The 285,973-nt window shown below is 44.7% G+C and overlaps 2 protein-coding genes across 5 annotated transcripts; one reads left to right on the plus strand and one right to left on the minus strand.

Annotated features, from left to right (window-relative positions):
* Positions 1-66,650: 66,650 nt before the first annotated feature.
* Positions 66,651-151,922, plus strand: SLC25A26 (solute carrier family 25 member 26). 4 transcript variants are annotated; one of them, XM_015640983.2, is made up of 10 exons: positions 66,651-66,897; positions 70,643-70,799; positions 72,352-72,461; positions 85,694-85,798; positions 86,955-87,002; positions 124,214-124,258; positions 135,233-135,302; positions 143,291-143,355; positions 144,737-144,810; positions 149,352-151,922. In XM_015640983.2, exons 1-10 carry the CDS (start codon positions 66,865-66,867, stop codon positions 149,446-149,448), a joined length of 804 nt encoding a protein of 267 aa, XP_015496469.1. In that variant the 5' UTR covers positions 66,651-66,864; the 3' UTR covers positions 149,449-151,922. The 4 variants fall into 4 exon arrangements, with proteins under 4 accessions (XP_015496469.1, XP_015496470.1, XP_033373223.1 ...); XM_015640985.2 differs by lacking the exon at positions 66,651-66,897 and adding an exon at positions 71,360-71,462 and having other exon boundaries at positions 70,718-70,799; XM_015640984.2 differs by lacking the exon at positions 124,214-124,258.
* Positions 151,923-155,956: 4,034 nt separating this feature from the next.
* Positions 155,957-243,163, minus strand: LRIG1 (leucine rich repeats and immunoglobulin like domains 1). Its single transcript, XM_015640986.1, is given in 20 exon segments — positions 155,957-156,707; positions 156,947-157,255; positions 158,400-158,546; positions 159,123-159,245; positions 160,543-160,962; positions 161,902-162,183; positions 162,784-163,104; positions 165,020-165,183; positions 167,166-167,237; positions 168,424-168,495; positions 173,414-173,494; positions 177,113-177,256; positions 181,733-181,876; positions 182,687-182,830; positions 185,059-185,202; positions 186,163-186,300; positions 203,485-203,559; positions 208,139-208,210; positions 242,635-243,092; positions 243,095-243,163. Coding segments are annotated over 20 exon segments (3,612 nt in total). The 3' UTR covers positions 155,957-156,474.
* Between the last annotated feature and the right edge of the window lie 42,810 nt (positions 243,164-285,973).

The following is a 285,973-nucleotide window of genomic DNA, read 5'->3' on the forward strand; positions in this document are numbered from 1 at the left end:
GGTGAAGGCAGCATTTTCCTGCAGGGAGGCACTGAGGAATTCTCTGAACAGAGCAGAGCCAATGGTGCATCCCCCCTCACTCCATCCTGGCTCTTTCCTTTTTTTTTTTTTTTTTTTTAAACTGCACAAGCTGCAGATGAAAAAATATATAAATAGTAATTCTATATATAGTCCCGGGATAAAACTGCAGTTCATTTATGACAGCTGACAAATCTAAAATGGGCAATGTAAGTGCATTACAAAATGATTAAACCTTAACTTCTCTCGCCCCCAGCTACAGGGCTGCATTAACATTACATTACCCACTGAATAATGCAATCTGCTGCAGTTTTATGCCAACACAAAAATATAGCCAAAATAGCCCCTTTCCCTTCTATTTACAGCTTGTGTCTCAAAAGCCATCTTCCTTGTGGCTTCCGCTCACTCGTGCTTGCTCCTTGCTCAGAGTCAATAAAACAGGAATCCTACAGAGCTGAAGTTGGTTGGAAGAATTTTCTTGGGTTTAAGCCACGTAAATGGCATGTGCAATGGGCTTAGGTCTCTGCTTGCAGAATTACAGAAGTATCAGACTACATATCCCTGGGGCTGGGGCTGAAATCAATACTGGGTACTTGGGAGAGATGTAATGGATTCAATCTGACCAAAACTTTAATTACAATTTTCATTATGACACCGACTTTTCTGTCTCTGGATCTCGTTGAGCTTAGGCAGAATATGTCAGAGCATTGTGTAACAGGGTGTCAAATATTCCCATTATCTACCCCTCACCAGGGAAGCAGTTCCCTGCAGCAGGCCACAGGCAGAAGAGATGGAAATCAAATGTCCACCAACCCACCCACCCTCTCCGAGCTGCAGAGGTGACACAGCCACTCTGCCTTTGTGGTTTATCATCGTGCTGTGGTTTCAGGACTCATTGATAGCTGCTCATTCCTTGCTGATTCTCGTTGTGGCACGACATGAATGACAAGATGTGAAAGAAACATAATATGAGGAAGGAAAAAGGAGCCTGGCAGAGAAATTTACAGTTGTCAGTTTGTTTCTTCCCAGCATAAACAGTTTTCTCTGTCGGTGGGACAGCAGGCTGGGATTTAGGATGCAGGTTTTGAGAACCAAGGAAGTGGGAATGGTCCCTTTGGTCCTGCCTTTGCACATGTCAAAGGCTCTTTTGTCTCCCTCGAGGTCACATTCTGCTTTATGGTACTGACACTGCTTCGTACACCATGGTCCCCTCCAGCTCAAGAGAATAATTAAGGAGAGCCCCATTAAAATGCAATGATTTTCATCATTCCTTGCCCGGGACCCTTGGGATTTAGCCAGGAGTTGCCCAGGGCACGTGTTCCATCCAACTTCCCAGAGAAGGCACCTGAACAGTAACTCCAAGGGGAACCTCCCTAAAATAGCATGGGCTCAGATCCTAGAGCTAATACCTATTTTCCCAGAAAACTCAAAGCCATGACTGTAATGAAAGCCAGCTATCAGACTTTCATTTTAAGCAGCCTTAGTTCAGAAGGAAAAGAAACAGCGTCATCCCATTACACATGGAGTGTGTTTTCTCTGGGGAAAAAAAGAAATCACTCATCTTTCAAAAAGTACCATTCTGTCAATATTGCTCCTGCTCACAAAGAGGAGCTGTCAGACAATTCAAGCTAAAATTGGCATCATATTAAAACCTCAGTATCAGGACTTGAATGAAACCAAGCTGGAAGCGCTCACAGTATTACACTTTCACCCAAAGTTTCCCAGCTGCTGATTTGATCTGCAGGGCATCGATCCCTGCTCCCTCTGAAAGGCTTGATGGCTTTTTCCTCTGCAGCAGCATGCACAGAAATGAAGAGCAAATGAAGAGCAGGGAGGTTTCTGGGCTCCCAAAATCTCCCTCCCCAGGCAGTCACCCACAGTTGGTGCCTGCAGGGGAACTGGCACAGGTGGGACTCAGCATGTGCTGGGACTCAGCCCCTCTGCAAAGCATCTCTATCCATTAGCATCCCAGAGAGCAGGAACAGAGGTGTCTGAATTACCTAAATGAAGCAGCTGCTCTAGGAGAGAGGGAAAGGAATTTTCTTGTTTGGTATTATCTGACTTCATGGAGGAATTGAGGGATTTTTTTCTATATTCAGTCCTAATTATGAAGCTCCATTGAAAACTGCATATTTTTGCTGCCTTTATGGGGTGCTGCCAGCAGCAAACTACACTCAGGTATGTACCCCATATTCCTGCCAAACCAGTGTCTGCCCTTTCTCTCCTTCCTGTGATTATCTCCTTGCTGCCAGGGGTTTTCTCCCTTGTGCCAGGGGTTGGTGCCGTGGGAGCTGCACACACCATGCAGCCTTTGCCCATAGAGATGCTGGTGCCAAAGAAATTCTTCCTGTGGGATCAAACCGGGAGTGAAATGTAACCCACTCCTACTCCTGCCACATTCAGACTCCTCCAGGATGCTCCTCTTCCCTCTGCTGCCTCCAAGATCTCTCTGAGGATCACAGTTTTCCTTCCACTCCTGCTTCCTCCGTGGGTCCCTTCTTTTCCCCCATCCCACTGTGTTCCCTGGTGGGTGATGGTGCCCAGAGTGTGAAGCCACACAAATTGTACCATCACTATTATCATCCTGTGGCCCCCTCAGGAGCATGCATTTCATTCTCTGCTCTGTCTTGGACTGACAAAACTCAGCTGCTGCTTAGTGGCAGAGTTAATTAAACTCCTCTCCAATTCCCTCATTACCCACTATTTGAAATATACAATTTGTTTGCCAGCACCTTGGGGTGTTATTGCTATCATTTACACCAGTCACTGGTGTATAAAAGCAACTGTTTATTTATCAAATACAAGTAACAGCTTTTAGGATTAAAAAAGAAAATCCTGGGGTTTTCTCTAATCCTGGCCAGGCTGTGTGCTGAGGGGAAACCTTGCTTTGCATGGAGCATGGCTGGGTTGTGAGTGCTTTGTCTCATGTCAATGCTCTTCCTTTTCCATTTGTTCTGAGAGTTTGTTGTTGCTGCTCTTTCATACTTGCAAATGGAAGTGAAGTATTGCAGGCACTGGGAGAGCTTTTAAAGACCGAGGGAACAGGATTTTATAGCCCCATTCAAATAATTCTCCCATCAAAATCCTGTTTTCTGACTCAGAGATAGTCGGTGTTCAGTCCATTAGATGCAGGTGAATAAACCATGGAGTCAAGGACAGTTCTGTAACAGACTGTGTGTTGGAAAGGGGAGAAAGTTCCTCCCAGAGCTGTGCCAACACTGGTTATACCCAGAGCACCACGTTTAAGCACCCTGTGTTTCTGTACCAGCTGCAGTGCAAAGACACCCCACCAGGCTCCTTCTAAATGTGACTTTTAGAGGAAGAATCACAGTAAATCTATCAGACAAGAATAAGCAGTGATAGTTATGTCAGTTCTTTAATCCAGCTACTGTAATTGGCTCAAGAAAAACCTGCTTTAAATCCCACTGCCTTGCTGCAGGCAGCCAGCAGGATGCTCTGCTCGGGGGAGTGGGGCACAGCCAGACCAGGAGCTGCACACTGGTGTAGTGTTGGTACTAATGCAATTTAAAGTGGGTAAATATAAAAAAAGAGGTGCATGGATGGCCAAGAAAGAGTAAATCACCAGGAGGCAAAGCATGTTTAAAGAATAGGATTTGTAGACATCTCCTGTCTGAGGGATTACGTTTAAGTGTGTGAGAAGCCATCTAATAAAGCTCACAATTGCACAGAGCGCTTACTTCACCACCACAGGAAAGGAGCCTGGGAGAAATGAGTCAAGTCTAAATTTCTCTTTACCTTCCCTCAAAGAATAATATTTTTTAAAAAGCCAATTTTCTCAGTTATTCCCAATAACCTTGTGCTCTGTTCCTTTCTGTATCCTGTGACTGTATGAACGTGCACCCCAGGCCATCACAGATTCACCCTCCTGAGCCAGCTGTTGCTGTGATTATCCAGACCAGTTCTGCACCACTGAGCCTTGGCTCCTGTGGGGCTGCACCTCACAGGGGGGAAGCACCTGAGAGCATCTTCTGACTTGTGGAGGACCTTAGATATCTGAGCCAGCTCAGTAGCTTAGTGGAGTTGTACTAGTGTCTGGAAAATTAATATGCCAGCATGTGTGCCCAGCTAGGAGTCTCTTAATAGAGACTTCTTGCCTTCACCATGATAATGGTGTTAAGTATAATCTGACATACAGCTGCAGAAAAGGTCTCTGAGGAAGCCCAGATGCACAACTGCTGGGAAAAAAATAAACACCTACAATGTGGTACTGACTGCCTGGTGATTTTTATATCTGAGGGCAGTTGTGTATTTCATGCTTATTCTAAGGAATCACATCTCTCCTGAGCTTTCGTTCAGTGTAAGGAGCCTGCCCGCTGTCCTGCTGGCTTTTATTATATTTGTATTGACAAGAATAATGCTGCCTTGTGGGCAGCTTCACTGTGCTGAACTTTGAGAGGGGTTCTCTGAGGATAAGAATGGCTGGTAATAGATACAGGGCCCGCTCAAACCCAGACAGGCAGCGAGGCAGCGCTGCAGCGCTAATCAATTCTGGGGAAAGCTGAAATCCATCGATGTGAGCGCTGCCCAGACAGCCCAGTGTGGATTAAGGACTCGCTTCCCCATTCTCTCACACCGAGGGGGTTGGCAGTGTTTTGTAGCTCGCTGCCTTTGAACTTCAGTCTCACACAAATAACTACACGAGGGGTCTGGTGGCGAGGCATTCATCCTTGTATTGACTGTGGATTTTGGCTTTCAGGCAGCAGTCTGTTCTTTTCCCCTGCAAAGGCAGGCACGCAGCCTTGGTGTCTGAGGGGTGGGAGTGGAGAGGCAAAGAGGAAGAAGAAGTTGAAAAAGTAAGAGAGTTTGTGTTTAACAGCGATGGATGCTCCATGTGCCCTGAGCACACCGGTGCCAGCGGCCAGGGCAGCGCTGCCTCTTTATCTGCGGGGCTGTGCAGCTCAGCAAAATATATTACCTGTAATAATGTGTCTCATATATACAACTGCCTTTCTGGATGTGCTTTGAAATGTTTAATGATGTGTGGCTGAAATGGAATGATATCTTCCTAATGAAATGCAATGGAAGGAGAGCTCGCACACATTAAGACATCTTATCTGTGCTGGCAATTAATAACCTGGGAATTAAAACAAAGTATAAAACCTAAGAGTTTTAGCTAAAGCCATGGGATATTAGCAAATGGAACCCAGTCAGGTTTGCACAATGGTTTGCTGTAGTGAAATCCAGATGTCAGGGAACTCCACCTATCAGCTACTCATTTCTTTTAGGCTGTGGGCTTCTCAGTGATTTTATGTCTCTCAGCTGTCTTGAAGTTCATATATTCATATAATTATATTGCTATAGATTTTTCTCTCAAGTCTGTGGACATGTTTTAAATTAAAATAGTCAAGGCCTAACTGCTTGAGTTACCAAATGTTAGAGTGAAGTCTAGACTGGACACATCACAAACATTTATTCCAGGACCTCAGTGGTTCACCAACTTTGTGACTCAAATCTTCATGGAGCATCTAAATCAAGTTCATTAATTCTTACAATCACTTTTATGGCAAATTAATGAGTTAAACTCAATTCTTTTTCATAAAGAAATGCATTCCCTTAGGTGACAAGTCACAGAACACTGTACATTCTCTGAGGATTGTGAAAGTTGGGTTAAAAAGTCTAACCCTAATGCTTGGTAATGATAAATATTCTTTGAGCAAAAAAAATCACTTAAAAATCTGGATTGGATTGGATTGAATTGGATTGGATTATCCAAAATATTTGACATAAGGAATATTGAAATTCTGCTCTTTGATTTTGCAAGATTACTTTAGTGGATTCTCCTCATTGTAGAGAAAAATAAAACAGATGCCAAAAGTTATTTAATCTCACAGTCTCAATTTTAAACATAGAGATCTGCTGATAACCCTTGGCATGTTGCTCTTGCACAATTGCAATAAGTGAAAAGAAAGGCTTCAAGCTTGCAGCAAAGTTCCATTGCACTTCAATATAATGATAAATTGTTTTTCAGTAAGAAGTTCATAGAAGTTCACAGGCAGACTAGGCAGAAATATTATTTGCATTCTTCCATAAAGAACCTTAAGTTAGAATCATTAGCCACCTTATATGATTTAAGACACAAAGAAACCAATATATGATTAAAAGTAGATCACAGGGAAGTGACTGTAAAATTGAATTTTAAATGAATGATTTCAGAAGACTATCTTCATCTCACCATGCCTTGTGGTATGTATTTCACCCTCCCTAAAGATTTAATAAAAGCATTACTCTGTCAGCACTTGGTAAATATTAAAATAATAATACCTGCCATAATTACCTTCCAGACATTACTAACATGTTCCGATCTGCATAAAGCTTGACTCTCAAGTTACACCAAAACTTTAAAGAGGAGGAAAATGGTTTCCTGTTCCTACACCATTTACAGGAGGGTCCAGATTGGCAAAAAGGCTTTGTACCAAGCTGGGTCCTTGTCCTCATCCCAGGAGGCAGATCAAGACGTGAACCAAAGGGCTGGTGCACACTTGACTTCAGCTGGAGGAGACCCTGCCCCAGCCAGTACCAAGCATCTGCACCTACAGATCCAGGGGGGTTGTTTGTTTAGGGACAAAAATGCACATTATAATGTTTATTAAAACATATAAATATATTTATATAAATATAAATAAGACATATAATGTATACTAAAACATATAAAGTTTGTTTAGGGACAAAAATGCACTTTATAATTATAGTAAGAGAATGGCCCATAGTCTTAGCAGAGGGACCTGTGGAGAGACACTCCAGGCTGTTTCCTTGAGCTGGCTGCTGCTGGAGGGTGGTGCTGTGCTGGGAAGGAGAGGGTGAGCTCTTGGAGAGGGGATTTTGGGAGACACAAGCAGTGGGAAGTGGAAGGGTTAGTGGCACTGCTGTTTATCAGGGCCCGTCACCACAGGCACACAGAGCAGTGATTAATTGGCCAGCCAGGCTGGATCAGGCAGTTTCCTGATTTCACATTTGTGTCCTGTTATCGTGCAGAAGCTTTAGGAGACACAAACTGAAGGTGGGAGGAGAGCTGAAGATGCCCTTGGTGAACAGGAAAAGGTCTCAGTGCCGTGGCTGCTGCAGACTGAGGGGTCAGCAAGCCCCAGACATGCACACACTGCTGCACACACCTGGAAGGGTGGCACAGACCCATTGCCACTTCTCCTCTGACACAGCCCAAGCACTGGGGCACACTTTGGGAACAGCACCAGAAAGCTCAGCCACTTCTGCAGGAAGGTGTCAGTGGGCTAATGTTCTGTAATGCACAAGGGGCTGAGAAAAGTATTTCTTCTGATTCCCTTTTTAAGCTTCATATTATTTCCACACCATTGTCTCGGACATTTGCGATAGAAATTGAAGCACATTTAGATTTAGTGTTTTGGTCTGAAGCCAGAGGTAAGTGAAAATGGTTTCTTATGCTGCTCTGTTGCACTGCAGATCTGCAAATGGGGCTACCACATCCACTGAGGCCACATGAGCAAGGGAAGGCAAGCCAGGGGCTGAGTGGTGAGAGGCAGGAACTGGGCTGGAACACAAGTGCAAAACGACCCAGAGATAAGGCACCAAAAAGGCTTTTTGCCAGTGGGACCACATAAAACCTTAAGCACTGTCATCCCTTTTCATCCAGGAACCTTAACTGGAGACATGGCTCTGACCATGATGAGCTTGTGGGACTGTGGAGTCCCACATCAGACAGCTCTGTGCTCATGGATTTGCACCCTGGGGATGAGATGTAGAGAGGGGTCAGTGCAAGGGACTGTTTGAGCTGTCTCTCCTAGGAAGAATTACCTCTCTGGTGTCCCAGAGGACTGGAGGTGTTATTCCTCAGTGCCCTGCTCTTGCTTTTGTCTGGGACATGCACTTACACAGCCAAAGAAAGGAATTGTTCCCTCTGCCAACCTGTCTGAGCAATCTGCTCTTTAATTTTGATAACATTATCTTAAGTTCAGTACCTAATGCAGGATGATTTCATATTTTAAAATATTTTATAAAAAAGTGTATGTGCCCTTATGACAATAGTAATAAAACAATAGTTCTAGTGGGAAGAAGAGCCAACACATTTGCAATTCCCTTTCCCGTAATACGCAGTAATTCAGCAATCCTGTCATGAGATAAGAATTACTTTGACAAGAATTTTCTTTTAATAGCTCTGTCTGCAACAGAGTAAATTTCTTTCCTTGTCATTACAGCTTCTGGCCTGCAGTAAATGCCTGAAGACTGAGTAAAACTGTAAAGGCAGCAACCTGCCATCACCCACATAAACAATGCACACACCACTCTCCCTTCACAGGGTTTGAAAAGCATTTCACATCCTTGACTGTTTAAATAAAAGCATTAAGAGACTTGGAAGCATTAGGGCTCTCCAAGAATCCTTAATTAATTTTGCTGATTTATGCCTTACACTAAGCAAAGGAGCATGGGGCTGAAGCAAAGGGTACACACTGAGAGCAAAATCAAAACCATTTACTTGTAGGAGGCACATGGACAAAAAATAACATGTACAGTCAATAAAGCTAAGGAACTATGGCTGTTTGGCCTCAAGGGTTAGACTGGGAACCTGGTGGGATATCTGATGCCTTTCTTCATGTGAATTAATGCTAGAAAAGCAGCACAGACAGTTCCACTCAAAGCCAATCCTATGTCAATATCTGCAGGAACAAATCTCTGCTGATGGCAGGAACTGGCTGAAGCATCCACCAGGGTTCTAAGCAACAGGCAGTGATGTGAAATGTGGCTCCTGAACAAGATGTAGGATCTCAGTGGCTTTGTTTGACCTTGGAGCTTCTTCAGCTTGTTGGTGCTGTACCTGTCACAGCTAATGTAAACTTCCATTCTCCAAGTGCCTACAGCTCCTCAGCTCTTTTCAGTCCAAGACATTGCTTTGGGAATGTCTACCAAGCTGCTGGGTGGAAGTTTGACTCCACAGGTTTACTAAAATCCATGAGTTGTTTAGTCCTTATCTCACTCTGTGGCTCCATGTCCTTGCTGTGGCCACCCAGCCCTTCCTTCATGATTTTCTCATGGCATCCTTGGCACTGGGTATCCAACACCACACAGATCCCTGCTCCTTAACCCTCTCTCAGGAATGTAACTCACAGGCAAAATATGATAACAACTGTAAATCTCTAAAAGTCACTGGTTAATCAAAAGTGTCCAGAAGTGCTTTACCTCCATCAGGTATGATGAGTGAGGCACAGAATATATCCACAGCCAGCTTGGATTTTGTAGTCCTTGTTCTGAAAAGGCAACACTGCAGAATGGAGCAGAAAGCAAGAATTCCCTGTGATACCCCCAGGTCTGAGCAGCTCTGTGATCGTGCACAGGCCCTGGTGCACACCTGGGTATGGGCTGGTTAAAATGGCATTTTTCACCAGCAACTAATTGTGCTTAACGTTGAGCAGAAACAGCACAGCAGTCTCAGCAGATGTCTTATCCAATTGATTCTTAGCAAATTCTTCTCTTTTTTCTGCTCCTGAGTGAAAATTGGTTTCCTTGCAGCATCTAAATGTGATGGGTATTTTTAGATCTATAATTTTTCATATGGAGCTAATGAGGCTGCTTTTATTCTATCCAGTACAACACACGAATATGAACACCAAACTTTCCCAGACCCTGCTGGGATAGCAAGCAAGACCACAGGACTTCTTTCCTATGGAACTGCCTAATTTTAGATCAGTTCTTTTCGCTTACTACAAAGATTTACAGCTTTTACTTTGGCATTCAACAGACATGCACAATCCAGTTTTCAGCCCTGATCTCCAAATAAAGAAGATTAAAGCCTGAAAATGCTGCTCCTGTTTAAAGACAGAAGGAGAGCCATCCTCCTGCAGTAAATACTCTTGATCATTATCTTTGAAACATTGAGCAAAAAAATTACAACTTTATGTTCTAGCCAACAGAAAACAGAAAACATTTGTAACTGAAAAAATAATGCAACCAACATAGTTTTATCTAAGTCCTCCCAATTTCCTTAGTGCTTGTGATAAAAAGAAAAAAATTGAGAGCACATCAAATTCCCTGAAATTTAGGAGCCTGGGTTAGCTCCAGCTCTGCAGGACTTTGGTCTGCAGAAGGCAGTGGTGTAGCCAACCCTTTTTTAGGGCACTGGGTTTGGAACAAATGGAAACAATGGTTTCTTTACTCTAGGTGCTAAAGCAGAATATCATGTCTTGTGTTGTCTTATGAGGAAGAATAAAATGGGCATTTTTGAAATAAAGCTGATGTCCAAGCTGGCATAAACCAGTTCATTGTCCAGCCTTTAGAAGCAAAAATCCTTACATGAAACACAACACCTGCAATGTCCTAAGGTTGGCTGAGACCCAGGAAATGAAGGGAGCTCTCAAGGAAGGTTTTTTGGAGGGAGCATAATGCCTTTCCAGTGCCTAAGACTTCACTCTAGACCAATCCAAAACATGACTGCAACCACAGTGTGTCAAACTGAGGAGCTGCATCTCATCCAAAATGGGTACAAGCTCTGCAGCACCCCTGAACTGGCCCAAAGGTCTATATAAGGTGTCTCAGAGCTGGATGGGAGCCTAGGAACAACACCTGCAGGGAGAAATTGTCACCCTGGGCTCCTGCAGCTGCCTGGAATGCCCAGAGCTGGTCTGGTCTCCCCTGGGGAGCTGTGACCATCACCCCACACCTTTGCTGAGGCTGCTGGCAGCCCCTGTACCTCCTCACCTGTGCCAGAGCTCAGACTAAGGTGGAAGCAGGAGAGGTGCTGGGAGATGGTGACCTAAAACCAGTCTAACCACTCTGCTCTGAGAGCTGGGCTGAGAGCAGCTGGGTTAGACCAGGGAACTTGACCCGTCATGTCTTACATCGCAATCCAACATGGGATGAGAGAGCAGCCGCCTCTGCTGCCTCCTGACACATCCTAACCTCTGCAAAACATAACTCTTGATCACACAACTGCTGTGAAAAGCCAGCCTGGCAAACACAGAGCTGCTTGCACATGGCAAGGACATGCTAAGGGAGAGGGAAACCAGGAAATCCTGAAATTCAGAAGGAGGAGCCAAGCTCAGCTGTGCCCACCACGATGGCAGAAGGGCACATGCTGAGCTGCAAGGTGGCTGTACTTATGGTGCAAGTGGCCAGGGACATTTGTTTGGCTCCCCCATATCCCCAAAATTGTTCCATGCCCATTGGAAAATATTCCTTCTTTACAGCCAGAGCCAAGATATTCATTAACAAACAGAAGCAGCCCAAACATTGTACTGAATTTAATAGTCATAGAAGCCCCCAAACACTCCTGGGCATGTATTTCATTGATCCAATGATTATGGAATTAATTTACTAATGAGTCAATAAAATGAATCCACATGATATTTCCAAAACCAGAAGAATATCTTAATTTAAATTAGGCCCATTCATTTTCCTGAGGACCATGGGAGGGATATTTTTTAAGGACAGAACACCCACAACATCTGTTATCTCTAACTAGAACTTCAGTTACTCAGCAGTCCCACAAACCAGAACATATATTTTTCTGTCTTTAATTGCTGTTTAGTTTTCTACATTATTAATGATCAGTGTAAAGTGTCCAAATGTGCCTCCAAAAAAATACTGCCTTTAGCTGAAGGACTGAGAAGTTTGTGTTCATGCAGGCAATGATTTATACCAACCAAGCAATGTGTTAGATTAGCAACTTCAGTAGCACAGCATTCAATCTGCTTGATCAGAAATGTGTTTGTACCATTTAAGGGCTACCATTGATTATTATCTTAGCTGAAATGCACATTTTTATGGCCAAACTTGAGCTGACATCCTAGTCTCATAAAATTTCCTGACAATCGATAGCAATTAGCAGAACTTGCAGCTGTCACAATTGATGTAACACGACTGTCTCTTGGTCTGACTCTCTTGCATGTCCAAACACCTTTCTCTTTCTGTGCCTGGTGACAGAGTGTGACATGAGCTGTTCAGCTCTTCACCAAATGAGTGCCTCAGCCCTGGATTCACAAAGGGCTTGGGGGGCTCATTGTCCCCCCATTCTGAAGGGCAGTGCCATGGGGGATCTTTGCCAGCTCTGCGCCCCTGAGCTCCTCCTGCTCCCCTATGGCTTGTCCAAACTCCAGCCCCAGAACTATAGAACCATAGAAGAGCCTGGGGTGGAAGGCATCTTAAAAATCACTAAGTTTGAACCCCCCTGCCATGGGCAGAGACACCACTCAATAGTTCAGGTCGCTCAGGGCCTCATGCAATGTGACCTTGAGCAGTTCCAGGGGTGTGGAATTGTTCAGCCTCCAGAGGGGCTGCTGCACCTCTCCAGACTGGTGCGCAGTAAATCCGATCCTGAGGCATAATTCATGAATATAAGTGGGGCCATTACTTTTCAGACCCCAATTTCTTTTGAAAACCTTCATCCCAGTTTCAGGGCAATGCAGTGAACAACCCTAAGTGCACTAAACTAAAGATCCAACCTGTTTTCTGCTTTGCATCTTTCAAAGCAGGCAATAAGCACACGGCTTACTGGGATCAGTGGCCAAGAGCTGGAGGAGGACACGTGGGCAGGCACTGCACAGTCACTCAGCTCTTTGCTAAAGGGTTTCTCTTTCTCAAGGAGAACAGAGCCCCTGCAGAGGCAAGCTGCAAGCTCTCCCCTGGGCTCCAGAGGATATTTCATGTGATAGCTGAAGGATATCTAATAAAATGACTGAACTCTGAAACAATGCAAACAAACATCAGCTGCAAACTGATCCGAAACCCCTGCTCATTCTCTGATCTGTTACTGACACAAACCTTCTTCCTCAGGCAGGGCAGAAGAAATGGAGGTCGCTAATTTGCTCCTGACAGAAAGCAGAACCCAGCTTCTTAAAGATTATGGGAAAAAATAAATACAGCAAAATGTTTCCTAGATGAAAGATTTGGATTATTTTATGCTTGTTAATTGCTTATCATATCTAGCACACACTGTCATTTCCAGAGCAGTGCAGTCAGAGACATATAAAGGGGAGAAAACTTTGCTGTCTCATTTTGGCTTCAGCAGATCCCTGTTGCTTACCCAAAAGTTAGAATTCAGCCAGTAAATTACTACTTTTATTCCATTCATGTTCTCAGAACTTCCTTTATGAAGAGAAATACAAAATCATGTGCACTGGTACATCCATACACATGCACGTAGAAGAAACTAAGAGTTGTTATTCTGTTTTACATTATGCCCTGCTGTACAGCAGAAGTGGCTGATCCCACATTTTTTGGGGGTTTTTTTTTTGTCATTCACACTGTGCTACCACTGAGGTTTGTGGAAAGTTTCCTTGATACTGGTGGCATAGCAAACTACCCTGCTTCAGGATAGATAGAAAGAGCATTTATCTCCTTATGGAGCTGGAATAGGAACCAGTGCCCAAAGGTTACACATGAGGCAGGAAGGGAACTGTGTGAGCAGAGGAGATCTGCTAGTATCTCTCATCTGCATTTGAGAGCACACAGGTAATATCCCAGCTGGGGAAAAATGGAAAGATGGAATGTTTGAGCAGTGTCTGTGCTAGAAAGAGGCTTACAACTACTAGCAGACAGTGTTTTCTGGTGTTTGAAACATGTGGGAGTTAAGGGAGGCATAAGTCTGCATTAATTTATACATATATATATATATATATATTGCTTGCCTGGAAATGGGGGGAGGAGGGGGAGAGGAAAGACAGCATTAGGACAGGGCTTTATACATGAAATTGTTACTCAGCCCTTGGTCCCGAGGGAGAGAAGTGCCTTACTTGGCATGTAAAGGTAATGGAAACAAGGACTAAAGTCTCTCTAATGAGAAGAAAACACCACACAGCTTATTAATTTAGGCTTCTGGAAATTAGTTTGCTGAACTTAAGGGCTAAATACAGGTGTTAAGCCCAGCCATCCCCACTCTAAATTACATGCTCTCCCTTACATACATAATCACTGTCTATTCAGGCTTTTCTTCATTGCCTGCTATTATGGTATCTAGGCAATGATTCTCATGCTAGTAACTTGATACCTATTTTTACAGTCCTGCTAAAGTACTAACTAGTACTGCTGTAGTCTTCCCTGAAATCAATTCCTAATGTTACTGTAGGAACAAACATAAAACTTGATGTATTTTTCTCTGAAGGTTAATATCATATGTTTCTGATTGAACATGGAAAAAAATAATTTCCTCACAGGGTGGATTTTGTTATGTCTCTTCTACAGGCATGGAGGAGGGGAAAACCCTTAGAGGATGAGGATCAGGACCAAGACCCCATGTTACTATATAGAACAGGTAGGGGACTTGTTTCAGAAAGCTGCTCTTAAAACTGAGACAATTTGGTGTTTCTGTCCATATTCCTGGGGGCAGGTATCCACATTGCAGGTGACAGAGCTGGAGATGATGACAGGTACCAGATCACCCAGAGGGGCAGCCAATCCCAAAGTGTACAACTAAAGCTTTCCTTACTTTTAGGTTTTTTTTTTCCCCTTCTAGTTGGACAGAAGACAGATTTTTAGTCTGTAGGTAGGTAGATACATCCATCAGGAACACTCTTCCAGCTTTGCAACTGAAGTGCATCTGACTCTGCCCAACCTCACAGACATTTCACAGGGAAATGTGCTGTGCTCTGATACTGCTACATGAATCAGCCAGTGCTTCTTTTTGGTATGCTCTAAATTGCATGATCAAGCGTGGCTCTTAATAGCTAAGTGATGATTCATTTATGATGGCACCAGGACAATCCAAGGAAGTTTTTTCCTTTTATCCTCAATGTAATGGGCTCCATGCATTCCAGTTTCAGCCAGGTCTGAGCAAATTCAGTAATCAGACCAGTATTCAGCACTTTTTATGCGCAGATCTAAACCAAATTGCTACTAAAATTTTAACGAGACCAGCCTTTTGCATTAACTGTATAACAAGAAACACAAGGTTGCCTCAGGTTTGGGGTGTTTGCTCTACACTGGACGTAAAGGGCTTTAGTCCCAGGTTATGGAATACCACAGAATTCCATGTGCTTTAAGAGCTGCAGGAGGAGGTGGAGGGTCTCCAGTTGGGGCTGGAGACGAGCAAGCTGCAGTGCCCCTCTCGTCCCCAGCTGCTCCATTAAAACAAAACTCAGAGGCATTAAGTACATTCCCAATATTGCTTTTCTGTGTAAGCAAATGGAAGCAGGGAGAGAGGTTGTGTGATGGGGAGTGGGACACGAGATCATCTTTTAGCAAAGATGTTGTCTGTGATACAAAAAGAGGTAGGGAATGCTTGAGTTATACAAACATTCCTGAAATAGCAGGAAAACTTTAGCAGATGTTTCCTCCATCTAATTTTCCCCCTTTCTCCTCTTTCTGCGTGTGGCTTCGCAGATCTCTCTGCTTTCTAAAAACCCCTTTTGTATGAAGGGCCTGCATTAAAATGTCAGGCTTTATTTTTCCAAAAGACAACTGCCAGAAATGAAACCCTAAATGCTCATTTCAGAGCCAGGCAAGGATCTCTTGGGAACTGCTGGGAATCCCACCCCTATTTCTGATTAGGTTTTCATCAGCAGTATAGGAGCCAAATTCTCAGTTGCCTGAAGGCTTTCATCTCAATGAGAATCAGACTCAGAGGAGCTCTAAGGTATCAAATCATATTTACTGTCTCTGTTAGTTATTGGCAAGGCGTCTGGAAATACCTTGGGATTAGTGTTTTGATTAGAATATGATCATAACTTTATAAAACACAGATAAAAATGATCTCATTTTCTGAGCCAAGAACTCGACAGACTTGAGGAAGGAATCATTTTTAGCAACACTTTCTGCAAGGGGCTTTAGAAAGGATCAAAATCTACTGCTGAGCAGAGTGAGGGGATCCCTGACAATTTAGGATTGGAACAAGGACTTTTGTCAGCTAATTACTGAGCACCCTCTAATGCTCTTGGTCACAGCTGGAGCTGGCATAGAATCCACAGAATCTCCTGAGCTGGAAGGGACCCACAAGAATTGTGAAGTCAAGTTCTTGGCCCTGCACAGAGCAACCTCAAGAATCACACCATGTGCCTGTCCAGATGTTAGTAATGCAGATGGATGGTAGACAAATCTACACTTCTATGGTGAGCAGGACATCCTTTGTTCCTGTGGATCTTAGTGGCAGCAGTGGATCAGACTGGGTCTTAAAAATTCCACCCTGAAACCCCTCTTTCAGTGAGCAGACACAGTGAATGCAATATATATGTGCACAATATATGTGCACACACACACACATATATATATAATATATATATACACACACACATATATATTCAGCCATGTAATGGTGACTGGGGTAAGGGAATAAGCAATAAAAACCCACAAAATGAGGGGTATTTTAGGGTGGCAGGTTATGGCAGAAGAGCTGAAACACACATCTCTGGGTGCACCCTTGGCTCTCCCCTGTGCTTTCCCCCTTTACCTGCTGTACTCACAGCTCCTTGCAGCAAAAGCTGTCCCAGTTTCCTGCTATCACAGCAGAAAGGCTCCTTAACCTCAGCCTTTATGCAGAGCAGCACACAGAGAAAAGGCTAATCAATGACAGATGATGAGAACACCCTGCCTGGTTACCTGGCTACTTCCCACCCCTCACTCAGGGATACACCGACAGAAGGGACCCTTTTTTCGTGTGCCATCCTTGGACTCTGGGGGTGTTTCATTATCTGCTGGACTCGATGATCTGACAGGTCTTTTCTAACCGGAGTTGTTCCGTGATTTTGCTTTGGAGGAAGAAGCGGTGGGAAGCAGGGAAGGGTCTCCTGGCAGCCCAGGCAGTCTTTGCCCTCTGCTGGATAAAGCCAGACCTGCTGATTCCATCCTGATAACAGATATTTTTGCCAAGGGGAACATAGCATTTAGAAAACAGTTCAGCCCAATGAATATCCCAATGAATATTTTCAAACCTACCACCTTACTCTGTTGAGGCAGCAGCAAATTTGCTATCACGGTGTGAACAGGCTGGGAAGGAGTGCTGGAAGTTGAGGGAGTGGGAGACACAGACACTGCATTGCATAACACCTAAAAGTTAAAAAAAAATAATTAAAATTAAGAGTAAAGTGTCAAGGAAGAGAAAAAAGTGTCAGGCTATGTCTACTGTTCTTTATTGTGACTGTCCTTGTTTCTTTACAACTGAATATACTCACAATTTCAAGTCAGCCTATCAAGATGGCAAATCCAAAGTATATTTGAGTTATTGATTCAAAGAAAGCAGCTCTTACATCTTACTTTGAAGCCTATTTGCAGTAACAGGATGTGCCATCTGCTCCTTGCAATGGTACAGGCCAGAGATTTCAGTTCCAGAGACATATGGAAAATATGAAGGGTTTTATTCATTTTTGGATATGAAGCTTCAGAAGCAGAGGCCATCACCTTCAAAACCCCATGGGGGAAGAGGAGCTGGGAGCTCCTGTGTGACAGCCCTCACTGGCTGGGCCTGGCTGGAATCCTGCTGAGGATGGGCATGGGGGAGAGGGTGACAGGGCTGTCTGAAACCATGTGGTGACTTGGCAGTGGCAGGAGACCACAGACAAGGACAACAGCCATTCCAGGTCGTGCCAGTGTTTTGGGGAATCATTAGATGACCCAGTGCCCGAGACCAGCATTGGGAGTTTGAGAAGTTTTGGATGGGAAATAACGCCCAGAGGCAGAAGCATTCTCCTCCTTGAACACATTGCTCAAGCCTGCCATGTGCTTTTGGCTGGGTTTGCAGGGAGGGCTGGATCCCCTGGTTGTAGCAAACACCTCTGTGTCCATCCCTCACACGGGGTCAGACTGGCTGACAACCTTCTCTGCCATCACACCCCCAGAGGAAAGGGAAATGCACTGAATCACCAGCTGGCAGCTTGCAGCCCATCATAGGACCAGGTTCCTGCTTGAAATAACATCAGGGACTATTCACAATATAGCCATCAACAACTTCACCCCTTTCACCTACGGTTTAAAAGCCCTCCCTTAATTCTGGTTCCAATTCAACAAGTTCCTGAAGGGTAAACAAGGTCTGAGGAGGGTAAATGGTTTCTCAGAGGTCACCCATAGTGGCACTCACACAGTGACAAATGAAACAAAGTGGTTCAGACCACCCGTGTACCCCCACCAAAAGAAAACTGCGGGAATTTTGTTTTGTCATTCATCAGTTCAAAGAGATATAAACACAAACACATCCACAGTATCATCTCCTTTGACTGATTCCAGCCCAGTGCCATTTCAAATAGCTGCAGTGTGAAATCCAGTTATTTCATATTGGCTATGCTGCACTTGAAAGACAATAACATTAATTTTTATTGTAACAAACAGCCTTAATTAAACTTGCAGAATAAATACATAGTCATGCAGCCTTTATCCATATTGGAGCTTGGCATTAATCTTTATTATTGTTATTAAGTGTTAAGAGATGAGAATATTTTGATGAATAATAACAGTGCATTCCCAATCAATGCATATTTAAAATATATGTTTACAAAAGGCAGTGGCACAAAGATATGATTTGAGAGCTCTGAGGCTGTTATGGCCAGATAGATAAATGCCAGTAATTCATCCTGTGCTGTGGGGATTAGAGAATTCAGCAAGAATCCTTTTCACAGTTCTGTGGCAAGCAGGCAGCAGTGATGTGCCTGGTCCATATCCCAATCTCTGCTCCCATATTTCATCCTCAGAGACACGAGGTGAAGCTCAAAGATAAAGCAAGCCTGAAACTTTGCTGTCTGCTCTTGGGTACTCACAGCAATTGCTTCTCAGAAGTAAAACTGGAAATAAATTCTACATTCTTTTTCCTAGCTCTCAAAAGAGATGAAATCTTGGAGTGTTTCGGCTTTCTTTATTATTTCAGTAATTTATAATTGGAAAATTGGGAATTTATTTCCATTTAAGTTTGATTTACTGTTAGCAACCAGGCCTACACTGAAATCAAAGATCACAAAAATGGAAGTTCAGCCAGCCCGTGCTTGGGGTCTTGCTCAGGACTCAGAAGATTCTCCAGTTCACACATCTGGAGGCCTGAGGCACCATCACTGTCACCCAGCTCAGGCTCTGATGCACCAGCACCTCTGAAATGTACCCAGCACTTCACAGATTAAATCCAGGAATTTGTGATTGATGGAGCATACGTCCTAGACTACAATGAGCAGAGAATTTTCCACATCCCTTCATAAGCCGTCTCAGGCTTAATTAACTGTTAACTTACCACATCCATTGAAAAGGGTTTGAGTGATTGACTAAAAATCAGACTTATTTTAGGCCAAGCTTTGCTCTGTTGAACACCTTTGCTGTCCTTAAGGTCTGGTTTCAATCCCCAGCTCTGCCTCAGCCATCCTCTGTCACCTTGGGCAAACAACTCCCTCCCTTTCTTGCCATCTTCCCCAACAGCACATCCTTAGTCTGCCTTGTCTGGTTCCATCATATCTTTGTTCCAGATGAAGATTTTCCTGCAGATACATGGCACAAACATGCTAGCAATTTGCTATCAACCATGACTTCTAGTTGCTGTACAAATATTTAATGACAGTTTGAATGCTGGGCTTGATGCTGGAGTTAATCTCACCAACAGGCTGGATCAAATCCACCCAGCTGTGAAATAACTCAAGTTTGGTATGTTAGTTCAGAACTGTTTCCTCATCTTTTACAAATAGAAATAATATATCAATTACAATATGTTTGCATTTGAAATTATTCTCATTTCAGTTAATTAATTTACGAGCCAGGCCTCTGAGTACTATTGCACATCCTCTGAAGGGGCTGGGAGGTGGCTGTAAACTATTAGCTCTACAAAAATACTCTCTGGCACTTTCCCAGTGTGTAATGGTAAGAGCAGGAGTCAGATGGGCACTTCACACATGCACACCCAGCATGTCTAAACTCCCATGTTGCCCATCATTTACACCAGAAGTATACAACCATGGCATGGGAAAGTAAATAACTCCTCTGCAGCCTCCCAGTGCATTTTCTGTGCGTTCTTGCCTGCACCCAGGGTCTGACCAGGGCTTCACCTCACATTGAAGCTCCAGGTTCAGAGCACTGTGCCCTGTGGTGAGTGGTGGCAGGGACAGCAGGTGACCTGCAGACCTTCCCAAAGCAGACATCCTCACCCACTGCTCAGCTCCTCCTGTGTGTGCAGAGAACTTCCCTTAATTACACAGGGGTCACTCTGAGTTCAGTGCTTGTAGGACACAGCTGGAGACGAGGAGCAAGACCCCAGACCTGAGGCTCCAGGCTGCACAGATGTCCTCACTCAGCCCTCATGCACAACCAGGACTCACCGGCTGGTGAGAACATCTCCTTTTTTTCAGCTCTCCGCCCTTCCTGCTCAGCAGTGAACTGTCTCCACACATGGGGCTGTATTCAAGGTACAAATAGGGTGTTATCCTTTGCCTCTCCTCCTTCTATCACAGCCTATTTGGCTTTGCAGTGTTTTAACTCCAATACTCGTGCAGTTGAGTCAGGCTACGAGTGTGCTTGTGCACATCAACCCAAGAGAACCCCTCAGCTGCAGTGTTTTGGTAGCTGTACCATTGCCTGTCCCTTTGAGGAAGGATTAAATCCTCTCAAACAAGGGATAGTCTGAGCTGGCCAATGAGAGCCCTAAGAAAATGACTAAATGTACTCCTGATGCAGAATGTGTCTCTTGGTGAGAAGCTCCTCTGCCTGAGCACGGTGATTCACAGTGAAGGTAAAGTCATTGTGCATTTTGTCCTCCCTTGTACCAGTTAATACGAAGCAGTTACACTGATGAATCTCACCAAGAATCTCCTAGCTGTGATGTAAATCAGTGCAGCTCCACTGAAGTGATGGGACTCTCCATATTTATATCAGTTGTGGAGCTAGCCCTAATATATTTTCTAGAGAAATAGCAGGACTTCAGAAAAGGAAACATGTTCTAAATGACTGAACTAGAACAAAACCCCAAAATGTAGAGGATACAGAAAGCATGAACCAAAAAGACATCTCCCCTTATGGTTCTCATACCTTTTGACACTGTCAGCTCTTTTTCATTAATTTATAACAACAACACTCTACGCTCAGAGGAATTTTTCCACAGACATCACTGCAGTCAACTCAGCATGATCAAGTCTAAGCAGGAAATAACAAATGCAACTAAATCACACCTACAATTTTCTTATGGGATCTATGTATGTATTTTACCCACCACAGGCATCCTCCCTCAGAAATACACAGTTTACATGCCTTTGGTATTTTTCATGGTTCATTACTCAAGGTAATTTATTACAAGTTTATGCTGCTACAGTACATAATTTTGTAATTTTCTGCAATAAAACCATTGCACTGACTAGTCTTGGTTCTTTATTACACTTGAGGTCACTTGAAAGGGTAATTTCATCTACTGAACATTAAATCCTGCAATAATTCAATATTTTGAAGATATTTGAATGCAGCACTCTCCTCTTCTGCAAGAGCATGTGGCCAGGACTGAGGGTAACACAGAGCCATGGCCAGTATGGCTCAACTTTAGCTGGAATAAACTACTGTCAGGGTTTAAATAATAAACTGTTAATAAACTACTGCTGGTCACCTCTGAAATTCCTAATGCGATTGGAGCACCCTGGATATGGATATGATATGGATATGCTGGTATGATATGGATATGCTGAATGCCTTATTTTTTATTAATAAACATATGTGCACAAGGCCAGCACAGAGGACAGACTCATATTTTAGAAAGAACTTCAGGAAGGTTGGAGAAGCCTGTGGATGTGTCTCAACAGGGTTTGACCTAACCAGGCTCTTGAGCATCTTCTCCACCACTGCTTGTACAGCCAAAGAACTGGGACCCCTTGAGATCCTCTAAACTTGATGAATTTGCTGCTAAAGTGCTCAAGGAATTGTAGCTACACAGGAACTGGCTAAGTAATAACAACAGAATAGCTTTAATATTGCTCCATATCCTACAGCTTTACCTCAGACCCCCGAGGACTCCAGGGTTTGCCCACACCAGTGAAGAGCAATGCTTTGCATTCAGGGTGGTCGCTGTGGAGTAACAACTGCTCTGCTGAAAGAAGTCGTTCAGGGGATTAGCACACCAATATTTTTTCTCTGCAGAAGCCATAAGCAAGTCCTCCCATCCCTGCCAAGAGATCAGAGCCGTCAACGACATTTTTAAATCGTCTCACCATAAACTTTTAAAAACAGTGTTTAAATCATCTGCCTTGGGGGAACTTGAGGAAGAAGAGAATGGGGAAATAAAAAGGAATCAATAACCTCTGAGAGGCCTGAGCTGCAGACAAGTTAAGCAGGAAGAAGGGATGTCCTGAACAGCCCAGCACCAAGGGCAGTGATTCTGACTGCCAGAACTGCTGTTGAGCTTTTGTGCAGTACTGCCAGAGCTCAAATGGGGCTAGAAAGAAGGAGAAACTCTTATATCCCTCTAATTTACAGATCTTTTGCTTCATCAAGTCTCTCTGGGTAGGAAAACTTCAATTTTCCTCTCACTGCCTTAAAGAAATGCAGAAAAATCTGGCATTAACCCTGTTTAAAGTGAAATGAGTCTGGTTCAAATATCATAGCACATGCCTTCCTTACTGACAAGCCTTATTTTGTGGGTGACCTCAGTGGCAGCAGGATGTGGATCCTTTTTCATCAGAAGAGTAAGAGAGCTGTAGCTGTCCCACCTCTTACTCTTCTGGCTGGATAAAAATTCTTCTTTAGCAGGCATTGCAAGGGCAGGTCACCTTCACAGGACCTCCTAAAGGCTCTGGGGCTGTGCCAGGCCCGGGGTGGATGGTGCAGGAAGAGCCACGAGCTGGCACAGAGCTGGAAAGATGAGTAGGCTCCAGCAGAGATTCCCCATCCTTGACTGTGCACATCCTAAATGAGAGGCAGTGAGAGATTCCTGCCCACCTCCACCTGTTGGCATTCACCACTCTGTGATGAGGAGCCAGGCTCCCTTGTTTCAGAGTCCAGCCACATCCAGCTCAGGAAGGAAAATGGTGATGAGCAGAATGCTGGAAAACCTCCAGTGACTTGAAGGAAGATTCTGTAATGCACAGAAATGTGCTGATTGCAAGTGTTGATGCCTGGGACATGCTGAGGCTGGAAACTGTTCACATCCTCCTCCACTTTTTCTACCTCTAGCATTTTCCACTATGTGCATTTCTCCATCACTTCTTTCTCTACAATTAACACTTTTGTTTTCCTACTAACATTTGTACTTCACTGCTGCCCCTCTCCTGTCTTTCTTCAGCACAGAAGGAGAGGAGGGAGGATAGAGTTATTTGCAGGGAATATTTGATAGCTCACCTTTGCCATCTCACTCCCTGGCTACTTAACCATAGAGCTGTTCAGGAGGAGCAGGGGTAATTGCAGGAGTGCTTGACCAGCAAAGAGGTTGAAATAAACAAATTACTCAGATGCTCTGGAGAAACAGCGAGCATGACCTCTGCTCTTCAGTTGTACCAGCCCAGTGCTTTGCTATTTCATCCCTGCACCTGCCCTAGCTAAGCCTGAAGATGCTGAGAGTCCCTGCACAGGAGAACATAGATATAAGATTTCCTGGGGGATCTTCACTTCTCACCTTCCTCCTCACTTAATGGGGAAAAAGTAGCCTCGGATATGGACTTTTGATTTATGAAAGTAGGAACCCAAACACACTCTGCTTGTTTCAGCTGGGTTGTTAGTCATCAAACTAACCTGTGCTCAGTCTCCAGTGATTCCCAGCTTTTGCTGTTACAGCCTGAATTGCTGTTTCCCTCTGAATTTCAATCAGGAGTCATTACCGTGTGCTGCCCACATTCTGCTCAGGATAGATGCCTCTCATAAGGTACTGGAATTGCTCAATGCAGTGAACTTACTCTCTTTAAGAACCTGAATTACACTAAGTGCTTCACTTACCATCTGCTTTTTTGATTTGCTTACTCTTCTGCTCGTACTGTCTGCAAGAGCCATTTGTTTCCTTGCCTATAAATTCCTGGTCCAGAAGAAACTGCAGCATTGTCAGCAGAGTGCTGAAATATGGTTTGAGAATGGACCTACAAAAGAGGCTGGAAGCAAAACTTAGCACACAGTCAAACTATCTGTAATTGGATTTTGAGGCCAAACCATTATAATGAACAGAGTGAAGGGAATAAACAGGATCGTTTATTTTATACCATCATTAGCAAAACTCCTTGGATACATGTGATAATTGCTGGCAAAGAGTTACATACAGAAATTGTGCCTGAAAATGTTTAAACCCATTTCTTTATAACAGATCCACTACCAGCATACCAATGACATGACATAAAGTGTCTTCAGCTTGGAGAAACCCCATAAGGCTTTCAGCAGCATAACCTGCCAGCCTTTCCCTGCTCCGTGCTTGGGATGTGCCCGGATGGACTGAGTTAAGCAAGGAATACACATTCTCAGCAATCTGTCATGAATGTTTACAGAATAATCTCTAGAGGAGCCTGTAGGTCAGCCTGGGAATGAGAAGTGACAGAAGATCAAGATCTTCAGTCCTCACTCTGGTAACATGCTAATGGATCATAATGGGTGATTTTGTGTAAGCAAGGCACATGGGTACATCTCCATTAAGAACCTTTCTTATCAGCCTGTGTGTTTTAAAAAAGCAAAGTTTAGAAATTTGCTAGGGTTTACATCCATTAAAATAGAGAATGAATCTCCAGCTTGTTCCCCTGAGAATGTACCATCCTGGGGTTGATTTGAAGGCCACTGATAGGAAGAAATTTATTGACTTCAGAAATGTAGTCCAGTAGTTGAAGAGCCAAAATGCAAAAAGGCAGAGGCTTGGAGGGAAGGACACAGCCATACCCATGAGTATATAGAGATTTACCTTTGGAGGAAGGATCTGCAAATGACAAAGGTGTCTGTCTGCTGGCTGGTTTTGTGAGCTGGGTTTTTATATTAAGGCAGCTAGAAATAGGAAAATACACATACTTTTCACTGCCTTTACCTGTTTCTGGACTGGCCTGCCTATCTTTTGAAGAAAAAAAAAATCAAAACTTTGGCTCTGCAGCCTTTGCCAAAAGGTCCCTTCCTTTTTGTGTACCCCTGGTCCTCCTGCAGCGCAGGGAAATGGAGCGGCAAGGGGAAGATGGACATGACAGATGTCCAAACTTGAGCCAGTCATCTCAGTTTTTGCACAGAGTATCTGGGTTAGAGAGCACATTGCCCATTTGCAGATCTGGATGTCCAGCTCCTGAGGCAGTTTCCAGTGATCCAGAAAAGGAAATGTGTTAAGGACACTGGTGCATCTCCATCCCTCCAGGCAGGCGCGGTGGGAACGGTCCCCACCCAGCAGCATTTCAAATGCCACTGGGGCAGGACCAGGGCTGCTGGGGGTACAGACAGGGTGGGCAGTGGTGCAGGTTAAGGAGGGTGGGGAGTGCCCCTTCCTGGAGCTGCAGATGGCAATACAAGCCATAAACTACCATTATTTACAATTCAACAGATAGCAAGGGAGATGGCCAGATGAGCAAATCAAAAGAAAGTCTTCCTCAGTTTTCCTTGTGTTTTGTCATTGAATTCAGTGGACCTGGTCAAAGGAGGCAGCAAAGACCAGAAAGCAGGAGGGAAGCAAGATCAGTGGCCACTGTCCTCAGAGCTGGAGGTCTTTACATCTCCAGCTCTAAAGGTCCTGAAGAACATGTAGGCTGAATTTGGATCTGATGCTGCAGCTGATTTCTCAGCTATGCTTATTTCTAACATTGTATATTGCAATGGCATTACTCCTTGTTAAAAAGACTATTTTTCCCCTCCAAATATAGATTAATGATTATTTGATTATTAGACAGCAGCATTATTCCCTCATTACTGTTTATAAAGCAGCAGGAGAGAGACATGGATACTACAGTGTGGCTGACAGAATGGGTTCTAAAACCTTCAGAGGGAAGTGAATCTTTCTGTGTTTAGGGTATTAGAGTCCATACCTTAACTCTTCCTGGACCTCAGCAGGAAGATCTAAGATTTGGATCACATCTTTTGATATGAGCCTTAAAACTTAAAAAACTCCTTTTTGGAAGTTTACAGTCCCCTCATGTATTGGAATCAATATTTAATGCACTTAGAGGAATGACTGGGGAGAAGTGACCTGTGAGAGAAGACTAGGGTACCATCAGGAAGGTAAAGTGACAGGCTGGTAACAGCAGAATGACATTCTATAATTCAGAGACCCTTTGCTGCAGATTTCACAGGGAGAGGCAGTGCTGACAACAGCTGCTGTGTCCTGCTCTGCCTGAGCCCTATCACAGCCCCTACCAACAGCCAGTCCTGCTGAACATGCACCTGACCTTTGTGGAGGAGCCTGAAGGCAGAGGAATGTCACATCTGCTGAGGATGCTGTAATGTAGCTTTTGTCTCTTTATGCACATGCCTTCAGCACCCCAGGCTGGTGCAGCACCCCACTAGGGCTGCTGGCTGAAATGCTTCTGGTGCTGTGCTGCACTTTCAGGCTGGACTTTCCAGTCTAGTGATGCCCTGGAAGACAGGGAAGTGAGGAAACCCAGATAACCTTGCTAAAATCGGCAGAGAAATTCCCTGGTGGAATGAGGGAGGGAAGGACAGGATCTGAACTCATACGTTCTTCAAATGCTGCCATGAGGCATTTTACAGCCATGCTGGGTCCTCCACACCCATGGAGACACAGGTGTATCTGCTCAGATGTATTGCCCAGGATCTATTTTCAGAATATTTTCATATTTAGGCACAGCCTGGGCTGGTGGCCCACCGTGCTGGACATGGTACAAGAACCAGAGAGCCAAAACTTGAAGAGATAGGCCCAAATGGCAGAGCTACAGGTAACACAGCATGGAAGGATGGCTTGGATTTTACCTTCCAGCCAAATTTTGCTTCCTTTCCAGTCATTTCATTCTTTCATGCTGCTATCTTTGCTCATTGGAAAGGCACACCTTGTGCCATTTCCTCCCTTCCATTTTAGCACCAATACTGACAGTGGAACGAATTAATGGCACACTCCTTTCTAGTCTAGCAATCTTTGTCACAAAAGTGAGGGAAAGCATGCAGTGAAAATGAAGATCTATCAGCACTGCCATCTGACTGATGGCTCACTCTGAGATCTGATCTGAGAACAGAAGATTAAAAAAATATCTCTTTCTTATTTTAATACCAAGAACAGTACACAGAACCTGTATCCATCTTTTTGACAGAGGCTGTAATGAAAATGGCAGCATGCTGGAATGTCACAGCACCCCCATGATGGGCTGTAATTTCAGCCCCTTCCATGGGCACTGCAAGCAGTCAGCAGTCTGTCTGCAGGTATTTGGGTTAAAAATGCCTGTCACTCACTCTGTGTACTGCATCTTGCCATCACCTAGATGGTATTTCAAGCCCTTCACACCACACAAATTTTACCACACGTCCTCTTTTCTAACAGTTAATTGGGCAGAGGCACCAAGTGTAGAGTGGTTTTTTCCTCAGAGTCAGTAACCAGCCACAGTTGATGCATGATTTTTTTCTATGCAAGACCAGCTAAAAAAACAATGTATTGAAATTCATTGCACACATCTTTAGCTGTCACGCCACAGGCATGTTCTTCACTGACCTTTTCCTCTGTTCCAGTTTTTAGGATACCACAATCCTCCTTGAACTTTCACAGGAGCAAAAATAAGTGTTCTTGCTTTTTGTATCCCCTGGCAAATCTTACTATTTCTCTTTTTCAAGACAAAGGCACATTTGGATACTACAGAGTTCAGATACTGTTGTTCTAGGAACAACCTAGGAAAGGTTGGTTTATACTTTAGCTCTTCTGGTACAACTTTTTGTAGATTTTGAAGACATCACTTGTGCCCAAATCCATCCTGGGAGGAGGAAAAGCCTTCTGAAAGAAGAGCTGTGTGATTGATGCTATACAGGAACAAACAAGGCAGTGTGACTCTGAGGTGAAAGATAAAGTGTTCATCTGCACCCTTCCCTCCAGCAAACAACACTGCTCATCAGTGGGAGCCCTTCCCTTGCTGGATTTCAGGACAGTCCACTGGAGATGAGAACTTTTCCTTTCCACCACGATGTGGAGGTGAACCATATTCCCTTTCTTTCTGGGGAATATAAAGATTGCTTCTTGGACATGGGCCTTGGAAAGGAATTGGATAGAGGCAGCAGGAGCAGAGAAGATGAGTAATGCAGGGGATTGCTCTCCTGACTTCTGAATTCAACAATTTCAGCAAGAGACAAGGCAGGCCCTGGACATTGTCTCCTCCAGCTTTGGCAAAGGCAGTGTGACCCATCAAGAGTGTGTTGCTGATGGGCCATGACAGGTATGCAGGACACACTCTTTCCAGTAGGATGGGGCTTTTGGCAGCAATTCAGCTCCCTTTGTATTGGATCTGTCCTGTTCCAAAGCCCTGGGTTTACTAATCCTCACTTGTTTCCTCCTTTGAGCAATTTGCATAGTTATTAGGGCCAGCTCTCATTCTCTTCTCCAAAACATGAGGAGGACAGGGCTGAATGAGAGGGGAAATTTGATTGCTGAGTATTTTGTCTGCCTGTTACTATCGGTAGGGAGCAGCTACACAGCCTGGCAACAGCGTGCAGAGAGTCTGAAATGCTCTAAAATTAAAAAGGCCCAGATTCACACCTCCTGACTTCTCATTCTCACAGACCAAAAGGAAAAAAAGAAAGGGAAAAAGAGAGACAGAAAGGAAAAAGAAGATCATTTGTTTGCAGAATGTTTCTGTATGTGTGTATTTTGCAGAAGGTTAATTGGGAAGGGTGTTTCTATGCCAACAGGGGCTGAGAACAGACGGCTGAACCTGGAGAAGCATCCTCCCCCAAGGAAGTGTGTTGGGTGCATGGATTGTGTGGCCCAGGGGCTGCACATGGAGATATTTCTGGACCACAAGTCTCCCTTCCAATGAGGCTGCAGGAACTGACCTGTGCCCTGCCCTAACTCTGGCAGACCTTAATAGCTCTTTAGATCTTCAGATCTCTTTGGATCTTCCCCTCAGGCAGAAGTTTGCAGCACTGGGCCAAACTGGGCACCTGCAGAGGGAAAGGCAGGTCCTTCCCATTCTACACAGACCTGGTATCTCTTTGGGAAGAGTGAGCAGGATAAGAAGAACATGCCACAGATCAATTCAACAGCCAAGTCTGGAGCTGCTGGAATGGCTGCTCCCCCTCCCCAGCAAGGGGAAGCCACAGGGGGATGGTGGTGGCCATTCAGCCCTGTGGCTCTCCAGGACTGGTGTGATATTTGCCTTGCACAGAGGAACCCTGGTTTGGCTGCAGGGTTTGGAAGGAAATGCCAGCAAGATACCAAGTACTTGGCACTGTGAGGTGTTCAGATCATAGTTATCTGCTCCAACCCTCTCCCCTTAAATATATTTAAAGTCTGGCGATGAGCACAAACTGTGTTCTAAAGGGAAACGTTTTTAATAAGTGCACGTCAAACCTCCAGATAAAATAAAAAGAGAATACTATGAAAATTTGGCTTGAAACTACTCAAAGAAGGCAGATTATGTTGTGGTTCCTAATGACTCATTTTTCACACAAGAGCCATAATTTAAGATGGCTTTCAGGACTGTCTTGGGAGGAAGATCCTGCTCCACACACTTTCCCATTCTGAGACATTTGAAGTGCAGATGGGGAAGGAGGCGGCTTAGGCAGCCTCTGGATGAGAAGCTACAAATAGTCTCTAAATGGAAGTGTAAATCATTTATCCTGGGTTTCTGAGGTGAGTTACATAATCATAGTGGTAGACAGGTCTCCAGGACATTCAGATCGTTTTCTCCTGGCTGAGTTCAGCACCTTTACACAGAAATTCAGAGGGAAAAACAAAGTGTCCTACAAGACCAGCTGAGGTCTTGCAGCTGGACTGAAAACACCCTGTGGGTCAGTGACAGTTTTAGCCCTTGGTTAAAATAATTTCTGTCTTAGCTCGTGGCTGAAGTGATTGCATCAAATTTTACTTTCCCCAAGTTAATCTCAAAAGAACCAACGCCACTCCAAGAAGTTATTTCTTTAAATCAGCCTTGGAAATAATTACCAAGAGACAGCACAACTGCAAATCTGAACCCTGCTTAATGGCTGAGCCACTTTCCATGTGGGCCAAGGCAGCACTTTGCTGGCTGCCACTGTCAGTAATGAAAGCACTGAACAGCTCTGCTGCTCCCTTTGATGTGCAGCATCTGCTGAGGTACCTGCCTGCCTCAGGGTCAGTGCCCTTCACAGCTCTAATGCTTGCCAGAGGAGTTAGCCAGCATCCCTAGCATCCATCACAAAAATACCTTTCTAGTGAGTGTTGTGTGCCCCTGTATCTGTTCTTAATCAACACATAGGTCCTGTCTGCACTGGAAAGCTTTGCCAAGGTAACACTGAAATGATGGCTTAGTTTATTCAAAGAAATGACATAAGCTACAGCAAGAAATACACTGACTCTAGTTACAGTCACAAATTATCTCCTGCACTGAGTTATAGATAAAAGTCCCACCAGCACAGCAATGCTCCTTAGGGATACCATTTTTTCATGACATCAAGCCAGCACAAGTCATGTGAAGGCAGCTATGCCAGCATAAAACTCCTTTTGCCAGCAAAGAAGTGTTGGCCAAAAAATTTAAATTCAGAACTCTTTTTACTTTCCCAGGAGAAGTTTCTAGCACAGACTCAGCTGTAATTTGAGCACTGGGGACAGAGTAGTCTACTCCATTTGAAATCACTTCTCTCAGCAAGGTAAGCAAGGTATCTCCCAGAGCTTTTATTCTGTGCTAGGCTGCTATTTGCAGTGTCCTAACATCATGTAATTTCCTTCTTGGTTTATATAGCCAGAGCATCTCTGCATCAAAGAAAATGTTCCAAGCAAATAATTTAGGAGATGAGCCACTTCATTTGTGCATGAGGAGAAAACTTGCTGGAGAGCTGTGGTGCAGGAAATGGCATCATCCTCCCTGGGAACATTCCTCAGTGGATGCTGCTTGGTGCAGGTCCATCCACAGCACCCCATGCCCAAACTCAGCTGATTCTGCTACAGCAGAGAGGGATGAGAGACAAGCTCCTAACCATAACCTATCCATAACCTCAGCAAGTGCATTAGGAATTTCCAAAAAAATGCCTGAATTATGGGGTAACAGCACTCAATTCTACCAATTCTTCATAACTGCTTGATGTGTGCTTTGAGCTCTGCCAGGCAGCTCCTGCTCACCTCCATCAGATCTAGAGCAGCCAGCCAGAGAGGGAGGGAGGAGGCAGAGCTCATGTCCTGCTTGAAATTCCTCAGGAATTCATTTGGATGTGGTGTCTGTGCTTTTGGCCATGCTACCTGGATTGTAACGTTTGTGTTTCTGCTATTCTCTAGCACAGGGTTATAAAATTAGCATTTACTTTCAGATTTATAACCCAGTAAAGGTGAGTTACCTGTAATAAAAACAAGCTCATTTATGAGACCAGATTTCAGGCATGACTTGCAAGAGGGAAAACAACATCCTGTGTTTCACATCTCAGTGGGCAGACACAGAAGTCTTTTTCCTGCAGCTCTGCTTCTGCTCTCAGCCTTCCCTCATCTGTGGAATGTTTGGGGGTTATTTGTGAAGTCCTGTGGTGCTGCTCTGAGCTGCAGATGTGGCACCGACCCTCTGCAGCTATCCCAGGTCTCTGTGTCTATGCCCTGGGGGAATGGGAACAACTTCAAACCCTGCCTCAGCTTCCCATCCCACTCTGATAAACACCCTGGGCCAAGGTTCCTGCCTGAGGTGCCAAACAGAGGTCACAGAGGCTGGGCTGGGAGAAAAGCCCATATGCTCTGCACTGCTGTCAGTGCCTTTATGGCCCCCTAACACAGGCAGGCAGCACTCCTGGCACACTTGCTGTGGTGATTTGTGCCTGGGTCCATCCACACACAGCCAGGAATCCTTCTGCCACCCATCCCAAAGCAGGAGACTCTGGGATCAAGGGGGTGGGAGGCACCTAAGGGTGGTTTTGGACTGGCCAAGTTAGGGGAACACAGGGGACACCTCAGAGCATACACCTGGATAGATTTTAGCCTCTGACGCAAAGGGTTGTGAATTACAGGGCAGGAAAGCACAAGCAATCAAAGACTAAAAGCCACAATTTCTCTCTCTGTATTTACTATACCAATAAAATATCTTCATAGCAGCTGGCTGTAACGTAAATCTTCTTTAAGAACTAATGGCTGTGCATGGGACCATTATAAAACCAGCTCCATCATTAAGGCTGTTGCTTGGGACACTCTTTGTGGTGTTATTCTGCAGGGAGGGCTGCTCTGCAAGGCTGCATGGAGCTGCTCTGGGCTCCACTGCTCAGCAGCAAACTGCATGGATTCCAGCAGTAATGGATGGATTTCAGGGGGGATTTTCTCTCTCTAAATCAACAATTCACTAGGAAACAGCAAGGCAGGCACCTACCATGGCCTCTGGTCAGAAGCTGCTCGCTGGCCAGACAGCTGCTGGGCTGCCACTGAGTGCACCCCCATCACAGCCAGGAAAAGGTCAGGGCACACAGAGGGGTCTGAGCACTGCTCCAAGCTCAAAGCCCTTCCCATGATCCAGCACAGGACAGTGCAGTGCCCTGCTGGCATTTCTGTGCAGTGGTTGTGATGCTCCACTCCCCAGCAAACCCCACCTTGTGCAGCCTTTCCCTCTGGCAGTGAGCCTTGCATATATTTTCAGGGCCTTTTGAATGCAACACTTTCATGAATACATAAAAAAAAATAAATATAAAAATCAGCTTTCACCTGAAAAACATTTAATTAGTTGCAGAATCAGCTCCTTTTGAAGTAGTAATATAATCATTCTCCTCTCTCTTTGTTCCTGGAGCATCTGCCTTTAATCTAACATCTTGCAGGCTTTCCAAACAGTGCCTGGTCTGTGGTGCTGAGCTGCTGGGATGCTGCACTCACAGGATGCTCTGCCACACCAACAGAAACTATCCCTGTCCATCTCAACCCATTTTGGGGTTAGACTTGACTTCATGATGTTGTTTGTCTGGAATGCTGTGAAGGACACGGGGCAGGCTGAGGAGCATGGCAGAAGTGATCAGAGCAGAGAGACAGACAGTGATGCTGCCCTGCTTGATGGCCTCAATCCAGTTTTGCCTGAGTAGGAGGGTACTGGGAGGAACAAGGATGAAATCAAAGCACTCTGCAGGGATAAGAGCCTGGGGCATCACACTGATCAAACAGCAACTGCTTCTCTTTCTTCCAGCACAGCATCCATCCTCAGCTGTTCCTCTGTGCAGTTTTGGGATCAACCTTGTTGCACACTGGGAACATTGGCACAAGTCTCACCATAACCCCAGAGCAATGGGACCACTACAGCCTCTGCCCAGCAGCCTGGAAACCTTCACTTCCCTCATCTTCTAAATCTTCTGACCTCCTCTGGGTCAGGCTGGAGCAGCCACACCAGCTGTGCCTCCCTGCCTGGCCAGCAGCCACTTGTTCACTTGTGCCCAAGCCCAATGAAGCAGATAATTGCTGACCTCCTGCAGTGGTGGCTCCTGTTGGAGTGATCTGGGTCCCTCTGCTCAACCTGAGATCTACATCCTGAATCACCACCGAGGTCTCCTCACTGCTCCTCAGCTTGGCTGATGCTGTCCAGAGGGTCCAGCAGGGACTGGGGAGGGACAGACACTAACTAGTCCTCTTGATCTTGATTTCTGCCTTCACCAGCTGCAGGTGAGGCTCTCACATTAAGTTATGGATGCTGTGGAGGCTTTGCAGTACCACAGGCTCCACTAGCAGCAGTCTCTTATTTCTCAGGTGATGGAGCAGATGCTGAGCCCAGCACCCCAAGGCCAGCACCCCACGACTGCAGCCTCTTCCAGCAGCTGCAGCCAAACCCCATGAAATGGGCTGACTCTATCACAGATTCAGATTTATGCTTTGCAATGTGCTTTCAAGCAGAGAAGTTGGCACAAGGAGCGTGCTCTTGCAGGGTTCTGGCTGGCAGCTGCCTGGCAGCATTTAATCAGTTATGTTCATGAAATCTGACCCAACCTGCACCTGCTGACCTTGGCCCTAAGACTTGCAACAAGTCAAATGAGCTCAGGCTCACAGATCCATCACTATCTTTTTCTAAGAGCTGGTAATCCATCCCTCCACCCATTGCATTGTCATGATCTTCATGGAATCAGCTTACAAATTCCCACTTAGATGTATCAGATATTCACAGAGGAAATGTCCTGTGTAAAATAAAGAGATCATCCATGTATCAGACAAATGAAAGATACCTGCATCTTCCCACAAAAGATCTCCCCCTGGCCATGTATTTGGGTAATTACTGCAGAGTTTGTGTCTCCCTGCTCCCACATCTGAGCTGTTCATTATGAGCCAACAAGCCCTGGCTCCTTTCTCTGAAGTCTGAGGGACCTCACTCCTCCATGGCCAAACTGACTCAGTGATCACCTCAAAAGAAGAAACCACAATGATGAGCTCAACCCCAGTGAGAAGACACATTAAGAGCAACCATTTCTGTAAAAAGAAAAAAAAAATATTTTCTTCAGATTTGGCACAAAGGTGACAAGTAAAATACCCTGTAGGAGGAAAAGTAAAGAAAGCATTGCCTTTGGAGACTTTTAAAATGGGTGCCACCAAAAAGGTTTCATTGAATTTTAATTAGACAAGGATTTTGATGGGTTTATATTATTCTGTTATTGAGATATTTAGATAAATAAAATGAGCCAGCAAGGGGTGGGTGACACATAAAGGACAGTCATCAAAGGAAAGTTAATTTACTGATTACATAAAGATCAGCAGAGAGCACATGGCACAATCCAGGGCTCTGTGGGGTCACTTGGAGGAGGATGGTTTTCACACTGACCTAAGGGATTCTCCCTTCCTTTCCAAAGCTCATCAGACCTTCACAACAGAGCCCTACTTGGTGTATGCACAACAAAAGTGTGTCCTGGATCAATGTCCCACCTTGGCCATCAGGTGCTCAGGTTTGTGCATGATAGGACTGAGGTGGGTGGTAATTCCAGAGCACATTATATCCTGTTGGCTGTGCTGGAAGCATTAACTGCAGGGAGAGTGGATGTTGTAACTCTATTTTTACAGCCTACTGAAGTTTTCACCTTGATCATTAGAAACCACAGTGCACAACAGATGGCTGATTGACGCCATATAATTTGGCTTTATCACAGCCTTTCTCCTGACTTTTCTTTTTTGGGGGTCTGTGTGTGAATCTTTTAGCATTTCAAATATAAACTTCATTATAAATAATGTAGTAATTTTGTGACTGAAAAGCTACAACCATATCATCAGGAACTGACCTTGGAATTAAATGTTTTCCTCTGAAGTTCTGACTTGATAAAATGTTCCTGTATTTCCATGCTTGGTGAAACTCATCATGTGAGTAGGCAGCCGTGAGATTTTCTGGGTCTGCTTTCCAAGCTTGGCTAATCACACAATTTTAATAGCAATAAATCACTATTTCAACAAAGGGCTGTCTCTTCAGCAGAGACGTGCAACTTTTACTCACAAAGGTATGAATTTATCATGTTTATTAATAGACATGCTCCACTGCTTTGTCTTGCTTTGTGTACTGCAAGCCGTGACTCAGCCCTGTACCATGGGCATGCAAATATTATTAATAAAACCTTATTCTGCCACATTTAGACAGATTATGGACAAATGATAAGGAGGGATTTGCATATAAGCAGCCCCATCAGAAGTATATGAGAGAAGATCATATTTTCTGGTAAATTAGATATGCCATTTCCTCTGGGGGGGAAAAAATCCAAAATATAGGTGGTCTATCAGAAAGTGTGTTACAGCCTCAAATGTGGTAAATACTCTGCTGTGCTACTTCATCTTGTCCATAAGTGAGGCATGTCAAGATAGTTGCAGAGGAGGATTTGCAGAGCTGAGGGAGCTCTGCCTGTGCTGGGGACAGGGTGGGTCCCAGCTGGGCCAGCTGTCTGTCCCTGGCAGGAGCTGTGCTCCATCTCCTCCCAGCACATGCTGCAGAATGAAGAAAGCAGGGATGTGCTCACCAGCTTCCTGCTGCAAACACATGCAACTGCAGCTCTTACTTACAGGCAGCAGATTGGAACTCGTTGGAATTCCAGCTCATTGGAATTAAGCTACAATCATTCATGGGCATCCAACGACCTCTTAAGGTCTTTCTTGGGGTCCCAGTTCTGCTGCACAGGTGGCAGTGGGGATGATTCAGTGCACAGTGAAGTGTTTCACTCTGAGGCTTTCACCTGTGCTTTGTGGCACCAGGACATCCCTGATCAAGCCCCAGATCTCTCTGCCAGCCCTGGAACCCTGTGTGAAGACATCTGGCTCCACTGATATGCCACTGCTGCAAAAGGGAAACCAGCCAGAACTGCTGCTGGTTATCAGGGCCCTGAAAAATCTCCATATTGGGGTGCTCTCAGTACCACCTCTTATCATATCTGATAAGCACCAGCATAAGAAAACCTACAAAATACTAGTAAACAAGGCTTCCCAGGAGGGAGATAGACTCTCCTCCTTTTCCCTCCCACTCTCTCTCTCTCTGTGTGCAGGCAAATTTAGCAGTGAGCCAAGATTTACAGCTTTAATTATGAACTTTAGCCCAAGCAGTCATTCTGGAAATATCCTCACAGGGGAAATAGGGAATGGGACCTGGCGTGCGCAGCGAGGTGTACAGCTGTGCCTCTGCTTAATTGTACTGCTTCTGGTCCTTCACTAAAATGATTTCATGTGAAGGGATTTTATCTCCCCCCTGCTTACCGGTGGTGACAAGGAAAAGAAAATGGGGAAAAAAGGAGCCTCAATCTGTCTTTTACTGTATTATCTAATAAACCAGCAAAAATTAGCCTCAGCAGCAAAGATTAGCCTCTTTCAAGCTCACACACCTTAATTAAACATGCTGAGCTCTGGCTGGCAGCAAGCACAAGATGTTTTACACTGTTAAAAGCTGTTCATTTATTTTAATGTCCAGACATCCTATTTTTTTACACCCAAAGCCAATCAGGACTCCTAGAAAGAGCCTGACCAGGATGGTGAGCCACAGTGTAGAAACCTCCTTGCCTGTTTGAGAGAGAAGGTTGCAGGTAAGGAGGCAAGGGAGATTTCTGTAACGATGTCACTTGTGACCCACTTTGCTGAGAAGGACCACAGACCCTGCCACCATGACTGGGGCTCTTTGTGTTGAAATAGAATCTGGTTTGAGTACAGATCTCCAATAAACAGCCCAGATAATGGAGTTCAGTAATAATCTGGGTCTGACCTCATATTGAAAGTGTAGCTTTCAATCATGATGTGCTCCTGTGCTGCTGAGCCTATAACCCAGCCCTAATCAGGGCTGTACTGAGACTGTGGTTCTGCTGAAGAGCCAAAGCAGGAACCAAAGCCATGCAGAAGGTCTTAGTGTCTTTGCCTACGTGGTGTTTTCAGTGAAGTAAGCTTTCTGTGTGAGACTAGACACCTGTGAGGGTGGCAGGGCCCTGGCACAAGGTGCCCAGAGAAGCTGTAGGTGCCCCATCCTAGAAGTGTTCAAGGACAGGTTGGACAGGGCTCTGAGCAAGCTGGTCTAGTGGAAGGTGTTCCTGCATGGCAGAGGGGTTGGAATTAGGTGGTCTTTAACACCCACTGCAACCCAAATATTCTATGATTCCATCATTCCAAAAAAGGCTTTGTGGTATCAGGAGCTTTGTATGAACTTACACAAGCTAATGGCAAGAATCTGCAATTTCCTTTTGCAAAAGGTTCAAGGTATTTCGACAATGCCAAGTACAGGGGACAAGAAGCAGCTTAGAGGCACAAAATTCAGCAGCAGCATTCCACCTGTCTGAGCAGGGAGCATCAGGGGACAGCGTGCTGGCAGTCAGACCAGCAGGTGAAACAGCTGAACCTGACCCTGGGCTGGCCACCCTCACTGCAGAGCATGGTGGGTTTGAAAATTTAGAAATCTTGAAAGAGTTTTTCACAATATTATTCATTAGACAGAATGAATGGGTGCTTGCAGTTCCCTGGGGAGTGGAGATGGGCCAGCACCACCTCTGAACACATTCCCTGACCCCCATCCCCTCTGGGCACACCATGGTGGGGCTGATCCCTGGCACAGGCAGGGAGCAGCCTGATGGCTGCTAAAAGATGATGTTCTAAGAGGTTTCATTGTGTCACATCTGACCTTCCCAGCTTTCCTAGTAGATTGTTCTCGTCATCAAGGCCTAACATAATACATTACCTTGCTGGCATTTGCTGCTCAGCAGTAAGTACAAATTTTAGCTCCACAAACTTCATTTGGAGGTCCAGCACACTGATTTAGAAAGTAGCTTCAGAGGCTAAAAAGCTTAATTTTTTCTTCCTTCGAGAAGATTAAATTTTAAATCTCTTTGTAGGAAGACATTTTCAGCTGAACAGTCCTTTTAAACTACATTTCTTTCTTGATAAGAAAGAAATTGAAGTACATTAGAACATATTCAACCAAATCAGTATTCTTAAATATTGGTGTGCAGCACACAGAAAAAGTGCCTTTTTTCTTTGAGGTGCAAGAAAAGCCCTCCAAGCACTTCTGGAGACCTTACTCTGCACCTATTGTGTGTATCCCAAATGCCCTCTTCATTACTATTTGAAAGCTCCCACTTTTATGGTTTCATTTTCAATTCCATACCATTGCTAGCTCATAGCTGGTGTTTTTGGCCTGTCTTGCCAAAGTTCAGTAACCACCAAGAAAGGTAATTTTTTCAACTATATACCTTAGGTATTATATCACTTCCTGATGTCCCTTTTGATCACAGTTTAATTACACTGAAGATGGCTGTGAATAAGGTTCCTACTCTTGAACTCATTCTGTTTTCTGAAGGTCATGCAATCCTGTCCTTCTCTCATCCTCTTCTAAACTCTGTTAGAAATAAGGTCCTCCTTATGGTTTCATTCTGTGCTGGTTAAATTTTAGAAAAGAACCCATGAGCACCACTATCCCTGACCCTGATGGTGAATTATCTTCAGCCCAGTTTTGCAGCCATGGTCCTTAATCCACTGATCCTTGACCACATGCAAACAGAGATTGTATAGTTCCTCTAAAGGCTCTGAAAATATTAATGCTCACTTCCACTGCAGAGAAATATGCACCTATACTTTCATTCTCAGCCCCTCTTTCGAGACCTGCCTGAAACTGCATAAAATGCTGTACTTCCTTTACTAGAAAAAATATCTGGAAGAAATATTGCATCAGCTGGAGTTCACTAATGCACAGCCAAAAGCTGTCATTAAGTGATTGATCATGCATTAAGATAAAGTTATAAGCTTTAAAACAGATCTGGTAAAGGAAAATTTAACTTACTTTAAATTACCTATAGAAATAACTCATCTAAACACTGGCTTAATTCATTATGATCAGTGCCATTGTAATAAATATCAGATATATTCATAATTGCATGGCATTTATCTTCAATTAATGACCTGTAGGAAGGTTATTAAATAGGTTTCATCCTTTGGTTACTGTAAATGGGAGAATTCACTGAGCTGCTTTGCAATCTCACTCCTGTTCCTGAAGAACAGTTACTGCTGAGCCCTCCTGCAGCACAGCAGAGGTGTTGGCCAGCCAGTGGCTCTGTGAGTGTTAGGTTTGACATAAAGTCACTTAATCTGGTGCTCCTTACTGCTGTTGCTTGTACTGGCAGCAGCTGCACTGCCAAATCCTGGAAGGGAAAGGTGAACTTATCTCCCAGCCCTGCTTTGGGAATCATGGTCCAAGGAGGAGCTTGGCCAAATGCTGAGTGAAAGAGCTCAAATTCCATGGCTGTGTCTATTCCCTTAATTGTCAGTGTCCTTGGTTTCCCTAAGCCTCATCAAAGCAGTGGGTGGCCAAGCAGGCTGGAAGACCTTTTGTAGCTATTAATTCACCTCCACCTTGGTTCTCCTGGGATCTCAGTTCAAGGGTGGTGGTTCCTAGCATCTCTGGTCCCCTTAATCCAACTCTTCCTGCTCTAACCGCAGTTAATGCCTGCAGTGCAGAGAGAGCAGCTGCCTGTCCTGGCAATTAATGGCTTTTCCTTGGCTAGTGTTTTATCTATCAGTCTTTCCTCTCTGGACTAATTTTAGAAGCTGGATTCAGTGCCAGCTTCACAGATGATCTTTTCATTTTGTAAAGGTGTTTGGCTTTGTTCACTAATAACTTAATTAGAGGCACTCTCCAGATTCCCTCTCTGCTTACACAGCCCTCGCCCTTTCTCTTTTCCCTGTGTTCTTTCTCCGTCAGACCGGTACCTCAGAGCTCAGAGGACCTGGGGTGATGAAACGTGGGAACACTGATGAGGCTGTAGGAGGATCAAGGGCTGCAGCACCTGAGAAATGGTTTGTCAAAAGCTTCTTTCAATTGCAGCCACATTAAAATGTCCCCCCTTGATGAAAAATGGGGATGTTCATGAAGCTGGGAGCTTAAGGGATGAGAGGGGACAGACGTTTCATGGTCCACACAAAACTGGGAGGACTGGTGGTGTGCCAGATGGTTGTGCTGTCCTTCAGAGAGACCTTGGCAGGCTGGAGAAAAGGGCTAACAAATGCAAAGTCCTGTGCCTGGGGAGGAATAAGCCCTGAGCCAGGACAGGCTGGTGCTGCTGGGCAGGAAAGCAGCTCTACAGGGAAGATCCTGAACGTCCTGATGGAAACCAAGCTGTCCATGAGGCAGCAGTGGGACCAAAGGCAAAGAGGGCCACGGGTCTCCTGGACTGGCACCAGGTGAAAGGAGGTGCTCCTGCCTCCCAGCTCACACTGGTGAGACACATCTGGAAGGCTGGGTCCAGCACTGGGTTCCTCAGCACATGGACATGCTGGAGTGAGTCCTGGGAAGGGCCACTGAGACAATGAAGGGGCTGGAGCATCTCATGGATGGGGAGAGGCTGAGAGAGCTGGGACTGCTGAGCCTGGAGGAGGATTGGAATCCTGTCAGTGTAAGCAAATACCTGATGGAGGAAGTAAAAAAGACACAACCAGACTCTTCTCTGTGGTGTCCAGTGGAAGAACAATGAAATACACTGAAATACAGGAAATCCTGTAACATAACATAAACAAACAACTTTCTTACTGTGAGCAAGGCTGAACACTCAAATTGGTTGTGTAGGGAGGCTGTGGGTTCTCCTTCCTCACCGGTGTTCAAAGCCCAATGGGACACATTCCTGGGCAACTTGCTGTAGGTGACCCTGCTTTGAGCAGGGACCAGGCAATCTCCGGAACAGCCTCCAGCCCCAAGCACTTACTGATTCTGTGATTTTTCCTATCTCTCCTATCCTATCTCTAATGAAATTACTTTCATTACTTTCAGCAGGGTAAATTTTGTCTGCAAATGTTTCTGACATTTTCTAAATTTCTACCAGAAACTGGTGTTCACTCTTTCCTTTTGGGAGCAATAACCATCTGTCTCAACTCCCTGAATGAAAGCTTTTACCTCTTATCAGTAGGTATGGTGGGAAAGAAACAGCAAAGACTGAAAACAGCTTATTGTTTATTAATGTTTGACTGAGTTTATATCCTTTCTGAAAGTCTGCAGCCTTGTGTATGCTAACTATTCTCCTGGATATCCTTCCTATGGGTATAAATATCTCTTTTTTTTTAAACTCTTTAATAAATTCTTGGCCTCAGTCAGAATTCCTGGGGGCAAGAAATCCCTAAAAATGTGTTATATTAATACAAAATATATTACTTACAAAAAAAGTCTGAGTCCAGGTGTGATTGATTGTGCAAAGCCTTGCTTGGATTTTTCCAAAAATGTGACCTGAGGCCTAGGGCTGGAGGAGGATTGTGATTTGATGGTTACCTGACCCCTGGCAGAAGAGTGTGATCCAGCGAGACTGACAGCAGCAGCCTCTCGTTCCAGCGTTGCTGTTTTTCTGGTTTTATTTAAATTGGAAAGGGGAAAGGGCTTGGGAAGCTGCCAGTGTCAAAGATTTTGTCACTGACAAGGTAAAAATTGGCTTGAAAATATAGACAGCTCTACTCTCACAGCCACAGTGGCTTTAAAGCTGGAGCTAAACCTCTCCTCAGAGCAGGTACAGGGGGTGTGGATTGCATGGAGCCCTGGCCCTAGGAGGTGGGGAAGAGATTTGGTGTCTAAAACCAGGCCCAGCCCTGCTGCAGGAGGGAATGGCAAAGGGATTCACTGCCTTGCATTGTTTAATTGTCCTCAGCACTGCAATCTGCAGCACTTTGCTAAATTATGGCTAATGTTCAGCTTTATTTCTTTGTGAGAAACAGCAGCCAGTAACAAAGTGGAGCATTTAGTCAATGGTGATAAATAATTTCACCAGTGGGGGAAAAAAGAGTCATAGCTGGGCAATCAGGCTCTTCTTTTCTCTCAAATAACATCACCAACAAGAAAACAGGGGCTTTAAGAAGTCAATGTCCACCCAGGAGTTTATTGGTGCAACACAGCAGGTTTTTCTAGACTTGACTCTGCCATCTCATGCTTAAACCTCAAGCCTATTCTCTCTCAGGCATGCATTACAAAAGAGATTTTAGCTCTCTGCCCACATAACACTTTCTTCCCTCTTGCTTGAGCCTCCTGCTCTTGGCAAGAGCAGAGTCTCCTACAGAAACAGATGTTTCCCTCTTGCCTATCAAGGACACTCTGCTCTTGGGCTGAGGATTTCTGCTTGCTGGTACTTCCAAGTCTGGTGGGTAAGCCATGCTTCCCTCTGGAGCTCCCCCCTTTCCCCCAGGGAACCCCTGCACCCCCTGAGCAGCCCTGGGAGAAGAGACTCAAGTGAACAGAGGCTTCCCAGAGCTTTTGCTGTTTGTCTGCTCTCAAGTACAGCAGGGGTGTCCTGGGATGTGTTAATCCCCTGTATCAGGGACCGATTTGGCTCCCTGGAAATGCTTTGGCTGTTTGCACTGCCATTAGAATTTCCACAAACAAAGGGACCTGCTGGCACCCCCTGGAAGGGCCAAGGAAAGGGGATCAAGAAAACAATACATACAGACTGCAGAAACTCACTCATGGCCCCAGCAGCAGCTTTCTTTGTGACTGGGGACCCTCAAGGTCCAGCCTTTGTTCAGAAAACCTTAACTTTTATGTACAAATTAAATCAGGTGACTGAGATACCCCATAAGCTCTTGCTGGCTGTACAGCAGCAATGTTTAGGTTCTGTTAATAGACCAAATGTCTGGGGATGCTGCTGGCTCTGCCTGGATCCTGGGTGTTTACTCATTAGTTCTTTGTGTGCTCTTCCCTGCAAGGTACTGCTATCAGTGTTTGGAAAGAGGCTGCACACCAGTGACTGCACTCGGCCTCCTCTGTTCTGTGCCTCATTAGTTGTAGCTCTTGGCATGTTGATAAAATGTTATCTCCCAGATAAGCTGAACACACTGCGTGGTTGTCTTGACTTGTGCAGTAACACTTGGCCTCTTCCTCTGTGGGAAATAGTGGAGAGGGTACATGATTAAATTACCTCCTTGGGGGTATCGTCCCTGCTCCACCACCACAAGCACTGGTGTCTGAGAGGGGATTTGAGCACCTGTGAGGTGTCCAGGTGTCCCCTTCCCTTCTGGGGAGAAAATGTACAGTGTTCTGGGCTGGCAGCTGAGCAAGGGGCAGCAGCAACCCAGACAGCTGTGCTGGACTGGGAAAACAAACACCAGCTGGGAGGGTCATGCTGCAATGGGCACAAAACAAAGGACCCCTCTATACCTGGTATTCTTGTGACTTGGGGGAATTTAGTGCTCTTGGGGCCACCCAACCACTCTGCCTTTCTGCAATCCTTTGCCACTACATTTGGGCTTATTCAATATCCAAGGTCTGGGAGCACCTGGGGTTTTGATGCACATCATGAGGGAAGCTGAGGCTTACCAAGGTTTGAAACAATATTCTTGGTATATATGTGTGCCAGTAAAGCAGCACAAATCATTGCCTGTGAGGCCTCCATGTGCTTTCTCTGCTGTGCCTGCACTGGTTTCCCAGGGCAAACACAAAACATGTGGAACCTTTTCTGCAAGCCTCTCAGTAATGCATGGCTGTCAGCATTAATACAGCAGAAAGAACTGCACAGCCATCTGCAGCACTGACAGGAGCCAGGCTTGATCCATGAGAGCACTGCATGTTTTCAGCAAGGATCAGAAAACCAGCTTACCAAGGAGTAAAACAAAAGAGCTCAGCATTTAGTACCCTCATCTTTCCACTCCTTCCCAGGATATGTATCTGGACCCTGTAAGGTTCTAGTTTTTCTTTTATTCAGCTGTCTAGAGGATGAAATGTCTGAGATTCCCACTCAAGGAGATAAATGTGGCTAATTCACAGGTAGTGCCACTGCAAAGGGCCCAACCCACTCTCAGGCCTCTGAGCAATCCCTGTTTGGTGATCTCTGCAGATGGCTGAAGTGGCTCATCCCCTCCCTAGCAGAAGTGTTTTATGTTCTCCATAGGGGGAAAAAACAGAGAATAACTGCATAAATTACCACTGGAAGCAATCTCCTCCCTGACAGTCTTCCCTGTCTGCTCAGCTCCTAAAGGACTAGTATATACTGACTCTAATCAGGCTTGGCTGCTCGTGTTGGGAATTTCAACAAGAAGGAGAGGAGATACTCTGCCTTGCAACCAGAAGAAAGCTCCTGCAGCAGAGATTGCTCCCAGGAGCTTCTGGCCCTTTCCCTTCATTGATCAGAGGAAAAGGTCACTTCCAGGCACTACCCACTCACTTTGGCCTTTGCTTTCAGCAGCAGCAAGAGCCCAACTCCCACTGAGTGTCCAATTTATATTTTAACAAGGCAGATTTTCAGCTGGGAGGTGCCTGGTGCCTGGGTATTGTCCTGCTTCCCCCATTGCCCAGGCTGGGCTGAGCGTGACCATCTTCATGTAACATCAGCCAGTGTAACCACAGAGCTCCACTCTATTCTCAGTGCAGGGAAGGAGAATCATGAGAGTTCTCTTTACAGGTTTCCTGTCCTAATCCAGAGAGAAATCTCTCTCATTGTTCACCAAAGTTACTGAATTGCAGGGGTTTGTACTTTCCTTTAAAGAACTTGCAAGCCCTGCAGAGGCAGTGCCTGTGTTCTGTGTTTTAGCACCTGCAAAAACCACTCAGATCAGCAACTTGCCAGAGCCACAGAATACATAAACCTGGTATTTCTGCATCTGTTTAGTATGGGCTGTTAGTGGGAACCAGCTGAGTAGGTTCATGTCGCTTTTGCAGGAGAAAGCAAATGACACAAAATCCCTCTCCTTGTATTTTTAAAAGGAGGCCAAGAGCAGCCACTTCTCTCTGCCATAAAACATTCAACAGTGCCCAACTCATTACTTGGCACATTTTTTGTACAATTCTCTAGAAGCAATGAGTGCACCTGGGAAAAAATGCAGCCTACCAGTCATGAGCTGCTGGTTTGGATTGACCTGTCCCCTCCCACAGCTTCAGCTGCAGTGGGATTGAGCAGCCCCTTCAGTCTGGGTGGGAGTTAGAACTGCTTTCCTTGCTGGTACTTCCCATCCCTCCCACAAGCCTTGAAGATCTGGGAGCTGTCTGGGGAGATGGGATGAAGCAGAAAAGAAGAAAACACCAATATTGAGTTGTTAAATGTTGTCTGAACGGCTGGATCATGGCTCGAAAATGAAACGCCACTCGCAACCTCACTTGGAGTGAGAATATGATATTAAATTGTGAGAATACTGTATTAAATTGTCTCCTTTTTCTACTTGGGCACCACCTGCTGGCATGTAATTAAATTAGCATCATCAGCCAGATATTAAACTCTGCAGTCCCTGAGAGTATGCCAGGTTTTTTCCAGATTATTAAGCAAGCCAGAGAGGAGAATTTTTTAATCACCTTATGCACACCCTGTGCCAGCACTTAGTTACTGTAAATGTAACTCCTTGTTCATGCCTTCTTTTTTAGTTTATGGTGGAGAGTTCTTAAGGTGAATGTCTGTGTGCACTACTTGCTCTTGGCAAGTGGGAAAAGCCAGGGATGTGCATGGCACAGGCACAGTGCTCATCTCAGCTCTCAGTGCTTCTCATCCCACCTGCAGAATATCCCTGGACCTCCTAAACAGGACCAACATGGGATTGGAAGGACAATCATAGAATGGTTTGGGCTGGAAGGACCTTAAAGCCCATCCTGTCCCACCCCCTGCCATGGCAGGGACACCTTCCACCATCCCAGGCTGCTCCAAGCCCCATCCAACCTGGCCTTGGGCGCTTCCAGGGCTCCAGGGGCAGCCACAGCTTCTCTGGGCACCCTGTGCCAGGGCCTGACATTCCTGGGGACCAAGGCTGTGTAACTTGATATAACCCAAACATAACAACCTCAGTCATGGGACTGAGAAATGCCAGCACACCTTCCTCAGGCATCCCAGAGAGAGCCACAGCATGAGAACAGCCCAGGGAGCAGATCCCAGCAGGGGAGGTCTGCAAGAGAAATACCAGGAGAGAGTGATCATTCCTAGGAGCTGCAAATATGTTTCTGGGAGTTTTGACTTCATGTCTGACACAGATTCCTCTTTCCCTGCAATGTTTCATGCAGGAACAGGAATAATCCTCATGCTCAGCAGTGTAAGCCCATTCAAGCTAGCCTGGCAGCATGGAGCTTATCTGCAGTCTTTAGCAATGGTTTGCATCATCATTCCTCTGCCCTTGGCAAAACATTCCCTGCAGCTAGGGCTGGCTTTGCACAAGTACAAGTGGCTTCCTACCAGCTTCTTCCAGCTGCAAAATGGTGAGTGTGCAGGCAGGGCAAAGGAGAACAGAGTGAAGACAGGGACATATTCTCAACCTGGGGATCAGCAAGTCTTCCTCTTCAGGAAGTCATGCATGCCATCCCTTGAAAGAAGGAACAGACAAGTTTTCTGGCTGGTACTCTTCCCAGGAGTGCAAAAAAAGGGAAAGGACAGCCAACAGAGCCAACTTCTTTTCCCTGAGCACCCAAAGTCCTGTTGTGGTGGGGGAAGAGGTGACACGTAGTACCCAGTGATCATCCTAAGATGCTTCCTACTCAGCTTTTGGCTGAGAGCTTCACAGCTGGTTCCCAACATGCTGTTCTGTTTCTCCACACTGAGGGGAAAAAGGATAACCAGGACTTGGATCCGGAAGGCTGAGGGGAAATGAGAAGTGACATCCAAATTCCTCATTGCTTGCAAGATGTGTGTACACCACAGGAGGAAACAAGCCAAGAAGAAATCAAATTAAAAACTGTGCTTGTGAGAAATTATGCTGAGAGTGAAAGAGCTCCAAACTCTCATTTTTGCTCCAATCTGCTGTTGAGGGCTTGTGGTCTCACAGGACCCCTGGAGCTGGGGGAGAGCAGCGTGAGGTGGCTCTGCAAAGGGGTAGGGAAAGCCCTGTGAGACATATGGGAGCATTTATACATTATCTGCCTTTAGCTGGCTGCAGAAACTTGTGATTTTTATAAACAGTGGGGGCTTTGGGGGATGCAGCCTTGCTGCAGGGCAGACATTTGTCCATTTTCTTGGCTATGAGCTCAGGGAGACACAAACAGCCCACTGAAGCCAATATGTGTGTGAAGCTCCCCTGGACCTAAGGGACAGGTTCCCAATGGGATGAGGCAATCTCAAAACCTTATCCAGCTGTAAAATCCAGCTTGCCTGAGCAGCCAACTCCCATTTCCTCTGCATGGGGTACACATACAGAGCACAAAATAATGCCGAGAGAAGGGTGCATGGCCAAGCACAGCCCTGCTGTGTGCCAGCCCCATCTGGGAGACCCCTGGATGAAATGCATCCCTTACCCCCAGGAGAAGCCCCTGGGAGAACAAGAGTGGGTGGAAAAGCAGCTTTTGGGACCTGAGTTGCTAGTGTTGGATGTTCCTGGGGTAGCCATGGAGAGAAAGGCCATCCTGGACCTGACCTGAACTTTAACCCTGATACCCTGGCCAGCTCACTAAGGACACAGGGCTCTCAGCAGGGCTTACAGTGCTTTATTCATTAGCTCATTTACTCATTAACTCATTGATAAAGAGCTTGAACAAAAGCCCTGCTTTCAGATAGCATCATGGTGCCCATAAGCCTCTGCAGAGGAGAGGCCCATGGCAGACAAGTCTCCCAAGCAGAATTGTCACTTGGGGGCTGCCCAGGGATGTGACCTGCTCCCCAGGAAAAGCTCCTACCAGGGGCTGGGAGATGAATCTAGTGAGAAATGATGAGACAGGAGGGTAACAGGAGACAGCAGAGCTACTTGTGTTCCCCTCTGCTGAAATGTCTGTTGGCATAGGGATCATTACAGGGCCACAAATCTGGGTAAGGAAACATGCAGGTGAACATTCCCAGTTTAAAGATGGAAAAAGGAGGCATCTACCACCACTTTACAGCCCCTCTGTATTACCTCTTTCAGCAATATCTTTCTCAGGAGCCTTCTGAGAAGGCAGAGAACATGGTCCAAAGCCTTTAGATAAGACCCAGTTTTAAATGAATTTCTTTTAGTAAAGAATAAAATTCACTCAGAAGGTAACTTTGCAAAAAATTAGTATTTCCTGGAGAATTCGTTGTGAGAAATAGAAAGCTTAAGGCAATCAAAGTTTGCCTTTATGGAAAACTTAATGCTTCCCCCTTTACCAGGCAAGGGAGAAATCCAGACATTTAAAGCAACTTCTGAGAAGGACCCTGCAACATGCAGGACGTGTGGAGCTGCATGTGGGATCCACACAGGGAACAGAGGGATGACCTGAAGCTGATGACAGGATTTTCTGACAGTTGTGCATCTCTGCTTTTACTTGGCAGTCTGAAGAAATGCATATCTCCATGTCCTCCCTGCAGTAACAATAATCCTCCAGCTCTTAGAAAGACACAGCCCTCCTCCCAAAATGCTGCTGCTCCAGAAATTGTATTTAGGATGAAAACTGTACTCCCATCTGGAGGAACTTGGCCTTTGCCTGGTCACTGTTATTTCCTGTGATCTGAAGGAGATGGTTAAAGAAGTGCAGTACTGAGATGCTGTACTTGGTAGAGCTGCAATTTCTCTGCTTCATTTGCCCAAGGGGGAGTGATGCAGCTCCTGGTGGCACCTGGCAGCAGCCCTTGGAGGGGAACAAACCCTCTGCCACCTGCAAGCTTCCTTGCTTTGTCCATAATGACTGGCACAGGCAGGAGTTGGACATGCCTCCAAGGGCATTAGGGTTGTAGCAAGTTAGACAGCACACGAGAGAAAAAATAACCAGCCAACAGTGAAAAGGATTTTAAATATGGTTTGTGAGCAATAAGACTTTCCCATATAGGCTCAGTCTGAAAACTTCTCCTCATACGAATTTCAGTGATGGTTTTACCCTACTGAAAATACAGTCAGAGGCTCTCTTTTATATGTTTTTTAAAGTCTGTGCAATCAAAAACCTCCAGGAACTGTAGACATTGTCTAGAAACATCTGCTTCTCCTTTCCTGCTGTATTTTTCCTCAATGTGAAATGAAAGCAATCCAGCTCTTGCTATGGAGGGGAGGCAGGGCTGCCCTGTGCTGACAGCCAGGGTTATGGGCTGGGACTGGCTCCACTGGGAGGGCTTGGTGGCACCTGCACAAAGCAGCAGTGCTGGGATTCCCAAAGGCAGGCTCTGCTTCCCTGCTGCGATCTGGGAGATTTGGTCCAGCGTGCTCAGGCAGAGCAGCGTGGCTGCAGTTGCTTCTCCGGTCACTTGCTGTTCCCAGCCATGGAGCTCAGCTCCCCAGCCTCTCCTGAAGGTCTGGGTGGGGAATTCCTTCTGGATGGCTGATGCTGGAGGACACATTTGCCTGCTGCTTCCCAAAGCTCAGTCTCAGGGAGCTTTTTCTTTGGTTGAGCCCCATCTATGATGGAAAGGAGAGCTTGAAGGATAGCAATGTGCCCTTAGAGAGCCCAAGGGGCTGCCCACACCATCGCCCATGCCCCTAGCAAGGGAAGAACATGCTGGCTAGCCCACAGCCATCACATAGTTCACTTTGAGTTTACTGTTTCCAAGCAAGCTGGAGAGAACAGCTGTGGATTTGTCATTTAAGAGCATTTTAATGGGAGGAAGCTCATTTTTCAGTGCAAAAGCAGAAGCTCAAGGAAATATTACAAACTGTGAGCATTACTTTCTGCTTCCTTCACAGCAGGTCTGAGCCATCTCATCTGGTGCATTATGAAAAAATTATTTTAGATTTTCTAAAAAAGAAAACAACCCAACAACAAAACCACCAACCCAGGAATTATAGTGCAGCCACCTTGCTGCTACTCCCAGGAGGTAATTGCTTAATAGGAATATCTCACTGCATCAAAGAAAAATAGCATAACTAGGCCCTTTAGGTCTTCTCCCCAGCTGTTACCTACGAGTACCCACAGCTGCTGCCAGTAATTTCTAGCACCCTGGCTCCTTATATGCCACAGTACAAGAATATCATCACCATAAGCAGCCTCATTGTGTAAGAAAATAGTATATACTAATGTGAAGTTGATTCCACAGTGACAGCCAGAGTTGCACGTTCTGTGTTCCAGGAGAATCAGGGCTGATCCAACCTCAGTGGCAGCCAGGGCTGGGACCCAGCTGGAGGTGATGGGTTCCTTCTGTACAGGTAACTTTCTGTTGAAAACCCAGCAAGCACAGCCAGCAGGGATCAAACACACAAGAGGAGAGCTCAGGGTTCCTCAGGTCTTATTTTTTCACCTGAAATCCTGGGCTGAGCAGTAGGTGAAGTGGAAGGAATAAGCATCCAGACCAAAAGCATATCTTCAAGGGGAAGCACATTTAAGCAGAGGATAAATTGGAACATTTTATGTAATTCTGGAAAACCTGCCCAGAGGCAGTGCTTGGGCAGGCGAAGGGGGCTCTCACTGTGGCCCTGTGTTCCCACAATTGACCAGGGCAAAGTTGGTTTTTCACAGCATCAGTGAGCTTTCCTCAGCACCCCTACCTCTGAGCTGAGGGCTATTGGAAAAGGCAGAGACAGCCACAGTGTCACTCCTTTGCTTCCTCAGCCCTTTTGCCTTTCTGATGTCCAGCCCCAGCTTTCAGTGATTCTGATTTTTGCAATGGCATCCTAATTTCTTCTCTCCTCCAGCTCTTCTCAGGACTGCTTCAAATAGCTCTTAATCAGGTCTCTATCTGCTGCAGCTGCTGCCTGCAGACTCCCTGTGTCTCCAAGGGACTCACTCTCACCCTGCTGTGTCGGGCAGGGTGGGCACTAAAAGCAGAACAGAGCTCCTAGTCCATCCCCTGGTGAGCTCCTGGGCTCTGTGCTGAGCTTTTCCTCACACTGGAGGTGGGAGCTGGAGACTCCTTACCCTGGATGTCTGGTGACTGGGAGGCAGCGTTGATGTGCAACATCTGCAGTGTAAAAACTATTTGGGGAAATGAAATGGCAGAAGGTGGAAAGCTCAGTGTAAAATTCTGTGCTCAGCTTGAGGCTGAAAATCAGTGTGTTCTCTATTAACCCACCTGATTTCTTCCCTCCCAATTACCGTGACAGGTCCATCAAAGCAGTGCAGCTGAGCAGATTTCTGTGTGGAAATATGAGGAGTGAGGATTTGGCATTCAAATCGGGAACAGTTGATGCAGCAAGCAAGAAGTTCGGGAAAAAGAGACTTAGAAGTAAAACAGGAAGATTTTAGGATATTCAACCTCCTCAAGCCACATACACCCAGAAACACAAGGGAAATAATTTTTAACGTTAAAAACCTAGAATGATGTAAAGCAAACTGCAGTGCAGCGTGAGCTGCATCTAGTGGCCAAGGCGAGTAGTGCTTGGCTTTTTTTGGAAGAGCAGTCCAGCCTGGTAGGAAAAGTAACAGCCAGATCCAGGAGTGGAACTAATGCTTCTCTCCTTGCTGCTCACACTGGGACCCAACAGCAATCATCCTGCCTGAGGAAAAGCAGCAGCTCACGCTGAACTACATCTCAGGGTTTTAAACTACACCTGTTCTGGAGGTGCCATAGGTGCCTCATGAGCCAGGTTTGTGGCAGAGCCTGGAGGGATCCCTGTGGGATCAGCTGCAATGACACCAGGCTGCTGCTGCACCACTCCAAACAGGGCAGTGTGGGCAGGAGATTGGAGCAGAGAGGCAGGAAAGGCAGAGCAGGCAGTTTCACGTGTTAGTGAAGAGCTGCCAGCATAGGATAAACCAGTCCCTGCAGCTTCATATTCTGCTCAGGGCTGTGGAATCCCTGGCTGCATTATTAGGATCCTCTGCATTTCCCTCCTCTGGAATTTGACAGTATACTGATAACTCAATTTGAAAGCCAAGGTGTTTCTTTGGCACAGGATTTTAAATGGAAGGCAGAGTACATCAACCCATGGCACGATTCATTACCCTCAACTCAGAATGTATAACATGTCAGGGATAAAGCCATGAAGTTTTGATTTATACAGGCTAATCAAGCAGAAAGCTATTAACCGAGGGGCAATGGATTATTAAATAAAATGACAAGAGAAACACTGTCAAAACACCTAGTTCTGACTCTTGGAACATATTATTGCTCTTCTTATCTGTCCAAAGTCTTAGCTATGAAAGTTAAGGCAATCTCTCCAGCTCAGATACAATTTTAAACACATTGAAGACTGGATCCAGCATCTATTTAAGCATTTAGAGCATGGCAAGTAATTTGAAACTCTGAATAATATCGCTGAAGGGCTTTCTCAGAGTACTCAGTGAGTTCAAAGACCAAACCTGGCCACTACCTGCTGCAAAACTTTCAGTAAATTGCCCTTCACTGACAGCAGGGCCAGTTTTGGGGGGCACAGCCTGGAGGGATGTGACACATGACAGAGTGCAAGAACAATTTCTATGGTCTTAAATATAATACTCCTACCTGAGCAGGCTGAGAGATTGGTTAATGTCCTATAGCATTTCTCAAATAAGACAAATTTGACCATAAACCAGAAAACCTCCCACCATCCTGCTCTAGCTATTCAGCCTATTTTCTCATAGGGCCCTGCCCAGTTTTTCCTTCCCTTCCAGCTGGGTCAGACTGTTCTTCTAGCAACTCATTGCCTGGTAACCAGCTGACTTCAGGGATTCTTTCTTCTCTCCTATCCCCTCTGAAAAAGGAGAAAGACAAAACCCTTCCTCTGTAAAACTATCCCATGTGCCTTTTGAAGGGATTGTCACTCCCAGCCATGTTGGTGATTGACTGATTCCCAGGTGACAGGAATCTGCTGAGGAAGGGAGGGATCACTGACCCATCAAAGGCAAAGCTGAGCACTGTGACCTAAAGAAGGTTTACCAGGTTGGGCTACAGCAGGTTCTGCTCCAGACCAAAAGGTTTCTCAGTTGAGGAGTGCTGCTGTATGGTGCTCTTGAAGCACAGATGGACTGGAAAGAAATAGTTGAATTTCGCTTTAATTTTGCTCTCAAAGATCAAGTTCAGCAAAGCTCTGTTTCTTGCAGTGATAAGCCTTCAGGATGAAGGAGCTGGTACATTGATTTTTCTTCTTGCTTAGTAAGTTGATCTTAAGTCTTTCCTGAGTATTTTCCTTAGTTGATAGGGTTCTAATGTTCTAATCCACTGCTACCAACTAAGCCCAATATTAAAGTTCTGGCTTGTGTTTTATTGTTCATGTAAGACAACCTTGTTTCCGAATTCTCATGGATGTCCAAACACAAACACAAATACTGATCCTAGTGATTTTGGAGTTACCCTAAACATTGGCTATCTCAGACTTTCTGCAAGGTGTTCAAGACTCTGGAAAAACCTGTCTAGAACTTCTTCCTATGTCCAGGGAAACAGTTTCCCCTTAGAACAGAGAATCCATTCTTGCCCCCTTTGTTTCAAGAGGGGTTCTGCTGTCACAGGTGGATTAGTGCTCTATCTCTCCCCTTTGTATCAATTTTCTTCATCAATCAGCCTGAGATCTCTTGGTTATAAGCTCTGAAATAATCTCCTGGCATGCCTAACCTGAGTAGCTGTGTGGCTTCTGGGGATCTTGGGAACCACAAAAGCGGGGGGGAGTTTGTTTGTGTCTGTATAATTAATAAGGGCACTAAGAGGTGGCAGGAGAGGGAAAGAACATGATGAAGTCTACTGATATCACTCCCATTCTGATGGAAACAGTGTGTGAATGGTCACTCATCTTCTGCTTGGTGCATATCTGTGGCAAGGGAGAATGTTGGTGGCAAATATCTCAAATAAGGTTTTCTCTTAAATCAATAAAATGACTTTCCTTTGAAAAGGATTCCTTGGCTGCTACCACACAGTTCACATTGAGATAGAAAAGAGCCATCAGATTTAGATGTCAACAATGTCATTTTAATGTTAGAGGGAAGGACTTGGCTCCATGTCAGTCCTGATCACATTTCTGGCAGGACCAGAGCGAGATGGGCCATGGATTGTGTCCCTCTTTGCTGTGGAAAGTCTCTTCAGTGTTGGCTGATGGGAGAGTTTTGCTGCTCTCTGACACTGTGGTCTTGGGCTGGCAATTGGCAGGCTCAGCCTGTGGGGAGACACAGAGTTCTGCCCCATTTCCTGCCTAGCTGTCTGTCCTGCCTCCAGTGCAGGGGATTTCTGCTGGGAACAATCTCCATCCTGTCCCTGGCTGCAGAGGGCTCTGCAATCCAGCAACCTTTGCTCTTCCCCTACATCTCCATAGCAGGAACTGTTTACCTTTCATCCTGGAGTAACAAAGTTCACTTTGGCCCAAATAACTGAGCAGTTTTAATTTTCAAATGGCTTTATCAGAGAAGGATGATTAGAGGTGCTGGGGATTACAGCTGGGATGTCTGACCTGCAGGAGAGCTTTGGGATTTCTTCACAGTCCACTGGAGACCATATTTTAAGTGTGCTAAAAATGAAAGGCTAGTGTTCTAAAAAGGGTTCAAGAGCATTTATACCTTCAGCCTGAGGATGTCAAGACAACATTGTGAAATTGTGTCAATAATTTGAAGAAATAAGGTGCCATTATGGCTGCAATACCAAAAGCAATGTAATGGCTCTTCTTTGCAATCAGCAGGTTAAAGGCTTTCTCTGAACTGCAGTGTTTCAGTGGAAAATGTGTACAATGAGCCTGGCATGGTGCAGTCTGTCACAGCTCATTCAGTGTCTGCAATAAAGCAGAGCTGCCTCAGCAGTCCCCAATGCAGTATTTTTCTGGTTGAAAATACTGTTACAGCACATTGAAACTCTAAGTGGGGGAATGAGAGGATTGTAAAGCATATTTCAGCACAGGAGTTTTCATAGGTCAAAGGGGGAACTTCTTGAAATTGTTTTGGAAAGTGTAATAAAAGTCAAAAGCTGGAAAAGGCTTTTCTTTTAAAAAAAAAACATTCACGGTTTCGTGGCTTCCACTGTTTTCCAGTATCCCTGCAGCAACCTGGCCAGAACAGAGTCCTCTTCCCCTTCAGGCAGTTTTGTAGAGTTTGCAATTTGCTTGAGAGCACTCTGGACTCGCTTTTTTAGGGTGGGCACAGCAGGCAGAGACTGTAGCTTAATTAGGCTGATATTGCTGAAGCCACCTGCCCCTTGCTGAAGGAGACAGGGCAGACAACCAGTGGGGCTGGGGCTCCAAGGAAGCTTTTGATGTGGGAAACCTATTTTAGAGAAAAGATACCTCTTCTGGAATCCTGGAGAGGTTCTAAATATGCCCCATCAGGAAATGTGAAGTGTCCTCAAGTGCGGCTGGTCCAGCAGAGCTCTCATGAGCCTCTCCCAGGAGAACTAAAGATGCTCCTAAGGCAGTAAGAGATGCCCTGTGTGGCACTGGGGCTCCACACTTCATTCTGCTGAATAACCCAGATTGCTAAAAGGGCATTAATGTGGTTTTCAATTTTACTGGACCTTTGGGAGAAAAGTATGGAAACCAAACACATCACTTAGGCTTCTTGTGAGAGCTATTACTAAATCAGCTCACGTTATATTTTCCCCAGGATTGTGTGTCTAGTTGGCTTTTCTATTACAATTCAAGAGGAAAAGGAAGATGGCATTGTGTGGCCTTCAGTCTCTTTTCTATTTGTACACGTGTCTCGGGAGATGAATTATTTATGATAATGTAATTATAGAAGTGAACAAACAAGTGCATTGTGCGGTTTTCCCCCCAGAGAACCTGCAGTCTGTGACCGGGACACTAGATGGTAGTGTCAGCCCAGAAACATTCCAGTGATGTCTGACAATGCAGTGGCACTAAATCATGGTTGTTTCAGGGGCGTTTGCTCCTTGAAACACGAAGTTTAAGGTGAATAACGTTATTCAAACCCAAACTTCTTGCAATTAGGTTTGAAAGCTGTAAACCATTTCCAAGTGTTTTCCAGAAAAAGAAATCTTGAATCTGATAATTTCGCAGTTAACCATTACTGATCTACCTGAAAACCAGTGAAATCTCTATTTCTGGTGGTGTGAGCATGAATTCTGATCAAAAAAGAAACCCAGACCCTTGATATCTCAATCACTGACATCGATGATGTTAAGAAGATTTACAGCCATGTTCCTTCTTGCTTTGCTCAGTGATGTTTTAGTGTGAGATTAACAAAAACTGCATGTGAGATGTGGAAATCACCATTTTTAATTATTAGATATTGTAGATTGACTGAGAAATTAATCCAATTCTGGGAATAGAATGCAAGGATAAATCAGACATACGTTACTCCTAATGTGAACATTTCAGTTTCAACAAATAGCAAACCACTATTGATTTCTATACATAAACTATGAACAAAAAAGAATTACAAAACTTCTCAGCAGCCTGAAAAGTCAATATCAACCAAACTAGAATGGCATTTAGGAGAGGGATACTCTGCTGATGAAAATAAATAGAAATAAAATAGCTTCTCACTTGTAATTTTTATCTAATATCGTATCAAGTTTGTAATCCTTTGCAAGTGCCATCCAGTGCAGCACTGGTGATTGCAGAAATGTGCAGAATTAATAAAGAAGGTGCCTGGATGTGGAATAGCACCAGCCTTCCTGAAAGGTTTCAGTTTGATGGATGATATTCCACTGATGAAAGTATAAAATCTATTAATTCACAAAGTGAATCTTATTCTTGAGTTCCAGCAGAAGAAGCCCTTTCCTCGAGGCCCCAGTTTCATACCATGAATTTATCTTTATCCCAACATGCATCTTCAGCTGTGAAACTGTGTGGTTGTGTCACAGCACTTCTAACAGGAATGGCTGTGGAGCTGCAAACATGTGGATTAGAATAAAATCTCGTTTAATACTTTGCTTTAAACAACCTTTAAACACCTGAAGGAGAGGAAGGGAGTAGTGGGTGTGAATTGCCTGGCTACACATAAAAGGAACTCCAGCAGGAAGGGGACTATGGATAGGGATGACTGGCGTGCTGTGAAATAAATGGGCATGGCAAAAAGCCAAAATGTACAAATATTCCCCAGAAGATATGGGATTGTTTTTTCTGGAGATCCTTTCTGTTGTCCTGCTCCTCGAATGTTACTGTCCCAGCATATGACAAGAATTCATAATTTTTAAGGAAAGTGGAAGGAGAACGGGCTTCTCACTAACACAGGCCAATCATTATTTTGCATTGAACAATCTTTCCTGTTTTTTGGTTTCTCCCCTGGTTTAGAGCAGGGGATGGAAGGGGTGGATGGGAGAACCCATAGGGATGGACATTGGCAGAGCACACCATGTGTGATCCATCCATAAAAACACAACTTCCTGCTGCCATCCCAGTGCCACTGCATCCCTGTGGAGCAGGTGTTACATCTCTGAACGTACCTGCTCAACTCTTCTAATGATTTGGCTGGAACTGGCAGTTGTGAACCCTCTTCCCTTGGCAGGTCCTGTGTCTCTCTCAGGTTCAGAAGTGAGACCCAGCAGGATGTTCCTTGCCTTCTTGGAGAGCTCTTCAAAGTGCTGGACTCTCTTTTTTTCAAAGGAATTTTGAGCAATCTGTAGCTCCTTCAGTAACCTGTTCTACTGACCTGAGAAATTCCTACTAGGCAAGTGCCACTGTAATTTTTAGGCTCAAAAGCAGTTTGTTGTACTGGTTCTGCATGGATGTGGGCTCTTGCTAAGGATGGGAGGATGTTTCTTTCAGTCAGAGGAGGGTATTTCAAGTTCAACACAGACTCTGTCAGCCTGGAGCTCAAATTTTTATGTATTTGTGCCCAATTGTAAGCAAGAGCAGCTCTATCCCTTCCGTGAGAAATATTACTGTTTGACTGATATCAGAGTTTGAAGATAAATCAAATTGAGAAGCAGGTGCTGCATATGACCAGACAAACAAAAAGTTCAGGAAGACTTTCTGTATCTTCAGATCAAGATAAACTTAGATAAACTCTGGTTATTAAAAACACAAGCAACATTTATCTTCCTCTTTTGACTTGCAAATTAACCTAAACTCACATAACCAAATCTGATGGGAGTTTATTTTCAGCTGTAGATCTTCACCACAGATTTAAAAGACTAAACCCAGAATCATAATTGCATATTGTGGACTGCTTCTGCTGCAAAAGCTTCCAGAGCAAAAGCCTACTTTAGTGAAAGGGGCTCGTAAACTAAAAGAACAGTTAGAAATGCAGAATTGGATGTTGCTCATTCAAATGCAGTAAGGATTTTGATTTGGATCCTTTCTCCTTCCTTTTGAAATGCTATTTACCTACATCAGAGTTTAATAAGGTTAATGTGTTAGATGTTCCCCCAGTGTAAATTCTATCAGTGGGAAGAATACTGACTGAATAAAGTCCTCCAGCTCTATTCATTTGCTTTCAATGTGTCAAATTAATTTTGCCACATGGGTAATAAAAGCTGTGCTTCTGTGTATTTCTGTAAACATCATACTATTTGGAAAGTGTTTATGATTTCTTTCAACAATGAACTTAAACTGTGCACAGTCCAATGCTGGTGAGTAATTTCAGAAGTGACTGAGGCATGTAATTGAGTTTGTCAGTGTAATTGTATTTTGGAATAGATAGTGGTGTGGTTTTTTCAGTCGTTAGTGAGTCTCGTATTTAGTGTGCTGATTAATTCTATTAGAGGAGTTAATTAGACTGAGAAGGTGGGGGTGAGGATGGATACAAATCACTTTCAAGCACTGCATTTAACTCAGAGTTGATTATTCTGTGCACAGAGTGCCGCCTCTCCCTGTTTTGGACTCACGTGTGTGATTAGAGCTCATCAGTGCAGCCCCACGCCTGTGACAAGGACAGACAATGAGTATGGATACAGTTCTCTCTCCTTTCAAGTGTGAACTTCCAAATTAAGGCACTGCAGGATACAGGGATGACCAGGCTTAAAAATAATAAGTTCCTGTGCATACTCTGGAATAATAAAAATAATAATTACAGTATCTGTATTTCTGACACAGCCTCCCCATATTGTTTCCTGTAAAGAATAAAAGGCAATAAGGAATAAGCAGGCATCACTTAAAGGCACCCTCTGGCTTTGCAGAATTCAGAAGAGCTTGGTCTCCAGTCTTGACATGGGAGATTCAGAAAGGGGGAATGGAGAATTGAAACAGCCCCCTCCAAAGCCAAAATATGCAAAATAAATGTACACACAATAGATTTTTAAGCAGCAGTTGGTGTGTAATTTTTTAATTACCTGGAATATTTCCAATCAGACAAACACAAGTCAATGTCAGAAGAGCATTAAAACGGGCCTTGAGGCATCAACTGAGCTGCAAAAAAAATCAAGGTCCTTTAGAAGCTAAATGTACGTGTTGGAAGACAATGCAATTTTCTGGAAAACAGTCTCAGTCTGAATAGGCATGAAGGAATGATACTGTAAAACAAAGCACTGGTGAGGACCACACAAAATCCAACATTTGGCAGACTTGCAAGGAATTGTGATGCTGTGTCAGGGAACTGATCCCAGGCTGCCTGGTCAGGCCATTACAGTGCTGTCAGTAAAAACACCTCTTATCTCCCAACTCCTTCCATGCCGATAAAGCAGCTGTGCTCAGGGTATATTTTATTAAGATTCAGAGTGGTAACATCTGGCAAGTTCACATGTCGTGTGCTGCTCCTTGCCCATGTACAAAGAGCCCCCGTTCCCACGACTTTTTGTTTCCCTTAGATAATGGCTTTTCTGCAGCAGAACCCGGCCCATGGGTTATCGGCTGGGAACGGCACCGCGCCTCACAACGGCACCGCAGGAAGGGACCATCAGGAACTTTCAGCAATGGGAAACTTCACATCGGAAGCCAGCTCTGATAATCCTGCTGAGAGGAGAAGAACTGGCAAGTTTCTCTCTGCAAAACAGGAGGAAAAGGGAAAGGGCCCTGGAAAGTCATAGGAAGGTGAATAAAAACTTCTTGTCACCAGCCTCCTTCCGCTGGTCCTGGGAAGAACCCCTTGGCTGCCTCTCACCAAAGGGTTGTGCTCCACCATGGCAGAGAAAACAAGCAAAGAGGGTCAGGGTTCTCTCTTTGAGGGCTCAGCTTGCTGGTGACACGCTGAGTCTTCTGGAAACAGTCAGAGGAGCCAGTGTTTCAAAGCCACTCATCTATAGCCATAAAGCAGTTTAGTTTGGGTTTGATGGTGGTGTAGGGACAGCCTGACAGATGCAGCTGGGTGTGGATAAAGACACACTCCCTGATCTTCAGGAGCTGCTGTTTCACATCTCTCCAGGAGCTTTGATTTGGGTTTGACCTGCAGTTAACAGGAAATGGAAAAGGAAGACTGAAGTTAGACAAACTTCCTCCCCACTGTTGAGCTCCTCTTTAGGAGCAGTCATCTCCATCCAGCCCACTCCTGTCCCCAGCTCTTTAGAAGGGAATATGGAGCAGGATTTCATGAGGTCTTACAGGACACAGGCAGCAGTGACAGGAGTGATGGCAAAAAGGGATGTGCAGGAGTTCTGGGACAGTCAACATGTGCCCCAGTAGCTATGAGAGTCTGCACTCCCTCCAGCCCTCTGCTCCCTGTCCCTACCCTGCCACTCATGTCCTTTGGTTTCTTTGTCCTTCTCTGAATAGCCTAAGCAGATTGAGAAACTCTTTTCTTTGAATTAAATGATACTAAAAGTGAATTATATCAAGTCCAGAGTGCCAAACACACAGCTCATTTTTCTTAAAGCAAACTGTATTATTTCTACAGTTTATGTTAAAAGGAGAGCTGTAGCTTGCATGCCAAAGTTCAGCTGTTCAAATAAACCCCTTAGCTCCTTTCTTCATTGACATCTCCCAATAGGTGGATTGTTTAAGCCACGGTGGCTGTTCTATATGTCACTCCAAGCACTTTCCATCCACTCCCTGGGAGCTGGAGATTGGATTTAGCTGATAAAAACTCTGAGCTGAGAAAACAGCTGGCAATGAACTAATTTTTTAAAATACTGCTCCTGGTCTGTCCAGAAACAATTACAGTTTATTTCTCCCTGATGGAGCTGAGCAGTGGACGTGAGGGTCACCCTTGATTTGGAGCCTCTCCCAGGAGTCAGTCATCTCTGCAAAACACTGCTGGGCCACATCATTGGGATGTAGGACTCATCCAACCCCATGGAACAGGGAGGAGTCCAGTTCTCCAAACCAATGAGAATCAAGAAACTCTTTTCTACTTGAGTCTTTTCTTACAAAGGTCCATCAAAATAGCCCAAGGGGTCATGCTGAGCTTGTACCAGGATGGCCTTGATCTTGTGCTGGTCCATCCTGGTTGGAAGAGGAGGGAAAGTGGGTCTGGCACTAATGTTGCATCCACTCCTTCTCCTAGGAGTGACAACCCATGGCATGTTTCACTAACTCCAGCAACAGCCTTTGGAAGAGACCAGGTCTTTTAATGCTCTTTATTAAAAAGAAGAAGAACCAGAAAATCACTAAATCACCAGAATGACTGAAGCAAACCAGTGGCTGAAGAAACCGCGTTTCCTGGTTCCAGCCACTCTATGGGAATGTCAGGGATTGCTCCTCTGGGACAATTTGGAAATGCAGAATTATTTGGGCAGCTTAGGGCTATTCTGTTGTAAACTTTTTCTTTCCTGAGTCAACTAAGCCATTGCATTGGCCCACAAAATGAGTTGAGAACAGATGTGAGTAATTCCTGTGTCAGGGGGCTGGATTATAACCACAGCTACAGGCATAATTAAGATTTTCCTTCATTTCTCTTATGAGAGATGGAAATGGAAATATTAGATTAACTCAGCTGTGCTATAAGACTAACTGCAGAGAGTCTGAAAGATGTGTTCACGTGTAAAGGTCACTGCATTGCCACTGGATCGTTATTTTACTTACTTTACCCAGTAGTTAAAATGCATGTTTTCTGTCTTTCCCAGGCCTTTCATCTCCAATTGTCCAGGCAGCCAATAAAGCAGAATAAATGAGAAGCATTCAAAAGTTGTACAGTTTAAGGCTTTCTATCATTATGCAAAATCTATATCATCATTAATCAATTTTTTTCTTAATGAACTTGGGGACTCGTGTTTCTGCTACTAAGTACTCAAAGGAGTTATTAAATTTATGGCTGTCTGGTTCCCCCATCTGTTTCCATAAAAATTTACTGCAATTATTATTTCAGCAGAATTTCTAAACCCTGCCAGACTTAAGAACAGGGAATGCTACTGTAAACATGAGGGGAAGCCAATGGCATATGAGTGGCAAAAAAAATCACTTAAAATCCAGATTAAACTGGCCTTGCCCATAGTTTGCATGAGGGTTAAGGCAGGAAAAGGAAGACTGACAAAATTAGGAGAGCTGGAAAAATTCCTGCCCATCCAGGTCCAGCTGTCCACTGCTGGCGATGTATTAGGAAAATATTTAGTTCATTTTTGTTTTTCTGAAGCAGACAATTCCAGAAGCATGTGGGCAGAGGTTTGCAGCAAAGCTGCTGAGCACACAGAGGGGCCATGGGACACTGGGGTGGCTGCAAGTACCAGTCCTGGGAGGAATTACTGGGAACAGGACGGTGCTGCCTTGTGCCAGAGCCCTGGTGTCAAGGGGTTTCTTGGATTTGACTACACCAAAGCTGTGGCCAGGAGCATTGCTGCCCTATTCCTGGCAGAGATAAACTGCAGAATATAAACCTGTGCTTCTGCAAGAGTCTGGAAGGAGCCCTCACCTTAGAGTGTGCACACCAGGTGTTTGGGGAGGCTGGTGACAACTTCCTGGAGAAGGACCTTTCTGGTGCATGGAGCCACGCTGCTCTTCTGCACAGGAAGAACCCCATGAATTTCACATGTCTGTGGCTGTTTGCAATAAAATGGGACAAACAACATTTTTATGGTCAAAGGGTTGTGTTTTGTTCCTCAACTGCCACGATATGCTCCTGTGGTGCATCACAGCCTCTTGGGTGCTCCATGTGGTCATATCATTGAAGTTCCCCCTTCAGATGGCTTCCCTGGCCTCATTATGCACCTGCTTATTATCAAATTAGGGGGATCCCTGAGTCTTTATTTTCAGTGTATTTATGCCAGGATAAATTTTTGCAGCTGATAAATTCCCATCTGCTTTTATGAACAGGAGGATGGGCTTTTCCTTCTTAGGAAGGAAAAGTTGTTGGGTGCTACCCAAGCTAAAGCAAAAATGGTGATCCAAGAAGGATTGACTGACTGGAAGGGGCTGGCTCTAGTGTGCCTGAATTGCCCAGAAGGAAGATAATGAAGAGAATGAGGAGAGAAATTGCTTCAATAAATAAACTGGAATGTGTGTGAGACCAGTACCACTGGGGGCTGATATATGCCAAGAAGTCTGTTTTTAACATCTGTTCTTCAGCAGCCTTAATATGTTATGACCAGATCAATAAATCTTCTGCTGCTGGTGTCAGACATCCAACAGCAGCCAGAGAGTGGGGAGGAAATACACGCAAAGAATATAACATGCTTACATATTCACAGATCCACACATACAGGCATTTCTGTGCATGTGCATTGTTGTACTGGTGGAAGGATTAATGTGAAATCAATGCAAAATGGTGCTGAAGTAGCCCTGAGACAAAGAGGAGCCATGAGTTGCTGACACTCACTCCTTGCAACCTCTTTCTCTTCAGAGCATAACCTAGAAGGTTGCTGTGCTGCTGGCAGCTCATATCCCACTCAGTGATTCCAGAGATCAGTTTGTTCCTTATCCTACCACAATTAAAAGGCTTTTCATCTCTTGCCAAGCCTTTTATGTGCTGCAAAGGCTGAGGGAAGAAGGTGAGGTGGTGTAGGCATAATGGCCATTTTTAAAAAGCATTCTTACCAACCTGCAGCCATCGGCAAGGAAGGGCAGAGAAAGAAAAGCAGGGAACAGAAAAGAAGATTAAAGGAGGAGCTAAGCAAAAAAATTTTGGCCAGCAAGCTGCTGTGGTGCTGGCAGAGTCTACACTTGCAGCAGGATGAACACAAGTGTTTGTTCTCTCCTCTGCTTCAGGGTATTGCCCCTGCAGTGCCTGAGACAAGCCCCACGTGGCTACTCCTCAGCCTCCCCAGCTTGCCCTCCAGCCACAGCTGGACTTGGGCTTGGGAGAAGCTGAAAACAGGGCTGACCATGAACATCTGCTGTGCAGGTGCAGTCAGATGCTACCTGTGCAAAGTTCTGCTGGGCCCATCTTCTTCCCTCGCACTGGAGAGATGCTGGAGAGCACCCACAGCATTTTCTTGCAGGGAAGAAAGGATGTGAGAAACCAGATCTCTTTCTTCACTCAATTTACTTTCCAAGCCCGGGGGAGTCCGCTGAAGGACTTGGCACAAAGATTGATGTTTGGCCTATGGCATTAAGCAGAACTTGTTCATTTAAGACAGGACAGTGGCTTGGAAGAATAGAAGGTTGTGACCTCTCTGATGCAGCAGCAGTTCTCCTGACAGAAGGTGATAAATAAAAGAGTCAGTGCCACAGAGTGTATCTGAAAGCTTTGCACTGAGCAATGTGAAGAATGCCTGCCATGACCCCGAGAACCTTTACATCAAGAAACCTCCTGGGCACATGGGGGTAAAAAGGTCTTGTTTTAAGTGCTGCCATGGCTGGGTTCTGGGGGATAGCAGTGAGTCCAAAAGCCTGTTTCATTTACTGCAGATGTCTGATTTTTTCCCTCAATATGGCTCCAATGTGCTTAATTTAATGACAGACATGGACCTGGAAAGTGAGGAACTTTCAGCTTTTGAGTTTATTTAGCCACTAAACAGAAAACCATCTGGAAATGGTAGATTTCACATTCTTTTTATTTCTGTAAAAATAGCAGGGTTCTTTCAGAGAGCCAGGTGCTCTGACGGGTGTTACTGTAATAACTGCTCACAATCCAGTCATCCCTGTATTACAGCTGGAATATGTAACTGCGGCACCTACTTCTTCCAGGAACCAGGATCAAAGTTTTTGTAGAATCACAGAATGATTTGGGTTGGAAGAGACCATAAATATCTAGTTCTAACCCCCTTGCCACGGGAATTTTCAGGGATTAATTCCTAGGACAGAAAACCAGCCTGCCTTAGACTCAGGTGCTCAGACACCCATAGCAGGGACTGGTGAGGTAGTAATGCCAAAGGAGTCCACTTGTTTGATCATTCCTGATATGAAACAAACAAGTGTTTGCTTCATAATAAGCACAGTACAGCCCAAACTAAAGCAAAGTACTGATAACCCACCAGACTACCGTAAAAACTGTAAGCTGGAGACAAAAAACCAAGGAGCTGCCTTAAAAATCTAAGGAGGCTGAGAAATGCAACACACTTGGGTTCTTTCTATTTTTGCCTGCAGAGCTTTGAGCTTTTCACTCAAAATGAAAATGAAGACTAAATGAAATGAAAACTGCTCAGACATCACCTTTCTCTGGTGGCTGAGGCAGCTCAGGAAAAAAATCAGTGTTGTAGAAGAGCTGTAAAGAATTTTCTGGAATTGGCAATGGCACTTTGATGCCAGTCACGGTGCCTGCTGTGGGCAGAAGTTACAGCCCAGCTCTGCACAGTGCTTCCCACCTGCAAACACCCCAAGCAGTCTGATGGAGAGGATCTGAGCTGGATGTGAGGCACCAGCACATTCCCAGCAGCTACATCCAAAACTCATCCCAAGTGACACGCTTGCAGCCAAGGAAATCTTGGAATCGGAGCCTGCCTGAATTTTCTGGTTCTGCACACACTGCAGTGCTCGCCAACATTCACCCTTTCTTCCTCCTCTAGAATCACATTTCCAGTAATTCCAAGTGTGGTTTCCTGCTGGGTGAGGATTGTGTGAGGACTCTGTGCCAAAATCCTCTCTGCAACCTTTGGAACCACTGATTAATTGAATGCCCTTTGCAGAAAGGGGGAAAGCCAGCGGGACACAAATGCAAAACGTAAAAGCCTTTGGGATATCAGTGAAAAATGGCATTTTCCATTCCAGGAGAGGCAGCAGAGCTCTTGGGAAGAGGCAGGAGCGATGACCCTGGCCAGGAGGGTTTGTTACCTTTGCTGTGAACTGCTCTGGCTCAGGGGATCATTCCTGGCTGGAAGATCCCATGGATGCTGTGAGAACCACTTTTATTTGGAAAAGGAGATACTGTTTATTCTGCACAGGGTGCAAGGTGAAAGTTTCCACAAATCAAGCACACCCCAAGGGATAAAATGTTACATCTATTATATAGTAAAATTTACATGAATCCACCAACACGTATTCCCCACCTCTCTAATGCCTATTTATTTGGGTAATGTGATTTTATGCAACGCTGGAAACACAAAGTTTTATTGTAGAAATTATCTGACATCATCAGTGACGTTCAAAAAAGGTGAGAAAATTCATCCTGGACACAGAAAATTCAGCTTGAAGACATCAACATCAACTGAGGAAAACCCTCAATCTCAGGATTTCAGGACTCTTCCCTCAGGATGTTATTTTTTTCCAGGGCACATGGAAAAACTGCTTTCCAAACGGACCCCAGACACGTCTGGCGCACCCACCAGCACCTCAGGGGCGCCAGGAAGAGTCGGAAGCGGCAGTGTCAGTAGTACACAGTAAGCCGTTGTGCCGCTAAGCACAATTAACTAATTAACACTCGGCACTAATTGCCAGCGCTGCCCGCCGTGCGCAGGCGCCGGCCCGCGCGCAGGCGCACTGGGAGAGGCGCAGTCACGTGACCGCCGGACAGGGGCCGGCAAGATGGCTGCGCCCATACGTGCGCACGGGGAGCGCCTGGAGCGCCGCTAAGCCCGGCCCTACTGAGCCCGGTCCCGCCGAGCCCGGCCCTACTGAGCCCGGTCCCGCCGAGCCCGGCCCCGCCGAGCCCGGCCCTACTGAGCCCGGTCCCGCCGAGCCCGGCCCCGCCGAGCCCGGCCCCGGCCGCCAGCCCCGACCGCCCCCCCTTCATGGAGCCGCGGGAGTCCTGGGCGGCCTTGGCGGTGAGTGAGAGGGCCCAAAACACGTTGTGTTACCCCGTGTGTGCAAGAGCCCGGAACACAAGCAGAGTAGAATAGAAATATATTTACAGAATATAAATTTCTTAGGTAGATAGATAGATACACATTTTTATGTAATTTCTATATACACACACACACATGTATATATATACATATATATAATGCATAAAATACTGATATATTTGTATATTTTATTTATATAATTATTATATATATGGATATATAAATATATATAATAAATACTCTATATATTTGGTATTATATTTAATTATATATTATAAATTCTATAATAAATACAATAATCTTATGAATAATTATCAGTTTTATATTATACATAATGTATACTATGAATATACATTATATAGATTTTATTTGTATATTATAAATATATAATATTTATACATTATGTATTATTTGTATAAATTATATTATATATATTGGTTTGTATATAATTTATGTATTATATATTATATATATTTACATTATATCTATTAGTTTATAATTAGTAATATGTATATATTGTAGTTATTGATTGCTATGAAATTAATTTCGATATAATTCTTTGTACAGAAAGGGGCACTGAGTGGTAAATCCACAAAGCCAGCACTGCAACCACCAAAACTTCACTTCTTCTGCTCTTTACCAAGTAAAAGTATTAATGTTCATTGGCTGCAGGTTACATATGTCCTCTTATTAATTATTCTCTTCTATTGGTTAATGATTCTCTGGCTTCCCATGGTTATTAATCCACATGCTCAGTCTTTCCCTTCCTTTGGGTGGGTGGATTTCCTTCATTGGTGGCTGTGATGTGCCCTTTGCCAGAATTACCTGTTCCCAATTGGAGCTGGCTCAGCTCATTTGATGAGCTGTGTTTATTAGTTTCTCCCCTTTCTTTGGGGTTCTGCCAAATGTCCATGGCCTATAAATTCTACATCCTTTGTGATCGCTGTTAGTGGTACATCCTTCTTCCCAGCATTTGTTAACCTCCCTCTAGGTCTGACATTATTGAAACATGCAGCCCTAAACTTCAGTAATTTCACTGACAAGTGTTTTGGCTTTCTAACACATGGACATCACGTGGAGCCTGTTGGTTACTCTCTATTTCAACAATTAAATCTCCTTTCTTGTTGATTAGGCTTGAAAGTTACAGGCTCTAACATCAAAGAACATCCTGTCTGAGGAAACATTTTACATATTCCACATTTTGCAGATGGCCTGCCTGACCACTGGCAAGGTGATGAGCTGAGCTGAGGGGTGGCCACAGTTTGTGGCTTCAGCAGCCACTCCAGAACCACGGGGAGCCCCTGACCCTGTCTGTGAGGCATTTCCCACTTTAAAAGCTGTTTTTCCATGTGTGGTCTCAGCAAGGGGATGGAGCCCTAGACACCACAGCTAGGGGCTCCCTTGGAAACACCCACCCTGTTGGTTCTGTGTGGAAAATCAGGGATGTGGTACCTTGGCTGGTGTGGGGAAAGCTGCAGGAGAGGAGAGTGCCTGCCCCAAAAGCTCTGAGGCACACAGAGGTGAGCAGTGAGGTCATGGCTCAGTGTGTTAGAATTAGATCCTGGTTTTGCTTAATCATTGTGATGGAGTTTATAGTTTATATCCTGAGTTGGAAGGGACCCACAAGAATCATCCATTCCAGCTCCTGGCCCTGCCCAGGACAGCCCAACAGTCCCACCCTGTGCCTGAGTGGTGTCCAAGCTCTCCTGGAGCTCTGGCAGCCCTGGGGCTGTGCCCATTCCCTGGGGAGCCTGGGCAGTGCCCAGCACCCTCTGGGGGAAGAACCTTTCCCTGATCTCCAACCTAAAGCTCCCCTGGCACAGGTCTCAGCCATCCCTGGTCACGGAGAGCAGAGATTGGAGCTGTCTCTGCACTGCCCTTGTGAGGAAACTGCAGATCCCAGTGAGGTCTGATCCTCCCCCAGCTCCTGGTGAAGGTTCTTTTGATAACACTGCTGTTATTGACAGGTGGGAGAGAAGTTGTGTTCTAGGTGTTTTGTGAACCAAAAGTCATTTTTCTGCAGTTGTTGCAAACACACAGCTATTGTCGCCCACTGGCAGGTGCTCTGTTAGCTACCTCATGAATTTAAATGACATTTAAGATACAGAACTTTGAGAACTTAAAGAAGCAATTAGTAACTTTGATTCATGTTTTAACAGATGGCTAGATTAAATCTGATTAAATCTGATCAATGCTGTTTTGAGCAGATAAGGATTTTGATGAAAAAGAGTGAAGAAAAATCAATGCATTCAAAATAGCCAACTAGATTAAAAGAGTAATTAACTTATTGATTAAACCTTTAGTAGTAGATAGTGAACACCTCTCTGAATCTTCTGTTACCCTGAAAAAATTATTGGAGTAACACACATGTGATTTGTTTTCAAGCACAGTTAAAAATCTGTCCAGCTGTTTCTTGTGTGCTGATCTATATGAGGCAGCCTTCAAACTGTTTTCTGAATAGCACTGCATCTAAATAATGTCTCACAATGGATTAATGTTAACTCCTAATGTTGTTTTATTTTAAATCAGTTTTCCTGTTTATTTCAGCCTTCTCCTCATGTTTTTGCAAAATAATTATTTTCTACAATCAACCATGTCATGGGGTAATTAAAAAAAACCAGAAACCCCGTCATCTGAGTTGGCACATAGACCATGGAAGAAGATTGAGCCCTAGCTGAATCAACTTTTTAGACTTTTGTTTTATGAATTGTTTGGATGAAAACCTGCCCCTTTCCTTATGATTTTGAAAACACCTTTATTTAACATGATTTCCAGTGCCTTAATGGAGTCTACAGGAAAGGTGGAGAGAGCACATGGTGACAGGGCAAGGGAGAATGACTTCAAACTGACAGAGTAGGTTTAGATTAGATATTATAGAAATATTATTTACTGTGAGGGTGGTGAGGCCCTGACACAGGGTGCCCAGAGAAGCTGTGGCTGCCCCACCCCTGGAAGTGTCCAAGGCCAGGTTGGATGTGACTTGGAACAACCTGGGATAGTGGAAGGTGTCTCTGGCCATGGGGGCTGGAACTAGATCTTTAAGGTCCCTTCCAATCTAAACCTTTCAATGATTTGACCATTTTTTTTCTATAGGCTTTTATTGCAAAAGAACCACCAAAAACAAACCCAAACAAACAAACAGAAAACAAAACAAAACAAAAAACAAAAATGAAAACAAAAATACAAACAAACAAACAACAACTAAAGCCCAAAAACAACAACAACAAAAAAACCACCCAAAAACCCCCACAAACTGACTTTAGGCTTTGTTCCTCAAAGGCAATGAGGGAGAGTGAACACTTTAAATGGTTTGCTGGAAAAATGTGAATGTGCTTTCTAGAGATGCCTAAGAGGGGAAGAAGAATTGCTTCAGTCTTTCCTTGATTTTATCACAACTGCTGTAGGTGTTGGCCATTCTGTGTTGTCTCTTGATAAGTGACATTCACTGTCTGGCTTTTCTGTGGAATAAGGAAGTGTTGCATTGCACTATTTAAAACACCAGTGTGGTTTAAAGGTTGTGATATTTGTTACTTTTGTTGAAGCCTCCTTGTTAAAGCTGTGGAAGCTGTTGAGTTGTGTGTAAGACTGGCAGTTTATAAGCTGACCTCAGGAAGGATACAGTCTGCAGTGCTTTGGGTTACTTGTTCCTCAGTTCCTCACATAAGCACCACAGCCTCACCCCTGAGAATACTAATGGGCTTTTCTCCCTGGTTTTGTCTTGAAGGCTGGTGGAATTGCTGGTGTGTGTGTTGACTTGATCCTTTTCCCCCTGGATACTGTAAAAACGAGACTTCAGAGTCCTCAAGGATTTAGGAAAGCTGGTGGTTTTCGTGGCATCTATGCTGGTGTTCCTTCCACTGCAATAGGATCCTTTCCAAATGGTAAATTTTCTTGGATTATGCTTTGTTTTCTGTAAGTAGTAATTTATGTTACATAGGACATTTGTATCTGTGGCTTCCTCTCCTGTGGGTGCCTGGATTCTGTGAGTCCATGTCCAGCTGTGAAGAGCAGTTTCTAGAATTCCAGCATTGAGCAAACTTGAGCAAGACTGGCGTGAAGGCTGCTGCATGTTTGCTCTGAAAAGCAACCCCAATTCCTTGGAAGCAATCTTGGATATAAGCCTGTCTTTACTTACAGGACACACTAAAACATTTCTGGGTGCCAAGAAGGGCTTGAGTCTTGCTTGTCCTGGACGCTTTTGTCATGACCCACTCTTTCTTGGCATTGGAAATGAGTGGAATTTCAAAGTGCTTGCGCACTGCAGGTGTTTGAGTTAATTGCCCTGGGGATGCTCTGCCCATCTCCCTGAAACAATAACGCTTAAATTCTAAAAACACCAAGGATACTTTGAAACTAAGGCTTAAAAAAGTAGATACTTTTTGTCCCTGCAGAGAAAAGGCGTTTGAAATTCCTGATGCCTTTGCCCATTTTGTCTTTGTAGGGAGGGATGAAAAAACAGCAATCTGTGCTGTCGGATGTAAATGTTAGGAGAACTTTGCTGACAAATCCACTGACACCTTCAGATGTTTGATGTCCTTCATAAGGTGATATAAAAAAATTCAGTTCTTTATCTTGGCTGCTCTGTTATCTCCTTTTGAGGTGATAAGCATCTTTTGATTAGTAGAAGGCAATTCACACAGCCCTTCTTTACAATTAAAATCTGTTCCCCTGCAAGACATGACATTTTTTTCAGTATTTACATCTCCAAAATCTGCACTGTAGTTTTATCTTTCCAACATATGACTGAAAACTGAAATTATCTTTAGGAAAAGGAATAACCCTTAAGGTGTAAGTGCCTTTGTAGTTGACTGTTGCAGTGAATAAACACAGCTCATATTGCTGTGCTCAGTTTAGTTTTGTGCATTTCTTGTTAACTGCACAGAACTTTTACAAATCCTTCAGAAGCTTGGAAAAAATCTATGGAGCTAAATTCAAAATATTTAACTGATAATAACTAGGAAGAAGTTACTAATAAACTGCTGCTGAAACAGTTTTGCACATTGCAGGATAGCAGAATTGTATCAATTTATGCTTTTTGAGTTTGTTTTTCTTTTCAATTAATCAACTGATTTGTTTGTTTTTCCCTTCCTTCCCCCCTCAAAAAAAGAACCATCTGTTCAATTCAAACAGAAGACAGTCCCTCTACTCTATCTATGGATATGGAAGATATTGGTTTTTCAAAATGTGCTGGACATTCCTGGCTAATTAACACATCTTTCTGTAGCTCACTACTAAGTGTGGCCTGGAGTCCTGACACCTTGGATATTAATGGGAGGTTTGCCAGGGCTAGCCAGAAGTGTAAACTTCTGAAGGAATTATCTCACAGATTCTGTTGATGCTGTTGTACTGTTTTGGTGCAAAAATATCCTGGTTTTAAGTACAGCCCTGTGATGGAGGAAGAGTGCAATGATTGTGTGTATTCTTGAATTTCAGCTGCTGCTTTTTTTATCACCTATGAGAATGTGAAATCTGTGCTGCCTCATGGATCTTCATCATACTTGTCCCCTGCAACACACATGGTGGCTGCCTCCCTTGGGGAAGTGGTAAGAAGGAAGTTCATCTATTGTGTGTCCAGGGGAGGAGAGGAAACCATTCAGTTATGGAAACTCGGGTTTGGTGTCATATCTTGTGACAGTTCTTACAACAGGCTGGTTTCTCACTGTTGGCACAGTGCCCTGGGGCTGGGTGTTGAGCTCTAAACACCCCATCCTGTTCCTGCCAGCACTGGCTACCTCTGCTCTCCTGTTTTTGACACAGTGTGTCCTGGCACTGCACTGATAAGATGGGGTGCAGATTGTCTCTGCAGGTCTGAGGTAAGGAAATGGGCTGTATGGAAACAAACAGGCTTTTTCTGGCTCTTTTGCAACTTAAACTTAACTGATGGCATGGGACAAAAAAATCTGTTGTGTCTGTGGTTCCATATTCTGCTTTTATTAACTGACTTCTTTCTTTTCTTTCCCATGGGGGCTTAGCTTAGGTGTATGTTGTTCCCAAGCTACCAGGAGTGTGGAGATGCCATTTATTTCAGCTCAACACCAGGTACCTCACTCCTACAGCAGCACACTGGCTGCTTTCCCATGGGAAACAACTCAGCTCTCCCTGCTCTCTGTGGGATCAACTTTGACACCCAAACAATTTTTATTCTTCCATGGAAATGCTACAGATTAGATTGAGTGAGATTTAGCCAGAAAACTTAATTTAACCAAGTACATGAAGACAGATGAGTGCAGCACCTGTAAGCACTCTGGTAGGGGTAGATAGGAGGTGATAGATATAGGGCTGGGTGGGATTTGTTTGTGTTGTTGCCTCAGGTGGATTCTTTTTGAGCTTGGTTAGTGCCTGTGCTGTCAGATTTTAACTCCTAACTTAAGGCAATGCACAGAATTTATTTCCATGAAGATTCTCTAAAGGCTGTTAGAAATCAGTATGAGGTTATTTACCACCAATGCACAGCCCTAAAACTGCTTGTTTGCCTGATGTGTCATGGGACAACAGATCCAGGAGGTGTTCTGAGCTTCTCAAGTGCTATTGTAGAACCAAGCAAGATGACAGTGGGGCTCGTGAAGAGGTGCCAGTGCTTTGCAATAAGATCCACCAGAAGAAAAAGTTTCTTCTTCTGCAATAGATTATTTATGGTACACTCCCTGTGCCTGTGAGGATCCTGTGAGAAAATGACCAAGTAATTGAACCAGCAGTAGCCAAAGCCCAGCTGGCTGCAGATGACTCCTTTCAGAACCTGTTGCCGTTTGTTCCCTGGGCTGTTCTGTCACCTTTACAACCCAGGCACTTGCTGCTTTCGTGCTGGGGCTGGCAGAGATGGTGCAGCATAGTTAGAGGAGTTGCTCAGGGCTGTCTCACGTGCTTGGCTCTGCTGCTCTAAGGCCAGAGAAATGTATATGGTGGCCACTGAAATGGCAGTGGCGTTATGGTGTGGGAACTGTGATGTTGTAACAACCATTTTCCACCTCACTTTCCTGTTTTTGCTAGCTTTTCTTCTCCTCTTGGAGTGATGGGTGTGAGGAGAGAACAAAGCTCTAAAATAACTGAGATAGATATTTAGAGATTGCTATAACGAATCTGTAATAAAATAGCACAAAGCAAGACCTTCTCATCTATGTTTTATATAAAGTTTTAGTTGATCAATAGAAATATATAAACTAGTCCAAATTGCATCAGGGCAAAAGTTATAATTACAGTTTTATTGATCAATCATTAAGTTTTAATCAGGGCATAACCACTGGCACTATTATTTTGTCAGTAGTTTTTTTGATAATGTGTACTTCTGTTTTAGAATTTCTGATTTAAATTGCTTTTAAATGTAAGCATTAAAGCCAAAGACACTCATGTTAGGATTCTTAAGGCATATCTTTGCATTTCCACACTGTTTTTTGACAAAACAGAGAAATTAGGATTTAGAGCAAGAAAGTGTTGTTGGATTTTTAGGTTTGCTGTTCCTTCACTGGTATGAGTCAGATACCTTCTTGTGCATTAATAAAATGTATGTGCAAAACTTAAGACATGTGTTTGTGCTGACTAATCTGTGTTTTGAATGTGACCTGCTAAAAATAATAAAATATGTAAAGAGGAAGAGATACAAAGGTTGCTTCAAGATATGATAAAATATATGTGAGAAATCAGTCAAATGGGAACTTTTAGTTTTTATAACAGCCACTCTCCTGTATTGTTTACAGTCTGTGGAAATTCATGGGAGAAACAGTCCCCTGGAACTGGTTTGCTCCATTTTTTCCAGTTCCAGGCTGGGAGAGACAAAGCCAAGCAATAAAAAGACAGAGGTTATAGCAGCATTTTGGTTTTTTTGTTGTTTTTTTTTTCCCTTTTAGGCAGGAGGAACATAGAAAGCAAATCTCATCTCCCAGGCTGAGATAAAGAAAAGTACATACAAAATCTGACCCTGTTAAGCGTAATTATTTTTTCCTACAGCTGAATCTTGCTGTGTAGGGACTCTGAATATCCCACAATACATCAAAAACTGCTTACAAAGGCACATCCAAAACTCTAGAGGGCAGATACATGGTGTATCATCTCATCAAGGAAGGCAAAGGTTGAAAAATATGTAAGTTGCCAATGGGGGAAAAGCCCTTATTGTACCACTGGTGCAACCAAAATCTGGAGATAGAAAAAACACACTGCATCCAGGACTCTGGATTTTTTTGTCTTGACTCTGCTTTGCCCTGTATGTTTAGTCTGCCTGTATCTTTACAGTGAGCTGCCAAATGTGCTTGGAAAACATGATATCATCATAGGGAGTGGAAAGGAAAACCAGATGTTCTGAAATTTACTTTTAATATTCTAAGGTGGTATAAGTAACTCCAAGAAGGAGCAGCATTTTTAAGCTCCTAGTGCCCATTTTCAGTAGTAACCAGGTGTTCCTAGTCTTGCAGGCCCAGAGTTAACTACAGCTCCAGATTTATCTGTACAGATTTTTTTAATGTCAGCTTAATATGAGTGTTTGTATTAATTATGAAATACCTTGCTAAATACTGAGCCTCTCCCACCAAGCTCCTGCAAATGTGGTTTCATGGGACAGGTTTAAGATTGTCCCATTTGACCAATGAGGTTTCCCTCAGGAGTGCCCAAGTGGTTGGGTTCAGCACAGCTAATTTGGATTGAGCACAGGTAATTTTACATCCCACTGGCTTTTCCATGGAGGTGAGGATAAAGTTGTTTGGCTCACTTTCCAGAGAAGGGAGCTGACAACAGCCCTTTCCCATTTAATATTTAGATATTGTTATGGTTATGATCTGAGTTTTGCAACATATTAGTGAAAGCTTTGGGTTGTTGCCTGTAAATTGTTTCACACTTATCTTTCTGACCTTTTGTTCTTGATTGGCTCTTTTTGATGACATTGTCTTTCTTTTTTTCCCTACTTTGCAAGACAGCAATCCACCTTGACTTCCAGAGAGAAAGTGTAGGGGAGGACTGAGGACCAGCATGGGAGGGAGATCTGTTCTTTTGGCAGCTGATGGTAATGACCATGCTCTGGACCTTCACCAGCTGAAGTCATTGAGCTGCATTTGTCCTTGTGCAAGTATCTAGAGTGCTTTAGAAGTCTGGAGATCTGAAAAGTTCAAAAATTTGTCGCTTCATTGTGGAGAGGGGATCATGTGACTCCACAGGGCAAGGTGAGGACAGGTATTTCAAGGTGAAATTCCAAACTCACTTGGAATTCCAGTGCATTACCACTTGAGGTACTTCTGTGATAAGAGCAAAGTGTGTGGTTCATCTGTGATTAGCATCTGACCCTTCATATTAATAACTTCGGAATTTTTTTATCTCCTGTTGGGATGTGTCAAATACGAAAACTTAATGCAGGAATTATCTTTCTGGGGAGTTCATTTACCTTTCACTACTAGTATGAACTTGTTTCTTAGTAGAAGCAAGCTCAAATGCAAGCAAGTTTACAGTTTTACAAATCATGATTCTATAGAATGACATTTTAAGTGTGCTTTTATTTCAAATAAAAGAGGAAAGTGTATGTTTTATTTTATGCTTGGGGGGTTTCTGCATAAAAGGAGGCATTCTAGACCTGAGGGCCAACACTGTTGTCTGTTGCTGTCCACAAATCAGCCACTTCTTTCCTTTGCCCTGGCAGCATTGTTTGAAACAGTTAACTAGTTTCAGTTTAATAGAAGAGCAAGAATCTCCAAAAGTGTATTGGTGTGAATTCCATGAAAGTAACTGGCTAGGTCAGAGAAGAAAGTTGTTATTAATACCTGTTCTGAGGAAAAAGCAAAAGCATGAGTCAGACAAAGCCTCAGAGTAATGGAATGAAAGTCTCCAGCAGGATAATTGGCCAGGGCTTTGCAGCATGGTAAGCTCTAGAAAATCAGCTTGCAGGAGCCCAGTCTAACAGAGATGAGACAGCCACTCACATCAAACATGAAGTTAAGATTTTAGGTATTTCACCCTCTAAAACTTGCAGTGTTGGAAGATGTGACTTTTCAGCTCAACAGGAAAGTTGGACACTCTAGGGAGTGCTGATTTTAGTTCAGCAAAGAAGCAGTGAGGTACTTGTGTCTAGACTTGGGGCTAATGGCTTTGAATATTTTAGCTATCCTTTTTCTTAAAACTCAACTAATAAATGGATAAAACTGTTTGCATTTTGTGCTTTGCATTCTAGCTCCTCTGAACCAGTGTAGTATGTGCTGGCAGATCAGAGTATTCAAAGTAGGGTGCAAATGACAGCAAAGTGTGATGGGACCTTTTCCACAATGCTGAAACTTTTTTCTGTTTCCATTGATCAGTGCCATTGATCAGTGTCATTTTAGCTGTGATTGTGCCTTTTGTGCTTGCAAATCTGGCTGCACTCAGGCTTTGAGAAAGGGAGTACTCCAACCCTGGCAAGAGGAGCAGTGGTGGGGAGTGCAACAACGTAGGTGGTCTTTTGAATTAATCATAGTTTGAAATATTCATAAATTAATCTATGTGAAGTCAGGTCTGCAATACAGATGCTGTATGATTTTTGCCAAATCCTTATGCAGAAGCAGTGGTTAGGAGATGGTTGGGAAGGTGAGACTGCTGCCTTTGAGAGGTAGTGGAGAAAGAACAGAGAGCGGATGGAAATGGAGAGCAGCGGCTGGAAATTGGTTGTAAATAAAGATGAATGGGGGCATGAATCCACAAATTCATCATACAATTAGAGGCTGAAACAGCAAATTAAGAACTGTCAAATACCTAGCCAGCCACCCATGCTGATCTTCCCTTGCTAACTGCACGTAGTGCATCTTCTTCATCATCAGCTGCTCTCCCCAACACTGCTTTGTGTAACCTGCTCAGTTAAGGGCTTAGAGAACATGCTGCTTTGCAGTGAAGCTTGATGGTTGTCATGTCTTTTGATCACAGGGCTGACACTCAGTTAATTTAGAAGGATTTGTAGCTCAGAGTGTACAGAGGAAAGCAAATTTGGATTAAAAAGTTATAAGCAAGAAATAAATAATTTTAAAGTACTTCCTGATGGATTTGTGATTAACTGTACCAGTCAGCTTTGGAAATGTTTGAGACACTTTGGATTAAACTTACCTTAAACTAATGTTCTCTGCAGGATTTGTCAGGAATAACTATGAATAGCTCCATATGTGGACAAGCCCATAAAGGAAAGAGTAAGGGATCAATTAAAGGAAAATACTTAATAAAAATACAATGTAGTTGAAATTTCCATGTTCTGGGCCAATGTAACCCCAAGAGAGCGAGCAAATTGCAAAATACTAGTCCTCTTTCAACAGGAGACTTAATGTGTTTTCAGAAAATACTGCCTGTGCTCTCTTGCCTGGAATCTCATTACCATCTGTCCTCCTGTAACACAGCCTGACCCCACTTGGCTCCTTGGAAACAGTTTTATGCTGGATGGGATGCACCATGCTACTTTTGCTGAAAGAAGGGCTTGGCTGGTGGATTTAATGAGTTTCTTAAGCCTTTTAAAATAAGTTTAACAGACTTTCATGGTGAAAGTCTTGCTGGAATAGATTGGATCATGCAGATGATTCTGTACATTGAATTAAGGGTCTACTTTTCTTAGGCTTTAAGGATTTCTGTCTTTCAAAGTGGTAGTAATTTATGATTCAAGCATCAACCAGATTAAGGAAGATTTTTTCAAGTTACTCAGCTGCTTGATTTTGCTGCTTGAGTTTAAACCAACTGCTTGTGATTGTACTGAGGAACTTCAAAATCTCTGGGACACAGTTTGTGCTAGAGTACAAGAGGTGTGTAACATCAGGCTACTTTTGGTAAGTTTTAGGTCTAGTTTTAAAAATGAAACAAAACTCTACATTGCTTAAATGTTAAAAGACCAATTGATTTATGCAAAGCACACAAGCTTTCAAAACATCTGCAGGGAGAAATACTTCTGCAAAGAAGTGTTTAGTGACAGCCTTTTCCTCTTCACAAACTTTGCCTGTTCTCTGCCTGTTATCTGATGTAACTGGAGTCACAGTTTCTCCTTGCTGTGAACAGATCTTGGCACAAATTCCCACTGCTGGAGAACAGAAGTTTTCTGAGGTGTATCTGACAAGGAAAGGTAGACAGGGAACCCACAGCATGATTTTTTGGGAAGGTTTCTGGGCAATTGAAGAGCCATGTGTGGGGAAGGAAATCTGAGAGGGGCAGAAGCTCAGTAGCCCTGAGGGCTCCTGAAATGATGGATGAGAAACCAGCTGGGGTGAAAAGGCTCAGCCAAGATGGCCATTGTGAAGGAACAAGGGTGTGGTGGTACAGATGATGCTCTGAAGCAGGCAGGAGGGAGCTCTGGAAAGTAATAAAACAGAGCTGTCATGGATTTGAAAATGACAGCATGAAATAAATCTGCAAAACAGCTCTGCAGATTCCAGGTAAAGTCATCTAAGGTGGGAATGTGGAGGAAATTGAAAATGTTTGTGCAGAAACTCCAGATTTCCAAATGCTTGTGACATTCATCCCTGTGAATGGTCTCATCTCTGAAATAATGTGTTTTTAAGCTCTGGGAGGTGCTGAGATCTGAGGGGTCTTGCTGGGTGAGATTGTTCTTTGAAGAAATGTTTCCTACCAGCATACAGGGGGAACTGCAGTTAAATTAATGAAGGCCTTGTATCAATCAGAGGAAAAGATGGGACAAAGAGCTTGGCATTGTCTAAACTTTCCCATCCAGAGCCCATTAGTCAAAACTTGTTCTCTCCACGGGGTTTAAATTAGGAGTGGAGTCACCTGTTCTTGACCCCAGCAGCTTTACACAGGACTGAATTTCACTGTGCTGGAAGGGAGGGAAGATAAGATTTAGCACGTTCTGAGGCTTGTGCTGAAGGTGAACACTTTCCCTGGGCCTGGCATGTAAAGACAGTGGGCAGTACATACATGGAGCAGTTGCTGTCATCCCTGGAGACAATTCCCTTGTTAAAATTGGAGTTAACACTTCCATTCTGTATTCTCTGTGCCCTAGCAGGTACCACAGCCTGCTGACAAGCACATGTGGAAGGACCTGTTCACAACTGCATTTGTGACCCACAGTGAATTACTGACCTGAGGAACTTGTATTTTTGTTCTGTCTTGGGTAAAAGGGCAGTAATTATTTAGATGAAAGTTTATTGGTGTTTGAAATGTTTTGGGTCTGTGATTGCAGCAGTTCAGGTGCTCTGTCCAAGGAATATATGTAACCACATATATGATTATGAGGATATTTCATGTTCCTCTTCTTTTCTGCTCATTTTCCTGGTGCTGGGAAGGGTGAGGCAGTTCATCTTCCATCTGCAGCTCACGTCTCATGTTCCCTGCTAGCTGATATTTCCAACCCAAGAGCTGTGACCACAGTTAGAAGCAGTTATTTGGAGGATGAAATACTTTGCTAATCTCATAATATTGCATTCATTTTCCCCTTCTGTTGAAGAGGGGCATCCCAGGGAGATCTGAAGAACCAAGCGTAAATCTAGAGGGTTTGGAGAGGAATCGAAAATTGCAGTGCTGAATTCAAGTTTTGTTGAGAGCCTTTGACTTGAACCAAGGGGGAAATTTCTCCTTTATTCTCCAGATCCAAAGGAAATCAGTGCAATTTAAGATCTTTCAATTTTAAACTTGCCAATTATTTTAATAATTCAGTTATCTGAGAATGGGAAAAGGACATTTTTCACATTTCAGATTAAAAATAACAACTTGCTACGTAGAAGGGAACATTTGAATAGAAACGGAGACACTCAGATTATGACATATTAACCTATTTTGGGAAGCAGCATTTTTTTATAGTAAAAAGCCCCCAACCAAGCAGAAAATGAGCAACAAAGCAATCTTGAGCTCCAAGGTAGCTTTTGGCTGCAGCAGTATGGTCAGGGCTAATGCAGGCCACACTTAACCCCAAAACCCCCAATTTATTTGTGCTTCTTTTTGAACGGGGTTTAGAGTTGTTCTGTTTTTCTTGCTTATTTTACATTCTGTTGCAGCAGGCAATCCTTCTGACCTTCGAAAATGGGGTGAGAGATTAGGATTTTGTTAGCAGATTGACTGCAGCCTAAACATATGTCCTTTGATAAATCATAGCATCTTTGTTGTTGTCATTTTTGTGCAGCAGCTTTTCCTCCCTAATGGGTTAGTGATTATCTTGAACAGGTATTGTGAGGTTTAGCCCAAAGTCTCTGCTCTCTGGATACTAAGTTTTATAGTGTCATAAATTATATTCTTATTTAAGAATAAATTTATGCAAATGGCACTTAAGAGAAACTGTTCTCAGGCATGTTCTTTAGTTTTGTGTTAAATATTGAACTATATTTATATGGTGAACATCAATTAAAGCTTCCCAGCCTACTCAGACATGTAAAGTCCTTAAAACTAATTTCCTGCTTGAGAAACTGAAGTATTAGAATCCTTTAGAAAGAGCTCTAAAGGGTTCAAAGCTGCAACAAAAGAAAAGGTTTCTGGAGCTTACTCCATGTTTCTGTACTAAATTTTCTGTACTAAATTCTGTACTAAATTTTGCTTATCTATGCAAGCCAGAGATTTGCTCAGTCACTGGGTGCAAGCTCCTAAATCACCAGCCACTCACAAATTCCGTGTCAGTCCTTTGCCCTCAGACTACCCTTCTCCTACTGTGGAGCAGAATGGCTGGCTAATTAATAAGTGGAAAAACATTTGGTCTTGATGCTCACCTAAGCCCAGGTTAGTGCTGAGAATAGTTCAGCTCATTAGCCAGGAGCTCATCAGGTGCCAGAAATTGGGCTCTTACTTCAGGGAGCTGTCTTACAGCAGGGGGAATATCTGTCTCTTATTAAAGATAACAAGAGCTCAGCCCCTATGGCTGTGGGAGCTTTTAGGAGTGAGTCAGATCATCAGCTGTGCAGCCTGCTGCAGGAAGAGATAAATGCTTTCTCAAGCTGCTATCCTTACAAAGCTGAGTGTGTTGTAGCAGCTGTGTCCCTGGTTCTGAGGAAACCTGTGCACCAGCCCAGCTTAAATGCCCAGCCTAAGCCCTTAATTGCAATTATGACACCTGCTCTGTCCCCTTCCTAATGATCCTGGATACACCTCGTGTACAGTTCACAAGGTTAGTGGTCAACCTGTAGTGGAGGTGCCTAAAAACAAATGAATGTGTTATCTTTGATCCTCTACCAAACCCTACAAATCCAGCCAGGGAGAAAATGCTTTGCCTGGAGCACAAAGGATGGAAGGAAAAGGCTGCTAATCCAAATAAGATATGTTAATATTTGGATCATAATACAGCACTGAAGACCAGGATTTGTTGTGTTCTCTTCTAAAGATGTTGGCATTGCCTCTGTTTGCACTGAGTGTAAGCAGGACCATGTCCCCTTTGTCCTTTTTTATTATGTATCTTGTGTATATTATGTATAAAAAGAAGTGCTGGGTACCCCTGTGCTGAATTAGATGAATCTGCCTGATTCTGAACAGCTGCTCCAGCTTTAGGTGGGATTGGTCCCTATGCAGAAGTTACACTTTTAAGATCAGGTATTTCCAGTAAACTTAGGTGAGCCCATAGGAAAGGCTTTGGGCAGGTTCCTAGTGCTATTTACAGCAGATCTGATTTTCTGTTTGCTCCAGCCACATTTTTACTGAAAAAAAAATAGTTTAAATTGGTGCATATGTAAAATGTCATGGCACTTTTGAGATTTTGTTTGCACAGGTCATTCTTCACAACAGCCAGGACAGTCAGGTTCCGACATAAATCCGACCAGGAGATGGCAGCGTTGGTTCGTGCAAGGAGAACCCGAAAGTTAGAACGTCTTTCCCTCAACTGACAGAGGAAAGAAATTACCTTAACTTAATTAGAACATACACTGTCTTAGCAATACATAGATAAATGTTAATGAAATAGACCTGGTTTTAGCTTTTGTTCCTGACTGGCTTATGCAAGTCAGTAAATTAAAAATGCACATAGGTTTTTGTCTAGATATTGGAGTCACCCTTTGACCCAGTATGAGACAAGGATTTTGAAATTCAGTACCCTCTTGCTCAGAAGTGGTCATAGCATTAAAAAGCTGGAAAGGTAATAGGTGCTAATATTGTCATTTCTGCATACCTGCTCTGTAAACTATTAATAGTTGTAAAATTAGGTTTTCCTAAAGCTTAAATTTGAAAATTCTTGAGCCTTTTGTTTCCATATTAGTGTCTTCCTGCCCTTATGGTATGTAAACCTGACCACAGACATTGTGTTACCTGACCTGGTAAATAAGGAAGGAGCTCATAGGGCAGCACCTGAATTTTCCCAGGATCTTGACTCTGTCTTTTTGCTCCCATCAAAAGATGGGAATGGCCCGTGGCTCCAGAGCTTGCTTGGGAAAATGAGCGTGGCCCCTATCACCAGGGTGCTGTTGTCTGATGCTTAATGTCAGCTGAGGTGGCTGAGGGCTCACTGCTGGACCCTCTCCAGGGCTGGCTCTGCAGATGTTCAGCACAGAGCTAATTTGTCACCAGGTCACCCCCAAATCCAGTAGGATGCACTAGGAATGGCCCAAGCTTGGTGGGCTGTATTGTGCTCTTGTGTGTCAAGCAGCAGGCTACATCTGTGTGAAGAGATTAAAAAGCAATTTCTTCCTGGGACCTTGGTGATCAGGGAGCTGAATGGGCCCCCTGAGTGGGGCCACGTTGTTGTCTGTGTTCTGTGTCTGATACTCCCATGGGTGCAGGTGAACGTGGGCAGGTGCCGTGGGACAGCTGCACACCTGCAGCTTTCACCCTTCCTGTGCCATTTGCTTATAGCTTTCACCTCTGAAAATGGAAGTGAGGACTCTCTTGGTGCAGTGTTACCATACTGGTGCTGCTTGAACATTCTTGTCCCAGAAAGCAAAGCCTGGAGATGTGATTTGTGTTCTTTTACCTGGAAGGTGCTGCAGTGATTGGGATCAGAGTGTGATAGAGTTGAGATTTTTCTGCACCCTCCCATCCAGGCTATTACTTTTTTAATAAGATACATGTGAACTTAATCTTGCATACTTCCCTTTAGAGACCTGTTCTCCACATCAAAAGGCTGCTGGGGTTATTATTGATAGGAAGGTGTATGTGTAGGAACAAACAAGGTAACACGTTGTAAGTTCAGGTGCACAGTGAAAATGTCACCGTGCAGTCTGATGTTGGCAGCTGCAACTCGTGGCTTTTTGAATACCAGAAGTGCCCTATGGAGCCAATCTGACAGCACTGCCCGGGTGACATGAGCCTTTATTTCCTTTCAGAACAGCACAATGTAATCATTGTTTTTGTTCTTGTGCAGCCACAGACTCCCTTGTAAGCGCAAATTCAAATGGAAGAAACATCAAAGTTAATTTGAAATGAAATGCACCCCAAGTAGTCCGGGGAAATGGAGACATTACTTTGTAGCCACCCTTCTCCTGCCAAAACTGCAGCACCCCAGATGTCAGGAAGCCACGCTGTGCTCTTTGTCTGGTCTTGATTGACTGGATTGTTTTCATCTCAGCCTTTTTAAAGCTTTCCTCCTGCCTCCATATTTTTAAGGAATAAAAAGCTAATATAAGGACATGGAGTGTTATGAAGCATGAAGTTCTATAAATATTTATGCTGAACTATCAAAAAAACTTGACAGTTCTTATTTTCTTGACAGATTGGGGTCACTTGTTATTTTTGACCCTGAGAATTGAAGAGCACATGGAGTTAGATCTGTTTGTAATGACTTTTGGATGTTGTTGTCCAGTAAACTTGTAGGAATGTAACAGGATAACGGATTTTTTTTTCTTGGTGTCTTTGTGAAAATGAAACTTAAACCTTGTACTGTGTTCCCCACAAATGACCACTCAAGTTACTGTGTCTGTGCAATCTCCAGTGAATTCCTGCACTGTCTCTGGCACACATGGATTTCCCAGTTAGCTGCTTGGTTTGCCACTTCAGATGGGCAGCTTTCACCTGGGCTGCTCTGCCCTTCAAGTCCTCTGTGATCACCTTCATGTGTAGGAGCTACTGTGTGTTCCTGAGCCCAGCACAGGATGGTCTCAAGGCAGGCTGAAAATCTGGCAAAGGCCAGTGGGGTCTGCAGAGTTTTGCCACCAGTCCCATCACTGCTTTAAGTATCCCTGGAGCCAACTGAAGACAAACTCTGCTTGAAATTTGATGTGCTGATGAAAAGATACTTTCTAGAGAGATGAGAGGCTTATAACTCTCACACTTCAGGATCCTCATTCTATGAAATGATGTGCACACAAGCTTTAACCCTTACCTGAAGCCAAAGTGGCAGGTGAATATTTAAAATCCAAGCCTGGCTTTTTCAGCAAAGCTGGAGCTTTGTGGCAGCAGCCACATTTATATCCAGCTGCAGAGTGTAGTAAATTCATTCTGCAGGAAAGGATCAATCCAGTGCTTTACCTTGAATGAAGTGTGGTGTGTATTTTAAGATAAACCTTGGAATATGTTGTATCTAAAGCTGACCAGAATGGCTATTTGGTCACTAGAGGGCACAAAGAAATTACAAAAGAAAGAAGTTCATTGGTCTTGCAGTCCTGAATCTCCACTTTAAATCTGTGAAAGTGGGGGGAAAATTCCTGTGACTGCCAAAAGGATGGATTCAAATTTTGGTTTTATCAGTGATTTTCTCCTCTCCAATCTACTTCTGTTTTCAAAGTTTAAAATTCCAAGGGTGCTTCCATGCTCCTGTTAGTATAATTTTGGGATAGGAATGTACATGACATTGAGAACAAATACATAAGCTGCTCATGAACAGCTTTTAAGTCCTATAATTACAAACCTGATTTCCTCATTTGTCAGGTTTCTGTTCTTGGTAAAAATGTTTGCTGTAAGAAGAGGAAGCCAGCAATTGCTGCCTGAACCTCTGGTTCTTTTGCAGGTTGCCTGTCTCATACGGGTTCCATCCGAGGTTGTCAAGCAAAGGGCCCAGGTTTCTCCTTCCTCGAGCACTCTCCGGATTCTCTCCCACACCTTGTACCATGAGGTGAGTTCAGAGCATAATTTCTAAAAATTTTCCTCTTTCCCACTCAGTGCTATACATGTCCAGAAGCATTCCTACAACTTTACTGCAGTTCTGTGCTTTCCCAGCAATTTTCCATCTATTCTTCTGTTCTTAAAAGTGATTGGCATGTTATGATTGAGGAAACCAAACCACCACCTCCCCCCAGGGCATCATCCTGGAGCAACTCTTTTTTCTCCTCTTTTTACATGGGATACCTACATTTAAAGATGAGGAGAGGGGAAAAAAAGGGGATTTAGCTTCCAGACTCCAAAGCTCTGCTTGTATTTATGCAAACAGTCCTTGTCTGGGGAGCAGGACATTGAGTTCCCAGTTCTTGAAGCAGGCTTTGGAGGGGATGTCCAAAAGGCAACATTTCAGAGAGGCTCTGGAGGAGCCAGGAGGAACTCTGGAAATGAGTGCTTATCCAGTATTGGTTACTTTTGAAAAATAAGGGCCTTTGTCTTCTTTTCAGGAGTTATGCTGTTCCCTCCTGTGAAAACCTGTTCACGTCTGTTTTAGCAGAGTTTCACAAGGGGGGATTTTTCAAGCTGTGTTCCATAAGAGAAAGCAGCTCCTAAAAACAGCTTGGGGAAAAATATTATAACACAATTTCTGAGTGTAAACCCCAGGGAAAGGAAGACATAAATATGACCTTTAAATGATCCACTTGATTTTTATTTGCTTTCAAATGGAAACTATTGTGATAACCCTGCACAAGAGGGTCACTGGAACTTCTCTCTGTGACTTGATTCTGCTTTAAAAGCTGATTCTGTCAATGCCATATGTTTTTCCCTTTCCATATAGCTGGCCAGAGAACCATAAGCCTTGCCAAACACTTGAATTAAGTGCCCTATAATAATAAACAGCATAATTTTATACACACTTATAAAATAAGTTTTAATTGTTTTCAGTATTTTCAGCTGGTTAAAAATATAAAACATTTGTCTTGATAAAGGCTAAGGACCCTCTGGCACTGTAAATAATGGAATACAGTATACAGTGTTACAATCAATACAGTCAATTTGAAGCTGAGGTGTGACACTTTAGGGCTGTAATGCTTGCCTCGTAATCACCAATAAATTGTGGTCTTTGACAAACTCATTCCCCCTGGATGATGCTTTCTTTTGTTGGTTTACAGGGTATTCAAGGACTTTATCGGGGTTATAAAAGCACAGTATTAAGAGAGGTAAAACACTTGTCTTTTTCTCTTTTTTTTTTTTTTTTTCAATTGCCTCCTTTGCCTCACTTTGCTTTCTAACAAGAGATAATAGTGCATATTTCATTCTAGCTAACTTACCAACCTGTAATTTAAATAGAATACTGATGATGAGCACTAAGAAAACCTCTGATACATGCAAAAATTCATTTGCCATCCTGTCTCCCAGTTCTGTTGCTGCTAAATTGAAAAAGGATGGAAAGGTATATGTTAACATGAGAAAACCATGAAGTAAAGTACTGGAAACTTTCTCAAGTCTTGTGATTGCATCATGTGAACTGTGTGTGCCATCAATGGTGAACTGGTGGCATCAGGCCAAGTTTAGCACAGATAGATTTAGGCTTTCTTTAAATATATTTGTCAGCAGATGCCAAGGGATTATTTGTCATCTGTATATAGAGAGGATTGTGCTCTCTCTTTTTTTATAAGGTTTTTTTTTTTTTAATGTGTGAAAGAAATGCATTTAGTCACCCAGTCTGTAGATTTGATATGGCATTACTTAACTCTAAATCAGAAGTATTTCACTCTTAGAAAAGAAATAGGGCTAAAAATATGTTTGGCCCACTCAGAAGAAGATAGTTCCTAAGCTAAAATCTTTTCATAAATGTACTGTGAATTCCAGGATTAGTGTCATGGAAGTGCTTGATGTGCTGTGTGAACTGAGGGCAGATTATAAAAGAAGTAGAAAAACCTACTGATGAACTCCCAGGCTAAAATTGTTTCAGTATCAGATCCCGGGAGATCATCTTTTGACAAAACAGAAGTTGCATGATGTATGTGTACCTCAAATAGAGAGGTCAGGCTTAGTTCCTAGGAAAACATAAAATCACAGAAAGGTTTGGGTTGGAAGGGACCTTAAAACCCATCTTGTGCCACTCCCCCACCTTCCACTACCTCAGGTTGCTCCAAGTCCTGTCCAACCTGGCCTTGGACACTTCCAGGGATGGAGCAGCCCCAGCTTCTCCAGGCAGCATCTGCCAGCGTCTCCCCACCCTCCCAGGGAGGAATTCTTTCCTGGCACCTGTCTGGACACAGCCACTGGTGTCCAGGGAGGGCTCTCCATGTGACATTTTTGATGTGGTGTGGGTGGGTTTGTCTTCTCCTTATGTAACTCAAGTGAATAACGTAAGTTTGGATCTTCCCCCTTTTGTTCTAAACACAGGTTCATACCTGTTGTCTGTGTTGCCATTGATAATAAAGGCAGTTGCAGAGGATTTTTAATCTTCATTCAATAGCTCTGCTTTTTAAAGCCTTTCTTCATGCTGAAAACTGTTTTCAGGACAGTTATGTTGGCCAGCTCTTGTTACAAGTACAGAATAGAGATGGATATTACCTTAAATAAGAAACACCAAACTTAGTGTTCCTTAAAGTGCAGACAAATGCTAATGCACTGCATTTTATTTTAGCAGTTTTGAGTGTTTAAAAAATTAGTTATTTGTGCAAAGATGATACCTGCTTTTCTGAAATGTAACTCCCACCATACCTTTGTCCTGTACTTATTTTCTGGCTCACTAAACATGTTATTCGCTCAGATTTCATTTGCAGATGGGCGCAAAAGGCGAATGAATACGAATCATTATGATTTCTCAGAGGAGTTCTGAATAAATGAATAAATTTGGATCCCATTGAGTACAGATTTTGCATACTAACAGGTAGATAAAGCACATGGTTGCTACTGTGTGCTATTCTCCTTAAAATCTGTTTTGACATATGTCAGGGTGGTAATTAATTTGCAGACCATATTCATGGCACAGTGTATGACCCTGCTGAGATAACTTTGTTTACTCAAAATGGCAACACTTTGTTGGAAATTTAATGGGAGTCCTCTCCATTATGTATATTCATAAAAGATCCTTCAGAACCGATTTCAGTTGAAGTATTGCTTTTTGGGAGAATCTGTCCAACAGAATGAGAAATAAATGATTACCAAATGAAATGGGCTTTCTCTTCAAAATGAAAGAAATCATAGGTGATGTTTAAAAAGAAAAAAAAAGAATCTTTGAATTTAACACTGTTAAGACTAATGCATTTTTCTGATACTAAATTTTGTAAAGCAATGTCCACTCAAGTAAAAACAGCTTTTTGGACCTTCAGCTGGAGCTGTTGTAAGCCTGACATTTAAACTTGGTATTTTTCCTTCCCTTTGAGTAGACTTCTTCCTTTAGGGTCTTTATTTTCAGCTAAAGATCTATATTAATTCATTATTTGACACATCCTGGTAGCTACATAGCATATATCAGCTGGTACTTAATTCCAGCTGACTTTTATACTTACAAGGTTTGTTTACATGCTTTGGTTCTCTACCTACACAAAGCCCTTTGTTTAGTTATAATGGGGTGGGAATTCTTGGATAGAGGGTCTTCAATACATGATTTTTCATTTAAAAAAAATTGGAAGAGGCTGGGAATATTGATGCTTTTCAGATGATTATGTTGTTGAGCTGGCAAGGTTCTTGAGCTAGAGTTTAAGAAAGGTTAATTTTAGCTGTTGCATTGGGATAAAATTTTGTGTATTATATCAAGCAGATTTCTGGACAGAGATCTGCTTGCCAGTTGATTGAATTTCAATGAAAATAAATCTGTTTATGAATGGAGTGTGGTGTGGAGGCCTCATCTTGCTTTAGCATAGCAGATCTCTTCAGGACAGCCTTATTCTACTCCATGTAATTGGCTTTAGCTGCTGTGCTGGTGCAAGGTAGCTGTTTCATCCTTCAGTTTTTCTTCTCACTCTGACTTATCCCCTTTATCATCTCAGAATGCTTTCTGAGCAGATGGATATTAGAAGAGAAGATGGCTAAATACGTAATGAATTTGGAAATAATGTTGAGTGAACCTCCAGGCTTGAAAGTTTAGGCTGTGACTTTTTTCACCTTTTTGGTTCCTCTTCTCTCACATCTCCATTACATTTTGGTCTTTACATCTTCCTTTGATGTGGTTACACTGAACTAATCCTAAAATGGAAAGGAAGGTGAGGTACAGTGCATCATTCTGTTGGCAGTAGAAGCCTGAAAGAGACATCTGTGCTCCAAGAGGAAGGCTTTTGTAATAAAGCACAAAGTGGGAGTATGGTTATTAGGTTGCTCAATGAGACTTTGAATAAATGGCAGAAATCAGAGGCTGTGAAATGATGTGGAATTCCCATGATGTCATTTCCAAAGCAAATCCAAGTGAGAACTGCCCCTTCCTATGGCAGTAGTGTACCTGTATGCACCACTGTGGAAACTGGATCATGCTGCTAAGATCAGTCAATGAACAGGTAAATTTATTCATGTTTTCCACAACAGAGAAAAGTTAACTGGTAAAATTTCCAGCTATCTCATAATAAGGCAGAAGCAGACTATAAATCCACTGCAAATCCTTTAGAATTCCTAAATGGGAATGGAGTTCTGCTGCTGAGATCTTATATAAGCAAACGGAGCCAGATTTTTAATTCCTGTATAATTCATTTTATTAACTATGACCAAGTAGAACATCTGTTAAAATTCCATAATGTTCAGTTCATGGGAAAAAGAAAGAAACCCCTGAGTTCCCATTGGAGCTCTTCCATTTCCGTTCATGTTACAGGATTCCAGCAGATGTCTTAGAGGACGTTCTTATAAATGAGGGGACAGCACAAAAGAAAAGGAAGTGCTTTGTCCAGTTTCTCTGTGTACAGTGAGTTACTTCACTGGCATGTCTGTGTGCAGGTTGCAGCTTCACAGTAAATCCTGTGTCCCTTCTGTCCTGAATTACCATGGTTTAGAAGAAGTGAGCGAGTCCAGAGTGGGTGTTCCGTGTGCTTTTAATCCAGTTCGGCACTTGTAAAAATACTGCAGATGGACTGGCCTCTAGCTTGGAAATAGATTCAAAAGGAGCTAAATTAATATTAAACTTTCTTAAAGACAAAGGGGATGGAGAATGATTGGCTCTCTGTAACTTACAGATGTCCTGGAAGGAGACTCAGAGTCACTTTCAAATGTCAGTTTTTGCTGTGCAGGTAGCCCTGGCTGAGCTTGTCCTCTTGGACTTTTCTGAGACAATTCACACTCTGCTTGTGTTGGCCTCCATTCAGGTGGAGGTGGCAGTGATGCTTTACCTGTTGATGTTGTTTCAGATCTCAGAGCTCTGGGTTTGAAGGGAAACCCCTGACAAACCTGACCCCACCTGGGTACCACACGCCATTGGCCTGGCTTTAGGTGAGAGAACTGAGTTATCACTTTGAGCACTCCCAGCTCTTTTAGTGCAGCTGTGGGTTGGTTTGGGCTTTGTGTGTTTGTGTTTTTCCCTTTAGTATATGCAAGGCAGAGCCCTGAGTGGATAAAGGCAGTTGCTGCTGTCTTGGGGGGGAGGGAGTGATAGAATAGCTTTGGGAGGAGAGGGGCAGCCAGCTCAAAGTGTGCTGTTGCATTAGTGAGAGGCAGCAGTGTGACAAACAGCAGCAAAGTCCAGAGAGCCAAGGAGAATGTTATGCCATTCCATAACACCTCCTGAGGAGGAGGAGGTACTGCTTGTTGTACCTGTTCCACAGAACTGCTGTCCTTTCACAAGGTGTGTCCCAAAAGGGCTGTGGAGGACCTGCAGCGCAGCCTTTGCAGATGAGGAAGGAGCTAGAAGGAAAAAAAAAAAAGTAAAAAGGTAAAAAAAACTAAACACAAACAAACAAAACCCAAAAAAAACCCAAAAAAAACCCAAAACAAAAAACCTTCTCCAACAACTTACTGCCTGGGAGAGGGAAGCTAAAGCAACTAGCAGCAAAATGGGCCTTAAAGGCACACCTGCTTGCATTTTCCTAATTTTAAAGGGTTGGTGAACAAAGGATGCTAGGCGGGTTTGTACAAAAATGTGAAACCCAGCTGTGATGTGTTGACCCTGTTGACTGAGGGTTGGAGGGGATTTCTGAGGGCTGAGCTTGATAGGGCACATTGCAAACAGGGAGTTTGTTTATCCATTTAAGGTAGTTTTGCATGCTTTCCTTTTGTTAGGACATCTTTATATAAATATCCTGTTCCCTGAGCTGTTAGAGAGGGATTTTTTTTAAGTTTATCTCTGTTGCTGTAGGACAGAAAGAATGTTATTAATACATTCTTTCACTTGCACAATTAAAACTTTGATCTTTTGTCATTTTCTGTGTATTACAGAGCAGATGTCGATAGAAACAGGCAAACAGGACACTATCTTAGTACAATATTTGGAAAAATAAACATCCTCCTTAGTGAAATATGTGCAGTATCTGTCTTTTGTTACCTCTGGAAAACCGAGCTGGTGTTATGTTATTTTGTGACTCTAGATAGGTTAGGTTTAACAAGGAATTTGCTAGGCAGGAGCTGTAACACTGGTTTTTGACTTTTATTGAGCAGCCAGTATTTCTTTGGCTTGAATGTTTCCATGTAGAGCATCAGCAGCCTCATGAAAGGGAGGGGGGCTGGAAAATTGTGCAGAGCTTATGTGACTCCAGGATTAATGGGAGGAAGTTGAAAAATAAGTCCCTGTTCCCACTCTAGCATCACTTGGTCTTGAAAAGTCCATCACTGGAATTGTATCAGCTCCTGTATCAGTGTATCATCCTAGGTATCAGTATTCAAGGGATTTTCATTTGGAGGGTTAAAGGTGAGGGGTGGGAGCAGGAGACAAGTCTGTGCTCTGGGATAAGGCCTCAGGCACACCCTAGCTTTTGACCTGGAACAGCAGTAAATGGATAAAATGAATAACTCTGCTGCTCTAGGTTGTGCTCATTACCTTCTCCCTGCAAATGCTGGAATAGTACTTGGAGATGAAAATGGAGATCTCACAAAGCAGTTGTAAATTACTTTTACAGACTACAAAATAACCCTGGTTTTCCTAAATTACAGTTGTGGGAAATAGGTTTTGTGACACGCCTGGATGGTGGACAGAATCCTAGAGCAAATTCCTTGAAGTTTGGGAGGGAGGAGTGAGGGGTTTTTGGCTTTTTTTTGGTCAAGCACATTTACAACCAAGATGTTCTGGTTGAACTCTCTTGCTCAGGCCAGGTGCAGTATCCACACAGACTGGCCAGAAACAGAATTCAGCCATCCTTGGTGCTGTGGATGTGCTGTTTACCAGTGGAGCACACAGCTACTGCATCTCTGTGACATCAGGGGGGATATTCAGATGAAAAGAATTCCATATATGTAGAGTATTTCTGTATTTTGAAAGCTACAGCCGTGCAGCTGGGGTCTTTGAACAGAAAAAAACTTGGAAAGCCATTTGCACTCAAAGCATGGTGTGTGATTTGATAATGCAGATTCTTTCCAGCTGAATGTGTGTGCAAGCAGAGTCTTGCAGGAAGCGTGTCCTGCTCCAGACTTCCAACAAAGATACCATTTCCATACATTCTCAAAGCAGCTTACTAAAGTGTTTCTGCAAATGCAGCATTCATGGTGTAGGAATGTGTTTTGTGGGTGGGTAGCAGCACTGTGGGCAAGAACGAGTTGGGAGGAAAATAATCCTACGAAGAAAAAGTTCTGGTTTTCTTTGTGCTGTGATATTTTTGTTTCTTTTGTTGATTTTTTTGTTGATTTGTTTTTGTCTTTTAAATAACCTAGGAACTTTGTTTGTTACACTGATTGCTTTGATTTCTACATGTTTCACAATGGTTTGAATTTTTGGCTGAGTGGTGGCTTTTAGCTTTAATTCCTCAGCTGCATTCCAACATGGACAACTGTATTTTGTCTGTCTAAATACATTCTGTAGGTCTCAGTTCCTGTTTTGCAAAGTTGTAGAGTAATCCTGCTGATGGCTGGAGGGTTGCTGAGCTGTTTTTGGTTAAGGCCACATTTCATTGATGGGTGAACTTCTGTATTTGTGTGCTGAAGTGGGTAATTCTCTAACCCCAAAAAGATATCTATGTGTAGGGCATATGTTTATACAAAATATGTACAAATATACACGTGGATACTTCTATATGTAAAATATGCTATTGCTTTTAATAATTTCTTGTCAAGGGTCTTGGACTCTCTGAAGCAACTAGTCCTGTAAATGTGTGTGGTTGGTCTGGAACAGCAAGCAATTTAGCAATTTCCTGAAAGTACAGGACTGTTTTTCAAGGATGAAATTCTTGCCTGAAATAGACCAAAATCATGATTTTACAGTGGAAGACTTCCACTTGCAGGATCACTGTGCTGTCAATATTAATTGCATTTACCTGTTTTCCCATACTTAGGCTACTATTTTCTGGTTTCTCTGCACCTGCTAAAAACAGAAGCACAGTTAAAAGAATTGGCAATCCAAGAGTTGAATCTGTAACCCGCACAGTTAAAAGAATTGGCAATCCAAGAGTTGAATCTGTAACCCAAAGATTATGGTGAAGGTGTGAAAAAGAAACCAGATCTATGGCAGAGAGCTTATGTAATTTATCAATTATGCTAATGATTGGAAGAATGGTTAGAGAAGCACATGTGCCACAAGAACAGTTCTTCCAAGTGCTTAACACACTTCATACTTCAATTATTTTGAAAGACTACCTGCTTATTAGCTAGCAGGAAATAGGAATTGATCTCACTATTTTGAGTGCCGGAGAAGTGCCCCTCAAAAGAGAAAATACCAAAAGCCATGCCTCGCTTCAGGATATTTTAAGAGCCAGAATTGGCCGGTTTTAGCGGATGGAATAAATGAAACAGCTTTCTTAGCTTGGTCAAAGGGAATCTCGAGGAGCATGGTAGGAATCCCTCCTTTGCATCCTTGCAAATCCTGACATTTGGGGCTGGAGGAGGCGGTGATGGGCGCTCAGGGGGTGCAGGCAGCAGAGGGCGGCAGCACCCTGGGAGAGCTTGGGGTGAAATGGTCTTTTCATCCCTGGACTTCTGGAGACTGGTTTGTGTGAGGAAATAGAGTGAGGTTTAGCTTGGGAATGATTTTATGGGCTCCTATTTTTTAGCTTTGATGGGGTTTTCCTTTGATATGAATGGATTATGTAAGGTCTGTAGCATTCCCTGTGTATTCTCGCCCCATGGAATAATGCCCATGTGCCGTGAAGAAGAGAAAGGAGGATGTCTGTACCATCCTATTACCTGTGTAATCATTTATTTCAAATTTTACTTCAGCATCACTTTCTGTTAGTATTCTGCATTTCTTTAGCTTATCTGTGTCTAAGAAAAATACAACTACATTATAATCTTTGGGATAATGTGGTGTGCACCTTAATTTGAAAATCTCATGTCAGTCCTTAGTGACAATATAGTTGTAAATGCATGTGGGAGGTGGAGCAGGGTGGTAACATGATTTCCATAATTTTTACAGAAACTTAGGTAAAGCAGGCCTGGTGTGTGTACTGCAGATGGAAATAGTGCTATTAATCCAGGCTCTTATCTCACTTTTATTTTTCTGTTAATTTTATGGAAGCCAATAAAGCATAAGCTCTGCACATTTTCTTTTTATGTTGATTGAATATGTGAAAACTGTGTTCTTGCTTTGCAAAGCCAGCAGGTCTAGAGTGTGGCCTGAATGTTTTGGTGTGACTCTGCAGTGCTGGGGTCCCTCTGCCAGATCTGGCTATCCCAGGCTTGAATCTTTCCCAGTTAAAGGCACAATGTGTGACATGGATAGATCTCTGTCCTGAGGAGTCTGAGGCATCTCAGTGCTCCTTCAGACAGAACAAAGCCTCAAAAAGAGAGAGACTCATAAGCCAGGATGCTACCCCTGCTTTCCCATGGGAGAGCAGCCAGTACATTGCATTCTGTGTTTGCATTTGGCATTGTACAGTCTCTTCATGTGAAAGAGAGGGGCAAATAAAGAAGGTTCCACGAGTGTCAGAATAAATAATATGCTCGTACCTCAGTGGGAGGTTATCTGCTCCCTTCTTGCTTTTGCTGATATGAAATCCTGAAGTACAATAAAATGTTTCAGGAGGCTTATGAAATACAAGACCATAAGGCATTCATCTGAATCTTGTCTCGCTGACTTTAATATACTGAATGCCAATTAAAGCAATATTTAGCCCATTATTAATTTTGCCATTGGCAACATACCTCAGAAGTTTTGGATGGATGTTTCTTACCCCTTTTTCTCCAACCTTCCCAGCATTTTGCCTCCTGGCCTGTGCAGCTGTGCTGCTGATATCCTTTCTATTTCTGGAAATGACCCATGCAGCTAGGTCAGTTTGTTTTAGCCTCACTCCTTGTTGCTGAAGTAGAATAGCACATTTCCCTTAACTGCATGGAAGCCAGGGTAGACAATCTTGATAAATATGATTAATGGGCCTCTCTGCTTTGCTCTGCAGCTGAAGGCTTCCTGAGATTCTGTGTCAGCTGGGCAACAGTTCCCCAAACCAACCTTTACATAGAAAGAATGTCTCAGGTTCAATTATGTTGATAAAGGTATTGCCTGAATTTGCTGTAGGAAAGTCTTTGCTACTGATGTACAGTAATAAGAGACTGAAGTTGTATTATTGGCAGGAAAAGCATTTCATAAATATGGGAGAGTTTGGATTTCTTAACTCAGTCCTGTTACCTAGAGGTTTGTTTGTTATGGTTCCCAAGACAGAAGTTAAATCTGGGGTAAGGGAGGTGTTGAATTCCTTGTCCCGATCAGCAGGACAGGAACTATTACTGGAGATAGTGACAAGTGCTGGCAGCTTTGAGTCAATTATAACCTGTCAATACTTGGCATATATCTCTAAGTTACTGTTCTGTTTATCACCCATAATGTGACTTAAGAATGGTATTCATAGAATTTGACAGAAGATGCTTTCTGAAGTATTGTCACAAGGAAAACCAAATTAGTATCATATTATCTTGGTGAAAAATATTATCTAGAGACAAATTAAATTAATATTGGGAGAAAAATCCCCATAAAATAAAATGTGTGGTTGGTATTAAGGAACACTGAGCTTGCACCTCTCTGTTAATCAGCAAGCACTCGAATTTGTGAGGGTGTTCTGCAAGTTGTCCTTAAAATTCAGAGCCCCTGCATGTGGGAATTGCTGGCTGCAGCACAGGCTGGATCCATCCAGCTTTCCTGATGACTGCTCTGCCATTGTAATTGCAGCACAGCAGCACTCTCAATAATTGAGTACAAGTCCTAATAGCAAATAATCCTCTTGAAGTTGTTCCCCCTCCACTGCAATCAGAGGAGAGCTTTGTTAAGGCATTAACGAACAAATTAGCTACTAAATACTGGTAATAACCTATTTCCCAAAGATTGCTTTTTAATTATAGCCTAAGCTGTGTGATTCCTAAAATCACTTCTTTGGCAAACCAGTGTTTGTGATCCTTTCCAACCACACTAAGTAACTGGCAAAAAAAAAGTAGTTTTTAAGTATTTTCTGATATTTCAACAGACTCTCTTTGCTTCCATATTCCTGTCTGCAGAAATACTTTATCAGTGTTTCTTTTCACTGCTGCTAGTATTTCAATTTAAATGTATTAGGCTGTGCTGTGAAATGATTGTTTTACTTCCACTTACAATATGTGGCTTCATTAGATTTTTAGATAGTGTAGATATTTTTTCACTTAACCATTAGAAGAAACTTTTCCTGTGAGGGATGAAGAATTAACCACTTCATTTTTTTTAATGTATTGGTTAATGCAAACTATTTATTTTGCTAATCTGTGTCGCAGTAACTAATTAGAAAAGTAAATTATGTTTGGGCTTTGGCAAGAAGGGATGTTTTTGTTATATTGATTGTTTTTCTTCCCCAGATTTCAATATGCACATCTTCCAATATATCATTCCACTTCCCTTCAAACCTGACTTTTTTATAAGGGAGCACAGCCGTCAAAGTTGGCAAGCGTTAAGCTTGATAATTAATTCAATATAGTGACCAATTCTGTGAATTACGAGTTCAAAGCAGCACATGGACATGGATGAAATCAGATTTTGGCATTTCTCACTTAGATTGTTTCTGGACACTGCTGGAGTTTCTTTGATCTGTAAATAACAACTGCGGTTCAGTGTCTTACTTAAAATACATCAAACACATTCATGACTTTTGCTTTTACATGTAGATCTGACTTCTAGTTACAGTTTTGGATCAGACTAATGAAACTGTTCATGTTTTGAGATTTCCTAGAGAAAGCTACCAAAGATAGCTCTTCTCATTCTTTATATTTTAAGAAAAGCAGCAGAAACTTCTCTGATGTGATGTGCACCCCAAATGACATCAACAGATGCTTTGTGAAATCCAAAGTGACCATTTCCTGTAGTGCAGATCCTCTACAGCCTGTTGCCAATGCATGTTTTCCTCTCCTCTTGCAGCTAAAACAAGTGACCCAAGGGTTTATTTTCACTGTGCCATGTGGTAATCTCATTTCCCTGCTGTATCTTGCACAGACCAGTGTTTTTGCTAGTTCTGAGCTTTTTTGGGGGTTTGAACTGTGCTGTGCCAGCCAGCAGAAAAGTGACCAGTCAGGCTCTATTTGCTACTGCTTGTAGATACACTCAGGTGTTGCCTTAGTTCAGTAAGAGTCACTGCCTTTCAGAAGTTGGGTAACTGCCCTACCCTGGGCTTTTCAGCTGGTTATAAAAGAGCTGTGTGATTTCTTGGTAGCAAAGGAATGTGGGGAATTATGGCTTCTCTGTGTTTTACCATCAACTTTCCAGCTGAGGAACTCCATTCCTCTAATTTGACTCCCAGTCTTTGGCTTAGAAAAATTCAGCATTCAGAGGAGTGCAATGGGATTTTTCTGCTCCAGAGTTCTGAAATAGCTTGAGTTCCACACAAACAGAGGAGTGTAGGGTTTGGGGTCTACTGAGGTAGAAACTTCTTCTCCTATACAACCCTTAATATACAACTCAGTGAAAATTCAGCACAACCCTTCAGCCCCCCCCCACAAAAATCCTAAGCTTGAAACCTAGCTGAAATACAAGCTTCTTGTGTAAGCACCCCTGTCCCTTTCATGGTTATAATCCCTTGATATCTCACACATAGAGCTTTTGTTATTTTATTTCTGTGGGTGGCAGGAGACAAAACCCAAGAAGGCAGGTTAGATTTTAGCCCCATGTTCTGTCCAGTATCTTGTCTCTCCTTGGGACCAGATGTGGAATCCTCAGGGAAGGCAGGAGGTAGGAAAGATGCCCTGCTGTGTTTCAGGCTCACAGCTGGCAGCTGTTACAAGACAAGCATTCAACCTCCCTTCAGTGAGTCCTTGTTCTTACCAGCATCCTTGACAAAAATTACTGTAGAAATGGGTACTACAAATCCTAGACTTTCACATTAACCCTTTTAAATGGATGCAGCTGGCTTAGAGTCTCCTTACACCAATGACTGATATTTTGAAGGGGAGGCAGCTTATATTTATTATATGGGAAAACAAATTGTCCTTCCTAGTTATTCCCCATCTCTCTTTCCTTTCAACACTCTGCTCCAAAACATTTATTTCTGTATCCTGCCTTGCAAAACATCATCTTACACAGATAAAGTTTGAATCTCTGAGAGCCAAATCATGCTCCCATCGGTGTTCTCCTGCTGACTTCCCTCTCAGAGCTGTGGCTTGATAAATTGGGTCAAAATACAAGTCCTGTGAGGCAGAGGCTTCTGCAGGGTGGCTGCATGATGGTCTCTTACCCTTGTTGCAGAATCTTTTGAAAATCACAGCTCATTGTCCAGAAATAATAACCAGAAGAACATCCAACAAAGCTGTGGGCAGAGAAGATGTTTCAGAAATTCTCACCATGAAAATTCTTGGCAGCTTTGGCACAGCTTCATCCCACACCTGTTGTGCTTGGCAGAAGTTTTCACTTCTGTAAAAGGGCAGGCAAAAAAGCTGTACACATCCAAAACCCCCTGAGTTACGTAGGTATAGTGTGATATTTCCCAGAGTATTTACCTTTTTTAGTGCTCTGAAAAATAAGTTTTCTGAGTGCTTACACTCCATCCTAAAGTAATGAGTAGGAATTCCATTTTGTATTCACAACTCTATCACCTCTTATTGTAACTGCAAATGTTCTCTTATTGTTTTTTCACTTTGCTCTAGATGTGTGTTTATTTTGTTAATTTTGAATTTTAGAAGGTTGAGAGATGCTTATTCTGAATATTTAACAGTACTAACTGTTATTTTGAGAGGATGTAGTGTCTGAAGAAATGCAATTAGAATCTAAGCCCAGGAATTTCTGTGGCAGGTCAGGCACTTCTGGCCTCAGTTGCCATTGACTGGTAGAAGAATAAAGCTCACAGTACCTCTGCAGATCACTGAAGCATCCCCTTCCCTGATGTTATGATACAGGTCAAACACTCTGTTGAGAGACAGAATGTGTCTGCTGGATAAATGTGCTCTGGGTAAACTTGGATGCTACTGTTTCTTCTCACCTTTTATAATCCACATCTCTCAGACTGATGTTGTATGTGAAGTCTGAGCTGCTTTGAAAAAACAGAAGTGTGTATCCATCTAACAACCATGGAAGAAATGTCTGAGGCATGAACTGGATGCTGTGGTTAAGTTTCAAACACCAGCCAACAAAAGAGCCCTGGTGTGTTTGTTTTCATTGCTGTACTTTTGAGAGCCTATTTCATGATTGTTAGGGCTTGAATCAGAATTTCAGGAGGGTGTTTGAAGAAGGCAGTGTAGTTGTGTGACTTAAGAGGCTGAACCACCATAGCCTCTGTGACTGAGGGCAAACTCTCCTTGCCTAGGTAGTCCAGCCTGTGAGAGAAAGTAAATGAGGAAAAACAATTTGAGAAGAGTTTTGAAGACACAGAAATCTAAATCCTTCTAGTTGGCAAACCATGGGGAGAGAATTCTGCCCAAGTTCCCACTGGGCTGTGCCTTGTTCAGAGGAGTGAAAGGCAAGATGCAAAAGATCTTTAGTTCTTTGTTTTACTCTAATATTTGAGTCAATGTGTGGCACAGATCCACGGGTCAGGTGAACATAAATTGTGCAGTTGGAATTTATCTGGGCGTTAAGTTAACCTCTGACTCACCCCAGCAGTGGTACAGCATTACAAATGTAGTCTTCAAGGAAGGATGAACAAATTTCTTAAGCCATTGAGCACAAACAAAACCTTCAAAATCAGCCAAGAATACCTCCTTGTTCCACTGTCCTGTCACCCCTTATGCCCTGGGATGTATGTATTGTTGCTAATGCTAGGAAAATTCAATCTGTCCATTTATGCTCAGAGTGACTCAAGGTACCTGTCCTTGTTTTGTCCAGCTCGTGTTTAGTTCTGTGTCCTATAAAAGATTTCCAGACCACCAAGTGTGATGAATCTCAGTTCAGCATATGAGTATCAGTGGTTTGACAAATTAACCTCTTTTGTTAATATACTTCAGCAGAAGGGAGCATAAAGAAGGGAATGCAAAAGCATGGTTTTCTTGACAGTCTCAGCTGTTTAGAAATTAACTAATGCAGGCCACAGGAATCTTGTGCATTACTAAGTGACCTGAAAAAAATGTGTCCTCTCATCTGTGATTTTATTTTACCTTCATGCTTTCCCAAACCCCATCAGACACACAGAACTCCCACTAATAGTGAGGAAGGAGCTTAGAACTTCCAGAAACAAATAAAGCTCAAGTATATGAATTAGAAATGGATCTTGTGTGTGTAAGGCAACTACTCTTATTTCTTTTCCTAACAAAAGAATTTCCTTTCTCTGGATTTCCCCCCTGTTTTGAAGTTAGAAGGGGAGCAGAGCTGGTAGGAAGAAGCCAACCAAGGATCCTATTTAAACTTTGTCCTAAGAAACTAGCTGGAAGATCTTTCATGGGTTATGGGGCAGACACTGAACCATGGGACTTCTTGCTGAGGTTCATGTTTGACCTCTTAGTCCCCTTGGAAGTGATGGTCGTGAAAGAAGATGACATAGAATGACTTAATGTATTTCTTTTCCAAAGGCCCATGAATTGCCAACATAGGGAGTACTTTTACTCTAACAAAATACTGTGTATTTAAAGAGAATTCCTCCTTTTTGAGGAGAAATGTGACCTTGATTAAATGATTTCTATTTTTAATCAACTTTAAGGTCCCTGGAACCTCTGAAGTTCTCAGCAGCTGTTCCTCAGATGTCTCGTGGCCTGTTGGCCTCACAGATTTCCCCATCTCTTTGGGAGAACTGAGGACTCTGAACATCCTAAACAGCCAGTGATAACATTTTCTGGCCAAGAAAGACTCAGTGGTGCCCTGATCTCAGGAAAGCACTCTGTAAATGGTCTCCAGAGCTTCCCCACAGAAGGCTGTGTGTTAGAGAACCCTGCTAAAGAGCACTTCAGTCTTAATAGTTGTACACTGATCCCCAAACACTGGATCTTCTTTCTGCTGCCAATCTTTCTTTTGTCCATTATGTTTCCTTTGAGAGCAGAATGCAGGCAGAATCTCTTCAGCTCCTGCTTTGCTCTTTAATCCAGCACCACAAACCAGAAATCCTCGGGGTTTAAGCAGCTTCACCATTTATTTACACAGGTCTGCAGCAGCTTTTTGTTTTCTTTGTTGTTTCATCTGTAGTTTCCCCCCTCTCCCCTGCTGTGTTTTGGATGGTTCTGTATTGCATGGGAAACTGGAATTTTGTTTAGCTGCCTGCACTCAGGCTCCCTGTGCATCCACCTTATCACCTCTGCACATGGTGGAGCACAGGACCAGCATCCTGCTCCCAAAGCCACGCTCCCTTTTCTTTACTGGTGGAGTTCTGCAAACAGCACAGCCACAGGTTCCTGTGCACCTGTACCCACAGCACCTCTACTTCCCTGTTGTGCTGACTCAAGCTGTGCTTTTGTGGCCCCAGAACTCCCTCCTCCAGCCCTGAGCTGTTGGCTGAGCAGATGGTACCAGGTGCTGGCCACTTCCCCAGTGCTGGTTGCCTGGCCAGCAACACCGACAGCTGTTGACTCCTTCTGCAGTCTTTCCTGCAAAGTGGGGTTGCCAGATTGAGTCTCTTGGCTCCACCAAGATGCCTACAGATGGGTTTGAGATGTTTCTTCAGTGTTCACATAAGTTTTAGGAGCTCTGTGTTTGCCGCTGTCCTATTTGCCTAAAACCAGATGATGAGTTCGAGGGCAAAAGAGGGGAATTCAATAGCAAAGCAGTCTAAAAATGGAGCTCTATAGAGTCAGAGAAAGATGTCAGTAAATATCCCATTGAATGGCTCATGTTCCATTACTTACTGGTACAGCAATGAAATAATTAATTTTTAGGACAAGATTATAAGCATATGGTAGAGATGGAAACCTTAGTACTGATTAAGTATTATTATCCAAGTGATTAACTAGAACTTTACCATCCAGACATTGTGTAGTTGCAGCTGATAGAAAGCAAAGCTCAACAAGGCCAATGAAATTTGGATCAGGATCATGTAATAGTATTACTAATTGGCAAAGGCATTGGGTTTTACTGTATGAACCAAATATTGTCATTTATTGTGTGTCAGGTGTCCACTGAAATACATGGGCTGCAGTCCAAATACCTGTGGAGATTAACAAGTTGAATTTTAGTTCAGGGCCCTCCTGGAACTACTAAGGTATGAAAAATGAGGAATACTTGTTGGTACAAAATGTCCTTAGACTTCATCAGTGCTGGTATCCTTTCAGGAGTTGTTATAGTCAGTCTGTGAGTAACCATAGCATGATGCACATCTGAGGCACCACTTTCATTTTCCTGCTAAATATGAGACTTTAATTGAAGATTTAGTTATGGAATTTTGTCTGTATGAGCAGAATTCCATAGTTTATTATAGTGAAATGCCTGAAATAGCAAAAAAATAAAAAAGTCTATGAGGAGGATCAGGGAGTTTAAAGATTAAAACCAAGATATTGGAATTGCATGGTGTTGTGTGCATTGGGTTGTTGCCTTTACCCTCTGTGAATCAGACTTGCAAAGGCTGGGTGCTTGCATAGGTGGAGTTTTTCATTATTGGTTTATTTACAATTAATTGTATCAATTCCAAATAACAGTCACAGGTACTTGAATGGGATTAGATTTATTTTTTTTAAGAGATATCTGGTACTTTGCTGCTTTTAAACTTTAGCACAGTCAGTGGGGTTTTATGTGAATCTGTCAACGTCATTTCCACCACTGGTGATCTTATTTCTGACTGCAAGCACTACTATTTAATTCTGTCAAAGGTGTTTCTGTAATTAAATTTATGGTGCAGCTTAATAACAGTTCAGAGAACATAAAGCTTCTGATGTGTTTTAATTCTATTTGAAAATGGATACCCAGGCTAGAGTTTGAATCAAGGACAGTAAAATTGGATAGTGTTCTGTGACCCTAGAGTTTTTCTGTTCAATTGCACCTTAACATTCCATGTTACTGGGTTGGAAAAGATTTTTGTACAGGCAGGTTTTGAAGTGTTTTAATACATTGAGAAAAAAAAAAATCACAATGAAACAGAACTGTTGGCATTTCTGTGTATGAAGAGCTGTTCTGCTCTCCAAGCTCCTGTTAACTTAAGTGTGAACTGCTTGACTGAGATGTTTGCAGGGTCAGGCTGCTTCCAGGCATGGAGATGGAAGATATCCTGGTTTCCTTACTTGATGCAGCATGTTGAATTATCAGGAAGTTACTAGTACCTTGTCTCTCTCTCCTTCTTGTATTTTTCCATGAGAATAATCAGGAGATAAAAGAAGTTTGTTGCTTAGCAAAGAAATTATTAAATAGTCCTTTGACAGTAAAGAAGTTACAGCATTAGAAAATGCTGTTGACCAAAAGTATTTTTCCAGTTTAAAGAACTAAAGTATCGTGAATATGGACACAGTGCAAATGCCCAGATGCCACAGCTTGAATAAACTTCTTGATCAAGGATACAGGTGTATTTTTGGATGAAAGAATGCAGCATTAAACATTGCTTCCTTTTTAGCCTGAGCTTTACCCCTATATATCCTTTAATGCCTGTGCTCAGACTAACAGAAAACCTTTGATTACCAGTGCCTATAAAGAGCAGATGGTATCTTCTGACTGTGTTTTAATATGAGCATGGATTGAGACTGTGCATATTTTAAATCAACTGTGTCTGTAAACTCCATTCAGTGTTACCTGTGCTTTGAAGAGCTTCAGATATTTAATATGTCTACAGACATCCCATAAATTCTTATTCACCCCACCTGCTTCCATGTGCAAAGTTCCTGCTGTTACAAGTAGAGCTTTGATGAATATTTCGATTGCACTATAAAGTTCTTTCCTTCAAAGATATGGATTTTCCTCATGGAAAAAGCTTTGTTTCTGTTCAGAAACACAAGGAGAAAAGGACTGTCTTATGTCTGCAGCTCTCTGGCAGTGCAAGTGGGGTGGGAATGAATAGTTATTCCTAGAGCTGTAAAGAGCAGTCAGTAAAGGCTCCTATTACCTCCAAAGATTGGTCAGAAAAACAAATTTAGTCTATGTTTTAGACTTCTGGTACTAAAGCCATCTCTTTCCATAGTTCTGAGATGACTGCAGTGTTTCTCTGTGTTTGTGACGTGCTTGTTAATCTTGTGACCTTTCCCTCCCTGCTCTCCTCCACCTTTCCAGCCATCCATCAGAAGTCCCAGTTATAGGAACCTGGCTGGGTTTCTTTGTTTTCCCTCTCCAGGAATCAGCTATTTAGAAGGAGATGGAGTTTTACATATGCAGCTGTGTGAAACTACAGGACCCTTTTCTGAAAGGAGATGTTTTACTGCCTCATTAGTACCAGCTAGAGGTCCTGCTTTACAGCATTACATCAACAGGAGCAAGGTAGAAACATGAGTGGCAATGCTTGGGCTGAGGGCTGAGGTTTCATTAGTGCTTTTGAGTGTTGTTCCTGTAAATCTGCAGGGTTCTTGGGAGAGCTGAGTGCCCCATATCTGGCCAGGAGATTTATAGAGCTTTAGATTCATCAGTTATCATCTTCCTTGTCTTTCTTCACAAATAACCTCTTTCTAAAGCTTTCCAGTAGAGAGCTGTTTGATCAGAGTTGACTTTGTGAGGTCTCCCCTAGAACTCCTGGAAGACATCATAATTTAATGGTTTAATTTTAACCTGGAGCATTTGGGTTCCATGGAAAATCTCTGGTATGTGTGTACATACACCCCTGTAAGAGGAAAGCTGAGGTTTTGCAGCTATTAGAGATGTTTGTGCTACAGTGTCAGGATTTGACCTTTTACCATCCTGATAGAGGGCTCAACGAGAAACCTGGATCACATACTTGCTGTTTTGGGCTTCAAAACCAAACTGGAAATTTGCAGACGTAATATGAATGTTCTTTGTGTTGCGGGCAAATAAGATCCACAGGTGAGATGTATTCTTAAAGAAAATGCTTATCCAGAAAGTTTTTTCCTTCAGGGAATTTATGCTTCTGAATGCAGCAGTAATTGTGAACAGAGGGGGGTTGTGTTCTCAGGTGAACTTCATGTGTGTTCTCATTGCACATCAGAGCTGGCACATTATGTTTGGGTCCTTCAGCCACTGCTGTAATGTGAATAATCCACAGAAACCTGATCAAAAGCGAAGCCTTACTGTTAACTGACTGTCCTCTCAGCAAAAGGTCATCTTTGAGCTGATGACCTTCTAGTCCAATGGACAAGATGAAGGGCTACCATTTTTCCCAGATGTCAGATCCAGAGAGATTGAGTGCTTTGCCTGAGGTTATGCTGTGAACTTCCTATGCAGTTGGGGAATTCTCCTCATTGCCAGAGCAGTTTTAGAAATGAAAGACCATCCTGCTGCCTCACTTAAGGGTTTTTGTTGTGGACTAACAGTTGAGCACACACGTGGCATTTTGCAGGGTGCTGAGGGTGAAACTGTCACACTGGCTGACTCTACTAATGATCTTCTGTGAAATTCAGTGTATACGTGTGGGGACTTCTCTCCTGTTCACTTCTGAGGCATAACAAAGCCCCATAGCCCAGGCTCCAGCACCACAGCGTGCCTCACACTACACAGGCTTGCACAGACTCTTAGGGCTGTACTTGTTTCCCACAATTTTCTGCGTGTTTGTCTCTAAACGAACCATGAAATGATTCAGTGCCCGCATGTGGTTTTAATAACAAGCGTATGTGGGCAAATGAGAAAATACAGAATGTTTGACTGGAAGTTTCCAGCACACACCATGGGTTAAAATCAAAGTAGGTTTGTAGTACAGTGTGTCAGAGTTGGTTAATTACTTTGGGTTAGATGATATTTTAGATGATACTTTTCTCTCTAACCTTGTAACAACTGTTGAGTGGTGGAAGACTATGCTTAATCAAGGGCAGATTTGGAGCAATAATCTCCAGCTTGATCTTTACTGGGATCTGATTGTTTTTCTGGGAAGTATGTGTCATGTTGTTGGTTTTTTGGCTTTTTTGGTTGGCTGCTGTTGTTGATAGTTGTTGGGAGTTTTGGCTTTTTGAGAGAGAGAAAGAAAGAAAGCGCAGCAAGTAGTTTTCTGATCGTGTTTAGCTGAGAGTTATGTCAAGGGTTTATGCTTCCACATCTTGAAAACTACAACTTGTAGATCCATCATGGCTACAGGTGCTCTTTTCAGAATCCAGAGCAATCCTCCCTTTGCTACGTATCCTCAGCTTTGCAAAATGCTTCCGAAAAGACTTTGTGTCCCTCATTATTATTTTGTTACAGTGACATAAGTTCTCAGATTTCCAAACTCTGCTTTTCTGTTCTCTTTTCCCATCTCAGACGTGTCCATCTCTGATGATGGACATGTAAAGCTATTTCATGCTTTACTGAAGGGAGATTTACATCCCACTGCCCTGAGATCAGAAAATATTTGTTGCTGTCAGATGAGAGAATCTCTCAGACTATTCTCAATGTATGTTTTCTTTTGCTTCCAGACTTGAAGGGTTAATGTTGGTTTAGACTTAAACTAACTTTTTCTAACAATCTGACTTAAGCTTGCTGATGGAAAGCACAGTGAGAATTGGCAGTCTTTGATGTCCTTGTGCAGGAAAGGGAGGGAAGAGCAATGGAAAAGCCACAGGAAGGTAAAAATGATAAATAGAGACATGTACTTGAAAATTTTCTGTAAGCAGGAGAAATAAAATCTGTTCCTATGCCCATGATGAGGAGGTGAAGAAGTAATGACTTAAATTGCTCTGGGGAACCATCCAACCAAGCAGCACCTGAGCTGATCATCTGTGCATCTTCTCATCATCCATCAGGAGAGGCTGCTAATGCAGGTTAGACAGAATAGCTGGGAACAGCCCTGCCCTTGCTCAGTGGCCTTCAGATCTTATTTTCTATCAGACTGTAATTCCTGTGAAAGACAGGTGCAGTTGTAAGAGAAAAAGAAATGCCAGCAATTCCTCTGACTGCTGTACTTTGTGTTGTGTAGAGTAAGGGACTTGGGTAAAAGAGGTGGATAAAGCCTTTAGAGTTTGTGAAATTCCATGTTTCTCCACTTGTGTTATTGGAAGAGTTGTTTTTCTCTGGGAGTTTTTTCAATCTTCTTTCAGTGTCCTGTGAGTGTTGAGGTCCCTGGACTTGGTGCATAGGTATATTGGTGTATATAAGCTGTGCTGGGCTGCCTTGACTTCTTCTCAGTCATCTTGGGGCTCCAAACTTGCTTGCAAGGAGGAGCTACGTGAGTGTAGGTCTTCTGGAAACTCTGGTCAGTGTAGAGGTTAGAAATGACAGCACAAAACCTGTCATTTCTGGTATTTTTCATGGTAAAATTTGCTGTAAATCCTGCAACTTTTTATGTAGCTGACTTAAGTAAAACTTACAAAAAGTATTCTTGGCCCAGAATTTCGAAACATCCAGGCATATAAGCTGGGGAAGGCCACGTGGTGTGTGTTTTGGGGGTACAGAAGGTTTCAGGAACACACTGAGGCTGAGGGAAGAGCAGTTCCCACAGCTGTTCCTGCTTTCTGCCTCTGTGCAAGTGGATCCAACCCCAGGCAGTTTGTGGGACTTCTCACAAAGCAAGGGCTGTAACATCCAGGCAAATACTTGCAAGTTCCAGAAGGGAAATGCACTTCTCTGAGGCACAAACATCCCAAGGTGCTGCAGATGATAACACCTGTATGCAGTTATTTTATCTCTGGGCTCATCGGGCCTTAGGAGCGGAGCCGTATCTTAAAGGAGCTGTCACAGCAATCCTCTTTTGCCCCCAAGGTGTCTCCTGAAGTGCTCCTGCAGGTAATTAATCACCTAATAAAACACACTCTTTGACAGTAGGTGGAATTTGGAAATTAATTTGCAGCCTTTAAATGAGGCTTCTAAAACTATAATTATCACGAAAGAGAGAAACGAGCTGTGTCAGGTGTATAAATGATTTATTTATCAAGAATAAACTGTCACCAAAGTGGCACTTGGCTTGCAGTGTCTGTGCTGCATTTCTTTAAGGTGAATTAAGCAATAACATTTGCCTTCCTTCCCATTTTTGCAGGTCTTGGGGCAAATCTTCAGTCATACAAAAGTGACCTATAGCAATATTATAGCTGCCTTTCCAATGTTCTCTTTCTTTAATGTGTGATCACTTCTTGCTGCCCCATCAATCCCTGCTGGATGCCTTATCCACTGAAGAGCCTCTGGCCTCACCAGAGCTTGTGCAGCCCAGCTGGCCATTTGGATTTCTCATTATCTCTCCAAATGGTGGATTTTGTGAGCTGGATGTTAGTAGCAACAGGAAATAGAAAGGGGAGGAAGTTTTAACTAGTGGGCTGGATTGCATATGGAATAAGTTACCTGGAATAAGAGGAAATCCAAGATACCTGATTCTCTCTCTTTTTTTTTTTCCTTTTTTTTATGATAGAGGCTTAAAGATGTAGGTTGGGAGAGAGCAATTTTGTAAAAAAAAAACCAACAAAATCAAGGTCAATGTGAGAACAGTAACATTTTAAAAGCAAATACTTTACAAAAATATTTACCTTCAAAAATACCCTTTCAAAAATGTGTTACCAAAGTGTCTGACTGTGCACCAGAGCACCTGAAGACTTATTTTAGCTGCATGTGCAAAGAGGACATGGGCTTCACTGCAGCTTTCCCTGCAAAATTGCCACTAACAACTGTTCTAGTTGCTACAGCTGAAATGTATTTGTTGCTGACAGTGTAATTGGCTGGCTTCAAAGGGCATATAGTGCATGTAGTGTGTGGGACATGGAAGAAAATTGTCTCATTATTACATATTAATCTTACATTAGTGGTGCATTTATTTCTGAAAAAGCCCAGGAGGATTTCTATTCATTCGTGTCAGACTGGCTTCTCTAATGCACAGCTCCAGGGAAGGGCCCTGCCTCATTATTTCTCCCATACTTGTTTGCTTGAAGTTGAGTTGACTTGAAAAAGGGGTGAGGGTGCTCAGCATCACTGGCTTGATTCAAAAGTTCTGCACACAGTGAGATTTTTTGAGTTAAAACCCCTTGAGAAGAAAATGGAGCAAGGGTGAAATCAGCTACGGTGCCCTTTCGATTTACATTTTAGTGGTGTCATTTCCTGCACAAAAGTTACTTCTGCTGTGAAGCATCACAAACACAAACACAAACAGGGTGCCATTCACAAAAAGCCCCTGTGATATGATTAGATTGGCAATGCCATATTGTAGCTGTGAGAACTGACAGATTGCAAACAACTCGTGTGAGCAAAAAATACTTGTGGTGCTGACTCTTCACTTCGGGGTGTGAGTTGGAATAATGCTCTGCAAAATCCTTTCAATATAAACTAGCATGTTTCTTCTTTTAAGTTTTACCACAAGGTATTTTTGCTGTACTGCAGAGGTTTTTGGAAGTGTACTGGAAATATTTTTCATACAAACTAAGTGGCAAAAATTAAACACTCAGGAATGCAGCTGAAGGGGCAGTCCAATCACCCTGAGCATGTCCTGGTTTGCTTGAAATATGGTTGCCCTTTCCAGGCACTCAATTCATCTTGAGGCCAATTTTAACAGTGCTCAGTGCAGAAATGGCTGTTATGACATGCCCTGAACCAGCTCTGGTTCAACTTGTGTAAATTCTACATGTGGGGTGCTTTTGGAGCTGACAGGTGGAATTTTATTGTGATACTGTTTAACTGTTCTACCACAGTAAAGGCTTTTGGAACTTACCTCACTGAGTTTCTCTGTGTTGCAAAGCAAAAGCATGAGTTTTTTACTTTTTTGTTATTTTTTAATCAGCACATCTTGTAAAGGCTCTTGTTCAGGGTAGGGTCTCCCCAGTGTTCTGTGCTTCCCAGCTGGGCACTCTTCTGCTGGTCTGTGGGCACAAACCATCATGTCAGGGCTTTTTCTGTCTGTGGGAAATTTCCAGCATAACAGGCTGTTTTCACCATGTCCATCAGCATTTCAGAATGAATTTGGGAACCTCCTTTCCACCCCTGATTAGTCCTGGGCCTGTGACAATGATAATGGAAATTCCATGCCCATGGCAAGGGGATTGGAATGAGATGATCTTTAAGATCACTTCCAACCCAAACTATTCTATGAGTCAGTGACTTCCAGACAAACTCAGGTCGGTCACTGGCATCAGGTCAGCTGAGTTTTTAAAATTGCATGTGAGAACACAGAATCTGCACAGTTCTGCAGGTTTCTTAATTCTTTTCATGATCCCAAAGCCCACTACCAGCACATGGTGATACTGTTTAAAGAAAGGCATTAATGGAATTATATCCTTTGATTGAAAGCCACAGTTGATTTTTGCTCTTGTATGAGTTCTGCAGATTTTGGTTGTTTTGTCTGAAGTGGTCTATTAGCACTTGCCCTGAGATAAAAATTGCTTTTTAAGTGAAGAAAGGATTCTGGCATGAGTCAGAAAATCCCAGGGAAGATAAATGAAAAATGTAATTAAAATGCCTTGAGGTTGAAACATTATGGGAATTGTAATGTATAGCTTGCTAATCTCATTAGAAAAAATCCTAGTTTAAGTCACCTGGTTGTATTATATTTTGCTAACACCAGCCTTCTCCTTTTCAGCCCAAAAAGTTACAAAATTAGATATAAAAGGCACTTGCTTTGACATCAGCAAAGCAAGTGTATTAGGCAGTAGCATTGCTTTCCTTCCTTTTTTCTTTGGTTCTTAATTTGCATGGTAATTTTTTTTTTTACTGCACTGCCTGGTGCCCAGTTCCCTGAATCCAAGTTGCACTGCAACCTCTGGGACATCATGTCTTTGATCAGGATCAATATTTTTTATTCCAGATGCTGCTTCACAGTTTAGTTGAACTAATTTGGGCAGATATATGCCAGCCAGGCTCAGGAGCATTATCAGTTAATTATCAGTCCTAATGATAAGGAGCATTATCAGTGCATTGTGGGGACTGAGTAGCACCTAGAATAAGGCAGCCAATCCATTAATGAGGCTGCAGGAATAGAAACAGTTCTAGAGACCTAAGGGCAGGATTTCCAAGCAGTTTCTACCCTACTGTCCAGTGAAAAGGTAAAATTTCAGGAGATTCCTCATGGCTAGGGAATGTCTGACTATTTCTCCAAGCAGCATTTTTGCGTTCAATTTTCTTTCCTCTCAAGTAATGCCTCTTAGTATGAAAATTATTTCATTGCTGAGTGCTTCCCAGCTGGAAAACAGTTGGGAAGACTGTGGTTCAAATCATATATATGTAAATCCCATTGATTCTGTCTGTGTATTGCAGTTAAGATCCTGTACCTACCCACACAACCTGAGCCATTGCACTGTGAGTTTTGTGAATGTACCTGTGACAGCAGGGAACTGGCAAATCTGCTGTGATGGGCATTTGACATGGTTGCAAAACCAGTGAGGAAAAGAAATCATCTCAGTCAGACCTTCTGTGTGCAGAATGTCCTTTAAATGAATTTAAGCTGTGAGAGTGGCATTCCCCATCCCGTGGCATTTCCCATCCCGTTCCCTCTGGAGGCCATGCTGCAGTGGGCGTGCAGCTTGGCTTTCTCCTTCTGGTGTCAATGTTTTCCACAGAAGGAGGTTTCTTAAAGGGACCATCAGTGCAGCAGATGCTGTGCTCAGACCTGCTGTGTGAGAGAGGAACGTGCTGGCAATGGTGGGATCTGATCCCATCGTGGGGCCCTGGCAAGGCACTGCTTGGCTGTGATGCTGAAGCTTCTTGGTGGAGCTTTGGTCGTGTTTTTCCCTTGGCTTGTCCTCCCTTGGGTGTTTGAGATCACTCTGAGCTTCTCACTATATCTAAAGTAACAAACAGAAAAGATTATACTGTGTTAGCTGGCTTTTCTCATCAGTCACCATATTAGGTGCAGCCCCAAATTAGCAGAACACTGTTCAGACATCATTTCTACAAAACACTTTGGCCCAGCTCCAGCTCTGGAAGAGCTTTTAGATTAATGGGAAGCTGGGAATATGAAGAAGAGCATGGAGTTTTGAGAAATTGTGTTTGGTCTTTAATATCTTTAAAGCTTAATCTTGTTCCCATTCAGCAATAGTGAAAGCTGTTGTTGTGGTTTAACCCCAGCTGCCAGCTCATCCCCACACGGCCACCACTGGAATGGGGGAAGGATTGGAAGAGAGAAACTGAGAAAACTTGTGAGTTGAGATACAGACAGCTGATCAGGTAAAGCAAAAGCCAAGCAAAGCAGCAGAAGGCATTCATTCACTGCAAGGACAGGCAGGTGATCAAGCATCCCCAGGACAGCAGGGCTCCATCACACGTAATGGGGACTTGGAAGGCAAACGCCATCGCTCCAAACGTCCCCCCTTCCTTCTTCTTCCCCAGCATGACACCACATGGTCTGGGGTGTCTCTGGGTTGATTTGGGTCAGCTATCTCTGCTGTGTCCCCTAACTCCTTGTGCCCCCCATCCCTCTCTCTGGTAGGGTGGGGTTAGGAGCAGCAAAGGCCTTGTCTCTGTGTGAGCCCTGCCCAGCAACAACTAAAACATCTCTGAGTTATCAACACCATTCCAGCACAAATCCAAAACACAGCCCCATTCTGGCTGCTGTGAAGAAAATTAGCTCTAGCACAGCTAAGCATGTGCTTAAGTGCTTTGCCAAACGTGGAGGGGATGATTTATACTGGTAAAGTGGAAACTTGGTAGTGTCTACTTTGGTGATCACAGCTCTAAGCAGGATTTCACAGAAGAAGCATGAGCTGCTGTCATGCTCTGCATTTAAGTTCCCTCAGGCCCAAAGCTGCTCCTGGGCTGTGCAAGCAGGACTGCAGAATGAACAAATGAAGAAAATAAGAGTTTGTGTGTGCTGGGATGTTCCAGTTGTTTGGTTGTCTCACCCACCAAAGCACCCTTGTTCCCCCTGATCTTATTCCCAGGCTTTTGTAGCACACTTTCCTCCCATCCCAGCTGGATAACCAAGTGTGAGAAATTGTTCTGGTTTAGCTTCATGGTTAAACATTGTGGTTAGGAGAGATTCTCAAGGCAGACAGAAATGAGGTGCCTGCATAAAGTCATGCAAAGGAGCTCAAAGGCTTATGATGAAAGAAATCTTTAATAACTGGATTAAAACCAATCATTGAGAGTCATGGTATTTATTTCCACAGTTCTTACACCGGTGATGCCATTGTACAAGGAGAGTTTAGGTTCCTTTGAGGCAGCCTGCAAGAGAGCAAACCCTCCCTGCTCTGTGCATGGATTTGTGCGTGCAGCCAGCCTCACTGAAGTCTTTTCCCAGCTTGCTGACAGGCAGGAAGTTGGGGGATGCAGCAGTGGGACAGCTTTCCCAAGGGCTGGATTGCCCTGGACCAGGCTGCACATCCACACCTGGGAGGGCAGCGAGTCCCAGGTGGCCCAGCAGTGTCCGACCCGACATCCTACAGCTGCTACCTTGGGGTGGGGGTGGAAGAAATGCTCCATTAGGAGCAGAGTAACTCTCCAGCTGCATCGGCAGGGAGGTCTGCTGGGTCCAGGGGGCTTCCTGTTTAAATAGTTACAGAGTCTGCAGAATTGGTTAAACTGTCAGAAAAGAATTATAGAGGGTGAAAAAAAAATAATAAAGGAACCATCCTTCCTGTATCTGTACGTGCATTGTCTAACTGCTCCTTTGGGATCAACCAAACGCTTGCTGGGATTTTTCAATTCACTGTAATGAGCTTTAGATTAGGTCTTTTGTAATGCAGAATCAGATTAAAGTTTGTGGAATTGTAGCTGGAAAGTTTTAATAGGTAAAAGCTAAGGGAAATCTTTGTCATAAGGTAGTAGGTAATTTCACTTCTGCAAGACCATGTCCTGTGGTTGGGTAAAAGCACTGCAAGTGTTTATTAAAACAGCTGCAAATGGCACCCACAGGAGGAAATTTAGCAATTTTGTGAGATAGAAAATTCTGAATCTGAAGTAAAATACCTTTACATGAAGAGTATTTGCTACATTTGACATTAGTCTGCATTCTTTCTCTCCACCACATGATGGAGATAATGATGTAAGATACATAAACGGTACTACACAGCCCTTACACTTCAGGGAAAGAAATTTCAACCTGGCTCATAGTAGTTGTTCCATTAATGTTGGTTTTGCACAAGCATTGATGGAGTAGTTTTCTCAATAGTATCCATGGTGTGTTTTGTTTAAAACAATGTGTGCTTACTTGTACTTTTTGGTATTGTTTGGGTTTTCTTTTTTTTTTGTCCACAAGGGCAAAGAAGCAGAAATTCCCTTACCAAATAACCGAGGGTTGCGATGCAGCAAAATACCTAAGTCTGTATTTGGTAAAACGTTCAAAAGAACTTGATTAGCTTACATTAACTATATTGGGACTTAAAATTGTACTTAAATGTTAATGGTTTGAGCTCAGATGTAAGTAAGGCTGTTGTGTATGTTCTGTAAAAGCATGGAATTTGCAGCAGTTCCTCTTTAGCAAGTTAAAAAAAAAGCACATTCTAGAGCCTGCTCTCGCCATAAGTGTGATCTGTGCATCATGGGAAGGACGTGGTAGAGTCCAGATGAGTTGATCTTTGTGTTATACTGTAGAACCTTTGTATCCACCCTCTCCTCTTTTCTCCATCATTAGAATCAGTCCTGATCCAGAAGCTGTTGAAGCCACGTGGGCAAAATTCCCAGAGATTTCAGTGGCCTTTGGATCAGGCCAATATGCAAAGGCAGAGATGGATTTCCTCTTGGAAATTTTTTTAGTGATACTCCTGGCAGGACATGTATTTAATTTTTATGGTGAGAGCTGCTGTGTTATATTTGTAATCATAATGTAGTAACAAGACATTTGTAACAAAACTAGTATAGGTTGAGATATATCCAGGATGGGAGAAACACATGTTTCTTCCCAGTCTGGTTTTTTGGCTTTTTTTTTCTTGTGGCTGTTACTCTGAGTACAAGAGTTCCTTTGCTGATGTCAGTGCAATTATAGCTGCACTGTTTTCCAGTTTTTTAGACTGAATATTTGCTGGATGAAACAATTTTCTCACTCCTCTTCACAGATCCACCTGCCTTGTGAATCAAACATGCTGTCTTTGATTCAAATCCTGGGTTCAGTTTTGGGCCCCTCACTACAAGAAAGACATCGAGGGGCTGAAGTGTGTCCAGAGAAGGGAATGGAGCTGGGGAAGGGTCTGGAGCACAAGCAGTGGCTGAGGGAGCTGAGAAAAGGAGGCTCAGTGGGACCTTCTCTCTCTCTACAGAAAGGAGTAGCCAGGCTGGGATCAGTCTCTTCTCCCAGGGAACAAATACCAGGGTGAGAATAAAAGGCCCCAAGCTGCACCAGGGGAGTTTCAGATTGGATAGTAGGAAAAATTTCTTCACTAAAAGAGTTGTCAAGCATTGGAAGAGGCTACCCAGGGAAGTGGTTGAGTTACCATCCCTGGAGGGATTTAAAGGCCATGGAGGTGTGGCACTTGTGGATGTGCTTTAGTGATGTGCTTGGCAGCACTGGGTTAACAGTTGGACTCAATAATCATAGAGGTCTTGTCCAACCTAAACGATTCTATGATTTTGTGAATCTGTGCTGCTTGTTTAATTCCATGTGCTTAGGTCCTTTTATAACCTGCAAAATTGTCACTTGAGGAATTGTTCAACTCTGATGCTGAAAATCCATCAGTCCAGTGTCCACTAGTGAATGGTTTTTTTTTTTATGAGAGTTTCCAAGTTTGTATTTAGAGGCTATTCCTTGATAGCTACTTTTCATAAGGCATTTTTAAAATTATATTTACATTTATAATGCCCCATGTACGTAAAATGTCTATTAAAATGGTCTCAGAGTCAGGGAACTGACGTGCTGCCCAGACAGAGTGTGTGTGCACCCAGGGGCTGATGTGACAGCTCCTCCAAATGTTGGGAGTTTTTCCTCAGAAGACTTCTTCCAGAAATGCTGCTCTCCATGCTCTTGGGTTCTGCTCCTGTTTCTTTCATGAGAACAAAGATCAGTCCTTCATGGTCCTAAACTCAATGCATGTGCATGACTTAAAGGCATTACCTACCAATAAATAGGAGATTAGCTGCGGCTTGTGTATTTCCTGATCAGTTCAGGTTTTTTCAGATGGCTCGTTGTTATCCCGTTTCCTTTAACGATGGGACACTTTAATGAGTTTGCCATCTGACATACATCTGCTTCCTGTTAAACAATACCTTCATTCTTCTGGAGCTGCTAAACTCATCTTTTATCCTACAAGATTTTTATCTGCACCCTGAAAACAGCATGTATGAATCAGTGTCAGCATATTCATTTACTTGCTGAGAGGTTTTTTTTAATATGTTGTTGAAAATTAATAGCAAAACAGGCGTCTGTTTTAATGTTTATTTGTTGGAAAATGGGAGAACATGGATATTATTTGTGTAATTAGGGGCTGGTCAGTCCAGCTTATGTTTGAAATCCAATAAAATTGACTTTTGTGGCTGACATTATACAATCTCTAATAGTTATTCTGTTCTCCCAGCAGAGTAAGAAGGGGCTGGTTCAGGAAGGGTTGGGGGTGGAATTAGAGGTTGTTAATGTTGTTCCTTTGAAGAAAGAGCCTTCAGTAACTCAATGATGGTCTGTCTCACGCGTGTGCAAAGTTAGGGCTCTGTGATCATCAGGATCTCTTAAATCAATCCAGCCTGCATTGAGTTTGTGCATCTGCCTCAGTGCCTCTCTTTTTCCCATGTTTTAGAAACATGCAGTCATGCTGGATCTCTGACTGTGTCTTTCCCCTTTGCTGGTCAATACTGTCCCTAGAAAAACATTTTTTCCTTTATTTTTCTTTCCTTTTTTAATCACAGAACCTTTTTCTCATAGAGGATAAACTGAATTTTCCTTTTATTTATCTTAACTCCATAATATGCCATATAAGTTGCTTTTATAATGAGTGTGTGATGCTATTTAAGAGGAAATGTGGATGTGAAATTCTGCCACACAAGTCCAAAGGACATCTGTGAGAATGGCTTGTAACCAAATTAAGCAACCCTGTGGGGCACATGTTTTGTCTTGGAAAGGAATTTATTTCCAACCATTCACATATGCCAGGTGACAAGTGGAAATACTTTGGGGTTAGAGCTGGGGAAAGGGAGGAAGGAAGGTGCAGATATTTATTTGAGAGTTAGCAGATGCCTGAACCAGAAAAATTACTATAATTCAGCAATTTTGTATTTCTTCCCATTTATGGCTTGCAGTTTTCTCCCAGCTCACACACAGTTAATGTTATTTGCTTGAAAATGAGGGAATTGCTGATTACTTCAGGTGGCTGCTGGTGCATGATCTGAAACCTTTGTTTTAATTATACTCTTGGCATTGTTGAGATTGATGTTTCTACCACCCTAAATGCCATTCCTTTGCCTCTGGCAGTGCTGCAGAGCCGAGTGTTCAACACTGAAGGGTTGTGAAAAGTTGTTTGTTGCAAATGCAACTCGATATGATGGCTGAGCTTCCCGTGGGGTTCCACCTCTCTGGCTTCATGCACTGTTATAGGAAGGTGCTGTGTGTGAACTTGGTTCTTCACTGTTTTCCTTCAGGAGTGAAGCCAAGAGCTCTTCCCTGGTCAGTGCTATGCCAGCGTTGTTAAACTTGCCTGAAAAGCTTTGTTTGTTTTTGCACCAGTGTTTATTAACAAAGCCCTCTATAATTTGTTTAACATATAAACTTGTCCACTCTTGCAGCACTCTCCCAACCTTCCATCTCTCAGAGCTGCAGGAACACTGCTGATGGCTTTGACAGTCTTTCACTCATGTTAAGATTACAAATTACCTTCTTGTAATTCGCTCCCTTGTGGAGTCTGCAGTTTTTCAAGGCGGGCCTGGGAGACAATATTAATTGAGGCTTTGCAAGAAAATAAGTCTACTTTGTCAGCTTTAGGGTATCCCATCAATGATGGGTTTTAAACACCTTCACTTTCAGCCCATAGAAAAGCTGTGAAACCTCCAAATCTTGATGGTGGCTATTGCTATGACCTCTGATGTGACCAGGGGCCAGGCTTGCCTCATTTCATGCTGTCTTTTCAAAGCCCATCCTGGGGAAAGTATATTTATAGCTGGAACACCAGTTTATTGTACTCCAGATGTATTGGGCAAATGTGAAGAATTTTAGGAGGGCGACACTGAACCAAATTTGCTGGGATTATTTACAGAGATGTTCAACTACAGTAGGCTGACATGGTTGTTTTATTCTGCTTTAACTTAAACCTGTTAAAAACCCCTTCTATCCTTTATAAAGAAGCTAGGAAAAAAAGGGATTGTAAAAGGGACTTGTTCTCTTGAAACTTGCTGTTTATGTATCCTTAGAAAACAGTGTATTTTTGCTATTCAGTAGTGGATTATTAGACTTTTCTTTGCAAGACAATGGAGAAGGCACAGTTTGGCACAGCAGCTCAGTACCCCTCATAAATACAGGCTTGGACAGTGATGGCCCCTCTGTCCTTTCACAGTGAGTGCAGGTGACAGGTTGGGTGCAAGTTTGAGATGAGCCCCGTGAGGATGAAATAGATTCTCCCTGAAGTGGGCAGATGTTCTTGCTGCTGGCCTTTGTGACATTCACACTCCCCAAATCCTCTTCATAAATGTTTGCTTTTCTCCCATTGCTGTTAATGTAGGGAAGAGTGGAGGTGTGGGTGAGAGCAATCTCTGGGATGGAGGTGCATTTTCAGGGACACTGAGAAAGCTCCTACAAGGTGAGCCTGTTCCTCCTCTGCCTGTTTATGCCAATCTCTCCTCCAGTATTTACTCTAACATTTATAAAAACAGATAAGTCTTCTGGAGAGCAAGGCCTGCTGAACTGGGGACAGGGAAAACCTGAATAAACAAACATGTGCCACAGATTAGTAAGAACATCTGTAGGTTTTATATTGTTTTGAGAACACATACCACAGTTTTTCATTTCTTATGCTTTTTTAGTTTCTCCCTTTCTTTCTCTCTCTCTCTCTTTTCTTCTTCTTTTTAAATATATTGCTAATAAAGGTTGGAGGTAGAAAGCACAGCTGGACTCTGCATGACATGCCACTGTTTAATTTCTAGCTCAGAGGATGAGAAGAAGAGTAGTTTTATTGTATCTTAGAAGAGAATAAAGCCACATGCAAATTCCAGCCATGGACATCTGTTTCCTCTTTGTTTGAAAGAATTCTCATATTTGGAAGGGAATCCCAGTTCTGAAGGGGCTGATGAGGTTTTGATTTTTTTTCTTTTGGTTCTTTCCCCCATTCTTTGCCACTCCTTCAGCATGCTGCCCTTGCTCTGGCTGCTGTTTACAGGGACAATGTCGGCTTGCAGTTTACCATCAGATATCACACGGGTGAATTGTGAGGTACTTTAAAGCATTGTGTTGTAGTTACAAAGAGCATTATTAAGTTCCTCCTTAAATTTCTTTTATTTAATTAAACAGTATTTGGTGGGAGGACTTTTGCTCTGTCATCAATCTTCAGTAGTTTCAGGTTGGTATTTTTCTTTAGAAGCAAGATGTGTGTATCTGCTGCTCTGGCAGGGGAGCGCAGCTATTTCTAAAAGTAACTTTTTAAACATAATAATTTAAAATACTTTGTATCAAGGGAATTAAGTAGATGTGTAGAAATAAGCATCTGCAAAGTTCATTACCTTAAGTTAGGCATCAGGTGCTAAGAACTACAGGGACCAGAGTAAACGATAATTTCACTAACCTATAAAACATTTTAGAATAATTATTTGCAGCTGTCTGGGGGCTTTAAATTTGCCTTTTGTGTGTGTTTAAGGGTTGACTCTGATGAACAAACAGCATAGTTATATAACATTAGGCCAGACATGAGAACTGGTACTCTCTGTCTATTTTATATTAATGTCGAATGAGAGGTTGGTGGAGCTTGCCAGGGTTTCATATTTGCTGGCAGCAAGTTACCCACATGTGTGGACCACATTTTTATTGTTGCCTTAGCCTATTTCAGGCAGAAATATCTCTGCCTACAAGGGTGTGATTCTGTTCATTGCTGAAGAGCTTTTCTTTTAAGAAGCAAAATACAAAAAGGAATGAAATGCTCTAAGTGTTCAAATTAAGAAGTGTCCCCAGACTGCAAGATTTTGTCACGCCTGCCGTGGTGGAATAATAAAGGGCAATAAGCCATCAAAAGGCTTTTTCATGGTCAGATGAGCTACCCTCTCAGAGCTATTTCTTTTTTTTTGCATATATTAATGGTACTTTTGGGTGTGGGCTGTTTAGTCTGGTCTCTTAGGGAGACAAGGCTTATGCAAGCAGGGTGTTTGCACACAGGGACACACAGCAGCCTGCGCAGCCCTTCACATCTTGACCACAGAAATGTGGCGGAAGGGCAGAGGCTGCAAAGATAAACAGGAGTTCTGATAACTTTCTTGAAAATGTATGTGTGAGGGCATAATAAAGGTGAGTAAAGGGTTTGAGGGAAGGTTTTCAATAGGAGCTGAACTTTTAGCAAGGGCTGTGGAATAGATCTCGAGGAGAAATGTGATGGAGGTCCCTGTCATGGGAAGATTGCCGGAGGCGGCTTGGAAATGATTTGGCTTCAGAGAATCCGATGACAAAACCCAAATCTGCAGGAAGACAGAGTCTCTTTCATTCTAATACCCATGAAATTGCTTGTGTGGGTTTTGTTTTTAGGATGTCAGACAGGATCCAATGGGTGACTGCAGTAAATGTAGGACATGTCCTTAGGATCTTCTTAGTGCAGCAAAGATGCTGCTGCTCTGCTTGGTGGTGCTTCCAATTTTGTTTGGGTTTTGCAAGTTTTTAAACTCTAGTAAAACGTGATTTATGTTTAGAGCCTTGTCCTGCAGCTCTCCTAGAGAGGAGGGAGCCCAGTGGCTGGGCAGGTCCCCCTGACAAACATCCTGAATCTTCCCAGGCTGCATCCCATGGGGCACGTGGGGAAAAGGGAAACCCATAATCCCCATCCAGCCCGGGCTCCCCCTGAGCAGGACACAGAAAGCAAACACCACTAACACTGAAAATCAAACAACTCTTGTGAACAAGTTTCCCCTTTGATTGAAATGCTTCTAGCTAGGCGATATAAAGGGGATTATGTCACAAGGTTCCCTTGTTGTCTTATTAACAGCTGCTTAATTTTACCACTCATTCACGAGCATAAAAAAGCAAAACTTGGAGGCTGTATCTGAAAGCTTGTTTTGTTTGGTGTACGGCTGGATACAGAGCGTTTCCTTTTCTCTTTTTTAACGAATTTGAAGCAAATGTATTGGTTATTGTTACTTATTTTCCCCTATATTTTTGGCCTAGATAATAGAAGATTATGTTGCTTTTTGTTTTACATTGCAAAGAAATCATTCCATATAATTTCAATTCAACAATGCTGCAGTAGCACGTGAATGTGTATATATCTTCTTGTAAATATATTACCACACATTACTGTCAAAGAACAGGGCTTTTTCACCTAGTATTAAAAATGAAATTTAATTGCTACACTAGAGTTTCAAGACCCTGATAAATAAGAGCCATGTCTGACCTTTATTGTGAGCCTCTGAGATGCCACCAGGGATATTGCTCGTTGTCCAAGATGACAAACTTCCTCTGAGATTTCAGTTTGTCAGCTCAATGTACAGCAGTGACATTGATTTCTTCTCACTACCATTTCCTGCCTGAATAGATAACAAATTTTCTGTGGCAGGTGTCTGTCAAGTTTAGTTTTGCCTGGCAGATTAACTTAATAGACTCATTTATTAATCATTACTTGCAGCACAGGGAAGCAGACAATACTCTTTGACTCCTGTGATGTTGAATGGATGTTCCAGTTCAGATTCCTTTGTGTAGCTTGAATTCAAGTTTAATAAGCCATTCATATCTTTAGTGAACGTTTTTAACCTGACATTACTCAGAGCAAAGATATCTGCATTAAATAAGCATGATCCATTTTGAGTATCTACTCCTTTTCACGGTAAAAGATGTGTAAGTGCTTTCTGAGACTAAATAATTTGATATATGAACTGCCAAATCAGCCTAAACAAGGGGGAAAATTAAAGAAGATAAAAGTAGAGGAAAATTGGTAGTTGGAGGAAGATTTGAGCCTGGGGTTGACTGGCTAACAAAATGAAGGAGATAATGGAGCTTTAGGAAGGGGCAGAGCAGACCTACAGATACAGCTGTAGGGCGATCCTAGGACAGGCCAGTGCTTTCCTGGAGACCCTTTTCTCTGAGATATCTTGAGACAGATATTCAGCCTGGAGATAGCAAGGGCAGAGCTGGCACCAGAGGTTGGCATTAGGGCTTCTCTGAGAGGTGAAGGACAAGGAGGAATTTAGTGGAGGGAGGGCTTTGCAGAGGAAGAAATATGATAGAAGGCATAGCCTTGGAAAGTGATGTCTCTTGTTGCAAAGTGTTTCAGTGTGTTCACAGTGAAAACTGACTGGTGAGTTGGGGTTTCTACCAGGGCAAAATCTGTGAAGGACATGGAACTGCACAGTCACTCCTGGGGCGGGTGGCAGCAGGAATGAGCCTAGACAGAGATCCAGGCTGTTGAGGACAGAAGAACCCCATGTACAGGCAGTAAGAAGAGAACCACCAAGCTTCTCCCTTTTATTTGGGTTGTGGTGGCTCCTCACAACCTGCTTTTAATTCTCAGGGGAGCTGTTTCATGGGAGATCATGGGACGTGTTCAGGAACGTTTTTGCAGCTGATGCCCAACTGCAGAGCCCTGGTTGCAGCACAAAAGCTCAGCATCTGTGAGAGTCTGCACTTCTGAAGATGTTTTTTGCCAAGCTGTGTTCCTGGCCTTGGGAACTTGTTTCTTGAACCATCCTTATGGCTTTCTTGGCTGACTGACAAACCAAGAATGTCCCTGCACTAGATCACACTGCTTATTGCTCTTCTAGGCCACCCTGGTAACAATACATTAACCTCTCAGCAGGGAATGTGATAAACAAAGTAAAACTGCTTTAGTGAAACCAGTCATTTAATGGCAGCATACATAAAGTGTCCGTAAAGATTTGTAAGTGTAATAAGCTGCAGTTCACTGAGAGAACAATAACTGTTCCTAATTTAGCCAGTTGAGGAACATGCTAACCCAATTTACTTCTGTAACATTATGTTGTTGTTCTTTTTTTTTTCTTTTCCCACCTCTCCAGATTCCTTTCTCTCTGGTACAGTTTCCCCTCTGGGAGTCCTTAAAGGTAAGTTCTTTTTACTGATGGAAATAGAAGTTATACATTTTGCAAAGGCCTTCCATGGTAACTTATCTAACTCCATTATTGCGATTATAAATATGTTCAGTAATTATGTGCCAACTTACCTGTGCATGTGAAGATCATATGCTTGAATATCTGAAAAATAACAGGGAATATCTAACCACTGATCTGTGGCATGCAGGCTAGATTTTACTCCCAGCATGCCAGAAATTTTATCTTCGGTTCTAACTTTTTTTACTGCTTAAACAGAGTGGGAATCACCTTGTGTTGTGTGACTTTTTTTTTTTTTAATTTCATTTTATTTAAATTTTTTTAGTGTTTTGCTCTTCATGGCAAAAGGAAATTGTGAATGAGAAAACTGTTTCAGCCTGGGTTTTGTAAACATCACTGAAAATATATTTTGATTGTCTGCATGTATTTTTTTTTTAAGGTCATTTAAAGAAGGTGTCAATGGATGATGTTTTAGCAGTGCAGTTGTTTGGAATGATATGCTGTTCTCCCACCAGCAGCTGGTTGCTCTGTTTATCATGGTCAGAGTCAGGATATAGATTTGTAAGTGGAAGGTTGGATTTGAAGATGTAATTTCTCCATCCCTCTGTTTTTCCTTGAACTGACTACAAAAGATGAAATGAAAGGTTTTTCAAGTTCTTGGAGGTCATGGGGTGGAAGAACAGAGAATTATTATAGATCATTAAAAACATAGTAGCAAAATGTATTTATAAAAGAGGAGCTGGAGAGAGAAACTTTCTTCTTTGTAGGAGTGCTGGACTTCAGAGCAAGCTCATCACGGAGACCCAAACTGGCTCCTTGTATGTTGGATTTTGTTCTCTTGCTGTGTGTCTGTAGCTGGGGCTGTTAGGAGGGACAAGCCCACAGTGTGAATATTTGCACGTAGAGTCTTCAAGGAGTTTGATTTAAAGGTGAATCCACTGGCAACAGGAGCATGAAAATCATCAAGAGCTTTTGCAGAACTGAGCTGTGTTTGTGGTGGATTCTGTAGGTGCTTCATGAGCTCAGCCTGCTGTGGGGTCTGGGTATCATCCCACTGCACAGGGGAGCTTGGGCTGCCTTATTAGGAATCTGTTTCCCTGCCAGTATCCAGGAATGGCTTTCTGTAAACTCTTCAGCAGTGGTACTGGCCCAACCTGCTAATGGTTAGTGCAGCAGCCGTGTTTGGGAGCAAGAGGTGACAATGCTTGAAGGGCAAAAGTGTGGTGTTCGTGCCAAAACCACATAAACCAGCAACACTGTGTAGCTGTTTGCAGAATGTAAAGTTGTTTTAACTAACGTCCACATAGCTGTGACAGTAAAATGTGTTGTTTACATTACAGGCTTTAAAGAAGACAGTTTGAATTTAGCTAACTACAGGAGTGAGTCACTCAGGATGAGGCATCATGTTTAATCTAAAGAGGTCAGTGCAGATCTGAAGAGAAACAAAGCTTGTGTCAGTTTGTTCCACAAACCTGTTGCATTATATTCTTCTGATGTGGACTCAGGAGTAGAAAACTGCAAAAATCAGTCTGGCATACTCAGGCACTTTGGCTCAGCACAGGGAGAGAGCTCAGGGTTTGTCATATCAAAGCCAGGCAGTGAAAGCAGAATACATTTTGTTTATCTGAGGGAAGCTCTTAAAAAATAGTCCTGACAGCCTAACAAAGGACAAAAATCATTATGGTCCCATCAAGAGGATGGATGTGGCCAGTAGCATCACTGGGAGTGTGGCTGAGGGTGAAGGGCTCCTCATGGGTGCACAAAGGGAGCATGAACAGACAGTAATTACGAAGAAATAGAAATGTAAAGGACAAGAGAAAAATGGCACAAAGCCTGAACAGAAGAGAGTTATTGAGATGATGCCTGAGGGACTATTCTGCACTGTATTAATAGGATTACTCAAGAAAGTAATTGTAGGAGCAGTTGTGTATGATGTGTGTGGGCCATCTCACTGAGAGAACAGAACAAGTGCTGTGGCTGTGTCATTTTTAAAACCGTTATTACCAACTCACATAAGCTGATGGAAGATAGACTCAGTCTTATGATTCCATGAACAAGCTAATCACCATAAAAATGAGGAAGATCTTTCCATTGTGAAAGGACATTAGGGAGACACATGGAAGAAGAAGAGAGATTCCTTTTCCTTGAGATATGTGCTGACTGCAGCCAGCAGCAGGGTGTTAAGCTTAAAGAAGCCTAATAAAGGCTTGTCATAGGTAGCAAATGGTGTGTTTCTAGATCTCATTTTCTCTATCTGCTCTACTCCAAGCTGCTCTGGTTATTCCTTCTGCTTTAGTTACAGAGTTTACATGCACTGTTTTGTCCTGCCTATGAATGTGCACCAGCTGTCCCCTGTGAGAGCAAACTTGCATGCCATGCACTGAACTATGCTAAAAGAAGAGAGAGCATTGTATAGATTACTGAACTATAAGGTTACATTGGCTGTGGGTGCTGGCAAAGGGAGGACTGAAGTAATTAGCAAGAAACAGATACTGCTTCAAATACAAGTCTTATGGATAGTGACTCAGGTGAACACACAAGTTCAGTAATAGAACAGGTAATAGACTCCTTTCTTAGTTCACAATGACACAAGAAGCAACAGTAAGGAAATTATGGTGCTTTTAATTAAAAAAAAAAGTAATTTTAAAATTTTTTAGTGTTTTTTTATTTAGGTAGCATACACTGTTATAAGGTGTGCTTAATGTCCTTTCTCTTCCCAATCCTCCATTTTTCCATTTTGTTTGAGGCACAGATTATTACTTTAAACCAAAAGGGAGAAGGAAACTGCTATGGTGTATCAGACTTCAGGACCTTGTAATTCCCAGCTAGGGTGAGCTACTGTGGCTCTTTTCTGTCTCTTCTTCTCAGAGTTTAGGAAAAGAAAGGATGTTACAAATTTTATTCACTTTCTGCTGCACCAACCCTCAGAAGAACACCATGGTTGAATATTACTGTGACAGTTTGATCAGGTTTAGGCTTTTCTTTATGTGGGATTAATACTTTTGCTCCCATCTCAAAGCCAGGTGGCCTTGAAGAAAGGCAACAGAGCATAGATGTGGTGTGCTTCCCAAATACGAGCCAAGCACAGAGACTTCCATATTAGTTCAGGTTTTGGAATTAATGTTGTAAGATACAGTCCCCTTGTATTACCCTGGAATTTCCAGGGTGCTTCAGTGAGTTGCTTTGGAAATACTATATGTGTATTTCTTACTGTGGGAATTTCACACTGTGGGCTCAGTATTTGGCATGAAATTGTTGTGGGTTACACGAAGCCTGGTGCAGCTCCTGTGTCCACCCTGCTGCCAGGGCTGTGCAGTCTCAGCTCAGATGACTCTGGCCCTGTGGAGCCCATTCCTTCTGTCTTATCTTTTATTCTCTTCTCTTCAGACATTTTATTTATAATCATCATATCTGAGTTCCTACCACCAGCGCATAAGTGATTTATCATTTGTTTAATGTTTTAATCCTTCTCTTTTAGAACTAACTGAGAAAAAAGACAACTTTCATTTCTGCTGGGAGGGTATTACAGAAATACAGGGCATTCAGTAAATATCAATAAAATAGTATTTTAAAACTCTACAGAAAATCAAGAGCCTCTGCTTAGGTTTGAGCCCAGAAACAACTTCTCAAAAATGCCTGTTTCTTAAAGCTCAGTGGAAATGGTCAGATCCCGTGGAGAACAGTGCTGTGTGTAAGAGAAACCCTTCTCAGGTGAAACAAGACTCAGTCCTCTTGGGTTTTATATTTCTGCATGTTGGCTGCGCTTCAGAGCCTCTGAGAGTTACCCAAATGCAGCTGTACAGGGAGAATGGTCTCTTTATAGACCAAATGTATTGATTGTATGTCTGGAGAAAAGGCTTTGGTAGCCAGTGAGGAGGAAAGGAGCAGGCAGGACAGGGGGACACAGGTCTCAAATGAGTTTATTTGAAAAACAAGGGGTTTTTTGTTTGTTTAGTTGGTGGATTTTTTTAAGGAAAACAAACCTACTATCCTGGGAACCTTTTGTCTTTTTCATTAGACAGGTCTGACCCTTAAGATGAGACACTTGGACATTGCTGAGACTGTGGAGCATCAGGGTCAGCCAATCCTGCCCCTACACACCCAACCTCTCTGGGAGGGCTGGCACACATTGTGCTGCTCTGCTGGCCCAGGAGCTTCAAAGAAAGATAAAAATCTTCAACTGACCATGCTTGAGGTGATGTCTGACTCTTCTGGCACACAGTGAGGCCAGGATTTCCCTCTTTGTCTCAGTGCTTTGTCTCAGCAAAATTTAGAGCTCTTAGACCTCCCAAGGATCTAGTGAGACCACAATTATTTTTTTTTTGTCACTGGTTTTAGCAATAAAATAATTTTCTCAAATCTGTAGGTCTCACAAATTAACAGGTGTAATACAAAAAGGGAATGGGGAGAGTCCAGCCATTCCCCTGTGAGGCTGGGCAGGATCAGAAAATTGGTTGGGTCTGAACAGGAGTTCTGTGGGTTGGTACTAAGCTGGTTTTTGCCCACATAATGGAGAGCAGGTCTGGGATTGGATTTAGGTGCTTTGTTTTCTGTTCAGGTGCAGCTGTCACCATAGGCATGAGGCACTTGTGTTGAGGGGAATGTGCTGGTGGACTGAACCATAGATCTAGAGAGCAATGGCACATGCTCATTTGCTTGGCTCTCTTGGTTCCCCCTCCAGAGACCTCAGCTTCTGGGGGTTGGGATAGGCAGTAAAGGGTGTGAACTGATTTTTGGTTTGGCTCAGCCTTGCTCTTGGTCATCAGTGCAGATAGATTTTGAGATGCATCTCGAGGCTTGCTGTGCAAGGACTGCTTGATGGCTTTCTGTGGAGAGTGAAGACTCCAACCTTGGTTGAAGCTCATTGCACCTGATTTTTAAAGTTAGTAAGAATGAAAAGTTTACAGAATACTTCTGCCCAGGCAGCTGGGGTTCCCAGCAGTAATATGTGTTTATAACTCCACCATTGAATCAATAAACCACATGCTATTTCCCTCCTAGAATTTACAGTTAAATCTGTTGCTACTTAACAGGGCAAGTAGAAAATAGAGGCATGTAGCCAAACTGGGCCTTAAATGGCTCTTTCCCTGCTCTACAGGTAGGTGACCGTTTTCTTTTTTTCCTGGAGAAGCAGTCTAGTATTCCTTTCCTCTGTGCTCAGCTGCATGTAAGTCAAGAGTAAATGAAACCCAGGCACAGCTTTAAAGCCATTTCCTCGCAGGCAGTGCAGTAAGTGTTCTACCATGCCTCGCTCCCTCTTGGAGGAACGCTTGGGCTGATTTTGGGATTAAGTCCTAATGGTTAAATAACACTGTCTGCCATTTGCTTAGGTGCTGAATCAGGAAAACAGCTTTGCATGGGGCGTTGGGGGCGGGATGTGGCGTGTCCATGCCATGAGCAGAGTGGCTGCATTTTTCTCACAAAGGAACAATGCACCCAGCAGCTGTTGAGCAAACAGCCCTGGCTTTATTGCTGCCACAATAAGTGTCATTCACGCCGTCCTGGGGCACAGCCCAAGGAATGCTGCACACCATCTGCACCGAAGGGAGAGAAACAAATGCAACCCTTGCTCACAGCACTGCAGGCACGTTTGGGAAAAGTCAGATGGCCTTGGATCATCAATACAGCATTTAAACAGACCAGAGGAAAACAGGCTCACACAGTCTATAGATACAGAGCCAGATTGTGATGCTCTTGGTCATGCCCAGGCCACAAGAGGTTCTCTAGAAGTTGCTAAGCTTGCCAGTGACATCTGGGGATGTTTGAATATTGAAGATTTGATTTGGACACTGGCTATTTGCTGAAGAATCTTAGCAGATTTATATAATTCTTCCATGTAATTTATTCACACAGGCTTATGAAACAGTTCTATTAGGTAAGAGCAGTGCAGGTGCTCAAGGAAAAACCCTGATGGCTTTAAAGTGATTTTTCAGAAGTGCATTTTCCTTCCCTGTATGTCCCTTTGTGCCATGGAAACTGAGTGTAGCTGTTCTGCCTTGCCATGGGAACACTATTTCGAAGAACATTTCCTTTAACCAGGCTTTTAGCACATCCATTTTGATTTACATCCAAATGGGTCACAGACATCAATGCAGTATTATATGGGCAGAAAAAGGGAATGAAATGCTTTTAACATGAAAAATATGCTCTTGCATATAGGCCAACTTTTGTTCTCTTTCAATTTATCTAGGATTTGGGTGGGTTTAATTCTAGGACTGAATTCACTACTGGCATAAGTGAGCACAACTCCATTAGTGCAAATGGAGTCTCAGCATTTATATCAACAGTGAACTTAGATCATTGAATTTTTCCCATGTTTGGGCTTGCATGTTTCCTGCAAGATAATATACACATGTACTTGCCCATATGCTGCACATATGCACATAAAAATCCACTGAGGAGGGTGTTTGGCTCTTTGCTCCATGTTGACTTTATGTGTAGAAACTGCAATCAACTTGTGAATTTTTTGCTTCTCCTGTAGCTAATGTGCCATGCATCTGTAAGGGTCAGCCGTGCAGAATGCCACGTTGTGAGTAAAATCCCCAGTAGGAAAGGCAAACATGAAAATTGCTTTTCTTTCCTCAGTCTGCAGGACCACACATGCACACAGATCCATGTGATTCATTTGTACTGACTTTTTCTCCCCTGTTATCATGAAGTTGAACACTGTTGTGAACAGAGGGGTACACAGAGATACTATAGATGCTTATCATTGGAGTGAATTGTAATATTTATTCAGCTGCAGGCCTCAAGTATAGTGTATGCCATGAGTTCTGCTGGCTTGAAGAACAGCAAGGCCAAGACAGAGATGTCTTATGCTCTGCAATGCTTCCTGCAGCATTGGTGGTGTTGGGCTGGTCATCAGGTTTGGGAGATGTGTGAGTGTTGTGTTTTCCTGGATAACCAAATCTTAGATGTCCTGAAAACAAACCATGACATGGCTGTGTTGAGAACACAAAGCTGAGAGCTGATTTTTGCCTTTACTACTGATTTACAAACCTTTACTATGAATGTGTGGCAAAAGTGACAGGCATGCACAGGTAGGAGTTGTGTGCACTGGTCAAAGGTCATTTGCCATCTGGAGGCCAGGTGTCCTCACCACTGAGGAGTCCATATTTGTGGGCACCAAATACTTCCCCCCAGTATTTAAAAGCAGAGGTAATATTTTCCTTTTCTGTTTGTTTTTAGGTTGAAGGGCCTTTGGTATATCTTGAGAGTGACTTTTCCAATGCTCCCTCTGCCCAACAAAATGAGATGTCCTTGTTTTCCCAGTATCAAAAGAGCTAAATAACGTTTGTGGTGAGAATTAGGGGACACTGGCCTATGGAGCAGGATGAAATGGGATCGCTAGGAAGAAAAGTAGGGCTCTGTCCACGTATAAAACTTGACCCTTCTCTGTGAACATTATCCCTGTGAATAATTGGAAATATGCAGCCAGGCTTCCCGCTGTGTCCCATCCCCTGAGGCCACACCCGCTGTATTGCTTTACATGGTGCAGCAATGCACAGTGAGATTTACATATATATCACAGAAAAGTGTTTACAAAAAAAATTACCATGTGATTGAGCTGGGAAGCTGCAGAGGGCCCCAACTGTATGAGTTTCCATGCACTTCAGCCAGAAGATTTATTTCCAATTTGTTATTCATAAGGGAAGAGAGAGAGAGATTGGGATGGGGTCCTTTGAAGTGGAAAACAAAGTCTTCTATTCAGCCTTCAGCTTAATAGAATACACATGACACAGGCTTGGCATGGCGGCCGCTTTCATGTTATGTGCTCCTTGTCATTTTGCTTTCCTAGGCTGTGAATGCTAGTGGGAATGGGTATTGCCCTGGAAAAGTCAGGTTATCCCCTGCAGCCTTCTGCTGCAGGAGCACAGTGTGAGCAGGTAGAAGCCTTTTTGGTGATGGTGGTGGGGGACCCAGGCTTATCCAACTGCTGCATTCGTGTTGCTCGTAATTCCCAGGTTGTGTTTCATGTTGCAGGAGCATGTGGAGAGAGGGCAGTGTCATTGGGGCTTCTGCAGGCATCACATGGGCACTTCTGCCCTTTTTTGGAGCCTCTGAGCTGTCCTCCTTGGGCTCTGAGCTCTCACCATTATCCCCCCTGAGAGGAAGGCTTTTCTGCTTCTGTGCAGCATCTAGGATGGCAGTGTGCTTTAAGCACTGTATCTCAGCAGTTTTGTTCAAAGTCAGTGTTTTGGGGAGATATGTAAATGGATCCTACGTTTCTTTCCAGGAACAAGGCCCTGGTTTTATAGTAATCCACAAACCCCTATCAGCTTCTGTGCTTTGCCCTGTCTTAATGGTATTAAAACCTGCTCAGAGGGTGAGTGTCTTTGAAGAACTTACAGGCCTGACTTAGCACAAAGCCCTGGCAATTAGTTGGTCCATGGACTATGAGAGAAAACATGTGTGACCTCCAGCACGTCATCCTGGCCCACAGCATCATGTGGTTAGAAAGAATTTGGACCAGAGTCCTGCCAGTCCTCTTAGCCCTGTGACACTTGTTCCTCTTGGCTTCCTCCAGGATCGTGTCCTCGTGCCCTGCTTCCCTCTTGCTCTTCTGCATGTTCAGGTTTGGAGCTCTGGGTGAATCACCGAAATTGGAGACGTAAAGAAACACATGAAGTCATCCCATCCTGCCCTTGCCAGCGCAGGATTATTCCCCACAGTACAGTCTTGAGTGCCTTCTCCAATCTATTTTTAAATGACTCAAAGGAGAGGGCTTTCCTCTCCTCCCTGGGGAGGCTGGCTCCACGGTTCAGTAGACCTCACTGTTGGGGAATTTGCTTCCTGTTCTCCAGCCTCAATTCTTCTTTTCCCTAATTTAATTGAACTGTTCCTGGCTCCACCCTTTTAAACCATTTTCCGTATTGCATGACTGTTGCAAATACCTGTTGTCAATTTGCAGGCCTAATGGATGGGAATTCATCACCGTGTGCCTTGCTTGGCAGAGGCTCTTTGTGCAGAGCTGCACTGGGCAGCCAGGCTTTATCAGAAACTAGATTTTAGAGCTACATGCCAAGAAATTAGAATGACCTTTTCCTTCTTCTTCGGACAATGACATTAACATAAAACCCCATCATGACTGAGAATAGGCTGTGCTTCTGGCAAAGCCATGAACATCTGTATTAATGGGCTGCTTTTCCTTAGTCCTCCAGCAGCTCTTCCACAGTGCATTTTTACATGGCAGCAGTAACTGTTCTGACTTCTCAGGTTTAGCTGTAGATGTACAGATGTTTGGAGAACATTTAATTAAAAAATACAATAATTCTGTTTTTATCAAAAGAAAGTTGTGGCTCTGGCAGCTCAGTTTTTAAACCCTGACTTTCAATTCAAGGTTCCTTAAGCACCCAAAGTGTTTTGCAGATGGGTGCTGAAGGTGGGATTTATGCTTTGACAGCACCCAGACACTCTGGAAGGTAGTTTTTCTAAGGGAGTGTGTCCTTCTTCCATCAGGACTGAGTTGCAAGAGAACTGTGTGTCCAAAGAGTTTAAGTTATTCCAGAAAAGCATATTATGGTTTTGAAGAATTATGAATCTCTATTTATTTATTTATGAGATGAAAATCAGTTTCTGCTGTGGGTGACGGCAGAATAGCAGCCCATACCAAAAACACCAGGAAAAGAATGGCTAGCATTAGAGAGGCTGGAACCCCTTTAGTGCTTTCGTACAGCAGAGCTGCAGCTATTTAGCTGTGGCAGGGTACCAAACAACATTGTGGCTGGCCATTGTTGCTTGAACAGTTTGATTTTTAAAACATTCAACTGAAATATAACCACCAGCCAAGTTGGAAGAAGCGAGTCACGAGGACGGCATGTTAAATGAAGAGTCAGCAAACGAGAGCAGAGTTCTCCTGCTCCGGTGGAAAGTGGCTGTAGTGCAGACCAGGAGTCCAAGAGCAGTAATCTCAGCCTAGCACTGCTATCCAGTTGCTCATAAGAAAATTTTATAGTACAGAAGTAATATGATTTTAAAAAGAAGGAGAATGCCACAGCTATAAAATAAAATTGCCGATTTCTCTGTGGTGGGCCTCAGAAGGGCCGTGGATCCCATTGCTTTTTGCTCAGTACTGATCCTCACATCATAAACCAGAAGGTTCTCCTCCAGGGAGCTTGCAGTGTGTGAAGTGTTTCAGGAGATGAGAAAGGGGTGATGGAGCAGGGTGAAGGAGGAGAGGACACAGTGACTGTAGCTGCCAAGGCAAACCCTCTCAGCAGACACTGGCCTTTGCTGCTGATACCGCCCAGGCCCGTCAGGCTGTGTGATGTGACGTGAGAGGTGCTTTTGGAAGGCACTGTTATTGTTGGGGCTTTAAATGTGTGTGTTTAAATGCTGCTGTGAGTTAATGGATGGGAGCAGGGTGTGTGGGAGCCATGGAGAGGAGGGTGTGTGGTCCCTAAAGACGCCAAGTCAAAAACAGAGACACACCTGCTTTGGGGTATAATGGGAGTGATAAGAGTAATTTCTTAATGATGGGGTTTTTTGGGGGAGTGTGAGGGGAAGGGTTGGTTTAAGAAATGTAGGGGAACAAACAGGACTTTTATCTCATGGAAGTGGGAGCTGTTCATTTTAAATGGAAACCTTTTGTACATCGGGGCTGAGCTGATATTGGTTCTTGCATGCCGCCCTCTCGCTCAGTGTTTTGCTTTGTGCTGTTTTATCTGCCAAAAAGAAAATAAATTCACAAAATATTTGCAAAGTTGCATGGCCACAGGCTTAAATACATACATATGAATTCCCTGAAAGCAATTTGCTTCAAGCCCTCCTCAGTTCCAGACGTCTTTCTCACTCCATCTGCTTGTTCAAGTACACAAGTTCCTTGGGAAAAATCACTTATTACATCACTCAAAAATGCCACAAAAATAGCTTTTCACTTAAGTTCCCATCCTCAGAGTTAACTCGCATGGGGATCAGATAGATTCAAACATTTAATAACTTTTTATTTTCCTTTCTCTTTAAACACAGGAACTCTGGTCATGGAAGCAGGGTCACGTGGTGGATTCTTGGCAGTCAGCAGTCTGTGGAGCTTTTGCAGGTGCAAAGGATTATATGTTGTACTGGGAAAGACTAAAGAAGAAAGGGAAAAATGTGCAAATCTATTAAGTATAGCAGAACAACATTCCTTTGTAATTCAAGTTTGTTTAGAAGAAAACGGATCCAGTTGTTGTTTGGAAATAGGAAAGTCAGCAAAGGAAAGAGAGGAAGAAAAAAAAAAAGACTCAACCAGGGTGTCTGTTTGAAAGACAACCAATTTGTTTTTGACAAATTTCTGTTATTTAAAAACTTCAGGCCTGTCAGTCAGGCTTTGTGATTATTTCAAAGTTGATTTGTAAAATCCTCATGCAGGAGAAACTTAGTTTGGGTGGGGGTTTGTGCAGCTGTTCGCTCCAAGCACTTCCCCAGGGGCTGAAGTGATTGCAGAGGCCGTGATTCACCATTCCTGTGACAGCTCTGACAGCCACGTAGATTAACTGGAGGCAGGAGAGCAGAGGGCCAGCACTGCTCAGCCTGGAGGCAAAAGCCTTCTGCAGCAAAAAAACCCAGAGGATGAAACATCTGGGCAATCTCCAGACACTACAGCAAGAATAAAGAGTGGCAGAATACAATACTGCACTATTTATTACCAAACAAGCCAGAAGTTAATTGAATTCTTCAGTAGGCTTCTTGCTTGATTTTAGCCTACTGTACTTGTTTCCAAGAAAACAAAAAGAGGGGGAAAAAAAGTCAATTAATGACTCATCAGTATAGCTGACAAGTTTGAGGGAGGAGAGATTCAGCTGTCTTAATAGAAAAAACAGATTAATAGTAAAGGGATGGATAGGCAGAGCTTTTTCCCCACAGAGCTAAAATACATTTAGAGATTCCAAACCAGTAACAGAATATGTGGAAAAAATAAATCCTGTTTAAAGAGAAATTATAGCATTTCTTGAAATAGAGATTATCAAAAGCAAAGCTTGTTCTTTGATAACTTAAAAAAATCAGAGCCATTACATTGTATGTAATTTTTTAAAAATAAGTTCTGTTAGGGGAAGTGTAGTATTAATAGCAGCAGAATTCCAGCAGGGACTGAGGCTTCATTTTCAAAGGCACTGAAACTGCACAGCTGAGGGAAGGCAGTGTGGCTGTAGCTGCAGAGTTAAGTAGATTGGGTGTGTGAGCAATGAAGGAATGGTTTAGGTAGAACTGATTCCATTTTGGGGCTGAGGGAATATTTTAGGTGACCTCTTGCAGTCTTGTCCAGCTGTATTTTTTCTGTTTATGTTGATGGGAAGGGAGTTTTATTCTGTCTAAGATCCTGCTGTTGGATTTTACACTGCCTTCATCAAACAAAGTAAGAGTGAATGAAGCAGATCGTTCATTTCTGTTTTGAAACAAATCAAACTAACAGACTAAAAATACTTTAAAATGCAATATATATGTCTGCAGGTGTGATGGGGATCATTAATTTACCACTGTTGATTTCTTTACAGTTAGATTGATACAAAAACTGTGTTCAGGCATGTTCAGAGAGCTGGAAAGGTTATCTGATTTACCCAAAGCCTTGCAGAGTAATTTCCTGAGGTCAAATTTGGTGCCTCAGTTGGAAATTTAGCCCAGTTCCTCTAATTTCTTCTCTGTATGTCCTGATTCTGACCAGTTGTGCTTAGATTTGCTACTGTTTAATAGATGTTCAGCAGTGTCTGCTCCTTTTTTAGCAGAAATCTTGCAGAAGGAGCTTCCAGAGCCACAGATGTGCATGGACACGTGCTCACTGTCCTTTGGCACACTCTGGGGACACCAACACTTTGTGTTGGAGGAGACACCAGGTCCTAGAGTAGCACAGAGACTTCCAGGTCCATGTAGTGGTAGATGAGACACTTCAGCCTGGTTGTCTTCATAGGTTCTATTCCCCAAGGACAAATCTTTGCAGAGCTGGAGTCTTATTTTGTAGATCCTGTTGTAATTGGTGAGGATAAATTGGGTTGCCCTTCCTCCAGCCCGGTTTTCTTTCTCTGTTCTTTGTCTCTCTATTATTTCCTTTTCACCAGCAGTATTGTAATCTTCCCTTCCCATGTGTCCTTTCAGGACCTGCTTCAAAGCTCAGGAGCTTGAGCTCTTTTTGGATCAGAACCTTCCCCTCTGTCTCCATTGCCTCCCTCTGAAATACGTAACAAGTTGGCCCTGATGCTGATCTATTCTGGTACTGCATCCATTCTATTTCACTGAAAATATTTAGCCTTCTTGCTGAGGGGAGGCAGTGGAAAAATAATTTCCTGCATTCTGAACAATAGATTCCAGAGTTAAAAATTATTAACTACCTACATGTAGCCTCAGATGAGCTCTTTAAAACTCTATATCCCTTTCTTTTTATCCCAAAACAAAAAAATGAAAACCCCAAAACAAAAAAAAAATAAATTTAAAACCTCACCAGTACCCTGGGAATTAAACAAGATGGATGTGTGCATAGAAGTGTTTTAAAATCATTGTGTTATAAACCTTAAAAGGAGAATGTTATCCAAAAAACAACCTTTGCACACAGATCAGCTGTCAAATGCTACCATGGTGGTGGTGGGATGGTGAAATCACACAGACAGGCTTTTCTCTTGTGTTCTTTGCTTGAATTCAATACTTTCTAAAAATATGTTAAAGGTCCTGAGGGGCAGGGTAATAAGCTGAAAAAAAACTGAAAGAAAAGTCCTGTTTAGCTTCCCTTTATGGCACATACACGTGTGTGTGTCTGTATGAGTTGGTTATAACTATTTGGTGAAGACAGAACCAAGAGCAACAATCTGTTGAATTCCATCCCCAGTGCCTGTGAAATGGCAGCAGTTTCAGCCCTCATATGTAAGAAGGATGTATGTGATCCATGGGCTTTTTATGGAAATGTAACAGGCATGAACATAAATATTAGAGATTTGGAATCCTTTCTGACTCATCTGTTAATAATTTAATCCCTCAAGGCCTTGTCCAGCTTTATCATCATCTTTGTTGTTTTAACAGAGATGTTTGGAGTATTTGGGGAGTGGGAAAAGGTGATACCCGAGCAGCCAGTGGAGAAGAACCCAAAGGTAGATCTAAATGAGATTATAAGGCTGAGGTTGTGTTTGAACCAAACCTTGCCTCTTGTCTGAACTGTTTGGACACCACCCCAGATCTGGGCAGGGCATGGAGGCAGAGGAAGGAAGCATGTCCCCATACAGGCACGATTCTGGTTCCACCCCATGCTCAAGTCTTCTCTGGACTTAGACTGCCTGGCTGGACCCCTCCAGCCCTGCTGTGCACCAAGGCAGGCTGTCCCAGGAGAGCTTCTGTGTGGGATTCCTGTATTCTTCATGCAAGTGGGACAGTAGCAAGGAAATCCTACCTTTGGGTATTAGTTGTTGGAAAAGTACTGCTCTTGAGCAGCGAGGTGATCCCCAGCTTGTCAAAGGACCTGAACGTCCATTTAGTGTGACTGAAAATAGCCCCTGGTAAGATGCCTTCTTTCTTACTGCCAAAGAAAAAGTGTGGCTTAACATTAATAATTAATGCTCTGTGGTGACAAAGTCACCAAGAATGGAGGTGCAAGTCCAGTGAGTCATAATGCACTAACGAGAGCTTTTTGCACATTAACAGGGAGGATTTCCCATCACTTTTGTTTTCATCTAATCGGCTCTGACAAGATTACACACTGTGTCTAAAAGCCTCTTTAACTCTATAGCTCTGAATAAATTTTTGAGCAGTTCTCAAGATTTCCCTGCAGAGTCTGCTTGGAACATGCTCCTAACCCTGAATTGGTTAAATCTCTGGAGGAAGCAGTGCTTTGTCTTGGTATTTTTGCTGAAATCCAAAGAGGTTCTCGGATCACTTTGCTCCACTATAGGCAGGTGTCATTCCCACACTGATAAAGGACCAGAATAAACCTCCTCTTAAAAATTTTAACATGATACCAATAAAATAAAAGTTCAAAGAAGAACTTATTGATTGAAGAGTTCTGAAAAAGACCAGTTGTGAACTTGGAAATCTGTCAGTGTAAGAGGATGCTATGAGGTTTAGCGTTGGACCTGAGCCTCTCAGGTTTTTAACCCTTGTCTCGGGTTCAAGACAGATTTCAGGAGAAAACTCCCTGGAATGAATGTTTCCTCTGAAGAGAAGGGCTCCAGTAATCCCTTTTTGGCAATGAGAGAAATGAATACTAGGGTGAAAGTTAAAAAAAACCTGTTTATTAACAAAAAATAAGGTCCTGGGTAACCTCCAGGTGTCAACACAGAAAATAATAATTAAGAAAGCCAATAGAAGAGTTTGACCTAAATTTTTTTTTTCTTTTCCTGTGATGGGCTAATTCCAACAAGGAATAAATTCCTGTCTCTTGAGATGAGCTTGACCTACAGAACAGGGCTGGTGTTACAGAAGAGAGTGCAGGTCTGGCCATATAACAGGAACTCAGAATCAGGGAGAACCCCTGTAATGGCCAGAAGGATTCCCTGGCCCCTTTAGAAAAGGTGAGGAGAAGTTAAGATGGAACAAAAAAGCAAGATGACCAAAACCAAAGAACTTGTCTTCCTTCATAGGATCTTATTTGAGGATTGTGTCTAAGTACCTGTGAAACATTTTCCTGTAGCAGCAAATTCTACAGGCTGCAAGAACCTAAGGTTATGTGTTGTTCCCAGGTAAAGCATTTCACTCAGTTCTGATGCTTTTATTTGTGTATAACAGCTAAAATGGTAGAAAATGTCAGCAGCAACCTCAGGGAATATTTTAAATCCTGAAGTCTTTTTATTATTATTGCCAAATAAAGGTAAATCATTCTATGCAGATGTCTGTCACCAGCACTTCCATAAAGGACTGGTCACTGGGAAAGTGTGAGTAGCAAGGGGATTTTCTGTTTAACACCCTGACTTGGTAAAGTTTGGCTGCTCAGCTGATGTGTGAATATACAGGGACCACTGTAACTTCTTGGGAGATGGGTGATGAATTTTCCACTACTGTGTGAAGTTTTATTTTCCCAATAGAGGAGTTTGTCACTCTGCTGGAAGTATTAACGAGCCAAGAGCCTTCTCCCATGTGAAAATCCAAGTCATCCCCAGCTCTGTCTAGGGCAAGGGAGAAAAGAACCTTCTTCAAGAGTGAGGTGGTGAGCGAGCCTGGACACAGACTGCCTGCAAAGGTGCCTTTTTCTCCATCAGCTCTGCAGAGAAACCAGGGTGATTTAGGAGAGGGAGGCTTGAGGTGTCTGGGCCTTTCTCGTCCACCTGATACTCTGGTTGCTGATTAGTGGAGCAGACTCCAGCCTCATGGGGCAGCTCTTGGTGAGCAAGAACTGAATGATTATTAAATAAGTAAGTGATTTAAAGAACAGTTGGGTGCAGTGCATGGCCCTCCTATTTTCAATGAATAGACTGGCTTTAACAGTTTGTGTCTTGTACCAATCTGGTGATTGGAAGCAGTCAAGTTTTAAGTTCCTTTATCCTCTTCCTGGATACCTGGGTACTAAGCTTTCAGAGGTCACTCTAAAACTATCTTGGACATTTAGAGTTAAGGCTGGAGAACATTCATTTTGTCAGATACTCTGCCTTCAATAAAAAGCAGTCCCCAAAAATGCTAGCTTTAATCTCATGTTTTTGTCAAGCATATACAAACTTGCTTTTAATTTAGCCGCTATCCTGCTGCTTGTTGTGCTTATGAAGCATTTTATTGTTGCTGTTGCCATTCTGAATTGATTGGTAAATCTGTACCAAATACTTCCCAGTGATGGAAAAAGAAACACTGAAATGTTAATAACAAAAGAGTAGGGAAGATCCAGATGTCAGCTGGGGAAAAAATGAAAACCAATCAGCCTTGATTAAACTTTTCAGATAAGAATTTGGGAACATCATGTCAGGATAAATTGTGTTTGCTCTAACCACTATATCAGCCAAGACTGAAGCCACTGCCAATAAGAAACTCTCAGGAATAAATACATTAAAAAAGTTACATGGATCTGATAAGGGACATAAGTTAGTCTGATTAAAGTGTTGCCATCAGAGCTGGGTGATGCTTTGAGATTTTTTTGCTTGATACAGGCCTGACATCCATGTGGTTCACTGTTTAATTTTAGCTTGGTCTGTGGGCAAAGGAAGGGCTTCTACATCCAGACTTGTAAAGGCACTATTTTCCATGGAGATTATTTTTACCATTCTAAAAATACATTGCTGACATGAGTACCAAAGTTTCTATCCAGACCATTCTCTCAAAGTCTTTTGGTCACTTATGCAAAAACTGGCTCACAATAAAAAGATTTTCTGACCTTAAAGAAGGTCCAAGAATGGACTGGAATTTAGTTTAACTTGCTCATAGTTTCTGCTTTGACTTCTTGAATACAGCCCATTTTTCTGCTTTTCAGTGAGGTATCACTGCTAGAAAGCTTCCGGCAGGGTGAACCACATGGGCCAACCTTATGGGAGTGGAGGCTGCTCCTAAAACCGGGCATTTTGGGCTGCTCACTAACTCAGCTTTCTGGCTATTCTTGTTTGAGATCCAGGGGACTGCACATGTGCCTTACTGCATCTCCTGAACTGTCATGGGACGTTCCTTAATTAGCTGTAAGAAGTCAAGTAGGGTGCCAGCTGGCCCAGTCTCCTCTGTCATAAAACAGGGGTTTAATATGTTCAAGTTAAGGTGGTTGAGAGAGAGATGCAGGTAAAAACACAAGCCAGCAGGGAAAATGTTTGTGGTTTTTTTGAGGTTTTTTTCATTACTTTACAGATTTTTGAAGAAATGTTTTCTTCCCTTCTCCCATCCCAAGAAAAGAGAGATCAATTTTTCTACATTCCATGAAACTTGGAACAGAAAATAGATTATTTTTAGCTTATTCCCTGGGTACTGTGTAGGCTTCAGTCTTTGGAGTCACTTTGTTCCCAGCTGTAGCAGATACAGGATTTATACAAACCCCAGAGAAGAGAAAAAATTAGGAGGAAGAAGAAAGATTTCAGAACAAGTCTCTTGCTCTTTTCTCCCCCCTTTCTTCCCCTTTCATTCTTCACTTACTGCTGTTCCTGCATTTTAGAAGTTTCCTTCACTTTGGTTCTTCCTCAACATGAATTACTCTCTGAAAATACTTTGAATAGATGAGGGAAATATTAGAATTGATTTTAGGATGGGGAAATAAGGCAAAAGGAATAAAATCCTGGGAGGAAAAGCAGCAGAGATGGTCCCTAGATAGCACAAGAGGCCAGGCTGTAGTCACAGGGTTAAAATACGAAGCCAGACACACACATGTTTGGGGGTGAGACATGCAGATGGATAAACCGAAGATTTCTGGCTTGCAGGAGGAAAGTCACAGCTGAGCTGGCTGTGGCAAGTGACAATAATGAGCTCCAAGGGTGAAGTTTGGGAGAGAGCAGAGAATAAAAATGCCCCTGAGGGTAAGATGGCACTTGTGACCGCAGACTTCTGACAATTTCCTAAGACCCTTGGGCAGCTTCACATTGTTATTATCCAAAGTGGAGCTGATTTAATCTGCTGGAGATGAGCTCCATCCCAAACACTAACTTGTCTTTTTTCCTTGAAACAGTCCCAGATCCAGTCTGTGTTTATCTAGTGAGAAGCCCAAGCATATGTGGTACAGATACAGAGCATGTTTCTATCTTTCTAGCATTTAAATGGTCAGACTTTAATTCTCTATGCAGAGCACAGTGGGACTGGTTTATTTTCCCATCTCTGAAAATGAGTAAGCAGTTTTTTCTTTCCAAAATTGCTGTAGATGTTGGAAGTGGAATCTGTTATCCTTAAAACCTTCCTATGTTCATATGTGTACAGAGTCTAGAACAAAAAGACAGTAATGTCCCTGGGGATGTTTGGATTTACAGTTAAGCAATAGAGAGCTGTTTTCTAAAATCAATACACAGTAACAAAACATCTGTGTACAGACTTTGGACAGACGTACCTGGGCTCTGACGTGAGGGAACGTGCTGTAGGCATTAATAACAGAGCAGTGTTGACCACAGCCCTGGGAATTATAGGCAGTGTGGCATTCATATTCACACAACAATGTCTCACTTGTGCTTGGTATTTTAATTTTCTCAGGTGGATTTGCAGCTGCAGTCACCACACCGCTCGACGTAGCAAAAACAAGAATTATGTTGGCAAAGGTAAGAGGGAAGGAGGCCACCAGACAGGCTGGTGAATGGCCTGGGTATTCCAGGCTTTCTGTAGGGTTGTTACAGAATGAAATCCAGCACCTATTAATAATCATTTCTGTTCTTGTCCTAGAAGGCAGGAGTAGATGTAAACAGGCACTGCATGCAGAACTAATGAAATTGTTGTGCTCCTTTCCTTGAATGCTTCTCTGGTCCTTTCCCAAAGGAGCTGTCTGAAACAGACTGGGGCTTGTGCTCAGCTTCCAGAGTCTCATGCAGTGTCTTAAGGAGAAAAGCCCTGTACAGTCAGACATCCAAAGTTAAACTACCCATCAGGGATTTATTCTGTTGTTTTGATAATTCTGACTGTGTGTGTATGTCTTTTCTGAGGAGGGCTTGGTACTGGATTTTCTGACATAAAATTTTAAACTATAGATTGTGATGGCCAACATCTGCCAATGAGGGCAGAAGGAAGATTGCTTATAAGAACAGTAAGTTTAATAAGTTTAGAAATTTATAGTGAGTCTGGTGTTCCCATCATCATCTCACTGAGCCAGGGCAGAACTGACAGCTACTGAGCTAAGAGCCCACAGCAGGTAGATGTTCCTAAAACCTGTCCCAGCCCTGAAAAGAGCTGTTGTGTTGGTGAAGGATGGGCATTCTGGAGCTTCTCTGGGTGTTTTTTACCCTGTTGCTCCTGTCTCTCATTTTGGGGCGTTTCTTGTTGCTAACATGCACCTCCCCAGCAGAGTCACATCTGTGTTCACCATGTTGCTGTGTTATCTGTCATTGCTGGGTTGTGTCTGTTGCAGCTTCTTTGTCTTTGGGTAGCGTCAGTGATAAACCTGTAAAAACTGTGTTTCATTTCTCTCTGCCTCTCTCCTGAGCAACTAGGTAAAGAAATGAGGGTGCTTTGAGACCATTCAGTTTATATTAGTCATTTCACATTAACTAGGTCACACATGGAATTTAAGTCCTGCTGTTTGTCCTCTGTTTTGCACTCAAGACAATTTTCACATGCAATATACTACTCAGGGTTTGAGGGTTTTTTTGTTTTTAAATCTAAAGAAGCACCAAAATCACTTGGTGCTGTGAGAGTGGGTTTTTATTAAGGTCTTACAGTATCAGCTGGTAGATGCAGAGCTGAAGGGACTGGGTGCCCAGTTCTGAACTAACCAACTCTGTGACCTTGATTGTTTTGTTCTTCTGTGCCTCTGTTTCACTTTCCACCCTTTTTTTCATTCCTGGAGATGAGAAGCTTTTGCCTGTGCTTGGGGTAAGGAGATCATTAGGATATCTGTAATTCCTGTCATGTAGTACTAACCAGGGACAGGAGCTCAGTAAATAACTAAACCTCTGCCAACACTTTCCAATCTCTCTCTCTGTGGTGCAGGCTGGTTCCAGCAACGCCAGCGGGAACGTGCTGGCTGCCCTTGGTGGCATCTGGAGGACACAAGGCCTGTCAGGGTAAGGACGTGCTGCACCTCAGGGGTTGTGTTGTCTGTGTGTTTTAGGGGGTGTGAGAGGATGGGATGGGATCTGTTTACATTTAAATACTGGCACACAGAAAAGCCTTTTGATTGCTGCACACCTGGGCAGGGAGCAACAGTTGGGTAGCCACAAACAAGTCCCTCAGGGAGGTTGAGTGTCCTCACCTTAGCCCTGGCTGAGGGCAATGTCCAGGGAAGAGCACAGAAAAGGGACATTGTTGGGAGTATATCCCTTGGCCTTGAGTATGTGCCCCTGGATTTTTGCAGTGTGGAACCCATTGCAAAAGTGCAAGTTTTCTGAGCCTGGCTTGAGTACAAAGAGTAGGTCTGAGCAGCCACAGAGCAGCTCTCCGAGGCTTTCCTGCTGTAGCCAGAGTTTGGAAATGTTCTGGGCTTTCCTCTGACCAGCTGTGGAAGTCTGAGGTGATGTCCATCTAGTCTCTTTAGTGTCTCACTTTGTCCAGTTCTGAGACACAGAATTGCTCTCCTGGCCTTGGAGCAGTGTGGGAAGATGGAGTCTTCTGCTAGTGTTTCTAGAATGTTTAGAGGTGTCAAAATTATTATTGATTTTTACTGACACTGCTTCATTTACACCACCTTGTCCTCTTTGGGTGCATATACCAGTAGTTGTATAGTAGTTATACCAGTAGTTGACCTCTGAAAGTGAATATATGTCTTAACTTCTCCAGTCCATGAAGTTCAGCCTGTGCTTCCTTCAGTAGGGCCTGGAAGAGAAATGGAGGGATTTTTGGAAGCTTGGGGATTTTTCTTGTAGTTTTCTCTATGTTTTTAACCCTCCCACTCTTTCAGGGCATTGTTCTAACCTTTGTTGCCCAAAGCACTGTGCACAACGCAGCTTTGCAGGGGACAGCTTTCTCTGAACATCTGATCTCTGCTTGCCCAGATAATAAAAGTTCAACCCTCTTTCTACACATGTGGGAAATAATTCAAAACAAATTGCAGGAAGTTCCTGAACACTGATTCCAGGAAGGCATCCAGCTGTGCCCCCCAGCAGCACTCAGGGATGGGCTGTCTCAGGTTTGCCTGAGACAAGGTGATGTGGCAGCAGATGAATTTTGGGTCCTGCATGGCTTTGTGGACCCTTAAGGCATGTTTTGAAAGGGACTGGAAGAAGTGAGGCCATGTCTGCTGTTAGTGGAAGTTGAGCTCTGAAGGGTGTGAAGAGGCATGGATTTGACTGAGGAAACTTCCCCCATCCCCCAGCTAACAGCAGAAAGTGAAAATGTATGTTTGTCTTCTTTTCAGGGTGTTTCAGCAATGCCCTTTTCTAAACAACCCAGAATTAATCTCTGCCCAAAGATAGCACCAATGGACTAGGACCAAAGGGAACACAATTTAGTTGAAATCAAAACAATAAGAGATTTGGAGAAAAAGTAACATGTAAAGGAGGCCAAGCTGCGTCAGCTGCGAGGAAAAGGAAGAAAGTCTTGGGAAAAATAAACGCAGAGGCTGCCATGCCTGCTGCCAATTATAAATCTATTAATCAAAACCAATAAAAATGTCGGGCTTTTTTGGCCAGTTACAACATGACATGATTTATGGCTCCTCTAATAAATCTCGTACTTGAAGAGGAGGAATTCTGAGGGCAGAAAGACGCATTGCTTATTGCCACCTTATTAAAACCAGAGCACAGGGCTCAGCTTCCTGGTCTGCACCTAGTAAATCCCTCTGCTTCACGCCAAGAAATTCCACATCCCTTTCTGTCCAGGGAGAGCCAGGACTGTGGCAGGGGTTGGGATGGGGTGAGAGGATCTGTGAACCTCTTTGCTCTTGCCAGCAGGGTAGAGGAATCATTCACAGGAGAGGGAGTTTGCATCTTGTCTGACAGCTTTTCACACAAGGAGACAGTGGTGTTTGAAAGCCATGGCTGAAGCTTCTTGTTGAGAAACACGAGGGTTATTGGAGTGGTAATGCTCTTGGTGAGGTGTCCTGTGTGGAGTTGGGGATGGAGCTGGTAGTATTGCAGCAGGTGTCCTGTTCCTCCCATGAGCTTCCTGGTCAGAGTGGAACTGGCACGTGTGAGGTACCGATTTAATTTTGAAATAATACTCCCTCGACATAGTTTAGTTTTATTTGTTGAAGTATGGATTATGAATCTCGATTTCAGTGGAAAAATACCAGAAGGGCACATGCCTCAGCAGTAATGGCACATGCAGAGAGAAAGTCTCTGTTGCTGGGCACCCCCCTCGGAGAGAATTCTCTTTGGGAAGTAGAGAAAGGTCCTGTCTTTGGGGGAATTTCACCTGGCAGCCAAGCAGAGGGAGGGAGCTTCCAGCACCGAGCTGCAGGTTGAGCTGTGGGGTAACCCTGCTGCAGGAGGAGACTCATGAACCTATCAAAGAGCTATGGGAGGAGCTATGGGGTATAAAAGCCACTATAAACTGCCTCACTGAAGCTCGTTGTGTGCCATTTATCAGCTGCCCAAGGCCTCCCCTGAGCTCTGGACAGGCTTTGTGGCTGGGCCTGGGCCCTGTCTTCGCTCTCCTGCCCAGCCTGTGCTCATCCTGCTTAGTGTCCTCTCCTTACAGTCCTGCTCAGTGTCCTCTCCATGCAGTCCTGCTCAGTGTCCTCTCCATGCAGTCCTGCTCAGTGTCCTCTCCATGCAGTCCTGCTCACCCCCTGTGTCCCTGCCTGTTCCCTGATGCCCAGCCATGCTGTTCCCCACAGCCAGGCCCCGCTGGCTGCTGTGCAGAGCACAAGCTGCCCACACAGAGAGCTCAGTGCAGAGCTGTAGCCAGAGGAAAGCAGTGGTTTGTCTCAGTATGGTCACCTCCTTGGTCCAGAGGGTACTTCTTAGGTTTTGTGGCCAAGCACACAGTGGTTTTTTTGGCACTGGCCCCTCTGAGCTGCATTGCCTTACCCTCTTTCCCAGGGAAAAGCAGTAGGATCAGCACCTCTGGAAGTGTTCAAAACGTGTGTAACTGTGGTGCTTGGGGACATGGGTTAGTGGTGGGCTGGGCAGTGCTGGGTTGTTTTGGACTTGTCCTTTTTCAACCTAGATAATTCAATGATATGAAGGGTAACTGCAGGGGTCCTGTTAGTCTCCTGTTAGGAGCTGAGGAGTGGCAGAGTGCCAGGTGAAATCTCCAGACAGACCAAATCCAACTAGACAGCAGACCTCTGCCCACCAGAGCGGTTTCTGATGGGGCCAGCAGAAATAAACCCAATTTGTTTCATCTGCTGATGGAGGCAGGCGTGGCCCAGCAGAGACCAGTTTGGATCAGACCTGCCACAGAGCTCTGCTCTTTGGATTTGGGACCTTCCTGCAGCTGTTCAGCTCTGCCCTCACACAGAAAGGGAGCCCATGGGGGAAGCATGGATTGGAGAGGCCACAGGTGGCAGGTGGGAGCAGGAAACGGGGAGAAGCAGGGCCAGGATTCTTGGAAGTGATGGTTAGTAATACGGGTTGCCAGGGATGCAGCTTCTGGGTAACTCAGTTATGGGCCCCTGTTTGTGTAATAGCTGTGTCTCGAGTGGGCTGTTCTGGAAACAAATGTCTGCCCCTGCTCCCGTAATGAGGCTCCCTAATTCCGCAGGAGAGGGATGCTGTGTGCTGCTCCCTAGGATTTGCCCTATCAGTGCTCTGTCCATACATGCCTTGTACAAATTACTCTGTTTTAAAGCTGTCATTATGGTAATAGGCCCAATTGCTGTCTAGTAAAGCCATAAAATGTTTCCATCTGCCTGTGTGCTCCAGGCTCCTTAGCAGAGCTCATTACTGCCAGAGGTTTCCCTGTGCAGCAGGAGCAGGGAGCTCCTGAGCAGCCAGGTCTCACAGGAATCACAACGTGTCCCTCTCTGGACACGCTCCTCACAGGGACCAGAAAGTGTTTGGGAAAGCCAAGGACAGGATCCCTGTGGAGCTCAGCCAGGCTGAGTGCCATAGATCTGGAAGGGGGTTTCTCCACAAAGGAAGCCTGTAATCCTCTGGGAGGATACACTGGCCTGTCCTGAAGTTGCTAAACCATCTGTGAGTTTAGATGTGTCAAACAATTGGCTTTGCATAAGTTCCCTGTTAATTTCAAAGGACGATGAAGATCATGAAATGGGTGGCAGCTGAAGGCACCACAAATGGAGTATTTCTGCTCCCTCACGGCTGTTGTGTGTTCCTGGGAACGAGCCACTGCAGTGAGCAGGGCTGTCTCTGCAAAGGGGAGCCCCTGGCCCAGAGAGGCTGGTGGGGGCAGTGGAGGACAGGATCTTCCCACCTGTCTGCAGCTCTTGGTGGGCATGAGCCTGAGCTCCCCTTTGCATTGGCCCATAATGGCCTCCTGCCTTTTCCTTCTGCCTCAGCCCTTTCCCGAGGAGTGTGGAGAGGGGTTAAAAACAGCAAGCCTTGGGAGTGCTGTGTTGGGGAAGTCCAGACAGATTCCTTCAGTGAGCAGCAGAGTGGGATTTAAGAAACCAGCAAGAGAGAGTTTTTCTTGGCTTTGTTTTCCGAAGCCCCTGCCTCCACTCCCCGCTCATCCTCTCCAACTGCCTTTCCTTTGCCTTCAGCTTGTTCGCAGGTGTTGTCCCACGGATGGCAGCCATCAGCCTGGGAGGCTTCATCTTCCTGGGGACATACGAGAAGACTCGGCAGCTGCTGCTGTGAGCCAGCCCGGCCGCTCCTGCTGGGGGAGAAGCCACCGAGCCGCAGGAGGAGTCGGGCTGGGAGCAGCGCCTTCCTCCCGCAGCCCTCACAGCAGCTGTCCCGCAGGCTGAGAGCCACTCTCCCTGCTAGAGAAAAGTAAATCCTCCAATAATCCAGTTTCCCAAACATGAAATTTTCCTCCGTGGAAAGTAGGTGAAGTCATTGTGAAGAGTTGTGCCAAAAAAGCAATGTTTGGGGGGTAAACAGCTAATTACGATGGCTGCAAAAGGCATTATTAGAACTCCTGCAGGGAAAGTGTTTTGGAAAGCTCTGGCTTGGGGGCTGAGTGGGAAGGCTGAAATAAAGCAAGTTTTCATCATTCAGTGGCACCTGCTTCGTAACAGGGGAGGGGAAGGGGCTGATAGAGTTACAGCCTGCTGCCCTCCAACAGCACCGAAAGGATTCCGGCTTGGGAGAGATCTTTGTAAAAGACAATAATCCATTTGTTTCTGATTCGAGCTGTATTTGTGGAAGTTTATATTCCTGTTTATACCTACAGGTGCTCAGCAAGCATTCCTGTGTGGGAGCCAGTGCAGCTTTATTAATCACACTCATATTTCTCCAGTAAAAGCACAGGCTTGTATTATTTTACAGCTGTGCTTGTGCAAAGACATGGAGCTCTGCCTTCTTTTGGTCTTCATCCCTCAGCTTCTGAAGCAGCAGGAGGATGGAAGTGCTGAAGCCTGGGAGGGAAGCTGGGAGGGCAAGGCAGGGAGAACATCAGAGTTCTGCTGATGTAGGGGTGGATCCTGAGGGCTCGTGGGGGGCTGCTGGCAGTCAGAGCAAAATTCTGCTGCTGTTCTCATGTAGGAAACAGAAGCTGCAGCAGCCAAAATGGTGTGGGGATGAGTGTGATGAAAAGACCTTATTGGAATTACTCAAAATTATCATCCAAAATAATTATTAAACAGCACAGGCTGGATGTTTTATTACACTGCTGTCCATGACAGAGCAGGAAGACTTTTTAGAGGCCAAAACTTAGAAAATAATTGGCAGACAAGTAAAACATACAGAACAAAGGACATAATTCTTTAAAATAATCTTCAGTTAAAATGCAGAATTCAGCCAAGTCCCATATTGGCTGGTGGGTAATGCTACTCGTTACCATGGCTTGGTGTAGCTGTGCTTCCTGCCACTTGGAGGCTGTTTTATGACATTCTATATATATATGTATCACATCCAATTTTAGGGGCTGGGGGGGAGGGAGATTTATTACTCAGTCTAAAAATCTATCACATTTTCTCTTGAAGCTCTTTAAACATGGTGAGGGGGTTAGTAGTGCAGTTGATGCATTTAATTACTTGAGCTGTAAATAATCATCTTTATGTCATTGGGTCCAAATGGTGCATTTCTTGTTGTTTTTATTTAATATTGCAGAATCAGTTTTTGTCATCACTTTTTTTTTTTTCTTTTAAATTAAAATAAAAAACTCCAACCAAAACCCAACAAAACCCAACCAAGCAGCCAAATTGTTTTAACCAACCAAATGGTGGGAGTGGACAGACCTCAAGTGATTCCCTTTCCTCTGTGCCAGTGGAGACGCTCTGCACAAGAAGGCCAAAGGTACCTGGGAATGGCAGCAGGCAAGGGAGAGCAGCAGGTGGCTGGTTTGTCTAATCAGGGTGTAAAAATAATTTTAGTTTGGGGAGTGTGGGGAGAAAAATAGACCAAGAAATGCCTTGGTTCCCCTATGACTTTGCTTTAAGTTTTAGCAATGTTTTATTTCAAGTTCACCAAAATAAAATAAAAAACCTAATTGTAGCCCATTACTGGGATGAAGTGGGGAAACAAATTTCAGGCCAGGCACCAGCCTGTTATAAGTGACCTTTTTATTAAGCCTGGGAGGTTAATTAAAGTTGCTATTACTGAAGTGTTAATTAATGTTATGGGTTACAAAGTTACAAGAGGTAAATGTTAATTATGTCTGATTATGATATAAAGTTGTCAAGATGATGGTTGGTATTACTGTTAATGACTTTGGTTTATTTGGGATTGAGACTGGGTTGGGGTCTGGAGATTGGAATATGGTGGATTAGTAAGAAATATCGAGGCTTGTAAGGGCCTGGACTGGTAGAAGAAAAGAACATTCCAGAACATGAGGTAATGAAGGGCTTGTCAATACCTTAAGTGATGACTGGAAGAAGCATCCACCAATCACACAATGCCTTGAGAAAACGCTTGGAGCGGGATGAGCACTGTTCTAGACCAATCATGGCCCGGGAAAGCGGCCAGTCCCAAAGAGGATCCCAAACGGACCAATCCAGGACTTGGGGAAGGGAATAAATCAGGGTGTTGGCTCATATCTGAGGTTATTTCATTGGAGAAGCGTGTTTGTGGTGTTGTTATCCTGATTTGTAGGGTGGAGTACACAAGCTTAGCTTGGTCTCCCTTCGGCCATTGTTCACATTTAATAAATGAGCCAGACTTTTCTCCTCCATCAGAAAGTCTCGTTTATAACAATTCTCTTAAAACCTCTCCCAATTTTGAAAAATGTTAACTCCTAGATGTGTTAAGAAACTTTAAGCATTCTCAGACAACGTGCTTTATACCAAAAGCGAAAACTTCAAGGAGAACATAGTTTTTATTTTTTAAAAAACATACAGAAACTGAATTGAGATTTTTAGTTAAAGGAGGAATTCAGGCTTATCTCCAAAGCTACCTCTGGAATTTCCATCTAGGGTGGGGTTGGGGTTTGGGAACACCAGAGGTGTTCAATATTGCAGCTGGGCCTGGTGTTGTCCTGGCCCTGTTTTTACTTGCACACATGCACACACCCCTCATCTGTTGTGTTCTCACTGCCAAGATAGGGGGACTTGCCAGATTGTAATGCAAACTGAACATACATATATATATATATATATATATATATATATATATATATATATATATATGAAGTGTATTTCTTAAAAGTTCGGGTATTGTATTTTTCAACCCAGCCCCAAATTCCACGCCCTCCACATGTCAGGCTGTCAGAGCCTCATGCTGTTCCCCAGGATCTCGTGGCCCAATTTTAAGAGCAGGTACTTTGGCAGTTAATCTCCATTTTCATGAAAGACAAAAAAGAGATGTAGCAATGGATTAGAATTTTATTTAATTTTCAACTGAAACTCCCAAAAGCTCACTCTCAACAAATCAGCCGTAATATTATAAATGAACCTTTATTAAAGACACTTCAATGCCGTTTGTTAGACACTTCAATATCTTACATGTTTTTCAATGTACAACATTGTACCAAATTTTCTAATAAATAAATAAATTTGTACACAAAAGTAATACTTCCTCTTTCACATTGCCTCTTAGAAGCAGCAAATTCACATATTTAGTGGAAGTCATTAGGCAGTTAATTTTATTCAGAAACATTACTTTCAATGTTAACATGGCAAATATGCTTTGTATCTGCACTGGTGATGACATTTCTGCCAGCAAAACGAGCCCATTGGATCATTCCCATCTTCCCTGTGTCCCTGGTTCCATGAGTTGGTTCTGGAGCACTTTTCCTTTCAGTGAAAGGAAAACTCTGCTCGGTTTATAATTTTATAACACCCTTTTCCTTTGCTTTCAATAAACTTGGCACTCAACATAATTCACCACCTGTCTCAAAGTGCAAATGTGTCAATAGTCAGGGACTGGGACAGACAGGTACTGGCTGAATTATGCCTGGCTTCATCCAGGGGCAGCTGCTGCTCTCCCTGGCCCTGAGGTCCTTCCCTTAGAGGAGGAGCTGATGGCTCCTCAAGCTAAGGCTGGGTAGGACCAGCTTGTGATAAAGCCAAGGGGCAGCTTGCAGCCACTCCCTGAAACCCCACAGGTGCAGCAGTGCTGGGGCAGCTCCCTCAGTGATGGATCTCAGGTGAACTTTAAGTGTTTCTGCCCTTATCTCTGCTGCTTGTTCCAAACCACAGTCCTGGCAAAGGTGGATTCCCAGACTCAGCCTCAGTGGAACTGGTATTAGAGTTGCTCCTAAGGAAAAAAGTAACAACCCCACCCTCCCCCCGTGCTAAACCTGCCCCAAAGTAGTCATCACCAGAGTTAGCAACCTCATGTTAGCAGAACTGAAATCACAAAGAACTGGGAGTCCTCCATCCACAGGTACCAGCAAACACCAACAGAAAGCAACCTTTCTATAAATAAAAAGTGTCATTGTGAAGTCAGAAGTGACAAAGATCTGCTTGACTCAGGTGGACATTCCTTTATACCCCCCCATTTATAGAGGAATTTAAAAGACCACATAAAAACATTTGGGCTGTTTCCATTTGAAAGTCTATTCAACCATGAATCCACAGTTTTCCTTATAAAACAAGTTTTTCTAACTAGCCCAGAATTGCTACACAAGGCAGCATAACTCACTTGAAGGTGATATTTTCATAAAGAGAGTCTGGCTGTTCAGCTACAAAGTGTAATATTGTGTTGCAAGGGGGAAAAAAAAAAAAAGTATTGGATGAATTAGTGATACAGCTGTCCCCTTAGGAGTGCAGTTTAGTTTTGTTGTCAAAACAGCTCTATGGTTTCAGCCCCCACTGGAGCAGATGTGTTTTTCGGGTGTGAAGATGCATTATACTGGCAGAGGTTATTTATTCTAAGCAGGGCAAGGCTGGATTTGCTGCACACACCTCAGACAGGTAGAGCTGGGTCCCTTTGGGAGGGGAAGGGCCTATGGTGCTCAGTGCTGTGCCAGCACACATGGCAGGTAACACCTCCTGCGATGACGTGTTTGAGAGGTGTGCTCTTATGAGACCACCCCTGGTTTACTGCACAAGTTATTTATTTTGGTAACAACTTCTTCCCAGTCAAAACAGCCTTTTCCTCTGGTTGTCTTGGGGCTCTGCACTGCTGAAGAGTTATTTAGTGCCTCCTGTGTGGTCCATGCTAAAGTCTCACACAGTCACAGTTCAAATGCAAATTGTATAAAGTTTTGAAAAATAATGGAATTTAAGTTCTTCCACCAACAGGAAAATATCAGGTTGCTATGTAATTGCTCACTGCTTTTTTTCTTCATAAATTTGACACAGCTGAAGATCTCTGTTATTGAATGTGTTAAGTATAGTAAATTTTCAAGGGGAAGGAAATTTGTGCTAAGAAACCCAATCGAATCACAATGTCTTGGGTTGGAAGGGACAGAATCACAGGATTAACTAGGTTGGAAGAGACCTTTGAGATGATCAAGTCCAACCTAACACCACTGTAACATCTAAACCATGGCTAAGTGCCAGATCCAGTCTTTTTTTAAACAGCTCCAGGGACAGTGACTCCACCACCTCCACAGGCAGCCCATTCCAATGCCCAGTCATTTTTTGTGAAGAATTTTTTCCTAATGTCCAGCCTAAATTTCCCTTGGCACAGCTTAAGGCTGTGTCCTCTTGTCCTGTCACTGGTTGCCTGGGAGAAGAGCCTGACCCCCACCTGACCACAAACACCTTTCAGGAGGTTGTAGAGTGATGAGGTCACCTCTGAGTCTCCTTTTCTCCAGGTTAAACAACCCCAGCTCCCTCAGCTGTTCCTCACAGGGTTTGTGTTCCCAGCCCCTCACCAGCCTCGTTGTGTCCTCTGGATGTGCTCAATCATCTCAATGTCCTTCCCAAACTGAGGGGCCAGAACTGGACACAGAACTCCAGGTGTGGCCTCACCAGTGCAGGGGAGTGCAGGGGAGGAATGAGCTCCCTGCTCCTGCTGGCCACACCATTCCTGATCCAGGCCAGGGGCCATTGGCCTTCTTGGCCACCTGGGCACACTGCTGGCTCATGTCCAACTGCTGTCACCAGTACCCCCAGGGCCCTTTCTCTCTGGCCCCTGTCCCCAGCCACTGTCCCCAGCCTGTAGCACTGCTGGGGCTGTTGTGGCCAAAGTGCAGGACCCAGCACTCAGACTTGTTAAACTTCAAGTGGTTGGACTCAGCCCATCTATCCATCCTGCCCTGACCTTAAAGGTGATGTTCCAGCCCCCTACCATGGGCAAGGGAAACCTTTCAGTGGTCCAGGTTGCTCAGAGGTCCATCCAGCCTGAACACCTACAGGGATGGGACATCTGCAGTTTCTCTGGCAACCTGTACCAGTGCTGCACCACCCCCACAGGGAAAAATGTCAGTTTCTTCTGTATCTAATGTAAATTTCCCCTTTTTCAGTTTGAACTCATTACTCTTTGTCTCGTCACTACAGTCCTCCTTATATTGAGGGCACCAGAACTGTGTGCAGAAGCCCAGGTGGGGTCTCACCTGAGTGGAGCAGAGGAGGAGAATCTGCTGCCCACAATGCTCTGGATGCAGGCCAGGACACAGCTGGATTTCTGGGCTGTGAGCACACATGGCCAGGGCATGTCCAGCCTCTGATCCACCAACACCTCCAAGTCCCTCTCCACAGATGAGGCTGCTCCTGGTCACTTCTCCAGCCAGCCAGTACCTGGGATTGCCCCAGTCCTGGTGTACATGGTGTAAAGGAACTTCCACTGAAAATAGGACAATCCCTTTGGAATGGTCTGGCTTTTAAAAGTTCTGTTTATGCATTTAAGGCACCAGAATTATTTCTCTCACAAAGTTTAACAGCAACCTGATACTGAAAACAATATTGCCAAAATTGTAAAATTTCACTCAGTTTTCCATGCACTAAAGATTAAAATAGCCTCTGTAAAAGATATATATATATTTTTATATATATATTTATATATGAAAACTCTTATGTACAGTTGTATCAAATACTTTTCTCTTTACACAATAATCCCTTGCATTTATGTGCTTCATATGCAAGTTGACTTTTGAACACTTCATACTTCTCAGGGAAGTTTTAAACTATGTACAATCAGATGACGCTCGAACAGGAGGTTGTTCCCCATACAAGCTTGTTTCTCATACCTCAGTTGGTTGCCTTTGCCAGGCCATCAGTTCAAAATTCGAGGTAGAAGTAAGTAGCCTATATACTCTGTGCAAAAAAAAAAAAAAAAAATTAAAAAAAGTAATAGTGTGTTTGTTAATTTGCACGTGGCAGTCAGTCTGTGCTCTCAGTCCAGAGATCTGTTGGGTAGCTTGGGCTCGTGAATGGAGTCGTGGCGTTGGGCTGTGGTGCTGTTGGGCAGGAGAGCCTGCTCCACCTCTGCTTCCCTCTGCAGATCCAGTAGTGCTGGGGTTATTTCAGGAAGCACGTTCAGTTGTTTTAATGACCCTCCTGCAGGTGAAGCTCTCACCAAATTAAGGTTGTTAAGCTCTGAAGGCTTTGCTGCTGCTTGTGAAGAGCCTGCAAAACCCCAAAGGAGCAGCGTGGTTAGGTGATGCTCAGCCTGCCAAGCACTCCCACCCTCCATGACCCTGGAGATCTTTCCCAAGCTTCATAATTCTGTTCTGTGCTCAAACCAACCCCACCTCTGCCATCCATGCCTGTCAGCTAGTTGAAAAGGCTGAGGGGAGCACATGGGGCTGTGTTCCAACCCTTCTGGTGCCCCTGGGGATCAGAGGTGACCCCGAGGAAGGACATACCGTGCGTGTCTGCGAGCAGCGCGCCGGCCGTGCCCTCCAGCCTTATCCTGTCATGGTTACTGGGGTACAGGGTCCCGTCTGTTTCCACTCTCTTGCCACTGGCAATCCCGTTGCAGGGCTGAGCATGAAGAAGGCTGGTGCCTGCACCCCTCTTCCTGTGGCGCTCCTTGCTGCTCAGTGCACTGGGGTGGGTGTTTTCCACAGTCTTTGGGCTCTCGGAGTAGCACTCGGAGTCCCTGGGGTAGATGTGGACGTTCATGCTGTCCGTGCTGCTGCTGCACTCCCTGCACACCACGGGCAGCCCAAAGCCTTCGGGGGAAGACAGGAAAATCAACAAGGGAAGATGAGCAGCTGCAAGTGCTCACCACTGGAGCACACAAATCATGGAAGGAAAGGGCAGTTCTGTGTAGTTCAGTGGGGGAATCTCTCACTAAATAAAATGGACACTGAGGTCTTACACAGGGCTATTACACACCCAGTTTTCAGAACTCTGTAGTCTCCATCACTAAAGGTAGTTCCAATTAACAGCTTTAGTTAGTCAGGGATTCTTTTTCACTCTAAAGAACTTGTAGCTTTCTGTTTTTTAAAATAAACTGTATTTCCTTTTCCAGACCTTCTAATCTGGGTAGAAATGCAAAGTGGAACTTCCCTGTAGCTGCTTTAGCTGCCTTTCTTATTTTTGTGCTGCTGCTTTACAGGGATCACCATCAGCCCACACTCTTCTTTCATGATACATTATTACTGTGGGGAACTACAGATGACCAGAATTCAAAGCAGCAAGGAATTCCTTAATGTTGAAAGTTAATTTCCTTAGTGCACTCAACAACTTTCCATTATTAAACTTTACATTAGTTTCTCCTAGAGAGAAAATGTTTCATTGGCTGATTTTCTGTGGCTTTTACAATACAGTGTGAGAACAGAATGCACATCCTAAAAATAGAAAACTATAAGTGTAACACCCAAGAAATTGGCAAAGAGCAAAGGCAGGTGTAGTGCCCAAAACAACCTTTAAATTTTGAAAATAAATTAAAAAGCTGAGCTTTGAAGTCAACAGCCCTTTTAAAAGAGCATGAAAAAATTTAGCACTTTCAGTTTTGAAAGTGCTCTCATATCTTCTCATACAAAAATCATAATATTTTAGGATTATTAGGAATATTCCTAAAATATTCAATATATATCACAAAATTCCCATCAGCCAGCTGATTTGCACAAGGTGGCAACTGGGAACTTTACTCTTCCTCTTTCTGACAGTTCCTCAAATTCCAGCTACCCAAGCTTGAGAGAGGATCAAAGCAAGCAGAAGAAAGTAAATTCTCTGTACCTGCACCTGAGAATCATTCTGAACTTTTTTTTCTCTGAAGGTAACAATTTCTTGTGTTAATGCTGTCTGACTTGGAGGGTTTTGTGATCTGTACAAACACGAAATATCTTCCCAGATTAATGGGGTTTGTACCTGTCTTATCTGGAACAAGCATTCCATTGGCCATGTCCTCAGTTTTCCAAGTGTCTTTATTATAGCTGATACACAGCTTAGGCTGTCTACAACCTACAGCAGGAGCTTCAACATCTGGACACCTTCCAGCATCAGCCTGACACATCCCTGTAACAAACAAACCATCTGGGTAAAGATCACAGCCATCTGCTCACAGTTAGATGACTTGCTTGTCTTACACTAGAAAAGGGAGAAAAAATAGCAGTGGAGATAATAGATAATTTTCAGCTAACATTTAACAGAATAAATGCTGCACAATCTCAGGAGGATCTTAGTTCAGAACTCTTCTCCTTCTTAATGTGCTGTGTTTAAATAGTATAAAACCCCAACATTTAATTTCAAAGCCTGAAGGCAGGGACAGGCAATGCTAATGCATTTTCTAGTATGACTATGGGTAACTCTGCTGCCAAAAAAAAGAATCCAAAATTAGCAAAAAAACAGTCCTTAGGGCCTGACTGAGCAGTTTCTGGGGCAGTCAGCTTGTAGGAACACTTACTCCTGGGAGAGGAGAGCTCTGTGAAGTCAAACACACATCCCTGCTCTGCATAAATGCAGGAATTACATTATGAAGATCTCTCAGATAACTCAGAACAAACACAAACACAGAAGCACTCTGGGCTGAGATTTCTACCTCCCATATCAAGTTCAGATCCAGCATTACAGAATAATTAAACCATTTCTCACCGTTGCTGTCGATGTGCCCATTGGGCTGCTGGGTGTCCACTCCAATGGCCACTTCCTGGCGCTCCGAGAGAGTCCCTTGGGAGGACAAGTAGCTTGGCACATCAGGAGGCACAATAGTCTCATCTAGAGCAATGGGAACAGGGAAAAGTCAGTTCCCAGCAGGATTTTCAAAGTAAATTTGCATTTTCAAGGGGTATTTGGGACCAGATCTAGAACCGGTTATTTTCTGTAGGTGCATTGGAAACTGAACTGCCTAAATACTCCTTTCCCCTCGGAAGCCCCATTCCTGATTTTTCAAAGCTTAAAGCTGTGAGACAGAGTGCTGATAAAGGCACTTTGAGTATTTGCATGTGGCATGGTCAGTACATAGTAGGTGGAGTAGAACTATTTATTCAGAATAAGTAAATCCTTCTCTTTCCCCTGAAATTCAGTCCCTCCTTTGACTCTCAAGTCTTCTGTCCCCTGAAGTCAGGAGTAAAAGCATTCTGCAGAACAGGGTCTTTGGTTATCTTAAGCAGGAAATAAGTGTTAAGCCTGTTAGCTGTCCTTGGCTTTCCCCATTTTCTATCAGGCAATTTCAGTTTCCCTTGCCACACAAAACCAAGTGAAACTCAATTATATCAGGCATGAAGCACTGGATTTTCAGGACTATAAAAAGGAATTATGAAAGAATCCCACTAGTACATCACACTGCTAATAGTCTATCCAAGACTTCCTACCTAGCCTGTGTCTTCAAAAATCCTTTTGTTCTCTATGTAAAGCTAAACATAATGTAGGAAGGCTGGAAATTCCAAGCAGGCTGGGAAATTCTTAGGCTGGTTCTTTCATACTTCTGTTTTGTTCAGAGGCTGCATAAGGAGGGCAGGAGACTATTCTTACTGCAACACTTATTTCAGCACCAAATTATCCCCTCTGAATATCAGGAGAAAGCAATAAACACTAATTTTTCCTCTAAAAAGTAATAGATATCCCCATCCCCCATCAACAGGGCAGGCTCTTATAGCCAACATGGAAAATGGATTCCAGCTTCTAAGTCTAATTTTTCAAGTTTTGACTTCAAAGTCTTTAAAAATACAGACATCCAAAAAGTAAGACAGGTTCCCAGCATCATGAACATCATCCAGACTGTCTCAAAAGTTATCATTTATGGTCATGGAAAACCAAAGTAGCAAAGCAATGGCTGGAACTACTGCCAAGTGGAAAAGACCTTCCTGAAGAGCAAGCCAAGGGGAGAAATGCAGCTCTGAACATGCTTCAGCAGCAAGTGAAAGCTGGTTGCAGCCCTGTGAGCCAAGAGAACCAGGGAGATAAGCCAGCTGCAGTTCCAGTGGATTGTGAGGCTCCCTGCCGAGCCGGCTCAGCCTCGGTGGGATGTCTGCAGCACGAAAGGTTAGAGGGGGCCTCAGGACACCGGAGCTACCTGTGTTGGTGACACTGTACTCTTCACTCTTCTTCCTGGTCTGGTAGATGATGCAGACCCAGACCAGGGAGGTGAGCACGATGCTGCAGACCACGGCGATGGTGATGATGCCCACGGTGGTGCGGTCCTTGCGGCAGCCCAGCGACTGCAGGATGCTGACGTGGCTGTGCGCGCGCTCCGTGCCCAGCGTGTTGGACATCTCGCACGTGTACTTCCCCGCGTCCTCCAGGACCACGTTCCTGACGATCAGCAGCTGGTTGCCCGAGGTGAAGTGGTGCCTTTCTGTCACCACCAGGGGCTGGTCACCTTTCAGCCAGGTGATGCGGGGCGGGGGGCTCCCCGTGGCTTTGCACTGGAGAGCCACGGTCTCACCCACGGACACCACGTGATCTTCCAGTGGATGGACCAAAGATGGAGTCTCTGCAGGAGAACAAACATAGAAATTAATTCATAGGGACAATGTAACAACAGATCTAACAGCACTGAATATTCCTCGTGTTCCTGCAGACACAGCTATGCATGAAGCAGGTACATGCTCAGGAGTATGTCAGCTGCCCGCCACAACTGATCTAACAAGCACAGCCAAGGTCTCACTTCTCACAACCAATTAGTGTTAAGTTTTCCCAACAAGAAGCTTCTGAGGACATGGGCCAACAGCTGACACGTGAATTATTTCATAGGGCAAAAGAGATGAAGTACAATTTCCTTCTGAAGTAATTTTCCCAGACAAATAGGCTGGTTGGAGGGGCTTCCTTGGCACAAGACAAGATGTGACTTATGGCTCCTTCTCTTACTTAACAGGTATTTTTCATTAGTGAACTATGGTGTAAAACAAGGAAACAAGACTAAGACCATTTGATTCTGTCTCTCTTTTATCTGCAACTGGTAAAGAGCTTGAATGGCCCCCCCTCCCAGTTCCCACTTGCACTCGGCCTCCTGGGACACCGGTGATGCCTTTTTGGCACTACCTAAAAACAGAGGCCAGAAAAAATAAGGGAATAAAAGCAGTTATATTTATTGAAGGGCCTTCAGGTTCATTTAGGGCAGACAAAGCCTGCCCAGGGACTACACCCAAAAATGGATGATGGGTTTTCATACTTTTTTAAGTTTGGTGCATTTCCATATTGAGGTAAGTAATTTACTCGAAGTCTGCTTCCCCACCAACTCACTTTTGTTTTCTTGGGGTCTGAGACAGTGAGGTATCCTTGATTCCCAGGCCTGGAGAGGAACTGTTTTGTCTGACCAAAATGGGAGAACAGTAGCTAACACTCTATATTGAGTTTGGAGTTGCACACTGAAGAATTGCAGGAGTACAAATACATGAAGAAGTATAAAAGCTAAGATCCTAAGGCATCTTACCCAGCACGGTGAGGGTGGCATTGGCGAGCACGGAGCCCGCAGAGTTCTGGGCTGTGCAGCTGTAGACGCCCATGTCCTCGATCTTCACGTCGGTGATGAAGAAGACGTCGTCGTCGGGCATGACGTGCATGCGGCGCTCGCGGGCCGCGGGGAAGTCGGTGCCGCCGTCCTTCTGCCAGGCGATCTGGGGCGTGGGGTGGCCCTCGGCCGCGCACTCCAAGCGCGCCGTCGTCCCCGTCCGGCTCGTGATGTCGTGGGGGGTTTTGATAAAGGACGGCAGCACTGACAAAGGAGAAATGAGAAAAGGGTGTGAGCGAAACACCATCTTCTGGGCAGGTCTGTTTGCCTTCCCACAGAGGGGATTGAAGCGACAATTACAGGAGAATGCCCACATGCCTTGGCACGGTGTCTCTGAGCTGCTGGGGACTGACCTTGTGTTTCTACAGAACACACCTGTCTGCAGAGTCCATGACACCCCAAACTATAGACATGGGATCAAAGCTAATTTTTTCTGTGAAACCTGGGGGAAAAAAAATCTATCTCTCCTACAGAGAACTTCCAACTGTTACATCCCTTTTCTTTGCATCCCTTTGTATTTTCATTTTCATTGGGCTAAGAATCTACCTGAGCAGCCAAAGAGCAGCAGCTTAAGCTGTTAAGGACATTCATGCTGAAGTGCTTGGCTGGATGGCAACCAACACAAAATGGTGTGTGCTCCTCCCAGGGCATTTCCCAGCACCCACCCAGATACAAACAGCTGCTGTGCAGAGGTTAAGAGCTCACCATCAGGAACGGACCCTCAGGAGAAACTAAGTGGATCCCAAGGAATTGCACCATGTAGGAGGAGCTCAGGCTGAGGAAGAGGAAGCAGTTCCCACTCACCATTAACGGTGAGCCGGGCCTTGTTGGAGTAGGTGGAGCCGAAGTGGTTGGTGATGACGCACTGGTAGCGGCCCTCGTGCGCGAAGGTGACGTGCCGCAGGTGCAGGATGGTGGTGCACTCCATCACCTCCCCGTCCTTGGCCCGCACGTGAGCGAAGTTCTCGATCTCGGCGTTGTGCAGCATCTCGTTGTCCTTCTTCCAGGCAAACATCATGGGGGAGCTGCTGCTGCTGGCGGCCAGGCAGGTGAAGCGGATGTCCTTGCCGAGGACAGCCACCGTCGTCTCGGGCTGGATGATGATCTGTGGCTTGGGGAAATCGTCTGGGAGGAAACAGCAATAGTCAGTGCTGGACTCTGAGGGCAGACTAGAGCAAAGCAAGAGGTGAAATGAGAAATAAGTGGTGCTCTGTAGAGCAGGTGTGCCACACAACAGCTCCATTGAGTCTTTGGTTTACATGGGATTGTTGTTCCTCTGGTTCCTTCAGTGGGCTGAGATGGTCACCGAGTGACCTCAGACACCTACAAGACAGCCAGCTCCTTCACCAACTGAATCTAGGATACTGTGGTCTGAAGAAGGTATTCAGGCCATATTCAGGTTGTCCTTCCTTGTACAAACCATGCATGAAGAGCACAACTAAAATTAGAACCTCAGTTCCAGACCTGTATTGGCATGAAATAGGAGGGGAGAGGGCACAAAGGGCTGCAAGTGTCACCTCCAGGGAAAATCACCCACAGGAGGTTTTACTGAGGTGGAGATTGGTCTCTTCTCCCAGGCAATAGGACAAGAGGCAATGGCCTCAAGTTGTGCCAGGAGAGGTTTAGATCAGCTAATGGGAAACATTTCTTCCCCAAAAGGGCTGTCAGGCACCAGAATGGGCTGCCCAGGGACGTGGTGGAGTCACCATCCCTGGAAATATTTAAGAGATGTCGCACTCAGGGCCATGGTTTAGTGGTGCATCTGGCTGTAGTAAGTTAATGGTTGGATTCAAAGATCTTAGAGGTCTTTTTCAACCTAAAGGACTCTACACAGCCCATGCTGCCAAAGCAGAAGCAGCTGTATTTGCCTGTCACCCGACCAGGCTGGAAAGCTTTGCACACTCTCTCTCTGCCCTGAAGACTGTTGGTTTTAGCAAGGTTCCAAGCAGATTCATTTATTAGGTTTCTACAAATGGTGTAATTTAATATTTGACTAAGGTTTAATTAAACAGCCAGGCCTCTGGAACCAGGACTACTAGTGCCTGGAGGACTTGGCAGGCAGCAGGAAGCAAAGCTGCTTTTGCTTTGTGATGTTGCTGTGGGGATGGAGCCTTCAGGATCTCTTCTTCCAGATGAGCACAGCAAGCCTCCCTCCCAGCCTGCTCAGACAGAGGCCACCTAGGCAGAGCATGTCACTGGGGGATCAGGAGGGACACGGGAACAAAGCTTCTGCTCTGTGTTCAGTGCAAGTCATGCATTCAGCTCAGTTAAATAGTGTTTGCAAAAGCTCATTTTTCCTTCAAACAGCCATGTGCAGCTCCACCCAGGATCCTCACTGCTTGGCTCCACTGCACAGGGTTTGGCTCCCAAACCAGGCCTTTCTTTTCCCCAAAACCTGAATGCCTCAACAGCATTAATTTGGCCTGCTCTGATGATTTGAATTTCTTTTTCTTTATGAGAAAGGCAGTAGATGTTTATGTGTGCTGGGTATTAAGTAAAGCTGCTTTGAGAAACCATGGCTCAGGTGCAGAGTCAACTGCAGTATTGGGGTGGGCCTTACTGCCCCCAAAGAACCAGCTGTGATGGAGGCATTCTCCTCTGGGTTTTGTTTTTAACTCATTGTTGTCTCCAAGAGGGAGAAAAGATGAGTGAAGAACACAAATCCACAGACGAGCTCAGAACACTGCAGAAGGGAAAAAATTACAGCTGCAGTCTTGATACTATCAAACTGAGAGGACTGGGGAAGTGTCTGTGCAGCCCCATCTGGAAGTGGAACAGGCCTTAGTCCCTTTTGATTTAATAGTCAGGGAGCCCTGTAAGGAATACTCTGGATGCAAGCAATGCGCTGTGTGGTTTTAGTGGGAAATAAATTGTAGCCAATGACAAATTTTTTAAATGCAGGCTTGGGCTTCCTTTGATCCCACTGAATAACAAAACAAAACAGAAACCCTCTCATAATAACATGCTGGTACTCAAAGAAAATGTTTCCCAAGTGACTCCTACCCTTCATACAACCTCAAAACACGCAGGCGAGACTTACCACACACAAAACTCTCTGGCTGGATGGCAAAAATGCTCTTGCTTTTCAGTGACTCAGGATGGGCACAGGTGGCCACCACAAAGGACTGCAGCTCTTTCTCCACCAACCACTGGGGCAGCCACTTCAGCTGGCAGTCACAGAGGAAGCTGTCACTGTTAATGTGGCTGCAGGGAAACAAAACCAACACGAGCCTGCTGTGAGTCCTGCACACAGGGAAGGCTGGGAGCCTCCCAGTCCTTTCATGTTAAACACTTTCCTCCTGCCCCCCCAGCATGGGTGGAATGAAGAAAAAGGACTGCAGGGATGTCCTCGAGGCATTAAAAATGTTACAGACGTGACACATTCAAATAGCATTTCATCTCCATGTAGAGAAACTCCCTCCTGTAGTGCAGTGACATTGCAGCACCTTGTAATTATGAACCTGCTCCCAGAGTGATCCCCAGGAACAGAGAGGAAATGTCAATGAGTTCCTGCTCTGCCCCTGTGGTTTGAGCATCTTTGGTGGGGACCAAATTCAGCACTTAACTACTGACCAGAGAGAGACCCTGCCTTCCCTGGTGACCCTGGAGTTGTGTTTACTGCTTAACAGAAGCAGTTAGAGGAGAAATGACCAAAGCTATTTGTGTAAACCCCACAGAAACAGTAACTAGTCTGGAAAACAAAACACATAAACATTTCTCAGCATCCTGAGTTCCAACCCCACCACTGTAGTATTCTGATCCAACACTAGCTTAGTACCTTCTCTTAGCAAAAGAGTGTGAAAAAAGGGTAAAGAACAAGGGGATTAATGTGGGGTTTTTTAAATATTCTGGGCCAAATTATGGCTCAGCATAGCTCTAAGGCCAGTGAAAAACTGTAAATTTACATAAACAGGGCATTCATACTTTGGTCTGGTTTGAAAAACTCAGTCTGATCCTTGGAATTGAATGTGAGGATGCCTCAGAGACTGGGAAAATGCCCCAGAGAGAACTTCTGTCCTGTAATACTACAAGCTATGAAAGAGCAGAGTATCAAGAACACAGCAGAATTCCAACTCCAGCACTGCACTATTAGATGTGAATCTCCTGCTATTTTTCTACCTTGGGAAATCCTGAAATTTGAAATGAGCAGGAAAGGGAAAAAGAAAGAAATTGACTGGAGAGGGATTTGACTTTTCAAAGCTGTCCACCTTGCTGTTCTAGAAAGATGTGTAGCCTCTAACACATATGATGGCATAAATCCCTCCTGGCTACTTGGGACAGGTCACAAGATCCTTCAGCACAAGGCATTCTGCATCTAAATGTCCTCTATCTGAACTTCTCCATTTCATAAATATTCATTCACAATATCTGGGATCTCACTGTCTCTTCCTAATAAGATCAATCTTTTAACTCAATTTTGTTTCAAGTGCCAGTGCAGAAGGTAAAGTTTGTAATCACACAAGAGATGCATGGTGTTTATCTTCTTCATTCCCAGCCACTGGTATCAGGTGTCACTGCCAGCAGTGACCATCTGATTCCCATTTCCAATGTCAGGAGCAAGAACCTGCACCTGCCCAAATACCAAAGAAATGATTTTGTCTTCCACAGACACTGCACTACTCTGGGGCATAGCAATGCACTGACAGTAGATTAAATATTTATGGGGAAGAAAAGGAAACCAGGCAAGAGTGGAAACAGTGTCTGATAACAGTGCAGAGCCCCATCCTGGAGCACAAGCAGCAGTTCTGATAACACATCTGTATTTTTACACCAGAAGGCTGAATGACAAGTGGATGCAGTTCAAATGGTGCTTATCACTGCAGTATCAGTCCTGTGTGTGAACCCTAAACACAGGTGTACAGCGAGGGAGCAGATGGGCCACTGGGAATTAAATCCATGGTGGTGTGAGCAGGAGAAGCTAACAGGACCAGAGCTGGACTTCCTGAGCAGAGATGAATAATTGCACAGGCACAAAGCTGCTGGATGAACCTGTGCCAGTGATCTAATTTCACTCACTATTACATGCAAGATGTTCCCGTGACAGCTTCTCATGTGTAAAAAATACCCCACAGAGGAGGATGCAGGGGAGGGGTGAAATGAGTGAGTGGTAATGTGGGTAAGACCCGTGCTGCTGCTCACATCTAGGGCCAGGAGGAGGTGAGGGTGTGAGCAGGGCAATCACTTACAGCTGCCGCAGGCTCTTCATCCTGGCAAAGGCATCGGCTTGGATGGAGCGGATGGCGTTGTCCCCGAGGTTCCTGCAGGCACAACCACAGGCAGTGTGAACAAAGGGGATGCCATGGCTGGGACAGAGCCTCTCCACATTGATTTCAGCACTGACTCCAGTAGCAGGAATCAACATTAGCCAGCCAACAAAAATTACATTTAATTAAATCACTAGGGCATCCCCTACCCAGTCTTCTCACTACACTTTCTCACTCTGAGCTACATCCATCATCCATAGCTCAGAAATTCCTCAGCTCCCTTGATAACTAAAGATAGTCTGGAATGTGGTACCCCACATAAAAGAAGGCAAATATTTGCACTAAGCAGCATCTGAGGAATTATTTGAAAATTACTTGGAGAGGATACTGTTGGGTTCAAAAAATCCCAGTATTTCCACAGGAAGGGGTTAAAGGCTTCCCTCACAAATATCACTAATTAAAAAAATAATTTGTTCTCTGAAAAAGCACAGTGTCAGATTTAGGGCTGAATACTAAGTGACATGTAGGGCAGACAAGCACTGCTTAAAGAGGACAATCTCAGTAGAGAATTAAGGGCACCTTTATTTGGGAATGTTCTCCCAATCAGGCAGCCCAAATCTTTCAGCATGCTCTTGATGGCCACAACATTTCATACAATCAACAGCCAATAAAACATGTAGAGCACAGTCACATATACTTTAACTTGTCTTAATCCAAGAAAGGAGATTATTCATGAATCACTGCTGGAGTCATCAGCCTTGGGACACAGAAAAAAATTACACAGAGACAGCCAAAATTGACTTCTTGCAAATGGCTCTGAGGGGGGTTGTGCTGAATGGAGATGTTCAGTGGGGATACATCGAAATCAGTCATCTGCAGCACATGTCACTGCCAGAGCCCAGGTTTAGAGGGAGGTTGGGGCAAAAGAGGAGAGAGTGTTCTGTCTGAACCAGCCTATTTTCATTGCTAACAGCCTGCAAAGCAGTAATGTGCAAGTCAAGGTGATACTCTCAAAAATTAAGAGCATGCAAATTTCCCATATGTTCTATGACTTTGTTCCTGGCACAAAAAAAGGCCAAAGTTGAGGCGGACTTATAATGAGAAGGAAGCAGGTGGCCCCCACAAATGGACTGGCTTCTCAGTTTACAAAGACACTATTAAATTGCTAGCAGATTTCTCAAGCAGCTACTTTTGGCAGACCACCCCCTTCCCAACCTCTGAGGCATGGTGGGTTACTCACAGGTGCTCCAGAGCCTCCAACCCTGAGAACGCTTTCTTGGCCACTGACTTGATCTTGTTTCCAAACAGAGTTCTGCAGTTTCCAAACATCCAGTGCCAGATAAACAGAAAGAAAATGGGGAGGGGGGGGCAAAAAAAAAAAAAGGAACACAATTAGTGTGGCTTTATCTGATATATACACTCAGTGTAAGTCGCAGGAAATCTGAACTGCACAGAGATTAAGAGGGCTGAAGCACACTCGCTTTCCTGCTCCTGAAATGAAATCCTTTTATCTGTATTTGAATTTAATAGTGATGACAGCGCAGAAGGGAATGTGCCATATCACATAAACAGGCAGGTTTGCTCCCATGCTTGGGAACCAGCTTGCTGAGTAACAGAAGGTCCCCTCTGTTCTTCACAGGCAGGCTGTGGACAGGATTAAGTGCAGTGACAGTTTAACAAGATATTGGTCTCTCCCCACTGCACTTTTCATTTCTGACTTCTTCTCAGACAGGAAAAAGAGCTGTAATTTACTCACTGGTGCTTGGCCTGAGCTATCAGCACACAGAGCTAGGGCTGCCCCTGGGCTGCACATTCACACAGCAGCTGACTGCAGGCACTGCTCATTCCTCCCTTGTAAATACAACAGCAAAGCAGCATCATGCAACAGATCATAGCCAAGGATAATTTCAAGGAGCAAAAGGCAGAACAGGTAATGTTCAGAGCTGAGGAGGGGGCTTGCTTGCATCTGTGATCAGAGAGCATTCCTCTGAATCAGCAGTGGCACGAGGGGACTATCAGCAGAAAACAGCCAGCTGGAGAGATCCCAGCCCAGCTGCCATCTCCAGAGCAACAGTTCTCCATAAATATTGACCAGTGCTAATGGCCAGGGGCAGGGTTCATGCCAAATGGACAGTCTCTCCACCTGTTTTAATAAAACATCAACCAGTGTCATTAATTAGGAGCTGCTTTCCTTCCCCAGGCTCCCTCTAAGGTTTATCCTCCAGGTGCAGCTGTTATCACCATGTGGTGTCCAGGGCAAGTCATCACCCACAGCTCAGGTGAAGAAAAGGCACATCTGGTGCTGCATTTGATTTTGAGTTTTCATTCAATAGCTGTCCTTCAGCATAGAGTGTGACCTGTATCTGCACCCCAAAAAGACAACTATGATGGTCCCACTGCTTGCTTACTGTCCAGGGAAAGGAGTACAAGATGGAACGTGTGCAGCCATTCCATGAGCAAATACATTCCCAAGAACTTGTCAAGGCTTTCCACAAAGCACTTTTCAAATGTCAGGATAATTTGGTTATATACTGGCTCCCAGAAAGCCCAGTTTCAAATACCCCCAGCTCCAAAGGATGTGTGCAATCATGTGTGCCACCATTTGGTAAAAGAGATGTTGCATTAATGAAGGCTTTGAAAAATCCATTAGAATGATTAATACAGTAAATAATTTACTATATGTAAACTCTGGTCAAATGGCTGCATCCATACACACTGATTTCTGGAGCCATGTTCCTAAATAAGTGTGTTAAAAGGACAAGATAAGGATAAAATAAGGACTAAAGGAAATGGCCTCAAGCTGTGCCAGGAGAGGTCTAGACTAGATTTTAAGAAAAATTTCTTCAGAGAGAGTGTTGTAAGCATTGAACAGGCTTCCCAGGGAAGTGTCAGAGTCACCATCCTTGGAAGTGTTCAAAAACCTTGTGGATGTGGCACTCCAGGACATGGTTTTAGTGATGAATATGGTGATGGTGCTAGGTTAATGGTTGGATTTGATGATCCTAAAGATTTACAATTCTAATAGAAGTTAAATGGGAAACTGCTGTTGAAAAAATTATGTTGAGCTTGGGTTTGATAGCTGCAGATTTCTATTATAGTTCAGTGGATTCTGGACTTTGAAAATTGGAGATAGTGCTGATATCTGTTTAGTTATCTGTGCAGAGTACAGTACATTTGGGAAGCTCCACCACTTGTGTAGGTGCACAAAGCTTGATGCCTGGACATGAGAAATACCTAACACACACGACAAGTCAGGCCTCAGCAAACTCATTAATAATTACTCCTTGCAACTAATTTCAATTAAGTGCCTCTACAAATCTGAGAGTTTGAACCTAGCAGCCCCCATCAAAGGGCTGTGGAAGGCTGGAATGTGAAGGCAGCAGAACACAGCCACAATCAGCCATTCCACTGCTGGCCAAAACCTCCTCCACAGGGCAGAGCCAAGCACAAGCTCTCCTGGAGACTGCACCAGTGTAATTGTGGCACACAATTCACTGCAGTGTTTTCTCCTCCAGACAGTTTACACCTGCAGGAAGATCTCGCTGAGTGAGCCATCAAAAAAACCCAGTTACATTTAGCAGTTTGAATAATTAGGAACCTCCTTGCTCTGCAGCGATTCCACTGGTGATTTTTATGCTTCAGTGCTTCTCGACTCCCTCTTTCTTCAAGCAACATTTTAATTTAGGCCTGTGCTCTCCATCCTGGAGAGCTTCATATATAATTCAGAGAAGGCTAAAGTGACTGGCCTCTCCATCTCTGTTTAACACCTTCATGTCAGCGAACAACCCTCTCTGTGCTAAATCCTTTCAGAGGCTAATCTGTGCCAGATCAAAGGGGAATGGCTTTTAAGGCAATCTCCACAGAGCTGAGGTGATTATTAATTCATTGGAAGGTCTCCTCTGAAGTGCCCATTTATTTTTTGTATGCTAATGCATTTAAAGTGGTTGACGGTTTAAACACCAGCCCTAAATCACACAGTGAAATGTTTGCTGTTAAGGGCTGATCTTTTATTTACAAAAATATCCTGGTTCTCATTTCAGCCCTAGAAATCACTAGTTTGGGATTTATGTGCCAATAAGCTAAAACAGTTCTGAGGAGATGCCTTTAAAAGTGATCACTCACAAGTATTCTCAAAATGCCTCAAGGAATAATAATAAAATAATTTCATTTTCTGAGCATCTTTTAGCCTTACACACTGGGTGAAAAGCAAGCTGTCTGTCCCACAGCAGTTCACTCTGTTAAGTAATCAAACCACTCCTGTCTGCCCCAAACCAAGCTCATCCTCATGTTTTTCCAGGCTATGAAATGTGCTACAATTCCCTGCACAAACCTTCCCTGCACATGTCCCTCAGCCAGACTCAGAGCTGGCCCGAGTCCATGTGCAATGACAGGCATCAGTCAACAAAGGAAGAAAGATATAAACCAAACTTCCTTAGACTTGCACAAGCCCATTGTGCATCTTTGTGTACCAGCAGCTCAAACCAGCAATCTTTTAGAGGTGTTCCTTGTGCTTGGTGACAAACATCTCATCAGGCATTTCACAGGGGACAGCAATAGCTGGAGCTCCAGCACATAACCCCACAGGCTGCCCCTGCTCCCTCTTCCTTCCTCCTCCCGCTCCTTGCTGTTCCTCCTGGCCTCTGCCTGACCCCCACAGCTCCTCAGGGCTCCCTGCTCCTGCTTTCCAGTCCTTTTGCTGAACTCTTTCCTTCCATGCTGTCTCCTCTGGGCTTTTTCACCACTCTCCTGTTATCTGCACCCAGCATTTCTAACATATCCTAATCACTTGGGACCACTACTTTTTCTCCTGTGCCCGTGCTGGAGGGATGTACCAGCAGTGGATGTACCACCAGGACAGCTCTCTCTGCTCCTTTCCACCACCTTCTCTCCCTTGTCAAAGCAGCACTACAGACTCATAATCCCTACAGCCTGCAAATCCCACCGGGCAAAGTCTCTGCTCCCATCACCCTTCCAGCTGCTCACATGGTCTCACTGGGTTCTTCAGACAAATCAAACACTCACTCAGGCAGCCAAGGACTCTTCTACCCACCACATCTGCTCCTCTGCCTTTTTTCTGGCAGTCATGGGAAGATCCCCTGACTCTGCACACACAGCAATTCTTACTGACTTCTCTCTCACTCCCACACTTCTGCTTCCCTGTCTGGCTCCCCCTGTCCTTAAATCCTCCTCTGCCTTCTGTCCCACTTTACTTGCAGCTGCAACTTGGTCCCCTCCACAAGGACCCAGTGACTCCCCTCAGCAACCATCAAATGGCATCTCTGTGATTTCAGATTTTTCTCCTCTAAGCACTCCCATCTCCACAGACCCTGCCATGGCTCATCCCACTCCCCGAGGAGTCTCTAATGAGAGCGTGACAATATCCTGCCTGCCAGGATCCATCCCAGCCATCTGCTATCCATCGAGGTACTTTTACTGCACCTCTGGCTGTGCCATCCCAGCATCACAGACAGCGGCATGGGGGGTGCTGAGAACTTCAACAAAGGCAAGAGGTAATGATTAGAGACTCTTGATTTGTCACAAGCCATCAGAGACTCCTCTGACAGGGCTGATTTATATCACCCATTTCAAATGGAACAGGGGCTTGTACGGAGCAATGTGAAAATCCTTGCGAAGGCCAAACAAGCCATAAACATTTGCAAGGCGCATGCTTGCCTTGGGTTTCTTTTTATCTCTTCAAGAGCCTGTGCCCCATGGTGCCTTTTATTGTCACTGCACATGGAACTGAGCCCAAAAGATCACTCTCAGAAAGAGTATCCCACAGAAACGAATCCTGTTTCAATCCTCTGTTGTAACAGGAAGTGGGGTGATTTTTCTCTCTGTTTATTGTTATTTGCTGCATCAATCAGTGCCTCGCTGAAGACTGCAAGGGGTCATTTTTGTTGTTTGCTTTTAGAAGTGAGGAATGGTTGTGCTGAATTTTATACATGAAAACAGCTTAAATTTCTCTCTGTGTCTGAACTGCAGTATGTGGCATTGTCTGTTCACCATTTAGAAAGGAAATAATTGCCTCATACCTGCTTAAAAACATAAGTGATTGAAAACCACATTTGTGCTCTTGCAGTGAGCCTGCAAAACTGTTACAGCTCAGATTTTCTCTTGATTTTTGTCTTGTTCCAAGGTAAGGGAGGTTGCATAAAAAGGGACAGACCCAGCCCCACACAGGCACACAACAAAACTGGCTTGCAGAATTCAAGCCCAGGGATACTCACAGCTTGCTCAGGTTTTCCAGGCCTGTAAAGGCTCCATTGGTATCTTCTATTGTGCCTGAGATGTCGTTGTGGTCCAGTTCCCTGGGGGGAGGACAAGAGAGAGCTCAGAATCAGCGCCTTAGTCCCAGTGTCACTGTTACAAACAAGTGGAGGAAGCTGGAGAGTGCCACATGAGAGGTTCTCATTTTCTCCTGACAGTTATCAGAAAATGCAGAGTCCTGCAGCAAAGCAGCACCAGTCACTTCTCCTGCACTGACACGTGGAGGGATGGTGCATTCCAGAAAGAGCTCTGGCTTGTTCCTAGCTGAAACCCTCCGAGACAGCTTCTTTTTACCAAGTAGGTTTCTGCCCTTTTCTACTTCTGTGCATCCAAAGAGAAGGAGAAAAATTAAAGTGAAGTGCCAAAATTAAACTGAAAGAAACAGCTGTCCTTAAATGCTACTGCCATAAAATAAGATCACTTTGGGTATTCCAGTGTATGCATGTATTTGCCTATAGCTGAATCTTAGGAAGATGATTTGGTGTGTTTTCTACAAAGCTGCATTTTTTCTGGCAATGAACTTGAAAACTCAACAAAGGAAAGCGCCAGCATCACTGCACCAGCCTAACTCTGTATAATCATTTGAAAAAAAAACAAGAGAATTCCTTTTTCAGAGTTAGCTTCTTTTGGCTTTCAAATTGACCATCAATTACAAGAGTCAAAGAGGTCTGAAGAAAAACAAGCACACAGAACAAACACAGAGATCCACAAAAGCTGTTTAAACAGTCTGTTTAAAAATCCTTCCCTCCCAGCTTTTAAATCCAACTAGCAATGAATACCCAGCAACACAGACAGAAATTCATCATTTCCAATGTTAAAGAAAAACTAAATAGGGCTTTGTTGGTTTTGTTACATCACTCTGATTTAAAACCTGGCAAAACACAACACCAAAGCAAACTTCACCATCCAGATAACCCCTGAGCCCTCAGGTACTCCTTTTGCACCTTTTGAAGATGATTATCTGAAGGTTTCCAAATAAAAAAATATTAAGACCAAAGAAAGAAAAACCAAGTCCCCCTGCATTTTCCAACACTCCAGATACAGGCACCACAGTGTGGCTTCTGAGCAGCACAAACACACAGTAACTCACAGGAAGGGAAAACACAGATAAAAGAAAGCCCCAGTTTCAATATGGAAATGGTTTTCCTGCAGCTGCCTCAGTCTTTGCTCCTTTCTCTGCTTTAGTGTGAGCTAAAGATGTGAAGGGAGATGGCCAAAAGCCACAATTCCTGTTTCTCAGCTGGCTTTAGCCTGGGACCTGAATCTCACATCCCTGGCCTTAGCCAGCATCACTGTGGATGTCAGGGTGATCTCTGTGGGCTGCTCTGTGCCAAAGGCATGGACAAAATCTCAGCATCCCTGTGGGGTGTGGGTGCACATAATGCTGTGGTGCCCAAAGAGACGAGTCCAGGAGAATGCTTTGATCTGCTGGCATTTCCAGCACTATCCTAGTGAGACCAGGAGCAAATACATCCTCCTGGAGCTCAGCTTCTACATCTTCCTTATAGCTGCCAAGCCAAGGTCCCTTGTTCTGTTTGCTTTTTAAGGGAAAATCCCTTCTCAGACACTTCTCTTCAGTTTCACCACGGGCTACTGGTCTTTGGAGCAGCAAACCCTTTCCCATGGCAGAGACTGACAAGTGGGAACAGCCTGTAGGAGCTCTGACACACACTTTTATTAATTGACTGCCACACATTGTGTTTTCTTGAAAAAGGGAAAGAAAATGGTATTGCTTGTTCATCCAGTGGCAACTCAAAGGTTTAGTGTTAGAAAGGAGGAATAAAAACCTTTTTAACAAATGAGTGAAAATAGAGAGAGGGAGAAAAAAAAAAAAAAAGAGTGGGGTATTTTGGCCCAGCTCTCTTTGTATTCCAACTCCTCTCCCAGCCCCTGTTGCCAATTTCCTATTCTTTCTGGCTGGCTGAGCTTGAATGCTCGAAGCCTTGTTAATCATTGTGCTCAGAGGTCTCCGGGCCTGACCTCTATTTGAATAGCTCCACATTTCAGCAGTTTCACACCCACCAAAGGCTCCCCAACAATAGCCCATAATTAAAGCATGCTCAGCTCTTTTTCACCAGGTGCAGGACCCAATAGGCCTTTCTCTTTATTAAATTAGAGCTCGCTCACACACTCCCTCTCTGCCTCCCCCTCTGCCCTGGACATAAAAGAGGCTCCACATTCAGTGCAGAGCAAAGAGAAGGACCAGCTTCCCTTCCCCTCCATTTTTCTTTGGAAACCTTTAGTTCCGGTCTTGACAGCTGCCTCAGAGAGGTCCCTTTCTGAAAGCCCAGTGGCTGAAAGGCTTTGGCTGAAGTTTAAAAAAAGCAAACAAAACCCAAACTCACTTTCCAGTCACTTCCTTCACTATGAACTTCAATAAAGAAAAGAGTAAGATGCAAAAAGTACTGTAAAGGCAGGAGATTTTTCTGTTCCCATTTCCTTTTAATGACCCAGGCCACAATGGGCTTCTGAAGAGGCATAAAAGTATCAAAGTGTGATTTTTTTATTTTTTTTTTCTTTTGAAGGAAGAATTAAATCAGTTTGCTGAACCCAACCAGCCTGGGAACATGTCTGGTACTGTCACAAGGACTGTGAGAATTTTGTGGCGTGCCAGATGAAGGTGCTGAGCCTGCAGCTCCCAGAGAGAGGAGAACAGCCAGCAGCCCTGCAGGTTCCAGTAAGGAGACAGAGACAACTCAGCAGAGCAGGAATGAAACTGGATTCCCCATCTTCTGATGCTCAAAAGACAAGCCCAGATGGACTTCAGTCTAAAACAGCTCTCAACAGTGTATATGTAATGGAACAATGCTACAACTGCATCCCACAGGGGTCACACTGATCTGTCTAATGGGCTCTACTGCTCCTAAAACCTTACACGTTGGTATTTGGACCAGGCAGATTTGGACTATCACATTTCCAGGTATTATATTGCGTCAGTGGTTTTAATATAAAAGTCTGTGGTAAATGGCCACAGCCAGCACTGGGTGAATCATTTCTGCAATTCAGTACTAGGGCTCGTGAAACTTTGCCCTTGGCAACTTTCTGGTGTTTCAGGATTTGCCATGAAAATCAGAGCACAGAATGTTTCATGGGCATTAAAGAGAAAGAATTCTGGTTATTTGCATGGTACCTGCAAAAGCTTCTTATTTCTGTGCCTGGACTGAAGGCTGGGTGAAGTTTTGTGTTGTTACACTTCTGGTACAGTCAGGTCCTAAGCCCAATCTCTACATTTCTTTGTTTTCCCATTGTTTTTTTCTTGACATCATCTTAGCCTATAATTTTATATTTAATATCCAGTTAAAAAAAAACCCAAAACCAACAACACAGAAGTGCTCAATAGCACATCTAAGAGGATATTCAAATTTCCAGTGTTGTCAGTAGAAGGAATCATTCCCTGCTCATTCTGAGTGCAGAATGACCCAAAAGAAACTAAGTTTTTCTAAGACTTGCAATTAAAGTCAATATGCTAGCAAGAGAAATACTGCTATTAGCTGCAGGAATGAGACCTTAGGGATTTTTGGTCAGCTTTTTTGAAGTGGCTTCAGGAACCTGAAAGTGCCAGACACAGACACTAAAGAATCTTCAAACAGAACCACCTGCAGAACACAAACTTTGGAGGGAATATGGGTGGGGTCTGACAAAAGCTGAGAACAACTTACAGGACACGTAGGTTTTTGAGTCCCCTGAAAGCACCTTCTGCAATATGATTGATGGAATTGTGGCTCAGCCGTAGCACGTGCAGTCCCCCAAGGTCTGCCAGGCTTCCCTCGTCCAGCCTTGTCAGGTTGTTGTAGGAGAGAATCCTGAGGGGAAAAAATGTAACAACAGCTCTTGTCAACCCACCTGGTATTTTCCAAACTCTTCTCTGCCAACCAGTGCTTGCCTCCCACAACCACCTGACAGGAGGTGATGTATGCATGGGTATGTAACAACTGGATTAGGAAATGAGATTGCAGCCTGCAGTTAGTGCCAGGAGACACCACCCATGGGGAAGCTGGGTGACACCAAGCGAGCAGGAGGCAGCTGGTACCCAGCTGTGGGGAAATTTTCTGTGCAGGATACAGTGAGAGGCTGCCCAGAAGTGACTGAACCCAACACACACACACACACACATATACTGTCAGCTATGGCAGGGAGAGCTGCTCCTGCTCCCACGCAGCTGGGTGAGGGTCTGGGAGCACCATCCCTGTGTCCCACAGGTACAGGCAGAGCTCAGATGGCTGTGTTCAATCCTCACTGCCATCTGGACTCCCTCCCAGGCTCACAGGGAGAAGCAGCCCCTGCTCCCTGCGAGGTGCAGAGTGATGTCACACGGATGGATTTTGGAGTTCACACACGCTCTTGGCAGCGTCCAGGCTGCTGTGCTCAGGAGCTGTCTTATCATTCTGCACTTGTGCACAGCCAGCCCCAGGCTCTGGGTGTGGGTGCCTCTGCTCCACCCCAGTCCAGAGCCAAAAGCATTTCACCACAAGGCAATTGAATGCTTCCTTTCACGCACAGAAAGGAGGTGTCTGTTGTAAACCAGCCACCTTTCCTTCCTCCCACTCCCCTTTGTCAAGGAGCATAGTTTGCCTTAAATCCTCTCCACTTACATGAGACTGTTGGAGGGTTGTTTTTTTTCTTAGTTTTCCATCTATCTCTTCCCTTTGCTTGTATTATCTCTGGTCTGGGAGATTTTTTTTTTTAAGCACTGCTCCTGTTGCAGTTTGGAAGTTGGCAGGAAGGCAGCTGCTTTTCTCTCCCAGCAAGGTGCAAGATGGAATTTTGACACAGAGGGCAGGCCTTGGGAAGCTACCTCACACACTGTGCAACCACCTTCTATCCAGAATAAAGCCCTGCTCTGGAAGGCCAGCTTGGATTGTCAAATGAGGGACCTCTCAGAGTAGCAGCAGGCACCAGATTTTTGAAACCACCTTCTTAAGTGACCTGGGAGTACAACTAACTTCAAAAGATGTAAGGGTTTGGGCTGCTCAACTTTTGAAAAAGTGACAGCTTTGAAGAAGCTTGAAATCCTCCACTTTACAGACAAGAAAAAAAAATTTCACTGAGTTCCAAACCTCCACATTCCTCTTCTAGTACTGCCTGTTAATGAGTCTGCTTAAAAATGTGTCTAGGGCTTGCATGAAATTCACTGCAAAGCCAAAACCTAAGTCCAAACAGACATATACTCCAAAGTAATTTACTTGGCAAAGGTGCTATCTTTCAGCTAGTGGGCAGAGGGCAAGCTGTGGAAAAAAATTCAGCAAAGATTAATGAGTTTGAAGGTATGGGACAACATACTTTCATTCCTAAAGAAGCTATAGTGTTAGTTAGGAAGAACTGGCACCTGATCAAAATTATGTCCTCACCTGCTATTAAAGAATTTGGCTTTAAAAGAGATTTTTTTTTCAAAAGTAATCCTAAACCTGGCTGAGAAAATAAATAGTTCCTTTTGATTCCACACATAAGAGTTCCTGCCACAACTGGTGAAGGCATGTTGCCTCTGTTTGCATGGATGTCACCCCAAGATGGACAGACAGCAGCAGGACATGGAGGCTCTCAGTGGTGTCCCACATGGAAGATTTCAGGAGCCATGGCACCCAGTAGTGGCTTCTTCAGCATGCAGGGCTCTGCTTCCTGCCACAGGACAGGCCAATTGGCAAAACATCAGGTTTCCCCCTTAGCTCAGCAGTGTTGATTATCTGGTTGAGAGGAGCCAAGAGATCTCTGCTGCTTCCTCGACCCTGGCATCCTCTCTACTAGTGAGAAATCACTGGAATGAATAAATGGCAACATTTGTCTGCACAGCCCTTCTAGCCTGGCAAGAAGTAGGAGATTTTGAGCTCCATGCCAAAATTGGTACAGAAAGGGGTTAACCAGAACCCTGTTGTGCAACTGGAGCTGCTGCTGCCAGCCTGCTCTGGACCAGGTACATCTAACATACTTCATTCCCACTACAGGTAAAAAGGGAAGGATTCAGCAGCCAAGCCACCATTTACCTCTGATGAAATCCTGTGCTCCCACTCTGGGTTTTTCCATGATTCCTAGCACCTGACTGGTGAATACAATCAGCTCTTTCTCATGCTCACAACAAGGCAAGAGCTTTCTTTCCTTGTCAGCTTTTACATCAGACCAGAGCCTTGGGGGGTCACGTTTTGTCCCAGCAGCTGAATGAGAGATAACTCCTCCTTCAGATGACCAAATCCCTCATTAGAAAACTTTGAAATTCATTCCCTGTACAACCACAGTGTTTTCAGGTAACTGAAACCCAGAAGATTTAGCAACAGTGGAGGTGGGCAAGGATCTTTCAATCAGGAATGAAATATACACAATTAAAGCTCCTAAGTCAGTCTAGATGTATCTATGACTTCCTTTCCTCACCCTTGAATTTCAGCACAGACCTCTCCTACAGGTACTCTCTGGCTGTGGGAGTTTCAGTTTGGAGATCTGATGGTTCTCTGCAGCAGCCTTACCCTAAAGGCAGCACCTGAAAGAGCTTGTAGTACTTTGCAGGGATGTGCTAACACCCACAGGATCGCCTTTCCCATCACTGACTGTGTCTCTGGCCTCACACTCCAGCACAATCCTGCCTGTCAGGCCAGGCACGCCCCAATGCCTCACACCACCTCACACCACTGGGCATTTTCCAAATCTACCCCATCCTGCACCAGCATGACTCCTGCACCTGAGTTTCTGCAATTACTGCTTCTAAGGCAGCACAGCTCACTGTTAGAACTGCTTGTTGGGTGAGATCCTAATCCTTACCTGAGAAAAAGGACTCAGCATGACAAGCAACCTCCAACCTAAACCTTGAGGGTTTGCAAGACAGTGTCATGTAGAGAAGACAAGCTCAGCTCTCCCTGAAAGAGTTCTGACATCAGGCCTGCGAGCTGCAGATGGACTTTACCCATCCCAAACAACCCAGGCTGAAATAAAGCTCAGCACAGGCACCAGATGTTTGGTGCTGAGAGCAGAAAGCTCTCAGAGCTGTGCAGTGATCTGCACTTGGCTGTTCCAAGGATTCAACTGTGAGTGCCTTGGCAAGGCAGGTTCCCCTTTTTTTGATGCTTCAGATTTAAAGACCAGAGGCAGAGCACAGTTCCAGTTCTGATCTGCTGCCTTGAAGATCTCTCCATTAACACTGCCTTCATCTAGCAAAACATCATGTGAGGATCTACACACGAAGGAGCTGCAGCTGCCCACAGAACTGTGCCAGACATGGGCAGTTCTGCAGCAATTTGAAAAATTAGGTAATTAAACAATCATGTGTGTATTAAACTAAAACCAAAACCAAAGTACTTCCTTGTGCCCCCAAAAAATAACCAACATCTGAACAAATAATTTGGATTCAACAGAAGATCACATGTTAATTCTAAAGATAAATAAATTACATGTGTCATGTCTACCCATCTCTGAATCCCACAGGCCAAAAGTTTCAGGACTCACAGCTGGGTGGGCAGATACCAACCTCTAGTGTGAGAGCAGAGTGAGGCCTCTGGCAGCAGGAAGCTGCTTTACCATACTGCTTTTAGGTGCATAGGAGAATCCCTAACAATGTTTAACACTTCCCTGCACCAAGCAGAATGAATTCCAGTTCCACTGATGATGTGTCAAGTTTTGCCAATGAAAAAAGTGAAGCTTCCCACAGTCCCACTGAGGGAATGGCAGCTATTTCTGTAAATACTGCAAGCACCCCTGTGAGTGTCTTCAAAAAGGCATTAAAGCAGTGCCACAGATCCAAAAGACACTCTTGTGGAGCTGCCCTCAGCAGCAAGGCTTTCCTTCATTTGTCAGGCTGTATTCCCAGCTGGAAACCTCAGGAGAGCAAAGCCAATGTATTTACCTTTCAACAACTGAACCCTACAGGAAGAATAAACTGTAAACAGGAGAAACCAGGAGAACTACCTTTAAAAGACCAAATCTCTGCTGGTTGAAAGCACGATTGTTCTTTGTAAATACAGAGGATAAAGCAAAGCTTCCTTCAGGCTGTACAGTTATTACATGGCAAGTTACAAGTCTTGTAACTTGCTAGCTAAAAATGTTAGCAAGCCACAGCTCACAAACTCTCCAGGTCTTCTGGCACTGTGCACCTTTAGTGGGTTCTAGCCTTTGTTTCTGGTGCAAATGTTTTAACCAGGTGCTCTGAAGGCCATAACATCATAAATAACAAGGGCATCACTCAGGAGCCTGCAGTTCCTGCTTTTCTACAGGTTGATACAGTGGGAGCTGTAAGCCTTGAGAAAATTCCTGACTCCCCTGTTTCCTGCCAACATTACACAACACAACAGAAACCAACTTACAGCTCATGCAGCTTCTGGCAGAAGCTCCAGCCATCGGGGTTGATGCGGGATATGGAGTTATTGCTGAGGTGAAGCTGGTGCAGAGAAGAAAGGCCATAGAGAGAGCCACTGTTCACTTCTGTCAGGCTGTTATATTCCAGGTGGCTGTGGAGAAAAATCAGAAGGAATTGACAGATCAGCAGCACTGGTCAAATGCTGAAAGAATTTCCAAAAAGAACTGGTATTTTAGCCATTCCTAGACACTTTTCTACATAGCCATGTGGACACATGGGCATTTCTTACCAAACACAGACAGAAATTCAAGCACAACACAAAGGAAGTGCCCAGGAGGAGATGTGACTGCAGAGAGAAACTCCACTGCAAGTAAACTGGGCTTAAAGCATCCCATTCAAGTTTGTATTTGCAGAGTCCCAGCTGTGTGACAGCAGCTCCCAGAAACGTGCTGCCTTCATCACCTGGGACCTCACAAACACACCTGGAAGCCAAGTGTGTTGTTCAGGTATTTCTCTGCAATGAGTAATCAATTTATTCTCTGGTATGGAAAGAAAACATCACCAAGAATGGCCAGCTTGGTTTCTAGGTATCCCATGAAGTGGAATAATATTGTCTGCATGAATAGACAGAGTTTCCATCTATCAGTCAAAATAAATTTGCAGAAGTCAAATATTTAAAGACCAATTGAGATAAATGCTGAACGCTCAAACTGTCAAACATTCAAAGGAATAGTGCCACAGCTTAAAAAACAGTGCTGTTTTTATTGAATACCTGTGGAAGTAGTGAGCTTTTATAAACTGTGAGCTAAACAGAAGCTGCTGCAGCAGCTCTGGACATGCAGGACAAAGAAAGAAGCACAGGAGGTGCCACAGGTACCCACGGGTCTCTGCTAAAATACAGAGAAGGATGTGACAGCAGTTGAGGCTGTTTAAGGAAAAAGAGCCCATTTCTCCAACTTACAGAACTTGCATTTTGGCTAGACCCCAGAAGGCCCCATCAGTCAGTTTGCTGATGTTGTTGCGCTGGAGTTTCAGGACTTCCAAGCTGTCCAGTCCCTGGAACGTCAGGCCTTCAATCAGGCGGATGCGATTTCGGTTCAGCTCCCTAAAATCACCAAGGCCATACAAAGTTTATTAAACCCCAGTCCTTTCTCACCAAGTCATCTGTGCAGCACACAATGGGGGCAGCAGTGCCAACAGCCCCTCTGTCAGTGCTTCCCAGGGGACAGCAGAACAGCACCGGAAACCTTCAACCCCAGAGCTGTCCAGGGAAGGCAGCTGGGTGCTGCCTTAAACAAACTCACCCCAGGACAGACTTCCACTACAGAGAAATAACAGAGTGCAGAAATTCCTCTTCATCCCTCCTCTCTCTGCATTTATTTTAAACCAATGATCCTTCTCATCAATTTTCACACTCCATTCTCCCTCAAGCACAGACACCATGTGAACCAGTACAGTCAAACGTGGGCATTATTTCCCTTACAATCCATTGTTTTTACAGGACTTGTAATTGCCCAGTAAAAATGTGCTCTGAAACATGCAGGTGCCCCAAAAGTGTGGGCCCAAGAGGAAACTTTATGGCCAAGTCTGAAAGGAAAGCTTTCAGTTACCCTGACAAATGCCACTTTTTTTTTTTTTTTCCCCCCTACTATCAGAAACTAATAAAGAGTGAAAGTTTTTTCCAATAACAATGTAGTCTTATGTACAAAGGTTTCCAGCCTGGTTCATTAAATTCTTTTTAGTTTCCTCAGGTGGGGAAGGATCCCTAAATTTTAGCAATATCTTTTTTTCTGAATAGCAATATGAACATCACCACAGCACTCTTTACCAACCTATATCAGTCTTATGGATTGCTTCACCCAGACAAGCCAGCTGAAAATCCTGTTCTGTAAAGTCCACCAAAAACTTCAACACAATGCACTAAAAGCTGAACCTAGAGCTTTTAAAACTGATACTTTTCCACACATACAAAGACTAAGCTAGAGGATAGTTCCCTATTCATTGTTTGTGCTGAGGAAAATGGTGGTTACAACATCTGAACTTGTTTTGGAAAAGATGAAGAAGCCATAGAGACTTTAAGCTTACTTTTCAACTGCCTAAAAAAACAATGTTGAATTTGTACTCAAGTTGAGCATGATTAAAGTCAAGTAAGCAATAAAGATTTTGCAGGCCTGAAGTCCCTTGCTGCACTGCACTTCCTGGGCTATTAGTGAAACAGGCTTTGCCAGAAAAAGAACTGTACACAAATTCTACAACACACCAGTCTGGATAACTTGCAATTCATTCATGTTTATCTGTAGAGTTAAACAACCAACTCTGAGGCTGTCATTAAGAGTAGCAATTACTCCATCTCTCAGTGCAAACTGTGTTCCTAAACAGATGGAGTTGTTTTCATTATGGTTCTACACATGATGCAGTCAAACACAGTGAATTAGAAGCCCTCATTCAATGGACAGCAACTTCCAACTGAGGGGCATCAGACTTTTATATGGATATGCTAATGTGTCCCCCTACCCCATCCAACCTGGCTATAAATTCTGCACGTATGCAGACACAAATGCACACACACTCCTTGGGCACACCCTGGCTTGAGGATTTGTCTCTCAGTCAAGAGGCTGACACTTAGAGGTGCAAGCTCCAACAGCATTTGTGGACTTTATGTTAACAGAGGTGAACCTTTTGCATATCAAATTTGATGGAAAGACTGAAAGAAGCCTTAGGCTGGGCCCATTTCTCTAACTGCAGCAGAAGGAAAAAGCTCAACCATTAGTGCTTCATTTTTACATGTAAAGCATATTTCTAGCTGCTGTGTTCCCTTGCAGGCAGAACAACAACCATGTGCATGTTAACTCATCTGAGCTGCAGTTTTCTCTGCCCAAATATTACCTCACAGTTTAACAGCCTTCCCTCACTGCTTTTTATTGCCACATAAAGATACCTGTGTGGCCTTGAAACACTAACATGGCAGCCGAGTTCTGTCACTCTCAATAGAAACATCCTGCAAACCTCTCTTGCACCACAGACACCAGCAGCTTGTGAGGGAATGGATTTGTCCCACTCTGTCAAGTGCAAAAGATGCTGATGTCTGTTACAGCATCCCTCTCTCCCCACCTGATCCAAATAATACCCTGAAAATCCAAGAGTTACAAGACAAAAAGGACCCTCTGCCAGTGTGTCTTCCTAGGAGGTGGCAGAGGACTCCTGCATAGTGGAGTCTACATTTTATAGATAGTAGGTGAGGAAGGGTGACATTTGGTGACATGCACACACCCCCAGGGTCATTTTATCCATAAAGTGTGTCTGAGCTTAATTAAAGTGGACATTTGTACTCACAGTTGCATTAGCCTGGGCAGCCTGAAAGCCTTGACAGGAAGCTGAGTGATCCTGTTTTTACTCAGACGAAGTGTTAGCAGGGACCGTGACAGGCTATCAAAAGCACCAGGCTCCAGGGTGCTGATTCTGTTGCTCCCCAGGTAGCTGCAATAAATCACAGCAGAAAAATGAACAGTTCTGTCAGAAATCACCTTTTATCAGCATTTACTTGGTCTGCAGACAAGCTGGTGAAGCTATGGAGATAGCTTCAAACCAGCTGAATTTCTGGCTGCACAAAGGGCACAGGGCCCTTCCCAGAGCCTGTGATGAATGTGGAGAATTGCTGGGCACTTCCAAAGAGCTCCCTGTCATTCTCCTACTTAAACAAGGCAATCAGGAGTGGAAGCCAGAAACTGGAGACTATTCCAGTGCAGGATGATGCTATTCATTCCCCGTTTTTCCCTCTGTATCTGTCCCAGAGGTCTTTCTTACTTGGATCCCAGTCGGCCACAGGGGGCTGTTTCTGCAGGACAACAGGCAGTTATCAGTCACAACACCACTCTCTTACATACTCTTGCAACCAGGAACACAAACTTTGGTGTAAACTTTAATGCAGGCATAATAAACTTTTATTTGCCTGCACCTCTTCAAAGGTACCTGGAATACAGATTGTTTCATGTTTTTCTGAATAGGCAAATAACCCTGTTGGGATGGTGTTACTCTGCTTGACCCCATTTTCTTCAAATAATGAGACATTTTTGTTCTCAATATTCAGAAAGCCACTTTAATGATGAAATAGTTGTTCTTTTCTTTTAGATGCACATGGGTTTGCAGTCGTAAAGACACCTACACAGGAAGGATGTAGGATACCTGAAAGAAACTTTCTCTCTGCAACACAAGTAATAATAATCTGCATTCTTTATAGCTATGTCAGAAACCAGACAGCACTCAAAAAATAACCTGACAAAAGTGACAATGTGCTGCCTTCTAACTCTCCTTTGCACTTAAAATCCTGACAAATAATCCTATACTTCTTATGGTCATTACTTCTGTTTTTAAAGGTCTGAGGCCCTTTTCTCTGCTGTGGTAACTCAACAAAAGCAGTTCCCAAGAAGACAAACTCACAGCTCCTTTATGTGCAGTCCCTGTGGAAAGCAGCCGTTTCGGATTTCCGTGATGTCATTGAAGCTCAGGTCCAACGTTTCCAGGGTAACGTAGGGCTGCAGCTGACTGCCCTCAATGCTGCGGATCCTGTTGTGATGCCTGAAACAGGCAGGAGGAGAAAAAGAGACTGTTTAGTTCTCCTAGAAAAACAGAAAGAATATCTGAGGCTGCAGCAGGCCCCCAGGCTGGCCCTGAGTTTGTACGCTCAGTTATGGTGACTTTTCAGCAGCTGTTTGAGGAGAAACCCATTCCAGAGAGACATTCCCTAATCCCTCTGGCTGGGGAACAGCTCACAGGTATCTATCTGTAGGCTTCCAGACACTTTTTTCTTCTACAGAGCTATTGACTCCACTCATCAGTTTTTCTTCCATTAATCTGGGCTCTCCTACAAGCCTGCACTTCCAAACTGGATTTGTTACGTGCAAGGACTACAGGGCTGGATTTGAATCCCAAAGGCAAGGAGTGCAGATCAGTGGCTTAGCCAGCCTGCCAAGGCTTGATCCAGAGAATGTGACTTTCAGAGAAGGAAACAAATAAATAAATACAAACTCAATAAAAGTTACATTATGTTCTCAGTTCCCAAGGATTCTTCTGAAAATTCCCAGCTTTGCACTGTACTACAATGATTTGTAACACAAAGAAATAAGAATCCTTACAAATATTCTTGCAGATATTTCCTTATCTTTTGCTATTTTTGTCCCATTGTAGGATTAGGACAACTCTGCAGTGCCAGTGCCTGCCCAAGCACAAGCTGCAGGATCAGACCCTGAACTGATCACCTGTGATTGCTGCCTTACCAGGACAGCCTGAGGGATTCAATCCAAGGTTTTTCTTTAGAGAAAGTCCTACAACAGCCCTCAGTGTTTCCACAGCCACCAAACAGTTAAATACCTTTAGACCTCATCTGTACTCAGCAAGGTCTAAGTAAAAATCACCCCCCTACCAAATCCTTTCCTCTGACTCTTTTCTGGCCTGAGTCAGTAGAGAACAGTAATGAATTAAAAAAATACATTGTGCATTAGTCACAGGAGGCAGAGCCTGATGTGAATTTAGACCAGTCACTGATATTACTGGCAAGGCTGTGAGTGAGGCACTCCAAACAGACGCTCACCAGACACTTGGGAACTTGCTGAATAATAAGAGATAGTAAAGAGAGTTCAGACAAGTCCTGTGCCTCAATCCATCCAGATCCCTACTAAGTGAGCAGAGGAAGGGAGAGCAGGCAGGGAAAGCACCCCTGAATGCAAGCCCCAGTTCCCCTGACAAAACATCAGCTCTTCGAAACAAAAAACGGAGGGATGGCTGACACAGCTTTTCGGGCACTGAAGCTTACAGATATCTAGGAGCCCATCATCTCCAGCTTCACCCCTACTTCAGGCTCTCCCAGGGGCTCACACAAAACCCTCTTGACAAAAACCTCCTCCCTTTGACAGAAAATGCCAGCAGCACAAGGCTGGGGACCTGCTCCCCACACTGTGATCTGCTCCTTTACTCTCCCTGTTATTAAAACCAGATTGTTTCACCACAGCACTTGCTGGTGTCCACAACAGGAAGAGTGTAAAATCTGCAACCCTAGAACAGTTTGCTTTTGGGAGATTCAACCTTTAAACAGCCAGCACAAGGCCCTTGCTTAACACAGGGGGAAGAGGCACAGAAACACTACTTTTACTGAAGAGTTTAAATGATAATTAATTCAGTACAGGCTCAGAAAACATCAAGGACAAATTTTACAGCATTATAGCAGTGTGCTGCTAATACAATGCAACAAGGTGCCAAGAAAAATCAAAGGAAAGTCATAATTTATGTCTCCAAACTGGTTATTCCATGGGTTACCAGCACACAGGTCTCCACAACCACAACTGTTTCAAAGGCAGTGACATGGCTGCTGTCCAAAGGACCAATATTCATTTACAGCTTGGAATAAAGTCTGAATTTTCACATCCAGGAAGATTCAATATTCACATTCTGATTTTTCATATCCATGAAAATTCAATACTTACACATCTAGCAGGACAGAGGTGCACTGAATTTACAGTATAGTGAGACTAAAACACAGGAAAAATCAATATACCCAGAATTTTGTGACCTCTGTTGACTAAACACATGGGCAAGGGGAATTTCTTTGCTCCTAGGACTGGGGTTGTTTGTTGTTTTTTTTTTTTTTTTGCAATTAACTTGATCAGTAGAATCATAAGGCTCAGAAATTTTAAATGTGTGTCAAGCCTGATTCAGGAAAGTACCTCAACACAGACATAACTGAAAGCAAACCAAGCACATTTTCTGGAGCTCTCCTGAAGCAGGGGCTGCGAGTTCAGCTCTGATCTCATCTAAGCTGGGATAGCTGAGATGAATCTGGCTGTAAATTAACAGGAAATGAAGGCTTGTACAAACGAACATGGAGAATCTATAAATCACCTGACAATCCCTACGCAGGGCAGTTAAGTCTGCAAGGGACTTGAGAGCACAGAGTGAATTTGGACATGAAATGCTCTTCAGAAGCCAATGTTTTTTGGAGTTTTTTTGGGTTTTTTTTTTTTTTTGAGTATTAATAATTTTGGGCTTTGGTTGCTTAACATATATCCACTCTGCCCGCCTGCCAGATCTCCCAACCCGTCCCAGAAGACAGACTTGAAGAAGGGAAGGAAAGGACAGGAAAGAACTGTTTTGTTTGAGCCATGTTCGCAGTTTCCAGGTGACTCCTGTCTGTTCGCCTCTTGCTTTTCATGTGCTGCAGCTGGCAGATGAGATGGATACATTATTTTACACAGGCAGAAAAACTGGCTCCTTTCTCTCCCTCTCCCCATCTCCTTCAAACATGGGCCGACTCCAAATGTAACTCTCAGCTCCAAACACCATCCCGGGCCAGTCCCAGCTGGGGAATGTCAGACAGTTTGCTGCAAAGCACTGCACCCTCTTAAAGCACTGCACTTCAAACAAAGCCTGGGACTTCTCCCATACACAGCATGTGATATGAAGGCAACATAGCCCAAACCTTTTACTAGCTTGATTACAATTTATTTTTCATTCTTTTGGTAAGAGCCCAAATGTGATTTAACCCTTGCTGTTACTGCTTGGATCCTCTCAGCTTTCCTGCCTTTGTTCCGCTGTTCATCATAAGGGTGTTTTACAGAAAAAAAAAAAAAGACAAGTAATGTTATGAATTTGCCTCTCCCCTTTATCACTGACTGGAAAAGGGCTGGATTTTTCCCAACCACTTCACACTGGGTTGGCTTCAAATGTGACAGATCAGATTTTAGCACCAATTGCCGAAACCAGGCGGCAAAGCACGAATAATTGGTGCTTGCACCACCAACACCTCCAGGTATCCTTTCCTCTCCCCACTCCTTAGGTATCACAGCCTGGAAAAAGCTTTCCCTGCCTCACTTCTGCCAGTGTTACCTCAGGAGTATACAATGACAGGGCTTCAATGTGAGATTGTGCAATTAGAACCTGGAGTGGGAGCCAAGTCTCTTGGTTTCTATTCCCAGCTCTGGCACTGACTCATCTGCCTTGGGCAAGTTCCTTAACCCCTCTCTACCTCTGGCTTTCCAATGTGCATGGAAAAGGACTATCCAGCTAGGATGATGCAGCCTTTGCTGAGGACTAAAGTGGAAGCAGCTGAAGTGAAAAAGAAATCATAGGTATTAAGGAGCCCATCCAAGTCCATTTAGGCTTGTTTATGAATATGGGAGGATCTGGCTGAAACAACTGAATGTCCAAGTTCATACCCAACGTCATTCCCAGAGACACCTCATCTGCAGCAAACACAGACCTGAACACCCCTGTGCCAAGCCAAGGTAACTCGGAGTCAGCAATGACCCCTCCTGATCACTCCATACCCATGGCACTCGTTCAGGAACTTCACCCTCGGGTCAGCACCAGCTACAGCCACAGAGGGAGAGGAGAGATGGGCAAATCCACCCTCCAGCCCCAGCTTAACCTGCCTGAATCCCACTTCAGCACCCTGAGGCAGCGCAGCCTCTCAGCCCTTGCACAGACCCCTTGGGCTTACAGGAGATTTGGAGTAACCTCAGCCAGCTCCTCGCTGAACCAAGCCCAGGAGGACCCCGCAAGGAAACAAACGTGTGCTCTCTGCTCCTCCGGGCTGAGAAAAACAAGCAGAATGTTCCAGCGAGGCCAAAGCGTGTTTGGGTTTGCACTGAGTCGGGAGGGAGCTGAAGGGGGTGGCAGGAAAATAACAGGTGGCGCAAAGTCAAAGGCTTGCAGCATTTCCAGGAATCTCAGCTTGTATTTTAGAGGTAAAGTTACACTTTAATCCCGGTGCGTTTCCTCATTCGAAGCGTCTTTGTGAATATTTATTTGATAAACAGGCTGTGAAACTTTTTCCACCAGACCTAATAGGGGAAGAATTCACCTTCCTCTTCGCAGCAGGCAAAGAGAACACCACTCAGTTTAATTTATACCTTAGCTTCAAACTCCTCGTGTGAAATGGATGCAAAGAGCAGCACAAACACATTCCTTTGTTGTTTGAGCCACATTCTCTCCCCACAACAGCTGCCCACTCAAAAGCTGACAGTGGAAAATCAAAGCAAGCAGACCCTCAGACAGGAATGCACAGGGGGCTTTGCTTGGGCTGATTTAAATACAATCAGCACAAAACCTCCTGGTTCAGACAAAGCTTGAGTTAAGGCTGCCGTGGGTGCTGTGGGTCTGCAGCGTAAATGTTCAGTGTGAAGCCAGGCTAAAGGCAGGGAGAAGTCACACGCCTGGCCTTCATGTAGTGTCAGCTTACAGATCTGGCCGGGCTCACCAGAGAAAAAGGAAAGCTGTAATACAGCAAACCTATTAAACCAGCACCTGTTATAGGCATCAAAAATAAAATCGAGCTTCTAAAGAGCGGCTCCGCACCTCGGGCAGGGTTCTATTAATATGCCAGCACATTTTCAAAATTAGCGTACGAGGGAGATCACAGGACTAGAAAGAGAGAGATTTTAAAAGTTCAGGGTTTGGTTAGTATTTCCATCCTGACAAAGTATTGAAGAAACAAAATGCTGGAGCCAGAAAGAGTTATGGGGTTTGCTACTGGAGGACAGGCAAGGTTTGGTGTCGGAGACTGGCTGTGCAAAGAGAGGGAGATCAAAGGCAGCGTAACCAGAGATGGATCACATTCACTGTGACTAACACATGCCTGGAACTACCTGCCCTCCTCCTCCTCAGCTCAGAGGAGATGGAGACCCAGTGCTGATCCTTCTAGAAACACTGAAGAAGATCAAAGACACGGGTTCCTAAGCTTTCACCTTACATGATCTGCTATTTGATTTTAGCCTGCCACTCACTACACAAACACAAAAAGCAATAAATAAAATCATGGTTTGAGAGTAGAGTTCAATGCCTGAGTAATTTTCCTAACAAGGCAACAAAGGTAACTGATAATCTGGAAGATGAATTTGTGTTTATAACTGCAGCAAAATAAAGGTTTCTGCTTTTCCTGGTCACCTTCTTACATTCAATAAACAAAGATTTCCTAAATTTTTATTAATGTATGGAAAGCAGGGAGGGGAAGAATGTCATTGGGACCTGCACATCAGCTTTGACTCAAAGTTCAAACAATTTATCACTGTAGAACCTCTTAAGAGTGAAGAAGAAGATGAAGTAAACAAGCAGGTGACATGCTGGAAGTCCATGTCACACCATCCTCTAGTTCTTCACATCAGACCTTCCCAGAAAAACTGCCTGATGTGCCATAACCCTCACACTTCCAAAGTGCCCTGGAAAGCCCCACTAGCTGTCTGATACTTTTTGTTGTCATATCAGCCTTTCCACAATAATCTGTGAGGCACAAGATTCTGTACTGTCACGAGAATGTGTAGTTTTATCCAACACCAGAACTGTATTTGCTGATGGGAACTGCCCCACTGTCCTTTCAGAGTATGGCTGCATGGGTTGCTGTTTGGACAGGAAGCAAGGATGCATGGAAGCAGCCCCCACTTTTCTCAGATGCTCTGAATCACTCCTTCCCTGAGGAATCCTGGCAGATTCCCAGGCTGTCAGAGATACAGCTCTGTTTGTTCAGGTGCTGGCTGCACACACAAGAGCAGAGCAGAGCAGGCAGCCACTGCATTTTGGGGTCAGCCACACAAAACAAGCCAGCCTAAAAAACCAAAAAACACCACCCCCAAAAAGCCCAAAACCAAGAAAAACAAACCCCAAACCACTGAAAAAAAATCCATTTGTGTAATTTTTTTATGAATAGCCAAACTTTCCCTTAAAGGTTTATATACTCTATTTATGATCATAAGTCAGGATCTTCCCTCTCCTTAGCAATACTTCAGGAAAAGTCTAAGATGCAACAAACAAAATCCATGACAATTTTATACTGCTTTTCACTTAAAATCATATATAGGAATAATGCAGGAACAAGCTGATGGAGCTATTCCAACTATATCTAACTACAACAGAAAATCTGAAGACAGTTTCTTCATCTGCTGTACATCAACTTCAAACCAGATATATTCCAGGGGGCTTTTATTTATCAGGTCATGTTCTCACTCTGTTTTGTGGTTTAGGATGAAGAAGCATGAAGCAAACTACCCCCAGATACACACAGCTGGGACAAGACAGGGGGGTTAAAAAACAACCTGGGTTTGGGGGTTTTTTTGGTGGAGGGGATGGAAAAAAATGCAACCTTTCACAGTGAAGTGACTGTGTCTCTGTTCCAGGTCATGGATGTTTAAAGGCAGAAATCAGTCTGGGAAGATGAGATTTGCTAATTCACCCCTTTGGGCCTGGGAGCAGCAGCCACCTGCAGAGGGCTGTGCTATGAACTCTATTCCCACAAGCAAACTCTTACTCACCCACTGCAGTCAACAGGACTATTCATGTGAGCCCAGTGTGACCCAGGGGCTATGTTTGCACTGTCTATTAAAGGCCACTCTGTGGCCACTCACGGGACCAAGCTCATCTGCCTCTCACGTTGATGGACTGCAACCACTGACCCTGGTGCACTCCCAGTGGCCTCAGAGCATCCTTGTGCCCAGGGTACCCAACCATGGGCAGATGTTATCCTGCTGCCACAGGCACACTCTCACAGCCCTTTCATAAAGGCAGCCACATGGATAAGAGGCAGGGATCAAGTATTTTCCTCAGAATCTTTCCTATCAGCTGGACATAAGCAAAGGCCTGGATCTGATAAACAATCATTAATGGGTTTTGCTGGGTCATGAAGGAAAGCCTTTCTTCTATTGTAACCAAAACCACCACATAGCCAGTGAGATACATACTCTCTTTGAATATTTCTGCACTAGCACTGTTTATGTGATAAACTTTCTGATTTCTTACATGACCTTATACTGTGTGCTAGAGCTACTGAGGTAAGTCATGTCATTTTCCAAAGCACTCTCCCTCACTCTGATCTGCATTTCCTTTCACTGGACTTTGACTTGCCACAGTACGATTTTGGTTATTTTTTGCAACATACAACTTCCTATGCCTTCAGCATTTCATTTCATTAAGAGAACAAAATGTGTGAGACAGGCAGGATTAGAAGTTAGTCATCTTTAAAACAGAGGCTGTCTTATCTCTTCAGCAGATTACACAACCTGCTGTGGCATCAAAGCAAATTAAGATTCCTAAAGACAAGACAGTCTCTGTTATGGGCATAGTCCCCCCATCAGCAACTGGGTGGTTCTAAGAAGACCAGCTCTCTTCAGGTTACACTGGATGTTTCATCAAGATTGTGCTTTGCAGCAGCTTTTAAAATGATGTGTTCACAAAGGGCACAGATCCATCAAACAGGCTGTGCAAAGCATCTCTCATTGTCTGGCACAGCTTCTCTGTAACGAGCCTCCCTGAACTTTTATTAACTCAGTGCCAGAGCACAACCTCATGGCCCTGTGTGCAGCTTGACCCCAAACCATCTCAGTGATTATCTGCAGAGCCCTGGGTGCTTCCCTCCATGAAGGATGCACCTGCAAGGGTTGGGGCCAGGTATCTTCAGCAGGGGCTGCCCAACCTGTGATGCACTTTGGCCAAAGGCACATGGGAGGGACAGGATTGCTAAGCCACTGAACACCATCACTGGTGGTTTGGAAAGGGGCAGTTTGTGAGCACTCACAGCTGCCCAAGCCTTCCACCCCCTCCTCCAGCTCTCTGCCCAAACCACCGCTCCTGTCACTTCTGACATTCCCTGACCCATCTGGAGCAAGCACTGAGAAAGGCTGCAAAGGAGAGGAGAGGCTCTTCTGAGTGCTGAACTCTGCTAAGGAGGAGAATTATCCTATAGGAATAGAAGGAAGAGAGTCATATAAGGGCAGTTTTCATACAAGAATGCAGGAAACCACAGGGCTCTCTGCACCAGCTGTCTGAATGGGGCTGTGGTGCTCAGCAGAGCCTCTTTGAAAGAAGGGTTGCATCAGTATTTGAAAGGGGTCATTCAGTTGCTGGCAGATGACAGTCAGGTCAGTGTTTCCATGCTCTACATCTCATATCTTTGGTCTGCTACTCTCTTGCTCCACCACTGGCTTTTCCTCTTGTGCTTCTCCCTCAAGGGCTTTCTTCTGCTGCTGATACATGTCAGCCAAACTCAATCTTCTATCACAAATTAAATGTGTAAGCAACTCCTTGAAGCCAAGAAAGAGGTCAGCTTCACCCCAGCAGTTTGCTGCTCTGAGGAGTTCCTGCTCTCCACAGCCCCACACTTGCACATTGCCCGTGTCAGGGCTGCTGCCAACACCCCCCACCTTATCACTGGCCCCAAAGATGAGTCAGGTTTGTGATAAGGAAGAACAGACATCTAAAAATCAGATCCAGCCCAAATGTCAACTCAGCTAGCATAGAGCAGGGGCTGGAGCAGAGGCAGCAGCTTCCTTTCATTTCATTGCATGCAAGTTTTGTGCTTCTAATCAACAAGGATGGCATTTCCATTTGAAAGCCAAGAAGGTCCAAAAGCACAGGGCATAGAGATATTTTTTCTTTGAATCCTGATACTGATTTTAGTTTCTCTTCGTGCAATAAGTGATCAAAGTAAATAAGATCCACCACAGTCTAGAGAGTGCATGTGTTTTGTGGGTGGTTTTGTTTTGCTTTTGTCTCTCCACGGGAGCGAGGAGGGGAAAATAACACAAGCAGAGAAGCAATTCAAGTGCAAACCAAACGCAATGGCTCTGCCCATGATGCTGCAGTTTTAATCCAAATTGTAACTGCAAGCAGAATTCTTCTTGATAAGTATGCACTGTGTCCCTAAGCCACAATGTGACAGGGGCTTTTCCCACCTTTGACAGGAACACAATGAAAACAGGTGGATTTAACTACACTGATGATAAGGGAGGTATAGAAAGGACAACACACTTGAATACATCTTCCAGACCATCAAACTCTCCATCTCATGGAAACTGCAGTGGAAGCTGCTAAAAGACCTGCCTCTTGAAAAAGGCAGCATTTGAAGAAACACATTTTTGACTGGCCAGTCAAACTCCTGTTAACACTTGAGAGATGTAGATAGGCTGGCGGTCTGTCTGCTCCAACATGACACACACTTGTGCTCTGTTGAAAGGCCTTATCTGTCTTGTCAGCAAGGTCACAGGAACAGGGATTGCCTCTGGGCAGACCTCACTGAGCTCTGTTCAGCTCACACTGCTCAGCCTGCAAGAAGGAATAGCTCCTGTGTGGAAAAGTGAGCTGCTCTTCACAAGACCAGGCACCCTGTTGCAAATAAAGCTCACCAAGGAGGAAGGGTGGCTTTGGGAAACCCCAGAACAGGGTGTCAAAACATGCAGGGAAGAGGAAATTTGTGTTTTAGAGTAGAACTGCCTCTGTACTAAGCCAGGCTGGTGTAAAACAGGCTGTTTAATCTTCCCTGGTAAAGATCCTGTAAAGTCAAGTGTAACCATTCACCACCACTTAGTAATTCTCCAAGCTCCTTTACTAAAACCATTTACTTCTTCAGTTCCTCCTATTTTGAAAAGCTGACTGCTCTTTCGAGAAAACAACCTTGAGGGCAAAAAGTATATTGGTAATATGACCAAAAGGTGCTTCTTTTCCAGGTCACCTGAGGGATTACAGAAAGTCCAATCCATTGGCCTGATTGCTCATACTAATCACCACCTTATCCAGCAACTGCTTGCACAAGAGTGTGTGATCTACGGTAGATGGACTAGACAGGAAATTATATTTAAGTCTAAAATCCATGAGACATTTACAGATTCTTTCTTTTGTCATCAACTCTTAATTCTACACCTCCCTCCAACTCATTTTTATCTGCTCAGATCTGACCACTAACACAGTTTTCACTTGGACAGCCCTGCACTCCTGTTTCATTTTCTAGCTACCTTTGCTATTTTCCCTGATGTGCAATTGAACATTAAATGGTTTGACAGGCAGAACATGCACTCACCCAACCACTTATTCCCAATCAATATTCATGTGGAATTCCTGTTAACAAGCAGGAGTTATGCACACAAACGTAAGGGAGGGTGGCCTCTCAAGTGATCACTTCATCTGAAGGTGTGACAGATCACTTTCTCATTTATCTTAACCAGCAATCACATTCTCTACGCTGCACACCCCCAGCAGGGCTGCTTTTGCAAGATAATCACTTTTGACACGATCTCCATTGTTCACTTCCGCAATTAATTGGGGAATTTGACATGGGTTAAAAATAAGAGAAAATCCAGCACATAGCTGGCTTTTATTCAGTTAGAAATGAGCTTTCTGTGGACTTTTTTTGCTGATCTCTTCCAACCTGCATATAGAAGGATCACATTCAAGTGAATATTTTCTTCACCCTACACTATTCCTAACGGTGCCAGTGTTTTATGTCACCCAACTTAAACCCCACAATTTTAACCCAACCCCTGTTCTTACTCCTCTCTGGGTTCTATTTCATGCTCTGAGCAAGCACCAGGATACAACAGGATAACTGAGGACTACCTGGTCAATCTCAGCAGGGAAGTGGGAACACATACTGAGAGCTTCCTGATATTGTGCAATTTTGTTAAAAAACTGAATTGGCCAAGCTTTCAGAGAGGAAAATGGACAGAGAATTTTACCCCAAAATAATTCAACTTCCTTTTACTGTAGCCTCAACTTCACATTTACTCACCTCTGAGCAAACTTAATTGCCATTGCCAGCAGTTTTTAGGCAGGAAACTCCAATATGTTAAAAAAACTTCCAACTCAGCAAGTTATTTATATTTGAAACCTGCTTGGTCTGTGAAGACTAACAAAGGAATTGCTTTTGTAGATGTGTGCTTTATTTGCCATTAAATGAGACAGTCAATCTACCACAGATATTAATAGTAGCAAGTTTGGGCTATTCTAAGGCTCAAATATGAAGCTATTTTTCGTACTGACCTTAACAAAATATCATGGTTGCAAATGACCCTAACAACGGATCTAGGCTTGATCTTCATTGACAGAACTTAGAAACCACTTTGTGAATTGTACATAAAATATGCACCTGCCCTTGGAGATGCTTTACACCCAGGAGTTCCATGTGCCCCGAGTAGATCCGCTTCAGCTCCGAGGAAGCAGATCCCCCCAAAGGGGAATTTACTTTGGGGTGTAATGAATCCATGGTTCATGCACAAAAGATCCTCTTCAGTATTCCAGCTCCTAACCTTGTGTTCTGTCCCACAAGACCACTGGTGTCCTCTCTTTTCTCCAGACACACACATACCAGAGCAGATCTGACCTAGCTCAGAGCAATTCTCTACTCACAGAAGCAGCTGCCATGGCTGCACAAAATGCTTATCCTTGTTATTAAATACATAATAGAGCAGCCTCCAGGGGTAACTGGTATTTCATGAGCTGCCACCAACTTTCACTATCTTTATCCTCTGGCCAATTTTTACACTCTGCTGTATGTGCCCTGATTACTTTCTGATGCTCTTTTGTTGAGTCTGATAACTGTGTGCTTTACTGCTGTTGCTTTTCTAAAAGAAATGATTACTCATTTCCCTGGAATAGCCTCAGATCCTTTGCCATTTCCATGTGCTCATGTTATATCTAAAAGCTCAAAGAGGACATGCAAATGATTAGAACAGTTCCAACAGCCCAAAAGAGAAGTCAAAACAGCATCTCTTCTGGTGCTTGGGAGCACATGATTAATGAGAGTTTCCTTTACTGGGAAAGGCTCCTGCAGTCTTTGGCCTCAAAAACTTGCAGACTTTACACACCAGAGCCTTAACATGAACTCTGAGCAAAACAAACTTAAGAGGTGCGTTTCAGAATAGCTTATGCCTGTACATTGCTGCACGCTGAACAGCCTGTCAGCATTCTTTCAATTTTCTCTTTCCATATTAATATATTTCACATTCCAACCCAGACACTCAGTAGTATAGCCTGTAATGTGGACCAAACTCTCAGAAAGCAACTCTCTCCATCTCCAAGGGGAATTGTCTAAGCAAACCCTGGAGAATTGGCCCCTGCAGACATTACACCTCATAGGTGATGCAGGCAGGGGCTGGGGGTGAATCTGCTCCCACTTATGTATTTACACATGCCTACACCACTTTGCCTTAGTTCCCAGAGAAAGTTTTCTTTGGGCCAATAATTAGGAAGAGTGGAAGGCAGCGTGGTTTTCTGAGCTGCCCAAGGCACGTCCTGCACACAAGCAGAGCCTGATGACTTCAACCAGACCCCGCGCACGGCTGCGTCTGAGTCATCTGGATTTTGTGCTTGTGAGCACAAAACCTCTTGCTGTGACCCAGATGGAATTAACAGAGTAGTCTCCTTATTTCTAATTGTTAGATCATCCCTTTTTAACTCCAGCAAAGATGACTTGCAGATTAAACCCCTTGGGGGTCAAGGCAGTTGTTCTGTTTGTACAGCAATTAGCACAGCAGGATCCCAGGCCACAAATGGCCTCCAAGGCTACGTCTGTACTGCCGAGTTAGCTCAAACCTCATTCTTCCTGTAAGCCAAACTTCCCAGCTCTCAACACCGCCTACACAGAGGTTTTTACTCTGGCCTAGCCAGGAGCACAAAGTGAGCTCGCACCTCGTGTAGGGACCAGCTCAGGCTTGAGCTGCGCTCTACGAACAGCACAGATGGCAGCAGCTTTGAGCTCTTTCCTCTAACAGGGGTCACCCTGAGAGGCTGCCATGGACCTCCAAGACCAGTCAACTTTAATCTAGTGCAAAGGTCTGATGATGAGACTCAAAGAAAATCAAAGACAAAAAACAAGGGTCACAATGTGGCTAATTTAACCAGAATTATAATAAAATCCCTGGCACTTAAGAGGAAAAGCTCTACAAGAAACCATGCAAGTCAAATGGAAGAGACTGGCTGAAGTTTTTGACCTGTCTTACCTGACATCCAACTGGAATAGCATACAGTACCCTCCTTTCCACGAGGATCATGCTGCCCCAACCAGCATCTGAGCTCATCAGCTCTTTTTCAAGCAGTCCTAGCATGCTCCCTGCCACTCCCAGTTTCCAATTATCCATGTATTTAGTTTTCAAATTTTACATTATATATTTTGCCTAGGGCACAGTAGATCACCTACCCTTCTCTTATTAGCTCTCTGTTTAATTACAGTTTAATGTGAATTGATCTTTACATTAATGAGTCTGTAAAGAAGATTGATTTTCTGTGAGAGACTTTTCTGCTCAGTTTGGCGGCAGAGTAGTTCTATTGATTTCGCTTTCCCCAGCAAATACACGGCAGTGTCACTGCATCTTCTTGTGAATCAGCTAATCCTATTTCACACTCCTTTACTCTAAAAATCCCTGTTCTGAGTTCCTTGTTATTGGTGCTTATTCAGAGCAAGATGATGGGGCCAAAGCATCTCAGACAGCTCTGCCTGTTGCTAACACACAGCTGGCTGCTGTGGGTCACTGTCTCCTTTGTTCCTAAATGGCTGGAGGCTTAAAAGACTTACAGTGAAAGAAATGAAAGTTATTTTTAAGTGCTTAATCTGTTAACTTCCTTAATTCCCAGCCAGCTAAGGATGTGGCAGAGTGTGGTCTGTTTACCATGCTTGCTCCAGGTCTGGTTAGCACTCTCCACTGAGCCCTACAGCTGCCCAACAGCCTGTGTCAGAGGATGCTGACTGAATCAGGCTTGGAGCCAGGGCAGAGGACAAGGATCCATCTCCAGCATCCTGTCCAAATGCCCCAAAACCCCTCCAGGATGCAGTTACTCACATGCAGAGAAGACAGGCCCCAGAGTAAGGGCTGAGCTGGTGCCTGCTCAGGGGTTTGTGGAAACTGGTAACAACTGACCAGTGCAGGGCTGATTGCAGCTCCTTTAACCTGGCAAGCCTAAGAGCTCTTCCACACAAGTTAGTGAGGAAGTTGGATATAAACAGACTAAGTTCTGCAAATAAATGGTTTCTTCCATCATCCCTTTCCCTACCAGATCAGGTAACAGGGTCTTAGAGAGCCTTCAGAGTTAACACACTGTAGCTGCACTGGGATGGGAAATCCTCGGCCAAGGGCATGTCAGTGAAAACATCCTGCCATCAACTCCCAAATGTCCAAGTCTAGGAACTGTAACTAAATTACAAATGCTGTGGGAATTTCAGGCAAGGTTCTCCTCTCAGCTATTCCGATGTAATTTCGGAATGAATCCAGATTCAGTCTCTCCCCCTCCCAGCTGAATTTCCTGGCTTTTGTTTGCACTAACAGATGTTTGCATTTAATGTCTGTCTTTATTTGGTAACCCCTACATAGATTATTTTTCCCTTCTGTTCTATTAAAAGCCTTATCAAGTCCCTTATGTTTGCTCTTGCTGAAATGAACGACTTTGGCAATATTTTCAGTGTGCAAGGCAAACAAACTGATTCTTCGAGGAATAACTAAACTGGACCAAACTTCATGGCAGTATATTAGGACAAAGCATTTTTGATACATATGTCTGCAGCCTGGGACATCCAAGGGCTTGCAGAAAGCTTTGAGAATTTTCTCTTCAACAGATTCTCACATGCTTACATATATACTTAACTGGCCTGTGGTTCTCACACCATGTGGAGTCAGGCAAGTTTTGGGTGATGGAGACAGATATGGAAAACCCAAAAGCAGGGAATGCAAAGCAAAGCTCATTTAAAAAACGAACAATCAAACAAACACAAAATGACACACAAAAAAATAAACAACAAAAAATAAAACAAACAAAAAACCCCCAACAAACTTTATGGGAAATTTGAGTTCAGCAGTATTCTTTCTCCCAGCTCCAAAAGTCCTATTTAGGAGTTCTCCTGTTTAGGAAGAGTAGGAGATGAAGTAACTCATTCAGAAGGACTGTTCTGAGTGACAAATACACAGCCCTTGCTTTTATAATACATTAACAGTCCTTTGGAAATACTTAACCACATGCAATATACAAAACCTACTTCAGAGGTTTGTGAGGTAAACACACTTCACACATTTCTAAACACTGAAAAAAAAAAAAGGAAATGTATTTATTTTTCTTTAGCATTAAGAATACACTGTAACACTATACACTTAAACATAAACCAGTTTCTCAGTACACAAGTCTTCATTATGAGTCTTCACCCTGGGTTTGGTTTGGCAGCTTCCCCAATTATTACTTCACAGATTGGAAGGCCAGAAGAAACCAATATGACCAGATAATCTGATTCCTTACATCACACAAGGCTAAGTAACTTTATCACCAATTTGCCTATCAAGCCCATTAACCTAGTGTTGAACTAAAGGACCATCTTTTAGGAAGCAAACCAATTGATTAAAGACTCCCAAAGAGGGAGAAAACTTCACTTCCTCAGCAAATCGTTCCAATGTGAGTCAGCAATATCGATTGAAGCAGGTACTTTAAAACATCTTTCAGGTTATTTTTATCACTGATAAAAATTAAAAGGAAATGCAAGGGAAGAAAAGAAGTGGCATTCTCTAATACAAGCTAAACAAAGAGACCCTTCTTGCAGAAGTATGACAGCAGCATTACAAATCCTGCTATCAGAGTTATTTATGTGTAGCAGCTGAGGAGAGCAATTCAGATTTCTGGAAAGTGATCCTAAGCAGGTTTGTTCAGAATACCATCCTTTTATCATTTGGCTTCGTAGCTTCTCCTTCCTTCTGCACCACTCTGAAATTTCAGAGGAGCTGTAAATCTACTGCCTTCCACCAGTCATTATTCCTCCTTTCCAAACTGCTTATTTCATTTCAGGAATAAAAAGCCCAAAGCTCCAGCAATTTGGTTCTTTGCCAGCAGCTAAATTAATAGCAAAAATAACAACAGGGGCTTGTGGAACTCAGAGCATTTATAGACTTCATGAGAAAGAGAAGCCGATCTGGGGGGCCTAAAACTATACCCTGGATGGCAAATTCTATACAAGCTTTCCAGCCATGAATCAGATTTCTGGAGGTCTTTTTCGAACCCTGGTGCACAGCACCAATGTGGCACAGCAGTAAGTCAACAGATCAAGGCTGCCTCAGAGTAAAGTGAGAGCCTTTGGAGCAAGAGAGCACAATCAGCTGGTGGTGTGGTCACAGGCATTTTCCACCACAAGAAGTACCAGATCCATGGAAAATACAGATACCTGCCTACAGGTGTCCTGCAGGGCCATGCAGGCTGGAAGCCACCACCTGAACTGCTCCAGCACTTTGCTGGAGTCCCTGTTAGCTACAAACACTTCCCAGGAACCTGGGAGGTATCATGCATACCTCAGCAAAATTCCTTCTCAGTGCACATTACAAGCAGACACATGCAAAAATAATTTTAGAAATCCACACTCTTTAGGTACTAAATAGTTTAATATTTTATTCCCTTCAGCAGCAGCAGCAGCCCAAGATCCTTGGTGGCCAGTACATAAGGGCTCTCAGGTGTCTAATGCTTCTGTGGTCATCTAAACTACCAAAGTTAGGTAACTTCAAACCTTCTGCAGATCCTGCTTTACAATCACTGCTCCCTCAAAAGAAAGTGTTACAAAGAAGTTGAAAGAGACCATAAAAACAGGTCTAGAATGAGTTCCCAGAAAGATTAAGATATGAATAGTCTCTGGCTTTAGGAGGGAAGAAGAAATGACCAGAACAGGGCCAGGGAAAAAAGGAACAATAAAGGAAAGGTAAAATTTAATAGCACAAGTATGAGCTAATGGTTGAAACCCAAAGGCAGATGAGAAAAAAGTAGTTTTATTCAACCTGTGGAATTTACTGACGTAAGTTACCACTGACCATAAGACACATAACACACAACCTCACACAAATCACACCACTCCAGATGATGTTTCTTAATTAAGGTACCAACAAGCCAAAACCCAAAATGTAGAGTCAGCAGGAAGGAGTGTGACACTCATGAAACTCTGAGAGGCAGCTAAAGCCACCCCACAGAGAGCCCAGAGCCGAAGGAGGGACAGAGACTTACAGGTGGAGGGAGCGGACACTGGAAGCGGCGGATCCCAGGGAAGGAATGGCAGTCAGCTCGTTGTTGTCCAGTCGCCTGCAACAAACAGAAAATGAGGGTTACAGCCAAGCAGCCCATGCCCAGGCACACAGGAGCAGGGGAGGGCTGACACTGGGCTCCATCTCAAGGGCTTTGTCTGGACCTCTGATGTCCACACAAGAGCCACTATCACTGGTTCCACCGTACTGTCTTTACAAGAACAAGGCCTTTTTTCCCCCCTGCCACCCACTCCCTAAAGTGCCAGGCAGGAAAGCGTTGTGGCACAGCCCTCCACTAGCCTGTGTTTCACAGAGTAAAGCCTGAGACAGGAGATTTTTGCACATTAATGCCAAGTGTAAGGAATTTAACCCCCTTCCCCAAGCTGCAGCCCCTGCTCACCCCACCTCCACACCAGCTCAGGGCCTGGAGGCACAACTCAGTGGCACCCTCTCCATACCAGGACCAGCTCTGGAAATCCCAGAGGAGTTTCCCCACAAAGGCAGCAGCAGGCAGTGCTGGGCACAGCAATGTCACCAGACACAGGGGCCCTGCTCCAGGCAGCTGGGGTGCACAGAGAGCCCATGGGTTAATCGAACCGCAGGCCCCCTGCTCCTGCAACCACCAGCACAGAGACATCCCCTGCAAGGGCCTAATGCCTGAAGTCTTTTTCTGACTGAAAACAGATCCTTGCCATGTGACTGGCTCTTCCTTGCTTTAAAGGGCCCTTGTTTGTACGGTGAATTAGTCAATTAATTACTGTAACAGTCGCTCGTCTGGCTGCTTGAAAAATTACTGAATTTCTCAGCTCTCCTGCCCATTCCCCTCTCATGCTGCAGTGATCACAGCCAAGCCCTGGCCAGGCTCCCCAGGACCCCCAAACCACCTCTGATCCCATTGCTCCTGCTCCAGGCAGAGCCTTGCTGGGTCACTTTGGGCCTTCCCTTCTGCAGGGAATCGTGAGCAGATCAGCATTTGGGTGCAAAGCACAGCATCCCAGAGCTGCACAGCTGAGGGGGCTGAGCCACAGGCACGAGTAGGGGCAATCCTAAATTATGTTGGGGGTTTATTCCCCCCCTCTTCTTTCCTTTAACACTGTTTTTGGCAGGTGGGAGAGGGCAGTGGCACATTCATCCCAGAACTTCCCTTCTGGCTCCTCTGAGAGGAGGCAAGATATTTGATTTCACGAGGAGTTCCAAGCACTGCTGGGATAAAAGCTTTCCTCTGCCTCTGACATTAAACCCATGCCTTAAAATGTAAGGGAAAAAAGCCAGATGCATTGCAATTCAGCAAGCAGCTCCACTCTGCAACTAAAAGCTCACTGTTTCTCATATTACAATATGGTCTAGAGCTTCCAAAGGCACAGAGAAAGCTGGAAAGAGCATTAAAATGCTTATTTGAGCATGTTGTCATTAACATCTAACTGAGCATCTTCTGGATAAGAAGCCTGGGTCAGCTCTGGTTAAGCAGCTCTGACACCAACCAGCATCTAACAACTGGTCAAACCCTCCTCTGACATAAGTGTGATGTTCATGTATCAGCCTCCTGTCATGTCAGGAATCAGTCAGAAGTGGTTCTCCCACCTCATTTTCTCTCTTGGCTCACAGGCACCATTTGCTGACACAGAGGAGACAGCCAAGCTCTGTATTTGCCTGGGATTTTCCCTATGTAAAGGAATTGAAAAAGGAAAAAAAATAAAAATAAAAAGGGGAAAAAGCCCCTCAAAACAGAACAGCTGGGCTCAACAACTTTAAACTTTCAGTCTCCTTCCCCAGCCCTCACCTTTGACGACACAAACCCTCTGGATGCTGAGGCAGAGGAGGAGGGGGGGCCACCCATATAAAATATTTACAGTCCAGTTGCCAGGCTAGTGTCAAGCTGAAATGGAGCCTGCTCAAAAATAGCACAGCTCTCCAGAGCTTTCAGTGAAAGGCACTTTAGAAAATAAAAGGTGAGTTGTTTGGAGAGGAATTTTAGCGTGGTTACCACTTTGTTTGCTACCAATGAGCTTGGAAAGCCTGAGAGCCACAAAACCATCAGTTTGGTGGATTCCATGAGCCATATGACCTGAAGAAACCCACAGCAGCACCCTCCATCCATCCTTCCAACCAAGGAAGGAGAATGGATGGACACCATGGGATTGTCATCAGATGAACGCACCAAAGGGGATGAGGGAAAGATCAAGTGTCCTGAGGGAAAGTAATGTTCCAGGTCCAGCCCCAACCCTGCCTTCCCTTCCACCACTTATCACGGGGCTTTGCATCACTTTGAGCCACTAAATTTCATCTTACACAGACTTACAACTTTTCTTAAAAACTTCTCATAAAGGCCACCAAAACAAACCACACAAACAACTGCCTAAACTCAGGGTAAGGAAAGAGTGTAGGGTAAATTCTGCTATGACTTTATCACAATCTCAGTAAAGCAAAGCAGAGTATCAAAGATAAGGTACGAAGTTTAAATCTTTTGGTCTGCAGATATTTTCTTATAAATCAAGGGAAAACAAAATGTTTGAAAAATACACCACACTAATTATTCACATGGAGAGACACACACACAAAGTTTTAAGCCTTGTGTAATGTTCAGGAACCACAGACACCACGTTTGAAGCATCATGGGAGGTTTCAGGTCTTATCAATGCATCTATTATTTGGGGCAATCTCTTTCCCTGAGGGTGCCTTGGTTTGCCCAGCACAGCATGCACAGAGAAACACTGACTTGCTCTTGAGACATGCCACAGCATGATGCTTATTTCATGAATGTTTGTGAAGTGCTTTAAAAAAGCCCTCAGAAAGAAGATGTTCTGGCAATATAGATGTGGTTGTCCTTGTGAAATGAAGTTTATTTCAGTGGTCTGTGGTTTAGCTGTTACTCAAAAGCAACCAAGATTAGTAGATAGGGCTTTTAATAGAGCTTCTCCCTCACACTTCCCAGAGCCTGCCTTCCAGGCTCTGCTCCAGACCTCTGCCTCCCCTCCAGTCTCCCATTTCTGACTGCTCCCTTTCCCTCCTACTCACTCTTCTGCTCTCTCCCTATTCCCTAACCCTGTCTTTCTGACACAGCAAGCAACTCTTATCTGCCCATTGCTTTGTGGGCTGCATTACTTATCTCCCCAGAAACTCTGACACCTTTTTACAACATTTAATTGTTGGTGCAGAGCTTGTCCTGCTCTACACACGTGCAGCACTTTGCTCAAGGGAATTCCCTACCTGGGGAATCAGAAGCCACACACATTTCCCACCCCATGCTCCCTGATGACACACACCTTCAGGCACTTCCATGAATAAAAGCTAAGCCACAGTCATGTTAGGATAATTTTAAAGTCTCTCGGGATCAAGGCTGCAATTCTCTTCTTTAAGCACAGAGCAATTTAAGGCTTTCCACAATTAAAAGGGAAGCTGAGAAAACAGATCCTACAGACAGTGTTCTTCTGACCCACATCACTTTCTCCCTAAACATCGTGAAGAGCTGATTTCAGATCACTGCAGTCACTTCTGATATACATTCCTCACTTAATCATGATTCCCAGCAAGTCCCTGCTATTCATGTAAACAGAGGAGCCAGGGGCAATGAGGCCAGGAGAGAGATGCTACGTTAATCCCCACAGTCCAATCCAGCAGGCATCAGTCAGAGAGAATTCCACTTTTTGCCTATTTAAGAACCACAGGATCTGGCCCCTCCATGTGTCCCAGAGCCAACACTTAATGAAAACAGAGGACAAGAGAAAATGCTTGATAGAGCACAGTATTGTTTCTGAAAGGAAATGTTTCTTCATTTTCCCATGAGGCATCAGTAGCTCTTCAAACAGAGCCCAAACCTCAAGTATGCCAGCGATTCAGCAGGCAAACACGAGCTCATTACCTCAGCCCACCGCCTGCAATTTCAGTCACTTTCGGTTTTTAAAGCCCAGAATCAGAGCTCCAGGAACTCCTGTGAAGGGCTGACAATGCAGCCCCTCTCTGAGTGAAACTGCTGAACCTTCACAGGTTCCTCATCTTCCTTCAGAGATCAGGAGCTTGGAAAACCTGCAGTTCCCTCAAATAAGTTTCTTTTACCAACAAGGAGAGTCTGGCACAGCCACTCAAACCTTCACCAGCTCTTTTTCTGCCCACCAGAGCAGAAGACAGCTCTGCTGGTTTAGCCTCTTCTAGCAAGACTTCCAGCAGAATTTGTTCTGGTTCCAAAAGGAGCACAAATGTCTGAGAGAGGAGGAGACACAGTTAAGTGCTTTGTTATCCACTACACTACACCTTTGTTTCCTGGGAGATTTGGGCTAGGTTGGCATCAGGTATCACAATCCAGGCTGTTCTGCCTTGCTTCAGGGTTATGCTTTCAGCAAGGAGCTTTGTGTGTATGTTCAGGTGTGCTGAACTGCTCCCTCCAAGCATTGCACAACACAGGGAGGCAAACTCCAATGATTTCCAATAACAGTTCTGCTGTTTTAATTGGATGTTGTGTTCTGCTAATTGATTAGCTTTTAAAAAACAGCCCAGGTACAATATGGAGGAGAAAAAACCTCCACACCAAGTAAGACCTGCTCATTCAACTTAGCTAAAGGAAGGTACTGTCTTAGGAAACGAGATACAATTTCCTCACAGCCCTGGCAAAATACAATTAAAACCTCTGAAGGAATACTTACACTTCCTGCAGGTTCGACATCTCTGCAAAGGCAGAAGGATCAATCTCTGCCAACTTGTTGTAGCTCAGGTTTCTGTTAAAATAAAAGAGAGTGGGATCAGCAAACTGCAGTCATCCTGCTCAGCAAAACAATCATCCTAATTATTCTGGATTGCACTAGGAGGGTTTGAGTTTTGGGTTTTTTAAAAGAACTTAAACAGGAGAGCAGCACTTTTCTGTTGAATGCATGAGTGTGTTTATTTCATGACAAAAACGTTATCTAGCTCTCCCCAAGGTTCTTGCTCTTTTGCATTAGATTAGTGTGGTTTTAATTTGTCTTCATATTACACAATTACATTTATTATTCTACTATTGGTTATTCACAACCACAAAACTAATCACAGATGAATAGGATATTTCCTGACAAATTAAAGTCTGAACTGAAACAATCAACAAACCTTCCACTAAATATTTTATAGCTATATTCACATGGAGTATTTTTTACACCACTCTGTGTTACATACAAAATACATATTTATAGGTATGTACACTTACTATGTGCAAACAAAATATATTCTACATTTTCTAACAAGATGATATAACTAGTCTATCACTAAATGTTTTTTTTTAATCAGTGAATACAGTTTTCAAGCCACACAGTAGTACACACTTTGGTCTTCAACAAACCCACCAGACACTTTCCAACTATCCAACAGCCCAAATCTAAATCTAAATCGTATTCTAGCACTGATGGATGACAAATGGGTTGTGCTCTATTATGTGAAAGCAGCCTGGTGGGAAAGCAGATTTGCCTCACAGCACATCCAGAAATACATCCAGAGTTCAACATTCTTCAGGAAGGAACACACTGCAAGGATTGCTAGGGACAGCACAGTGGCAAAATAATGCAAGTTAAGTGCCAACCCCAGGAAACACAAGAGTTTTGCCATGCTCTGCTGTAGCATCAGGCAGTGCAACAGCAGTCTTCCCTCCAAGATGTGCACTCTCAGCACACCACACAGGACAGGTCAAACCTGCAGCTAGGGACTAACCAGATCAATTAAGACCAAGTGACTAATGATGCAGAAAGTAACAAGTGCTTTAATTACCATTCTGTATGCAGCGCTGGCATGTTTCTGTGAGTGTGTAATCTAAAGAGGGAGGAGGCAAATTGATGGGTGGTAGTAGAAAAGCAACCACAGTAAATTGTAAGGAAATTGTGAGGGGGACTTCTTTAATTTTACTTTGCTCCACGCCCTGCTCTCAGATATTACCCTGGGTAAAATTCAACCCTCCTGCCTCCTCTGCAGGGAGGTTACACCCTCTTTCTGCACCTCTGAACACAACCCAAAAGATTCATGGCCTGATTTCAGATAAGCCCTCAAACACTGAGCTGCTTATTCAAACCACCAAGCCAGTCTGACTAGAAAACTGGCCAATCTTCCATGGTTTGGGCTTTTCTTTGCCTTAAAACTGTGCCCACAGAAAGTAAGCAGGTCTGGAACCCAAACAGGTGAACAGGACCTAAGTCACCGAGGCACCTACTGAACTTTTACCAATGCTCCATGACCCAAGGGCTGAGGCACACACAAAGAAAAGGCAGCTGCCAGAAGAGCATTGATGGAAAATACCTCTTGAAGTGCTCACACTAAAACACTGCACTCTGTGGCAATGCAGAGAAAAATCCAGGCTCACAGCAGCCTTACAAACACCAAGACTTGAAAGACTACAAAGCTTACCAACTTTTCGTGATTAGCAGGAAGCGATAAACACCTCTTTCAAGCTAAAAACCAGATATTGATCACCTGCCCTCTTGTAATGCATTTATGGGAAGTCCTCAAAGCGTTCTCCTGAATGAATCATTTGATGGCACTCACATCACACCATTCCCCACCATTTCAGCTCGGAAGGCAGCTCCTTGCATTGTGCCTTAAATGTTCAATTTTTTGCCAATTTGTGCTGTGGAAGAATGCTCTACAAATCAACAGGCTGGCTCTTAACAGAGCTTAGAACTGAAGCTATACAGGAGTGTAAAACCTAACCAAGCATCTCAGTTTAAAATATGCTGTCCTGTAAGCCCCTACTGTCTTTTAAAACACTCAAGAGACCTTTAAATCAATACCAGCCTACAGCAGATATCCATTTCACTATGAACTCAAAGGCATTTATCTAAATAAAAGTCAAACTGCAGTTTAAACTCGGAGTGTGTTTGAAAGCCAAGTCCATATTCATAGCACAATTACGAATTAAAGCGCAATTTGCCCACAGATTACATTACTACTTTTTTTTTCTTTAAACCACACAGTAAGATCAGGTTGGAGCTTGTCCCTGCTTGATCTACAGGCAAAAAGAGAAAATACAACAGGTAACATCCTACAGGCTCAGCACAATAAAGCCAACACAGAAACACCAGTGACAAACTAGAAGGGGGAAATACAGCCAGACATGATGGTGTATGAATCCATCTGTTTCCATGCATTTCTATGCCTTTTACTGCAGCCAAACTTTACATTTTTTAAGGTAATGTATTTCTCCTCAATGCATTCCTCTGCAAGAGGCTAAGAGGTTATTTTATGAAGCAAGAAACAACACACGCACCAAAACTGATCATCCCTACACTTGCCAGAGGGACCAGATCCCTGGCTTAGCCTGTACTCAGGCACTGAGTGACACTGATGTGAACCTCCAAAGTTCACAAGTGAAAAAACAAAGATCTCCATAAATTAAAGGATTTCATGGCCACAGTTTAACGCCACCCAAAGTGACTTTCTGATTATTGCTGCTGCCATTCAGGACATTTGAACATCAAAGTCACTGCACAAGTAGCTGGCTCTTCAGATAGCACAGATAGATTTTGCTGCTCTAGCAACAGAAAGACTTTCCAATAGTTGCTGCAGAAATGCAGGTGAACTCCATCCTCTTGCACACGAAAGTCTTCGGTTCTCCCCACACTACCCATTCCAACCAACAAGTATCCTCATTAAATGCACAATACACTGCTCAAAAACCAGTGGGGAAATGAGAGCTAGAAATACACTCAGTAGAAAATAAACAGGAGACTTGAAGTTACATAGATATGCCAAAATAAAGTTTACTGAGTTTCCGGCACTAGCTGTATTTTAACTTATATTAAAATACCCAAGAATTTCTAGCCTGAAGCACTAGCAATCAACGGATGTGTTTCCCAGAACTCTGATCCCCTCACTAGGCAGTATTTGGCATGCCAGTCACAGGGTTTAAGTGAGAGAAAGAATTAACGTGCTCCAATAGATAGATCATTGGGACTGGGAGTCAGCAAACCTCTGTCTATTCCTGGCTCTCTTAATCTCCTGCTGTGTGACCGGGTCATGTCACATCACCTCTCCAGAGCTTTTGTTTCCACAGCCACCCTTTGTCTGTCTTGTCTATTTAGACTGTAAATAAAATTGAGGTAGGTATTGTCTTGGTTTGCCTGATGCTGATGAAATGAGGCCTCAATCTTGGTTGGGCTCCAGTAATGCAAATAAAGAAGGGAACTCAAAAGTTGAGGTCATGGGTGCACCCGATGCTCTCCACCCCTAAGTGTGGGTCCCAAGTGTCCAGCAGTGAACGAAGCACTGCAGGGCTTTAATGTCCCCACCAGCTCAGCTTCTCTGAGCTGAGCAGAGCAGCAGGGCAGGCTGAGTAGAGATGCCAAGCCTGGGGGCAGAGCTGTCCCATCATGAAAAGCTGTCACATTTCCTGCTCCTCTGTAGCACAGAACACATTCCCCCTCTGGGATGATGGCACAGTCACCCAGTGGAGCACTGAACAAATGCTTCTGCCATCAGTTTTCCAAACTGTCTTCCTCAAATAAACAAGCCATCAACTCCCAACACCAAAACCTGTCCTTTCCCAAATCAGCGTTTTCCCAACCCTCTGAGGTACCTCTCACCCTGGGCATCTCTTCAAAGGCATTTATAAAGCATCACCTATGGTGTTTTATGCCATTTCGAAGAGCCCAAGTCTTTGGTGAGTGTTCTGTCCATTTCCTGGCACCTACACATGAGGTTAGCTGAGCCCAAAGGTGGGACTGCCCACAAACTGCCCAGTGCCCTGGGCTTGCATCTCTGCATGGGTACGTGTTTCTGTTGAATTACTCGTGGAAAGATATTTTGGTCCCTCCAAGGCAACTGTGGAAAGAAAACAGAAGTCAACTAATAAAAATCCAGGACAAGAGCCTGGGCTGTAAGTTCAGGGAAGCAGCCTATGGTTAGAAGTTTTACAGCTGACAGAGGAAAAAGAGCAGAATGACCAACCTGAGTGGCCCCTAACATTCAGATTGTTTTTTACATATCAACTTCTGTTGAACAGGAAAAGTTGGTAGATATTTTTAAACTTTATTCTGATTTACTGGCATGAGAAGTGCCCTGCATATTTTTTATCCATTGCAGGCTTCAAGTCTTCCTTGTATTGGCTAATCCAACAATGCAGGGGTTTCCCCTCTTGTCACTAAGATGGCCATGATCAGGAACTGAGAGCCTGTTAAATCAATATGGGAAGGGCCCTGTTCTGTCTTTTCAACCATTCCAGTCTCTAAATAAAAAAAGCAGTGTTTGCCTTCAGTTGGCATTGTGAAAGTGGCACTGTGGATCACTGAACACTGCAGAGACTGAACTGGAAGTCTTGTTAAAGAACTGGCTATGTTCAAACTACCTCCCAAAAGAAATAATGCTGCCACAGAAAGAGTCCTGCCTGCCAGTGAGGAGGGATCAGCCAGCTCCTTGACCTGTGAGAAGCCAACCCTGCCTTCTTGGGCAAGGTGCAGGCTAGACCAGGAGTTTATGTACAAGTTTTGGCTCTGCTTTGGAACCTTGAGCAGTGCAGAGAAAAGCCACCTCTCTGTTGAAAAGAGAGGTGCCTGTCTGGCTCACCAGACAAAGGAACAGAGACATATATGGCTCCTGGTCTCTGCTCACCACGATGATGCCTGAATTCTGTTCTGCAAGGTGAAAGTTTCCGACCCTTACATCAAAACCATTTATCTGTCAGTGCAGAAGATTATGTCAAAAGTGTTTCTGCACCTTTTGATGACAGGAGAAAAGGAGGATGGCTTGAAATTCTGTCACTGCCAACTGTGGCTTTCATTAAACACTTTGTCAACCGTTGTCATAACACAACTTTTCATTGCTCCTGCACAAAAGGGAGCCGAGGGCCCAGAACAATTGAGCCCTGCAGTGGAAATTCCTCTGGCTCATCTGTCGAAAGATAGCTGCCTAGTCTGCAGCTTACTGAATAGGCACCATCCTCTTCCCACATGTTTGTAGATGGCTTTACAGCGCTGGAATGGAGGCCCCATGCACACTTGAGTGGGTATGAAAAGCATGGCTGCAGCTGAATTAGCTTGGGGATGGGGGCCAGGGGAGAAAAAGAGGGAGCACACTGCCCATGCTAAAAGTGTACAGCTGTGCAGGAAGAAAACACATTCAAATGTCTGTTTTAAACAAGCTTGTGAGGTGCCAAGAGAGATGGCAGGGCCCTTGTAAGCAGTGACAGGTGAGCATTAATGCTGAAGCACAAAGCCATCAAAGAGATTGCATGGATTCAGGTGGTTGTATGGATTGTCAGGGCAGAAAAAGTAGTTTTGGCCCATTTTTTTATTCCTGTGCACAGGACAAGTCCAAAGTCTACTCCCATGAGGCAAGAACAGCCAAACAGCTACTGCAGCCTCTTGTCATCCAGTCCCTTGCTCTGGACATGCTCGAGCACCTCAGTGTGTCCTGTAGTGAGGGGCCCAGAACCAAAGCCAGGATGCATGGCCTCACCAGCTGAAGATGATCATGGCCCAGTCCTGCTGGCTACTCTACTGCTGGTACAAGCCAGGGTGCCACTGGCCTTCTTGGTCACCTGGGCACTCACTAGCTCATGCTCAGAGAGCTTCCAACCAGCACCTCCTGCTCCTTTTTCACCAGGCAGCTTTCCAGCCACTGTGCCCCGAGCTGAGCCCCTTGTGATCTCTGGTTTGTGCTGCCTCCAAGTGCAAAGCATCCAGCTTACAAGACACTGAAATGGAGCACAGAAATGGCCCACATCAAGCATGGGAATGAGTTACCTCCTAGGAGGAATAAGAGCACCAAAATACAGGTCACCAGAGAGGTGGATGTCCCAGCTTGCTGCTCTAAGTGCTTTGGAGAGAAGGGGACTCTGCAGGACATGGAGAGGTTACACAGCACCCACATGGGTGACGCTCTGCCCCACCACTGAGAGGTTCTGTAAGTGGCTCAGATGATGTGCTCACTCAGGCTTTACTTATGCCCTTGTTCAAATTAGCAGCAGCAGCATCACATTGGCTTGGGTTAACAGCCTGCTCACATAAGGAGCTTTATGTGCAGGAGGGAGTCAACTTAAGGGCAGCCCTCAAGCCATAATATGAGCTAATTTGACAGTGAAGACAAACTTTGAGAGGTCATCCAGACACCAAGAAAACTGCACCATGAATCACTCTCAGTCATGACCAACGATACAGTCTAAAGGAAATTCCTGCAGCATGATCCCCAAAGAATCAATACCACACCGATTCCAGTGGACGTGTGCAGCCATTAATGCAAAGAATACTAATTAAAACCACATCACTGAGAAGTGTTGTGCCAGACTACAGTTTAATGCAGCATGTGGTTGGGATGGTTTGAGAAACTTGGGAATGATCTTACCTTCAAGTGACTTTCAGGAACTCAGCCCTGGCCCTTCCTCCTGCTCTGCCACTCAGCACTGACAACTTTGGGTGCACACACATCTGGCACAGAGATGCCTGGTGAGCACCCACCACAGCTGGTCAGCTCACACAGGGATGTAAATGTGAAAATCTCTATCACTGTGGGCTGCCAGACCCCAGCAGGCAGCACAGGATGAGCAGCCACACTCTCAGGGCTGAGGAGAGGCAGGAGTCCTGTGCAGGAGCACTGGGTAACGCTGCACTGCTGCTGGGGCTTCCACATCTCCTACACCGAGAATTTTTACAGGCTTATTGTCTCTTTCAGCAGGGCAGTGTCAGGTTATTTTAGGCCCTGTTTGGCTTACACAAATGTGTTTTGACAAAACCTAGGATCCCATTTCCTCCTATTTTAATAACCTTAGCAAAACTCAGTAGAGTTCTTGTCTGCTTTTTTCTTTTATTTTTCTTGGAAGATCATTTCCACCAAACACCCCTATTTTATTTCTTAAGACAGAAGGCTTAGATGCAACTTAATCTACATAATCACACACATATGCAAATACTCCATAATACATGTACAAAGGACCTGGGTGACTCAGGTACTCATGGACCTCATGCTATGACTCTGCACCATCAGAAGAGACATGAGGATACTCATTTCACCAAAGTTTCATCCTGGCCCACTCAAGTTTTCTCAGTATTTCAATTGTGCCACATTCCAAAAAAAGTGAGGTTTCAAGAAGTGAAGTAATTTGAAAGTCATCCAGTGAATCTCAGTGGCAGGGGTGAGCCCCTGTTCCTGCAGTGAGACCCCCCAGACCCAGCAGTGCTCGTGGCTGGGGCATGAACAGCCCCTCTGTTTCCTGGGGACATGCACAGCCCTTCCCAGCAGCTACTCAGGGACTCAAACCAACAGAGGACAGCAGGGCAAAGGGAGCACGAATGACAAGGTATTCAACAAGGCTTTTTCTGCTCTTCTGAGAAGAGCATTAGCCACAGGCACACAGCCTCTGAGGCTGCAAACCCTCTTGTGGGGGCCACACTTTCCTCTGCTCCCAGCAAGAGAGCCCAGTGAAAGGCAGCATTGTATGCAGGGAACAGGGGATGCTGCAGGGGTTAGGGCAGGCAGGATTTAATTGCAGCAATCTTTCTCTATATTTGCCTCTTCTATTAAGCTTCACTGCCTGAAGGAGAATGATCCTCTCCAAAACACACTCAGGCATCAGCTCCAAGGATTGCATCAAAGCAAAAGCACATTTCAAAGGGGGCATGAGCATCTAAATAAGAATAACTGTATTTAATTTCATGTAAAGCAATCCTGTTTTGCCACCTGTGACAGGTAAGCAGTTGGAAGGAAAAGCAGGATGTGGAAGGTTTTTTAACCCACAAATAAAACTCCACCCATCATCTGCCCTGACACCCATAGGGTTTGTTCTGGGTTTATTGCTTTAATTAAAGTGCTAACTACTGCCATGAGAAAGACATATCACTAAAACAAAAACCCTGCAAGTTGGTTGCTCGACTGTATATGAACAAACTTACCTTTTTCTAATTTGATAGAAAATTTCTCTTTCTTGGTGATTCTGCATCCACAAAGCAAATCACATTGTGTCTTAAACCACTGAAGCAAGGGCTGAATAGCCCAGTTCATAAACAAAATACTCACCAAAGAAATTGCTCCTGCTTCCATCACCACTGTGTTTCTTTGCTAAATCAATAAAGGCCATGACTTCTTCACTAACATTTTCAATTAAGGTTCCCCACTGTGTATTCAACATATTAAACCAATTTATTGAGGATTAAAAACTATATAATTTACTATACATATCTGCTCAGCCTCCATTAACAATAACAGACTACATTGATAAATCAGCATTAAAAGTGCTATTTACAGTTTCAAAAATGGCTCCTTCTGCAAAGCAAATATTTTCATCTGAAAGTTGTGCAACTCTTCACAAGTACACACAACAGATAAACCATGTTAAACCTTTGGCTTTTTCAGATGTTTGGGAAGACCCACAGCAGCATGTTTGACTGCTGGCAATCAAACCCTCCCACCATGTGACTTTGCAAAATCCAGCTGTGGGTTAGAAATTGAGTGCAGAGAGGAGAGAGAGAGAATTCAGAAATTCCTCAAACACTCTTCAAAATTTCCATGATTTTAGAAAACTTCCAGGGTCAATCATTCATTAATAGTGAATAATCCATATTTCAATCTAAGTTTTCTCAGAGAACACAGAATTGTAATGGGCTCTTTTTAGGGACTCAAATGGTTTCAATCCCATCTGCAAGTGTTCCTAGTAATCTCAGATACCTTAACCAGCCAAAATGATATTTTTCCACTGCTCCAACACCACTTTTTATCAGAAATACTAATTTAGCAAATGCACAGCCTGGCACAACACTCTGGGTGCTGCTCTGCAGCAGCACCACATCTGCATTACTGCACAGGAGGATGGGGGATCCCCAGGCCCTGAGGAAGCAGGAACTACCCCTTTGCAGAGCCCACCATGAGCAAGACCTGCCCAGTCACTCATCAGTGGTGGGGACAGGGCACCCAACCCTCTCACACTGTGTTTGCTCACTGCTTCGCTCTCTCGTGGCTCTCATCAATGGTTAATCAGGAAGGACTGATCTCTCCCCCCAAAAAATGCCTAGAGGTGGCACAAAGGAGTATTTGTGCACTGGTTAAAACCAGTCAGACAAAGGGCTCACTCCAGCTTCTCCTGCACTTGATGCTGCTTTTCACCCACATGAAGGGGCTGCATCACCTCCTGCTCTCAATAGAGTGACAGTACCCAAGTGTTTTTAGAGGCTTTTCCCAGAAAGAACCACTGCTGTCCTGTCCTGCACCTAGCTGGCCACAACACTCAGCTGTTCCACTCTGGCTGCTCCTCCCCAGCCACTCAGTGCATCTGCTGAGCTGCCATCCAGGACAGCTCTCAGCACAGACTGAGGTGAAGCTCTGCCTCCTGAGATGTGCTGCAAAGTTTAACACGCCCAGGGACCAGAGCCAGCCCACCCAGCTGGACCAGCCAGGACAGAGGCCACCCCTCCCAGCCCTGCTCCTCTCTTCCCCCTGGCAGCAGGGACTGCCACCTCACAGAACACCCAGGCAACTCTGCAGCTTTGCACAGTGGAAATAATCTGATATAACAATATAATAATAATAATCTGATCCCAGCAGCACCAAGTGGAATTATAACACTGAATTCCTTGCTATATCCACCTTAAACTCACTCAGCTTGAAATCTACCAGAACAAGAACATTCCTGTCACTTTCCAATGCCATGGGCTGAAACTGAGAGGTTGGTCAAATCCAAACATCCTGTGTGTGGAAAGGAATGATGTATATAACCTCAAACCATCTCAAGGACTAGGTACCCATGGGCTGTCTATGGCTGGCAGCGCTGCGTGGTGCAGGGCCAGCTCTAATCCCCCAGAGGTGCGAGGAACACATGGCAGACAGCTCTCCCTTTCCAGTTTAAAAATAGCTCTTCTCTGTAATAAAGAGCAGCATTTTAAGGGCAAAACCTGAAGATTTTAAGCTTAAGAACCCCTAAGCTGGCCATCCTGGCTGGAGGTGTGTGGTTCACACAAGCATCCACCCCCCCTTCCTTTCGAGTAATCAATGTCCAATCATAATGCACTTCCACTCCAAGCACTTTGGTACTGCCAACAAAGCACCAAGCAATTTAATGGATTTCTAACCCCAAATTGGAAGCTGTACTACATCCAACTGCTTCAATTTGTTCAGCCTTAGAGGAAGCCCCGGGAACAAAATGCTAGAAATAAAACCACATGCACTGATAACATTACAGAAATAGATACACCAAGAAGCAAATGTTCTGTCCCTTTTATCTGACCTCCAACTTGGTTTAATTGACCTTCAAGATGGAAAGACTGCGTTTAAAACAAGCCATTTCTACCTAGATCAAGAGTAATAAAAGTGAGAGTGTCTGTGAGTGTGCTCTATAAAAGGTTCTTTCCTACCTCGATGTTAACATCAGGGTAAGCTGTCAGAACAAGCATTCAAACTCTTTTGGCATAACTGCTCTATTGGTTTTTGCCTCTGGGACAGCAGCAATGTCAAAGCAGATGGAGCTGAAGCTGGACTCTCTGCCCAAGGAATGCCACAAAGTCATTTAGGGAACAATTAAACCTATTGCTGCTTTACTGCCAGCCTTAACAATCCTTACACACATGAATCTCACATGTGTACATTCATGATTAGCTTGCACATGTACCTTCACTGAGCATTCACAGCCACAAAGGCAGCTCTAAACACAAGTACCCATGCATGTATGCATGAGGCAGTACAACCCCAGTGATGTACACAGCTAGGAAGCTTTTATCAGGGGAGTTTGGGACAGCTGTACAACTTAAACTAAATTGTGAAGAGCGCTAGTAAAAATCTTTATTGCGCTCTGTCCCGGCATATAATGTCACATCTTTTACAGAAGCACTATTTTAAAAATCTTTGAGAGCTTTACAGTTTTTATTGGTGATGTTTTTCAGCTTCTTCCACTTACAAAGCCAGATTTCTGTATTGGTGCAACCCAGACTGCAGAAAGTGTCAGAGGGAGAAAAAGTTACAGGCAATTAAATTTTCAAATGAGCTTGCTGTTCCCCAAGTCTGCTATCTCAGAACTTTGCAGGGTTAAGAATCAGTCCTTATTTCCAGTGGCTGCAGTTTTTTGCTCTTTGGGTCACTTAAACTCTCAGGAGTCCTGGGCAAACAGGGCTCCAGGCAGAGCCAAGGGGAAGCTGTTCATGAGCCCACATTTGCTCCTGCTCCCCACCTCTGTGCTGGGGGCACTGGAGCTGAGTTTGAACCCTGCATTAGCATCAGTCAGGCACCAAAGCTGAGCACACAATGCTTTCAGATCAGAAAGGTATTTTTTCATCTACTTCAAAGGGCTCTGATGTACTTTGCTGGTTGGATGCTTTGATTTATTATTCAATGAATTCCCCTGGATTTGCACAGTTTCTCAGCTAAAAGCATCACGGCTAATTCAAAGGGAATGTAGATGCTTACGGTTCAGTCAAAGAAACTTTCCCTTCTATAGATTTTTATCCCTTCCACATTGCAGAGGGATGGGGAGGGGAAACAATGGGAAACAATAAAGAACTCACTCTCCTGCAAAATTGCTGGATTCAGAAGGTACTTGGATAAACTAGTTTCTTCTTTTAAGTATTATTACTGGAATAATATACTTAATATACTGGAATCATTCTGCTCCACTTGGCATTTCAGATAAGATTTTTTTGTTATAACTATCTTAAGTTTCTGCTCACCAGAGGATGTGTATTTGTCACAGGAGCTCCAGTCCCAGCTCCAAGGACAGGGAATCCCTTCATCTGAAGGGATGCTGCAGTCAAGCAACAAATTCTGCACAAAGACGCTAAAAGGCAGACAGTTCCCTCCCTCTTGCTTTGAGCCCACCTCATTTAGGCATAATCCAAAGTAGATGCCATCTTAAACTTACCTAATGGCCTCTAATATTTTTTAAAAGACCCATAATGAAGCTCCATGTGGGTGGCCACCTGGCTGCCCTGAAAATAGAAAAGCTAACACTGCAATTTGTCCAGGAACAGAAATACCCTTTCCCTCTTAGGAGTGGTCCTTGTGAGCCCAGGCACCGTGCCCAGGGGCTCACCATTCTCTACACGACCTGCAGTTCTCACAGGGCTCCTTGGCTTCACACCAACTCCTGCTCCAAAACATGATTATTTGGGAAACATGGATGCAGAAGGCACTCCCAAGGTTTGTTCTGCACAGTCAGGGACACAGGTGCACTCATTGCTTGGAGAATTCAAACCATGTCCTTTTGAAAGCAGTCAGATTAATGTCTATGGAAATAATAAAAAATGTCACCGATTCAAGGAAATCAGAGAGAGAAAAGTTAGGGCTTGTGGAAAGCACTGCTGCTCTAAGCACAGACAGCAATGGGAAAAAAAAGTGCAGCGATTCATGTGAAAAGATGAAGAAATCCTGAGATGAACCATGATGGAGAAGCCAAAGCACCCCACAAGAAGGGACATGGGGGAGATGAAAGTGGGCAAAGCCCAAGGAGACCAGAGGGTGACAGCACCATGGTCAAGAAAACACAGGAAAGGAATCCCTGTGCAATTCAGCACCACATCTGTGCAGCCATGAAGAGCAGATAGCTGTGACCTGCCTGAAGGAGAAAGACTTCCTCAGTGCTTCCCAAAACTGGGCATTGCCAGGAGCAGGACCCTGGGTCAGACCAGCAGTGTGGGAGAGCACGTGCTGCGCACACTCCCTGTTCCCAGCCTGGCCAGACTTCAGCAATGCCACATTAAAAAAACACATTTTCCTCAATTTGTCACAGCAAGTGAGGTATGAAATAATAATAAAAAAAAAACTTTCCAGATCTTCCAAACTCTCCAAGTCTTTGCAAACCAATCAAAATTGTGTAAAAATAAATTGTAGTGCGTTTTATAGGGGAAAATAATTCTACTGCAACTGGAAACACATAACCTTGCTTTTCTCTAACAAAACCTACAGGAAATGGCTCTGCAAAAGTTAACTAAGTGATACTGAACTTTCTCCAGAGTGTTGTATAGGAAGTAACTGCAAAAATGACTGCCCAATTTAACCTTTTGTCCAGTCTGCACTACAGAGCCACACCACAGAGGTATCTGGCTGATGTTAACAATCCTCTGGTGTATTCTCTAGAGCTGCAGCAGAGAAAGCAGGTTATCTCACACATGCTCACCCTTGCCACGGCACAAAGCCCAGGCAGCCAACTGCTGATGAAAAACAGCGTTTTACAATTTTCCCTTTCTCTGGCTGGCAATTGGGTTTTATTTTGTTTTTTAAAGACGTGGTGCAAAAAGCAGAGCAGATGCCTACATGCCCTGCATTCAGACCTGTGCCAGGCTGGCAGTGCTGACACACCAAGGGTGCCCCATCCCTCTGCACATTGCCAGACATCCACCTCTTTGTTAGAGATCTCATCATGTGATATCTGACTATTTGTGGGTGAAAGCTCTTTTAGCACCCATCACTTGCACTCACTGAGCTTCTCTCCCTTCACTCACCACCCCAAGAAGGGCTGCAGCAAGTGCCAGGGAAGGATCTTTTGCTCCCAAGGCGTCTCAGGAAGGGCACATCTGCCAAGAAACCTGGTGTCAGGCTTGCCTGGAGCTCTGTAATCACACAATTCCACAAACTGAGCCAAGCTGCCCTCCCCATCCTGTCTCCCCCACCATCCACGTGCTCCAGAGTGGAGAAGGTGCTGCTGCAAATACAGGAGATAAGTCTGGTTTTCAGCCTTCATTGCTTTTAGTTAAAAAGGAAGAGCTACAGCTTTATACATGCATAGATACACACACACATATATATATATATTTACACACATCTACTAAATCCCCAACATCTCAATTCAGTCCTCACTTTCCATTAAATACACTGTATTGAGGGAGGGGGAAAAAAAAAAAACCAAGAAACCAAGGCTTTTCCATATCCTCACAAACACAAAGCTTGGGTCCTGTGTAATTGCTTTAACCAGGACAGAGCTTCAAGAGCTGCAGAATACTGCTTGATCACATTAGCCAGCAGGAAACCATTTCATGCTCTTTTTTTCAGCAAATTTGACACCACCACCAAAGTTGCTCCAAGACACATAAAAAACACACCAAAAAACCACACCCATAGGGGAGAGAGCCAAAAAAATCAGTCCAGAGCAAGGGAGGATCACAATAAAATGCCCCCCATAGAATGACACTGAATTCAATATACTGAAACAGGCACTGGGAGGGAAGCCAGTACACAGGAATATTGCAATCAGCCTTGGGAATTAGCTCTAGTAGGTTGTTTCTTTTCCTGCAGCCCTACACTTACGTCAAGTCACGTGAATACAATTACATAAACTGTACCTTTTCCATGAACACCTTCACAGCGATAAAGGTTCTCATTCTGCTCCACATAAAAACACTCTCCACAGGTTTATAAGCTTTAATTGCTATGAGAACTCATAAAAAGTGCCCAAATAAGTCTATTTAATGGTTACACATTAACCATCATACACCTCCAGGCTTGTGTTATCCACCTATTTGCTAAATCAATAAACTGCTCATAGGCAAACTTTTGAAAAACATTGCTGCTGCTGAAAACGTTCTGTTTCTGTTTACTAATAACTTCATAAAATTAATTGAAAACTCCCACCCATATCTGAAGTTTTCTACTTAGCTCCTGTAGGGGGGAAAAAAACAAGCTGGTTTTCAGCAAAGAATCAACCTCAAATATCTTGTGCTTGAATTTGGATGCTAGCCCATAAGGCAATGCAAGAGCAGTACAAATCCAGGCTGGGAAAGGCTGAGGTTGAAGGAAATACGTGAGAGCGTGTTTGTCTGCAGAGACAGAGCTCCTCTGAGCCTGAGGAGAAAAAGTTCCTAGGAATCTCCGTAAGCCTGGACAGCCAGGAGCAGGGAAGCTGTTCACATGAGCAGGACAAACAGCAAGCATTAGCAAGGGGTTCTAGGACAGCAAACACCCAAAAATCTTATTAGGAATTAAAATTAAGGTCATTGCACTCACTGGATTGACCTCTCTACCTTTACCTGCCACACTGGTGGGTGCCTGCAGCCCCTGAACAAGCCAGGACAGAAAATCTCCACAAGGCTACCTGTAAGAGCACTCCAACAATGTCCCACACACCACAGTGGAGGAGGGCAGACAGCATTTCAGTTCCCTGCCCTGTACCCAAGGGGACAGCAGTCACTTGATGCTGCCCAGCTGCGGCACTGACAGATGTCCCCGTGTGCCATCAGCCACCTCACAGACATGCAGGTGACAGCAGGGGCACGGGGCCAAGCCCAGCACCCTCTGCCTCCTCTGGGACTGGAGGATTGAGCCAGACTCAATCACAGTCAGGCTGCTTGGCCAAGAGTTGATCAAATCCAGCTATTTCACAAAGTTTCTGGAATGCCCAGCCAGCTTCAATAGTCTCTGTGCTTTGCTGTGAAATCCCCAGGATATTTATGAAAAGCTGGCAAATGGCTCCTCAGACATCTTCCCCCATCCCCTGCCCCCTTAATAAGTCAAACTCAGTCTGAAATCCAGAGATGCACTCTGAAATCCCAGCATGGCTTTCTTCTCCAAGCCCTCCCTGAGGACTCAGCTTGGGCAGCAGAGCCCCACACTCTGACCTGGATCCCTATGGAGCAGGGATGACCCTGTGGGTGGGACCCTGAGCAACCTGATCAGGTGGGTGCCTTCCCTGCACAGGCCAAAGGGCTTGGAACTAGGTGGGTTTTAAAGCCCCTTCCAACCCAAGCCTTTCTGTGATTCCAACAATTCATGGCTCTGGAGATGGAAAACACAGCACATTTTCCCTGGGCAGGTCCCCCTGCCCCCATATCCCCTCTGTCCCAGCCCATCTGCAGACCCTTCCAGGGGGGCAGACAGACAGCGGGCACTTCGCACCTCCCCACCATAAACCTGCCCACAGCAATTATCCAGCCTCATTCCAGCTGGGAACACATTGCTGTTTCATTTAGAACCAGAGCTGCAGGGCAGCTGGCCCCAGCTCTGCACAGAGAGAAGCAGAGACCCTCCAACAGCAGAGGAAATGCAAACACAGGGGGCTCACCCTGCCTGCCCCCCTGCCTCTGCCCATCTTAAAAATTAATCCCGATTGTAAAAGCTGGAGCACAGCCTGTATTTCAGGCCAAATAATAAGGCGAGGCCTTTATAAATAAGGAATCACTGTTCAGAGGGAGGGGAAATTATAAAGGTTATTTAAATTAAACACAAGCCACACAAACAAATAAACCTCACTGTCTTCCCCCCCCCCCCCAGCCCCACGCTGGCTGCCTGCTCTGCACATGTTATCTGCAAACCGCAGGGAAAACCGTGCCCTGCTCTGTCCACGCTGTTTCACAATCTGCTCGCTCTGAACCTTACACCAGGCCAGGAATTAAACAAACATTTCCTCCTTCCCCGGGATTTCCCCCTGCCCCATCCAGAGCTCGGCTCCCAAGTGCAGCAGGCACGGGATGGATTGAGCTCCGAGAGGTCAGCGAGCTCCCCACACCTCCCACACACCCCAAAAAGCACCCGAGGGTGGCTGGGGCTGGTGATGGAGCACACAATGCCCTAGCACTGGGAAAAGCAGCAGGAAAGCTGAGGTGGGCAGGTGTCCATTGGATCCTCCCACAAAGAACTGCCCAAAAAACAGGAGAGGGTCTCTGTCAGACCCATCCCAATGCTCCACTAAGGGAGAATAAAGGCACCAAAGCCACCGAATCTCCCCATTCCTCATCATCAGTGGGGGGAACTTGTTTGTAGCTATGCTCAGAAAGGAACAAGGCCATGGATGTCTGTCCTCTTCCCCAGTAAGTTTAAAATTGGAATAAGACGGGGCTGGGAAGGGTAAAGGAGCTCCTGCCAGGCTGCAGGACCAGGGGGGCAGGAAGGGGAGGGAGAGCAGCCAGCACAAATCCTTTGCCCTTGGATGGTCTGGGCTCATCACCACAGAAAAGAGGAGCCCCCCACTTTCCCAAAATACACCACAGACTGCCAAGGTGGGAATGGAGGGCACTAATAAGACACAATCCAGGGATAACAGGAACACTCTGCAGAAGTCAATTAAAACCTTAGCCCTGGAGACACAAATCCTCAGGAAACCAGACTTCTTGTGCCCATCTTCATGCATATCACTGAGGTTACAAGTAACTGCAGCAGAAAAATTCTATGAGAAGTTTTCTCTTAATTTGCCATGTTACCAAACAGGTTTGTGTTACAAATTTGGAGTTTATCTTCCTTGGAAAACTCTGGTCATAGCAGGGAACCAGCAAAGTGAGAACATGATTTAAACCGAGGGGCTAAACACTGGGGAAAAGTCAGGTTGGCTGAATTTTTGTGTGGTTGCTGCCATTTAATGGCAATGCCTCATTAAAATGTGGGATAAAGGAAGCTTTTGTTAATGACCTCCTCTTTCCCTCCCTCACGTACCTTCCCCTCAGGGTTTTGAGATCACATATAAAACACATCCCCCCAAGCTCCTCAAGGGATTTCTTTTTTTTTTTCCCAGCAAAGCTAAGGCTGACAAGACTTGACATTCCTGAAATGTTTAAATGAGGAAAGAGAGAAACAACATTTTTTCAAACCCACTTTATGCATCAGAGACAAGCAAAAATTGGCCCAGGGCCAAAAGAAACCCAAAAAAAATGTCAAAAATATTCGCAAGATCATCTTAAATACTCCCAATGTTCCTGACAGAAAAGTCCCCAGCTGCACAGTGGACCCACGCTGAATACTGCACATTCCTGGAGGGAGCTGTGGAGCAGGGAGACAGAATCCACAAGCTGCCAGTCTGTCCCCAGCACTCCATGGGGACAATGCCACCACCAGCATCACCCACAGCAGAGCCTGAGGGAATCCCCTGTGGGAGCCTGGCAGGGACCAGCCTCCCCCTTCCAGCAGGTGGGGAGCTCAAAAAAAAACCCCAAAACCCACATCCCCGGGGCTTGGTAATGAGCTTGGGATTTGGAAACCAGGCTAATGAAGAGGTAAGAGCCAAGATATCCGATTTCTGCCAAATACCAGGAAAAGCACACTGCTATCAGTAGCCATTATTAATTAATTCGTGCACCAGCCTATTTTGTAGCTTTTTCCAGGCTGGGATTTCACTTTCCCGATGCTGCGAGACAGAACTGGGCAAGGGAAAGGGTGCAGATGGAGCGCTACAGCTTGCAATAAAACCACTGAAGGTGATAGAAACCAGATGTGGATGGTAACCCCATGTGTTCCGAGAGGTGTTACAGCTCCACACGTCAGACACAGCACGTCAAACACCGCAGAGCGAGCACCCACAGGGCTAAAACACACTCAGGAGTAGTGAGCATTCCAAGGGGTGCAGAATGGGTTAACAGGAACCCACTGAGCTCCACTGGCCAATTATCCTTCCTCGGTTTACTAGCACAGAAATTTGGGCATCAAAGAGGACCACAGTGTTCTACTTGTGCAGTAAACTCCTTTCACCAACATCACTTCACACTTTCTAGAGTGCAAAGTTCGTGCTGATATTGTTGGCTTTCTTGCTCCCTGCTTTTTTGGCACCATCCCTCCTTCTTGGCTGCTCATTAATATGCAATCAGTACATTAAAGGCTTCATTCCTCAGGCCCAGCCAGGCTGCAACAGCCTTTTCCAGCAAGTGCTGTCTTGTGCAGGACAGATGTGCAAATGCATTTAGGTGCTCCCAAACAGTCAAAATTAAAACCCCAAGCCCTGTTTTCCCACCAATTGTTGTTTTACAGAACAAGGAATTATCACCATCAGTGCCAAGAGTGTCCAACTAAAACCTGGAAATGATATTTAATTTACACTCATTATGCTTCACTCCTCCTCCATGCACTGCTTACACTGCTGATGTTCTGCACCATTTCCAGACTGACTGATCGTAGCTTCATGGCAAAGGCTGCCTGAACACACTTGGCAGTGAGAAAGTTTCCACCATTTGCATTTGAATGATGAATCGCTGGGATGCTGTGAAGAGTCTTCCAAAAAACACCACCTGTTTTTTCAGCTATCCGCTAATCTTCCAGATCTGAGCAGGAAGCAGGACAGCCCTACCTCGTTTACCATCACGATGGCTACATGGAAAACCATGTCACATAGATCAAAATAATTCCTGCTCTTTTGGGAGCATTTTCTGTAGGGCTCTGCTCCCCACATGCCTCACTCCTACCAGCAGCTCCATCACTGAGCAATGCTCATTTCAACCAGGAATCCAACACAGCTCAAGTTACCCTGTAGTTCTCTACAAAAATAACCCATCAGCTGCTGGCTAACAAGCTCCTCAATTAAACACCTTGTATTTCCTTTACAGCCTCCTCTTCTCCTGCCCCTGGGCTTGACTGTTTCAACCTCTGGTCCAGCCCATCCCCTCCTGGCCCACCCAGCATCCCCTCCTGCCCTGCTGTCCAAACAGGCACAGAAAACCCACCCCAGCCTCCCATAATAGATTTTTAAATCCTGCCTTATTTTTCTTCCCTAGGAGACTAAACATAGGCTCTTAGTTCAATATAAAACTAAGTACATGCTCAAAACAGATCAAACACTTTAATTGCAAGGAGTACCAGAAAAAGAACTCTGGTCATTTTAAGCCACACTAATAAGTTTTTGTCCCAGTTTTTCAAGAGTTGCTTATTATGGAGATGAGCCCAACTGGAAAATCAAAATCAAGAATCCCTGAACTCTGCAGGAAGGCTTATCTGAGTTTGGGGCTATATCTGCACTGAATGCAGCACAGCCAAGTAACATTTTTCCATTATTTTTTATCACTATTGTTTCGTGTTCTCCCCCGTGAGCACAAAGTCACATCAAAATTTCTCCAGACAGCCCCCAGTCCCATAAATTGTTAGAAGTCTGGACTCACATCAGTGGGATTACAGGAGAACAGACAAATGTGCACATGCTGGATGGAAAGGGGACAACACAGCACTTTCAAACTGAAGAGTATTTTTCATTTATAAATAGTTTACATTTTTTGGATCCAGGGGCGGACAACCCGCTCAGTCTGTACTGAAACCAAAGAAATATCATGTGTGAGCACTAACCACAGTGTAGCAAAGATAATAAACAACAGACAGGCAGCCATATGCAATGAGACTGGTGTTTTTTGGTAGGGGAGACAAATTAAAAAGAGAAGAAACACCAGATCCAACCTAATCACAACTAAAGGACCTATTAAACTCCAGAGGGATCCCTTTATCCAAATTTGAATGCAGAAGTAACCTCCAGCAGGGACCCAGCTCCCTGAACCCCACTGCACTAAGGCTTTTAGGTCTCAGCCCATCATCCTGGCACAAGGGAAGGCCAATCCCAGGTATCTGCAGCAAGGAGGGACTAAATGATGTCCAGGTGGTCACAGCAGGCAGGTGCATAACACAGCATGGAGTGGCACACGATTCTGGGGCAGTGCTCTGGGTTAATGTGCAGAAGCACAGTTAAAATTCTGACCCAATACAGACCTGGTGTGCTCCTCTAAATTTATACAGGAAAATAACTACCAGAAACAGGAACCTAAAACACACTGTGCACCTTGCAAACAGGTACTGTGTTTGCAAATGTAATCTCACAGGGTATGAAAACAACAGCTTGTACTCAGCACCAGGCAAGCAAGGGCTGCTACGGGCAAAGGTTTGTTGGGCTCCTTTGGAAGTCTCCAGCCTCCTGGACCTCACCATGAGAACTGAGCTGGACTGAAAATCTCCTACACCAGCCTCTGCTTTCTCAGCAAATAAAGCTGAAATGAGCGTCGACATCTGTATTAGCCATGCTTCTACAAATGTTTTTGGTATTACGTTAAACAATATCCTTATATCCTGCAGAAGAGATGAGTCGTAAAAGGAAGTGGGACAACTGCTTGCCAAGCTCAGAAACCTGGACTTGGAGCATCTCTGTTGAAATCAGTCTGCCAAGACCATTTTGATGTGTTTTATTACTGCAAGGAATTCCACAAATATGCTGGCAACTTTTGAGCATCATTGTGGGTTCCTAGGTAGGGAAAAAACCTCCTTAAAAATGCACATTTTCTGGATTTTGCAAACATTTACCAGATGTAAATTCATGGGCAATTCATCTGCCATGACAAGTGTGTAGACATCAAATCTAGCTGAAGAGACTGAGCACCCACCTCTGTCGTGAGTGAAAGTCAACAGCCAGATATGCCTGGCTGAACAAAGGTTTGTTTTCAATTATATTTCAAATTCTTCTAACAATAACTGTGTGGCGTCTGGCACCAACACATCTGAGCCTTTGAAGTGTTTTTTTTGACTTTGACCGGAAAAGGGGGGAGGGCAAAAAAGGGAATCAATTGGCAATTTCAGTCTGAGTCAAACATCTTCTCTGAAGAGATGCTTCATACCTCAACCCCCCCCAGAACCATGAATGTGCTCACAAAAACAACAAGAAGAAAACTAAAACAAAACCTATACTTGGGCCAAAACAGCAGTGGGTCTGCTCTGGGTTTCCCCTTTTAGGAACAAGGTTATGTGATACACAAGTCAGTGGTTCCAGACACAGGAGTCTCCCTGCCTCCCAATCCCCTTCCTGGCCACTCACAGGCATGTCTCTAGTAAAGAGCTCATGGAAAGAAACATACAGCGCATGAACCCAGTGTTTGGAGCATCCATAACAGAGCACAACAGCAACAGGGGTGCAGCAGAGCACACACACCCCTGGATCACCCCTAGAAGAACATTCAGAGGTGAACATTCAGAGAAGAACATTCCCAGGAGCCTTAAGCAGTTTTGCAGTGCCTTCAGGTACAGGAGTTGCCATACACCCTTATTTCCCTTTCTTTTAACTCTACTTTTAAGCACCTAAACTCCTTTTCAGATTTAAATGACACTAAGATCACTGGGGAAGTCAGTGCAAGAACAGGGAAAACCTCAGTTTTAAATTCTGTATCTTTTTTATCTGGTTTATTCAAATAAGTGCTGCTGTGGTTTAAGAACAACAAGGTGGCAGAGCGCAGCAGCTCTCAAGACTGGGAATGGTGGTTTTGGTCAGAATGATGCTAATTTAGAGGGATAAAAATACCTTATTCATTTTTCCTAAGCCATGCCTAGGTCCTACCAACTCTTTCTTAGGTCAGGCAGTTTCTGGAGAAAGATTTTCTGGCTCAAAACATTTGCAGAATTTCAAGAATTTGTTCCACAAATTTTGAGGCTGCTTTGTTCAGGAATGCTTGACATGTGGGCAAAGGGAAACCAAAACTTTCCTTGAATACTGCAGAAAGCTTTAAACCCTGCCCAAGATGAAAAATTCAGGAGTCAAAACTCTGAAGGAAGTGTGGGTTTTCTGTTGCTTTTCAAATATTACCCTAAACCCATTCTTCCAGGAGGGGAACGTGGCTGTGCCAGGACAGCCTGCATGCCTAGCAAGGCTGATGGCCTCCATGTGCTCCCCTCAAAGCAGGGCTGGAGTTAGGAATGAATAAATAAAACAGGCTTCCAGATCAAGTTTTCTTGGCCTTTACAGAGATGATAATGCTGTGAAAAAGCTCTGGGAAGAAAGCCTCTTCTCTCAGACAGGAGATGCACTCACATGTTGATGCCCCCCCTATCCACAAGCACCAAAGAGGAATTCTGCATTTCAAACCTAAAGAGCAGGAAGAGCATCAAAAGGCTTTTCAGTTATGACAGACCATAACCTCCCCAAAATATTTCAATGCACATTTTCAGTTCCCTCTCAGTCTCTCGAGGGCTGTTGCTGTTATTGTCTATCACACAGCCATGTTCAGGTAACTGACTTCCCAGAGGATTGGAAATTTCCCTGCCAGCCCAGGGAACCTGCAGGGATGGGAGGGTAGGTGGGTGGTAGTCCCAAGGGAAATTCGATGAATGATGCACCCTGCAATGGCAAGAGAGACTGTTTTATAACCAGCAGTCAGAATTACTCAGGAAACCATAGAGGAAGCAATTGGAACTTTTTGGACAGGGAGACTTCCCTATTTTGCTTCCAAATGCACAGACCTGTAAGTCTGTGCTGAATTCTTCTTCTTTTAACCACTCATCTCGCAAACAAAGCAACATTAATTAACACAGCCCCAAAAGTGTTCAGCTGCCACCTCATCCTTCCCCAAAAGGATGGATTTGTGGTTTGTGACTTGGAAAAAAAAGTCATCTATGACAAGCCTAGACTGCTTAAAGGTGCACAGCCTGTTCCCAGCAAGCCCCACAACGACATTACAGCTTGGACACGGGGTGCTTCGAGCCCTGCCTTTGAGCTGGCTCGAGTACTCCCAGCTGGAGAGAGAAGCAAACAAAGTAAACAGCAGGACACAGAGCCAGGGCAGCCTGAGCACACCACAGCTGCCAGAGGGACAGTCACTGAGCACTGGCTGGGCACAGGGACACGCAGGGAATGTGCTGGGAAAAGCCTCTGCAGCCCAAATAAAGGAGAGCCTGGGAGACACACAGAGGATGCAGCACAGTCCCAGTGTCCCTGCCAGCTGAAAGGACAGCCCAGGCTCCTGTCAAGCAGACCACAAAGTGGTAACACTTGAGACAAGTGCTAGGAACTGTGAGAATACTGTAATAAACAGCCTGGGCTGTGATTTGGCATCTCCCAAGGATGCTGCCCAGCTGCATGGCTCTGCCTTCTCCCCACAGGGCTGTAAATCCCAGACCCTTGAGTGGCCAGCGAGGGCAGGAGCCCCAAGCAGCAGTCCCTTCCCTTCCCCAGTGCTGCCAGAGGGATGCAGACACACAGGGCTATTCCTTCTCACCCACAGCTGACAGCCCCATGCCCAGCAGGCCCTGAAGGCACATTCTTCCTGGAAATTCTGCTTCAAGAGGAGCAGCAAGTCACCAAAACCAATGGAGGCCATAGCAGTCACAAGAGCTCACTGCTCTGGCTGAGATGCTCCTCCACTGCACTGGTGACATCACTTTAGACACAGAGGAAACCTGCTGGTCCCCAAAGAGGCCAGGATTTGGGTGCTTTCTCCATGCCATGGATCTCCTGTTCACAGGAACACTGCAAGGGGTAACCCAGCACCAAATCCTCTGGTCCCGCCTATGGACATCAGACACTGTAATAATCAGGTATTATCAGATATTAACACCAGCACCATTCCAGCAAGACTCTGAACACCTCCTTCACCAACCTCATAGCAGAGGTAAGCACAGCCCTGTCTCACAGCTGGGACTCTGTTATCCACTTCTGCAGGGATGGTTAAATAGCACTGCTGTCTCCCACAGAGATTCTTTGATTTCTCACACAGGATAATCTCACGCTGCTTCCCTTCCCTCCGTGGGGATACAGCCACTCTCCTCAGCCTGCTGCCTATGGGAGAAGCAGGCATTCCAAATCTGAGTTCACCTCTTAAAGTGAAATTGGCCAATGGCATCAAAAGCTCCAGGGAAGGAGAACAGACAGAGGGACCATTACACAACCTCCTTTCTCAGGAAACCTGGGTAAATAGCAGTACCTGCCTCAGAGCTCACTGCACCAGGGAGGAGCAAATCCAACTGTTGTTTTAAGTAGACAGTGTAAGCCAAACACATCCTATTAGATCTGTACAAGTTTCTGTCTAGGGAGATTAACTCAAAGACCAGTACATGTCTCTGCTGGTAAGGTCAGCAAGGATGAAACCGGAGCTCCTGGAAGAGCTTCAGCTCACCAAGGAGTCAGAAGCCAAGCAACTTCACTGGGGAGCTGGACTCAGCCTCACAGAGATAAACAGAGGCTTTTACTGAAACTGCAGGAGCTGAAGGAGTCCCACTGCATCCCCGTGGGCTGGAGGGACAGGCTGCCAGCTCCTTATCCAGCAGGCAAAACAAGTGACAATTCTGGATAAAAGTGCTCAGAGATCAGGAGTGAAGCATCAGCTCTGCAGATCTCCTCCCAAACCAGAAAACTTCTCCTTGCCCACTCACACAGCAAAGATAGAGTCTGCCTAGATACCTATTTTAATATTATTTTCTAACCTACTGTAACAGAAAAAGTTTATTTATCCACTCTTATGAACAGAGTCATTCAACCCCCTTAATTTAATCACCCTCAACAGCTTTGGGTGGTCACCACCTCAAAAACAAAGCTTGGCAAGTGGGGGAGGAGATATACAAGAGGTTTACAACCATGTGAAACAATAAAGATGGCACAACTCTAACAAATCCTTCCAATTCAGAGAAGTCTAAAAAAAAAAAAACAAAAAACCAAAAAACACTATCCTTTATTTGCTGATTTACATGCAAAATGTACTCAAAAAGAATCCAAAGGTGTTTGAAAGCCAGGAATTCTGTCTTGGAGGACTTGTTTAAGGAAGAAAAAGAATGAACAGAGTTGTTTACAGACCAACAGACAGGAACAGCACAAAAATACACTTAGCAAAGAAAAAGCACAAACTATTATGACACCTTTCAAAATAAAACATCACATGGTTTGTTTAAATCTCCTAAAACAGGAGAAGTCTCCCCATATTGCCAAAACAAATGAAATAAAAGTGTGGATGTGACTCTGCCACAGTTCAGAAGGGGACAAAGGTTTACAGTGAGTTACATGCACAAACAGAGCACAGGATGCTCTCCTGTGCTGTGGTCCAGCAAGGCCAGACCACAGGCAGCAAAACCTGCAGGACCAGCCAACTGCCCTGTGTCACAGCCCCTGGCATTTTTGCCATCACCAGGCAGGTGGGTGAGCCATAAACTGGGCATGAGAGAAGTAGAACATCCAGGATCAACATATACCTCCTCACCCTTTGCAAATGACAGGCTGCAAAGTCTCCTGAGAGAGGAAGAAATCCCATGGCCCCATGCACCTTCCAGCTCCATCTCAAAGCAACCACCTTGTGCTGGGAAACAGCCAGATTTGGGCTGCCTGCCCACAGACTGGGCTGCTGCAGAAGAGTCTATGCTAGAGGACATTTTTTAAACCTGTGCTAAAAGGACAGTTTCGGGTGCTTTTCCACAGCTCTGAAACCTATGTGGACAACAGAGCCACAGCAAAAAGCAAGCAAAGGGTGCCTGGGGCTGCTCCCGAGGTGGCAGCGATGTGAGCTCCAGGCTCCCCCTGTGCACAGCACAGCCAAGAGAGGCACTGCTGTTTGGACAACTGGAACACATTTAGGGGGCAATTTTTCACAGGGCCTCCAGCCAGGCTATTTCCTACAATCGCTGTTTTATTACCCAGGACACAACCCACAGACCAGGAGCTCCCCCACCCACAAAGTCTCCCACCGCCCCAGTCCTGCACAGACATCACCCACAGCGAGCCCGAGGGGCACCTACACACACAGGACACCCCCAGCACTGTGCCTGTAAACTCAGCCACAAATCAACATCCACCAAACCTGCCAGCTCCAGCCATCTTCCACCAGTTCAACCCCAGCACCCATCTGCACTGGGGATCAGCTGAGCGCTGCCACACAGCCCTGCTGGACAGCCATCACTTCTTAGGAGTATTTTTTAGATGACACATAACATAGAAAACTCGTGTTTATACTGGCATGCAGCAGGCTAAAACACACTATAAGTGAAGCTATAAAGCAGCCTGAACACCAGCTAGGCAAAGTGTATCTGGAACCTGCAGGTTAGTATTTTGGAGGTTTGTGAGTAGAGGAGTATTCACAGTATTGAAAGAAAACAGGGTTCTATCCTGGCAAGTGCCCATCCCAAAATCACAGGCTTTGGGCAACCAGAGAAACGTGTAAATGGTGAGGACGAATCCCTGTCCCTGTGTGTGGGCAAGTGGGAAGCAGCACTGCCCAGACTTGGCATTCTGAATTTCTCATTTCCTCCTTGCACCTGATGGTTTGTTTGCCTTCCTACAGGAAGAAAAAAAAAACTAAAAGTTGGAGGAGGTGGTCTAGGAAAAAGCATTTCAATTCAAGATTTTACAGCCAAATTGCCACAGAACTCAGGAGGGTGTGTTCTCTAATCTGAAAGGATCCATCTAAAAACAGGCACCCTCAAAGGGGAAACTTTTGCAATATGCAACCAACTACAGTTGAGTAGGATTTACAAGAATTACATTTAAGACTGCACCTCTGCTAATTTCAAAAAATAATGGCACTGCCCTAGCAGGTCCAAAAAAGACAAAGGAAAATTCACACAAGTTACTGCCCCACTATGAGCAGCAATATCAACACTACCCAAACCATGCCTCCCACCCTGGAAAGAAAAAACAACAAAAAGACAAATTCTCTTGCATATAGAACTTCTATCTCCAGAACAAAGCTTTAGGCAGATAATGTATTTTCAAAATCAACTTGTGTATAACATTTTAAGAATCTGTAGCTTAGATTCTTAATCCAAATTGTTCAATTAAGTCACCTATACTTTTCCTCCTGAAATCCACTCAAAACCACTGTGGGAAGTTACAAAACTGCCAAGGCAGGTGTAAAAAACCAACCATTCTGTCTGCATATCCAGTGTGTGGTTAATAAAGGCTACACAGATGGCTGCAGTTTGAGACCTGTCCCTCAGTTCTTAAACTGAAAATGGAACCACGTGGAAGTGAACCATGCTCCTGGAATTGGATGTGACAAATCATCAGGTCCTGAGAGGTGTCCCCAAAATAGCAGGGCCTACTTCTAGACATCTCCAAAATTATATGGTTGTGGCCTGAGAGACAACGTGCTGAAAACATAATGAGGGAGTGTAAGATACTACATGTGTTGTGATCCTGCTCTGAAGCCAGAGGAGGCTGGGGTTGTAGGACTTGGGCTGCAGCATAGGACTTGGTTAACTATTAATGCATGACTCAGCTACAACAATAATAGGTATTTCGTGTGGTGCATTAGCACAACGGCACCACGGTCCTTGACTTAGGCCTCTATTCATGCCAGGAAAAAAAAATATATTGTAGTACATCATTTAATAGCTGGATGTACCAGGAAACAGGTATTTTTCAGGGTGTGCAGGGAAAAAAAAAACAACTTTATTTCTTCCTGCACACCCTCGTGCCTCACATTGTTTCTTTCTCCACATGCCACTAAAAACTAGCAAGGAAGAACTGTTAGGGGATGCCCAGGTTTGTATGAAACCACAATCCAGACCAAGGTGCTTTATTTATTTACTGTTATTCACCAAAGCTAAATGCTGTGTTAGATCATTCCCCTGACCCTGCATGAGGTGCTAATTCCTGCCCAGCCCAGGTCCTGCAGAGCTGATCAACCTGAAGCCTGGATTTTCCACAGATGGCTCTTCGAAGCAACATTAGTCTGAATTATCTCTGCTGCATTCATCCACATGACCCCATCCAGCTCCACACTGCAAGACAAGGGAGTCACACCGGGTGATTAGGTTAGCAGCACAAAATGATTGTGTTAAAAGCTGATGAGCTGAGCTAACTCAATCCGAGGTGTCTGGCAGGGAAGCCAACGAGATCAATTAAAAGCCCTGCAGCCCTAATTGAGAGTTTCTGGGTGCGGCTAACATACCAGTCAGGGCCAATCCACAAATCATGGCCAATACACAAATCCTGAGCAGAGCTGGCTACTGAGGAATGAGAGCCATCATCCCAATTTGCAGCCACTCAAACTTCAAGACAAAACCCGAACCCCTCTCGGATGGATCAAAGCACCCAAAGGCCGGCACTGCTTGGGCATGCCCAGGGTGGCACTCAGCAGCTCCCAGCTGCCCTGCACACCGCTGCGAGATGCTCGTATATTCATGAGCCCAGGTGCAAGCAGAGTCACAAGGGCATTTCAGGGACAATTCCTGGCGGATTTGCCTCAACATGAAACCTCCTTGAGCCCTTCCAGCACTCTCCTGAAGCCACAGTCTGAGACCATCCTTCCAGTGCTCTTTTTCCCTGCACCAGGTGAGGCTCACACACCACATAAACCCCACTTGGAAGCGCTTCTACATCAGCCTAAATCCCCATCAGAGACAGGACCCCAGCTTAAGCAGGCAAGTGAAATCTCACCCATGCTCGAGGAAGCATTTAACTACCTGAAGTGCTCTGTTGAAGTGTCTGAAGTCCCAAACATATTCGTTTACCACCTTTAGCTTCTTGATGCCAACAAGCAAAGGGATAAGACAATCAACCTCACATTTGCTCCTTAAATTCCAAGCAGGAAATCCTGCAAAGCTCAGCCACCCCCAAACCTTACGTCCAGAAAACTGTAAAGCACTTTGCACAAGCAAAGAAAGAAAATATGAAGCTGTACCTAACACATAATAGTTGATTTTTCCAGAGAACACTTGACGGTGTGTTCGGGTTTTTTCCGACTGCCTACTGAGACGCTGGTTCCCCTGTCCTGGGAATTTTCCCTCTGCAGTTCCTCCTCCCCCAGCTCCCAGACCATCCATTCTCCCCTTTTCAAACTGCACCCATTGTAAATGGCACTGAATATTAACACAGCCCATTGAGCACTTGCTTCTTTTGTATGGGACCCCTGCGTTTCAAATTGCAGTCGCTGCAGAGAGGAAAAGTCTCCAAGTGATTAAATGCCGTGAAGTTTCTCAAAAGGAGAGAGGAATATGCAGAGGAGGCTGAGGGGGTCCTAGAGCCTTTCACGAGAAGCCAGGGGCTTCTGCGAGAGAGCCAGAAGGGTTTCTTAAGTGGGGGTATTTTTTCCTTTGTTATCAGCCTCGTATTTACTTTTAATCCTAGTCCGATGAGCCAGTTTGTGCCCCGGCTGCGGCTCAGTGTGGGATGGAGATGAGAAGCTCAGACAGCAGATGCAGAGGGTTTGCTGTTAACTGCTGCCCTCCTGTAGGAGCTGATAAATAAATACTGCGGCGTGCTGAGGGTGGTCAGCGAATCCACCGACACATGTTCGCACAGGAAGGGTGGATTTACTTGCAAGCACATGTATTTATTTATGCTTAAGCAGCAGGCCCGGAGAGGCAGTGCTCTGCAAGGAGGGGCTCTGCTGTTCCCCACCGGGGCCAGGCTCCAGCGCAGGAACTGCAGGGTGCGGAGCCATCCTGCAGCCCTGGGGCTGGGGACTGTCCTGAGCAGGGCCACCGGCAAGGACAGCGCTGCAGCGAGCACCAGATCCGTGTGGCACTGCAGGGCACGCAGTTGTGTCACAAGAAGTGCCACCAGCTCCCAGCGCTGTCCCACCTCAGCAGGACAAGCTCCTTGGAGCCCCATCCAGCAGGGAGCCGCTGGCTTCGCAGCGAATCTTCGGGTTTCCACTGCTGCCCCAGGAGGAGGGGGGGACCTGCCACCCTGCACCAAGCCACATCCCTGTCCCAAGCCATCTTTCCAAGGGCTCCAGCCCCCCGGGCAGCCGGCACACGCTGGGAGCTCCACAGCTGCGCGGGGCCAGGAGCCCAGGGTGACCATTACTTAATCTTTGTTCCATTATTTCAGCAGGCCTGGAAGCAGGACATGCAGGAGAGGTACTGCCAGCAGCACCCCCCCGCCTCCTTTCAGCAGGAGAGTCCCCCACACCACCTCCTCTTCCAGCATCTGCAGGAGCAGATTTACTCCAGAGCCAGAGAGCAATGCCCTTCTCCCAAAAAAACACATTCAACCAGCATCAGCAGAGTCCCTTAGCAAGCAAAGAATCTACCCTAACATGTGAAAGAAGCAAAGCAACAGAATCTGACATGAAAACCCCAGTTTGGCAAGAAATTTATAGGTCATTTTGAACACAAACATTTAAGTTTCATTGAACAAAATCTGTGTGTATACACTTGAGCACAGAGACTGCTCCTGACTCCTAGTTCAAATGCACTTCCAGACCCTGAAACCACTGACAGGCACCCACAGGACTTTAAAAAGCATTCAGACACTTTGCCTTGATCTCTCCAGAGAGCAGCAGCGCTGTGCAAAGAGCCAACACGCACACAGCTGCTGCCTCGGGGCAACTTATCCATATACCATACCCTAGAGCCTCCCTGGGAATCAGGGAGCAGCTCTTAGCCCAGCTCTGCCTTTTCCCAGATGTGCCAGGCACATGCACACTGACCCAGAGGCAGAAGAATCCATGCACAAATGGTCTGTACCCCCCAAAATATCCCCTAATCATTTGGGTCAAAAATGCACAATACTTCTGTTTAAAATAAAAACTTTCTTTTCTGCAGACCATGCTAGCAATGAATTAATTACCCTACCACAGCCTCACTGTCCCTAAATCGTCTCACCAAAAGCTGTGCCTAAAATACTGTTGCTTTATCACTAAATAGGAGAAAACCCTCAGTCACACATGATTCCTAAAGGAAATAACTCTTCTGTCACTCCTCAAAAATTAAGATGCAGGGAGAGACAGAAGCAGAGGTCATAGGGGATGTGCCACATCACTAACACTGCTGGAGCCCTGTTTTTTTGGGAGGCACGAGGCATTCTGCACTTAAACTCAGCCCTAAACTTTATGCCACACTTAACACTCTACCGTAAAAACCAAACTTTAGACTTAAAACACCACAAGACACGAAGCACCTCCAGCAGCTCCAAAGGAGCTCTGTGCACATCAGCTGCCCAGCAGAGTTTGACTCTCCCAGCTTTCCCCTTGGATCAGGAACCCTTCCCAGCTGCAGCTGGTGCGAGGACGGGATGGGTCATGGCAGTGTTGCAACGTGCCCTGTGCAGAAAGTCAAGAACACTTATATAACTGGTACACAGTGCTGAGCTGCCTGTTGCTTTTATGAAAAACATAACAAAAAAGCCCCAAACAAACAAAAAAACCCCTGAAAAACATCCATGCCACACTACATTAAATGTGAGCGACTACAGCCCCTCTGTTTATCAGCTATTCCTTCTGAACGCTTGGAGAAAAATTACAACTCCGAGTTCTGCTGCCAGCAGAGAAATAACAATAGTTTCAAAAAGCCCCAGTGCTTTTCCTCGGTACTGATAGTCCTGTTGACAAAATAAGCGGCGTGATTAAGTCTGTTCCAGAACCCTCCCCGGCTGCCGAGCCGCATTTCCAACCCGACAAACAAAAGCTTTATCTCCAACACACTGAAAACCGACTCCAAGCACTGCCTCAGCATTGTGGCACTCGTTAGGAATAAAGATAAACTGCTAAGGAGGGATTGTTCAACAGCGCCTTAATGAAGTTAAAGCACTGCCACCAGAGCCTCTGGAAACTGGATTTATCTCGTCTCTATTAGCGATCGAACATGCCCGAGCTTATCACCGCGGGGAGCAGACACCTCCGGCGGGACACAGCCTGCCCGGCAGGGATGGAGGCGAGGGATGCTCAGCTCCAGCATCGCCTGTCTCTCCCCAGTTTATGGCTACAGAACCCCCACCAGCCACGGACCACTGCAACACCTTCATATTTGCCTTCTTTTTCTTTAAAAGGGCACGTTAAAATAAATCAATCAATCCAAAAAGTAACAGAGATACTTGCACAGAGTTAACTTGCCGCTAGCGCACGGTGCTTTTCTAGAGAACATTAAACCACTAAAGTGAGCTATCAACTCTCTGCACAAAAAAGGAACATTTAGGATGCCACTAAGCCTGAAAAGCATGCTTCATCCTTGTGCTCCTAAACTGAAATAGGTAATTTAAAGTAATTTTTAGTAATTAGAAACAGCATTATTCTAAAAACAAAAGTATTTGCAATAGCTTCAACATCTTTTTACATTAGCAATGGAGAAGGAAAAAGCCTTAAATGTTGTATTTTCAGATACAAAAGCAATCATTTTAACCAACCACTGGCCACTTTGTAACACACAAAGTTACAAACAGTATTCTACGTGTATAAAAGATCAACAGCCCATGGGTCCATAGCAGAAGATTTATTCATGCTCCTACTTCACCAATAAAATTGGAATTGAACACAAGACACTCCAAAACCTGCTGCACTTAAAAAAGACACCCCTGGGTATTAGCACTCCAGGAAAAACCACACCATAATAAATTTGTTCTGTCTGGGTTATTAAAGCACTTTCTTGCCCAAATAAAGATACACTGTCTTGTTTTAAGAGGTGCATGGGAATGCTGGAAATATTAAAAGCTTGCTCTGAAAGGTGAGGGAAAGATCCTTCAGAGCAACAGGTGAATAGGATGAGTCAGGGCTTTAATGCAGAGGCCACACACTCCTCTCTACGAGACACGATAATTTCATGTAAAACAAGGCATTTCTGCAGCTAAAAGTGAACACCACCATCAGGAGGACCCGACAAATCTCTAATAATTCTCCTTAATAAGGAGCTGGATTGTCTCCAGCAACACTTCAGTGACCATCCTCTCTCCTGGCAGAGCTGAGGAGTATCTATTACATCCAGGGGTTTTACAGATTCGATAATCTAAGAATCTGTTCAAACAGCAGAAAGGCCCCACAACAGAAGCGCTATTTCCCTCTCCCTTTCTGGATACTGATTTCCCGAAGTTAACTAATAACTCGGGACACTTATTTTTACAAGTTTGTGAGCGCACACACATACTCTCAGTCCTCCTGGCCTGTTAAACGACTCGAACTGTCAATGCTGAGCACACTTTCCCCCCCGAACCTCCTGAGTTTCAAGTGAATGATGTTTTATTTCAGCTTATTCTTTATTTCAGAGCCCAGAGCAGCGGTCACACAACGGGAGCGGACCCGCTGCACTTCCCGGGAAATGGCAGTGACACCGTCCTGCGCTTGGACACGAACCTGAGCACTTTAAAACACCCTTCAAGGGACAAAAAAGCATCCCACGGTGCTGCAGCAACCACCAGGTGCGGGGCTGTAAGCTCAGCTGCCCCCCAGGACACACCATATACACCGCAGCTTAGGAACTGCGCTACACACGCAACTACTGAGGGAGCGCAGCCAGCCTTTACTGGAAAACACCTGGACTTTACCGAAACTCCCCAGGAGCCCTTGACTCCCTTTCGATCCCCCGAAGTTCACAGCCTAAAAAGTTGGCAGCATTAAAAGCCAGAAGAGCGTGCGCGGCTTTGGGGTCCGGATTCGGGCGCCGGGCGCGCCCCGCTCCGCGGCCCCGGGACCGGGCGGATGGACGGACGGATAAATGGATGGATGGACGGACGATGTCCTAATAAGGATTCGGAAACCCAAGCTGGCCGTTATCTCCAGCAGATCCCATCGCTAAGAGACCAGGCTCCCTTTTCTCCGGGAAACCCGGAGGCCAGCCCTGCATGGGACCGAGATGGGGGAGCACCCAGCCCCAACTTCTCACCCGGGACCAGCATCGCACCCGCCGCCTCCATCACCCCCATCCCCGCACCGGGTGGGCGCCAGAGGGGACACCGGCTCCCGGGACAAGGTTCGCACGGCGCAGCCCCGCGCCTGCAAGGCGGTAGCGGCCACTTCACTTATATAAATAAACCGGAGTTTCGCGGGGATTTTTGTTTAAAGTTTCCCTGCGCTTGACAACAAGCCAAAGAGCGCCGGTGCGGCTGCCCGAAGCCCTTCGCGCACCCCCGGCCCCTCCCCGCGGGTTCCCCGGTACTCACAGGTGCCGCGGCCAGCGGGGCAGGTCCCGGGGCAGGGCGGGCAGCGCCAGCCCGCCGCAGCTCAGCGCGTCCCCGCCGCAGGCACAGCCCGCGGGGCAGCCGGCGGCGCCCGAGCCCAGCAGCCCCAGCAGCAGCAGCGCCGCCGCCGCCCGTGACGGCAGCGCCATTTTGTATCCGGCACCGGGGAACGTCCGCGCCGGGAGGAGGCGGCAGGAGCGCTCACTCCGCGGCCGCTCAGCGCCGCTCCGCCGCCCGCAGCATCGCCTCGGCCGCCGGCCCCGCGGGGCGCTACGGCACCGGCATCCACCGGGCACTGCCGGGCGGGTCGAGTCCGCGTCCCCGCCGCGGGAAGCGCCTCCTGTTCCTCCTGCTCCGCGCCGCTCGGTTCGGGCTCGGCGGGCCCCGGCCGGTCCCGGTGCGCTCCCGCAGGGTCGGAGCCGCTGCCGCCCGGCCCGAGCGCCGCTCGCCGCGGACCCACGTTGGCGACACCGCAACATGTAGCCGCGCCGCCCCTCGCGCGCCCGCCCATTGGCTGCCGGGCGGCCCCCGCCGCGCCGCCATTGGCCAGGAGCCCCCCCTGCCGCGGCGCCAAGCCGTCCCATTGGTGGGTGCGGCCCGTCAATCACGGGCGCCGGGGCCCGCCCTCCTTTCCCACTCCAGGTGTGAACGCGGGCGCCGCCGCCCCCCCGCGCTGCCCCTCTTAAAGGGACCGCGCCCGGCGCTCGCTCCCCGCGCTCCCAAAACTCCTTCCCGTAAATCCGCACGGCCTGCGGGAACACCAGGGCCTGGGGACATCCCTGCAGCCCGGGATGTCCTCCTGCGGACGCCACGAAGCGGCCGTGGGGCTGCACTCCGCAGGGACACGTGTGTCCCGTGGCAGGAGCGGATCAGTTATTCACGCGTGTTCCAGAGCACACCTGAGCAGAGGCTGCTCTTCCCAAATGTGCCCTTAGGTGTGGAAGCCCAGCACAGGGCAGATGTAGAGGAGCAGCCAGCCCAAAGCGGGTCGAAGTGTGACTCACCAGGGAGCTGCACCAAGGACAGCATCCAACTGGCTTTGGCCGAGTTTGGATGTGGCCCAACACAGCATTTAGGGAAGGAAGCTCTTGGAGTGTTCAGCGCACCCACGGCAGGCGGGAGTGTGATTTAACCCCTCACAGCAGCAGTTACGTGGGGAATAGGGGAATATTTTAGGGACAGAAACACATATCACAGGCCAATCCTGCTTCCACTACCTCTGATTAAATTTGCAAATTTGTACTGCAAATTCCTCCTGAGTGCAGGACAGAGCCATATTTCCTTCCTGTAACAGAACAGGGCAGTGCGCTGCAGGATGCTCCTATCATGCTGCTCATCACATGCATCTCTTCCCAAAAAACAGGCTGCACAAGGGTGATGGCATTTCAGGCTGCTCAGAGCACGTCCTAGGCTCTACAAACTCATGAAAGGCATCAAAGCCAGATTGGTGTCACCTAGAGGATAGGTTTAGCTGAACCAAATAAACAGGTATGATGTTGAATTTGCTGGTAAGCCAAACCAAAGAAACTCCATTTGGCCCACAGGTTGTGAAAGTCCCCTGTCAAAGCCTCAGTGTCTTTTCCTCATGCAGGACGTGGAGTTTTGGCAGCCTCACAAGTCTCATGAGGAGGATGAAGGCACATCTGGTCTCCATAGCCATGTGTAAGAGCCAGCAGCAAGAAAAAGCTGCACACTGGAGCAGTATCAGCAAACAGAAGAGGAAGGCAGGTGACAAGCCAGCCTTTAGAGTGATGACAAATTTGGCTTTTGGAGCTTGGGCTTCAGCATCCCTGCCAGTAGTCCCAAAACTGGGCAAAAATCTTGCAAGGTCTTTCTAGACCATCAGTGATCACAATGATAAAATGCTATCTAGATGATGTGAGAAGAGACACATTTTTGGGAAGCTATCACTCTGGATGAGGACATTCTCACCCCCTGCCTATTCTCCCTCTCTTCTAGATTCCTTACAAGTTGGTCAATGGAACCATGAGTTTTATTTGACACAATGTCCAGAGATTTTCTAGCTTACTCAGCCAGCTGCCTGACACAGCAGTCAAGTCTTCTGCTGGACCCCAAAGCACTTTTATGGACAGGAGTTCTGCTCAGTAGGGATGGTGTCATAGAAATAAAGAGACCTTTTGCTTCTTTTACAGTGTTTCCAGATTTGACAACCAGGCTTTTCAATTAACTTTAACAATTCATGTTAATATTTTTTTAATATTAGGGTAAGAGGGTAAATATGGGGTTTCCCATGGGGAGAGAGAGGGAGATCCAAAAGCTTTATATAACCTTTATAAAACAAATCTAGAAGCAACTCTGCTGGAATCTGGGTCCAATCACCTCAGATGTGCACAAAATATCCTTGCCCAAAGAATAAGGGCAGCTGGGAGGAAATGAGACTCTTCTCAGTTGTGCTCTCCCTCATCTCCAAGTCAATGCCTGTGCTGGAGTCCGTGTGCAGCATGGAGGATGTTTCTTCCTCAAACCTCATTAAATCTAATTAAATAGCTTATAAAAGTATTTATGAAAACAAATTTTAAAACGACAAAGGCATGCCAACACGGAAGATACTTCTAATTCTGCCGGTGTCTTTTTGTGGATTTGGAGTTGGTTCAGAAGTGCACACTTGGAAGCTAATTGCTGACAGCATGCAGAATCCATCAAGCTGTAATTAACACTCTACTATTATTCTAATTGCCTCACTCAAGCTTCTGTGTTTTTTAATTGTAGAGCAATTTGCCAATAGAAAATTTAATTGCAATACATATTTTATACATTTTGGGACAAAGTACCATTATTTCCACTTCAGCAAAGACGTTTCTTAGTTTTTAATAGCTTCCTTTATTCCTTTCTGGGATTTTTCAGGGTTTTTTTTCCTATACAGGAATTTGATTGCAACCTCTTGTGAAATTAGCAATGATATAATATCCAGGAGTGCCTGGAGGCTTCAGTTTGGATCATGACTCTATTAAACTAGGAACTGTACATACATGTATCAGACACAGCCCTGAGGAGCTTGAAATCTAAACAGAGAAGACAAACTGAGGTGAGAACAGAAGCATTATCCTGCTTTACAGCTGGGGAAGCAGCCCCAGATGATTCACCTTAGGTGACCCCACGCTCCTGGGGCACAGCCAGGAACTCACACGAGCCCTGGGCTCAGGGCACCCTTCATCTTCAGCGTGAGCTGAGATTCTGGCTCCTGATTCCTGCAAAATATCTCTCTATCAATTGATTTGCAGACTAGACCTTCCAATTAACTTCTAACCACGCAGGATCTACAGCTGTTTTTCACAGATGCCTTGGCTTTCAGAGCAAGAACCATCATTGAGGAGGAGCCCTGGTGATCTGCAGAGCACCTCAGAGGAGCACCCCACTGGATGGACAACAATGGCAATGCTGTCAGGCTTTGGGAAGAATGCATTTGACTTCTGGGGCATGCTGAAGGTTGGAGGCAGCAAAACAGAAAAGGATGGACCTTTGCTCTTTTTGACCATCCATTCATTTGACATTTTTCATTCACTCCTCCACTCCTGTTTGCAGGGCTACAAATCCATTTGTAGCAAGATTTGTCTTCTAGTAACTTTCATGGTGGCCTTACACCCAACACCAGTGGTGTTGAGGTTTGCAAAATGACAGCTGCCGTGGCTACAATCCCTTGTATTGTCAACCTGATGCATTGAGGTGTCAAGCAATATTATCATGATGCCAAATGCTTAAAAGGTTTCCAGCAGGTGTGTTGTGGAGAGAGTGTACCAAGTGTACAAAGTCACAGTGATTATTCAGCACAGCAACAGCTACATTAATACAGCTCTAGCAGTGGCTTCTGGTATTAGCTGCTCATGATTTGCCTCCTGCCATCCCAGTTGCAAGAGATGGTTTCTCTGGTATGACCAGATCAACCACAGCATCAGCATTCCAGAGTTTTATTAGTTGTTCTGGTTACACCAGATCTGCAAGGCCAATTTTATGGCTTGTTGCCACCCAAGGCTGGTGTCTTGCCTCTCTTGGATCCCAACCCTGCTCCTCAGAGCTTGTTTTGTTGGTACAACCTGCAAGATGCATGACGTGATCCACAAGTTCCTGGCAGCAATGATTGGTGATAACATCACTTCTCACTGCTTAAATGCACAAAGCCAGTTCAGTTTAGCAGGAGGCAGCATATGACAGTGAGAATTAAAGGAAGAGATGATCAAATCAAGATTCAGTATAGGGTCACTAACAGTGCTGACATGAAAATTTACCTTGGCCTCAAACTCTGAAGTTTACCTTGCAATGACACATAAACTTTTTCTTCTCTTGAAATTAGAGGCTGGTACTTGAACTCTGGTCCTCCAGGAGCATAAGGTCTTTGATCAAGACCAGATCATGCTTCGTTAATGTGAAAGTTCACTCAAGTAGCTGCTGTCATTTCATTTTTCACAGGCAATGAGTTAAATTGCTTTCTCAGCCCGGGACTGACACAGGCAGTTAGTAAAAAATGGTGCAAATAAGTAGATCCAATTAACTAAATCCAAGTTCTGTCACAACTTTGCCACCTCTGGTTCTTTTTTTTTTCCCTATACTGAAGGACTTCTCTTAAAACTATTGTATAAATGTGTGTGTATTTTGTCTTTCTAAAAGCAGACTATCAAAATGTGGCAGTTTTTTGTCAAGACAGAAGGGAGAGAGAAAGAGACAGCACTAGAATATGTCCTGCCATTTGGATGGGCAAAATACTTGATAAGAGTGAGGGCTTGAATGTAAACCTGTAGTACTCAAACCTGGAGATTACACTCAATTGCTTAAAAGCTTTTTTTGTTTTTTTGGTAGACAAGGCAATGGACTGACTCCAGGAGGAAAGCTGGTAGACCTGAAGTCTGAACACTGTCTGCTTGGATCACACATTTCAGCACAACGTTACACTAATCAGACTTGAACTCCAAAACCCAGAGGTTTCCCCAAGCCCAGGGAAAGATTTGGCCTCATGTGCAAGCTGGCAGGATTTGGGCTTTGCTCTTCAGATCTGGACTTGGACTCAGAACTGTGCCAAGCCTCCAACAGCAAGAGCAGAGCTGGAGCCACAGCTGTTCCCAGCAGTGAGTAGTGCTAACAGTGTTTGTGCTATGAGGAGCTCTATTAACTGACATAATAACCATAATTACATGGTGTAACTTCTGCTCGTTGCTCTCACCTCTAGGCTGAGAGGGAAGCGTGAAGTTCTTGCAGCCCCAGAGGAATGTGTTAGATGAAAAGATGCAAGTGGAGCAAGGAAGCTGGAATCCTGCTGCAGATAAAATTGGAGTCATCTGCCCCTGCTCAGAGAACAGAAAAAAAATTACAAATATTGGAGGAGGAGTTTAATCTCTTTCAGATAGGGATCCTCTAAATCAAGACTATTTTTTCACTCTGGATAAGTCTTTAGAAAGGGCTAGAGACTCCATGTGCAGCTGAAAAGCAGTAGATGCTTTATTTACTCTGAGCTCTTGCCTCTGTGTAAGTGGGAAAATGAGCCACGAGCTTGCTTAATGAAAGCAGTGGGCTCCAAAGTGTTTCCAGAGTAAAGTTTGTATCTCCTTGCTGATGGCTGTTGACTTGAATTCCAGGGACTTTCATGGCAAAAAAAAGTAACTCACCCTGCCCCAAAACAACCCCAACCTCTCTGTGGGCCCAGATAAGGAAAAACCCACATGAAGTAAATGCTGGGTGCCCCCTGAAAAAAAAACCTGCCAAGCTGAGTGTTTCTATTATATTAATAATTAATAAGCATATTTAAATATAGAATTAATAAACATATTTATTTACTAGCTCACTGTCCAGTCTTTATTCTGCAGATGAAGGACATCATCAGCAGGGGTGGTCTCTGCCTGGCAGGGTTTTCAAGGCAAGTTTAGCTGAGAGTTGCACAAGTTAGGGCTGTTCTCAGAGGTCCAGATCCCATATAACAATTAAAGGAAGATGATTGCAGAATGACCACAGCAGCCAGACTTTGGAAGCATCTGGCAAGCAAGCACTGCCTTACAGGTCAGAGCTAGTTTTTCCCAACTTGTGTCCTTGATCTTTATCCGTACTGGAAGTGGGGCAAGATACCTTGTGACAGCTTTTATTGAGACTCAGTTACTGCCTCTGTGATTACTATGGGCTGTTACTACCAAACTGTCTTTTGTTGCTTCATCTGGCTGGAAGATATTAAGATTTGTCCACTGCTTCATCATACTTTGATCCCTTGTTTAGGAAAGAAATCTGTTTCCTTGCTTGAGTGCCTCATTCTTGGCTAGGGATTGAACGGCAGGCTGATATTTCTGTTTGGCCCTTAAAGCCAACTACTAACCACACTTCTTATCCTGCTGGTACCACCCAGGAGTGCATCAATACTGCAATACAAATGGCACAGCATCATCATATGAAGAACAAAATATGTGGCAGGGCCCTGCTGTGGCTTAGAGGCTCTGAGAAGAATCTCTCAAAATATCTTAGACATCTGCCATGTGTCAAATCTCATGATTGTTCTTCAAATTCTTCTGTGGATGCATCAGCCTCTCCTCCATTCCTCCACTGGTCTCCCTGTGCCAACACATGTGTTCTTACCAGCAGTATGTGACACAAGGCCTTTTTTCCTGCACAGTTATTCTATTTGTTCAGTACCTGAGGTATTATCCTCTGATTTGAGACACCCTAAATCACTCCCATAGTGCCCAGCTGGGATGAAGGATTATGACTTCATATGGGAATAAGGCAGAGCACATTAAGGCTTAGTAGACGCAGATCCCAATCTATGCCAATACCATAACTAATTAAAAACAGGGGAAGCAAGTAAATGGAAAATATCTCAAACTTCTCTCAGAGTCTGCCATGGCACATGAATGAGTCTCTGGCAATACCACACCATCATTGCAGTAGCTGGACAATTTTGTGCACAGATCCAGTGATGGATGTTTGGAATTTGTGCATAAACTCAGTGTGTCTTCAGCAGCTCCCATTTCTCAGCACATGCCTTCATCTCCCACAAGATGTGAATGACCATGGGAACTTCCAGGGATGCAGAACAACTGTTTCATTTGCCTTCTCTGCTTCTGTACAGAGCCCACACTTGGATGTGGTCAGGAGGGGTTGCTGGTTCCAGCGCGGGAGCATTTTCAGATTGTTTCCATCAGGACTGATGGTTTCCCTCAGCTCTTTGTCTGAGGGCTTTGAGGCTTGGGCAGAAGTTCTCCTAAATTCAACAGAATTCAACAACAGAGTGGCTAGGTTGGAAGAGATCTCCAAGATCATTCAGTCCAACCATGCCCTAACACCTCAACTAGACCACAGCACTGAGTGCCACATCCAGTCTTTTTTTAAACATATCCAGGGATGGTGACTCTACCACCTCCCTGGGCAGACCATTCCAGTACTTTATTATTCTTTTTCCTAATATCCAGCCTATATTTCCCTTGGCACACCTTGACACCGTGTCAGTTGCTGCCTGGAGAAAGAAACCAACCCCACCTGATTCAGCCACCTTTCAGGGGGTTGTAGAGAGTCATATGGTCACCTCTGAGTCTCCTTTTCTCCAGGCTCAACAACCCCAGCTCCCTCAGCCTTTCCTCATAGTGTTTGTGTTCCCTCACCAGCCTCATTAAACTCTTCCTCTGGCAGAGTGCAGGAAGACAGGAGATGCGTGTGTACCACAGGCAGTGCCAGGCTTTGCCTGGCTCCTCTCCAAGATACCCAGATTGTGTAGGCTGGGGCAGCTTCCTTACACATGGCAGCCTCCAGGTGACTGGAATCCTCCCATAGATCATCCATAATTTGATAAAAGTTGGCTCTCTGTATTAACTGGAGGCAGCACGTTGGAAAAAGCCATTAATCACAGCAAGGGCCGGTGGCTGCTGAGTGCGCACCTGCGAGGCTGCAGCCTTGGGAAACAGCATTTGAGCAATCTGCAGGGCTCTGACAGAATGCCTGTGAGTTTTTCCCATTACATCACTATGGGGGCCAGCACAAAGGCTATCTGGGTTGCTCAAGGAAGTGTATTGTGGAAAACAATTCTACTTTGATGACTGATCCAGGCGTTTATTTAGGCAAAGCTGGAGCAGTTGCATTGGCTCATTTGATCTGTGCTGTTAATGGGAGACAACTCACTGCATGCTTTTGTTATGCTTGCTCTTGCTTGCAAAAGTTCTTGGGATTTTTTTTTATGAACAGAACTATCTATCCCTTCACATGGCAATTGTGCCAGTGTCACAACCTTAATTATCACTCAGATTTTCCAGATGGGATTGTTTCCAAAATCTGGCTCAGAAGAATTTGCTCAGGTTTAAGGAAGTCACCGAACATGATTCTGAAAAGCATCTGTGTGTTACAAGAAAATAAAAGACAGGATGAAGCATGTGCAGGCATGGGATGAAAATAAAACAGCTACTTGATTTCTAGTTGCATGCTTTGCTTTCCACCAAGAATGTGTCAGAAGCCCCCTGTGTCCTTTTGCAGCATACTGGTTCCCTGAGAGACAGAGAAATCTGTTACACAAATCACACTGATCTCCCAGGCTGTGGCTGGAGCACCTTGCAAAACATTTAATTTTTTTCTTAGCATTCATTCTCTGTTAACATTTCTCATATGTTAGTGGCTGTTGTTAAAGGTTTGATAAATGGTTTGAATAAAAGAGTTGCAGAAATAACCAATTGACCCCTTTGAAATTTTGTTTACTCACTATCCAGATATTAATTAAGATAAACTGACCTTCTGAAAAAAAACCCAAGAAGCAAGTGGGGCTTTCAACAAAGTACTATACAAAAATAAAAGGTGAAACTTGGTGGGAGAAGCTGACAAATTGATGTTATGCTTTTCTCAGGTTTATATCACATTCTAAAACATGGTGTCACTGCAGAATTTTTCTGTGTCATGTTTTATCCTGGTTTAAATCTCCTCTAAGGGTTAATGTTTTTCACCCTCAAACCTGTGGGAGAGGAAGGGGTTTTCAGCTCCTTATTTTAGAGAAATTCTCAAAATTCTCCTCATTTTAGAGAAAGGCCACTGTAAATAGCAAGGCATTACTGGTTGAACTTGCCAGAACCCACAATGAGGAGAGATCTCCTCCACCCTTCATTGATGTAAAGTCACAGGAAATAAATCTTTCCTCCTAACCTGGTCTTTGAAAGTCTCAGCAAGGCTTGTCCATAACTGTTTCTTGCATAAAAGGTAGTTCTGGTCCTACTCTTCACTCACAGGTCCACCAGCACCACCAGGGCAGCTCCAACAGGAATTGGCTCCATTTTTTCTCTTTCTTCAGCAGGTCAAACAAGCAGTGGGCACTGAAGACTTTCAGAGTTTCCAAAAACCAGGAGGGCAGCCCAGGGCATAGCTCCAGCCAAGGAGCCATGGGGCTCTTCTGAATGCCTCTCCTAAAACCCTGCACACCCTAATGGAGAGGATCATAAAAGTGGAGTCTGGACAGCTGGGAGTCACATCTTTGGGATAATGGAGTGTGCAGATTTGCATGGTGGTGCATTCGATCCAGACTGAATGTCAGCTCGTAAGGGTGCTGACAGAGCCCATGCTGAGAGTCCCCTCCACAATGTCCCTCATCAGAGCACTCTTTCCCATCCTCTGCCTTCTCTGCTAGATCATTTGTCTGCTTTGTGGGCCCCAGGAATGGCACATCACCATCTCTTCCCAGTTCTTCCAATTAATTTTCCACAAACGTTATATAGGGTGTGTCTGGTTTTTATTTATTTATTTGTTTTTGCAGAAGGGGTTTTTACCTAGCTTTAACGTGCCCCAGAAGCCTGCTGCAGTGTGGGGCTGGAGGAAGGCAGAGCTGTGTGCGTGCCTGGTATCGCCTGCACGCACCAGACCCTGCAGCTACTCATTCCTTCTCGTGCAGGCAGCTGAGAGCGTGACAATAGCACTTGGATATCATCCCATTTCCTCCCCCTTAAACCTGAGCGTTGTCTTCCAGGTGTTACAGACGTTTTTGAAGTCAAAACACTTGCCAGCTCCAATTAAACTTGTGGTTTGCAGACAAATTGGGAGCCGGCCGGAGAGGAAGCTGGCAGGAGAACAGCTTTGTACATGTATGGGGCTCCAGGACAGCTGAGCTTCCAAAAGTTTTGTAGAAATAGTCATCAGGGCAGAGATGAGACCGTAGTGATGTGCCTCTGGTAAGAAAGCTATAAAAGACACTGCACAGTGTCTGCAGTGAAGGACTCAAGGGTAGGGACCTGCTGTGGTTGGGTAGGGGGAGCTCCTGTTAGAGGTTAAAAATTGAAGAATTCAGGTTTCATCTGCTCAGCTCATGGTCCCAAAGCCCAGCCTCATTGCCACCTCTCTGGCTGTCCTGCCTGCAGGGACACCAGGGGCTGTAGGGGCTGCAAGTAAATGTTGAATGGGCATGGTCTGCTGATGTTTTTTTAGAGTGAGAGTGGTAAAACACTGGCACAGGTTGCACAGAGAAGTGGTGGATGTGCTGTCCTTGGAAACATTCCAGATCAGCTTGGACAAGGCTCTGAGCAGCCAGATCTGGTTGAAGATGTCCTTGCTTGTTGCAGGGGGGGTTGGACTAGATGGACTTTAAAGGTTCCTTCTAACCCAAACTATTTTGTGATTTTATTTTTGGGTGGGGTGGGGAGGGTGGTAACTTCTACATTTTCCTTCCTCTCCTCTCTGTTTTGGCTGCTACAACCTCCAATCCTTCCTTGTCCCTTATTCTGTCCTATATTCCCCACTTATTCCCTACAGGACCTGGTCAAAAAAGGCTGATTTACTCTCACTCTCTTTGCAAATGATTTCTGGACATCTGAGATCTCCTTTTATGCAGTGTTAATCAAGTTAAGAGGTAGCTTGGGTCCATTTGTAATTCATTTCTTTAAAATGGAGTAGGAAAGAATTTTCCCATACTGGGAATATTTCAGACACCTTTTGATCCATGTTTTTCAGATTACATAGTGACCATGTTCAAACACTTGGGTTTTGTTTGGGGACGAGGGAAAAGTCATTTTGATCCTTTTCCTACTTGCAATGTAGGGAACAGACACATTTTGAACAGCAACATAAAAAAGACCTTCAATTTTGGCACTCAGGTGAAATGGGACACTTCACCTGGATTTAAGAAATGGATCAAAATGGCCTCAAAATTAAACATTTCCTGCAAAAATCTTCATTGTGAAAAAACTTTTTTTTTTTTTTCCGTGGGAAAATATTATATAGTGAGGAAACTGCTCATTAGTTCTAGCATTTGATACTATTGGAGAAGTCTTTTAGAGTTTAAAAGAAAACTATTGCTTTTTTTTTATTCATTCTGCCAGCCAAAGTGGAATCTGAGACTGAAGTCAGACACAAAACCAGGAGGAAGCAGTTTATGAGACTAGGGGTGAGTTTTACATCTCACTGTCCTGCTTTAGTGATCTTTCCAACCTGGCTGGCAGCACTGCAAAAGCACCCACAGAAAACACATCCCTGGTGTTGCAGTGTTTCTCCCCAGGATCCAGGTTCAGCTCCGGGGAATTTCCAGCCCTCTCGCTGCAGTTCCTCGCTGTTCTCTGCCTGCAGGGCACAACCAGCTCCCCAAGAGTGTGTGTGCCATAGCCTGTGGGATTTTGCCTGCTGCAGCCTGTCTGCCAGGCACCACTGTCATTGAGTGTCCCTGCTAGGTCTGTCCCAGCTCCATGCTGTGCTCTGAAAGCCTCACAGTGAGCTGTGCTGTGGCAGAAGAGCCTGATCGCTGTGCTGAATGTGAGGATAAAGAGGGCTGGGGAATAGTGCCAAATGAGCCTTTAAAAAATACTTTCTGCCACAATTGCAGGGTTTTCTATGTTCCTTGTAGGAAGTGTTTCAGGTCCAGGCACCGCTGGGGCATTTTAGAGGTCAAAGCTGAGGGGCTGGAGACCTCCAGGGAGGTGTGTGGCTCTGACATCTGGAAACATCACATCACCATTCTTCCCACTGACTTTTCCTTAGCCATTCGCAGTTTTGGTGGCCATGTGGTGTCCCAGGGGGTCAGGCATCATCTGAGTTTCCAAAATCAGCTGCTGTGACTGTCCCCCTGTGCCTCATCCTGTGAGCAAGAGCTGTGCCCTGCTGTTTGCCCACCCCAGAAGGACGTGCAGCTCTTGGTGGGTGATGCTTGTTCCTCCTGGAAGCATCTCTCCTCCTGCAGCCTTCTTCCTGACCAGGTTTCTGTTTTTCCTCTCGGCTGCTTCTCCATCCTCCACCTCCCCCTGCCTCCATCTGGTTTCTATCTGGACCAAACAGATGTTTTTCCACTTCTTAAATGTCCTGTACACTCACCTCGCCGATGTCTAGCAGGGGCTGTTCATTCTTCTTTCCCCAGGTGTAAAACTTGAATAACTGGAGGGGCTGGGGGAGAAGCAGCTTCTCTCAATACCTTGGAGTGCATTTAGTGCTGGTGGAGGGATGAGGGAAACCTTTCCAATTACTCACCTTGCAGCCTAGAACCCTCTTTCTCCTTCCAGGTCCCCTTTCCATTGCTAGTGTACACAGAGGATCAGACCTGTGATTTATGCCAGGGCAGTGTGTATAATATTCTCACTTTCATGTTATAAATGTTTAGCAAATCCACAAGGTATCAAAAGAACTTGTGGAGGAGATTTGCTAAGAAGGGCCTGTGGATAAACCTTTTGGACTTGGCTGGAAAGCAGACATATACAGTTTATTGCTTCCCCCTGCTGCAGAGTGACAATAGGTTAAATGTAGACTTTTCCTTAAAATAAAAGTTCCTTGCTTGGCAATTCAATCAAGTGGTATCTGTCATGCAGAGGTCTCATGAACGATTTATTCCCATTTTAAGTAATGTTTTGGAGGTGCAGGCTCCACATGGAATACATTAGGCAGCGGGAAGGTTTGCTGGCATGCTCGTGGGGCTGGGAAGGTACGTGTGCTGTGGGCACAGGGGCTCATCCGTGGGGATCTGCTTTCCCCTTGCCCTCTTCCTCTCTTCTTCCCCTTACATGGCTCTGAAGGTCTTGGAGGGAGGGTTTTCCCAGCCTTCCCAGGGAGGGAACTGAAGCATCAGAGCCCACTGCTGGGGGCAGGCAGGAGAAGGACCCCAGGTCCCTGTTCACTGAAAGAGGAACCCAGCAGCTTCCTAATGACTGTGGGGCAGAAATTCCAGTGCTGATCCCAGCTCAGGTCCTTTAGCCAGTGTTGGCACAGCAGTCCCCAGCCCCTGCAGGCCTTGCTGGGGTTGCAGAGGTGGTTTCTGAGCCCCTTTGAGTACCAGAGGTGGCGGCAGCTGCTGCTGGTGTCTCTGTTCAGCTCCCACAGGGGGGACTGAGGTGAACAACCATCTTTTCTTTCTGGAAAAAAAAACAGCTGCTTTCTGTGATGGGAATTGAATGACCAAGTAAAATAATGTGATTTGGAAGCTGTTCTCTTCTTGGCTTTTGTATTGTTTTTATTTTTTAAATTTTTTTTTGTTGGCTGGACTCTTTCTCCAGTGAAAACAGCAACCAGAGATGGGGTAAGCAATCAAATCCTTGCAGAGCAAGTGCCTGCCAGGTGTCACAGCTCTGTGCCACCTCAGGAGGTGGGTGCTGGCCCCTGGCCACCCTGGCCCCTGGGTCAGGCTCTCCTTCTTTGCTGTGGGTTATGGAAACTGTCCTCCTTGGAGACCATATCTATGAGCACTGGCATTTTCCATGCTGCCTGCCAAGGGGGGCTGTGCACTGGGGATTAGTGACTGAATGTGAGCACAGCCGGCACTCCTGGGGAATTTGGCTTTTGTCAGGCTGCTGGGACATGAGCACCCACATTATTCTCTGCAGGTGCCTAGCTGCAGAGTGCTCTTTGTTGTGCCACCAGTGAGTTGGGAGAGGTCCCCATGGTGTGCCTGGGCACTGCTGAGGAGCAGCAGGGAGTGGGAATTGATTCTGCTGTGAATTTGCCCTCACATGTACCCTTTATAAGATCCATGGTCAGAGGGATGCAGCCATTCCAAGCAGGTGTGAGCACAGTGCTGCAGTGTTAGAGGGACCCACAGACATAAAACAGTGAATTTCATGGAGTACAAAATCAACCAACTAAAAAGCAACAACCTGACAACCTGAGGCCATTTTAATTCAGATTTATCTGTTATACACTATAGGTTTGCAGCATTGTGCACCTTGGCACTGCCTTACCATACTATGTCTGGTCACAAACTTGCAGGTTCCCTGCTCCCTGGGACTGTGGGCATTTGGGGACATTCTCTGCAATTGCTGCCAGTCCCAGAAAGAGCAAACACAGCCCCATGTCCCCCAGGGGAAGCCCACAGTGTGGAGGAAAGGGAAGAGAGGGTTTCAGTTGCTTTTATGAAAGTGCAAGGTAACAGCAGAGACTCACTCAGTGCTGCACCCACCTGAGATCCCTTTGAAGGGGGAACCCCTCTCTGGGTGAAGTTGGTCACCCTCTGCTGTGTGACACCAGCACCACTGATGGCAGCAAAAATACATTTAGTTCTTCACAGAACGTATTTCCCTAAACTTCTTTCTGGCCTTGGAGTTTCCAGCCAGAGTTTTGGTATTTCATGTTCCCCAACCCAGTGAAAGCTGAGCCTCGGTGTGAGGTGGAGGGGGGCTGCAGGGGCGTTACTAATGGGATGGGGAAGTGCCATATGGTCCTGAAAAATCACTGTCAGTGAGACAACGTTGAGGAGCCCCCCTCAGAGGGGCAGGGAGGGAGAGGCAATTAATCATCCTCACCTCCTAATAAGAATGTGAGCTCCAATACCAAACAGTGTTCTTGTTGGAGGAGCAAAACTTCAAAGCCTGTGGTGCCCTGCAGCCCTGCAGATGCACAGGGCATTGCTGAGCTGAGGCTGTGTCCCACAGGGTACAGTCTGTGCATCTCAGAGCACTGAAAAACAGTGACAAATGTGATGGGGGTGGCTATAAATGCTGCCTTTGGACAGGGATGTTGTGTTTTACAGGGCTTCACCAGAGTCGTGCAGCTCACAGCATCCCCTGCTTGTCCCAACACTGGTCTCTGTGCCTGGGGGAAACTGTGCTCCTGGGGGTGTCCAGCTGGAGAACTTTCACTTCTCTTAAAATGGGAGGGAGGTAAGGCAAGGAAGATTCAGCTCCCATAAGCACTTGGTTTCCAAGTTTGAGTCCTCATCAGATCAGTTGTGTGAACACAGTGCTTAATAAACACAGCCCTGAAGCCCCCAGCTGTGTTTCCCCCACTGGAAAATCAGCAGCTCCTTTTTCTTTTATCTTTAAGCTCTGGCTGGATGAAGCTGAAAGTGGTATTGGGGAAAAAAACCAACCCTGTTTATTCAGGCTTTTCTTACTTTAACAGACTTCCCTTTGTCCCAGCCACCTCTATTTCACACATTTCCCTCCTGCAGTACCGTCCTCTGGCCACAGACAGGCCTGTTCAGCCCTTTCCACTGTTTTAATTGTACACTTGGTGTCAGGCTGGAAAAGTCTCGAGCTAATCATGTTTCAGCTCGTCCCTACTTCCATTGTTCATGGATAAAATAATACTTCCAAACCTCACAGCACTTCATAAATATCACTGCCTGTGTGGAGAGCAGGAGGCCCTTTCCAGAGCTCTGTTGCCAGGCCTGGAGATTTTGAATATTTATTGGGAAGCTGGGCTGGATCTGTCGCTGCCCAAGTGCTGGCAGTGGCTGTTTGCTGTGGAGCAGGAGTCAAGGCAAGCTTGGGACAAGCCTGAGACTTCCAGAGGAGTGTCCATTATCCCTGGAGCAGAGGGATTTGTCCCTGGCTGGGCTGGCAGGGAGGCAGGCAGTGAGGTGCATGGTGGTGCTGGTGCTGTGAGTGGATAAACAATTCCTGTGGGGATGCAACTGAGTGAGCAATGACGGCTCTGGGAAGAGGGTGCTGGAGGAAGAAACCATTCATGTGCCTCAGGGAGTTTTTCCCTGCTTTCTACTGAGACTGGGTCTCCAAGAAGGACCTTGGGGCAGCTTTGAGTTTGTCCTCCTGTGTGTGCCAAGCCTGGATCTCCCTGATGGCCCCAGCCCAGCAATGGCACAGCTACTGCAGGAGCCACAGTGCTTCATGTGGGGTATCCAGAAGAAAGGAGCTCAAACCAAGCTGTCCTTGGCTCGTGTTTAACTCTGGTTAAGCAAACAGGCTTTGCAAATTCTGTGGTCTGAACAAGCTTCCACTTGTATTTCCACATGCGGCATGGTCCCGAGCTGTAACATAAAGCAGATCCCACAGAGGCTTGTGTGTGGGAAGACCTCTGCCCAGGCAGGGATCAGCCACCCGTGTCCTCCTTCTGGCAGTGCTGTCTGGGCACAAAGTGCCTGTGCAGCCTGGGGTGGAGAGACCTGGGGGTGAACGTGTGTGGCATGTTGCTTAACCGTAAAAACCAATACCCAGCCTGGGGGATGGCTTTTGCTGGGATTTTTTTCAGATGTCTGAGCCTGAAAACTTGTGTGTCTGCACACATGTTGTTCTCCCTCTAGTCCACTGTCAGCCCAAAAAGACAATTTCCTTTTCTCACAAACTCACAAATGTGCCCAGGAAGGCCTGTGCCCACCAAGGCATCGCTCTTCCAAGCAGCACTGCAAAATGGGTGGCTTTGGTTTCCTACATCCACCCTGGTGAACCTGTGGGGGGAAGGATATCCTCCTGATGAGCACAGTCGTGTCCTCAGTCACAGGGAGGGCCCAAGAGCAGCCAAGCTGGAAGCAGCTGATGGTCTGAATGGGTTTTGGAGACCTCCCACTCACTGTGGGAAGGGACACGCGGGGTTCGGCTGAGCACACAGGGTTCCAGTTGGGATCGAGCAGCAGCAGTAATATATCAAGTTATTCCTGGCAATTCACCATATCCTAAAAATATAGTTTCATTGAAGCTTCTTGCTGAAGCAGCTCTCGTGTCCCAGTAAAGGGAAGTAGGCTACTGAACCAGCTGTGGGTTTTTTGCGAGCTTGCTTATTGGAGTTTTGAACTCTCTTGCTCAGTTTGCCAACTGCTGTTCTTTCTGATGCTACCCAGTTGTTCTGCATGGCCTTGAAGTGGTTTCCCAGCTATTTGAACTCCCTAAATGACAATGCTTCATTATTGTCTAATGGAGAAGTGGATTCTTCTGTTTATATGTAAAGGTTCCCCTCCTTCCCCCCTACCTCCCTCAACATATGCAAAAGGCACTGCAGAAACTGGAACCAGATAAAAAGAAGAAAACAGGCTTTTAAAGCAAGTTCTGAAGTGTAAAGATGTGAAGGCCACTTAGAAATCATTGCCTTGTGCTTTCTCCCACACTGTGATTCATTTGGTCCAATCCATCATTGATTCAACATGCTCATGGGCCAGAGCCTTCAAAGGCAACTGTGCATCTGCTTTAGCCATTCATCAAGGAGGAGCACAAAGGAGGAGGGCAAAGGAAAATGTATTGCCAGCTCCCTTTGGTGCTGTTTAAAGGGTGTGAAAGAAGGACAGTGGAGAATCTGGGTTAATAAAAGCCAGGATGACCGAGGAAGTGCCCCCAGGACATTTATTTTTCAGCCTAGGTATGGACCTTGCTAAATTTGATTCTGCAGAGGAACTTCAAACACTGAGCAAGAGAGCCAAAATGAGGTTGACATACAGAAGAATAATCCAGTGCAGGTGGATGCTCTTCCCCAGATGTGGCCACCAGTCTCATGTGGCCACCAAGTGGAGAGCGGCTGTGGACCATGCAGCTCCGCTTTCTTTCATTTCTATGAGAAACAACAAAGCAATTTCAGGGAGATGATGCTCTGCTGCTCCAGAGAGCTCCCATAGCCTGATCCCTAAAGATCTGAGGCTCCTAATTCTGCTGCAGTTCTGCCTGGCTTATCTTGCAGGTTTGCTGCAAGGTGGGTCCCTGCAGCACAGCCCTGGTCACTGGACCAAGCCCAGGTGTCGAGCTGCATGCACATAGTCCTGGTGCAGGATCTGAGGGCACCTGAGGGATACCTGAGCTCACTGACTCCCTGCCAACACAGGTATCTGCTCTGTGCTCCATTCTGTGGGGGACAGGTACCACTGAGCCACCTCCCAAGCAGCAGCACCTCCTCTGACCAACCCAACATTGTGGCATTTTACAGATGACATCTGTGAGAGTATCATGCCATCTGCCTGTACAGCCCCACACATGTGTTCAAATGATGCCAGTGGACAACAGCAAGTGGGACAATAGAGAAAAGTCTTGGTCTCCCCCTTTCCTCCTATCCAAACAGAATCATAACTGTGCAGGTGGAGAGTGCATGAACCCCTTGGTGCTTCTGATGCTGAATCCAGAGTGCCACCAGCTGCACAAGGAGGGTGAACTCGCAGATGACCTGAATTGTTCTTGTGTAACATCTTTCTTAAAGCATGTTAGGTACTTGAGATGTGTCTGTGCTCCCCTTGGCAAGGACAGGAGTTTATATTAACAGGGTATCAGATTTTTTTTCCTGGGCATCCTTGAAGTTCACCCAAAGTTCCCGGGGCAGCCAACTCTTTGTTAACAGAGAGGGATTATTTGTCCTTTCTTACTGTGAGTTTTTCTCAGTGGGAGAAGGTTGTTATGAGTTGCACAGGGGAAAAAGGACATTCTGTACAATATTCCTGGGAAGGCTCTTGGGCAACTTATTGGCTGGTATGGAGCAGCAAATGATAGAACATGTCTGATATCACTCATCTCACTTTTGGGGGAGGTTAAGGCCTCCTGTGTTCTCACCTGATATTATTTATCACTGATATTAAGTTCTTTTCGATCAAAGATACTTTGCCTGAAGTTTTGTGAAGACTCTTCCAAGTAGTTGAGCAACAATTTGTTCTCAGAATAAACCAATTTGCAGCTGGGGCCTGAAATGCTTTGAAGAAGATGAGTTTGTACTTGCAGGCATTCTGCTTTGTGCTTATCTTGATTTGGCCTTGCAGATCTTAGTCCAGATTTATTGCTGAGCGCAGACTTCAGCTTCAGCGCGGAGAGGGAAAACACTGTTCTTCCCAGTAACATGTGAATGAGTGAGCTCTTGTCAAAAATCCTTCTCCTGTGAATTAAATAGAGCTTCTGGACTTGGGTAATGCATGGTCCAGTCTGTGCTCCTTTCTCTCCTTTCCATACTGCAGGATATAGATGGAAGCTGCTATGAATTATTAATCTTTGTGCTTCTGTTCTGTAAAATGAGAGAGTTTGAGGTTGCAACCTCCCTTGGAAAAGTTTGGAAACTGTGGGAAAAAAAACTGTACTAGTTGTGTGAGGCTATTTTTTCATTTTAGCTCATTTATCAGAGAAACCCAGCTATACCTATATTTTTGTGACTTTATTTTTTTTTAGTCTGTATGCAGCAGGTTGGGATTTGCTTTTCCTGGCTCTCTCCCCTTCAGCCTCCCTTATTAATGCCCTTGCTTTAGCTTTTTTCCTTGAATTCCCTTGAGTTCTGTCCATTTTTGAGCTTTAAAACTAAAAACCAGGACATCTCTGCTAATTTGCCTGCAGCTCAAATCAAACACGGCCACTCTTCTCCACAAGTTCATCATTGTTACAGAAATATTGTAAATCATTCTTGTGAGTTTTCAGTTTGCTAATGAAGAAAGCAAGACAATGCCTGCTGCTAAATGAGTGTACTCATGTTAAAAGGCTCTTGATGGGAATCCGGGGCAGTGAAGTCACACAGCCCTAGTCTGGGTGCGGTCAAAATTGTGAGCAGACATCGGGTTCAGATGAAACAGAGTTCTAGCACCAGTGAGCTTTTATTGAAAGTTAGTAGCAGGGATGTTGACCTTATGTTTGGCAAAAGTAGACTACTCAAAACATGTACGCAAGGCAGATGGGGAATGCCATTTAATTAAAAAAGAAAATATTATGATATTCTGAGAACAAAGTGGTAAAATCTTCTGGCTGCGCAGGAATTTCTTTTGAGAAATGGCAGGCACTGAAAGGCAAGGCAGGGAGAGGATGGGATCTTAAATGTCCTTCCACAGTGGGGAGGAAGAAATGATCCCAGGGTACCTGGCTGGCAGCAGGGTTATCCTTGCAGCAGGGGTGGCTGGAGAGCTTCCAGGCACATTTTTCCATAGGAGGGTGCCAGCTTGCTGCAGCCCAGGCGTTTCACAGAAGAGGGTTTGATTGCAGAGTGATAGTGGCAATGGCTCCCTGCCCTGCTGGCACCCCCCAGCCCCACCTGTGCTGCCCACCTGTGCCTGGCCCATGGCTCTCCCCGAGCCCCCGGGTGCTGCGCCAGGAGCTCTGCACCGACCAAACCTCCAGGCACCAGGTGATGCAGCAGGGAGGAGGGAGCTGAGCTCAGTAAACACCAAAGACTTCACCCATCCCTGTTCCCATGCATCTGGATTTCCCTCCATCCTTCAGGGACTTTTAATGAAGACTCAGAGCCTGGGATTGCTGGCTCCCAGATCTTCTGTTCTTCGGGAGGAGTGAAGCCCTTTGAAGTTCTGCTGCAGCAAGGCAGGTTTTTGGGACCGGGGAAGCCCCATGGGAGGACAGCTGTGCAGTCCTCTCCCGGTGGGAACGACGTGACCCCGGATTCCTGCAGGGTGGGATAGGGCAAGAGAAACCTCCCCCTGTTCCCCTGGGGTCCTGCAACCACGCTCTGCTCACTGCTGTCTGTCCGCTCCTGCCGGCCTTCACCCCGGCCAGGGACAAGGCTGCAGCTGCTCCCCACATGAGCAGGGGGGCAGAAAATGGCTCTGTGTGGGGCAGCTGCAGCCCACACCAGGCAAATAAACAATCTGGGGCTTTCCTGAGGGACGGAATGCAGCCGCGGGGTCTCGCTCTGCTGTGGATGCTCGCTGCCCATGATTGATGCCTCTCCGGGGACTGGAGAAGTTTGCTGAGTGGGCAGGGGCTCAGGAAATCAGGCAATTTAAGGGGTTTTTGTGTGGATTGAAGAGCCCCCAGACAGACACCTGCTTCTGAAAATATGTGCCAAGGGCACCATTTGGGTGCAGGACGTGGGAAAGTATCTGTGAGGTTGGGTTGGTCTGAGGCTGCTGTGTCAGAGTGGGGTCCCTGAGCCAGAGGGAACTGGCAAGGGCACAGTTCTGGATGCAGGTGACTTCCTTGCCTGGCAGAGAGAGTGGCTGGTGGGTGATGGAGAGGCCTCAGCTCAAGGAGGACATCCCTTTCCCTGGGGCTGCTCAGGTACAGCCATCAGCCCTGCCCAGAGCATCAACCTCCAAGCAGCAGGGTGGCTTCTGTCACAGGCTCAGCCCTTCAGGGAAAGATCCCCCAACCTCTGGAGACCTCCACCTCTTGAATGACCTCTGAGACCTGCAGACAGGGCAGTGCAACCCACAGCCCTGCTCCTCCAATCAGCCATCCAGTCCTATGCCTGTGCAAACCCTGCAAGCTGCCTGTGCTGACTCTGGGGCCTGTGGGGACCAGGGGAAGCAGATCTGGCTGCAGCTTCCAGGCCTTCATTTGTAAATAAGCATCTAGCTGCTATGGTAATGCTTATTTAATTTAGGCTAAGCATTTCTACAGCTGTTGTGGGGGAATCATGCTGCTTTATGCTCAATGTTAATTCTTGGCTGCTCACAGCTGCAGAAACATATCAGCCAGGCACAGTCCTAAGGATGGGTTCTGTTGCCTGGTATGGCACAGCCATGTGGGCTGTCCCTTCCCTGGGCTTCATGGAAAGTGCCAATTGCTCCCCAAGACCATTGCACACAGCTTACACCAGACAGCAACCTGTATTGATCTGTGTTAGCAAAGCAGGTTGGAAATTGTGAGTTACCTATGGCATTAAAAGAAAAATTACATGGTAATTTCTCAGATATAGCTGTCTTTTACTTTTCCTGCCCTCTGCCCAGTCACACTGTGCCAGAATGCGTGCTGGGTTTTCCTGCCTTAATTATATAGGATTGAATCTCCCTTTCTCCTCATCCAGGTTTTGAATGACCAGGGTGGCACAGACACCTATGTGACTCCAGGGTTTATAAGTAGTTAGTGGAGGCAGGAGAGTGTCAGAGAACTGCAGGGAGTGGTCCTTGCTTTGGAACAACCAGCAGAGCAGAGCTACTTCAAAGCTGCTCATGGGAGCCCTGTGCAGTTCACTGCTGCTAATTGCTCTTCCTTTGAGGCGTGGGGGCACAGCAACCATCCCCAAAGAGCCCACAGAACCCCCTGTTCCACTCTGCAGCACACCAGAGCCACCCTGGTTCCTCTGCAGCTGAAACCTCTCCCAGCCATGGGATCAATAGACTCCAAGGCTGAAAGGCTGCCAAACCATCCTGCTGCAGCAGTGGGCCCCGCTGGCGAGGAGGAGCTGCAAGGAGTGCTCACAGCTCCCAGTGCTGGCTCCTCTGGTGCTGTGAGCAGCTGGGAAGATGCTGCTGTTGGCCAAGTGTGATAAAAGTCTCCCTCCAGCCCCCCCAGGCTGGGATGGAAGGCCTGGCTTAGTTTGCACTAGGGATGAAGGCGCTCTGTATAAAGCCGATTTTAGGGCATGATGGGCTGAAATCAGCTCTCTGTTGGGGATTTTGGGGCAGGCTTTTGGGAGCAGCAGGGTGTTCTGCAGCTGGCAACCTATCCACAGGCTCGAGATTGCCATTTGTCATGTCAGGGGGCACAAACCTTCGTGCAGGTGAGATGACACCGAGCACAAGTGTTTTATGGACCCCTGATGGTGGGTCTGGTGCCTGATGTGACCCTGGATCCAAGCACACCAGGAACCTGAGATGATGGTGGTTCCAGGTTCCAAGCTGCCCAGGACCCCACCCATTCTTCAGACCTAACATCAGCTCAGGTGGTGAGCAAAGCTTTGCAGAGGTGCTGGGCCCATGCTTGGACACACCATCGCCTCAATCCATTGGGCCCGGTGTCATCCCAGGGCGTGCAAAGCTTGCAGAACAAACTTTGCATCCCCTAAGATGATGCTGGGTCCATGGCATGCTAAAATAAGCCCACTTTGACAGGAGTCCGTGCGTGAATTGTCTCACAATCTGTTTATAGCTGGGGTTTGTAGCAGAATTTAAACACTGCAGCGAGGAGTAAACGCAGCGAGCCCCACGCGGGCTTTGTTATGACATTTTGTTGCAGGCAGGAGGCAAGCTCCCTCTCCAATAACAAACACACAGTGTTATGACACTTCTACCTTTCCAACTATTTATTCAAGCACAAATATTTTATTTTAAGGCTTGAGACACACCGTTAACATAAAGCAGTCTCATTCCTTTCAGTACGGCCTGGTTCTCACTTGGGGAGCTGTTGTTTAATGAAAAGGTTAATTGTGTTTTATAGGGCTGTATCACCTGCCTACCAGTTTCTGGCTTGGAAGGAGGCGAGGTGAGGCTGCTGGTGCTCGTGCCAAGTTGTGGGCTGTGAACACGGGCAGTTTCTAGGAAGAAAACAAAATACATGACAAGAAATGGCTCAGAAACCAAGGGGTTTTGTGGTGCAAATCCGTTTAGGTGCTACAAAATTAATTTCATGTGAAATGATTTCCAACAAGGCTACCCCATGACCCAGTGCAGCGGAGGATGAGAAGGTTTTCAAGGAACAAGGACTGTTTTTCTGCTCAGCTGCAAACACACTCATCCTTTCCCTTCCATAGCTGCACCATGTTAAATCCTACAAGTATTTTCCTCTCCTGAGGTTGAATTAATTAACTTGAAATTTCTTAGCAGCCCGTAATGAGTGCAGAGAGCAGAAGGAACTGAAAGTACAATCTTGACTTGTCAGCAAATTCCTCCTCCAGCAGCTGAAGGAGTAGCAGCCATGCACTTGCATAATGCCCTGGTGTGGCCACCGGACTGTTTTGATTAAATGGATTCTGGGGGTTTAGGAAAACTACAAATTTTATAGCTCTGGTGTTCTCTGCAAAAGTGATGTAAAACATCGTAAAGCTGCCAAACCACCACTGCAGTGCAGGGATCCGTGCTGGCCTCCTCTGCAGCAGGGACTGTCAGCCTCAGAGAATGCTGCTAAGGAAACAACTGAGAGGGAATCAGAGGAATGGTGTGGGGGGAGGTTTGTGCACTGCAAACTTTCATTCCTTCTTTCTGAACAATTAATGAAATGTCTTTTGATCCGTGCCACTTAGAAGCCATGTCTGAATTTGTCCTGATTTGGACACTGGAGAACCAAGTTCTCTGCAGCAGCCTCAGTCACAGCATCAGTAATGGTATCATACCTGAACTTCTCTTCTTCCATTTGAAGAGGTTTAACACCTGTCTGTGTCACAATACTGACCCTTTCTGCCTTCAGAGTGCACTGAAGATGGATCCAGGGACCATCTAAACAGTGTGGTTCCAAAGAACTGAGAGAAAATGCTATTGACCCAAAACCTCATGTAGGCAGTCATCCCCTGCCCCATATCCACTGCATATTGCCACCTGACAACTGCCCCAAGCAGTTGTACCCAGCTCCAGCTGCCCCTGAAGGGTGAACTTTCACCTGTGTGTCTCCATCAGGGTGGCAGAAGCATGCTGTGGTCCCCAGGCCAGTCTGTGTCCCCTCAAACCTAACCCAGCTGTCAGAGCTTGCTTTGCTGTTTGCTCTTGAGTGGGGTGATGACCTGGTGCCTTGCAGAAGAAACAGGATGGAATACATAGTCTGGCTGTAGGCCTTTGTCAGCTCCCTCTTTTGGAAAATTTTGGTGTATTTTCCTATGGGTTGGAGAAATAAAACACAGTTCAGGGTTTCTTAGGGAAAAACTGAATTTCTGAAATGAAATCAATTTCATTAAAATTCTAGTTACAATCCTAACTACTCTTTCTTGGGAACAATGCCAGAGAGGTGTGCTGAGTACAGCTGATGATTCCAATGGCCAAGACCTGAGTATTTCAACATCCCAGGCCCTGAAGAAAAGTCAAGCTCAGAGCAGAAGGGGAGAAAATTTAGCTCCATTCACTGCTAAGAGGCAGCAGGGAGGACAGGCAGACACAGAATGATGCTCTGGTCGGCACTGCCACCAAACTCTTCACTTGACTCTTTCCTTCTTTTGCTCTTCTTTTATTTTATTCCTTCTTCTTGGCATCAGAGCAAATTGTGCTGCCAACACTGTTGGGACAAAGTATTCAGTGATGGTAGGTCACTGGCAGGGAGCAGGGGGATGTTCTCCACAGCTCAGCCACAGTCCCAGGTGTGCTCTTGGACCCTGCACCATCCCAGGTCTGTGGCACACTTGGACCCAGCCCTGAGCCAATGCTGCTCCAAAGCCTCACCAGCATCACCTCAGGTGGCAACAGAACTCGTGTGAGGCACAACTGTGCTCTGAACAAAACTGGTGGAAAAAATTTAGAATCAAAATACTGTTAAATGCCTCTAATGTATAAATGTAAGTTCTTTAATCCTGAAGGTTTAATTGATATTTTTTCTTCAAATAAGGGACTAATGTCAAGTAATTTCAGCCATTTTACAGGAAAGGCAATTGAATAATTGCTAATGGCTTTCAGCTGAATGTATTTAAAGTCAGGTCACAAATATGAGCTGATTGAAAGACCAAGGGACATTCCTTTCTCTTGAAAAAGAATTAGATAACAATGACAATTAGAAGGTGGGATTCAAAGGAAAGTTGGAATTTGAGTATGAGTCTTGGCAGAGCAAGAGGGAAAGAACTGACCTGATGAAGGAAATTTGTTGCCAACTATCCTGTGGAGTGATTGAGGAGAGAAAAAGAAAAAAATCTGAGACTTTGTCATTAACTTTTTGAAATATCTTTATGTGCATTGAGGGGTGAAATAATTTTCTTCTCAGCCTGGTCTCACGATGTGGAGATCAGCCTGGTGCAAGATATCCTGGGCTGTGGCTGCACCTTTCATCCATTCCCAGGCTGGAATCTGGATGTGGGATGATGGGCACTTGGGCTGGAAGATCCCATGGGCACACTGTGGCATGCAGAGCAGTGCAGACTGGCAGGGTAGATTTAAAATAACCCCCAAGCTCAGGAAAAATACCCCTGAATATTTGCACCAGCGTTCTCAGAGCAAATAAACCTCACACTTGTACAAGGAACAATTTATTGATACTTCAGACAAGCTGGAACTGCAGCCTCAAGCTGCTGTTGGGGCAAGTCGTTGTTGTGTTTGTTTTCCTGCTGCTGGCTCAGGAATTTGTTGGCTTTGGGAGCTGGCAGGAGCCTGTCCTCACGTTGCTGCACGTGTGTCACCTGGCACTGAGCACTGCCACATCTGCTGCCTCTGCTGTGGGGGCTCATCCTGCTGCTGGGGAAGGAATTCAAACTGTGCAGCAGGCAAATATGCACAGCTTCTCTAAAACTGCTCCACAGAATAATTCTGAGATGTAACATGTGCCCAGCCTGGTAATTTGGGATATTCATACCTGTCTCAGTTGCAGGTGTCTCCTAAAGCTAATGGGGACTTCAGTGACTTCTTACAGCAGTGGCCTCCACGTCCCAGTGATGAGACTGAAAATATCTGTGCCTTTTGCTGTTCTCTGGTCTTGCTCTGGTAGTTCTGGAGTCATGGGAGGAGGAAGACAGGACTTCCTCATCAGCTTTCTTCAAGTAATAGAAACTGGATTCCTTTATCTCCTCCTTTTTTGATTCCTTTTAAGATAACTGGTTGTGGCTCTTCAGAGGGGAACTTCTTACCCCAGTGTTTGCTCAGCTTCTCTGAATCCTTCTTTGCCATGTGTCCTGCAGGGATGGAGTGTCCTGTGGCAGAGTGGCAATCCCTGCCTGTCTGAATTGCTGTCCTGGATGGAGTTTGGCTGGAGGGTGTTCCCCATTCCCTGCCCCTCTGCTGCTGTAGGTTACTCTGTGCCCTGTGCTGTGAGCACCTTCCAGCACTGCCTCTCTCAGCACTGAACTTCCACTGCTGTTGCTCTGTGTGCCAAAGGAGATAGACCTGCCTCTGGACTGTGGCTATTTGGAAGGTTTTAAACATCCTGGCCTGCATTCTTGCTCTTTTCTCCTGCCAGCCACCTCATGTGGCACGTGGAGGTGTGATCTATTAGCACAAACCTGCACTGAACTTTGTCAGCGTCACCCAGGGTGAGCTGTGGGCAGTTTTTCTGTGACTTGCAGGCCTAGGACTCCTTTCTGGCAGTACAGTAGTGCTCATGAAGCGTTCTTGCAGCCCTTCGTTGCAGTTCTCATGGGCTTTCCTTCTGCTTTATGGCTCCTGGCAGAAAATCCTTCCTCACTGGATCCCATCTGTTCAGCATCCCAGCTGAGGCAATCTATGTTCAGGTCTTCTTCCCTGCACATTCCCTTCTGGATGCTCCTGTTCTCCATCAGACTTTGGCAGCCTTCATCCTGATGTCATTGGGGTGGCTCCTCATCTGAAGTCATGGCTACTCTTCATTTTCTTACCCTTGTCCTTTTACTTGCTCCCCAGGGCTCTCAAGGCATGAGATAAGGGGAAGCCAAAGAGCAAACAAAGCTACCAGTGGATTTTTATCATCCTTTCGCCTTGGAAAATGATCTGGCTCTTGCTCTTTGCTGTTTTCTTTGCTGTCACCCAACTTTCCACCACAGTCTAACATGGGAACAGTTAAGCAGTGTAAATAGCAAGCAGGTTCATGTGCCTAAGCACTTCCAGATGCCTGAGCAGGTAATGCTTTGAAATGTGTTTTAAATGAGTGCTGAATTTTGACCTGCAGGATAAATGCTGGCTGGCATGACACAAATAATACCAATCTTGAAAATTATCTCAAATTATCCCCACTGGTTGTAATGGTGGTAACAGCTCTGGGACTGGCCCTCAGAGCGTGATTTCATGCCAGGGTCCTGTAGAGCCCTGCAGTGCCTGTCACCGACTTGTACCTTGAATTAACATGTCTCTGCTAATTGTCCCTGTTTCCTCAGGAGGTCTAAACACAAAACTCATCTTTAATTTATTATCTGTTCATATATCCCTGCTCAGCCACGGGCAGTCTCTGTCCTCCTGCGCTGGTCCTGAGGAGCTGAGTGCTGCATGTTCAGCATTGCTCGTGCAGAATTTTTCCTTTGCTTGACTTTCCTCATGCAGGGATTGTGCAGCTGGTCCCTGCAGCTTAGAAATGTTCTTTCCCTCCTCTCCCTCTCATTACAAACCTCCTTTTTTGAGGAGGATGGTGCTTGTCTTGCTGCAAGAACAGCATTACAAAGCAGAAGTAAATTGAGATGCTTACATATCTTCCTTAAAGCTGTAGGCTCCAAACAGCTGAGATGGCTCCTGTACACTGAGGGACATAATTAGGTTGTGTTTTGCATCCTTTTAGGAAGAAAATTCTTTGTAACCTCTCACACTTGAATATGGCCTGTAAATCAGAGTATAACTGATATATCAGTTTGAGCTGATACTGATATGAGAATATCCTTTTTGCCTATGAAGGGATGGAGGTGAAAACCTGAGTTCTACTCCTGGATCCTTCAGAAGGACTTCTTGTCCTTTAAAAATCTTGGCATCAAACCCTGACTCAAATGAGTTCATGGGAGACAATTTCTATAGAAATTCTCATTATCTACATGCTCAAAAAAATTCTTCTCTGTGTTAATTTTTTTATTTTTTTTTTATCTGCTGAGAATGAGCATTTCATCTTCCACAGGAGAGAAATTTATAGGCAAAAAACCTGAGGTCTGTGTGTGGGATAAACCAGTCAGCCTGACCATACACTCTAGTACTGCAGAGCAAAATCAAGTTGTATTTCTAGAAACTGTTTACAAATGCTTGTTTCCTGGAAACTGTCTTCCATAAGTGAACAAGGAATTAACCTAGCAGTTTAAAATTAATATGAGAGGGATCGCTTTGCTTTGTGCTGAGTGATAACAAATATCTAAAAGAATTTTAGAGCCTTTCCTTCCTCTGGCTGTTATAATTTAAAATTTAATCCTAAAATAAAACATTAAATGAATTATTCTCTCATGACTGAATTCTGTCTGCTCACACTTTCTCCTGCAATAGCTGTAGGAGACCTTCCCTAATCTTTCCAATTAACTCGGTATTTCCTGCAAGGCTGACACTGAAGAGGGTAAGAAAGGAGTGTAAAGCGAGGAAAGACATCTGTCAACTATTGGAAATACTTTCTGTGTTAGAAATTGAAGGGAGCCCACACTGAAGCCAGATGATCTGAGGAGAACAATTGCAGCGTTGGCTTGACAAGAATGTGGGTGATTTGTTATAGCTGTCCTCACAGTAGGCACCTGGTTGTCAAACTCCTCATATGAGAATACCTTGAAGATATGCTAAACACATATCCTGTTCCAATCAGGAGTGCTGAAGGGCCAGAGCGGGCAAGGTTTGACTTGCATTTTCTGAAAGACATAAATTATCATTTGTTCCTAAATCTCCGTCTTTCCATCTTCCTTCTCATTCCTCAACTCTGTCCCACAACTATTGCAGAGCAAGAAATGAGAGTTTGTGTGTGGGGTAGGCAACAGAAAATGTGTGTTTTACCAGCTGTGGAGGCTCCTGATTGACCCTTTTTTGGGGGCAAGGCTGTGTGCAGAAGGGTTTTGGTGGTTTTGACTATGAGCTTTATATAATAGGCCAGCAGAGACCTGGTTTGGTAATGCAGCAGTAAAAATATGAAATACTTTCTGCAGAGGAGAGCTTTTCAGCTGACCTGACACATAAACTCTTGGATTGTTGTTTGTTTGGTTTACTTTTTGATTTACTCTGAAGTCTGAAAATGGCTCCAGTGTAGCTTGAAAATGAGCTGGAACAACAGTTCATGTTTATGAGCCAGGAGATGTTTTAATAGGGGAAAGGCACAGCAGATTTCCAGGGCTCTCCTCTCTGCTCCTCACCCAACCCAGAGTAAATTAATTCTAGATGCAGAGAGTAGAACCAGCTTCATCCTTGTAGAAGAAAGCCATTTCACTGTGATAGTTTCTGCATCACTTGGTGTCCTCCTCCCTTCCCTGGTCTGATCAAAGCCCAGCTTGTCAGCAGTCCCTCCCCATCCCCACCTCAAAAAGAAGCCTATGAAACAGTTGAGTCATGGCCCCACTAGTTTGTCATTTCACTCTTTTGTTCTCCTGCATTTCCTCTCCCTCATTGTGCCAGGCTCCAGGAAAGCAGAGAACACTTCTGTGAACAGCTGGATTAGTTTTAAGGGCAGAGAGTATCGCAAGATCAACAACTGGAAGTTTACATTTCATGAATCATAGGACTTACCAGTCACACTGGCAATGAGCCCAATAACTCTTATGCCAAAATGGCCTGCCAGTCCCACCAAGGGATGGAGACTGTTAGTAGCTCCTTTGTTATCTTTATGCTTAGTCATGATGCTTGAATTGGAGGATGTTCATCTCTAACACAAATTCACACCTGAATTTTGGCAGTGGATGTTCCTGTGGGGTGGGAAAAAGAGAACTGTGGAGGTCACTGCTGCATGTTTAGGTGCACCAGATCAGCCTGTGCTTTGGATCTCTTGCAAAAAGAACAGCCTTGCCTGAGGGTGCAAACTGTTCCAGGATTATCCCTGAAATCACCAAATCTCTGTAGTTGTGTCCTCCCTTGCTGGCTCAAATGCAGAGCGACCTATATTGAGTCAAAACCTTCTATGAAAACTGTTCAACATGCTCTTCTTCAAAGGATCAAACCTCTGTCATCTACTGGGCATTTTCCCTTGAGCTGTCTCTCTCTCTCTGGCATTCAAGAGCAATGGACCCAGCAAGGACAGGAACTGCTGCAAGGCTTATGTCAATGCACTGTAGATGATGCTGAGCAGGAAATCTGCTCCAGCCCATGCCTGGACAGAGTTTCTTGTCCATAATGAGTGACAGACCTGTCCAACTGCCTCGTTTGTCTTATTAATATTTCACCTCTTCCTATGGGTGTTGCTCTCCTTCAGCCTGTTGGCCACAGTTGGTTATGCTGACCTGGACTGTTTGGTTGGACATCCTGGCCATCACCACTTCCATCCCCTGCCTCCATCCTCAGGATGCAAACTCCTCCCTGCCTTGCACCCCTCCCCAAGCCCAGCCTCATGACATATGTGCTATTTGCAGAAAATGTTTGTCAAGACCAGGTGGTTGAAAGTAAAAATGCCAACAGATCTGCCTTTTGTAACCGTGCAAGCAGCTTGTTAAAATTAGTCACAGGCTAAGCTGCAGTACATCTGTGCTGTCAGCCTTCCAGAGAGCCATCCATCCCGCCCGACGGGAGCTGTGCTCCACCGCCCATCTGCGGGGCTGCACTAGCAGAACAACTGCTGCAGCTCCCCCCCAAAGCCTTTCCCCTTCCTCCAGTTCACAAACTTTGCCCAAATTTAGCCACGAGCCTCCTTTGAAATGCATAAACACTTGTGTGTCCTGGGTTTCAGATACCGGCAGACAGAGCATCTCAAAACAAAACCTGGGAAATCTCGACGCTGGCATTTGCTTTAGAAGAATTTGTACTTGGCTGCTCTGAGAACTTTTTTGTTTTTCACTTAATTGAGCAAGGACTGTGATTTCCAAGGCTCTTTGGGGAGTGAGGTACCTAGCTGTCACTGGGGGATTTATTAAATGTGTGCCCAGCTCCCATTTTCTGCTTGTAAAACTGAAAATCAAAATTCCTCCCTGCTGTTGTACAGCTGTCTATGGGAAAACACCAAATCAGCTGGTTATTAATTGCTGTCCCCAGTTGAGCAGGAACCATCTGTTCCCACTTTCTTTGCAGCACCCAGCACCAAAACCTTTGGGAACTTCACCCCGGTGATCCCAGCATGTGGGGTCGAGATTACAGGGCTGTGCCTCAAACCCTCCTCTTCCTCACTGGGGCTGCCTTTGATGCACGTCCAAAAATACGGCTTGGATTGGCTTCTTCAGACGCATTGTGCTTAACTGCTCTGTCAACATGCCCCTCTCCACAGACACATAAGCAGTTTGCATGTCTGTCCTGCAGCCAAGGCTCTTGAATTTCTTACCATCCTAACTCTGAAGGTTTCTCCTGAAATGCAGTAAACGATGCTATGCTCACTCTGTCCCGCATCCCTGCTCCCACCTGCAGGCACCTGGTCCCAGCCTGCTCAGCTTGGGAATTGCTGCTCCTTCTTCTGAAGCACAGAAACATGAGGAGCTCCTTCTCCCACCCCTAAAACAGGAATTCTCATGAGTTTGACCAAGATTTCTCACACCACCACCAGCAACAGATCTAACAGTCCACGCTGGCTGGGGAAGGGGAACACATTGCTCTGGCTTTGCCTGTTTCTGAGCACACTTGGTGCTGACTTCCAGGCATTTTGCACACAATTCCCTGCCTGTGTGAGAGGCTGAGGCTGTGCTGGAGGCCGTGAACACAGAACCTTTGTGCTCAGGGCATTGTGCTTTTCCCGCGCACATGCTCCCTGCTCACACACTCAGCCGTCTGGCCAGCCCTCCGAGCTGGCTCTCTCACATTCCACGCTTTCCTATGGAATTTGGATTCAAATGTGAAAATTCTCTGCCACACAATAAAAGTGGCATTTCCATGCCCTTTAGCACATCAGTCTTTTCTTGTGAATAGAGCCCTGAGTTCTTTGGCTTTTGCCGTATGGAACAATTGATCCCTTCAGTTCACTTGCCAACAGTAATCGGTTTCTTCTAGCCATACATTTTAGCCATTCTTTTCCCTCCCCTCCCTTTTTTGGGGGGCACAGGGGCAAATAAAGTAATAAAAAGAGACAGACATAAAGTAGGCAGCTGTTACTAGTCAGGTCTTAGTCTGGGAAAGAAGCAAATCAAATATCAACCTGGATCTTACCTGTTGCTGTTTGCTCACAGCTATCAGGACAGGTTGCTCTATAATGGGTTGCACTGCCAAGGTTCCTGCTTCCTCTGTAATGACCGGTCATGTGGAGTTTTCCTGTATTTAAAGTAGAGGAATGACCAATTTGAAGCACCCTGTGGATTTTGGGGTGGTTGGTGAAATCCAGGTAATGGAATCTAAGTGGCCAAAGCAACAGGAAGACAATTTTTTTAGGATGGAAATTTTGTATTCACTTTTCTACCTGCTGTCATTATTTGTTTGCCTTCCCTCTGCCTTGCATTGACAGGCTGTGTTTGCACATTTTAGCCAGGCTTTCCTTTTCTGTTCACTGCAGTAAGGGTGCTCCAGGGCTCCTCGTTCTGGTTGATCACAGTGAGCTGCTGGTTTCATGCTGGGTGGCACTAGAGGGGCTCTCCAGGGTACCACGGCATCCTAACGCCAAGCCCTGCAAAATCTCCCTCTCCTCTCCCGTCCTAGGGACCACATGTGTGTTTTGCTTTCCTTCTGTCTGCAGCTGAGGCAGAAGGAGATGGGACATGCCAAGGAAAACAGTTCCCTTCTCCCCTCCAAAATGAGTGCTGCAGAGTTTACTTTATAGGCTAAACTTAGAGTGTGTCTCGAGTACGGGTTTATTGAAAGACATTTGTCCTGGAGGCAGATTTCCTATCCATATGGGCCAGTGCAGTAAGAGTTGTTTCACACTTCTCTGGTGGTTTACAGTAAACTGGGAACACCTGCCTCTGCAGGGCTTGGGAAGAGCTGAGCAGCTTAGAAATTGTTGATAAAATTGTTCTGTGAGAGGACTTGATCTTGCTGAGTTTCCTTCCTCCATCTGCTCAGTGCTCTATGCTGCTGGTATCAGAGAAGGAGGGTGGGGGCCTCTGTTGTGAGCATCTTATCAGAGGAAACACATCAGATTTAAAGTCCAATCCCTTGAAATTACAAAAGAAAACATTCTGCTGCTCTGGAAGGGAGCAGCATCCTGCTTGAGACCAGCTCTGCAGCTGCTGCTGCCACTCCAGTGACAACCAGGAGACATTAACTGGATATGTGGTGGAGCCTGGGCATGCTGGGCAGCCTGCAGAGAACCAGAAAACCCTCCTGCAGAAAGAGCTGCTCTTTCCCCTGCAGCTGAGGATCTGCAGACATTTGCTTTCTCCCCAGCAGGACTCTGATTCCTACAAAGTTCTTCCAAAGCTGATGTCATCTGGGCAGAGACCTGCCAGATTTTCAGACCTCTTTGACATGCTCCCAATATCCACATCCCCCAGGGACTCTGTGAGATGATGTGTGCCAAGGCCAAAGGCCATGGGGGTGCTGGCCCTCAAGCAGGCACTCAGCTCACAGGCTGTCCCAGGAGAGCCAGCCCCAAAATCCAGTTTCCCACCCCAGCCTGGCTAAATCATTCCCACTGAAACCACTTTATTTCCTTAATAACCGTCTATAACTACATTTTGATTTTGGAGAGGGTTTAGGTTCGTTTCCACCATCCCCAGTGAGGGCTGGAAAAGAAATAGATGTATTTTAAAACCCCGAGCTTTGGCAGAATCAGCTCTTTCCAGTGCTGTCCCTGTTTGTACCCCAGGTGCCAACATATAACAGCAGTCAAACCACAACGTCACCTTGTTTCCATCAGTTCAGCATGAGACATTTTTTAAAAGTCTGGGATAAACCAGGACCACCAAGGAGGTCTGCAGTCATATGTCATTAGATGCTTTCTCTTGAGGAGTATCCATTTCAGTGCCTTGTGTAACCATGGAGCCTTTTTACCACCTTAGATGTTGTGCTGGTGTTTGTAATGAGTTGGATGACCCCAAAGTCCCTCCTGTGTGTCACCTGTGTCACCAGCCACACTTGAAAGAGGTGGATGGTGCTGGAACACAAATGTGAGGCAGCTGGACCAGCAGGCATGGGGACAAGTCTGAAGAACATTGCCTGGGGCTGAACACACCTCAGAGGCATTGCATGCCAAAAACTTCAGTGTTTGTGTGGAGATTTCCTGCTCTAAAGCAGAATTTGAGATGCTGTTTCAAAATCCTGTTCCAGATCTTGACAGGCTGGAGCCACCTGGGCTGAGCGATGGTTTTCCACCCTCAGGTGCACAAAGTTTGGAGCATGGTCTTGAATCAAGATGAGGTTTTTTCATCTATGCCAGGCATCTGCTGTGTGTGAGGGTTCTGACTGTGTTTGTGCAGGGTCTGCTTTGAAAAGAGACCTGCTCAGATGGATCACCAAAATGCTTCTGACACCCAGAGAACATTAACAAACTGAAGGAAAGGCCAGAAATAATATATGCAGTCCCTACTCACATTCTTGTCATGAGCAGTTAAAAGAAATAAATATACATAACAGTTAGTCCACCACAACTGAACACAGTTGTATTATCTGCTCCACTTTCTGATTTATTTGTTAAAGTAGAGCAGTGCACTTAATGCTCTGCACAGCTCAGAGCTGCTCTTTCACAGGCAGCAGAAATGCTTACGCATTCCAGTAGTTAAATGATGCAATATCCAGGTGGATGTTTAATGGCCCATGACAAATCTGGAATGACACAGCAGACACCATAAATATCTTCACTCAAACAGATAGAACAAAACCTTTTTTATGAAGGCTGTTCCAAATATTTTCCACGTGCTGGCCATATTTTTAAAATGCCCTTTAAGAACAGTCTGGGGAATCGTCCCTGTCCTCCTTGCAGCCTGGTCCATTCTGAGCTTTTCAGGATGCAGAGCCTGAGGAACTGCAAGAAATGGAGCCCTTTCCTACACAACAGAGAGTTCTTGTCATTTCTTTACACTCACAGAAGAACCTGCAGAAGTTCATTCACGTGAATGTGCCCAGTTTGTTCAGGGAAACTGCTCAGGATTATGTGCCTTTATGGGGCTCTTTTCATAATCCTGGAGGTTTTTAAGCATGTGTTTCTGGCTGTGGGTAAGGGCTGTCTTGGTTGGGGCAAGGTGCTGCAGGATGTCAAGGCTGGCAGTCACTTGTGCACTGCTCCTGTGTCACCAGTGTCCCTCAGCAAGAAGATGTTGTCCTGTAGGTGCAAGAAGGACATGGACAGTGCCCAAACTGATGTGCCTGAGCACCTTCTCTGAGTCTTGTTTCCATCAGGTTACACACAGGGTGCTGCAAAGGACCTGCCAGGACATGGTTTTAAAATCTGGTTTTGGATATGTGAACTGAGGCTGAACTTGCTGAGTCTTTTTCTGCTAAAGCTCTTTAAAAACCCTCACCTATCATCCTTCAGATTTGAGTGTATTTCATCATTTTGAAAACAGAAGAGTTTTTAAAAAATAAGCTGGAATAAGTAAAAGTGATGCAGACTATTTTATTTTGATTGAAGAAAAACCACGTTATGTGTTGAAGACTTGAATCTGCAGTTTTGCGAAGGGTAGGGAGGAGATGAGAGTGCTTTCCTGAAACATTCCTTTTGGTTTAACATTAATAGGTATATTTAACTTATTTTGTTTAATCAGTCATTGACTTTAAAGTGTTTTGATTTTTTTGACTCTCTTCCTGAAACAGCATCATGCCATCCTCTGTTTGATCCTTAAATTATGAAGGTGAAATTATGAAGGTCCAGGTATGTGCAGCACAAACAGAAAACAATTGGGTTGTTGTCAAGTACATCTGAAATCTTGGATCTTAAAAAGGCAAAAAAAGGTGTGAAGGGCAGAGCAGGATGAGGGCTCATAGTGACCAAATCCTGCTGGCCACAATTGCCAGGGCAGAGCTGTGATGGTCCCAGGGACCTGCTAAAGGGATGGAGGTGGGTGAATCCCTGGAACACACCTTGAACAAAGGGAACTTTTAGGAAGGCTTTGGCATTGCTGAACACAGGATTTGATCCCTTGTGGAGTGCAGGGCAGAGCCCACATGACTGATCCCAAGACTATAAAGATCCAGAAGAATGTATTCTTTCCAAAACATCTAGAAAGAGTAGGATTTCCTGACTGATACCTGTGTGTCTCAGAGGCAGCTCCTGAGTCCAGTGGAAACACCACTGTCCCTTAGAGACAATTAGGTTTGGACAAACAGGTACTAATTAGTCTGTTAAGATCAGCAGCCCATGAGGTACCTTGGAGCCTTTTTTCAAGCCAGGCAAGTCTGAAATGCAGCACACTCAGTTCAGTGAACTATGCACAACTCCATGCCTGCACACACCTCCCATCTCTAGAAACTCTCTATTTATTTTTTTAAATACTTCCTTTATCCATAAACAGTGAAGAACTTGTCAATTTGTCACGGTCTCTATGTGCCCTTCTCCTCCCTGCAGTTAAATCCTTGTTATAGGCTAACACAACTGATCTTTATCTGTTCTTAACCACTTACCCTTTCTGCTGTTTTGCAGTCACTTTTACTGATACTGATGTTTATTTCTGTTCAATCTCTAGTGTCAAAGCCCTAGAAATCTCTCTTGGTCTTGATTTATGGGATACTTGTCTCTACCACAAATTAATGAGTGTTGTAATCACAGCTGCATCTTGAAGTAGCTGGAAGATACCTCAGCAGTGCTCTCCAGACAGGACCACATTGCATTTGCCCTGCAAAAAACCACATGCTCAGGCCAAGCATCCATGGGAGACCCTCTCAGATGCACTTGTGGACACAGAATCCCAGAATCCCAGAATGGGTCAGGCTGGAAGGGACCACAGTGGGTCATCAGGTCCAACCTCTCTGCTCAAGCAGGGGTGTCCCAGAGCACATGGCACAGGATTGCACCCAGACAGTGCTGGAATATCTTCAGAGCGATGGCTCCATCCACTCAGGGTCTACTGACTGCTCCAGCTGCTCCTGCTGGGGTGCTGGGATTGTCCCAGGAGCAGCTCTGTCCCATGGCAGATTCCCATTTGGAGAGACACAGAAAATGTCCTGGCCATGGCTCAGCCTCCCCAGCAGCGATATTTTCCTTCTCGTGGCTTTGAACTTGCAAACTCCTCTCTCCTCCGGCAGACTTCAATGTTTCACTCTATTGTATGGAAATGTTTGTGTTGCTCTGTGAAACATTGATGATTCTTTTATTATTTTTTTTTAATTTTTTTTGTAAACGTAGACAAAACAACTCTGTTTTCCATGAGCTCACTCTACGAAACACGAGACATATTTCAAGTGTTTTCACCCCAAGACTTAGACTGTAGCAGATGCTTGCTTGGAAAATTTAAGCCCTGATAGTGGAATTTTGGCAAAAGCATCTGAAAAACCAGTGTCTTGTCACTGAAAGCATCTGACAACCGTAACCACTGAAAAGTGCAACATAAAATAAACGCAGGGAAATCATTTAGTGTGCAGGGGAGGCTATGCAGATGAATGAAGGGAAGGATATCTTCAGGCATGTGGTTTTCTCCTGGATTTTGGACTGAGTACAGTCTCCCACTGGCCAATGGGACAGGGGACCACTGGGACAGCCCAGCTGCAACCAAGCCACGCTCTTGTTATTCAGGGAAGTCTTAGCAGAGCTCGCAGTGACGCACAGCCCGACCTCGGCCTGGCCAGCATCCCGTGTGCTCCATCTCTGCTGGGGTAGCAGCCACTCACTTCTCCTCATCTTCCTTCAAAACAGCAATTCCCATAAAACCAGCCCAGCTGCAGATGTGGAGTTGTCCACGTCCAGGGGCTGCAGCAAGGGCAGGCTGGGCACTGGCAGAGGCTGACCCCAGCCAGGAGAGACCTTCTGAGCTGTGGTTTGACACTGACCTGACCTATTTAGGCACATCTAGGAGAGATGCTCAGACTTCTCAGGACCCTCTGGACCAGCACCAAGACATCAAGGGAGACTGCTTGGACCTAATTTAAGTTTGGGGATTTTTTTCTATTACCCCAACTTCACTGATGACTTCTTTTGCTCATCTTTCTGTTTTACTTTTCTCCATTTTCCTCGTTGGTAGCAGTGTGGCCCCTTCCCAGGGCATGTCTGCCTGGCTGGGAAGACTTGAATTTCCATTATAAATGTCCATCATGTGCTTGTCAGGTCCAGTTCATAATTGTCACTTTGTATTCCCAAAGTGTTGAATTGCACTTATTATATCGGACACTAAGAGAAAATTGTCTAAGCAGTTGATGGATAATTGTGTTTCTTATGCTTTCTCATTTTTCCTTCAGTAGAAAAGATTTGTTTGGTGAAAGGACCTCTGCATTTTTATGCAGTTTTCCTCCCAGTGTGATGGAGCTGTGCTCTCATTACTCATTCAGTTTTTATCTTTTATGGCAATGAATTTAGGAGGTTTTTGGCCTTGAACTCATTTGTTCTGTCCTTGCGCTGATTAGCTCACATTTTCTCTTCCTTTTCTTCCTGAAAGAACATCTTTTCCTGCAAAAAAACATAATACATTTATCTTTAAGGCATTTGTTTGTAAACCTCCAGCAGGCCTTTGTACTTAATCCAAAGGAAAAATCCCAGGGATATCCAGGAGATGTTTGCAATCTGACCACAAAATGGGATCTTGTATGTAGTGGGTGTTAGGATCCGTCTGTGGGTCAGACCAGAGCTTAGTCCTGCCTCGTGTTTGGGACTATGGAGCAGATGCTGAGAGAAAAAGCCTAAGGACAAAGCAAAAGGGTCCTGATACCACCCTCAGCATTGTTTTGATCCACAGCAATAGATGGCTTGGGGACTTCCCACACCAGAGGTTGCCTGTTGGTATTTAATGTCCATGTCTCTAATCCCAGTTAAACACTGTGTTTAGTAACATTTGTCTGTGTGGTGGCTCACAAAGCCTTCTGTAAGTGGCTTTTTTTATTTTCGTTAGCAAAATACTTTTGGGTTCCATAAAACGTTTCCCTTAAAAAAACAAACAGAAGAAATCTTGGTAATCTATCAAATTTAGGGCTGTAAAAATCACAGCCATTCCCAAGCCAACCCCATTGTCTTGGGCTCAGCTCAGACTCTCCAGCAGTTTTCCTGCAGGAGTTTTCCTGCAGGGATCTCTGGGGGAGCCATGCATGTCCCCAAAATTGTGACTTCTCCATGCAGGAGTGATTCCACATGTGCAAAACCTCCACGGGGTGGAGTCACTTCCACAGCGCTTTGCTGGAATTTTCCCAAGTAAACTGATTTTTCCAGGTGCTCTTTGTACTGCCCTGAGTTGAAGGTGCTGGGTTTTTTGCAATGTTTGGGTGTTCCTTGGGTGCTGCTCATGACCTGCCCAGGGCCTGATCTCCTCAAGGGCTCGTCTGTGTCACTGCACAGACCCTCGCTGCGTCCTGATGATTCCAACTTCTTGTGCTGGAGAGAGGGGAACAGTGTCTGGCCCTCTGCCCCTCCAGGGACATACTTAGAGGAAAACAAAACCATTTTCTGGGTTTGTACCAGGTTGCTCTTTATAGCATCATTTTCCAGACTGGGATTCATTTCTGCTTGATGCATCAGGTGGTATTCCTCTCCCAAGCAAAATCATAGGATTGTTTAAGTTGGAAAGGACCTCTAAGGTCGAGTCCAGCCATTGGTCTAACAATTCCTTCTGGTTTTGACTCTTCCCCCTGCATGTTTTTTCACCCTTCAAGCAGTTTAGTTTCCAGTGTGAATTTTGGAGTGTCTTCTCTCCTGTTTTAATTTCTAAACCGATAACACCGGATAAGCCTGACCTTTACCACAGCCAAAATCTCTGTACACCTCTTCTACCTTCCCTTGTGGTTCTGCACACTTGGCTCAACTTTTCTCATGGCTGTTGGTCTCCAAATGAATGAATCCTTGGGATTTTCCCATATCTGGAAAGCCAGCCCCAGCCTCAAAGGCTGCCCATGAACATCTGGGAATCAGGCAAGGAGCAGGATGCATCCTACTCATCTGTCTGAGCCCCACGGGATTTGAGTATGCTCTGATGTCCTCTGCATCTCTCTGTCCATCCCCAGCTCGAGTGCAGTGTGGAGCCAAAAAGCTCTGCTCTGAGCACTTGGGCAAGAGCCTCTTTTAGGAATTTGCCTGGGTGCCTTGGCAGTGGTAGTTGTTTTCCAACCCAAAGCAAGCCATCAGGGCAACAGATGATGTTTACTTCATGTGACATAATACTCAAGTCAAATATTATTTAGTAGCGCTTGCTTTCATGTCCTGACAACTCTGAAAGTGCCTCTGTATGACAAAAGGCTGTCGAGCAACTTTCTGCAGCTTTGTCTTGTTTTGTGTGTGGAAAGAATATTTGTCTTTTCTTTGGCCAAGTCAGCCTGATCCCAGCAGACCTACATCAGGTCAGACTGAAGCCATTTGCCTTCAGTTCTACTGGTGCAAGTTTATCACATCCCTCCAAAGAGACTGGAAAGGGCTCTGGTGGGTTTCAAACTGGATTTAAGGTCTGCTAGAGCACTTGGTGAAGTGGGAGGGGTGGCAGGAAGAAACCTCAAATTATGACCCAAAAAATGTGTCAGTGATTCCCAGTTGTGTTCAGAAGTTTGGGTTGAGGCTCCTGCTCCCACTGACATCCTTCACTGGGTACCATTGCCCTTGTGCTAGGTCAGGATTCCACAAATAACTAGTGCAAATAAGCACTGAGAGACACCATCACTTTCTTTCAGCAGTAGCTGGTTTATTAACCTCTGGTGAATCAAATTTTCACAATGAAACAACACATTTTAAGGACGTGACCTGGCATCCTGCAATATCACAAGCTGACAGAATTTATAGAGCCTTTCCTGCTAAAGGTTTGTGGATCCAACAAACCAAACACCCTGGTAATGTGGTAGCTGTGATGTAATGGATGTACTATTTAATTTTTATGGTGTGCTTAAACATAATTTATTGTCATGTTCACTGCAGCAAGCAAACACTATCTGTCTTAATGAAGATGTTTCTCTGGAGATGGTATTCCAGGTGGCTGAGGCTGCCAGAGGGAAGTCTTTCTATTCCTCACCCACAACAGATTCTCAGTCAACAAGGTTCCCATGAACAAGGAGTAAATATACAAAAGATTTTATTAAAATTTTTGTTGATAAGGGAAAATATTACTCTCTAGCAAGCCTTCTAGCAGCACCCAGAGGACCTGGCTGAGCTCAGGCTCTCTGCTCTGTGCCAAATGCTCTCCAAAGCTCTGTGAGAAAGACAGTCCCCCACTTGCTGTCTGGTCTTTAGCAGAGGAGTCAGTGGCTCTGAAATTATCTGGAGAGGTTGATGTTTGTCCTATTTTGAGTCTGTGGGGGGTAAGGCACATCAAGGATAACTGGAGGGTACTGGGATTGAGGGTTGTGTTTAGGATGTTTACAGGCTGTGCTAAGTGTTGGAAAGTAAAGCTGTGTTGGTCCTAATTTAGAAGTGAAGGGTTGATAACTCCTGTGTGAAGAGCAAAGCTTTTCCCCTTCCCTACAGTTGGCTGTGATGCTGCTGGGGGAAGTCCAAAATGCTTTTGATGGTTTAATGCCACAAAAATGCAATGAATATTCATTGGGATTTTTACATGAATTTGCCTGTGATCACACCCTTTGTATCCACTTTTCACTGATACCCAATCCATCAGATTTTACTGGCAGCAGCAGGTAAGCATAGAAACCAGGATGTCATTGCCACAAGTATTTGTAGAAGCTGGGCTTTACTTTCCCATGCAGGGAAAAAGAGAAAGAAAAAAATAAAAAAAATCAGGAAATATTCAAGACATTGCTGAATAACAGCTGCCAGGAAAATTGGACTCTGAGTTGAAGTTGACTTTGTGATGGCTTCTGGGGTGCCAAGTAGAAAAAGAGTAATAGCCACCAAGTAATAGTTCAGTCTTTGCCAAGCAGCATCCCTGGGCTTGTTAGGGTGGGTTGTCTCTGTGTTTTAATTGCCCACATAAAGCTTTCCTCTGGACACCTTAAGCACAACCCTCTGTGCAACTTGTCAGAATCCAAAACATCCAGAAGTGTTGCATATGTGCAAGCAGTAAATCAGTTTTAAGGCTGCAGAGAAATATCTGCGTGCTCTGGAGTCTCATCAAGCCCTCTCTGTTTTCCTCACTGGTAACTGTGTGTGGCAGCTCAGGAAAATAAACTCCAGGCCACTAAAGTAGCCTTTGCTAAGAATATTGGATAGAACTGATAGAACCTATTTTATTATAATAAAGTCACTCTTAGAGCTGATGCAGACCTGAAGTCACTAAAGCTGGTGTGTTTGGAAGAAATACGTTAGGTCTGCTTTATGGGTTTTATTGTTTTAAGGTGATTGATGTTGCAAAAGGCTTTATCATGCTGTCAGCAATAAATGGGGAAAGGACACAGCACATCCAGAATCATGGGAATGGTAGCTCAGTCTGGGTCTCCTGACTTGCAGCTGGGTTCCTCCCCTGCTTGGCCACCCCACTCTTCTCCAAAATGCTGGACTGTCGTCAAAGCTCTGCTGTGTCCCAGCTCAGCAGTGAGCCAAAAACCTGCAGGAAGGAGAGGGATGTCTATCAGCTGTTCTGGTGGGCTCTGCTTTGGGAGCTTCAAGCCTTGGGGGATTTTCAAATGGAGTATTTTCAAACTCAGACAGTGTCCCAGGCTCCACTCCAGCTTCTGCAGAAGTGTTGTAGCCTATTCAAGTTCACATTCAGATTGGAGACAGGCAGCACAGTTTAATCCAGAGAAGATGGAGAGAGAAGTTATCGAAAATGAGCAATTTATAGGGCTCCCTACTGCTTTAGTGCCAGGAGGGGCATTTTAAGGAGACAGAAGGTTGGGTGTCTCTCCCTGCTCCTCCCTCCCATCCCTCACAGGAGGGTGCAGACATGTCCCTGTGGCTGTGCACACAGCAGGAACAGTGCCATTCCCTGGGGCCTGGTGTGCCATTCTGTGGGGTCTGGTGTGCCATTCCCTGGGGCCTGGTGTGCCATTCCCTGGGGCCTGGTGTGCCAT

Source organism: Parus major, chromosome 12 (assembly GCF_001522545.3).
Source record: "Parus major isolate Abel chromosome 12, Parus_major1.1, whole genome shotgun sequence".
NCBI classification, from domain to species: domain Eukaryota; kingdom Metazoa; phylum Chordata; class Aves; order Passeriformes; family Paridae; genus Parus; species Parus major.

Bases quoted from the DNA above. Each gene is read 5' to 3' on its own strand.
- SLC25A26 (XM_015640983.2), top strand. From the start codon at position 66,865: ATGGAGCCGCGGGAGTCCTGGGCGGCCTTGGCG. The intron at 124,259-135,232 runs GTAAGTTCTTTT...CTTTAAACACAG, and splicing joins CCCTCTGGGAGTCCTTAAAG to GAACTCTGGTCATGGAAGCA. The intron at 143,356-144,736 runs GTAAGAGGGAAG...TCTGTGGTGCAG, and splicing joins CAAGAATTATGTTGGCAAAG to GCTGGTTCCAGCAACGCCAG.